The sequence below is a fragment of the Sciurus carolinensis genome, chromosome 3 (assembly GCF_902686445.1).
Source record: "Sciurus carolinensis chromosome 3, mSciCar1.2, whole genome shotgun sequence".
NCBI lineage: Eukaryota > Metazoa > Chordata > Mammalia > Rodentia > Sciuridae > Sciurus > Sciurus carolinensis.
This window is the reverse complement of record NC_062215.1, coordinates 180,174,216-180,460,367: the sequence shown is the minus strand read 5'-3', so window position 1 is coordinate 180,460,367 and position 286,152 is coordinate 180,174,216. Positions and strand designations below refer to the sequence as shown.

Here is a 286,152-nt window from a genome sequence, read left to right as displayed (position 1 = left end):
ATGCTGAAGTAGTGCCGGTGGACTGTGACGAAGAACCTGTCCACCTCCGTGTTGGGCCAGAAGCAGCCCAGCTTCTCGGCCACGTTCCTGGTGCAGTCAGTGAGCTCCCCATAGCTCCTGTGGAGGCAAAAGGAGGCCATCAGTGGACCTGGCAGTGGCCCTGGCTTTAGGAGGTGAGGGTCCTGGACAGCTCCAGTGGGTACTCGGAAATTCCCTACATCAGCAGACTGCTGGGCACACCACCAGAGGAGCCCAGCTGCCCGCTGGGGCTTGGGGCCGTGAGATGGGAACTAAGCCCCTGGGCTCTGTGATATGCCAGGGCTCGTTCACATCCCTGACATCACCACCTGCCACGGTCCCTGCTGAGCTGCTCACCCACATGCTGCAGTGACGGTGGACACTGAGCTGGTCTCTTCCTGCCAGGATCTGGAGTACCTACAGGGGTTTGAGGCCCGTGGTGCACTGAAGGTAACAATAGCAACAAAATCCCAAACCCAGCATGGCTCCAGGGGGAATGGACTTAAAACCCACACTACTGGTCTGCCAGAAGAGATGTGCCCATCTCCAGGTTCCAGTGCTACCTACCCGTCTCTTCTGTTCCACACGAGTGCTCAGCATTCAACTGAAGATTACTCAGTATTTTGTTCAGCAAAGAACAATCAACATGTTATCAAGGGAAAAAACAATCAATAGAACCAGGCTTGGAGGTGACCCAGGGTGAAGTGTCAGATGATGCTGTGGTTTGGATTCAATTTTCCCCTAAGGGCCACTGACCTGGTCCCCAGTGTGTTGATGTTGGAGAAAGTGTGGACCTTTGGGAGGTGGAGCCTGGCAGGAGGTCCATAGGACATGGAGGGCTGTCCTCAGATTGAGTGAGGTGGTTCTCACCAGGTGGTGGCTACAGAAGCCTGCTCCACCCAGTCTAGTCTTTAGCTTCCTGTCTGGGGATGGGATCCCTGCACCTGCATGTGCTCCTGTGGTTGCCACTTGCCATAAGGCCCTTATCAGAGCCCACACCATGCTGTTTGGACTTTCAGCCTCCAAAATATGAGCTAAATAAACCTCTTTTCTTCATGAGTAACCTGACTCAGGTGTTTCATTATAGTGATGACAACAGACTAATCTCGGAAAGGAATTTAAGATGATTACTATGCTAAAGGGTCTAACAGAAAAGGTAGACAGTATACATGAATGGGTGGAAAATTTTAGCAGAGATGGAAACTCTAAGACAAGTAAAAGGAAATTGCTAGAAACAGAAAGCATGATGTCAGAGATAATTCCTTTATGGGTTCATCAACAGAAGGAGTCAGTGGAATTGAAGATGGGTTGCAAATTACCCAAATGGAAACACAGATAAAAAGGGGTGGAAACCACAGCAGAGCATCCATGAACTTTGGTAACCTGACTCCACCATATATGATGCCAACTCTAACTGCAGTTCAGTCCCAGAGGGAGGAGACAGAACGGAGCACAAGAAATATTTGGTGAGATAACAGGAAAGCCAGATGACATCATTAAAAAGTTGGGGGTGAGGGCAGCCCAGAATTCTATACCCAGCAAAAATACCTTCCAAATAGGAGGTTTTCAGAAGAAAAGAAACTGAGAGAGTTCATTGCCAGGAATGTTAAAGAAAACTCAGAACTCAGTCAAAAGAACGTAACACGAAGAGTTCTGGGTTCATCCAAAGAAGTGAAGGGCTCTGGAAATGGCAAACATGGAAGATAAGTACAAGTCACTTTTTCTGATTTTGAACCTACAAAGTGTGTGAATGGGGCACGGCCATAAAGCTGACGTGAGGAGACCCCGGAGAGCTTTAAGAGGCTGTGTGGGGAAAGTGGGGGCCCTCTACTAGCCCGTCAGGCAGCCTCTGAACTGCTGGGCCTTTCTCAGCCCCGCCACCTCCTATGGCACCCCTGGTGCACAGGGCCTCCCTCAGCCCGTGAGCACCATGTGGAGGAAGGGACTGGGCAGCCAGCGGGGTGTATGAGCCCCATCCCCACGGCTCGCTGGCACTGGGGTGCGTGGTCTTTCCAAGCGAGCACGGACTCATGCGTCAAGTAGAAAACAGAAGTGGGAGAAGCCACAGAAGTTGTGACAGGTTGGGTCTCGTGAGGAAGCAACGACTCGGTGTGGGCCCAAGGCCTGAGCACACAAGCTCATGCTGGGCAGGGGCTGCTGCTGGGAGCCCAAGTCCACCTGGGAGCTGGCTGTGGGTCTGCAGCAGGGCCTCACGGGGCTCACACTGGTTTGAAGGACTGTCCTCTACCCCTACCTGGGATCTACCAAACCCACAGGCAGTTTCTGGTGACATGACTGAGAACACTCTCCGCTCTGTGGCCTGAGGAGTGGAGCCGAGACATCTTCAGAAGGAGGTGGCAGCTCTGGGATGGCTACCTGAACAGGAAGCAGCCCTGACTCAGGAAGCCACCCAGCCACAGGCTCCACAGGGAGCCATGCTGAGGCTGAGCGTGGCAGGCTGTTCTGGCACCAGGCACCTTCTCCTCCATGGGTTGCTCTTGAGTGAAGTCACCCACAGCTAAAAATATCTCCAATGTGCGGGTGACTGCCCACTTCATCCTGTTTATTTATACAAAAGTGACAGCTGAGACTTTCAGTAACTGTTGTGAGCTCTGTCAGTAAGGATGAGATGAAAGAATTCCTCCCGGAGGGCGGGCATTCTGCTCAAAAGAACACAGTGCTGACTGAAGACCCAAAATAGTCATGAGAAATACTCTGGCTTTAACTCTCTAAATTTTCAGTTCTCATGTAACTGAATAATTATCCTTTTTTGGCTAGGATTGTTATTCTGGGCCACTAAGCAAATCCAGCTTGGAATGTTCCTGAATTCTATGGTGGGAGTTTCCCAAATCTTCAGATCCCAAGCCAAGTCTCCAGAGCCTTGATTTATGGCTGAGGACTTGTTGACAAGACCGGTACCCATGATGCCCACAGGTGAGCCATCTGCTCTGGAGAAACCCAAGGCTGCAGTTGTGCCCCATCATCTCCCACTGGCCCTAGTGCAGAGTGTGTAGGCCTGGGCCCTGCTGCCCACAGCCTGGGTTCAAGTCCCAGCTCCACCTCTCATCCTGAGTGACTCTGGGACCTCATCTCACCTGTTCACACCTTGGTCTGCTTACATTAAGAGACAGGCCTGGGCGGTTCACAGCCTGGGATCCACCTCCAGGTGACCCGGTGGGGGCTGGCCGAGGAGCCTGTCAGAATGCCAGCTAACTCTGGGGTTTGGATGGCGGGGGGAGGAACTGCGAAACAGGGAGGCCCGTGAGGCGGGGCTGGATCTCCCTTCTGGAAACACAAATGGCTAATAACCATCTGAAAAAAATATTTAGCTCTGTTAATAAGAAAAAAGTGAAAAAGCAAACATCTGCATGGTGCTCCTCTCGAAAATGAGAGGTGTGGTGTTCGAGGCAGCCCCTGGGGGAAGGAAGTGGCATTTTCTCGGACCAGCAACTGGGCGAGATGCATTAACCTCCATATCATGGGTACTTTTTGACCCAGCGACTCCGTTCCTGGGAATTATCCTGAGAGAAAAATTTGAAATGTAGACACAAGTAATGGAAGAAGGTGTTCTCTGAAGGTGCATACTTATGCAGAACTGCAAACAAGGAAGTGGCCAAAGCAGTAGGAGGCTCTATCATGCAGCTACTAAGACCATATTTAGGAAGAAATTTCAGATGTGGGCAAATATTTACGTTATGATGCTGAACAAAAGCAGCAGCTAATTAGACCCAATTACACAAGCACACGATGGCCCTGTGGGAGGAGGGACCTGCCCTTGGGTGTACCTCGCACCCCAGGGTGACAGTGATGTGCAGGAGTGTTGTTCTCTTAGCCAAGCTGTCTGCAGTAAGCAGACATTGTTTTTCACATTTTTATGGGTGAATTACAGCTGTACATGTGGATGGGATTCACTATTTCATACTCACACATGCACACAACGTGACCCTGCCTTTGGCCAATGTCACTCCCAGCACTTCCCCTCTTCCTCGCCCTCCCGCCCCTTGGTCCCTTTCCTCTACTGTTCTCCCTTTGATTTTTAGGAGATCCACCCCACCTTTCTTTTCTTTTTTCCTCTATAGCTTCTGCATATGAGATAAAACATATGAGTTTGACTTATTTTGCTTAACATGATGGTCTCTAGTTCATCCATCTTCTTGCAAATGCCATGATTTCATTTTTCTTTATGGTTGAGTAAAATTCCACATATACCAGGTTTTCTTTATCCATTGATCTGTTGATGGACACCTAGGCTGGTTCATAGTTTGGCTATGGTTAATTGTGTTGCTATAGACATGGGTGTGCATGTATCACTGCAGTATGATGACTTTAATTCTTTAGAGTAAATACTGAGGAGGGGTATAGCTGGGTTACAGGGTGGTTCCATGCCTTGTCTTTTTTTTTGCGGGGGGACAGGAGGATGGTACTGGCGATTGAACTCATGGGCACTGGAACACTGAGCCACAGCCACAGCCCTATTTTATGTTTTTTATTTGGAGACAGGGTCTCACTGAGTTGCTTAGCACCTCACTTTTGCTGAGACTGGCTTTGAACTCGAGATCCCCCTGCCTCAACCGCCCAAGCCACTGGGATTTCAGATGTGGGCCACTGCACCTGGTCATTATTGATGGGTATTCTTGATGGCTGCCATTCTGATTGGTGTGAGATTAAATCTCAGTGTAGTTTTGATCTGCATTTCCTTAATCGCTAACAAGCATAGATTATTTTTATAATTCTATAAAGAGCTTATTTGAGGAAGAAGGACACAGAAAACGATGAGGTCGCCACCTGTGAAGCACGTGCTTCACTTCTGTGACAGCAGGAGGCAGTGGTGGCACGGGAGGCGGCCCCCTCCTTTCCTGCTTACCAGAGGTCCCTGAGGTCTCAGTGACCTCCTGCCACTGGGAAGTGCCCTTGGCAGGATGCTGCGGGACAGGGACAGCCCTGCAGGGTGAGCCTCCAACAGCAGCCGGGCACCCCAGCCGTCAGGGCCACCAGATGGCGTCACTCCCTGGGCGCCTGGCCTCCTCCTTGCCCTGGTCCCTTCCTCCTCCTGCTGCCCAGCTCCCTGCTAGCTCCAAGCCTTCTCCCTAGGCCCCTGCTGCTGCGGGTTCCTTCCCTCTTTGTCCTGGGCTGTGACATCCACTATGAGGGACCCCCCAGCCCCCAGCTGGAGCCTTGGCCACTGCAGACCCAGGCCCAGAAGCCCTGTCCATCCCAATGATCTCGGCAGCACTTTCCCCAGGGGCTGCTCCCCTGCTGGGGGCCCATCACTGTGCTGTCTTCATCTGCACCGAGTGGGGAGGCTGGCATCTCGTGCCCACTGCGCGGCGGGCTCAGCCTGCTCCCGCTTTCCACCTTCTCTGCGCCCGCTCCGCAGTGCTTCTGCCGCCCCTGCTGGGTGGAAAGGCCGTCTCCACCGCAGTGGCTCCTCTCACTGCCACACTCCACCGCAGGGCGGGCCCTGGTCCTGCCTGGGGACTCTCCACCTTGTCTTCACCAGGCCAGCTCTGCTCATCCCTCCCACATGACTGTCCTCTAAAAGGTTTTCCTGAAGTTCCATCGATGTAAAGTGGGTTGTCCTGCTCGGTGCCTGACCTTGACTCACTCACTCACTCACTGCTGGTCTCGGCAACCAGACAGAAGGCACCTCAGGGAGGGAGAGTGGGAGGCAGGAACCCCCTGGAGCCTTTCCCAGCAGCCACCTCAGAGGCGCGGTGAAACCAAGGCCAGAAGCACCTGCTGGCAGGCCTGGCAGAGCGAGCAGGAGCAGGGACGGCCGTCGTCCTCCCAGCAGATGGCACGAGCCAGTGCGGAAAGCAAAGTGGCACACAGGGACAGTCACCCTGAGAAAGGCCTCATGAGAGCTCTAACGTGCAGCAGCCGACGGCTGAGAGTCCACAGCGCAGAGTCTGGACTCCGTGGGGTGCCTGACCATACCCAAGGCCAAGGTCAAAAGTCACATAAAATGAATGCAGAACATAGTGAATGAGCCCAGTTAGTCCAGTGTTGAAGGTTCTGTTCCGCAGAGAATCAGCACTCTTCAAAAGTCCCCGGATCCCTTCCCACTGCAGAAGACACAAGTCAATATTCTTTGATGACAATGTTAAAAACTAAAAAATTAGCAAGAAAAGGATGAATTAAAAAAAAAAAAATAGAGCTGGGCATGGTGGCGCACCTGTCATCCGAGCAGCGTGGGAGGCTGAGGCAGGAGGAGCACAAGTTCAAAGCCAGCCTCAGCAACACAGTGAGGCCTTAAGCAACTCAGTGAGGCCCTGTCTCAAATTTAAAAATTAAAAGGGCTGGGAATGTGGCTCCGTGGTAGAGTGCCCCTGGGTTCAAGTCAAAAACAACAACAACAAAACAACAATAAACCTTTCAGTGGAGCAAATAATTTAAGTACATTAATAAATATTAAAAACGAATAAGCATTGACACATTAAAAACAATAAGATGTGTAAACAAATTCTAAGACTGATTCTTTAGAAAAATGTCTACAATCAAATAAGTTTCTGGAGCCTAGTCTAGAAAAAAAAAGCAAAGAAAACACCAGTGTCCAACCACATACAGGAGATTTAAAAACCTAAGAGATGAACTGGAGAGAGGGGAGGGTGAAAACCGGAAAGTCTCAGTGAATCGGGAAAGTACAAGCATCAGATATTGACTTAAAAAGTAGAAGCTCTGAGAAGGAAAGTGAGAAAGGTGATTCAAGAACCACTTTTACCAAAGATGCTGGACCTAGACATGTGCCTCACATTCTTACGATCATAGAAAAAGACGCCAAGCTTCCCAGGTCACTCTCAGAGGTTCACAGCCTACCCTAAGCTCGTAGGCCGGCGTGCCACAGGCTGGCGCCCGTGTACACACAGAGCAGATGGCCTCTGCTTCCACTTATAAATAGACACCCAAGTCCCCTCAGCCCAGCTCATTGTATCTGGCCACAGAGAACATTCTGAAGAATGGCTCATTTCAGGAACGCCCCAAACCTGTCACTGGAAAACCACGCTTCAGTACATCAGAGGAAAGACACCAGCCCACCATTCAATACTGCTCAGAAGCCATCTGATAAAATTCAGTGTCAATTTCTGATTTAAGAGAACCCACGACCTTGCACACCTGAGGGGCTCCCTCCTCACGGTGGTGAGAATCGCAGACCAACCGCCAGCCTGCACTTGTCACCGGCATTCGAGTGGCGTTTCGTTAAGAATAGGCTTTTTGCGTTTCCAGGTGGCCGGTCTGTTCTCCCTGGTGGTTTCTGTCTTTGCTGTCAGGGCTCCCACCCAAGATTCCAAAAATAGTCACAGCAGGACCTTTAGGAAACGGGGAGCCGCTGGCCGTTTACCAGGCCACTTCCCCACTTGTGGAAGCCACATTGTCACCGGCTGCATGTGCTGGGCATGGAAGACTGCACGGGGCCACCTCCACTTGGGTGACGAAGCCCACGTGGCTGTTTCTCTGGGAGGCTGGCTTCCTGCCTTGCAGGAGGAAGGAACCTGCAACTTTTCTTCTGCCTGATGCTCAGGGACGTAAGAGAACGTCCAGTTAACTGTCGCTTACGACACTGGGTTTCAGCGCACCACCATCAGCCTGGAAAGCATGTGCTGAGCAAGCTCTGTCCTCCTGGGAGTCACACTGAGCAGCGGGGCTCGCAGTGGGAGTGGGGAAAGACAGGCCCTGCAGAAGCACACCCTCCCTGCACCCGACTCAGAGACATCCAGTGGCACCAGGTGTTAGAAGCCCTCTGCACCTGTGCCCACCAGGGGCGCCCGGGCAGTCCACCAACCAGGCAGAGACAGGCTTTGTACATGGCACCACAAGGACTGGGACACCTTGGCAAAGCCATCTTCCCAGGGAGCACAGCGGAGCACCGCTGACACCGCAGTGCTGAGGAATGGCAGCAGGCACGGGGCACCTTACCCTGGCCGCGGCGCTTTGTAACGAGGGAGGGGAGCGGGAGAGAAGGAAAAACAAAACAAGACACAAAAACCTTGTTTGGGTTGAAGGCAGCTGGAGGAAGACAGATGGAAAGGCCCAGGTTCTTCACTGCTGGGCGGTGGACAGTTCCTCCATGACACTCGCACCAGCTCGGGGCGTGGCAGCAGACAGCAGAGGCAGGGTGGTGGGGAGGCCAGCAGACAGCAGAGGCCAGAGGTGGGGAGGCCAGTAGACAGCAGAGGTAGGGCGGTGGGGAGGCCAGCAGACAGCAGAGGCACAGAGGTGGGAGGTCAGCAGACAGCAGAGGCAGGGCGGCGGGAGGCCAGCAGAGAGCAGAGGCACAGAGGTGGGGAGGCCAGCAGACAGCAGAGGCCAGAGGTGGGGAGGCCAGCAGACAGCAGAGGCAGGGCGGTGGGGAGGCCATCAGACAGCAGAGGCCAGAGGTGGGGAGGCCAGTAGACAGCAGAGGCCAGAGGTGGGGAGGCCAGCAGACAGCAGAGGCAGGGTGGCGGGGAGGCCAGCAGACAGCAGAGGCACAGAGGTGGGAAGCTGTGTGAAATGGCCAGCGTGCTGCTCTTGGGAAGATGGATGCAGACACTGGCCCAGAGACTCCGGGACCTCATTCCTGCCATCCTTCCCACTTCGGCAGGGCCTCTGGCTGTAGCCTCCCTCATACCTTCTGCTCTTCAGCTCTCCCAACCTGGCTCTGTGATCCCTGGAACGGGGATCTGGGGTCCAGCAAGCTTAGGAAATGCCACCCATAGGGGTACCCTGCGCTCACAGCATGGGAAAGACCCATGGGTCCCCAGGAGCCCGGTGCTCCTGAAGGCCCTGGACCTCAAGATTTCCCCCAGAGCTGACCCCACCCCTGGACACATGGCGAACCCCCAGGCTGCCCCTGCTCCTCACAGTTGCCTTTTATGCCTGCGCCTGAGGACCTAGTCAGCACGCCCTGCTCCATGTCTCCTTCCCAGGGCACCATGGTGTCCCCCTCCGGTACCTCCTGAGCCGACAGCAGGTGGTGGCAGGGCTGGGTGGGGGCATCCATGGCTCCCTTTCCTCTAGACCCTCCTGCCTGCCACTCTGCAGGCTCCAGTGGGCAGAGCCAGCCTGGCGCCAGGGGCACACAGCTTCTTCGCCTCGTTCTTGGGGCCTGACTCTGCTCAGACACGGGGACACTCCCCTGGCCCAGTCCTCTGGGCCCTCTCAGTGGCCCACCCTGTCCCTCTTCACGTGAACGCAGCTACTTTTGGCTTCCTCCATGTGATGCCCTTTGGGAAGCCAGGGCAGGGCAGCCTCTGTGGTCCCTGCTCGGTCACAGTTACCCAGGTGCTGGCCAGGACGCAGTAGGGCTGGTGAGGATGAGAGAGCATGTGCCGAGACTCCAGGGCCCACCAGAGGGCGCCACTCAGGCCTTTGCTCCCCAAACCTGGGGAGCGAGGGGTGATTGATGATGCTGGATAGAGGAGTCCTGGGGACAGGTGGGGTTTCTGCCTGGACACAGGATCTGTGAGGGAGGGGCAGGCCCCCACATCCCTCAGAAGTGCATCCCACAGCCTGCGCGCTCAGGACTCTGACAGAGTCCCCCACCAGCCCCACACAACCCTGCTCCTTGGTTCCCAGAAGGAGGCACACTTTTGGGCAGAAGGAGGGGACATCAGAGGCAGAGCGCTCACCTCGGCAACGGGACCCCTCCTGGCCAGCTGCATGCTAGCCACGTGGAACGGGGACAGGTGCTCCTTCTCTGGGATGTGAGGCTTGGCCAGGGAGCCGAAGGGGGAAGCCAGCCTCTGCCTCAGCCGGCCAGTCACCTTGGGTCCACCTGGGAAGACAACCTCAGGACCGAGAGGGAGCCGCCCAGCACTGCCCTGAGGTGATGGCCCCCCACCTAGGTGATTGCTGCCGGTGGAGGGGACACAGTTTTTTCTCATCTCTTGGCTATTACCACATTGCCAGGTGGACAGTGTCGGGCTCTGCTGTCACCCTGACCCAGCCTGGCTGCCTAGACTGGGTGCCGCCTGGGCTCCGTGAAGGCCTGGCCCAAACACCTGCTTACCACCAGGGGTGGCTTCCTCAGCCAGGCCAGCCAGCACAGAGAGACCCCTGGCGTGGGGGACAGCAGAAGGGGTGAAAGGAGCAGCCAGGGGCTTCTCAGGGCTTCATGGTGGCAGAGCGTGGAACGGGGTAGATGCCCAGGACCCAGGAGGGAGGCTAGGCCCAGATGAGCCAGTGAACATATGCTGGGCTCCGGGGACAGGACAGGCCTGGTCTCGGCCACCCCAGACTGACGGATATCCTATGATATCCAAGGGCATGTCATGTGGGGAGCCCACTCGGTATGGGGCGCACCTCCTCCTGCCCCTTTGTGGCTTTTCCTCTGAGGACCACACGTTACCTCCCGAAGGGCAGGAGATACTGAGACCTGCTCACACCAGCAGGCCCCTCACGACAGCCCTGCTACAGGGGTGCACTTACCCCCTTACCCACAAGGGAGCCTGCAGAGTGACCTGGGAGGACGCAGAGGGGCACTGCCAAGCAGGACTGCCCCCCCCCCCAGGCAGGTCACCACTTCCCTTGGTTCCAGAGCATCTCCTCCCACTGAGGGGACATCCTGGCACCTTGTCCTCCCTCTCCCCTGGCCCCAGGTCTGGCTCCGTCACCTCCCTCCACCACTTCTGTCTGACAGTTCCAAGCCAGGTAGGCCTCTGGTGCTCTGCCCCCGAGGAGGCAGGTTTCTAAATCCATCCCTAGCTCCATCCCTGGCTCCCGTGCAGCTGGCTCTCCACAGACGTCACTCCAGAGCTGCCAAGGCAGGCTCCCTGCGGAGAGGCTGCCCTGCGAGGTGGGCACAATGCCACCTCTGAGAACAGGCCCAGGCAGGAGCCAGCTCCTGGGGCTGCAGGATGGAGCATGGTTTTAAAATTCAATGGGCATTCGAGCAAAGTCACAGACTGTCCTGTGCTGGCCCAGCATCCAGGCCCAAGAGGGGGCTGCTCCGCGCCCAGCGATCTTGGTCTGAGAACACAGGACTTGGTGGCTGATCACCAAGCTGTGTCCACTGTAGACCAGGCACATGTGACCCCTCTGCCCTTTGTAAAGCCAAGAGATCTCCTGGGACCTCATGGGGATACCAGGTCTAGGGGCTGACAGTCAGCTGAGCCCAGCTGTAGGCTGGGTGGTGGGCTGCAGCTGTACTCAGGCCTGCCTGCGCCCACAGGCTCCCTCACTTCTGACGCGCGACTGTGACATGTGTACAAGTCCCAGGATTAGGCCAGACAGCCGGGATGCTATATTTGGACACCATCGCCCTGGGGACATTGTCCTTGTGAAGCAACACTGGCGGCTGGAAGGGGTTTTTCCCTCCTGTCACCTCGGGCCCAGCGTCAAGCTGGTCTCCCAGAGCCTGGCTCCCTGCTCTCCTTGCCTCCCTGGGGCTGACGGACCCCGGGGATCTCCACAGGGCTTCTGCTCTCTCCTAGTTGGGTCCCCCACACGGGTTGGCCCCACCACAGGTCTCATCAACTCACTGCCCCATCCAGGTGCCCCAGTGCCACCCCTGCCCCTCCTGCTCCAACCCAACCTTGTTTGGGGCTCAGGGACATCACTGAGTGTTGGGGGAAGGGAAGGCCATGGAACATTCTACACCAGGAACACCTGACGCCATGGGGCTCAGGGCCAGCCTTAGCGTCCTCGCTTCAAAGGGGCCGTGGTCTCTGTCTCACAGCCACGGCCTGATGGGATCCTGAGGTCACCCTGCAGCATAGCTCGCACTGCTGGTCTTGCAGTTGACTCCGGTGGCCTCTGTCTCTGGCTGGAAGTCAACAGGGCAGCCAACGCTCAGCCTCTGGTCCCCCCTCAGTAGAGGCAGAGGCCGTGGACGTATGGGACTCAGCACAGGGCCTGGCTCTGGCGAGCTGTCAAAGGGGCTGGGAGTGACCTGGGACAGAAGTGCCAGAAATGAGCAGGTGCCACGAGGACACGAGGGGCACACAAAGGGCCGTCCACTGTGGCCCTGTGCCAGGACAGCAGTCCAGTCAGGGAGCTGGACCACCCCACCCGGGGACAGGGTGTGGCCAGGAGCTGCCAAAGGCCTGAGGACACCTGGGGGCAGGAACCCCCTGGTGCCACTGTCCCTGCTCACTGGAGGAGCCCCTCCGCTCCTGGCGGAGGCCATGCTGGGGGTCACAGGCACAGGGAGAGCTGGGAGAGGCAGAAAGTGACTCGAGGCTAGAGCCACCAGGGCAGGGACTGTGGCTCCTCTGTGCCCCGATGGTTCCCTGTGCTGTCCTCACCCCAGGCCGGAGTCCACACCAACAGGCAGGGCAGGCTTGACCCTGGTCACGGTGGAGGGGCCCGTCCCAGCTGCTGTGGGCAGACCCGAGGAGGATGAGGGGTTTGGCCAGGGTATCCAGAGAGCAGACAGTCCTGTTCTGCTGGGTCCTGGGTGGCCAGCACTGATGGCCTCTGTCTGCCAAGTCCCCAGCAAGTAGCTACTGAGTTCTGAAGCCCCCAGGTACCAAGGTGACCTCAGCTAACGTGTCAAAGGTGAACCACAGTCACACAGGAGTGGGATAGGCCACCCCTGTCCCCAGGACTGGCAGCACCTTCTCTCACCTCCTAAGAACAAGCGGCCATGGGTTCAGACTCTGAATGTGACGGAGCACATCACCCTAGCAAGGAGGAAGCTTCTAGCCATCCCAGGGGCTTCGCCATCCTTCAAAGGCCTCCTGGACACAGGCTTGGGCCACGGTAGCCCCAGTGGATGAGGAAACCTGGCCATCAGTGTGGTGGGACCTGCAGGATCAGAGCCAGCCCTCAGCAGCACTCCCTGGTGGCCCCGGAGCAGGCACCCCCCATGCAGTTGCTGGGCTCCGTGTCCCGTCCTGCTGTTGTCCCTTTTGGGTCCCTGTTTCTGGCCCAGCTCTCCTGTGCCCTGGCTGAGGGCCTGTTTCTAGGCTGCTGCTCACTGTCTTCTCTGGCTCCCAGGGAGGAGCCTGGTGCAGCGCTCCCTCCTCGCAGGCCTGTCCTGGCTCCCAGCCTCTGCGGCCATCCTCCTCACAAGATCCCTGCACGAGCTCCCATCCTCAGCTGCCCCTGCGCCTCCCACATTCTCCCATGTACCCACGCTCCACCCTGGGATGCGGGAGATCTGGCCTTGTGGGAAAGAGGTTAATATGTGCATTAGTCTTGGAGTAAAGGAAATTTAATTCACCACAGTATGATTAGTGTCAATACCCATTGCAACATCCTAACCAGGAAGTGCTTTAGAAAGAATAAAAGGTCAGGGGTAAAATCAGATTATCCAGGGAAAGGATGTTCCATCCGGGTACAGTGTGGGAGACGACGGGATCGAACAAGGTGCAGAGTCATTTCCCAGGTCCCAGGACCCAGGTGGGGAGGTGGGTGCTGGAGGGACCAGAGGCAGAGTCCTGGGCTGGAGGCCTGGTAAGAACATGCAGTCCCACTGAGGACCAGAGCTGGGAACTACGTGCACGCTAAGGACCCCTGGGTTCAATGAAGCCACCATAGCGATGAATTCACATGAACATTGCAAACAGCAAACCACACTGCTGGCAAGCATGTCAGAAAGGAAAGGAGGTCGCATCTTTAAAAGATTTGTCTTTCTATATAAAAATACAAAATCCTAGAGTCACTGTGGTGTGTGGTGTGCACCTGCAGTCGCAGCTGCCTGGACGCTGAAGCAGCAAGATCACATGAGCCTCTGAGTCTGAGATGAACCTGGGCAGCCACACGAGACACCTTCTCAAAAAGCAAAACAAAACCCAGAGACAATGGAGTGCCAGCTCCAGGGGCCCCAGAGAACAAGGCTGCTCCTTGTAGGCTCATTATCCGCTGAGCTGTCACTCACGCACAAGGGCAGCAGAAAGCGCCCACGACATCTGCCTTCTGTGATCGTATCACTCATACGGCTTATTTCTGGGACCTGCTTCAAATAGTGGCTGGAATTTAAAAGACACGTAAAAGGGAAAGACGGTGTTAAAACAACCAGTGACGATGTGCCTCCGCTAACCACCACGTGAAGACGGGTAAACAAAAGGCCCTTCGGAGCCAGATGGTTGCTGGCGAAAGGGTGCAAATGGTGGCCGGGACACACAGTGCACAAAGGAAGACCAGGCTGGACGGAGAGCAGAGGAGGAAGCAGGTTCCAGAACCTGCAATGCGCCGGGTGAGGAGAGGGGCGGAAGGAGCCCCAAGTCCAGAGGCCCCGTTCCCTCACAGAGGGGCCAGTGTCCACTCTGTCAAGAGAGAGACAAATAAGGCCCCAGAACACCTGCTCGGCCGCCCTGCAGCTGGGGAGTGAAGCAGTCTGCGCCTTTTCAATCTCCTTTAGAAGAGAGACCGCCTCGCCGTCTCAGCAACAGGCAAAGAGTCAGTGCAGGAGATAAAAATCAAGAAGACAGCAAGTGGAGTGGCTGAAGACAGAACGAAAAGGACAGATATAATGTGATTTTCACTTTTCAAAGGCTCACCGCTCCACAGACAAAAAAGAAAAAAGCCAGCAAAAAGCTGTGTGCAAGGGAGATAATGGAAATGGATATTCAGGACCATGAAAAAGAGTCAGCCACTGCCAAGCAGGGACGTGCCAGTATTTCAATCTCCACTGAGTCTAATGCTATAAAACACGGCAAAACATGTATGGAAGTACCCGGTAGGAAAATAAGTGATGAAACACGGTTAGAATCGAAGACTCTAGCGCTCCATTATCAAATACAGCAAAGACCCCCGACACAGAAAGGAGCTGAATAACACAACGATTAGAAGTAATGGTTGTTTTGGTGGGAATTAAATAGAACAGAGAATGGCTTTCATTTTGAGCATTCCTTGTGTTCACAAAAGATCACACTAGGTCACAAAGGAGAGTCCACATAAACACGGAAGCCGAAATCATTGGTGCTGCATCCTCTCCCTTGGTCAACAGAACAGATTCAGACTGAACCTGTGAGAACGTGAAGACAGGTAAACAAAAGGCCCTTCGGAGCCAGGTGGTTGCTGGCGAAAGGGTGCAAATGGTGGCCGGGACACACAGTGCACAAAGGAAGACCAGGCTGGACGGAGAGCAGAGGAGGAAGCAGGTTCCAGAACCTGTGACTGTTCCCTGTGTGCACAGGTCTTAAAACTGAACGCAAACTGCACCTGGGAGCCGCTGCGCCTTGCCCGCAAGCCAACAACCCAGAAGCAACGAGCACTCCCGAGGACCCCCTTCCTCTGCCCAGTCCTGGCCCTCTCCCTGCGGCGGTGACTCAGGTTCTAGCAGCGGCCTGTGCCTTCCTTTCCAGAAGGCTTCTCAGAACCTCGCTCTCGGCTCTGCTCTCCAACTTGTTTCCAAGGCCACTCGGCCCTGCTACTGGCGGGTTAGGGATGCTGGTCGGCATCTGGAGGGCTCAGTAAGCTCCATCGCAGAGACATCAGTCTCAGGAGTGTGGGGTGAACAGAGCCCATCAATCTAGGCCAGCCGCCAACTCTTCAAGCAGGGGCTCCCTCTGCTTCCAGGGAAAGGACTCTCCAAAGTGTGGAGCTTCCCAAACTGGCTGCCCAATGACTGGCCATCTCAATGAAAACCTCAGGGGCCTTTCACAGAATTTGGCAACTCATTCTTTTTTAAGAAATCTGAAGTTTTTAATTAAAGCTGAAGATATTTTTTTAAACCCTGTTGTTGAGCCAGTGACTTTTTTTTTTTTTAAATTGTTCTGATGAGTCAGAGAAAGAAATATATTTAAAAACTTTAGTCACCCCCAGCCAGCTCAGAAGCCTCTGCCCTCCCCACTCCCCAGCAAACTGGTCCTTAATTTCTTTTGGGAAACTAGGCAGAAACTATATCAAGGAAAGCAAAACACAATTCAAAATATAATGAAAGTGAAACAACGAAGAGAGTTCTTCTAATCTGTAGAAAATAGGGCCCTGGTGACTTAAGTGGCCTGGTGTGACCCCAAAACATAAGTAAAAATTAATAGAAATACATTCTAACACATATAGGAAGGTAGTATGTGTTCAACTGAGCACAGCAGAATAACGGAGGTAGAAAGAAAATAATATGTACTTCTTAACCAATTTACTTAGCTGTTGGGGCTGCAGCCCAGGGCCTGGGCACACCGAGTGCACACTCCGCCACCGGGCTACATTCTCAGTTGGGAACACATTTTAATTCGTGTCTTGATACGACTGCACACTGTGTTAAGAAGATAACCATTTCAAAACACAGACTAGAACGAAGACAGTGAGCCTGAGGGGCAGGCGGGACTGGACCCACAGCAGCCCACACTCCCGTTAGCTGACCAACTAGTCACAAGTGGAAAGAAACATCAGCAAATAACCAAGGAAACAAGAAGAAAAATATTTAGAACACAAAGGCAAATAGCTAAATTGAAGAGTTTGCAAAAGATTAAAAAACCTCCAGTAGGTACAGGAGAATCTTAGTACCTTCCTGTTCGTTTTGCTGGAGCCTAAAACTGCTTTTGTAGCCTTTATAAAGGAAACAAATAATCAAAAAATCCAACAATTCAAAGGACAAAGAGGAAAGGTCATGGCACTTGGCACTTGGGAAAGAAAAAACAACAAATAAACAAACAAACAAACCTGCAAATAACTGTAGAAAAATGGCTCTTCGGTCCTGAGAGCCAATGGCATTCAAGCCAAGCAAAAGCAGGAATCTCGTTTCTACTGTGAAAAATCCCCTCCCACCCCGGATCCAGCCTGCAGGGAGACAGGCATTTTTTTACACTGCTATGAATTAGACTTCAGGGAAAATTTTAGAAGGGCGACAGGACACAGCCGGCCGAGAAGCACCGAACGCTCAGGCCCGAGCCAAGACTGACTTCTCCCAGACGCAGGCAACGAGCCAATCAGTCAAAGACACACAAGGAGTCAGGATCCGCAGCACCTCGCTGGTCTCACAGTGGCATCTTCATACAGCGACAGCAGCAGGCTGAGAAAGCCCAGGGCATGTCAAGGTGTCACCCTGCTGGGCTGCTGCCCCGGCTCCCCAATGCAGGCAACCCCCTTCCCTGACCCCCCTGGAGGAGTATATTCTTAGGAATGTGGGTGCTCCATTGTTCGCTGGGTCAAGAAGCTGGGAGAAGAGGGGGCTCGGAACAAAGCCCCACCAGCACCTTCAGCTTAAGCACTGGACAGACACTTGGGGAGAAGAGTGCCCTCAAAATATGCACAGGGTCTGGCTGCTGCCATGCCACTTGGTGGCCCTCTCACAGTGGCCTGTGTGAGCCTGGAAGATGTCTACCACTGAATGAGGAGTGGGCAGATCCTGGTCTGGGGGCAGCCGGGTGAAGGTCAGCATCATGAGGGTGCACGGTCACCCCTTCCCGGCCACACAAGCTGTCGCACTGAACAGCTGTCCTCATCTCTCCCAGCACTCCTGCCTCTTCCCCGGCCACGTGGACAGCCCCAGGAGGCTTCTTGGGCAAGGCTACCTGGACCGGGCTTGGTGAAGCACAGGGTGAGCAAGCTTGGCCTCTCTCCGGACACTGTCAGGTCCTGTCTGCATGGCCTGGATGGCTCCGGAACTTTCTGGGCCAAGGGGGGGAGGGTGGTTTTCACAGCAGCATATCCAAGGGGGATGGAAGATGATCTTCATGACCCCTGTCACTGGACACGTTCCACCTGCTTGCCCTTCCGCTCATGACCGGAATCTGCTTAGTGTCATCCCATGACTGACCTTTTACATTCTGCCACGGCCTGGTTTCATTCCCAATCTAAGAAAATTCCTGAACAGGGAAGTTAATCACCTGACAGAAAAAGACGTCACGGTCGGTGGGCTCCGTGCCCCTGCCTGGGGCTCATCACTGCAGTGGTCTGTGCTCTACCCCAAGAGACTCAGAGCACTTGGGATAAAGGGGAGCTGAGGACGGTGTGGCGGCCCCTGCACACGGAGGACTGGAGGCCAGCAGTCCTCCTCCCGGCCTCCCCCACAAGGGCCCTCTGCTGTCGGCCTCTACAGGTGCACTGCCCTGGGAGCTTTCTGAGAAAGGAGGGGCATCCTCCTCCCCAGCCCAGCACCCCCCAGCCCGCGGCTGGGCATCCCTGGAGCCTCTGAGGTCCCCACCAGACCCATCTTCAAGCAGACATAGTGTTGAGTGAGGCCACTCTGACCAAAACGCCACCGTTGCCTGTGAGGGGCGCCTGCTGGCAGGTGGTAAGGCCTGGGAAGGGGTGGGACCGTGCGCCACGCCTTGTCCTCCAAGTCTCTGTGCTGCCCCCTCCTCTCACACGCCCACTATATGCAGGGAGCGAGTGTGTTTCCAGGCCCCTCTGGAAGCTCCCGCTGTGCCGTCCTTCGTCCAAGCACACCCTGCCCTCAGAGTTTGGTCCTGTTGCTCCAGCCCTGGGTCTGCACCTGGGTCAGCTGCAGTGGAGCGCAGAGGGGCAGACGACCCTGTGCTGCCCTGCGAGAGGCTGTCCCTGTAGACCGGCTCCCGGCGGTTCACACGGGGGCTGCAGGAACACATTTCTGAGGTGGGGAGGGGTTTCCTGACCACACAGGGGAGTAAAGCCTGGAAGACGCTGTGGCCGTGGCCAGGGGTGTGGCCTGGACCCCCGGGCTTGCCTTCAGATCCTGTGAGCCATGACACACATGATGTTCCCTCCCAGCCTGAGCCTCCAGCTGAGCACAAGGCCTCGGAGTGCCCATAGGCCCCTGCAAGCTCCAGAGCCGACACCTCCACGGGGCCCCACAGGGAAGCGAGGCAGCCCCAGACCTGCTGCGAAGCTCCTGCAGGTGGGAGGGATGCAGGCTAGCAGGCCTCTTGCAGATGGCCGCTTGCTGAGCACCCTGGGATGGCCATCCTGGGACACCCTGGGGAGGGACGTGAGGCTGGGCAGGAGCCCAGGGAGGGGGGCACACCTGCTGCCCAGAGCTGTTGGTGATCTGCAAAGAAGACTCCTCTCAACTCCTGTCGAAATTCAAAACACAAGTAGCTGTTGCAACTTTGCTGCGGAGTTCTGAAGAATTTCCTGACTTGACTTAACTTGGACACACAAAGGAGGCTCTGTGTTCCAGCAGCAGAGAGGGGAACTGGCAGGCCCAGGAGGAACCCACAGTAGGGCCACACGCCCTGCCCAAGTTGGCAGCTCTCTGGGCGCTGGGCTCCTACCTGGATGGCCATTCTGAGGAGCAGTTGCAGCAGAAGCCTAGACCTCTGCCCCGCATGCTTCAGGGAACCTGCCATGCAGCTGCCAGCTCGCTGGGGCCCTGACACTCCGCCCCATACCCGGTCAGTGCAGCAGGATCCTTGGGAGGCCTCCTCAAGTCCTCCCCTCGCAGACTCTGGCCAGGGCCACAGAGACCCGGGCCCTGACTGTAAGTAGACACCAACAGGTGGTCAGTGTTCATCCATGCAGAAGCTCTAGGGCAGGGAGGAGAGGTGTCTGGAGTCTGGGAAGATAAAGGTGGTTCTCTGGGGCACCAGGAACTCTGACGACTGGTCACAGCAGGCAGTGGCTCTGTCTCCCTCCCTCCGCCTGTGGTGATGCTTTGAATCCTGAAGCTGTGTAGGAAGGGAGGGGCTGAGAGGACCCTTTTTGTCATAAGCAACCTAGCATTTCTTGTCTAGGTAAGAAAATGTCATGGATTGTCACTTTAAAACCAACCACTTTTCTAAAAATTTGAAGATAGAAGTACCATATGGCCCAGAAGCCGCCTAAGCACCATTGACACACCAATGAACGAAGAAAACCAGTGCATCTGCGCAGGCAGCGGGCGCAGAGGAGGGCGTCCTGCCTCTGCAGCAGCCTGGACGGCAGGGCGGATCCCATTAAGGGGGTCAGTCGGCCCCGAAAGACAAGCAGAGCCACTGTCACTCCCGTTTGGAACCTGGTGGACCTCCCAGGGCCGGAGGGGAAGACGGGAGGGCGGCCGCGGGGACTCAGCCACAGACGGCAGGCGGCTGGTGCCGGGCAGCGCGGTGTGGATGTGGAGTCGAGGTTCCCACCATGAACGGAGGCGGACGGTGGAGACAGACCTGCTCGCCCGGATTAAACATTACATAATATATACACGCATCTCAAAATACCCCAGGGTACCCCACTGATACGTACAATTTCTATGTTGTTATGTACCATTTGAAAATATCTGAAGTTAAAAAACAAAGAGCCTGCTTTCCAGTTAAGTCCTGGCACATTCGAGTCTTTTGCTTTCCTGCTTTTCCAACACCCACACCGAGGTCTCTGGAAATGAGTTCCTGATGACACAGTTTTCATGTTCTCTCCAATTAGATCTTATTCCCAGCTAATACACTAAATTACGTTACATTTCTCCCAGCAGACGAGGGCTGCAGTTTAATGAGAACTCCCTGCCACTCCCCCTAAATGACAGCTGGCCTGGCCTACCCCGTTCGGCTCTGCAGAGACCTGTTCAGTGCTGCTGACCCATCCACCTTTCCACACGGGCAGCCATGCCCGCAGGCTAAGCCTCAGCTGTCACACCTGGAACAAGCAGAGGACAGCAGCCCATTTCTGAGGTGGGCCGCCCGAGAAGGCCGCTGCTGTCCGGCTGGAGGTGGCCTGAGTGTTCCTTGCAGCCTGTGCCTTCCTCAGATGTTCTGTCTCTGAGCACAGTGGGCTAGGGCCTTCTAAAACCATCCAGTGGCCTGCGAGGCGGGGCTGATGAGGGTCCTCCTCTCTGCTGGCTTTGGCGCAGGAGGCAAACTGTTGGGCTGGACCTGGGGAGCCAGTTGGCATGGACGAGTCCCCACCCTCCCCATGTGTTCGCATGCGTCCCACGGAAGGCAGGCTGGCTCACGTTTGGCCCTCTACGCACACCTAGAGCCTTCTCCCATTTCCAAGTCTAGAAGGACATCTCCAGATCCACTGCAGGCCCGGCCCAGGCCCCCATGGGGGGCAGCATGGGGGTGCCTCTGACCCCAGGGCTCTTGCCTTATGAGTCCCCTACCCTCAGTGCTCTGTACCTGGACACCCAAGCCCAACAGCTGCCTGTTCTGCTTGCCCCAGTGACTAGTCTCAGTTGCACTTGGCTCAGAAAGGGGCCTGAGATCCCTCACCCAATTACCTGCCTGACTTGGCATGGCCCCTGCTCAGGATGGGGGAATCCCAGGTCTGGCTGCTCTGGTCGGGCCTGGCTCAGAGCCCCACTTCCCCATTAGGCACAGGGCTGCCTCCAACACCTGGTGACGCCTGCACCTGGAGACGGCTTCCTGCCGGCACGTGGTCTGGCTCCTCTGCCCCTCTTCTCTTCTTCTGCCGAATCATTTAGACAAGATTGTCCACCCTGGACATCCTGGAGGACGCTGGCAGGGCTGAGATGGCTGCTGAACGCCAGCTCGTTCCACGTGAAGGCAGGGCATCCCTGCGCCTTCTCTGGGGACCAGGAGAGCACTGGCGTGTGGCCCTGGGCAGACGAAGCGGGGAGACAAGGATCCTGTGTCTCAGACCACTGCTTACTTAAATGAGGCAACAGGTCCCATGGCCCGCAGGGAGCCCTGCGCACAGTGGTGCCCACTGGCCTTGGCAGCCGAGGTGAGCTCCTGCTTGCTGGGAGCGAAGGATGGTGGAGCACACGCTCAGCAGGAGCAGGGCCGCTGGCTGGCAGGAGAGAGTCCCTGCACGGACTGGGACTCACAAGGTTAGAAGAGGGAGGTTTGTCAGGGGCTGGGCAAAGGGCACTGGACGCTTGGGCCCAGGACAGAGTGCCACCTCAAATCGCTGGGCGAAGATGGACTTCTCAGCCAACAGGACAGCTGGGAGGCCTGACCGGAAGGTGAGATCTGGTTCCTACCACAGTCAGCCCAGAGGTCTGAAGGCCGGGGCCCTCCTGACGCCTGGTGGGACCGCCACACCCACCGCGGGAAGCAGATGCATCTGACTACACGAACACAGCCTGCCGCAGCGGAAACTGAGGCGAAGGGGCTGCGAGCGGGTGGGCAGAGCCCGCAGCCTCTCCTGGCACACGCAGGCCTCCTGAAAGGACCGAGGGCTGGGGTGCAGCTTGGCGGAGCAGCTCTGGCCTGGCCTGGGCAGGGCCTGCGCTCCAGCCCGCGTGGCAGAGGAACGAGACACGAACAACTCACAAAGAGGTGCAAGGACGGACCCTCCCGGGCAGAGGTGCTCGTCCTCGCTCCCGCCGGGAAACGCGAGAGCGCCTCCGGGCCAGCGTTCTCCCTCACCGGCCAGTGGCAGTCCTCACGCCGCGATGCGGAGCATGCTGGGGCTGCTGGTGGGAGCACCAACCGAGGGCAAAGGGCAACCCCCAAGAGCACTGCCAGCCCCCTGCCTTTTGACTCAGCAATTCTGCTTCCAGGTGTCTACTCTGAAGGTGCAGCTCCCACATGAAAATATGCAGGCAGGGCCCTCCGTGGGGCTTGTCTGAAGTCGAGAACACTGCAAAGAACCTAAATGCCTTTTCATAAGAAAATGGTAGAGAAAATGCTCTGTGGAGTATTATGCAACTGTGAAAATGAATAGGAAGCTCTCTGCCCTGATAAAGAGGAATTCCCAGGACAAAGTGAAAACAACTGCAAAGCAATCCAAGGACACCAGAGTACCAGGGGAGATGCTCAGTAGACTACCCTTGATGTAAGAAAGAGGATGTAAGAGAAAACACACACATTTGCTCATATGTGCAAAAGAAATACAGGAAGGAAACACCAGAAACGAATGAGCTGCGTGCCCACAGGAAGTGGGTGAGGATAGGAGAAATGGGAAGGGAGAGGAATGGGGAGGAGAAACAGTTCTCTAAACACAGCCTTCGGCGGAGCTCTGACTTCTGCACCCGTGTAACTGTCAGTCTCATGTGTCAGCTTGGCCAGGCTCCAGAACCCAGTTTCTCAAACATTGACCTAGGCTTGGCTGTGGGGTCATTTTGAGATGTGGGAAACATCTACAATCAGGGGACTCTAAGCAAAGGCTGTCCTAGCGGTGTGGGCGGGGTCTAGAGCAGGTTCAGGAATTCTGCCCTGAGCTGCAGTGCGGGCCTCCTCTGGAGTCCCCAGCTGCCGGGCTGTCCACAGACTGCGGACCCACCTGACCCCACGGTCGTGTAAGGCAATCCCTGAAGCAGATGCTGTTTTACATAGCAATTGCTCCACCAAGACTAAGGAGGGATTGTCCATGTTGCCTTCTAGCACCCGCAAGGTACCCCAATTCCACCTGACTGGCCCCTAAACTCCATTCTCTAATAAAAGCGGCAGCGCTCCGGGGGAGCCTGTCCCAGGGTTGAGGCAGGAAGAGCAGAAGACAAGCCCAGGACCTCTCAGGGCACAGGAGGGAAGGAAGTGCTCAGGACGACTGGGTGGAGGGACCCAAAGCCACTGTGAAGGTACTGCAATGGCCAGAGCTGGGACCCACGTAAGGGGCCTTTTGGTTTCCTCGGACCCTCCTGGGTAGTCCAGAATAATCTGCCATGCCAAGGCCGACGCTGGATCCTTGATTGCACCCCGGGGTGTCTAATGCGACAGACTCAGGCCCCAGCACGAGGAGGTGGACACTTCGGAGGCACGTCCAGGACTGACGGGGCCCAGCTGACTTGCTGAGGAGCGATTGTACAGTGGACTTCTGCCACTTGGTTCTTAAATCGTCTATATTTTCTTTGCAAATAAAAGAAATTTCACAGCAGCTCTCCCCTCCTTTATGCCCACTCGAGCTCCAGTGAGGGTACCCTCTCTTTGGCCTGAGGGTTGCTGGTCCCTCTGTCCAAGCACTGTCAGAGACCATCTGTGGCCGCTTCTGTGTGCATACCCAGCACCGCCGCTTCTTAGAGGACGATGCTTGTGTCCAGGTGTCCCCGTCTCTGTGAGGCTCTGGTTTGTAAGTCTGCATTGATCAATGATTGCTGCACAGAGAGGCAGTGAGTGTGTCCCTCTGGGCCCCCAGTGGGTCTCCCCTGGATAATGATAATCGCCATCTTAACTTAAATACACACTACTTGGCCGAGGCAGAAAGCCGACTGGCCTGCAGACAGGCTGTTATGTGGTCCTGACCACCTCTCCTCGCAGTTTCCAACTCTTAATTCACGCCTCAGCTCAGAAAACGAGCCCCAAAGTCTGAAAGAAGCCTGGAGAATGGCTGTCTGAGACGAGGTGAGCACGGGCTGCGCTGCCCATCTGCCCGGGAGGCGGCAGCCCCCAGCCCTGAGCCCGGTGGAGGCCCTGGAGCTCGTGTCTGCAGCTTGGAGGCCCAGGAGGCTCTCCTCGGACTCTGCGCCTCCTGCCTTATTTCCGGCTTCTCAGGCCCAGCTTCACTTCAGCCACTGAGAACGGGGTACAGACTCTGCTGGGGTCATCTAACCCCCAGAGTGAAGGAGATGGCTCTGCCCACCTAGGGAGGGGTCGAGGGCAGGGGCCGGTTGCCTGCCTCACTTGGTAAGAGAGAAGGGGCCACACAGAGGCCGATGGGCTCCATGGCCGGCAGAGGCCCGAGCCCCAGTTCAGAGGAGCAACACGGCCCCCACGTCAAGGGCTCTGTGGACAGAGACCTGGCCGGGGTGCTCACCTCACGCTCACTGCAGCCTGCATCCCCGCCCTGCAGAGAAGCCGTGAGCTCAGATGAAGGATTCCCAATCTCCCTGGACTTGCCCGGTGCCCACCAGGAGCACCTGGGCCCTCAGGAGGCACCAGCCGTCACTGGCTCCACCTCTCTTCCAAGGAGACCCTCCTGGGCCTCCCCCCTGGGCCTCTGGCCTCCACTGCTGGTCCCCAGGCTCCTTGGTCTCTCATACCTCAGGGGCTGGTGGGAAGTGCCCATCATCTGTGGGCACAGCCTGGTTCGCGGTGTTGGGAACGTGCATCCAGATCCCTGCACGCAGGACACCACGGCGGGGACTGCCACCCAAAGCACCCGCCACTGCTGACACCCATTATGTGACCAGGAGCCCCCAGGACGCCTCTGCACCCACCTACTCAGCAGAAACAGAGTTGAGAAAACAGATCTTGGACACGCCAAGTTATGACCCGTCCTGAGGTGGAGAAGCCTGGGCTCGTGGGCAGAGCCCAGGACAGGGCGCCAGGCGTCTGAGAGGCCGTGGGAGGCAGAGTGAGCACACGGGGTGGGCGAGGAAGGGTCTTTCAGGAGCAGGGCCAGCCCCAAAGGGGAGGAGCTCAGTGAGAGCCCCGGTGGGGCCACGGAGGACCCCTCTGGGATGGTTGGACCCAGCGTTCAGGGAAGCCCTGAGCCCTGAACAGGATGGGCCAGGCTTGGTCTGACTGCAAGGACGGAAGGAACCAGTGGAGTCCTTGCAAGCCTGGCTCCTGTCACGAGACTCAGCCCCCAGGCGCAGGCATGCACCGGCTGAGCGGGGTTAGATGGCCACTGCACCTCCTCCCTGACCCGAACCCTGCAAGAGGTGCTGCTGCCCCAGCACCCACAGCCACCTGGACGGTCTGTGAGGACACAGCCTCTCCCGCCCTCCTTCCTCATACCCATCCTCCACCAGCAGCCTCCTTCGTCCTCGTCACTCGGATGGTGGGCAAGAGCTACTCACCAGTTGCCCCCCAGCCCCAGTGGCCTCTAGAGGAATCCTCCCACCAGGCTCCACAGCCCCACGCGGTCAGCAGGAGGGGGGGCACCTGCTCCGGCCACACCCCCCGTCGGCGTCGCAGGACTTACCGGATAGTCTTGCCCCAGTCGCACCACAGAGCCTCCCCGACGGCCTCCATGTCCTTCTGGAAGCGGGTCAGGCAGCGCTCCTGGACGAGGGTGCTGTAGTGGGTGTCCTGGCAGGCGGAGACCAGCAGGATGCTCTGCACTGCAACACAGGGGCCCAGTCACCGTCAGCCGCCGCCCGGCAGCCCCTCCCACCCACGTGCGCATCCCACCCACCGAGCCGCCCACGGGTGCCCCGGGATGGAGTCCGAGTGACCCCTGACTGGTTCTCTCCTCAACCACTTTGTGTCCCTGCAGAGGCCCTGCTGTGAACAGCAGGGCCCCGTGATGCCCTCAGGGGCACTTACCACTGCTGGTGACAACTGCCACTTGTTCCAAGAAGGCCATGGGTGCCAGCGTCAGGCCAGCTTCACACAGACAATTCCACCCTTATACCCGTGGAGACTGAGGCAGTGAGAGCTCACTGGGCCCCCAGGCCTGCTGGCCTTCATGCCCCCGTGCTGACCTCCAGTGTCACCAGGCGGCCCCCGGGCCTGAGGGAAGGGGTCATCCTTGACCCGTGAAGAGGCCACGGAGAAGGTCTAGTCCACCCTGTCCAGACTGGTGCCTGGGCCGTGCTGTACACCCAACGTGGGGCCTGGCACATCCTGTGTCTGATGTTTGCTGACTATTAGGGTCTGGATGTGAGGTGTCCCCCGAAAGCCCCCAGGTGAGAGAGCGCAAGAAGCTTCAGAGAAGAAATGAGTGGGCCCGAGCGCCTCGGCCCATCACTGTTCACTCCCCAGTGGGGATTAACTGAGTGGTGCCTGAGTCCCAGGTGAGGCTGAGGAGGTGGGCACTGGGGCCTGGCTTGGGTGTACATTTGCATCTGGCGAGTAGAGACCCTCTCCCCGCTTCCCGGTCACTCTCTCCTGCCATGTTCTGCCTCACCGGAGCCTCCAGGAACGTTTGTCTACGATGGAGACCTCGACACCAGGAGCCGTTGAATAACCCTCTCCTCCCCTGAAATCGTTCTGGTCAGATCCTTCAGTCACAGCAGAAAAAAGCCGACTGAAGCCCGATCTGACCATGCTGGCCGACTGAGGGAACCGTGCTTGGCCTCCACCTCAGGAAGAACTCAGGATCCAGTGTGATCTGTCGAGTGACGCACTGCGTGAAATCAGAACCACTTGCTTCCCAGAGCTCACTGTTGGCTCACCCGGCGTCCCCATCTGCCCATCCCAGGCCTCCTCAGGCTGGACATCCATTCTCTCGGCCTCTCTGAGGGGCAGCTGGGGGTGGGTCCTTGCATTCCCCGTCCAGGGTCTGGCTGCTGGCAGGCCACAGCTGGGCTAGAAGGCAGTACTGATGGGGACGGTGAAGCCCTGGACACAGCAGAACTGGGCAGAGCTTGCAAGGAGCCGGCATGTGGGACTGGGAGAGGCCCTGTGCCCAGCAGCTGGACAAAAGGGAAGGAGACTGAGCCTGTAGAGCTTGAGGCACCCATGCAGGTACAGTGGCCATGACAGAAAACTAGGAACGCCACCCCTGAAGCCACCCACATATGCTCTGCCTGGCTCGTCAGGGTCTCAGGAGAGGGCCTGCCCCGACCACGGAGCCTGGCCAGTGAAGTCAACACAGTGGGCTTCACAGCACAAAAAGGAAACCCTGACAAAACAAAAAGTTGATTCTTTGAAAAAAACTCAACAAAATTGATAAACCCCTAGCCACACTAACAACGAGAAAAAGAGAGAAAACCCAAATTACTAAAATACGCAATGAAAAAGGAAATATCACAGTGGACACAAGTGAAATACAGAAAATAATTAGAAAATATTTTGAAAATTTATACTCCAATAAAATAGAAAATATTGAAGACATTGACAAATTTCGAGTGACATATGACCTATCTAAACTGAATCAGGAGGTTATACAGAATTTAAACAGAACAATTTCAAGTAATGAAATAGAAAATGCCATTGAAAGTCTGCCATTTAAGAAAAGCCCAGGACCAGATGGAGTCTCAGTCGAGTTCTACAAGACCTGCAAAGGAGAATTAATGCCAATACTCCTCAAATTATTCCATGAAATAGAAAAGGAAGGAAACCTTCTAAACTCATTCTGTGAGGCTAGGATCACCCTGATAATGAAAACTAGACAAAGACACATTGAGGAAAGAAAACTTCAGACCAATACTCTGATGAACACAGATATAAAAACTCTCAATAAAAGTCTGGCAAATTGCATACAAAAACATATTAAAAAGATAGTGCAACATGATCAGGTGGGGTTCATCCCAGGGATGCAGGGTTGGTTCAATAAATCAATAAATGTAATTCATCCTGTCAATAGGCTTAAAAACAAGAATCATATGATCAGCTCAATAGATGCAGAAAAAGCATCTGACCAAATATAGCACCCCTTCATGTTTAAAACACTAGAAAAACTAGGCAAAGTAGGAACATACCTTAATATCATAAAAGCCATATATGCTAAACCCAAGGCCAGCATAATTCTAAATGAAGAAAAATTGAAAGCATTCCCTCTAAAAAGGATGTCCACCACTTTATTCAGCATTGTCCTTGAAACTCTAGCCAGAGCAATTAGAAGAAAGAAATTAAGGCATATGAATAGGAAAAGAAGAACTCAAACTATCACTAGTTGCTGATGACATGATATTTAGAAGATCCAAAAAAATTCCACTAAAAACTTCTAGAATTAACAAATGAATTCAGTAAAGTTGCAGGATTTAAAATCAGTACCCATAAATCAAATGTATTTCTATATATCAGTAAAGGATCCACTGAAAGAGAAATTAATAAAACTACCCCACAGTAGCCTCAAAAATAAAATAAAATACTTGAGAATCAATCTAACAAAAGAGTTGAAAGACCTCTACAATGAAAACTATAGAACACCAAAGAAAGAAATTGACGAAGACCTTAGAAGATGGAAAGACCTCCCATGCTCCTGGATAGGCAGAATTAATATTGTCAAAATGGCAATCCTACCAAAAGCACTATACAAATTTAATGCAGTGAATTCCTATTAAAATCCCAATGACATTCTTCATAGAACTAGAAAAAGCAATCATGAAATTCATTTGGAAAAGTACGAGACCCAGAATAGCCAAAGTAATCCTTAGCAAGAAGAGTGAAGCAGGAGGCATCACAATACCAGACCTCAAACTATACTACAGAGCTATAGTAATAAAAACAGCATGGCACTGGCACAAAAACAGACATGTAGACCAATGGTGCAGAATAGAAGACACAGAGACGAACCCACAAAAATACAGATATCTCATACTAGACAAAGTTTCCAAAAAACATTCACTGGAGAAAAGATGGCCTCTTCAACAAATGGTGCTGGGAAAAATGGAAAACCACATGTAATAAAATGAAATTGAAGCTTTATCTCTCACCCTGTATGAAACTTAACTCACTGTGGCTCAAAGACTTAGGCACTAGAACAGAGACCCTGTGAATACAAGAAGGAAAAGTAGGCCCAAATCTTCACCACGTCAGCCTAGGCCCTGACTCCCTTAATAAAACCTCTAAATCGCAAGAAGTTAAATCAAGAATCAATAAATGGGATGGACTCAAACTAAAAAGCTTCTTCTCAGCAAAAGAAACAATAACATGAAGAGAGAGCCTACAGAATGGGAGAAAATCTTTACCACACACAGTCCAGGTAAAGCATTAATCTCCAGAATATATAAAGAACTCAAAAAACTTGACACCAAAAAAATAAAAAAACAAAAAACAAAACCCACTCAATAAGTGGGCTAAGGAACTGAACAGACACTTGACAGAAGAAGAAATACAAACCACCAACAAACATGAAAAAGTGTTCATTATCTCTTGCAATTAGAGAAATGCAAATCAAAACTACTCAGATTTCATCTCACTCCAGTCAGAATGGCAATGATCAAGAATGCAAGCAATAATAAATGTTGGCAAGGATGTGGGGAAAAGGTGCGCTCATACATTGCTGGTGGGAATGCAAAATGGTGCAACCGTTATGGAAAGCAATATGGAGATTCCTCAGAAAACTTGGAATGGAATCACCATTTGATCCAGCTATCCTACTCCTCGGTTTATAACCATAGGACTTAAAATCAGCATACTACAGTGACACAGCCACATCAATGTTTATAGCACTTCAACTCACAATAGCCAAACTATGGAACTAACCTAGGTGTCCTTTAACAGATAAATGGATAAAGAAAATGTGGTATATGTATATATATGATAGAATACTACTCAACTTTAAAGAAGAATGAAATTCTGGCATTTGCTGGTAAATGGATGGAGTTGGAGAATATCATGCTAACTGAAATAAGCCAAACCCCCAAAAACCAAAGACAGAATGTTTTCTCTGATATGCGGAGGTGAATTCACAATAAGTGGGCAGGGGCTAGAGAAGAATAAAGTTACTTTAGGTAGAGAGAAGTGAAGGGAAGGGAAGGGGTATGGGGCAGGAAGGATAGTAGAGTGAAACAGACACTGTTACCTCCTGTACATGTATGACTGCATAACTGATGTGATCCTGCGATATGTACAATCAGAAAAATGAGGAATTACACTCCATTTATGTATGATTTATCAAAATGCATAAGTGCATTCTACTGTCATGTACAACTAATTAGAACAAATAAAAACATTTAAAGAAAGAAATAAAAAGGAAACCCTGTATCTAATTAAAAGTAAAACCCAACACAAAACACAAGCCCCACAAACAGTTCATGGAGGCAGGAGAAGCCAGGTGGTGAGGCCGAAAGCCTGGGCTGTCCAACAGGTGGGCAGGGGTGGGGCAGGACGCCCTGGGAGCCTGGTTCCCCTTGGGGGCACTGTCTTAGGAAAGGGTGCATGGGAAGGTGCTTGGACGGTGGGCTGGACCCAGTCAGGCGCGGAGAATGGGTGCCTCAAGAGCAGAGGGCACCCTGGACAGGAGGAGGGCTGAAGGCTGGGGACAAGGTTTCTGAGAGCCAGGAGACTCCAGGGACTTCTGGGAGAAGCTGGGGGTACTGGCAGGTAGGGATGGTTTCAAGCAAAGTCTTGCATGCAAATCAGAAAAGCTCCTTGGAGGAGCTCCAGCAGAAAGGGTCCGCATGCCGCCCTGGACGCCAGTGAGAGCTGTCCACTCTCAGCACAAGACCCCCATCAGAATGCGGGGTTATGGGTGGAGACTGCCAGGTGGGCTGCTGGCCCTCAGCCCAGGCTGCATCTGCCTTGTGGAAGCTCAGAGGGCAGAGCAGCCTCCCTCGTAGCTCCCCTGAAACATTCTCTACCCAGGTGTGTCCTCCAGTGTCCACACCAACACACTGCATGCACCTGGAGAGCAGCTGGGTCAGCTGTGGACACACCCACCATTCTAGGGACTCATAATTATGCCCAGAGTCAGGGCAGACTTGGGGCAGGAGCCGCTTCCCACATCTGTCCCATTGAGATCTACTATGTGCTGTAGAGGTGAGCACCTGGGACAGAGGAGGGCTCAACAGGGCCCACTGAGGAATTCCGAGCCTCCGATCCAGTCTCATTGAGGGCTGAGGCTCCTGCCCACTTGTCCCCACCCCTCACCACTCCTGGTGCCCCTCCTATGCCCCCACCCGAAACACCTTTCCCTGGTAAACCTTGTGCCCCAATGTGACCTGTTCCTCCAGGGCTCTTCTAGCTGCCCCCAGATGCAGGAAGCTGCCCCTCCCTGGACGCCAGCCACTTCCTGGGCGCTAGGTGGAGTGGGCGGGATAGTTTCCCCTTCTCAGAACCACTGCGCCGCCCTTGCCTCCCACTCCTTTCTGACTCAGGCATCCGTCACCCTCCCTGGCACCCGGCAGTTTGGCAAAGGAACAAACAAATGCCCGGGACGGCTACCCCGGCTCTGTGGGTGGACCCGCCGCTGGGGTGAAGCCAGGGTGCCCTCTGGCCATCCCAAGTGCAAGGAGCAAGCTGGGCGTGGGAGGCCCACACACGGCTGTTGTCTCCTCTCCTGTTCTGGAAAAGCGGACGTCAGGACGAGTGAAGGTGGACGTGTGTGGATGGCTGTGGCTCAGGCAGGGTCTGGGCCACACTCGACAGAGACCAATGTGGATCCTGGTGGCCGCACGGGTGTCCTGCAAAGCCAGTCAACAGAGGGAGGATCCCCAGCAGGGGGAGGGAGTGTAGGTGTGGGGGCCAGGACACTGTCCTCTCGGCCCGGGTGGGATGCATTCTGAGGGGACCATCACCCTCTGCAATTCTGTCACATTGTCCCCCCATCATAATCAGGTCGGTCCCCACTGCTGTCCTCTGGGCTGCTGACCATGGTCATCTGCCCCCACATCACCAGTTCCTACAGGCTCCAGGGTGACACGGCAGCTCCAAGTCCACTGAGTGTGCCAACCCCTCCCTGGATGGCTGCAGGGTCAACCTGCCTGATCTTGACCCTGCACCTGTCCTCTCTCCAAGCCATTCTTTGATTCCCAAGGACGGAATCTACCAGGCCCAGCTCCATCCATGCCCCTGCTCTTTGGGAACAGAGACCCCCCCATACACTACCCTTTTGTTACTGCCCTGGGGGACCCCAGAGCCTACAGCTGGGGTGAGGCCTGGGCAGCTACGCAGGCAAATCTGGAAGCAGGGACCAGGCCAGAGCCCTTGGATTTTTCCTGAAAGGGCCTGACCTAGTATCCCTTCACTGCAGGGAGGGGCACAACCACGGTTTTACAAGCTAACAAAGCTGTTCTCAAATTTTGAACTAGCTGTTAGGGGCTGAATGGGTCCTGTCTTCTTTCTGACCACAAATGTGATCAAGACTCACGTCCAAAGTCCCTGGTGCTGCGGTTGCCCCCAAGGTGGCCTTCCCCTCCACAGCACAAGACGGGAAAGTCCCTTAGGTTGAGCATAATGTAGGAATTGTGTCTGTAAGTGGGGTCTGGCTCCTCTCTACAGCAGGAAAGCGCTCCTGAAATGAGTATAAACAGCAGCCGCACCAACAGGCTGGGGGGATGCCCAGGCAAAGCCCAGGCAAAGCCCAGGCGTGGCAGAGCAGCCGCAATCCCTGCACGCCTGCCTCAGAGCACACCAGACGTGAGGTGCGGATCCCCGTGGCAGCTCTCAAAGGCTGTGCCGACCGTGTCCCTGCAGGGCTACAGGAGATGGGTGGAAATGAGGGCACTGCTACCTCGCAGTGAGACCTGAAGAGTCCCCCGGCTGTGACCCCAGGCTCAGGGCCGTTGGGCTCCAGGAGTGGCCTGAGTGGGCGAGCGAGCGACTCCTGCAAAGGAACCTTGGTGGAAGAACTCAAGGTCCAGCCAGGACAGCCTGCATCACCTCCCTCCACACCGGCCTTCCATGGTAGCACCTTCTCTCCAGGTGGGTGTGGACTCAGTCCCGCAACTCCCACTAGAGGGCGCCGGCACCCTGAAGGCACTCCCGCCACTCTCCCGGAGGGCAAGAGTGTTCTTGATCTACAGTAGTCCGGGCAACCCAGCTTCTGGAGAAGCGTATTTTGGTACACATTTTATAACCCATAGGGCGGAGGCCCAGGTGCATAATTAGCTTACAAATAATTAGCTGCTCCAGAGATTTTGCTGGGGGAACAGGACCCACCAATCCTGGGGGTGACTTCCAGGATTAAAGTAGCCTGGGGCCCAAAGAGGTTGGCGGCAGGGCCTGGAGTTCCCAGGCCATCTGAGCACTTAGTTCTGCCAAGCAGGATTCCTCTGGCCTGTGACCTGTCCTAGGTGGGCCTCACATAATCACATAGCCCCGCCCCTCCCCGCCTGGCTGCCGGTGCATTCCAGGTTACCGAGATCTGAGATCTGCGGGAGGCAGTCCCCTGGAGTTCCTTGCCTGGCTTCTGCTGTCCTGCCTCCCTCCACTTGGAATTTGACGTCCTCTACAGCAACCCCCCACCCCCGCCTCAATTTCTGAGCTTCCCTCTCTGCCTCAATCTGGTCAAAACCCTCCCTCTCCAAGAGGCCTGCTGGACCCTGCCCCCAGGTGTTCTCTTCTGGCAAGAATCTCCTGTGCCAGCCTCTCAAGCCCAGGCTGAGAGCCTCCACTCAGCCTCCAACGCGCTCTCAGCAGCCTGGGAGGGGCAGTCCTCCTGGGCCCAGGCCCATTCTTCCTGCTCCAGCAGCTGCTGTCACCCAGGAAGCCACGCCAAGCAGGTTCTCCTCCTGTCTCTGGTTCCAGCCCACTGTCCTGCGGCTGCCCTTCCCCACGGGAGTGCCGGCCCTGTGCTGGATGGGGCCTGTGCACCTCCGTGGCCTGTCTGATGTCTCGCCTGCCCCGCCCTGTCCCCCTCCCACTGGATTACACTGGCCCTTCAGAGTCCTTGTTTGGATTAGCATGGAGGTCTCTCCTGCTGGCAGCCTAGTAACAGACCCCCCAACACACAAGGGCCCCCCACTTCCTGCTGGTCCTGCCCACAACTACCTCTCACCAACGTTCTACCCCGTCAGCAGTCGCTAGTCATCTCTGAATTTGATAAGACAAGAAATTATCATGTTTAAGTCATAAAGCAAGTTTAAACAGACTGTCTACCAGAGAGGAACGAGAAAATAGAGACCTCAAGAAAAAAATAGGAAGCTCCCTGGAAGTATTTGAGAACAGAAAATAGAAAAGATGTCAAAATAAACTCCACCACTGTTCCTCAAGGCCAGAAAGGCTAGCGATCAACCACAGAGTGCTGGCTGTGTGCCAGGCTCGAGGTGGAGGCGTCTCATCTCACGGAGGAGGAGCAGCTGGAGGCAGGGAGTGGCCTGCCCAAAGCCACCGGCCCTGAGAGCAGTGCGGGGATGTGCACCCGACTTGAATGTGTGCTCAGAATCCTCCAGAAAACCAGGTCAAAGAACTAAGTACTCAGTGCAGCCAGGGGAATGTCAGACGAACACAAGACCAGAAACCACAACGAATGGCACCGCACGCTGGTCAGGATGGCTGCTGCAAAAACAAAAAGGAAAAGAGAACCAGAAAAGAGCAAGGAACTGGAGGAACTGGAAGCCTGGTGTGCTGTTGATGGGAATGCCAACAGTTTGGCTGCTGTGGAAAACAGTGTGGCGGCCCCTCAGAAAATTAAACATAGACCCCCCACACCACCCAGTAGCCTCGCCTTGGGTAAATACCAAAAAGAACGGAAAGCAGGACATCCCAGGGTCCACTGGCAGACAAACAGTTAAGCAAAATGTGGTCTGCCTAGAATATCATTTGACCTTCAAAAAGAAGGAAATTCTGCTACATGCCACAACGCAGACGGATCGAGGACACTGTGCTGATGGTAAGCTGACCACTGAAGGCCAATTCTGTATGGCTCCACTTGGTGAGGTACCAAGCAGCTAAAGTCACAGAGAAGGAAAGCCGAATGGTGGTCAGCAGGAGGTCTGGGGGACAGGGAGCTAGTGTTTAATGGGCACAGTTTCAGTTCTGCGAGAGGAGAAGAGTTCTGGTGAAGGATGGGGACTGTGACATCAGGAATGTATTCAATGTCACTTCGGTGTACACTCGAAAATGGCAGATCTTTGTGATGTGTACTTTGACACAAGTAAACAGAAAAGGAAATGTAAAAAGCCGTGAGTGGAAAGAGAAGGCGATTCTCTAAGAAGTCCCGTGCAGCCGTGCCTGGCCGTGCTCAGGGCACCTGCTCCTCGCACACAGGGCACAGGCACAGGGAAGACCGGCTCCCCAGCAAGGAGGCTCGCGGGACTCGGATCTGAGGAGGAAGGTAAACAGGCTGCAGAGGGCCCGAGTCTTCCAGTTTGACACGAGGACTGGAACCAACACAGGCCAACGCTGCCTGGGCTGGTGACCACTTACGAAAGGACCTGCAGGGTCAGAAGGAACCCTCAGTACATTTGAGCAGTGGCCCCGATCCATGATCTGTCCTCTGACTACAGGGCAATAAACCCAGCAATGATGCTGAGGTGGGTGGAAGAACCCCAAAAGCCAGAGCCAATGGGATTTCTAAAAATTCAATTCCAAAAACTTATAGAAACCATGGACACAGAAATTCCAGAAAATATCTACAGTGAGCACAAGAGAGACAGAGACTCAGGGGTTCAGTCAAGATGCCAAGCAGAGGACTGAATGAGCACACTCCTCCCCAGACCAGAAAGCACAGAGGGCGGGTGAGCAGACCCTCAAGGAGAAGCAGAACAAGTAAACTCAAGAACTGGGTCCTCTGAGGGGAGGGGGTCATTAACATTAACCACCGTCCACTCTGCTCAAGAAATAACATCAAAATACCAATTTACAGAATTGGATTGAAAAAGGCAAATCTCCACAAGGTAGAGGGAATTAGAGAATAAGGAAGTCATGTGGACAGGTGCCTGGAATTGCAAGGGGGCCACATCTTGGTGACCTCTTCCAAGCAAAAATGACTCCAGGTGGGAAAGGCACACAGCACTCCTGCCTGGAGCAGCCTGGTGGAGCCAGGTGGTGGCTCCTGTTCCCACTAGGAATCGTGGGCTGCCTGAGAGCCGTGCTTGCCGCCACCAGCCCTGCCAGAGAAGAGGGGACCGCTCCTCTAGCCTGGGAAAGGTCCAAAGTGTGGTTCAGGAAATGCAGATCACCTTCTCATCACTGAAAATGGAAAGACCTTCACTGTAAGTCAGGAACTGCCTGGGTAATATGTTGAATGAAATGGAGAAGCTCAGAGGAAGGCATAAAGCAACTTTATTGTATAAGAGGATACAGAGGTCCTAAGCAGACCTGTGGCCGTGTTCTCTAAGTCATCTCTAGATGGCTTATGATAATACATAATGCAGAGTAAGTGTATGTGAATCACTGTTACACCGCATTGGTAGGGAATGATGCTGAGAAAAAGCCTGCCAGTGTTTGGCAGAGATGCAATTTAAAAAAACCCCTTTGATCATGAGGTAGGCACATGAGGAGTGAGGATGTGGAGGGCCGTTTATGTGGAGCAGGTGTCACCATGTGGGCACTGTGGCCCCTGGTGCCAATCGCCCTGTGGCAGGTGCTGTCCCGTGCTCTGGAGCGCAGCCTTGAGAGACTGCTGAGCAGCATCCTGGCTTCGAGCCTTGCCTGCCACGATGGTGTGACTTCCTGTGCTGTGTGATAGGTGGAAGGTTCCAGAAGCTTGGCTCTATCCCCAACACTCCCTCCTCTAGCTGCCCAGCGGCAGCCATTTTCATCCAGCAATGCCTCTTCTGGTGGCAGTGAGACTCATGCAGTGCACACCAACCTGGAGCATTAGCCACCGGGTTCTGCATACAGGCCCATGCATTCCAGACCGCTTCCCCCACCACTGGGGGCCTTGCTACGTGACAACAAGCGCTGCTTTTAACCCTGACAGTGCCTGCCGTGATGTGTGCGGCAGGCACTATTGTGCAAACATGTATTTGGGTGGGGAGATTCTTGACCTCCCCCCCCAGGCAGAATCTGGCTCAGGATAACCTTCCAACAGTGTGCGTGGGGCTCTAGGTCAGCGCTGCCCAGGTCCACTGTGCCCAGGCTCTGAGTGAGGGAGGGAGGCAGCCCCAGGCCATGGCTGGCCCACTCTGCCTCTCTGCTCCTCTGATTTCGCAAACTCTCCCCTGACTTGCTGACCTGGGGGTCCAGGCGAAGGGGACTCAAGCCCAGCACATGCTGGGGGCAGTGCCAATGTGGCCTGACGAGGTCTTTGGCAGGTGTGCAGGGGTCAGAGAAGCGGGCCACCCCCTGCAGCGGTGGAGGATGGGGTGGGGGAGAGAAGCTCTGCTGGAGCAAAACAAGCAGCCCGCGGTGCCCGATGGGACGTGCAGGAGCCTGTGGTCCTCAGGGTGTCTCTCTGGCTTCTGCTCTGGCAGAGCATAGAAGCTGGGTCTTACATGATGGTCAAAGTGACACCTTTTGGATGTCTAAGGAAACACTGAAATAAAACCACCTTAGGAAAAAAATCTGACCCCTGACAAGAAGTTCCTTACGTGAATAAGGTCTTGTTTAGGTCAGTAACCACCTACGACTGCGTGTGGACCTGACCCTGGTCACCCCGGAGCAACAGTACCAGCCCCAGTACAGCCTGTCCTGGAGTGCGGAGGGCTGTGACCAGGGCGTCCTCCAGAGGTTGCGCGTGTGCGCACATGTGCCTGTGGTACTCGTGGTGTGTGCATGATGTGAGTTGTGTGTGTGGTGTGTGGTGTATGAGATTGTGTGAGGTGTGTGATGTGTGCGTGTGCAGATATGTATGAGTGATGTGGTGTGTGTGATATGCGGGTGTGTGTTAGGTGGTGAGGCTGTGTGCTGTGTGTCTGGCATGGGAGGTACGTGTGTTTGGTGTGTGTGTGTGTGATGTGTTGTGTGCTGTGTGTCTGGAAGGGTGGAGGACAGTGAGCAGCCCAAGAGCTCTTCTGGATCGAGCTGGAAATGGGGCAGAGCCCGTCATATTCACCTTCTCTCTTCATTTGCCACAAAGAGACTGGAGGGCAGAGCTGGAGGCACAGCCAGGGTCAGTGCAGCCGACCATCTCGGCCAGCTCTCCCCCTCTGCCTCCTTCCCCTCCCTTTCTAGTGATCTTCTCTGTTGGAATCTCCTTTTTTCAGGTCAACCAGGGTCCCTGGTGGGGTAAGAGGCTCTGGCAGGGTTTTTCCAATCCCTCAGGAGTCCCCTGAGCCCTGCTGTCCACAGGTACCATCTCTGCAAGGGACAGACACCCAGCTCAAACGTGATGGGTTCATGTGATTGCTAAGTATACCCCCTGGGCTCCATTTAGGGGCTCAAAAGGTGACAGGAGTGTGATGGAGGTGCTCCCGGTGGCCTGCAGGTCCAGCCTAGAGGAAGAAGTTCACTCTTCCTCACGTGGCCAGACAGCCTGGGATAGCCAGGGTCCACTAAGGGCAGGGCCCAGCATGCCACTTGGAGCCTCAGGAAGAATGTGTTCTGGGCTGGGCGTGGTGGTGCACACCTATAATCCCAGGAGCTTGGGAGGCTGAGGCAGGAGGATCACGAGTTCAAAGCCAGCCTCAGCAACTTAGTGAGGTCCTAAGCAGCTCAGTGAGGCCCTGTCTCTAAACAAACTATAAAAAGGGCTGGCGATGTGGGTCAGTGGTTAAGCAACCCCGAGTTCAATATCCAGTACCAAAACCAAACCAAACCAAAACAACAACAACAAAAAATCCAAAGCAAAAACAAAATAACAACAAAACAAGAACGAGCTCCGGGCCTCAGGGAGGAGACATGGCAGGCGAGCCCAGGGCTCCACTCTGACTCAGCATTTTCACTGGAATTCACACACATGTGGCACCCATGTCACACGCTCCACCAGATGCCAGTTTTAAGTGATCAGAAGTCATGAAGCTGGTTCATTATGTGGGGAGAAGGATTCAGAGGAGATTCTCCACTGAGCTATTTGCCTGAAGTGAGGGTTCCACTTGAAACATTTCCCTGTGGTGCTGCTCACCACTGATCCACTGTGGATGGAAGTACTTGTGCACAGCCCTGGCCTGACCTGCAACCACGCACCCTGAGTGGCATGCACCCACCGGAGGATATAACCCCAGGAATTTCTCCCTGCAGCTGAACAGTGCTGGTGAACAAGTACTGAGCTGATCAGAAGTACAAATCCCGCAGCTCTGGACTCTGGTTTAGAACCGTCCAGGTTGAGGCAGTTCTGCACATACTGCCGTGCATTTCCCGATGTCCCTGTCAGTTCCAGCTACACTTGTATTTACATGAAGTCCTATATTTCAATAAATAGTGCAGGAATTCAAAAGACCCCCTGAAGTCCACAGCATGGTGGCAAGGAAGGCATGCATGCTTCCCGGACCGAGGACTAAGGAGCCTTACTGCAGCAGCGATGGCTGTCACGCCACAACAAATTTTGCAAAACCGGGAGCTTGCAATGCAGTCATCAAAGAATCACAGTAGTTCATCTAGAAAGGTCCTTCTTTTCTGACCAATGAACAACTTTTTGGTGGTTATACAGGAAATTTTAAAAATGCATGTGGTCACATATCAGGTTCTTGTTAAAAAAAAAATAGTATTCAGGATCCTCAGAGGGAAAGAACCTATCCTGGGACTTCAGTATTGCAAACAGCAAGTGACCAGGTTGAGTAAGAAAAAATGTCTCACTTGTTTGTAGAGCTGTCACAGGTAAGTCCATAAACCTGTGAACTAGCATACTTAGAGACTGCCACCTGGGTAGCAGACTCAGCAGCAACAGAGGTCAGCTAGCACCACGGCTCAGGACAGAGACAGCGTGTGCTCAGTCATTCTGCTCACGGCAGCTGGCCCCCAAGGACATCGATTTACTAATAAGCTCATAAAGTTGTGTTTGTTCCTCCAAGATATAACATTAGCCAGGCCTCAGAAAATTGTTAGGATTACAGGACTTTGAACTTCCCAGCAGAACATGAATCGTTTTCTTGGTAAACAAGGAAGGTCTTTATATGTGACCATGACATGGAGCTTTATTTACACAAGCATTAGAGGGTGCAGGCTCTGGGTACCAGTAAAAGCATTTATTTATTTATTTATGTAAAAAAATTACACAACCCAGCTCTCTGCCTTGCTAAAAGAAAAATGTTATTTTCTTAGGAAACTAAAACAGTAAATTTCATGTCAAGTCAAGTAGATCTTAACAGAAGAGATGATTATAAGATTTTGCTTTTACATAACCTTAGCCAAGGTACTTAAGTGGTAAGATTCATCTTCAGATTATATTATGCTGAAGCAGACTCAGATTTTTACAAAGATCTGAAGCTCCTTGGTAAGGTTTACAAATAGGGGTCAGGAATTACACTGCTCCTGGGAAATCCTGCGTCTCCTCTCCTCACTGTGCCTGGGCAGCCTCCATAAACAGGTCACATTGCCATCAATCCCTTCCCTGGCTACAAAAATAATGGCAATGGTCACCCCTTCACCAGTACCAGCATGGAGGGGATCTCCATGCAGCAGGTGCTTCTGATCAACAGCCAGTGTGAGGAAAGACCACAGAACCAGTACTAACTGCAGGGGCTTCTCAGGGGCCCTTGATTCCCAGCCCAAGTAAACTAGTTTTCATCAAAAGGCGGGTACCTCCGCGCAGCAAACCCAGTGGCTACAATTTCATGTGAACGTTACCAAGGAACATGAAACAGATGATTTCTTGCTGGATTTACTGCAAATTGCGGTCGCCCCTGGGTTGTAGTCGTAATCTGAAAGCCGAAAGCCCGGCACGTTCTGCCACCTCACCAATGGTCTCTGCCCCTCTTTGAACTTCTGTTAGAAATGCCAAGATAACAAACGTCCTCATTTCTGCAAAGGACATCTTTTAGCAAAGAAGCACCAACCGCTGTACGTGACAGGATTGGATTTCCAGTTTCAGCTGATGTCCAGATAAGCGGGCTGTGGTTCCGATTCCCGAGTTCGGAACCGCAGGGTGCCCGCTTCCCGAGTTGGCCAACATACTCTGGCCTGGGGAAGCCAGCGCTGGCGCCAACCCGAGCTCGGAGCCCCGGATCGGAGGTGCGGGCAGCGGACCCCGTGTCCTGGGTAACCACCATCCCCCAGGCAGGCCGCTGGCGTGTGGGGCAAATTCGCCCGCGCCTTCCGGAGCCCTGGCTCCGCGACGCCCCAAAGCCGCTCTTCCCCAGGCGGACCCGCGTGCCCGCCGCACTGCGCCTGGGGCTCCCGCACCGACGCCGGGTGGGACCCTGCGGCCACCGAGCCCGCGCCGGGAAGACACCGGGGCGCGCGACCCACCGCGCCCTACTCACCCAGGAGCAGCCAGAGAGCGCGCCTCGGGAGGCCGCGCAGGCCCCGGGCCATGGCGCGCCGCGAGCCAGCCGACCGCCGATCCGCCGCTGCAGACTGCGCCCGCCCGGGAGGCGCGCCGCGGCGGGGGCGGGAGCGGGAGGCGGCGGCGGCCGCAGGGCCCGGCCCACTGCAGCTCCGGGGCCGCCGCGCCAGCACCTGCCGGGCCCCTCTGGGGGCGGCACTCAGGCTCCGAGACGGGCATCCCGAAATGCTCGTGGAACAAATGCAGTTCTTCAACTAGGGGGTCTCACAGACCCAAGCATCTCCCCTCCTCCGCCGCTGGGTTCTGGCCACTCCTGCTTCTGGGTGCCTGTAAAAGGTCAGGATCTCACTTTCGCATCTCTCTCTCCCGGGGCGCCGCACTGGGAAGCCCCCGGTAACAAAACCAGCCCGGCCTGCCCTTGGGAGGACGGCCTCAAGTCCTGGGACTGGAACTGGGCTCTTTGGAAGGTCAGGTGGCGGCCCTGGTGGACCGACTTAGCAGGGTACCCTGGCAGGAAGCCACAAGAGCCTCCAACATAATTCTGACGCTGAACTTAGGGGGAAGGAGCTTCTACAGGGACAGGTGATAAGAGTCGTATTCGTATTGGAGGCGCTCACTTCGGCAACTGGATGGTTGTGCTCGCACACGTGTGAGCGTGTGTGTATAAAACGATGAGAGAAGGGTTCCCGGAGCAACAGAGCTGCTGCGAAACCCAGAAGATGAGCAGGTTTCAGGAGGCACAGGCCTGGGCTGCAGATAGAAACTGGAGGCATCTGCTCAGGGCAGCTGAATTAGCTTGAGCTCTCCAGGCTCCACTGGTGGCAGGATTTTACCTTGCAGTGATATCCTGTTCCAAGAAGTCTTGGCAGTGGAGTAGATTTATGTTCATTTTAGGGAATGCACCACAACCCTTGGAGGGGTAAGAGCCCTGGCCTGGTACAGTGCCACATCTATCTGTTGTAGTGGTAGCTTCACTCAGTGCAGTGCTCAGCATGAAATATGGCTGGATGGTCAACATTCCTCACATGAAAGGGAACATGGCCAGTGGTTAAGACACTGCTGCCACCTGCTGGCTATAAGCTCAGAAGTGTCAGTTGCCAGGAAGGCAGTCATCCATCTTTCTGAGCACAGGCTGGTAGGACATGCAGGGCCTGCATGCCTTCAACATGGTGGCCTCAAGTGTCCTGCCAGGCGTCTGGGTTAGATGATGGGGGAGGGTGTATATTCTCTTGACTTAGTACCTCTTCTTGAACCCCAGAGGATACACCCTGATGGGTGGCCTGGTTCCCCACTTTATTCATTGAACAGACATCTGAGTCCCTAATATGTGAAAACAGTGTTAGGTCCTGCCCTTAGTTGGTGACTCCAGTGGATAACCTCAAAAACCCTCAGTGGTAATGGGAATGCCATGGTGCAGGAACTACAGGAACAAGGGACAAATGCCTCAGCTGCAGCCTAGGTGCAAAGGAAGTTCTTAGGACAGCAGTTCTCAGTGTGGCTGAGCGTGGGCCACAGGCTTGTCAATAATCCCCTAACAAAAGCATCATGAAGAAAAGCAAGGAATATCACAAATTGCTTTTAAAGCCAGTAATAAAGAGAACCCGTTAAAAGCAGCCAGAGGAGGAAAAAGACATTCTATATTATATGCACACAGATCAGGGTGACAAGCCTTCAAATGCAAGCAACGCAAACCAGAAAACAAGGGGACATCTTTAAGCACAGAAAGGAAAAAAGCATCAACTGTTTGACAGTTTCCCCACAGTTGCAGGTGCAGAGAAGGCTGACCTGGCGGTTCTCACTCTCCATGGGTGACTAAGAGGCCAAAGTCCAACCATCATCAGTGCTGAATTAGTGATTCTTTTTTTTTTTTTGCGGTACTGGGGATCGAACTCAGGGCCTTGTGCTTGACGAAGCAAGCACTCTACCAGCTGAGCTATCTCCCCAGCCCGAATTAGTGATTCTTAAGGTAGCACATTTATAAGCAGTAACACTTTATAGCCCTATAAGCTTAATATACAAAAAAACTGTTAGAGAAGCATTGACAAAACCAGCATTATCTTGGGGACTCTTAGCTTCATCAAGCATCAGTTCTTCAAATCTCCCAAGGGAGTCTTCCTGTTAAAACCAGAACACTGGGGACTTGAAAGTAGCTGAGAAGATGTTATATGTCTTCCTATTTCCCCAAATGACCTCCCCAAATGAGAAATAAACTCTCAAGAAGTGAAAATTAAGTTAGAAAATTACATGCTCAGCATCACTTGGAGAATTTTAGCACTGAAAAAAAAAAAAAAACAAAAAAAAAAACCACCAACCCCAGGGAACAGTTTCACACTTATGCCATACCCTCAGCCAGCCAACCTTAGTGGAGAGCAAGGGCAGACTGAGACAAAATTTGGGAGGAGAGGGCCAAGGGCTGAAGGGTAATGTGGAAGAACTGCCAGAGAGATTATATTATTAACACCCTAGAAATGAAGAGTACTCTAGCACCATCAAGATGAACAAAAGAAAAGTCAACTTTATCTAAAATTACTGTAGAAAACCAAATGGAAATTTACATATATAAACTGAAGGACCCTCATCCCCAGAGATGCTATTATAAATGCATAAGGGGGACCTGGAACAGGAGACCTAACCTAAGTCAATGTAGAAAATGACATTTGACTGCATACTGGAAAGTTCAATACTGTAAAAGAACTGTTTACAAATGCTGTACTCCTGTTAAATCTGTTTCTCACAGGGTTAGGGTTTAAAAGCTGTAATGTCCACATATATATATCAGGAATGGACAAATAAGTATGTTGTGAATAACAGGATCCAGTTTTGTTTTATAACTAGAGATTTAACCCAGGGCACTTTACCACTGAGCTACATCCCCAGTCCTTTTTATTGTATTTTTAAAAGACAGGGTCTCACTAAGTTGTTTAGGGTCTAAGTTACTGAGGCTGGACTTGAATTTGTGATTCTCCTGTCTCAGCCTCCCAAGTCACTGGGATTATAGGTGTGTGCTACTGTACCTGCAGGTTTCTCACTGTTGGTGAAAGAAGGTAGAAATAAGGAAAGGAATAGAAATTTAAAGCATCAATATGAACAACACATGTGCACCATGGGCCAAATATAAATATATAAATATAGGTGTGTGTGTGCATAGCTAATTCACACACACACTTCTTACCTATATCTATTGAGGCTGAGACCAACTCCAACGGCAAAGAGCACACCTTACTGACAAGATCTTGGTTTCTAAATACCACTCTCCATATAAGGACCGCTTGTTAGAGAAGTCATTAATTTCAGTGCTGGAGCAGGGAATGCACAAGATGGGCCTAAAGTAGTCTGGTGCCAGAAAAAAGTACTTGGAAAAGGACAGCATTTTCAAAAGAACACAGAACCCTACCTAAAAATAGCTCCTAACAATATGTTAAAGTGGCAATGATGTGAGCAGCAAAATAGTAATGGCAGTATTATAACTCACTGAACAAAATAAACATCCATGAGTCCAAACTGTTATAAATAACAATAATAATGAGGGTGAAGGAACAGCTTTTCCTTATAGGAAAATTCCACATAATACATACAAGTAACAAGAGACCTATGAAATCACTTAACAAATATCACAAGGTCATTGTTTCAGGCTAGATCTGCTGATGGATACTGAAAAAATGTGGGCAAAATTTTTATAGGAAAGATATTTGTAAACCTTCAAAGAGCTCCCTCAATTACAAAGGAAAGATAGCTTTTTAACACTGGAGAAAGCTGGCAGAAGCCATTCTAACCCAGTGATCAAGGATAGTATCCCTGCAGAAGATGCAGCACAGCCCCCCAGGTATGATGTGCTGAGGACACAGTGCTCCTAAGTACTACTATCAAAAATGCATAACTTTGCTAGGGTTGTAGCTCAGTGGAGAGCGCTTGCCTGGGTTCGATCCTCAGCACCACATAAAAATGAATAAATAAAAGATCCATTTACAACTACAAAATACTTTTAAAAAATGCATAACTTCAACCTAATCAGGAGAAAACATCAGAAAAGCTCAAGTTAAAGAAGCATTCTGCAAAATAACCAATTGATATTCATCAAATGTCAATGTGAAACTCAAGAAAATGCTGAGGAACTGTCGGACTGGAGAGGATAAAGAAAACACAATCATCAAATGAAATGTGGGATCCTGGATTGGATCCTGGAATACAAAGAACATCAGCGGGGCAACGTGAAACTGAACAGTGTCTATAGTTAATACCAGTGTGCTAATGTTAATTTCCTGGTTTCTGATTCTCATACACTATGTAAAGTTGTATAAGTTAACATTAGGGGAAGCTGGGTGATGGCCATACAAAACCTCTCTGCAGCATTTCTGCAACTGTTCTGTAAGCCTAAAATTACCGCCAAATTAAGAGCTGTACACCCAATGCTGATTAACACATCTATGTGCCTGTTTCCCAGCATGTCTTGCAACCACTCCTGATAACTCAGGATGCTGCCTATGCATGTGTGTGAGCAAGCACCCTTTAACTCTGAAACTCAAGATAGTGTCTGTTGAAAACATTTGAGTCAAAGCTAGTGACCTTACTGTGAATGTATTTCTAAGTTTTGGATATACATTGTATGCTTATGAATACTAATACAGTTATAGTTTGTACAGTAAAGTCTTTGTATTATCAAATGAAGTGAAAATTTGTATTATCAAATTCAGTTTCTCCCAGGAAAATCGCCTGTTGTTTCCTGGCATCCCTTCACTTCACAGATGTTCACAGAGCAAATAATCTAAGCTAGATTCTGATGTCTTTCCTGAGGTTTGAACTAGTGAGAAATGGGCACTTTACTCCTCAGGATTGTTATTTATTTTTATTTTTCGGGGGTGCTGGGGATTGAATTTAGGGGCACTTGACCACTGAGCCACATTCCAGCTCTATTTTGTATTTTTTAAATTTAGAGACAGCATCTCACTGCTTAGTGCCTTGCTTTTGCTGAGGTTGGCTTTGAACTGGTGATCCTCCTGCCTCAGCCTCCCAAGTCACTGGGATTATAGGTGTGTGCCACCTCGTCCAGCCTCAGGATTGTTATTTTTAAGAACTGAATGATTACACAAACCTAGCTAGACCTGTTGCTAGGTCATCTTTGCCCTCACATGTAGACAGTCTGATACCAATCCAGAAAAAAAATCAAAAGCCTCTTGATCTAGCTATACCTGAATTCATTTCTCAAGTTTTCAATTATGTAGGTTTGTTTTCATTTTTTTATGCTTTGGTTACTCTGAGTTATGTTTCTACCATCTGTACTCAAGTATCTCCTGACTTACACACCGATCTATGACTTGTCTTAATACTGAGTCAGGTTACAAACATTTCATAGAAGAGATGCAAAAATCTAGTGCAGCCAATCTGGAAAGCAGTGTGGAGATTCCTTAGAAAACTTGGAATGGAACCACCATTTGACCCAGCTATCCCACTCCTCGGCCTATACCCAAAGGACTTAAAAGCAGAATACTACAAAGATGCAGCCACATCAATGTTCATAGCTGCTCAATTCACAATAGCCAGATTGTGGAACCAACCTAGATGTCCTTCAATTGATGAATGGATAAAGAAATTGTGGTATATATATACAATGGAATATTACTCAGCCATAAAGAATAATAAAATTATGGCATTTGCAGGCAAATGGATGAAACTGGAGAATATCATGCTAAGTGAGATAAGCCAATCTCAAAAAACTAAAGGAAGAATGATCTTGCTGATAAGCGGAAGATGACACATAACGGGGGGGAGGGGGCAAGAATGGAGGAAGGAGGGACTGTAAAGAGGGAAAAGAGGGGTGGGAGGGGTGGGGGAAGGAAAAAATAACAGAATGAATCAAACAACATTACCCTATGTAAATGTATGATTACACAAATGGTATGCCTCTACTTCATGTACAAACAGAGAATCAACATGTATCCCATTTGTTTACAATAAATTAAAAAAAGAAAAGAAGCAAAAATCAATTAGGTAAAATGAAGTAAAACAGGTTATTACAATTAAGTCAAGGTAAAGCTATGACCCCCCAAAATGCATCACATCCTGGTAGATGACAGCATTAGTAGCAACAACATACCTTGACTGAATGCCTTTATATTTTAACAAATACTGTGGCAAATGCATTGCTCTATCCCTAGGACGACAGATACTTTTCATCTGTTTTACAGAGCAGGCAACTGAAGTACAGGGAGATTATGAAGAAGGCAGAAGCAGAAATCTGAACTTAGAAAATGCTTCAGAGGCTGCATTCTTAATAGTACACTATTAAAGATGAACCAGTTTGGCTCTCAGTTTTCTGGCAGGAAAAGCAAAAACAATTTTATAATAGTCGATGTTCCTAATACAAACAATAAAGACATTCTCTGATCTGTCAATCCCATCTGTCATGTTTTAGGGCACAAGTTCTATGTCTATCCTAGTAGCTGGGAATTTATATAACATTCATAGATCAGGTATATCTCCTACCCCTGGACTAAAAATTCAGGCAAAGATACACAGAACCTGTATTATTCCTGATAGTTTTTTAGGAACAATTAAAACTATTAGCTTTCTAAGGCTTATCTCACATATTACCAAAAACTTGGTGGCATAGACAATGCAAATTTATTATACTGCTGGAAGTCAGCAGTTTGATGCTGGTCTTATTGGGCTAAACTCACAGGCTACAATTCTTCTGGTGGGTGTAGGGGAACATCTGTTTCCTTGATTTTTCCTGCTCCTGGAGGCCAAACACATTCCTTGGCTCCTGGACCCTTCTGTCTTCAGTGTCAGCAGGAATGGGTGAAGTTCTTGCAAATGTCATTTCTCCAAGTCTCTCTTCCACCACATTTTAGGACTCACATAATTAGATTAAGTCCACCCAGATAATGTAGGGTAATCTCCCCAACTTAAGGTAAACTACTGATTAGCAACCTTAATTTCCTTTGCCACATAAGACATATTCTCAGGTTCTGGAAATGACAACAGGACACCTCAGAGGGCCATTCTTCTGCCCATGTATTAGTATTAAAAGTCAATATAGATAGAACGATGGCTAAATACTACTTCTTTAAAAAGAAATTACTTGTATAGTAAGCTTCTTAATCACCCATTATTTCCTTTGACCAGAATTAAGACTGGCATCAGACAGAGCCAATGTGGAATTTTTAGTTCCACTTAACTGGATGATAGTCTTAGGGTATTTATAATACTTCATATTTCTGGTTACTTCAAAACATAGTTATCTATACATTCTAGTTGACACAGATAAATGCTCTTTGGTATTCTAATATTACAGTATGAAAGAAACAATGAGCAACAATGTAAGTATTCTAAAATCTAAAATTTTGCTCATGAAGATACATGGAAACTTGGGACAATCTGATTGCCTTTTAAACTTCTAAATGAATTTATACAATTATCTAATATAAATTAGACTGTAGAGCACGGAGATATATACTGATTTTCACTTGAGGTTCCAAAAGATCCATGAAGAATAACTCGAGTTTCTAAATTTAACTTGGGAAGCATAGTAACGGTTGTCAATTACTGGTCATGCTGAAAGTCTTCTGACTTACAAAAGTTGACCGATTTTTACCTTTAGTTCTCATAGAAGACTTCTTTATTTAAAAAAAAACTGAATTATAATTTCAAAGGACCTTTTCTATATTTTCCCCAAATCAAACAGTAATTTTGTTCCTATGTATTCTAAAACAGAATTTCACTTCATCATTCCTTTCAGAAAAAACTAATTAAGAGTATGTGTCTTATTTCTACTATGCTAAAAATAATGTCAATTCCATGTTGCAGAGTGATCCTGTGCTAACTCTGAATGTAGCACTTTAATATAAACAACCATATTATTTAACATATAGGGAAAATCCCATAATTTTAGCATTCTACTAATTTGATATATGAAAAAAGCCTATTATTAAGTTTCATTTAAGAGGGTCCTTTCAATTTTTTTAAACATTTTGGAATTCAGTTCTTGGTAGACATGTGGGATAGATACAGTAATAGCTGGAGATACAACATAATTTATGAAATAAAACCTTATTCTTTAAAATCTCATATAAGAGGAAGAATCTGAAATCTAGCAATTTAATATGTGGTCTAACCATCTATATGTATTATAAACACTGGGAGGTTAATTTACACTTGGAAAATCCCATTGCACTTGCAAAAGTATTGGATTTACAGTGGAATTAGAGATTAGTTGCCTTTATTAAATTTAAGAACATCAAATATAAATGGTAAGTGTGCAATTTATAATTGAGTGACACCAACTAAAACACTGGATGCTCTAAACATTTAAACACTGAAGAAAAAAGTATACTTGAATGCTAATCTTAATATTAGTAAACATGTAACTTTAAGAAGTACATGTCTGATACTTTAAAAAAGTAAGCCATTAAAGATGTTTATATTCTATATTCCTATCAGGGCACTAAATCAGCCTTTGAAAAGTATTTCACTTTATACTCTGATGCAACAGAACTCATCACAAAACAAGTGCAAGTAATATGGTGACCACTTAAGTTTCAGTACTTGACTACAGTACCCGTGAGTTCACCATTCCCTGTGGAAACAGGGAAAATACATTTGAGTGTTTCATACTGAAGTTAGAAATATGCATTAAGTATATCAAAGCAGTAACTTACTCATCTTTGAAGTTTAAAAATACACATGCTCCAATATTTTCTATTTCTATAAATTCAATTTATCTGTTATCCTGTGGTCCAATTTAAGAGTCTTAAACAATTAAAAACTGGAGCTAACATATGAACTTCAGGTAAATTACACTTTTGACATAAGGAAATCATTTAAGGAACTATGAAACTATCAATAAACCTTTTCTAGGTATTTTTAAAAAATTGACTTAACAAAGGTTTTATAATGGACATGACCATTTTTTTTGATCCAAAATATGCAGCTTCAAGTCTCTAAGTAATGAGTTTGAAATAAAGCTTATAAACCTATTAAATTTATGGAGGGCTATGAAGTAAAATATTTTAACAGCTAAGGCCAGTTATAGAGGTTATTTAGTTGTCTCAATCTTGCATAACATTTTTCTAAGTGATGTAGGACATTCTCTGGAGAAGGGCACTCATGATTTCCATGGAAATCCTATAGGGTTAAGAACAGAAAGGAGGAATCAATAATGAAATGTGTTGATTAAGCTAAAACCAATATTCTAGGAAAGTACATATTAACAGTATACTCTACTACTAAACCAATCATTTTCACAAGACTCACTTATAATATACGTGAATATCATATATGCACATTCACAATTAAATTCTATTACTTGATTAATTGTATCACTAAACTCTTACTAGATTGATGACAGAATCAGGATGCCAGATATTATACACAGAAACTTTTCAGATACTGATTACAGAAAAAAAAAGCAATTGTTAACAGTGTTTTAAACAGAAAATCAAATGAGGTTGGGTGTTAAATCTTCCTTCATTGTAAAGCACCTAAGCTACATTAGTATACATATATCCTATCTCCCATTGTTTCCTAGCCCATGATTCTACTTTGTAGAATTTATCACTATTTGAAAATACCTTTTTTTTTCTTTTTCCTTTCTAGAATGAAGGTTCCTGGAAGGCAGGAAATTTTTTATTTTCAGCTGATTTCTCAGCATCCATAAGTCAAAAAAAGGTTACCTCTGTGAGTAGTGGTATATACTACCACTGAGATACAGCCTTTTGCACAGATGTGAAAATTCACCAGCTGTACATTTATGACTGCTTTAAGTCTTACAATGACTTTAAGAGTGGAGTGGGTCATAAAGAGCAACAAATGTAACAAAATGATCACTTGGGAATTTGGAAATGATTAAGACTAGGTTGAATAGATTGCAAGATGAGTTAAAATAGTTAAGGAAGTAAATATAAAGCACTATTTAAATGCCTGCCTGCAAAGATACAAAGACAAAAGTAGTAAGAAATGGTATTCAGAGATGACAATTTAGATGTGCTCAATGTCACTGGGTTCTCACTGCTTCTGAGTGTTTTCACTAGATAAGGCTGCAATTAGGTAGTTCTGAAATACAGAATCATGACTTAATATTACTTTTAATTCAAGTATAATAATACAGAAATTTAAATTCAGCTTTTGAATTTTATACCTATATCTTTTATCTTTTTTCTTGCACACCAAAGATCTTGGTTTCTAACAACATAATTATCTTTTCCATATAAAGTTTCAAAGGATTATTACTATTACAGTTTACGATTTTTTACAGCTCTAGTTGTACTTAGAATATGTGATACATCTAGGAAGAATAGTTAAAATGCAGTAAACATGTAAATGAAATAATTATTTTCTTTTATATGGTTATATGACAAGTTTTATTCATTTTAAGTAGTTTCATTCATTTTTAAGACTAACTTCTTTTTTTTCATTTAATTTTATATTAGCAAATGGAAAGCATTTAGATTTCCAAAGCCAAGACTGAATGTATTACATAAAGACCTTTGGTTTCTGTCACTATATCATCCTCTCCCCACAATCATTTTATCAAGTTTCCTTCTAGTTTCTTCTCAAAAATAAAAGCAAATGTGCATACCTCTATTATATTTCTTCCTTTTTACACAAGTAAATTATACGTTTCCCTTGATTTAGTTATATAACAATATTTACTGAAGTTTACTCCACTAGTGTTCAAACCTTTCTTATTTTTGTCTAACAGTCAATATATAGATGTTTCTAATCTTCTGCCAAAGAAACTTGTACATGAGGCATTTTATATCTGCTCATGATTCTGATATGGACTGGTGAAGTGAGATTTTGAGGTCAAAAAACAAAAGCATGTATGACTTTTAAAGGCACTGATGATTTTCCTTTCATTTGTACTGACTGTCCCAATAGCATAATGCCTGTCAATCTGATCCGTGAGAATTTCCTTTAATAATGTGTTACGGTCTGGATGTGAAGTATCCCCCAAAAGTGCACATGTGAGACAGTGCAAGAAGATTCAGAGGAGAAATGATTGGGTCTAGAGTCTTAATCCAGGGCTGGGGTGTGGCTCAGTGGCAGAGTGCTTGCCGAGGATGTGCAAGGCACTGGGTTCAATTCTCAGCACACATTTAAATAAATAAACGTCCATTGTCAACTAAAAAAAAATTTTAAAAAGTCTTAACCCAATCAGTGATTTAATCCCCTGATAGGGATTAACTGAGTGGTAATTTAAGTGGTAGGGTATGGCTGGAGGTGGGAATTGGGGCGTGGCTTTGGGTATATATTTGTATCTGCCAAGTGCCTCCTGATGGTGATGTGAGCTGCTTCCCTCTGCCACACTCTTCCTCCATGATATTCAGACTCACCCAGAGCCTCAGGGAATGGAGCCAGCCTTCTATGGACTAAAAACCATGAGCCCTCAAATAAACTTTCCTACTTTACAGTTGTTCTGGTTGGGTCATTTAGTCACAGCAGTGAAACAGCTGACTAAAACACGGACAGCGTCATCATTGAAGAGACGGTCGCATTCCCTGTTGTTCTGCAGTGCCACCTTCATGCTAGCCAAGTGATTACATATTTATGTCATTGTTTTGAAGTTCTCTTTTCTGTTAGTTGACCTATTTGTCTTTCCTTGCACCAAAATAACTGTATGATTTTATAGCTTGTTAACATATGATAAAACTGGTCCCCTTTATTTTCTTCAAAAACCATTTGGCTATACTTGACCTTTTGCATTTTCATATAATTTGGGGAATCTGCTTGCTACTTGGTTCCACAAAAATACCTGATTAGGATTTTATCAGGATAGCACCGAATGCACTGAACAGGTTGGGGAGAACAGATATCTTTACACGACTGAGTCTTCTAATCCAGACAGAAGATATACCCCTCAATTTGTTTTGTTTAGAATTTCTTTATTTTTCTTAATATAGTTTTCAGATACAGGTCTTGAGTCTTTCATTAAATATATTCCTGGTATTTGATAGTTTTAATGGTACTATGATTACTTTTTTAAAAATTAATTTTTCTGACATTATTGATAGTATGTAGAATTGCAACTGAATTTTGTGTATTGTCTTTGCATCCAGCAATCCTTTCCAATTCTAATAGTTTATGTATAGACTTCCTGGGATTTCCTATGTACAGAATTAGCATGCATGTGAGGTGAATGTGCTACCACTGAGCCCCAGCCCTCAGTTATTTCTCTTTTATGACACAGGCATTTAAAGCTGCCCATTTCAGTTAGCACAGCTCTGTGACCCACAAGCTGTGATATGAACCATTTTCATTATCATTCAGTAAAACAGAGTTCAGTTTTCATTATGAACTCCTTCACTTACTGGTTAGACATGTATTTCAAAACATGGGTTTTCCTATTTTTAATCTTATTACTGATTTCTTAGGTTACCTGAATCGTGGTCAGAAATAAACTTTTTTCATTCCTTTAGTATTTATTGAGACTTATTTTATGGTCCAATATAGTCAAACTTTGTAAACATTTCAGGTGACCTGAAGAGACTTTATTTTTCTGTTTTAGTGGGTACTATGTTCTATATATAACCAGTAAGTCCAGTTGATTAGATAGTTCAGATGTTACATATCATCACTTGTATTTGCCATTTGCTTCTATCAGAGAAATATGAAAATTTTTCCATTATAATTGCACACTTGTAATCATTTCTCCTGCCAATTTTGGAAATAAATGCTTTGTATGTTTTGAAGATGTTTTAGATGTATACAAATAAATTACTATTTATTCCTGGTAAATGGAACATCTCTAATAATTTTGCCACTTTTTTGTGTTAATATAGTAATTTCTTTTTCCAGATTTTTGCCTTTTCGTATCTAATACTTTGAGGTGTGTCTCTAGAAACACTATGTATTTGTAGTTGATACTTAAAAATCCAATTTGTTGCTCTAAATCTTTTAGTTCATCTACAATTATATTTACTGAAATAAATGCATTTTCATCATCTAAGTACCTCTTATTTATCCTGACTGCTGTGTCCTTTTTTTCTACTTTTTAAACCTAACTTTGTACTACTTTTATTACTTTCAATTCCTGCCCCCATCATCCTGGGAATTATATACCTTTTTTTTTTTGTGGCAAAACAGACCTACAATTTACTCCTTTTCAATGTATAGTTCAGCAGGTTCACGCTCAAGTAGTATGTTAACATTTCTGTTACCACCATCAATCTCCAGAGCTCTTTCCTCTTCCCAATCTAAACTCTGTACCCATTAAACACTAACTCTATTCTCTATCCCTTTACAACTACCATTTGACTCTGGCTACCAGAATCTGACTGGTCTAGGTATCTCATAAGGGGACAGTGCTTATCCTTTTGTGACTGCTTTATTTCACTTATCATGTCTTCAAGGGTCATTCATATTGTAGCATAAGCCAAAGTTTCTATACCTTGTCAAAGTTGAATAATGTTCTGTTATGTTTGTACATTTTATCAATCCATTCATCCATTAATGGACACCTGGGCTGCTCCCACTATTTAGCTACTATGAATACTGCCACCATGAACATGGGTATGCAAATAACTGTATAAGTTTTTGCTTTCACTTTTTGGGGCATATACTCAGAAGTGGAAATTCTGGATTATATGGTAGTTCTGTGTTTAATGTTTTGAGTTACTGCTTTAACATGTTCTACAGTGGTGGCACTATTTCATATTCTTGTCAATGCACAAATCTTCCCATTTCTCTACATTCTGGCCAAAACTTATTTTTTTTTTTTTTTTTTTTAGAATGGCTATCCTAATAGGTGTGAAGTGATATCTCATTGTGGTTCTGATTGCATTTCCTAATAATCAGTAATATTTAATAACTTTTTGTGAACTTACTGGTCATTGGTATAAATCTATTTTGGAAAAATATCTATTCAAATTATCTGCCCATTTTTAACTGGGTTGTATTTGTTGTTGATGTGTAGGTTTTCTTTTGAACTGGAGATTAATCTCAGGGGTGCTTTACCATTGGGCTACATCTCTAGCCCTTTCTATTTTGAGATAGGGTCTCATTAAGTTGATGAAGAGGCCGGATTCAAACTTGGACTCTTCCTGCCTTAGCCTCCTGAGTCACTAGAATTGCTGGCATGCACCACCACATCCAGGTGTAGTTCTTCATATATTCTGGATATTAACCCCATATCAGAGAAATGATTTGCAAATATTTTTCTTACACCATGGGCTGCAGTTTCATGTAGAGTCCTTTGATGTTCAAAGTTTTAAATTTTATGAAGTCCAATTTATCTTTTATTGTCTGTCTGATGTTTTTGATTCATTTTGAGCTAATATTTGGATATAAGGTGAAAGATCCAACTCTATTTTTGCACACTTTTAAGAACTGTTCTTTTAAGTGTTATCCCAAAGATTACAACACACATTCTATATTCATCAAAGTCTGGTATCAAATAGTAGCATGTGTAGAAAAGAGAGTTAACACAGAAGACCTGAGACCACTATCTTTAGAAAATACTGCTTAGAAGGTAGGCCCTTGCCTGGTATCTGGAAATGTGAATTTTGAGGGGTTCCTCCCCTTTCCAGAAGTGATGACTGCCTCACTGTGCTGAAACTGTTTATACAAACAGCTATTTATGCTGAACAGATGCTTTCCTTCAGAGTGTGGAATTTTGGGAGGTAGGCAGAGATATCTACATGACCAATCCCCAATAAAATCCTTGGGCCGAGTCTTTAATGAGTTTCCCTAGTAGAAGAAATTTTGCAGGTGTTGTCTCAGTTCATTACTGGAGAAATCAAAACACCCTGAGCAGCTCCCTGGAAGTTTGCATCTGGTTTCCTCCAGACTCACCGCAGGTGCTTTATTCCTTTGTTGATTTTGCTTGGTATCATGTTATAATAAATCATACCTATGTGTACAACTATATACTGTGTCATGTTGAGTCCTTCTAGTGAATAACACAGTCTGGGGGAATGATCTTGGGAAACCTAACATGGACATTTTACCCTCTCTTCCCCAACTGCAAGATGCTTGAAACAGTAAGAATACTTATACCCTTCTCAATTTATATGCTAGTATTGTCATGTATTTTAATTATATTAGACTCAATAATAAACACCACTATTCTTGTTTTATACAGTCAGTATTGACAAATATAATTATTCTTTTTTTAAAGTTGTTGATGGACCTTTATTTTATTCATTTATTTATATGCAGTGCTGAGAATTGAACCCAGTGCCTCACACATGCTGGGCAAGTGCTCCATCACTGAGCTGCAATCCCAACCCATAATTATTCTTTTTTGACCTTCATTTCTCCTGCACTTCTGAACCTTCATTTAAAATAACTTTTCTTCTTTCTGGAACACTTTTTTTTTTGGTGGTGCTGGGGATTGAACCCAGGGTCTTGTGCATGCGAGGCAAGCACTCTACCAACTGAGCTATATCCCCAGCTCCTCTGGAATGCTCTTTAGTAATTTATTTTTATTTTTAAAACTGTCTCTCCTTCTAAAGCACCAATTTATTTTTAGGTTTTTTGTTTGTTTCATTTTTTGCAGTACTGGGGATTAAACCCAGGGTCTTCTTGCACATGCTAGGCAAGTTCTTTGCCACTCAGCTACCTCCCTATCCCTCTATTATTTTTTTTTGAGACAGTTCCCCAGTCTGGTCTTCAACTTGTGATCCTCTGCCTCAGCCTCCTGAGGAGCTGGGAATATAGGCATATGCCAACTTGCCTACTATAGTTTTATTTTCATGAAAATATTTTATAGTTATTCTTGAAAGTTCTTTTCCTGGGTATACAATCCTGTTTGTAGATATCTGATGGTGACTCATGAGAATGAGACATTAGTCTAACTGTTGTTTGTATGAATGCATATACGTATGTATTTAGAGACTGGCTCTTGCCAAGTTGCTGACGCTGGCTTTGAACTTGTTATCCTCCTGCCTCAACCTCGTGAATTACTGGGATGACAGGCATGAACCACCATACCCAGTGAGCATGTGATTTTTGTTTTTGCAATGCTGGGGATTGAACCCAGGGCCTCATGAATGCTAGGCAAATGATCTATCACTCAACTACATCCCTAGTCCCAAGTATGTGTTTTTTTTTTTTTTTTTTTTTAAAGTGGTCCTAATAAATATCTAGAGTCCCTCTGGCTAGTTTCTATTATCTAGTATTTAAGCTAATTTTCTTTTTAAAAATTTTTTATTTGTTCTTTTTAGGTATAAATGACAAGAAGGCATTTTGACATACTATGCATATATGGAGTATAACTTCCCACTCTTGTGATTGAACATGATGTGGAATTACACTGGTCATGTATTCATATATGAACAGAGGAAAGTTATGTCTGGTTCATTCATTCTACTGTCTTTCCTATTCATCCCCTTTGTCTAATCCAATGAATTTCTATTCTTCCCTTCTCCCCCACCTTTACAGTGTTAGCATCTGCATATCAGAGAGAACATTTTGGCTTTTGTTTTTTTGGGACTGGCTTATTTTACTTAGCGTGATAGTCTCCAATTCCATCCATTTACTGGCAAATGCCATTAATTTCTTTCTTCTTTATGGGTAATATTCCATTACATATGTACATCACATTTTAAGCTAATTTTCACTCATGTAAGCTTATTTCCTTTATGATTATTTTTATTATATACTTATTCACAAAATAACTATTATGTATAAAATTGCTGGCATAAATCATTTGAGACCTAAAATGATATTACTATCTTCCAAAGAATTCTTTCTTTAACCTTTTAGTTATCTGGCAAAAGCAGTAACTGCAGATCATCTCAATCCTACCTAGGGAATAAATTCTAAATCTGAGTCACAAACCCTCTAAGGAACAAACTACTTTTGGTTCACATTTACTCCTAGAGTATAGCCCTTAGGAATCCCAACTCCTGCAAAGTCTACCAAGTCTCCATTCTTCTGTCTGCAATGCTACCAAAAGGGTTACTTTAGATGTTCCTTGGCAAATAATACCAGGGAGAAACTGGATCCAAACATTGGGTGTAATTCTCTGAGACTCATCTTTTCTGTACCCTAGCCAAGTAATTGATCATTATATTGATAGCTCTTCAGTGTTTCAAGCAAAAAATTTTTTTTAAAATACATATTGAGCTTCTAGCTGATCTCAGTAGAAAGTTGGCTTGAATCACCTAGATATCTATGCTGGAAACAAAAGACACAATACACTGGATTGTAAAGGGAATTCTATGTTAATCTGCAGAAATTCAAAAATATACACAAACTTTTTGCTGCCTTTCTTCAAGAGGTGGTGCTTAATACCCCTCCCCCTGAGTATGGGTTAGATGTAGTGACCCCCATCTAATAGTGTGGCAAAATGACAGATTGCAACTCCTAAGGGCAGTCCACAAAAGACAATGCATCTTCTGTGCTCCCTTGCTTTCCCAAGGGAAGTCACCTGCCACAATGTAAAGACATCCAACGAGTCTAACAGAAAGGCAGGTCCATGTGGCGAGGAAGCCTCTTGCCTACAGCCATGTGACTGGACTGCCATAGAAGCAGATCTTCTAGGTTCAGCCAGTTTCTGGGTGACCATAGTCAGGTCAACATCTTGAATGCAACATGGTGAGACTCTGAACTAAAACACCCAGCTAAGAATCCCAATCTGCAAATTGTGAGACGATAAATATTGTTTAAGTCAATTAATTTTAAGGTAATTGGCTTTGTGTCAATAGGTATCTAATACAATACTGTTTTTTAAATTCAGTATTTTTATGTTACCATTTTAATTTAAAATTATTCTTTTTTTTTTTTTGCGGTACTGGGGATTGAACTCATGGCCTTGTGCTTGCGAGGCAAGCACTCTAACAGCTGAGTTATCTTAAAAGTATTCTTTGTATTTCAAAAGAAAATGAAATCAACTTAAAATGTTTAAGTAATGCTTAAATATGAAAGAAGATGGCTTATTTTACCTCTTTATTCATTTGTTTATTCCTAACTGGAAGCAGAGTTTTTCAGAACAGATGAAGTCATTTCCACAATAGTACTAATAGATAAGCCATTCAGGAAACCTTTATGATTTATTCTCACTTCCTGAAGAGCATCTATAATATGGTCTCTATGCAAAAAGAAAACATACATAAGCATTTTTCTTTTCCAAAGTAATCCATTCTGAATATGGCTAAATTATAGAATTTAACTATATTTTACTTAAAAGTCTGTTAAAATATAATTTTAGTCATTACCTGCTGACTTCTGGATGTAGTTCAGCCAGTCTCTTCATGATCTTGGTAAAACTACGAAGGTTCAATGTATTTGGAGGTATAAATTGAATAGGTGTTTCAGGTAATAAATGAGCAGATTCAATCTGTTTACAATTCTTCTTGACACCCTAAATTAATGAATAGGATGAATAAATGTTGAAAATATGATAAAAAGCAAAAGGGTACAAGAAACTACTTTTTAGAAAGGTATGAAAACTTGAAGTACAGTATAACAAAGATGGAAACAGAAACTGTTATCCACACACTCTATATCAGCATACTCCAACCCATAGCCAACCCCATGGCCCACCACCTAGCTCACTGACCAAGAGTGTGGTCTCCTGAACTAATGCACACCAAAATCACAGGCTGGGTCAGTTGGATTACCTGTCTAAAAAACATGAAACTGGAACATGAAGCAAATAAATTAGTCAAATGATCACAGGGGCTTGACTGAAAATACCAGTCAGAATTAAGCAAAACAAAGCAAGAAAGCAGGCATGAGCAGAGAAAACCATCATGCACAGACAAGTAGGTGCATAGATGCCCAGGCAAGAATCCATACACACCAAATGAGAGAGGAGGGGAGGAGCCACAACCCCAAACCTCTAGCTCAGACCCAATATAACCCAGGTATACTTTTCTTTCCTTTCTACTATACATTGAAACTATGTAACCCCAAATCCATCCTAACCAGGAGATGTCAGTGAGATGAAAGGAAAGGTGTCTTTAAAAGGGATGGCCAATGTGGTAAAGAAGGCAGATGAGGGAAAGACCAATAAAAAGGTCACTAGTGACAATGGAAAGAACACTAGGTAAAATTTTTGAGAATGAAGTCAAAGTATTAGGACAAAGGAGAGAGGCAATCAAATAAATGGAGGCACATAAACTACTTCAGTGAGAAGTCTAGCAATGAAAGCAGTACAAATAAGGAGGGAAAACTCAAAGAAACGCAAAGTCAAGTGAAAATCCTGACAGGATTAGGAAGGCTATAGGTGACCATGAATGAAAGAAAAGGTTTCAGTGAAGATGAGAGTCATTAATGGTATAGAGAAGGAATGGGATAATTCTAAGAATTAGGAGAGGATGGAATAAAGAACACAACTGAACACAGCAAACAAATCAGAGAATGAAAGAAATTTTTTGGAATGATAGGAATGTTTATTATTTTGATTATGGTGATGGATATTTGTTGATATGCCTTTGTCTAAAGTCATTGACACCAAAAAGTGAATTTTACTGTGTATAATTTAAGAAAATCTGTGGAATGCCTAAGGGACACCAGGAATTTTGATCAGCAGTGGAGAGATGAGTGCAAACAAGGCAAACTGTCACTTTCCATGTGGTATTTAAGACCTCGATGAGGTAAAGATGAGGGCTTATGAACATTAAATGACTGTATTTTTTGATTTTAAGAATTGAGATAAGGTTAGCTGTGAAAAAAAGAATGATAAAAATGTAGTTACTTATAGGCTAATAGTGTTTAATTATAGAAACAAAAAGCCTGCAAAGGACTGGCAAAGAATGTTAAAGAGAATGAGTTTTTTCTTTGGTTAGATCTACAAAGATCTAGAAACCACTCCACTCCCAGCCTACCCCCAAAGGGCAAATGGAGCTGTATAAAAGCAGGTTAAGGTGGAATCAAGATTAAAAACAATTGAGTTTGATGTTCTCATTCTTACAATTTCAAATGTCAATATTGGAATTGTTTATTGTACAAAGATATTTATAGCAATAAGGCATGTATGAGAGACCATTTATGGGACCAATTAAGAAAACTAACCTTCTGGTCGGAAGGGGAAAACTCACTGTCTTGCTCAGATCCCAGCTGCCTTGGCCTAGTTCTGGGCAATTTAGAAATTGAGGAGGCTGCATTCATTTCTTTGTTGGTGTTTTTCTCCAAATTATTCAAACCAAGTTTATTCCCATTTTTGGAGGAAAGTGGTGATGTATATTCTCCAGGAGTTTTAACAAGCCGCACATTTACTGATTTTCCATTTATTTCTATTCCATTCATTTCTTTCACAGCCATCTTTGCATCGCTGTTTTTTTTAAAAGCAAGTGATGCATATCTAAAATATAAAAGTAGATGAAAAAGCTCTTTGTTAATGACTTTACCTTATACAATTTTGTAACTATTGACTAACCTATCTTTCTTAAGAATAAATGCTGGGCTGAGGTTGTGGGTCTGTGGTGGAGCACTTGCCTAACATGTGTAAGGCACTGGGTTCGATTCTCAGCACCACATATAAATAAATTAATAAAAATAAAGGTTCATCAACATCTAAAAAAAATTTTAAAAAAAGAATAAACGTTCTTAAAAATAAAAAGGTTACTATACTATACCTACCTGGGACAAGAAGAATGTTTATTCAGGATAACTAAATACAAAACAAATTAAAAACAGAAAATAAAAGACAGCAAGATTTTTGGCTTATCTTCTATTTATTTTATATTAAAATATAATGTTTTAAATATGAAAAGTAGATAAATGAAAAGAATTGCGCAGATTGTCAGTCTAGAGGCAACTGGATAACCATACTAAAAAAATTAAAACTATTTCTTATATATAAGCACGAACTCCAGAGGATTCAAAGGGTGCAAAGCAAAATTTAAGGGGAGGTATTAGTGAACACAATTGATCAGATTATATTGTTCCATTTTGTGCACATATACAACAGTGAAATATTATGTATATTTATAATACACTGCAATGCTATGAAGGTACCATTATTCTCCCTTTACAAAGAGGCCAAGGTACAGAAAAGATAAGTAACTTGCCCAAATTCATGCATGAAATTACTGATAGAGCTGGGAGATGAACCATCTATTTCTAGAGCTTATTCTCTTAAATAATGCACTGTTTCCCCTAGCAAATGGTATAGCCATGATAAAATACACAAAATCATGAACTATTCTATATACCACAAATGGCACATTGAAAAGTACAAAGAAAGAGCTGATGAAGAATAGCACCATTTAATGATTGCAGCTATTTGTCTATGTATCTCCTTCCACTTGTCTGGGCATCTCCTGTGGGAGTGGCCTTTGATTTTCTCACCAATGTGGCTCACATCTATTACAGAATCTCTGGTGTACAGTAGATAAACAATAATGAAAACTTAGTGAATTTGGGAAACATACCTGTAATTAGTAGAAGAATCGTAAATCGAAATTTCAGAAACTTGGTATTTTTGGAAATGAGACCTTAAATCAGCCTAAAAGAAGAAAAATAAAAGTTGTTGAAATGTAGAAAAAACTAATAATCATAACATGAGTAATTGATAAACTTAAAAATAAAGCCCCAAAGAGAAATCCTGGCATACCTCAGATACCGAAGGGCAGAGACCACCAACATGTATCAAAAAACATTTATCTCTTCGTAAGGGTTCAACATTCTTCATTTCTACTTATAGAAAGACATAACATGCAATAGAAATGACACTGACATTTGAAAATACTTCATGTTACCCTCCCCAGATTACCAAGTTTATTTTAAACTTTGCAGCAAATATCAGCACTAGCCTGCAGACAAGCCTTACAAAGTACAGCTCTTAAGATTTCTGGGTCCTAAACATGTCATCTTAAAGAAAAAGAGACTGAATTGACTGATTAAGTCTCCTGAAGCTCAAAAATTTATCAATTACATCATAACTAAGAAAAATGTCATTTATCTCTTGATTCAGAAGTTACTTCTGGAATATTCCTCTGCTGGAGGGACAGCACACCAAAAATACTTCTATATCAGGTAAATATCAACAGCAAATATATAGCTTGTGACAATGGTAAGGGCCCATAAGAAAAGGGAGCAATAAATAACTTGAGCTAGACAGCATGATTTTGGAAATCACAAATCTAGGGTTTGATTTCAGATGTCTTCTTGTCTGATAAAATTTCTTAGACTATATTTTTGAGGTCTTGCTGTGAAAAGAATCTGGTTTGAAATCAAAAAGGACTCCATGAATTCAGATTCAAATGACTATCAACTCCTAAACCTAGCACTCAGGGGGGTACACAAATATTTATTGAATGAATTCTTAGTTTTTACTTACATGCTCAAAAAATTTTATATGATAATGGAAGATTTGTAAATTTTATTTTGCATTAAATAATAATACCAATAAGTAGTTTAGCACTCACTGAATGCTTTCCAGTCTCTAGGCAATATACCAACCACTTCATACACATCATCTCACATAATTCTCACAATCACCTTGTGAGGTAGCTATTGCTATTTTCATTTTACAGATGAGGATACTGAGGCCTTAAGAGTTCTGATTACAAATCTAATAGGTTATGGTGCTGAATTCAGGCAGAGTTCCTCATTTCTAGGTAATACCGCAATTTTTCATTAACTTACTTGATTTATTAATCTGTTTGTATAACAATGTATTCTAAAGAAAAAACAGTGATAACATTTATCTTTATAATTTAGATTTTTACAGTGCAGTGAGGAGAAAGTAAAAAAAAAAAAAAGGGCTGTGCACAAAACTCAGAAGATGCACATTCTACCTACCACCTCACCTTCCATTAGTACAATAAAAATATTTGCTGAAGTTGCTGTGGGTTGAACACTGAATTTTACACTGGAGATAGGCAGTAAACAAAACAAAAATTCCTGGTCTCTCTGAGCTAATATATAAATGTAGAAAGGCAGTTAATATGCCAAGGAACCACAACATGATGTATATGATACGTGATAATGGAGGAAAACAATGCAAGGAAAGACAAAAATGGTTATAATAAAACTGAATAATATGATGTCATTTATTTTAAATTGCATGTGTATTAAATATAGGTACAAATAAATGCACAGAAGAATAGTCACTAAAATATTCAGAGTGGTTATTACAGGTTTGAGAAACTTCAAGTTAAAGTAATTATTTTGGTACTGGGGATTGAATCCAGGTCTCCCTAAGCTGTCTAAGATGGCATTGAACTTGAGATCCTCCTGCCTTAGCCTCTCAAGTTGCTAGGATAAGAAGTGTGTGCCACCACATCTGGTGAATTTTCTTATACTTTCATATATTATTACAAATCTTAATAAGCATTATTTCTAATAAAATTATAATGCTTAATAAGCATTATTTCTAAAAAATCCCTCATACTGTTAAATTAAATAAAAGAAAAATCCACAGAAATAGACAGGAAAAATAAAGGAAGGTATTTAAAACAGGGTAGGGAGTAAGGAGGCTGCTCTTTGATAATTTCCTATCAAAGACAGCATTCAAAGAGGAAGAAAGAAAGACCTTCCTTGGGCTAGTATGTGCACCAGTGGTTAGAACTAGATACCTTTGCTCCACTGGTAGCATAAATATCATTAGAAATGATAGAAGGCAATAATCATGGATACTAAAAAAAATCCTATTATAAGTAATTTTAAGGACTATATAAAGATGAAAACATTCCTTAAGTAGTTAAAATTATTAAAGTAAGGAAAAGCAATGGTTTCATCTCTAATTTGATGGCTGAAAGTACCTGCCAAAGGTTGAGAAGAAAAGGATGCCCTGAAGGAGTACTGATGGTTGGCATTCAGTAGGAGGAAGAGAATATCAGGCATCTTCTGCTAACTAAATCCTTGATTTAAACTTTAAGCCAGTCTCTGAAAAAGAAATCCTTTCTTTTGTGTGTGTGTGGGGGGTACTGGGGATTGAACCCACTGGGGCTTAACAACTGAACCAGGATATTGTGACACGGGATTTTTGAGACAGGATATTGTGAAGTTCCTTAGGGCCTTGCTAAGTTGCTGTTTGGCCTTGAAACTGATACTCCTGTCTCAACCTCCCGAGTTGCTGGGATTACAGGTGTGAGCCATCATGCCTGGCAGAAATAAACATTTAATAGTGATTTAATCTTTTAAAAAACTGACCTCCAACTGACTACTTTTCTTTTTTTTATATATAAGAAAAGCCACCAAATGGAATAAAATATTATAATAGCTCAGTCTCCCAATACAACACAGAAGTAGGCAAGCACTATTTTCAAACAAGCTAGTTTAGAATTTCTCAGTCAACTATTAAGAACAAACCTTGTGTAAATTTTGGATTCCATCTGTCATGTTCTATTTGATTTTCTTGTGTTCCTGAGAAGTCAATTCCTGTCAGGTTCTCTTTAGCATCAAACCAGTCTTCACTTATTTCGCGGTAATTTCTGTACTCTAAGGTATCGAAAACAGTGAACTATGAATTATGTATAATGTTTAACACTGAAAAGTTATATAAAAACATGCATCAGTATGTTGATGACTACCAGTTTTATGTATAAATACAATGATTAACATTAGTAAAATAAGGGAACCAAGTATAAATGTTCTGAGAAGGGCTTTCAGCAGTCTCTGAATAACATTCTTCTCAGTCTGAGTGATTTGCTTACTAATTTTCCTTTAACACTGATTTATAGCTTATTAAAAGCCTTACTTTTTGACATTTGAGTTGTCCTTTACTGAAGAAAAGATGATCATTCTATAACAGAATAACATTACCATCTCTAAAGGGATTAAGCAATGCTGCAGTTCTTTATTACATTAAAATTAATCATCTTTTTGGAATGATCAAAATCTTTTAAAGGAAAAAACTAATGAATAGTAGAAATATTTTAAACATTATTGTTTTCTGGAGTTACACAAAATAATACATTATTATACTGACCTTTATCATCAAGTTTCAGTTGACTGAAGTCTACGTTTATATTACCATTTTTAAAACCATCTTTCTCAGATGATGTATCTTGTGTAGGATGACTACAGTCAGACAATAAAGACATCTGAGGATTAAGATAATACTGATTAACAATTATTATGCTCTTAGTATATGACAGGCACTCTACACCAACATTATTTATCCCTCCCAATAATGAAGGTCACAAGAGTTAAAAAATCATTATAGAAGAGAAAGCTGAATCTAAGTTGTTGGTTCATGTCACACAATTAACAAGAATTAGTATTTGAAACCAGTCTATATGCCAACACTACTGTTATTGAGCAAATGTGGCATACATACACTAGAAGCATTTGACATGATTTTTAGAACTATACATAGAAATATGTATCATGTTAACTTTTTATATATTTAATTTAGTGTATATGCTTATGTGTATCTTCTATTTATGGGAAATAAAAGTTCTTCCCCACATGTAATAGTGAATTGTTCTTTAAACTTATTTAAAGGGACAGTAATTAACTAACATATAGGTAAAATACGGCTATAGTAAATTATGAAAATGGTATGTGAATAGTTGAAATCTGGAAACACTACACTGCACTGGCTTTTACACCTAACCAGTTAATTTAATGAGACAGGCATTAAAGTGTAATTCCAACTTAAAAGACATATTGCTTTATAATCAAAACTACAATTATAAAAATGATGTTATATTTATTTGCATCTTGTACTTCATTATTATTTTTTTGTCATGCTAGGGACTGCTGAACCAAGAGCCTTGCACATGCTAGGCAAGTACTCTATCACTGAGCAACATCATCAGTTCTCAATCTTGTATTTATTAAAACAATATATTGTTCTTAAATAATCAGGTTTTATCATAATTACTATTATAATTGGGAAGAATGCTTCAGAACAACATATAGTCATTAAATGGGCAAATTGTTTAAGAAAACATGTAAAAAATTTGAGTACATTAAAATCTAGTTTTGAATCTGTTCTCTGTGGATAATCAACATTTTTGTTAACAATCAAATAATCTCCTAATTTACCTTTATTAATTTCTCTTAGTAAAAAGAAACATAACTAAGTATTTGATTTTTGGCTCTGTAATTCATCTTGGGGAATTAAGACCACTCAAGGGGTTGGGGAATAAGCTCAGTGGTAGAGTGCTTGCCTAGCATGTACAAGGTCCTGGGTTCAATCCCAAGCACTACGAAAAGTAAAATGAGACTACTCAAATAATGAAACCTCAGAGTTAAAACCAAAGTCAGAAAAGCAGAAACAAACTTCGACTTTCCTACCCTAATACCTCCTCACTTGACAAGGGACTGTATATTTAACTAATGCTTTTTATCACTTCAGAATTTACAGAATAGCCTTACATTGATAAAACATCAACATTCTTGGTTGTCATCTGACAAATATTTGCTTGGGGAAACAAATGTTTGAGATTTGAAGAAACCTAATTTTGAGGTCTGAGAAAACCCAAGTGATTTCTTTCATAAAGGAGGAATTAAAACTTTGTTTTGTCCAAGATGAATGGAATATCATTTTACTCTACCTCATGAGGTGAAAGTGAAAGGCATTAGGTTTAATCCTACTGACTCAACATCATGGTGGCAATATATCATGGTTTTCCTGAGATGGTCTGGGTTTGTACCTATCATCACACTCAATTATTAACATTACTGTCTTTTATCCTCAAAAATTCTAGGTTTGAGCCAGATGTAATGGCACATGCCTGAATTCAAGCTACTCAAGAGGCAGTCAGATCAAAGTTCAAGAACAGCCTGGGAAACTGTACTGTATCAAAATAAAACAAAAATAGCTGGGGATATAACTCAATGGTAGAGCACTTATCTACCAACTGTGAGGTCCTGGGTTCAATTCCCAGTATTGCATTAAAAAAATAAAACTCCCAGGTTTGATGATAAATTACACGGTCACCCTACTCACCATAGATTGTTGACATCTTGGTCAGAAGTGGACCTAAATACAACATTATGTTCCTTCTAGTTGGTTACATGATTCAAATGGTACTACATAAAATAAGCCAGTTGAACAAAAAGTAGAATGTGAGGGTTTCTGAAAGTTACAGTTTACTTAGGCCATAAAATTAAAAGATCTATCTTGATGAACTTTAAATAAAAAAATCTCACTTGAGAGAGTGTCTTTTTTAGGGTTGGAGAAACATCAACATCAGGTGCACTTTGATTATCTAGTTCAGAATCTGCTCCTGAAAAGCTAAACAGATAGGCATTTCATTAAAGGATGGATCCGTGTTCCAAATAGGGACCAAAACAGAGAAGTTCAAGTTAACTGAATTAAGCAGTTGTACGATCAAATAAATTCTAAATTAGATGAATTATAACTTACTCATGTGCCTCTTCTTTCATCAGCTGGAAATAGGAAAAAGGAGAGAAAAATATCTTTGTTTAAATGCTTACTGTCTAAATAAAGTACAATTTTTATTCTTAAAACATATATACATACCCTGTAAGCAAAAGTAGAGAAGGCAGACAATAATTTTGATTCTACTGACAGTGGGGGCAGCTCTTCCAGTAGTGTGCCCTTGTGTATTTTTTCTTTCAAGTTCATATATCTAACTTTTAAGTCTCCCAGAACAGAGAGTAATGCTGACCCTAATTCTTTCTTAGCAGAATTACTTGGTAAATTCCTGTTCAAAGGTAAGTTCACAAAAATAAATTATTTAGGCCCAAGACATTCATTTAACACTAATATTATTCACTTAGTTCTAACTCTACTAGATTATAAAATTTTAGCTGTTGAGTAAAAGAGAATGAACTACAATAGATTTTTTTCTTTTTTCTATCAGGGATTGAACCCAGGGGCACTTAACCAGGGAGTCACATCCCTAGATGTTTTCATTTTTTGAGACAGGGTCTTGTTAAACTTTGTAGAGCCTTGCTAAGTTGTGGAGGCTGGCTCTGAACTTATGATCCTTCTTCCTCAGACTCTTTGAGCTGCTGGGACTACAGGCGTACCACCACGCCTGACTAGATGTGTTTTTTCTAGGGTGAGCACAAGCAACTCTTGATGGATAAACTAGAGAATATGGTAGAATATCATACAAAACCCTCTCACTGACTGTATCCTACTTGGAGTTAATAAACACTGAATCTATCCTTTCCCTCCATTCATCATTCTAACAATGCACTGTTGCCCCTCCACAAAACTCAAATGTATTATTTTTAAATGCCTGTTACCTCTAAGACAGCTAATAAATCAAATTATAATGTACCCCTTATTTTGCCCTTTAAAAATGAAAAATAAATTTTCTAGAATAAACTTAAAGCTAGTGATAGATTTTAAGAAAATACAAACTTAAAATTAATAAACACCTATTTACTCCTCTATTTTCCATTACAAGTTTGTAAATATCACAACAATGGTGATGACACATCTGATAGTGAACATTTAAAAGGTGCATTTCTGCTTTTATGGCTCTCTGCATTATATTCTGACAGCACTTTGATGGCAAATTCTTCTCCATCTCTTTAGAAACTTGAAATTCCCTTTAAAATAAAAGACAGAACCAAATAAGAGTCCATTTTTCCACAGTAATTATATGCCTCTAGAAACAGATTTTAAATTTTTTACAGTTCCTTGTCAAGTTTTAAATAATTCCTACTAAAGACAGAGAGGCTATAGGAACAAAAACAAGGATGTCAAGAGTCAAGGCTAGGGGCTGGGGTTATGACTTAGTGGTAGAGCACTTGCCTAGCCCATGAGTACTGGGTTCAATCTTCAGTACCACTTAAAAATAAATAAATAAAAACAAAGGTGTTCACCTACAATCAAAAATTTTTTTAAAAAAGTCAAAGCTAAATATATTCTAAGAGTCAAGGAAGTGTTAGCAATTTGCAAATTTTTACTTTCTTTTACCTAAAAAAGGATTCCAACCTAAGACTGTGACTTCACTTATCCAGAATCAATGGATTTTTTTCCTCCTCCTCCAACCTAAATTAAGTTTTGGCCAAGATTCTTTAAAAGTTATGAGCATTCTGGATTGAAATTGTTCTTAAATCTATTACTGTAATAGAAAAAAAATACAATGTATATTTTTCCTGCAATTAAGGATCAATAATATAAGCAAATAGTCTACTGTGATATCAAACCAAAAAGTTCCAAGTCACTACACTACATTTTTTTAAACACTGACAGTTCTTAGAAGTTTTCTTTTCTAGTTGCCATGTCCAGCTATTATGGAAGCCAATTTTTGTATTTCATTTTACAGAGCTGAGATACCAAATTAAACTCATTAGAAAAATAAAGAATGGTTGAACAAAAAATTAAATGACTTCAGAGCATGATAACTGGTAACTAATTTGGCTTCTTTTTCTCTCCCATCCGACTTCCTGTTTCTCCATTGTGTTTTGAGTTATAAGTAGTAAGTACAAAATAATTATATGATAAATTAAGATTAAAATACTTCAGTAAGTGTAGCTATTAACTTCTTTAAGGGTATGACATTTGATTCAAAAGGTGCTATTTTGTTTTGGTCTATAGCGGAATAAAAAAATTAAATCAACATGGATTTGGTTTGAATAAGGAAACATAAGCCATAAGATTACTAAAATCTCATTAAGTAAAGAGCTTTAATATCTCATACTGTTTCACCATTATTTATTGGAAGACAAATTGCTGAGGCAGATAATTTCTTAAAGTTCCTTTTAGATATAATTCTATATGATTAAGTATGCTAAACAGAAAGCAAAACTATTTCAGACTTTTCTCACGTAAGTTAAGTTTATATATCCGACCTACCTCTCAGGATGTTTCTTTAAGTCTATAATATCCAATGTTTTTCTTAGTTCCAGAGAATCCTAAAAGTATAATTTAAAATTAAATTGTAAAGATATGACAAACAACTCATGTTATATCTGGAGTTCCAAACTGGTAAAATGTAGAACTAAATAAACTTCAAAAGGTCTTTGTGGCAATAGCTACTCCCAGAGAATAGAGCTGGAGGCAATCTATCTACTCATTCCCCTCACATTTTTTCTCAAAGGCCTCAATATAACATAATGGATCACCAACATTTATATTAGCATGTGCTTTATAAGGTAAAATTTAAAGTAAAATAAAATTTATAATTAGTCATACTGATTTTACCTTATTTAGGAAATTTCCATTTGGTTTTGAAGTGTCAACTGGGACAGATCTTTCTGATCCTTTCGTCAAAACCATCTGTGAGTCTACACAATCTGGACTGCATGACCAGTCTGTATTACAAGCCACACTGGTTTGTTTTCCACTCTGCCATCCACCAGGCCGTTGTTTATTCATCATCGTTATCTCTGTATTGCTTGACGTGGATACCACAGGAGATCTTGCACTAGTTGCTCTGCTGGTTGTGAAACAAGCCCTAAAATCAGTGCTAACATCCACTGTCTGATTAACCGTGACTGTACAACCTGCTGTATCTGTCACTGATTTAGGACATGTTCCTTTCCTATCATGAGAGCAAATTTTATTTGTGGTACTGCTGTTAACAACTTTTAGGGAGCTATCCTTTTCCACTGCCTGATTTTCTCTGACTGAAATCTTTGGTAGTGTAACAGAGAAACCTAACGCTGGGTCAGGTGTACTTTGTAGGCTTTTATAATGTGAATATCCACAGGCAGAAATGACTGAATCATCAAAAACAGAGGTCCAGGAAGTCTGGCAACCTTTACAGGATTGGAGTAATGACTCTAAAGCTTTGTTCTGAGGTAACATGGTAGGATTTTCAAGATGCTGTGAAACTTTGTTCTCAACAATTGTATTTCCACAAAAATCTTTACTTTCAGTTATTTGAGATTTCATTTTTTCAGTATAAATCTTAGTTTTGAGTGCTTTTGGATTCGAGAAACCACTCTTAGATTGAGATTCTTGGTTTCCAAGAGAATTGCTTCTTTGTATAATATCATCAAATACTGTGTGGTACATTAAACTAGTCTCTTGTTCCTTCCACTTTTCATGCTTTGGCTCATGATTTTCTTTTATCATGACAGAATTCTGAAATTTAGAGACATGAGGTGAATATTCTTGTGCAAAAACATTAAGTGAATCCAAAGAAATAATAGAACTACTTTCCAACTTAACATGATTATCTTCTATATTGCTAATACATTTAACTTCATAACCTGAATTTCTTAATTCAACAACTTCCAAATTAGATATACTTAATGTTTTGGCTCCATCAAAAGATAAATGGTTACTTATATATTCTTGCTCTTCTGCGCTGTGATATTCCTGCTGTGAATCTTCATCTATATCATACTTTTGCATATCTTCAGCAGTTTCTTTATAGTCATCATCTGAAATCTTGGAGATTTTTTCCAAGCCAACAGTCTTCTTACCTTGATGCTCCAAAATATCAAAAAATATGTCCTCTCTTTTTTGCTTTTCAGGATCTAATTCTGAACTTAAAAGAGCAAGATTTTCATTTAGTTTTGACTCTGAATAATGTATAGAATATGTCTCATTCAAAAAAGCATAGTCGATACTGTCTTCAAACTCACTTGACTGGGAGTGAGTACTCTCTATATTGGTATCTTGACTTGCTGAAAAATATGGTTCCAATAAATCTGTTTTGTCAATACTGTTGATTTCTTTGTTAGCTCCTTGCTTCAGTGTATTCCACTCATCATCAGGAAGAGTAGATTTGACTTTATTACAAACACTGGAAGAAAACAGTGAATTTTCTTTCTTAGAATTTGAAGATGTATCTGTCAAAAAAAGAACAACAAAATGTTAACAGCAACATTACAGAATCTAAACACTAGAAAAAACTTTAGATGTGATTTGGTCCAGGCTCTTCCCAAAGCAGGAAAACTGTTTATATTATCCATGACAAATAACCCTTATGGTAGTTGATACAAACTGAACTCCAATCCCCAATATGGTAGTATTGGAAGATGGGACCTTTGGAGGTAACCAGATTTAGATGAGGTCAGTACCCTCATGATAGAATTAGTGCTCTTTTAAGAGACATCAGAGAGTTTACTTCCTCCTTTCATGTGAGATCACGTCACTTTAGGATACTGTGAGAATACCGTCACCTTCAAGCCAGGAAGAGATGCCTAATTAGAAGATGACCATGCTAACACCTTGATTTCAGACTTCTAGCACTCAGAACTATGAGAGAATACATTTCTGTCACTTGGGTATTTTGTTAAGACAATTCAAGCAACAGAGTAGCCAGGATTCTCCTTGGATTCTTTAACTGGCAAGGAGTTTTCTATTTACAGGGCAGCCACTGTTTGTGGGCAAATTTCATTAAAAACTTTTCTCTCATAAAATTATTGAATAAATTTTTGGGTGCCTTCTGGTGCCATTCCTGAGCATCTTATAAAAGGAAAAGCAGATAAGAGGTGCTGTTCTCATGCTAATTAGCTTTCATAAGGGTCACAGATAAGCATATAAAGACACAATAGTTAAAAGTACTGATAAGAATTAACAGAGCAGGTATATTTGAGAAGAAAGAATTAGACTTCACAAAAAACTTTACATTTTAGAAGTGTTTTGGGCAGGGTATGGTGGCACATGACTAATCCCAGTGACTCAGGAAGCTGAGAAAGGAGGATCCCTCAGGCCAGTCTCAGCAATTTGGTGAGGTCTTAAGCAACTTAATGAAACTCTGTCTCAAAATAAAAAATAAAAGGGCTGGGGATGTGGCTGGGTTGAATCCCTGGTACCAAAAAAAAAAAAAAAAAAAAAAAAAAAGAAAAAAAAAGTTTTTAAATGATATAGACAAAATAATTTTAGGCAAATCCAACAGTGAGTATAGTTTGCTGTGTGAAAGAACATGGCATTTTCATGAAATTGGAAGCTAGCTGGCCTGGGGTGAAGGAACTCTATAGGAGTTATAGGAACTATGAACTGAGAGTTCTTTCATGCTGTGTCAGATGAATTTTTGGTTCTCTTTCTCGGTCAAAGAAAGATCAATGAAAGCACCTTAAAAGGGTAGTTATGTGACTGAAACAGAGTTGAAGACATTTCCAGCAACAGTAGGAATGAAGCTTGAGGGAGAAGAGCAAAGGCAGGTAGACCAAGAGTGCAAAAGTGACTAGTATAAAAGTTTCACAAGCAATTTGACTGATGAGAAGTGGTGGCAAGACAAAGAGAAAGATCAGCAGTTTTCCATATTTTTCTTTTTCACTAAGACAACTGGAGGCACATTTTATATCATGACCTAACACACATACACACACACACACACGAAACAAAAATTTTACAAAACAATAATTACTCTATGTTTAATGCATTCTTGTGTTTTCTGTCTCCTTTCACTGAAAAATAAAGGCCAGTCACAATCAGCTAAATGATTTCATGACTCACTAATCATCCACTATGTGCTTCAACATTACTCTAAGATTTATTAGTCTTTTTATTTGGTTCAACAGTTACATACTGTTTTAACTATTAGAGCATAATAGATATTTTTATAACTGTTAGGTTATGTTTTCTTAACTTTTTGTATACAATAGTATCATACTATTTTAATTATTAGTCTGGTAAGTTAGGTTTCCTACATTTAAAAAAAAATTATTTATTTTTATTTTTACGGACTGCACTTTTTTTTTTTTTTTTTTTTTTGTGGGACTGGAACTGAACTCAGGGCCTTGTATGTGCAAGGCAAGCACTCTACCAATTGAGGTATATCCCCAGCTCCTACAGACTGCATTTTGATTCATTGTACACAGGGTAATGTTTGTCTCATTCCACTATCTTTCCTTCCCCTACACCTGCCCCTTCCATCATTTGTCTCTACACAATCCAAAGTTCCTCCATTCTTCTCTTACCTACCCTGTCATGTATCATCATCCACTTATCAGAGAAAACATTTGGCCTTTGGTTTTTTGGGATTGGTTTATTTCACTTAGCATGATATTCTCCAACTCTATCCATTTACCTGCGAATGCCATGATTTTATTCTTTTTTATGGCTGAATAATATTCCACTGTTCATATATATATATATATATATATATATAAAAATCACAGTTTCTTAATCTATTCATCTATTGATGGGCATCTAGTAGGTTGGTTCCACAATCTAGCTATTGTGAACTGGGCTGCTATAAACACTGATATGGCTGCATTAGTGTAGAATGCTGATTTTAAGTCCTTTGAGTATAAACCAAGGAGTGGGATAATTGGGTCAAATGGTTCCAAGTTTTCTCAGAAATCTCGATACTGCTTTCCCGAGTGGCTGCACCAATTTGCAAACTACTTTATTTTTAATATTTATTCTATAATCTCCAGATCAAATTTTTTTTTAATTGTAAACAAATGGGATACATGTTGTTTCTCTGTTTGTACATGGCGTAAAGGCATACCATTTGTGTAATCATAAATTTACATCAGATCAAAATTTTTTATGTTCATATTTTAAGAGTATTTTGAACTGCATGAAATATCATACTAGATTTACAAGATAGAGAACTGTTATCACATCTAAAGTCTAGCAGCCTTTCCCTAGGTTTTTAGCATTTAATATACAAATATAAAGTGTACTTTGTTCAATTAGCATTCATGACAGATATTGTCATTTTATAATGTAACTAACACTTTTAAATGATTCCTTTACCTTCTTACAATGTTGTACACATGGGTTATACTCTATTAATTTTATCACCTCAAATTTTTAAGTTCATTCGTTTCTTGTTTTTCCTGTTATTTTAAATCTTTCTTTTCTAAGTGTGTCTCATGAACAATGTAGGATGAGATTTTTTAAAATCTAGAATATCATTTCTTTATTTACACATGTTCATAATCACATAGTTTGGTTATTTCATTTTTTAAAAGTATAGATTATTTCTTTGAACTTTTTTCTTTTACCTTTATTTATTTATTTTTATGGGTGCTGAGGATTGAACCCAGTGCCTCACACATGCTGGGAAAATGCTCTACCACTAAGCTACAATCCCAGGCCAGTTATTTCACTGTTTATGCTCTTTTCTACCATTATATTAGAAAAAGAAATTTCAGATTTGTGGGAAGACAAAACACACAACTTTTTGGGCAGCAGAAGTCAACTTACCCACTTTCTATGAACTACTCTGAAGCAACTATACCCATTAGCAATTTTGAAAGCCTGGCTGAACAAAATCCTTCTTTTTCCAATCACTTGATCTTCCCTATATCCTGTTTTCCTGAAAGGTCCTTCCTAGACTTCTCATATCCACCAAAAATCACCTGACAGAACTTGCAAAGTTAGAAACTGCTTAATGGAGGAAGGCTTAGAAAGCAGCCAGAATGGAGGGGGCTATCTGGTATAATTACACTTAACAATCCTTCCACCCAAAAAGACAACTGGTCTAGACCCTCACCTTTTTTGAGACTTCCTCCACTATTGTGGTAGACTTGTCCAGAAGCTGTCTCCATCAGTGCAGTGGCCTGCATCATTTAAGGATGTATATTCTAGAAAAGGTATAAATATTGAATTATTATAATACTTGGAGTATAATTAAAAAATACTACTAGAAATACAGGAAAAATTTAACAAAGTAGCAGATATAGTCAAAGATTCTAATTCAGAGGTTTAATAAACAATGTTACTGTTAAACTGTTAGAATGATTGAATAATTTTTTTAAAAAGTGTGAATTAATAGCCACATAAAAAACAGACAAGACAGTCTAGCAGAATTTCCAAGGAACACAGTTAGGTTATCAAAAAAAATCATAATCAAGAAGTCTTATAAAGTATATAATATGACAGCATTTATGTCAAAACTAGATAAAAATGATTCCAAAATAAACCATACACTTGTTAAAAGTCAATGACATTGTTGTTATGGTTTAGATATTAGGTGTCCCCCAAAAAACTCGTGTAAGACAATGCAAGAGAGTTTATAGGTGAAATGACTGGGCTATTAGTCTTAGCCTAATCAATGCCATTAATCCCAGGATAGGGATAAACTGGGTGGTAACTGTAGGCAAGTAGGGTGTGGCTGGAGGAACTGTGTTGATGGGAACTTGCCCTTGGGGTTTATATTTTGTCCCTGTGAGGGCAGCTCTCTCTGTGCTTCCTGATCCCCTGTATCCAGCTGCTTTCCTCTGCCACACACTTGCTATGATGTTCTGTCTCACCTCAGGACCCAAGGAATCAGCTGCCTATGGATTGATACCTTGAAAACTGTGAGCTCCCAAATAAACTTTTATTTCTTCAAAATTGTTCCTGTCAGGTCCTTTGGTCACAGCAGTGGAAAGGCTAACTAAAACAATGGTACATTCATACAGTAGAATATCTTTCAGTATCTCTGAATGCCCACCATGTACCATGTTGAACTAGTGAACAGTTTAATAAATTTTTCCCTATGGCACATTTTTTAAAAAATATTTTTTAGTTGTAGATGGGCACAACCTTTATTTATTTACTTTTATGTGGTACTGAGGAACAAACTCAGAGACTCACAAGTGTGAGGCAAGCGCTCTACTGAGTTACAACCCCAGCCCAAACACTCACATTCTTAAGGCAGGACACAAGAAACAAATTAGTAAGTAAAACATACAGTATGTTAGATGATGACAAAGCAACAGAGAAAAGCAAAGCATGCAAGAGATGAGGGAATACTGATTTACTAGGGTACCTATTTCAAGTGCATGGAGGAGGGGTGTGCACTTTAAATATGGTAGCTAAGGAACACTTCTCTGATAAGGTGAGACTTGGAAAAAACAACTGAAGAAACAGAGGGCAAGAGCCATGCAGATACCTAGCCAGTCAGGAGGCTTCTGTAATACTCTGGGCAAGAGATAGTGATGGCTGGGAACACAGTGACTGCAGCAGAGAAGTTTGAGTGATTAGATCCTTGATCTACTAGTTAGGACGGAGGATTTGTCTTGTTGGAATGGATAGGAACTGTGAGAAAACAGAATCAAGAATACCTCCTAAGAGCTTTACACATGCTAATTCTGATATATCTATTAGACTTTCAAATGGAGATAGAGTTCTGGAGATCACTGAGGTTATCTAGGACTGCACTGTCCGTTAGCCTTGTGTGGTTAATGAATACTTGAAACTGGCAAATCTGAACTGAGATGTGCTGTAAGTGTAAAACACTCCAGATTTTTAAGAATTAATATGAAAAGAAACAAAATGTCATTAACATTTTATCTGAATACAAGCTGAAATAATAACAATTTCATATATTGGGTTAAATAAAACACTAATACTAATTTTAAGTATATATTTTTCCTTTGTTAATGTGTCTACTAAAAAAATTAAAATCACACATACTGTTTGCATTATGTTTCTTTTGGATAACACCAATCAAAACAGAGATTTAAATCTACGAGTTTGAATGTAAACATCTGTAAATGAAAAAGAAACAAGAGAATAGAGACCCAAGAATTAGGTGCTGAGGCATTCCAAAGTTGGAAAAAGCTGAAAAAAAGAACAAAGGATATTGAGAAAGAACAATATATGTGGCAGGAGAAAGACCAGTAGGTCTTTCCAGTAGATATGGTAAGCTGGAAGACAAGTGAAAAGGCTGTTTGAAAATGGTGAGGATATTTAAAACAATGAGATGAGGGCCACTCGGAACTGAATCTGGCAACACAGAGGTCATTTATAATCTACAAAAGTGATTTGGTCAAAGGATGGAGATGAATGCCTGTTTGGAGTAAGCAGATTAACAAGAAACAAAGAACTGGAGAAAATGAGTACATATAATTGATCCAAAAATTTCCTCTGTGAAAAGAAATAATTAAGATGATGTGTGTGGGGGGATGGTAAGTAGAGAATTTAAAAATAATTAAAACCATGAACAAAATGAGCCAATAACTAAGAAAAAATAATTTTAGACAAGAGGATAACAGACATAATGCATAAAGTACTCCTGAAAATTAAAATACATCCAAAGAAAAACATACACAAATTCGGACTGGGCAATTCATATGATTGTAAGAATCATAGTCATGTGCCGCATAACAACATTTTGGTCAACAACAAACCACGTAACTTGGTAGTTTCTAAGATATCACCTACGAATGTGGCTGTATAAATAGACTCAATGATGTTCAAATGATGAAACTGACTGATAACACATTTCTTAGAACATGTTCCTGTCATCCAGGGATGCCTGATGCCCTGGGCTAGGCCTGTAATCTGGGCTACTCCAGAAACTGAGGCAGGAAGATTACAAGTCTGAAGTCATCTTGGGCAATTTAGTGAAATCTTGTCTCAAAAAATAAAAAGAGCTGGGGACGTTGCTCAGTACAATAGCACTTGCTTAGCATGTTCAAGGGCCTGAGTTCAATCCCCAGAATAAAAATGGACCGAGATGAATTTAACAACTAAAGTCTGGGGATGCAGCTTATTGGTAGAGTCCTTGTCTAGCATGCTCCAGGTCTTGGATCCCCATTACAGGAAAAAACAAGACCCCAAACCGCACAACTACATATCACAAGAGGAATGAGCCGGGCCTGCCAGAGGCCGCGTGTAATCCCAGCAGGTCAGGAGGCTGAGGCAGGAGGACTGCGAGCGAAAGCCAGTCTCAGCAACTCTGCGAGACCCTGTCTCGAAATAAAATATAGCAAAGGGCTGGGGGTGGCTCCGTGGCTGAGTGCCCCTGGTTAACCCTGGGTAGCAAAGACCTCAGTATCATCACGACGCAAATTAGAGGGGCTCTCGCCTGTCAACTTGCAAAGGCCTCGTGTTCCATCGTAAAAACGACGGAACGGACCCACCACGGGGAACCTTCCGAGGCGACGTGGCACCACCAAAGCCCGCGACCTGGAGACGCGCACGTTCCTGCCCGTGTCTGCGGCGAAGGCGGGTTTGCGCCTGAGCACGTGCACCCGCCCGGCCGGCCCGCGCCTGGCCCAGCCAGCGGTCCGCGCCGCGCGTCCACCTTCGCGCCCCTCGGCCAACTCGCCCAGGAGCCGCTGCGGCACCGCCAGGCCCGCCGTCCCGCTGCTGCTGGCGGGGCAGCCCGCACCGCCCGGTTCCCCAGCCGGGCGCCCGGGTCCGCCCACCTGGCGCCCCTCGGCCAGGGCGGTTCCCCGCAGGCCGCGCACACGCCGGTCGGCGCCTGCCTCTGCCTCTCGGGAGCCACCAGGTGCCCACGTCCCCCGCGGCCGCGCCGGCCCGCCGCCCCCTCGGCGCGAACGCCCGGCGGCCCCCGGCCCGTCCCGCGCCCAGGTCTGTCGCACCTGCAACCCGGCCGTCGCCGCCACGCGTGCGGCATCAGCTCTCGGCAGCGGCCTCAGAGCGAGTGCGGGCTAAGCGCAGCCGCGGTGCCTGGTGGGTAACGGCCGCCGGCGGCCCGCCCACCGCCTGGCAAACTGCCCTGCTATTGGTCGGCGCGAACCGGGCGGCGCCGTGATTGGCCCGGTGTGAGGGCGCGAAAGAGCGGGAAGGAAACCGTCGACTTGGTTTCCGCCGTGCGGAACGGAGAAAGGCTGGGCCTCTAGCCTTCCTGCCTCGCCGCTCGACACCCTCATAGGACTGCGCGCCTCTGTAGGCAGAAGCCAGAAGACCCGTGTCCTCCCAGGCGGTGGTCACGCAGCGTCGCTGCCCCGCCTCAGAATCAAGTGTCAGGCTTCTAGAAGCCCCGCGGGCAGGGTGCGCGGGGCGCTGGCGCTGGTCCTGGCGCAGCATTGAAGGGGACTCCCCCTGCTCCGCGGTCGGGACAGATGACACCCTAGCGCAATGGCCTTAACGAGTCGGAAGTAAGGAACTAAATGCAAGATGCGTGAGACACCCGTCGGCGCTCAGTGCTTTCCCGAGCTCCAGCCTGTCCCCGCGGCGCGGTGCCCGATGCGTCTCCAAACCGCGGGTCTTTGTTCGTCGTGGGTGGATTTCTTGGGCATTACTTGTTCATTGTGGAATCTTTTTTGCATCCCTCTATGCCCAGTTTGGCTTTAGTGTGGTTTTTTTTTTTTTTTTTTTTTTTTTTAGTTTTTTAAATAGTTACATTAAACTATTATTTAATAACGTTAGAATTTTTAGAGATTTTCCTGTGCCGCAGAAATCCGCAGAAATCTGTCACATGCTCATTCCACTGTTGGGCCCCCTTCTGCCCTAAGAATACAGAACAGAAAGAGGCACCTCCTCCTTTCACAGGCCAACCTTTCACTCTACCAGAGGACGACTGGAATTGGTGGTGTGCGGGGACAGGATGTGCCGTCGCCTGGGGACAGGGCCCTGGACAGCTGGGCACAGCCCTCACGTGTGTCCCGGGCTGCGTGCAGGCGAGCTGTGCTGGTCCTGGGCTGGAGAGGGGTCACGGGGTCGCAGGCGGGGAGGCGGAGGCAGGTGGGTGTGCACGAGGTTCCTTCTTGCTGCAGGTGGAAGAAACTTTCCTGTGGGCGACTTCGGCAGCCTTTGTGCAGCCCTGGGTTCCAGCACCTTCCTCCCACCAGGGCTCACCTAACCAGGACTGAGTCCCAGTGTCCGCATGTGCAACCTGTGGTCCAGCTGTTCCTGCTGGGCTGCTCTTCTGTGTTGGACTTCTCTTATTGATTTTGGGGTTCACAGATTTTTTTTTTTTTGTAGTTCTGGGGATTGAACCCGGGGTGCTCTACTATTGAGCTACATCCCAACCCTTTTTATTTATTTATTTTTATTTTAAGGCAGAGTCTCACTAAATTGTCCAGGTTGGCCTTGAACTTTTGATCCTCCTGCTCCAGCCTACTGATTTGCTGGGATTATAGGTGTGTGCCACCCACCAGCGGGGTTCCTATTATCTTGATGTGAAACTTTACACTTCGACGAAGTGTTTTAAACTGTGACTTTTTTCCCAGTAATTTTAGCAGTGATTTTACTCCATCCTGAGTTCAGAATAATTATTAACAGAGCCACTTTAACTGACCTTTTACAATTTGGCTTATTTATTTTGGCTGGTGGGTGCTTAGCTAAGTGGTAGAGTGCATGCTTTGCATGCCCATTTTTGTTCAATCCCTGCACTTCCTCACAACTTTTTGTTGCTTATAACTTTTCAGTATTTTAACATTATTGTTTCATGTAGAAATGCAGAAAAATGTGGAAGCCTTGCCCAGGGAGTCCTCAGGGAATGCAGCAGGAAAATATGGTGGAGCAAGAGGCACCTCTGTGAGCAAGGTTAGACCATCCCATTGTCCTGTTGCTTTGCACCTTGGTAACATCCAGAACAGAGGGCAAAGGCTGCTCACTGCCACCACAGCAGCTTCAATCAGAATTATCTAACCTAGTTACCATGTTGTTAACTTCCAGGTGACAATTAGAATAATTTTGTGTGATTACCCCAACAGTATTTCCAAGTGGTTTTCATTAGAAGTGCATTAAATCTACAAACTTGGGAGAAAGTTACATTTCATTGTTCTTATTCTTACCATATATATTTCAGTAGTCTTTTATGTCATCTCTCTTAGCCAAACAAAAAATTCCAAAGGCTGTGCTTAAGTTGATAACTTGCAAGTATATTATCCTCTTTATTTATGGACAACTGCAGATGAGTCCTTCTGCTACTGTCTTCACATACCTGGATAATAGGCTCCTGAAAGAGTAGCATGTAAGGCTCTGAAGGAAAGGACAATGGCAGAACACGGAAATCTTGGTGGAGAAGAGGGTTATGTGTTTGTGATTATGTGAGCCAGGCCAAGGTGGCCACACTTGAAGACACACTGGCTGGTCCTCTCAAGCAGAGATGAATCTCACATGCCCAAATCTGCCACCCTAGGCCCTTCTGCAGTGGGAGAAGAAAGGACTCTTTTCTCTGGACCTGAGGGGTGGCAATATGGAGGCACTGGGGTGCCCCTGAAGCGGACTCAGGAAGCTCTCACCTCCTAAGTGTCACATATCAGAACTCTTCTAAGTGCTGGACCCCTGGTGGTGGCCTCTTGGTAGGGTGGAGTTACCAGCAGTGGCCAGAATTGTAATACTCTAGGACCCTCCGTTCAGCAGTCATGTTTTTCTGCTCTTCTGTTTCCTCACTTTTTATTGTTGTAGTTTTTTTTTTTTTATTTTTGTTTTTGTTTTTTTTTTTGAGACAGGGTCTCACACTGTCTCAAACATTCCAGGCTGGCCTTGAACCCTTGACCTCAAGCACTCTCCACCTCAGCCTCCTGAGTGGCTAGAACCAAAGGCACACACCTGAGTTTCCTTATAAAATGGAAGCCATAAGAGGACCCACAGTGGGTTATTACAAAAATCAAACATGAATACAAATGTAGAGGAGGCAGTGACATAATCAAACTTTTAAAGAGGTTCAGTACAGTGGTTGGGAATTGTGAAGAAGATGGAGATCATGAAGACCAGGTTGCCAGTGATGATGGCTTGGTCCAGAGGAGGGGGCAGTAGCGATGGAGGAATGGCTGGCTTGTGAGGTCTTTCCTGAATTGCACTGGTAGAGCTAAGGGGCAGGAAGGTCAGGAAAGGGTCCAAGTAACACCAGCGCTCTGATGAGGAGGTGGCACGACTGATGGTATGTTTGCATTAATGGGTGTTTGAGAAAAACAAGCCGGTGGGGGCCCTGATGGGAGGGAAGCAAGGAGTTCTGTTTATATTAGAGAACTTGCCTTTGTAAGTTGATGGGTTTCTTTTGCTTATACTCTGTTGCCTTTTCTTAGTGAGAAACTTTTGCTGATCCTCCTCGGCACCTTTTCTGACTCTCCATAACCCTGATGAATTATTGTAGTCTCCTCCTGCAAGTCCAGGTTCAAGATTTGAAAATCACATGTCTGTTGGGCGCAGTGGTACACGCCTGTCATCTCAGCCACTCAGGAGGCTGAGGCAGGAGAATCAGAGAGTTCAAACTCAACCTCAGCAACTTAGTGAGGCCCTAAGCAACTCAGTAAGACCCTGTCTCTAATGAAATAGAAAAAAGGGCTGGGGATGTGTTTTCTTTGTCTCTGTTTTTGTCCATCGCCAGTTGCCCTACTCAAGATCCTTTGTTGATGCTGTGCAGGTCTCAGCAGTTGGTGCCCAACATGGGGTTCGAGTACAGGGGAACTCAAACCAGATCCCACCGGGATGCTTCTGGAAATCATGTCTATTTTTTGAGATCCTAACATTAGAAGAAATCACCATCAAAATGTTGAGGCAATGAGAGGTCGCAGGTAAGGAGTGCATATTGTTAGCAGGATATCAGTCACTAGGTATAAAACAAGAAATTATGTTTCTCACAAGAGAAACCTTTATGTGCTAATGCTTAGAGTAATACTTAAAGCTTGATGGTGTCCCATCAAAAGTCATCAACTTGCTGAATTTTAAAAATTCTGTCAGTGAGACTTGCTCTGGGTCTCCAAAGGAAATATGCCTTAAGAGACTGAATCTCCAAAGGAAACACACCTTAAGAGACTGATGAGGTTTTATCCCTCAAGCTCAGAAAAGCAGCTTTCCTTCCTTCTTAGCTTCTGCCAGTTCTCTATCTCTTCTAGGGTTGCATTTAAAGTAAGTTGCAGAGGCTTACCAAGCTCACGGAGTTTGCAAGGTTTACAAGACTTGCAGAGATCCAAAACTTTGGTTTAAAACCAAAGAAAAAGAAAAAAAGTGTCACATTTAAATTCAAGATGCTGTGGAACCTAAATGACTGGCTATCTTATCTGCTCTGGCACTCTGCCACCTGCTTCCTTTTTCTTTCTTTCTTTTTTTACTTTATTTAAATACTGAGTTTATTTCACATGTATATTTTTGTCTCCCCTCCATTTCCATGTCTGACCACCACTACTATGTGTAACATTCCATACATACTTAAAAAACAAGCTAAGGGTGGAGTTCCATCTTTAAAAAACTAAGCAGGCATTTTGGATGACACATTCTTGGCAAATGAACCTGGACAACATTTATCAAACAGTAGGGAAAGTTCTCACTTTGCATTATAAACTGGACAGTCAGATATCAGCTGTTAGAGAAATAAAATAAGATGGAAAATTTTAACAGACCATTAAACTGTTTTCTTAAAGAGACTTCCTGCACTGCCAGAGAACTTGAATGGCCTCCTGGTCAGTCCCCCGGAAGCAATTCTTCACATAATTAACGAGTTTGGCTTCCACTTTGGGAAGAGAACCACCTGCCTCTATACTTGCTTGCATTTTTGCTTTAATGTCTTCTACAGAACTAGGTCCTTTAGGTGTTTTAGGCAGTTTTTTCCTGTTTTTGAAGGATCTTGGTGTTGATGGCTTTGAGTCTTTTCCATTCTGGTTTGATTTTTGTGCATTTTTGACTGGAGTATCTAGTATAGATTTCTTCACTCTCAGAGCTTTTTCTTCAGTTTCCTCATCATCAAAGTCATCATCATCATCATCATCTTCTTCATCAGCAGTTAGTTTTACTTTATTCTGGGGAAACTTGCTACCACCTCTAGGAGCAGATCACTTTCCAGTTACACTTAAGTTCCTCTTCATCTTCTGACTCTGCATCTTCCTTCACAACTACTGAGTACTTCCCATTAATATGCACAGGCCCTGAACCTCACTTCAACCTTTTTTTTTTTTTTTTTGGTGCTGGGGATTGAACCCATGGCCCTGTGCTTGCAAGACCAGCACTCTACCAACTGAGCTACATTCCCAGCCCCTCCCTTCAATCTTAAGACCACAGGTAGTGTGATTTCAAAGCCTCCAAGGGAAATCATTGGCTGTACAGACATTTTCAATGTTGCCAGTGTTATTTAATTGGACTGCATTCATAATTCATTGCCTCTGCTTCAACACTGTGCAATTCATCCTTTGCACCAGCCCCTAAACTGACTGTTCTTAACAATAACTGGTGCTCATTTTCATCATTATCCACTTTAAAGTGATAATCTTTGTCAGCCTTTAGCTCACACTGAAAAGATACTTCTAGGGCCTCAGGGGGCTCCTGTCCATATTCGTTGAATCTTCCATGGGGTGGAAGCACACACTTAGGTGGGAGAGAAGGTGGGCAGAAAATAGACTGCTGCCCTAGAGAAGAGACCTGAAGGACAGAATCATGCCAGGGCCACCCTGCTTTCCTTACAAGTTCCTCCCTAAACACTATAGCACAGGGAGAAATAATGAAGTGATCTCATCTATACAAGTCTTCTTTACCTTGAAAATTCTTACCTGAGGAAACCAGGTAAGGGTTCTTACATTCTTTAAATGTCTGGACTGATTCAATCTGACCTTCATATTATTCCCTCATTACTTTAATTATACTTATTCTGGATATAGTGTTGAGACTCCTCTGTTTGTGTGTCTATTCATCAAAACACTGGGCACTTACATGTGTCCCAGAAATATAAGATATCCTGTGGTGGTACTCATGTTGCCACAGTTTCCAGTCCTTGTGATTTAAAAAAATATATACAAACTATTACTAAAATAGTGTTTCCTAATTCCAGTTATGAGGACTCTGTCAAGTACCCTCTGTTTCCTTGGCTTAATTCTACCATTTCAGAACTGGGGACTTTCCCTCAATGACTAGATTGTGCTAACTTAGTTCCTGCAAGACATAATATTTTCCAGTCTGAGTCATATGTCCTAGACTGGTCTCATAGGTTTGATTCAGTGCATCCTCGTAATGAATTCATGACTCCTGGAGGGTTTGTTAGTAGTATTTTGACCACAAAATCAAGAGACATTCAGAAGGATTTATGGTGTCTAACTGCTGGTTTGGATCTTGTTAATTTTACAAGTCAATCGCTTGCAGATTTAACCAGTGATTAGATCTTGTTATGATTTGTGGGCATGTGTCCATTCTCTTTATGTATTATTAACAGAAGATACTAATATGCCCAAAATGGACAACAATTGATATTTTATACAGAGTACTAATTGTAATCTAATTGTGTGATTAGACATAACAAAGATCAAGATATTTTGGGTTTACATCAGCCTTCCTTTCTAACTAACATTACAGGCAACTGGTATAGTTTATTGGATTAGAAAAAAGGGGAACAAAGGAAAGGGAGGAAGGATGGAAACAGGAAAGACAGTGGAATAAATTGGACATAACTTTCCTATGTTCATATATAAGTACACAACCAGTGTAATGCCACATCATGTAAAACTACAGGAATGGAAAGTTATACTCCATGTATGTCTAACATGTCAAAATTCATTCAACTGTCATTATTTGACTAAAAAGAACAAAATATAAATAGAGAAAAACAGGTACACTCTGATCTGGTAAAAAAGTTCTACATGCTCCTGTAGTAGGGTAATTATGGCCGCATTATTTTTAGAACTCTTGTTTTTAAAATTCTGTATTTTTGAGTTCATGGTTTTATGGTGAATTCACATTTTATCCTGCATGCCTAAATTAATATTTTTCTGATCAGTCTTATTTTATCTAACTATCGAGGTTTTTGCACTCTTTGTACAGAGGTCAATTTTTTAAGGATTGACTCTCAAATATATCAAAATATCTCCTTTTACAAAATCCTAAAGGGGACTTAGACATGGTGATGTTGGGAATAAATCTGATAACCACTGAGGATAAGTGGCCACCTGAACCTTTGATTTCAGTGTCCAACATGGCTGTAGGACTTTCCACCTGGCATTTCGAACTGTGCAGGCCTCCCTATATTTAAGTAATGATGTAAAAGTCTGATAGGCTCTATTTTGATTTCTAATTGGTCAAATTTAATAGAGGCTTTAAACATCTGTAGGGTTGCCTTCTACCTGTGGAGATCTACCTACAAAAACCTACAAGATCATTGTTTCCTGTCCTGTTTTATGTATGTGTGCATGCCTGTGTACTGTATTGTTGTGTCTACTATATGTGTTTGTGACCATATATCATGTACATGGTATCAAAATTGACATAGGTAAATGAGCGCTCATAAATTTAAATAAAAACAGATTCAAATATCTTTTATTTAATGTGACTAAAAAAAGGTTCAAGGTAAATTAAACAAATGAGAGTAAAGATGTTTTTAAATTTACTAACAAGTTTTTTCTAGGTAGTCATACAATTTATAAAGTGTTGGTTTCTATAAAATGTCTAAAATGTAATATCTATTGCTTCTAATATTTTCCTTCAGCAGGGAAAAGATGGCTAATACTTTTAACTATACTTGTCTGATAGCCTGTTTTTTTCAATTAAAAATGAGTAAATTAGATTTAACATAATTGGGATCAATGTTCATAAATGTTTGTTAAATTTTTAAAAAATTTGATTAATTTACAATGTTAGAGTGATAAAACATCAACTGCTATAGTTAAAAATCAAGTACTCTTGACTTCTTAAATTCTATAAGGTAATATATTTAAACATTAAATGTGTTTTCATACATTGGTAAATAGAAAAGTTTTGAGATTGCTTTGTTTCTGTGTCTTCACTAAAAACAAGGTTACTAAGAATTAAAATTCTATCAGGTATAATTTTATATACAAAATGCACAAAAAGTTTTAGTGCACAAAGTATTTCATCTTATTAAGATGGAGTAATTTGTCTAAATTCAAATATTTCATAAGGATGTTTCAAAATGTAAATTTAAAAAGGGATTGACAGCTAAAAAGGAGCCATAAGAGAGTTCTAGGTATAAAAATATATTTTAATATGAAAAGTAGAAGAAAAACAAATGTTTCTGGATATAAAAGTCTTTTATGTGATAAAGTAAGTTACAGAAGGTTTATGGAGGGCAAGTCTCAAAAAACTTGTGTGTAGTTGGGCAAGGTGGTGCACACCTGTAATCCCAGTGGCTTGGGAGGCTGAGACAGGAGGATCTCGAATTCAAAGCTAATCTCAGCAATGGCAAGGCACTAAGCAACTCAGTGAGACCCTATCTCTAAATAAAATACAAAATAGGTCTGGGGATGTGGCTCAGTGGTCAAGTGCCCCTGAGTTCAATCGTCAATATAAAAAAAAAAAACAAAAAATTAAAAACAGCAACAAAAAAACCTTGTGTGTGAATGAAGGTTATGTAACCTTCATTATATATAATTAACACAATCAGTTAAAATTACTTAAGGCTTTTTTTTAAAGATCAAATATTAATGTACTGATATAAACCAAAGTTTAATCCTCTAAGTGTTGAAGTAACAAGAATTTCTTAAAACATTAATCTACTCTTATATATTAAGATAATTTCTTGTGTCTGTTAAGTTTTATTATTTAGAGAAACTAGTCTTAAAGAAATTAGGGTTTGTACAATTCTGGTTAAACAATTGTTATTTTAGAATACTACACTACACTACAGATTCTAAATTTTTCTTAAAGCTAAACTTGATTAATATAAGAACACCAGTGCAATTATGGGGCTGTTACTGGTTTCTTTGTATACTATATGTATCCATATCTTCCAAATGTACAAATCTTTTAAAATATAAGGTTTAGAAGAGCATTTTACCAAGCTGGTGTTCTTCAAACTGAAGTTTGAAGTAAAGATTTAAAATTTTACAAGTTACGTTTCTTGGTTCATAGCTACTATGTGAACTAAATGTTTTTACTCTTATTAATTTCATTTTATATTTTTCTTATAAACTTTATAACTATTTTTTGCTAGTGCCTTACAGAAAAGTACAACTTCTACTAAAATAACCTGAGTTAATTTGAAATAATAGGCTGTCACCTATACAACAAGCAGGATGTAGGAAGACTTTCCAGTACTCCAATCAAATGGTAAAGGTGAATAACTGTAAAGTTATAATTAAAGTAAGAACCCTAGTACTCCTACTTTAAGACTGGTAAAACTGGCTTGCTGGATGTTTAAAACCAAAACTAAAGATAAAAGGACCAAGAAAAAATAGCCAACATTTGGCTATTACCCTCTTGAACTGGGAACAAGGGGATGTCTCTGAGGGCTTTGCAACTCTGGGCCACATTCCCTCCCAGTCAGGGGATCAATGGAGAATGAAAAGTGACCTGTGCACATGCTGCTAAAAGGAGGGTCGTTGGAGAGGAAAATATTCCTGATGCTTTCTGGAGAAGCCACATGACCAGCAAGTTCCAGACCTGTCCTGGCAGGTGGCACTGGAGGAGCTAAGAGACTGCTCACAAGTTCCCAAGAATGAGCCCCTGGGAATACTCAACTGATTCTTCACAACAGATAGGAACCAGGTCGATTGACCAGTGTGGTCTTAAACACCTAGCAAAACTAGTCACAACAACATTACAGTCATACCTGGGCATTTAAAAGGAAAAAACAATAGTTCTTTTTAAAAATATTTTTAAAAATGTTGATGGATCTTTTTTTATTATTATTTATATGTGGTGCTGAGAATCAAACCCAGTGTCTCACATGTGCTAGGCAAGTGCTCTATCACTGTGCTCTATCACATCCCCAGCTCTGACAATAGTTCTCTTAATGTAACTTAAGAGGTAGGCTTGTGTCAGCCCCACCAAGAGTAAATAAAGCTGGAGGCTATAAAAAAAGGATTCTTAGACAGAAGAGACTCATAACTATCAAAAAAGATTATCAGAGCCAAAAACATGTTTTAGTCAATTTAAGGCCTATAGATCTTCCTAACCTCCTATATAGGCAGACTTAATCTGTGTTTGCTATGATTACCTAGCCCTAAGTGATAGAAATAAAGGGATCTCTACTAAACACAGAAGTTATACCAAGAAATAAGTATTTTACAAAAGTCAGATAACATTAAATCTTAACTACATCTTATGGCAGCATCTGTGACATTATAAAAACTACATATTGTGTTTACATTCATGATAACTCTGGCAATGTAACTAATATTCTTAAGAATTTACATTCCCAAATAGAGGCCATGTCATCACCAGCCTTGTCACGGGAACAGCTTCTTAGTTCTTGTACCTTCTGATGAAAATTAGTGGTTCCTATCACCAGCATGATATTCATGATGGTGCAACATTTATTTTATATTAGTCTCATTCCAGTTCTCATGTCTTCTTGTTTCTCTCTTAGGCACACTCACCTCCAAGTTGACTTTACAACCTGTTATTTCCAAACCAGATTTTTACCACGGACCCCTCAACCAACCTGGAACATTACTAAAAGGGAAACCCAAACTGCTTGCTCATGTTGCCCCCTCTCACCCTGAAGCATCCAAAGTGGTCATCACCCATTTCCTCTTATAGGAGTAAGGGCTCCCTTACTCAGAGGGGAAAATGAGACCAGGACAAAGGACAGGTAGCTGATTATAAAAATAATAAATTAAAAAAAATTAAAAATAAAAGGAGGGAAATGGGTAGATAGCACTCCCCATCACCAACAGTTTGGAACAAAATACTTCAAGAGCTCTCTGAGAACGAGACTATTGATAACAAACTTGAAGCTAAGTTCAGTACCAGAGTTTAGGTGATCAGATACAGAGTCCTAAGGTCAGACAACAATTACAATGCCATGTTGCTTATCTATTTATTTGTGTAATACCTATTTTATATAATAGATCCCAGTGGGGTTGGAAAAAGATAAAAGATGCATCTATTGGGTATTTGGAATCATAAGAATGTTAGTTCAGATCTTTTACAATTATACTGTTACATCCAAGCTATGCAAAAAAGCAAGATTCTTATGTTATCTCCCGCCAGATTTGCAGAAATGCTGTTAAGTGACCTAAATGGTTTCAATCCTTGGGATATGCTCAAACATACTGCATGGTATCTCACAGGGCTTATCTCCTTACTTTTAATTCTGCATTTTCTCACAGTCAGCTGCAAGCTCATCCAATTCAAGTTTCCATACTTCCAAGTAGACATGCATCAGTTGCAGTTAAAAAAATTAATAAGGGGGAGATGTAGAGAGTGGATGAGCCCCTGGTCATTGGCTGATCCTGTGGTGTTAGCAAAAGCCAAGCTGGGAAACATTCCTTGCCAAAGGTGAGGATCTTATCAGGGTTGACTCTCGGCTATGACACCAACAGTTACCAGATGTTCCAGTACAATGTGTTTCCTGAGTGCAGCAGGATAGCTGCAAAAATGTTTATATCTCTGTACATTTTTAGTGTACAAAGAAGCCTCTTGATAGTTCATAAGCCTTGAACAATTTACAATGCCCCTAGAGCTTAACTTCCTAATTATGAGACCCTATATAATAAACTTGTGGAGCTACTTCTGGGTCACTGTTCCTTCATCAGAGTGTAGTGTCCCACCTCGCCCCAGCTTTACTTGAAAAATGTCTCTGTATTTTTTGTCTGTGTTTTCCCCCCATCTCTAGTCACCTCCTCTTGAGATCCTTTGTTGATGCTGTGTGGGTCATGGCACCAGCTTGTCTGTCTCTTCCAGATCTCTCCTCTGGATGGACCAAGCTGCTAGGTCCTGAGCAGCCCCTGGAGAGGTCCATGTGCCGAGTAACTGAGGCCTCTGGACAGCTGTCAATAGGAAGTGAGGCCAGGAAATGCCCATATGAATGAGCTTGGAAAAGATTTTTCAGATCCAGGTGGGCCTCCTGATGGCTTTACCTGGTTGACAGTTTAAGGAGAGCCCCTGAGCCAGACCCACTCAGCTATATCACCCCCAGATTCCTGGCCCACAGAAATCTCTTGAGTTAGTGAATACTGTTGTTTTAAGCTGCTAAGTTTGGTGTTGGTTTGTCAAAGAGCAATAAATAACAGTGAATCCATAAGAAGTTTCTTCTCAACAATCCAAATAGAAATGGCAAAATTAGTCATCTGAGTTCAAAACTGAAGTACAACAAAAAATTCTTTGTTTCACAGGATCTGACTGTAACTTTGACCAACAATTAAATAGCATGGATCCTTGTGCAAAAAAGAAAGTGATTTTCAGATGAAAAGATTATAAAAGATATTATATCAATAGTAGAAATTTGTTATTTACAAGGGAAAGAATAAAAGATGTTTCTCAGGGAAAACCTTCAGTTTGCCAACAACAGTTGCTTATATAAGACAAAAACTTTTCAGCAATACCAAAGATCAATTGATTCAATTTTTAAAAAATTATAAGTACTTCTTAGTTTTAAATGAATCCATTGAGTTAAGAAAGAATCCAAATGATGCTTTGGATACATTTTGTTTCAAAGGGCTTTCAAATGCACAAAGAAATGCCAATTAAGGGCTGGGGATATAGCTCAGTTGGTAGAGTGCTTGGGTTCAAATCCCCAGCACCGCAAAAAAAAAAAAAAAAAAGGTCGATTAAATTGGCCTGAAAAAAATGAACTTATGGTGTGGATGTTTTAATATTTTCTACAACTATCAAAGAAGAATTTCTGTTAGATACAAAATTAAATATGAAAAAGCACTGTGGACATGTGGGATCAAAATCCCATATTTTCTGACATTTTGGAAGAAGAGACTGATGAATCTGCAGTGCTTCTTTTACTATATGATACATGCTGAAAATATTTGTGCTGTTTTCTGAAGCAGTCTATAAAGTCACGGATATAGTCATTACATCATTAGAATACAAATGCAAATGCTGTAAATAATCAATTTATGAAAATGAATTTTCATGATCTTTGTTCTATGCCAATTCTTATTGATTCAACTACAAAAGAGTTTTACAAAGATTTATTTTGTTAACTTCAGTTCAAGATTTTCTTGAAGCAAAAAGAATGCTTGCTAAATATTCAATAATTAAGTAAAAAATTGGCAGTGTGATTTATGTTTTCTCTCTGATGTTACATTACATATGAATGAGTTAAATTTAAAGCTCCAGGAAGTTTGTATGTGATCCATCTAAATATGTACAGGGTTTATATGGAAATGGAAACTTTTCAAATTATAAATCAATAATAATGATTTTGTTCTTGTATCAGAGATTGAACTCAGGGGCATTTAACCCCTGAGCCACACCCCCCACTTTTTATTTTTTATTTTGAGACAGGATCTCACTAAGTTGCTTAGGGCCTTGGTAGGTTACTGATGCTGAACTCAAACTTGCAGTCCTCCTGCATCAGCCTCTCAAGTTGGTGGGATTACAGGTGTACATCACTGTGTCCATCAATAATAATGATTTTAACATAGGAATCTATATTTAAGAGTTTAGTTAAACTTAATAGGGTTATGTAATTAGTTGCAAAAACTAAAAGAAAAAAATTTTCAGAACTTTTTTGACAGTGATAAATTCATAGAATTCCTTTGCAATTTATGCCATAACTTTTAAACTATTATTGTAATTTATGGCTTTATTTTATTTATTTTTATGTACTGCTGAGGAATGAACCCAGTACCTCATACGTGCTAGGCAAGTACTCTACCACTGAGCCACAACAGCAGCCTATGCCATAACTTTTTTGTTTTTTTTTTTTGGTATTGGGGATCAAACCCAGGGCCTTGTGCTTGCAAGGCAAGCACTGTATCGACTGAGCTATCTCCCCAGCCCCTGCCATAACTTTTTGAATTTGATATTAATCATCCTGAATCAACAAAAGAGTTGAAAGAGATGTAACTTTGATGTAGATTTGAAACTAATATACTTTACTTTAAGGTCAAATCAATTCTTCCAAAAATGATGAACCTGTTTTATGGATGCAATTATTGAAGGAAAGTGATTTTTTTGGTATTCAATTTATTTATTTATTTATTTATTTTTAAAAATTTCTCTCTTAATTTTTCACAGACTGCATTTTGATTCATTGTACACAAATGGGGTACATCATTTCATTTCTATGGTTGTACACGATGTAGATTCATACCATTTGTGCAATCATACATGTACATCGGATAATGATGTCTGTCTCACTCCACCATTTTTCACACCCCCTCCCTCTCATTTCCCTTTACATAATCCAAAGTCCCCCCATTCTTCTCTCACTCCACACCCACCCCCATTATATATCATTCTCCACTTATCAGGGAAAACATGCAACCTTTGGTTTTTTGGGCTTGGCTTATTTCACTTAGCATGATATTCTCCAATTCCATCCATTTATTTGCAAATGCCATAGTATTATTATTCTTTATGGCTGAATAGTATTCCATTGTGTATATATACCAGAGTTTCTTTATCCATTCATCTGTTGAAAGGCATCTAGGTTGGTTCCACAATCTAGCTATTGTGAACTGAGTTGCTATAAACATTGATGTGGCTGTGTTACTGTATTTTGTTGATTTTAAGTCCTTTGGGTTATAAACTGAGGAGTGGGATAGCTGGGTCAAATGGTGGGTCCATTCCAAGTTTTCTGAGGATTCTCCATACTGCTTTCCAGAGTGGCTGCACCAATTTGCAACTCAACCAGCAATGTAAACGTGTGCCTTTTTCCCCACATCCATGCCAACATCAATTATTGTTTGTGTTCTTGATAATAGCCCTTCCAATTGGAGTAAGATGAAATCTTAGAGTTGTTTTAATTTGCATTTCTCTAATTACTAGAGATGTTGAACACTTTTTCATATATTTATTAATTGCCTGTGTGTCATCTTCTGTAAAGTGTTTGTCCAGTTCCTTGGCCCATTTATTGATTGGGTTCTTTGTATTTTTGGTGTAAAGATTTGTAAGTTCTTTATAAATTTTGGAGATAAGAGCTCTATCTGAAGTGCGTGTGGAAGATTTTCTCCCATTCTGTAGGCTCTCTCTTCACATTATTGATTATATCCTTTGCTGAGAAAAAGCTTTTTAGTTTGAGTCCATCCCATTTATTGATTCTTGCTTTGATTTCTTGTGCTTTGGGAGTCTTGTTGAGGAAGTCTAATCCTAAGCCAACATGATGAAGATTCGGGCCTACTTTGTCTTCTATTAGGTGCAGGGTTTCTGGTCTAATTCCTATGTCTTTGATCCATTTTGAGTTTTCTGCAGGGTGAGAGATAGAGGTTTAATTTCATTTTACTGCATATGGATTTCCAGTTTTGCCAGTACCATTTGTTGAACAAGCTATCTTTTCTCCATTGTATATTTTTGGCTCCTTTGTCTAGTATGAGGTGACTGTATTCATGTGGTTTTGTCTCTGTGTCTTCTATTCTGTACCATTGGTTTGTCTGTCTATTTTGGTGCCAATACCATGCTGTTTTTGTTACTATTGCTCTGCAGTATAGTTTAATGTCTGGTATTTGTGATACCTCCTGTTTCACTTTTTCTACTCAGGATTGTTTTGGCTATTCGAGGTCTCTTATTCTTCCAGATGAAGTTCATGATTGCTTTCTCTATTTCTATGAGGAATGTCATTGGGATTTTAATTGGAATTGCACTGAATCTGTATAGTGCCTTTGGTAGAATGGACATTTTGACAATGTTAATTCTGCCTATCCAAGAATATGGGAGATCTTTCCGTCTTCAAAGGTTTTCTTTAATTTCTTTTTTTAATGTTCTGTAGTTTTCATTGTAGAGGTCTTTCACCTCTTTTGCCAGTGTTTTGTTAAGGATCTTTGCATCTATGTTCATCAGGGATATTGTTCTAAAGTTTTCTTTCCTTGATGTGTCTTTGTCTGGTTTTGGTATCAGAGTGATACTAGCCTCACAGAATGAATTTGGAAGGGTTCCCTCCTTTTCTATTTCCTGGAATACTTTGAGGAGTATTGGTACCAGTTCTTCTTTAAAGGTCCTATAGAATTTGGCTGAGAATCCATCTGGTCCTGGGCTTTTCTTGATTCATAGGCTTTTGATGGCTTCTTCTATTTTGGTGCTTGAAATTGATCTGTTTAGATTGTGTACCTCTTCCTGATTCAGTTTGGGAGGATCATGTCTCTAAAAATTTGTCAATGTCTTCAGTATTTTCTATTTTGTCAGAGTATAGATTTTCAAAGTAGCTTCTAATTATGTTATGTATTTCAACGGTGTCTGTCGTGATCTTTCCTTTTTCATCACGAATTCTAGTAATTTGAGTTTTCTCTCTCCTTCTCTTTGTTAGTGTGGCTAGGGGTTTATCAATTTTGTTTACTTTTTCAAAGACAACTTTTTGTTTTGTCAATTTTTTGAATTGTTTCTCTTGTTTCAATTTCATTGATTTCAGCTCTGATTTTAATTATTTCCTGTCTTCTACTATTTTTGGTGTTGATCTGTTCTTTTTCTAGGGCTTTGAGATGTAATGTTAGATCATTTAGTTGTTGATTTTTTATTTTTTTAATGTATGAGCTCAATGCAATGAACTTTCCTCTTAGTACTGTTTTCAGAGTGTCTCAGAGATTTTGATATGTTGTGTCATTGTTCTCATTTACCTCTAAGAATTTTTTTATTTCTTCCCTGATGTCTTCTGTTATCATTGCATCATTCAATAGCATATTATTTCATCTCCAGGTGTAGTAGTAGTTATTGTTTGTTATTTTATCATTGATATCTAATTGCATTCCATTATGGTCTTATAGGATACAGGGTAGGATCTCTATTTTTTTGTATTTACTAATGGCTTCTTTGTGGCATAGCATATGGTCTATTTTGGAGAAGGATCCATGAGCTGCTGAGAAGAAAGTATATTCACTTGATGATGGATGAAATACTCTGTAAATATCCATTAAGTCTATATCATTGATTGTATTATTTAGTTCTATAGTTTCTTTGTTCAGTTTTTGTTTAGAGGATCTAACCAGTGGTGAGAGCAGTGTGTTAAAGTCCCCCACTATTAATGTGTTTTGGTCTATTTGATTCTTAAAATTGGAAGGGTTTGTTTGATATACATAGATGCTCCATTGTTTGGGGCATAAATATTTAAGATTGTTATATCTTGCTGTTTTATGCTTCCCTTAAGTAGTATGAAATGTCCTTCTTTATCCCTTCTGACTAACTTAGGTTTGAAGTCCACTTAATCTGATATGAGGATGGAGACCCTTGCTTTTTTACTGGGTCCACGTGCATGGTATGTTTTTCCCCATTCTTTCACCTTTAGTCTGTGGATGTCTTTTTCTATGAGATGAGTCTCTTGAAGGCAGCATATTGTTGGGTCCTTCTTTTTAATCCAATCTGCCAGTCTATGTCTTTTGGTTATTGGGTTTAGGCCATTGACATTCAGGGTTATTACGGTGATATGATTTGTATTCCTGGTCATTTTGGCTTATTTTTGGTTTTTAACTTGACTTGGTTTCTCCTTTGATTGGCTTTTCCTTTAGGGTAGTTGCTCCCTTTGCTGACTTTTATTGTTACTTTTCACTTCCTCCTCACAAAATATTTTGCTGAGAATGTTCTGTAGGGCAGGTTTTCTATTTGTAAATTCTTTTAACTTTTGTTTATTGTGGAAAGATTTTATTTCATTGTCAAATCTGAAGGTTAGTTTTGCGGGTATAGGATTCTTGGTTGGCATCCGTGTTCTTTCAGAGCTTGAAATATATTGTTCCAGGCCCTTCTTGCTTGTAGAGTCTGGGCTGAGAAATCTGCTGATATCTGTATTGGTTTCCCCTTATATGTAATCTGACACTTTTTTCTTGCAGCCTTTAAAATCCTATCTTTATTTTGTATGTGAGGTATTTTCATTATAATGTGTCTTGGTGTGGATCTGTTGTAATTTTGTGCACCTAATCTTCTGTAAGCCTCTTGTATTTGATTTTCCATTTCAATTTTCAGGTTTGGGTAATTTTCTGATATTATTTCATTGAACAGGTTGTTCATGTCTTATTCACTTACTACCTACAGGTTTATTGCTTGCTTCACCACTGGAATAAAACCACTATGTCCTTGATCTTGAATAAGTACTTAATCAATAGTTAATTTTAATAAAGTTCAGAAAGGCCATCTTCCAGAAAATTTGCAATCATTCTTAATCAAATCGTGGAAATACACACACATACAACTAGATGATGTTTAGTGTAAAACAATCTCACATACACACACACACACACATATAAATTCTGCTGGCAATCGCATCTCCCTGACTCAGCAGTCCTGTTGTTGCTGCTAGGAGTCTGTCTTTTGAGATGAGATTAGCCGATCTGAATCAGGTACTCTCGCCTTGGTTCACACACATGCCCTTACTGCTGCAATATTAATACACTCACATATTATTATTCTCCCATGTTTTACTTTGCTAAATCTCAGCTATGCTAACTCTTAGTACTCAGGGCAATTCTTCTACCTCTTATTTTTTAATGTTTGGAATAACATTATAAAGAGTGCTTCTCTTTTTATATTAGCTCAAGACTGCCCAAAAGGTCCATAAGAGGATGGAATAATAATTTTTAATGGTATCAGAAAAAAATTAGACCTAGATTTTTTAAAAGATAGCGAGTGCACATGAAATTCCTGCCATGGAAATATTAAATCCCATTGCCTTAGAGCTACACATGGCAAAATGATGGTGGATGAAGAACTACCCCTGTTAGTAGCTATAAAACTCCATCCTGGCAGACACTGGCCAGGAAGATGTGAGCTTTCCCTGTGGTCACCATGCTGGCAGCTGGGGGTTGCTCAAGCAGGGAGAACTTAGCACCCCGGGTTTATTCAGAACCTGTCAGACACAGCACTGTCCTCAGAAGGCAGAGCTTGTGGGTGCCCACAGGCCCCTGGTGGTGGTGGTGCCCAGAAGGCTGGGGGGCATAAACAGACTTGAAGAATCGCCCCCATTTCTACTGCCTCCCACACTAGGTGCGGTGTGGAACCTCCCGGGTGTAGTCAGCCTGGGCGCAGGGCTTCTCGTGCTTCTAGTTCCATACTCTCCACCCAGGTCTGTGGCGGTCTGGTTATGACACCATCTTCCCTGAGCAGGTGCAACACCTCTGGGACACCTCTCTGCAGCTCTACTTGCCAGCTGAGGTTTCAGGACAGCTCACCTGCCGGGGGCTCATTTTCCCCTTCTGGAAAATGAAGTTACCGGTGTCCACCTCAGGGGGTTTCATGGAAAGTGAGTGAAAACAGGAGAAGCAACAGGGGAGCTGCCACGAGAGTTTGTCACTCGGCACTATGTGTGGCTCTGCAGGTCTTTGTCTGGCTAAATGTGTTGGTGTTAAGATGTCGTGGAAGAAAACTTAGAGAGGATCTGGAGAGTCTTGGAGGGACCCTGGCCACGTTTCCTTCCTCCATCTTGTTCTCAGGGGTGTGCAATGCAGATCACTTGGTATGCCCACCCTCTACCCAAGTGTGCTTGCCCATCTGGCCTGTGGGTTCCTCCTTGCCAGGTAGCCCTTACCCCAGCACCCTGAAGCTTGTCTGTCCCCAGTGGGTGGCAGCAAATAACCTCTGCACAAGGAGACATATTCATCCGGTGTCCAATGAGATGCAGTCTTACCTATCCCAGATGGAGCAGTGCTTGGAGGACAGCCCTGCCTGGTGCCCAGCACTGCATTGGGCAAGTTACTCACCCTGAACTCACGCGCTCACTCCAGCCCCTTCCAAGTGCTAATGTTAGGCGTGGTCTGGAATGACACTGCCTTGGTTTGCACTTAGTATCGCAAAAAGCTGGTCCATGTAACCGGTCACATGGGAGACGCGGCGTGTGCAAAGATCAACTAGGAATCAGTAAGCAGACAAGCCGGCCCGACTTTTGTCCTTGATGATATCGTGGCTGTCTTTACTCTGGCTTCCTGCTGCTCCCATTTATTTTTATCCCAGGTGCACTGACTGTATGACTATGTCATGTTTTTAAACAGGAAAAGAAAAAGAGTTGATTTGCTATGCTTAAAAGGATAAATCTAACCACAAATACACAGAATAACAAATATGGAATCAGTTAAGGATTTTCTTTTTCAGTGAGAAAAAATGAAAACCACATAGCTCAAGTCTTTTAACATTTGAATTTTTATTTTCCTAACAGCACATTCTTAAAAAGAAGTTAACAACTTCAATTCCAAATATAAGGATTAAATAATGCAAATGAAAAGCTGTCATTTTCAGTGAAGCTATTGCCTGATTACCCTGGAAAAAAGTATCCTCATGACTGAACTGATGCAAAAATCCCTTAGCAAAGCTTCACCTGATGCTGTGAAGAGTCTTCTTAAGGTCACTTACGTCCAGACCATCCCCTTGTCTCTAGCCAGAGTTTTGCTTGGTAATGGCTTGTGGTTCCACAGTGTTTGTGTATGAAAAGCGTAGACTAAGAGACACTACTGAAGTCGCTCACATTGTAGGTTCTGCCATGAAAAAAAGTCGCAATGCTGTAACGTCCCCTTAACCTTCATTCAGCAAGACACATGAAAAGAAAACTCAAGTCCCACCTCAAGCCCTGACTTTGATCACCACTGTGAGCGGCACTGAGGCTGCTGCGTGTCAGATCTGGAGCTCCCGAGAGGCCCAGCATGCTTGGCAGAGACCTGCAGCTTCCCCCTGTTGGACCAGCTTGGGTCAGGCATCTGCAGACAGAGGCATCTGGTGGCTGCTGGGGCTCCCTTCTGTCAGAGGCAGGTGAGAAGTGGCGCTCCCAGGCAGTACAGAGGAAAGTCCACGAAGCCACGCTCCACATTGCCAGCCAGTGGTGGGCCACGCGGAGCCAGTGTTCACTGCTGGGACAAGAGTGCACTCCTGTTTGCTTTCATCTTTTCCAGACGCTTCACCAGGTGGCCATTGCTCACCTCAAGCTCTTCTGTTTTATCCAATGCAGAGCGAAGCTAAAAACAGGGAGGAGAGGCAGTGAGCTCGGAGGGACCTGCTTCTCCAAACCCGAAAAGAGTCCCGCGTGGCCAGAATTCCAGGCCTTCAGAGAAACACAGCTACTGACTGAAATCCTGAAAACGCCTGTGTGTCTGTGTGCATCTTAATTTAAAAGGTGGTTCAAGGCCACGGTTCTGGCACCATGAGTAGCCAGGAAATTTCCTCCTCTGAGACGAGAACCCAGACGGCACCACTGGGGGTCCTGATGGTCTCACACAGGGAAGCAAGGTAAACAAATACAAGCCAGAGGAGCCCAGGCCTTGGAGGAGGAGACCCCCATGGCTTGGGGCAGTCAGGAGCAAGGTCTCTGCGGCCAGAGACCAATGCAGAAAGGCAAGAGCCACACTGGTTGTGGCTCAGAACCTGGTCTGAGCAGGAAGAACAGCAGGAGTAGAACAGAGGGCAGATGCCCCAGGGAGAAAGCGGCAGGGTCACGTGGACATGGAGATGTGGGCCATCAGAGCACAGTCCCAGGCTCTGCTTCCTGCTCAGATCCCTTAAGCAGGGTGGCAAGGGTCCTGGGACAGAACCAACCCCCCACCAACCTCCCCAGCAGGGGCAGAAAGGACCCCTCTTGTGGGAAGTGTCCCCTAGTCAGACCTGGGGCATTCCTGCAAATTAAAATCAAGCATAGCTTCACAAACACCACGGAAGGGCAAGGCCCTGAGGGTGATCACAGAAGCAGCCATCAGCCAGAGATACCCAGGGACTGAGCCTGCATCAAGTGGAAAGCACAGCCGCGCTTGGAACATTTAAAGAAATAAGACACAATTTACAAGGATGCTGCACCCGACATGTAGACTGGTGCTCCGCAGATGCTGTAATGTTGGCTGGATGAACAGCTGTGCCAAGTGTCTTCAGGAAGGTAAAAACTGGGTAGCTTTTAAAGAACTGTGGCAGCACAGCAGGTGGCCTATGGGCAGTTCAGCCTCTCTGGGCACTTGAGACACTGCTGGCCTCTGCTCCTGCCATGTCTGCTCGGGTCCCCTGCCTAGGCTTGCTCCATGTGACTCAAAATATGTAGGCAGAAGCGGCCTGGCTGCTCCTTTTTCTCACTAATTAACTCGACATTTATGGATGGGTCCTGTGGTAGATGCTCAAGATGGATGGTTGGACAGTAGGGCTGGCAAGGTCCTGGTCCTGGCTGGCTGCACTGTCATCGCCTTTGTTAGGATGACAGCACATGAGGACAGCTGGCCATGCACAGCCCAGGGCAGATGTAACCCAAGTAAGTCCTCCATGACTCAACCAGAGGACGGCCACACCACTCCTCCCTGAGACAGTCTGGGAAATTTACCTCTCTTTGTAGTTTCCGTTTTTCTGCCTTAAGTTCATCTTCTATTTTTTCTGCATTTTCAGCGGCTGATTTATAACGTGACACTTGGCTCTCTAACCTTATTACCTGAAAGGGAGGGAAAAGCCATCCACATAATTCAACAGGCCTGTTTTTTCCTTCTATTAGCTTTATAATTCTCAGGACCAAAGGGAGTGATTTAATGAAACGAAGACTACACCCTGTGAGTGACAGAGATATAGCTGGGGTCTGGGCTAGCAAGGCAGCTGCTCAAACAGGTCCCGGTTCTGACCCGATGGGGTCTCCTCTGCTCACAGGTGCCGCTGCTTGGGCTTCCATCCTGCTGGAGAGCCACAGGCCGAGGCAGAGCAAAGGTCCCGCCAGCACCTGGCTCCAGAGGCCTCCCCAGGGATGGCAGGTGGGAGAGGACAGAGCAAGAACGCAGGAGTCCCTGGGTGGCGAAGGCGGTGAACGCCTGCCAGGCTTGCTGTGTGCCCGTCAAAGCACGCTCCATCAAGTGGCACTGTCTGGGTGTGCTGCTCCATTTGAGTTTCTATACAAACTCAAACAAAACAAATAAACAAAAAACCCAAACCAAACCCTGGTATGTGCGCGCAGTGCAGGGGGAGAGTGCCTGCTTTGTCCTAATCCTTGGACAGGACACAGATTGTCCTTGGGCCCATCATCTGAAGGTGGAAGTACCCCAAGTTAGACACTAGGGAGAACTGCCGTGTCTAGCAGAGAAAGGCAGAGGAACAGCATGAAGTGTGTTTAGTTAGCTGAATTATTTTTAAAGGAGCAAAGTTAAAAAACTCCACATTAGCTGTTTTCTACAACTGCCTGGTGTTTCCAAAGGATCAGTGTAACAGCCTAAATCCTAATACTGATCTTTCCTTGCACTTGCTCTCTCTCCAGGAAACACCTGAGAGAATTGCTGCCTTCATTTGTCCACATTGGGACCATTTTTGGTTCTAAAAACCTGTTTGGTCCTCAGCCTTTCAGGAGTTATTTTTAGCAAACAAAACTTCCATTAATCATCAGCTTAAAGACCCCTGGCTGCTTCCGAAGTGCTCACGTACATTTTGTTCTAATGCAGTTATCTCTTGCTCAGACTTTGCAAGTTTAAATTTGAGGTCGCTGATCTGTCTGTTGGCATCCCCTAAGGGTTGAAAGAGAAGGAAAAATCGTTACGCTCTTGGGCTTTGAAAACATTACAACAATAGTTCCTGGGAACCAAGTCCCTACTTTAAAACCATCATGCAAATAAAGTCCTGGTCTCTGGCTCCACACTACATCAGCGCCCAGGACTGGAGAAGGCGTGGTGTGGACCCAGGCCTGGGGAGTGCCTCTGTGCCCTTGTTTGACAAGGCTAGGGGACGCCAGGTGACAGCCACCTCTGAGCCAAGAAGACACTGAGGGAGTCGGGAAGGGGTAAGCAGCACGGGCATGCTCTGTCTCCCTTAAGCCTGTTTCTCATTTAGTTGCATAAAAAATCTCTCAGTCTTTCCATGTAATCGGTAGGTTAAAGACCGCCGAGCCCTGCAGAGCACACGTGGCCCTTATCAGTGCTCGTGGGCTCCACTGGGGATGGCTGCGCTACCCCACAGATGTGGAGGGAAATGTTCTTGCTCTGCCCACCAAGAAATGCCTTTGTGCCTCTGTATTCAGGGGCTTCTGGGCTGGGGGGATGTGGGGGATACTGGGCATTCTCTGCCACGACAGCTTAAAGATGGCATGTGTTCAAGGGTGCAATTCTGCACAAGAGTTGGCATTTACTCTGCAGATCCATGACGTGCACGTCTGTCCCGTTTTCCAAGATGGCATCTTCAGGTCGCAGACTGTCTAGCTTGCCATTCTTCTGTCTTCCTTCCAGTTGCCCTTTGAGTTTCTTAATCTGAAAACACCCACCAGTACAATATGTTAATTTTTCTATTCCAAAGGAAACTTGAAAAGCTGAATTTGTAGCCTGTGAGAAGGGAAGCAGCACACAAAGTGAAAAGCAGCCCCCAGAAGCTCAGTGGGCCACGACCTGGAGGTAGCGCACCTGGTGCCAGGAGACAGGGTGACGTGACCAAGCAGGAGAGGACAGTGGCAGAGGCCAGCCATCCACCCTGTACTCCACCAGCCAGAGGGACTCTTCCTTCCATCAAGACCAACTCCAGTAAGTACATAAAGACCTTTTCCAATCAGTGCTCTTCTCAGAAAATACTAGGCATAGAATGAATGGGAAAGGAACTTTCTTTATGATACCAGGCATGAATTATTTTGTAACTTGGATGGAAAGTCATATGAAGGTTAAATTCCTCTGGGACTCAGGAGGAGACTGTACATAAAGCACCCAAAAGGTTCAGCCAAGGGCTAGCGAGTTAGTGTGCTATTAGCCTTTGCTTTAATCACAAGAAGCCAGACAGGGTCACTTGGTGTCCTCAGGGGCAGCAGTGAAGGAATTAAACCCCCAACAAAACTGTCAAGGACCCAGTCCAGCGGCAGGTTTGTGCAGAGGCATTTGCCAGCTTTCAGGGAGTTGACCTCTGAACAACTTCTTCTCACAGGTGGACAGAAACACAGATGGTGGGAACGGCAGCCAGAGAGGAGCGTCGGACGCGCAGGTGCCCTGTGGTGAGCCACGCCCTGCTGTCCACGCTCGCTTCTGATCTCTGTGGTGTCCTCTAGGTGGCCGCCTGCCTTGCTCCTCTGCACCTCTAACCAAACACAGACCATAGTGCCTGCTGGTTCAAGGAAGCAGTGCAGAAATACAGCGCACACGTGTTGAGAGTCTGCGCTGCTAGGGATGGATCCCAGGGCCTCATCCACGCCAGGCAGGCACTCTACTGCCGAGCTACACCCCAGCCCAAAAGGACACAGGATCCCTGAGGCTCCTCCCACCACAGATGCCTCATCCAGTCTTGAAAGAGTGCTCAGCAGAATTGTGAAAAGGAAGGCAAATGCATTTGGTTAGTAGCTTCTGAGGAAAAGTCAGAAGCTAAGTTTCCTTCTAAGTTTCCTTAGAAGGTGGTTGTGGAGAAACTTAGTAACCGTCCTGTACGTGGTGAGGATGGCGTCCAGGATTTCTTGAGGTCAGAGAGAACAAGGAAGATAAATCACAGTTAACAACTCTGATCGGCCATTTAAAGATACGCCTGCCGGGACAGATCACTGAGCACAAGGCTGATGTGTGGGGACAAGCACCAGCAAGAGGAGAGATGCTTGCAGCGCCCCGTCCTGGCCTCGGCGCTTAGCCTTGGCCGTCCACAGTAATGTGCATTTTAAGTGGCAATTCAGTAGAACGTGCCCAGTTCAGTTCTGTGGCTTTGGGTCTCTGAGACACCCTCACTAACCCTTGCATGACTTACAATGTTCTCTGACAAAATCAAGCTAACGTTTGGCCTGGTGTGTTGAGGGGCTTTCTGTGTGCGAGACACAAGGATGGGAAGGCTTGTGGTTTCACGTGCCCTGTAAGGTAATCAAGAGATCGTTACCTGTTCCAGCAGGCATTCCCGTTCGTCAATGAGCTTTTTCAACCTAATATCTGAAGAGAGGAGAGAGACACAGGTTTGGGTGAATGGCACGTGGCACCCTCCAGCAGTGGCTCGCTGGGGGATGCTGGCTGGGGTTAGTGAAATGAATGATGAAGGCAGAGTTACACACGTACCACGCTGGATGAGGCCAGGCAGGATGGGGAGGAACTCAGCCGGGGAGGTGCCGCCTCCGACACGCTTCTGGTCGGGAGCAGCATCCGGCTCATGCAAACAGCTAGTCTTCTACTTAGGTTAGCATGCAAGGACGCCAGGCAAACCACGCTGCAACACAAGAGCTCACAGGCTTCCCGGCTTCACGCCGCCGCAGGGTGGCCCGCACCCAGCATCAGGGCGCAAGGGCAGCGCCTCCGCCCTCCCTGAGGCCGCGTCTCAGGCGCACTCGTCCTTCTGACTCTACGTCTACACATAAGGGCGCTGACAGCACATCACTGACCCAGCTTCTCTTGGAGGTTGGAGTTTCTGCACCACCCCCCAGGCACACGGGGTATGCACACGTGTCTGTGATTCCCCCAACACCGCTGGGAGGGAGGGTACTACAGCCTTTAGATTTGGGGTGACCAAGACCTGGGGAGCGTTCACATCTGCTTGAAGGCAAAACCTGGAGCACCGATGCTGATGGGGACAGGGAGGCACCTGCACATGCTGTGACAGAGGCAGGCCCTGTTCTAGCAGCTTCCACGCCAGCAGCCTGGGTCAGCCCAGGAGCCCCATGAGGGGGCTGTCACTGCCCCTCTTCAGACGAGGTGGGGGTCCAGGGCACTGCTCCCTCCCAAGGCCTGGAAGCCCAGCCTCAGGGTGTGCCGAGCCCTGCCAGGGCGAGACTCGCACCTCTGAGGGGCAGCTGACCCCTGCAGGGCTCCGATTCCAAGGGGACCTTGCCTCACACCGCCTAGCTCTAAACACTTCATCAGATAAAATATTAGCTCTGATTTGCCATGTGAAAAGAGAATAATCCATATGAAATATGTCTTTGTTTTCATTTAAAAAACTCTGGACACATTCTAATTCAAGTTACATATTTTCCTCTAATGTGTTTTCCAAAAACCCTATTTTGAAAGGCACTATGTAACAAAAGAGGAGAAAATTTTAAGTGGAAGATAAATTCATAATCCTTTGGAACTGCATTTTAAAGGCCAATGGTATCTTACAGTTATTTTACTTCTTTCCTTCCATAAACCAACCCAAGACTGAAATTAATTTTTTGTGTGGTTATAAATTCAGTTCTTTAACCCAATATTACTTTTCATCTTATCTTACATATTTTATACTCCTACATACAAACTATAGGCATATAAACACTGAATACATCAGAAAATGATCTTCAAACTCATATATCCATTATATAATTTTAGTATCTTTTATTATTTGAGTCTAAGAAGTCTAAGAAGACTTCAAATGCCCTAGAAAGGTAGTAGAAAATAAATTTTAAAATGTAATCTTAGTGAAAGAAAAAAATACAGGTAATCTGACCTTTAAAGTTTTACAGTGAAACTACTGAAAAATAGGCAGAAATTTTAAGAGAAATTTTAAAGCAGAATAGGAGAGCAAAATGAAAACTAAACAGCTTTAAGAAAACGGAGAAAAGAAAAAAGCAAAATTACTTGATATGGATAAAATAAAAGTACCACTTTTCATAGCTTTAAAAATCAACAAATCTGACTTGCTTAGTGAAACGGCACGTCAGTGGCAAGCTCACTGCAATACCTAACCCGAGTGCTAAGCCCCAGGGCTCCTGTATCACGCTCAGCCCCTCGCTCACCACTGGTCTCAAACACCTGGGCTCGGGCAGGGGCGACTGCTCAGGCACTGCAGTTCTTAGAAATGAGGCGCTGAGAAAGGTCAGGTCCTGATTTTAGGGCCTTCTACATTAGGAAGCTAAAATCAGGCTATTCAGGGTATTTTAATGATATTGCTAAAGAACTGCATTTTCAAGAAATCTGTTTTTACAATTAATGATGTATCAATGATCCCAGCAAACTTTCTGGTAGGCTTTTAGAGATTGGTGAATGGGGAACAAAGAGGGAAAGCCTTCTGGAAACTTCCTGAGTTAGCGGAACAAATGCCGGGATCCTTGGTCGTTCTCTCAGCTCTCCATCCAGGGCAGCATGAGTTCAACCAAGAGCCACAGGACAGCCGCATGGACTCTCAAGGTGCTCCGCCTGGATCTGGAGCAGGACGACACCCGATCCAAACCTAATGCACACACGTGCTTCCCTCCCCTTCGTTTAGGGGTCTGAGCATTTGGAAGGAATCCTCCTGTTGTTTCCCCTGGCTCAGTGGCCATGGTGGCAGGCTGCACCATGGGGTCTCCCTGGAAGGGACCAGACCAGTGGAAAATGGACCCCAACGCTCTGAACCCCAGGAGGTAGCCTTCCAGAATCCTGGTTATAGTGGAACTTTAAAGTTTCAGGTCAGGGTGTTCTGTTGATCAGAAGTCCTAAACATTGTACAAAGTAGCCAGCACAGGACAACTCATTCTTAAACACTCTTTAAAAAATGCTGCTACTTTCTAGTCTTTGCGTAACAACCTAAAAGCCAAAAGTCTATTCTTTCCCTATTTTCTACCTAGACTCATAACTAGAATTTTGAAGGAGGATTTAGCTATATTACAGTTTGAGGCTGAAAATATCCAAGCTTTTTGACTTAAGGACTTGGTGATGAACAGTTTTCTTTATTCTGTCCCAGCTTAAGTTCCTCTGGGGACATGGCTGACAGGTAACCTTCCAATTCTTTGGTCACTGGAATCTTTCTAAATTGCCTTGATGCTGAATATGCCTAAGTTAACCACTTCTTGAGGGCTGAAGGGTCCTCTTCTGAGACAAGTAGGGGCTGTGTTGGGCTGTGGCGCTGTCAGACACACAGGGCATGGAACCTGACATCTGCCAGGAAGGCCCTGGAAGGACCAAGACGTGGCTCTACTGCCTACATGCTCCTCCCTGTTTGCCCGATGCTGATTCTTAGCTTTGGTGCCCCACTAGGCAGCTGGTCTGCAGCCTGTGCACTGGCCAGTGCCTTCGGCTACGCAGAAACCATTGTGCTTGTTAATGAAAAGGTGAATAGCGGAAGCTGGACAGCTGGGCGGAGGGACATGCGTGTTCCTGACATAACGTGCTGCTGGAGAATTTGGGAGGAAAGCACAGAGCTGAAGAAGGCCAGGGGTGTCACTCTAGTGACAGTTGTGGAAGCAACCCCCAGGCAGTCTCCAAAAGTCGGGGAGGGGGCTGCCTTCCTACATGTGCGCCAGCTCCAGTTGCAAGCAGCTTGGCTGCAGCTGAGACATCAGCCAGGACCCGGGCATCCTGCAGAGCCCTCAGCTGGAGCCTCCAGCCGGTCTCCACTTTCCTGTTTTCATGGTACAGGAGGGGAAGATTCTCATCTCTATTGTCCCCTTCTTCAGGACACTGGAGCAGCAATCAAGGTGCTCTGGCCACTTTGATCATTCTCCCCCACTACTATAAACAGAGAGAGACCCCTCTCAGCTGGGGCCCACCTGGAAGGTCTGGAGAGCACAGGAAACGACACGAGGGACCATCTCCTCGGTGCTCCGAGCGTGCCCTGCACCAGTGCGAGGGTGCTCCAGGGGAGGAGCACGCCTACTACTGCCAGAGGCAAGAGGTGGAGGCTCACAGAGCCCACGGGTCAGCAGCCAGGAGTTGGGGTCACTTTAAAGGGCCATTGTGTGAAACAACAATCAGGGTCAGAGGTCAAGGAGCCCAAAGACTGAACCACAGACTTGTTAAATTATCAAATGCTTTTATTTCAGTTATGTAACACTTAGGCTTGCCTCCAAATTTACTGAGATTTTGGTCCTTCTGTACTCAATTATATCTTGTAACAGTTAATACAAATTCACATGATCTCATAAAGTGTCAAGAGCATTCATAATATACATTCCCTTGTGATTTTATACTTTACCATTACTTTTCATTAAAATTTATAATTATTTTAAATGCTATTTTTATATAGAAAATATATATTTCTTCCAGGCAGATCAAAACAAAAAATTTCCAATAAAAATATACGGAGAAACAAAAATATTTATACCAAAATACCAAAAATGATTCAACTTTAAAAAATATCCTAGTTTAGTCTAACGAGTAGTTTGCATTAGAACAAGTAACATTTTGTGTTGCTCTTTTGAAAAATAACTAAGACATTCAAACAGAAAGAGAAGTAATTTTAAGTTAAAAAAAATTTAAATGATTGCCCCTGTCTAAATACCACAGTAGGAAATGCAATTTCAACATATGTCATTTCTAAATAAAAATATTTTAAAAATAATCTTCATATACAATGAATCTGGTACCTCATCAACATGAAGTCAAAATCTACAAAATAAACTTGGTCCTCATGGACAATGAGATCCAAGGATATTGGCATGAAATCAAACACATGAGGTAAAGAACAAAAGACCTCCCTAGTGCTTTCAGATATTTACTTATTATCCCTAAAATGATTAATTATTGGCCTATGGTGCAAATCTTATCACTTAGTGACCTATATGCTATTTGGACATTTATCTCAGTTAAATAAAATACTATGGAGGCTATAATGTACGTGTTAAAATCAAATATGAAAGTATACAGACTTGAATGAGACATACTAGTTTAAATATCCATGATATTCCATGATGCAGAAATCTAAGAATGCTACTTGGTCATTTCATTGGATGCTGGCGTATTTTATTTGGTCAACAACATCAACGTGCCTAAGGGCCTGGGGTCTAGGTGAAGCAGTTTTACTTCAGGCTGGAAGATAAGGAGTACAGGTGTGCCTGACTGTTTGCTGCTACTGGAAAGCTCTCGGTCAGAACTGAATCTGAAAGCAAACCTCAGTGATTAAACGTGAGTCTATATGTAGCGATCAACTGCGAATGTAGTAAGTAAATAGCTGTCATACAGTACGTCTGTATCGGGTAGGGTCTTCTGCACTGTCGCCAGTGAGCTGGGAAGCGTCTCTGATGGCAGGACTTCTGTGCAGAGTCGGGCACTCCTCTGCGACCTCGCCCGTGCCCGCCTTCTGCACCTACCAGCCTCACGACATGGTGCAGTCCTCTTTGCTCTTGCCCCTCTGACTTACTTCTGCTTCTCCTCCACCCTCTGAGTTGGAGCCCCCGGTCTCCCCTGCTGCTGACAAGGCACTGCCTTCGAGACTGAGGCCGTCCTCGGCTTTGCTGGCCGCCTGTCCTGGGTGGTCAGATGGAAACTGCCTCTTGGCACTTCCTGCCTGAGAGGCACTGGCAGTGTCCCTTGCGGGGCTGTTGTTTCTCAGCGGGGAGCTGCTGCTCCCGTCTTCATTCTCTGGTTCTAGGGGACTGTTCTGAGCAACACTGTCTGCTTTGGCATTATCTCTTGTAACACCTCCATCTAATTCTTTATCACTAGCATCTGGCGACTCAACTGGGTCACCGTCACAACTGGCCATGCCTCCAGGAGACGTCCTCCCTGCCATGGTCTTCACGTCATTGTCCTCTTGGTTAAGCTTTCCATCCAACTCAGTTTCAGGACTTGCTGGACAATCAACATGTTCCTTGCTTCCTGCTATAATTTTCTGTTCTGGATTTTTGGTCACCTCATTTTGTGTTTCTGCTACTTGTTTCTTGTCAGCAAACTGCACCTGCTTCTCTTCCTTAACCTCACCTACCTCTGCTTCCTGATAGGTTAACTCTTTCTTAACACCTTCGAGGGCTTCTGCAGATGCGGGTGATCTTTTCTTCTTGTTTTTCTTTTTCTTGTTCTTACTCCTCTTCTGGGATGACTCTGATGTCTCTGCCTGCTGGTCCTTTTCCTCCTCTGGTTCTTTTGCATCAAGCAGCTCATTTTCAGCATCTGCCCCACCTGAGCCTGTTGCTTCCTGATGGCTGCTCTTGTTTGGAGTACCAGGGATGAGCTGGGGTTCTACTGGGCCTGGCTTCTCATCCCTTGCCTCTGCACCTCCACCCTCCTCTGCACTGTTCTTCCCACCTACGTCTGTGCTCTGAATCGGGGCCTCTCTGGGCTCAGCTACCTCCTGGCTGGTGAGCTCCTTCTCTAAGCTCTGCCCTGTGCTGGGGAACACCGTGCCCAACACACACTGTCCACCATGACTCACTGGGTCATCGCCACGCTTCTGAGGACTTGCAGCCACTGTGCCCACGTGTTCTGCAGCCGTGGCTCCCCCTGCCTCCCCCACACTCCCCAGGTGGTCCCCATGTGGCTCACCAGCCTCTGTCCTGCTCATCCTTTCAGCTTCGGGTGTTGGCACGGGAGCAAATTCCTGGCAGGGTTTTGGGCTAACCTCTTCCGAGTCGCTTCTCCAGTCCTCCGGGTTCTCTTTTTCCTGCCTCCCTACAGGTTGCTCACTTTGGCTTTTGGTACCCAAGGCAGCGCAACTGTCCTGCCCACTTATGGGCACTGGGGCTTTATTGTCTAAATCCCTCAAACAGCTGGGCTGCTCAGGGGAAGCTCCAGTCTTACCATCTGGCATGTCTAGGACCTCTCTTGACTCAACCTGCCCTGGACTTTTGAGGAAAGCAGTATTCTCTAGAACTTGGCTGTGAACCTGCTCCTCACAGTTAGCATCTGCTCTGGGTCCTGGGGACGGGGCACTGTCTCCAGAGGTTTTCTGCTCCGCATGTTCACCAGGATGTGACACATAATCCTTTACTGTGTCCTCTTTGTGCTGTTCTTGCTCAGTATTCTGCAAGATTTCTCTTTTCCCCATATTCTCCACAATTTCATTTTTCACCTCCACTTCTGTGGCTCTTCCTAAAAGACCATTGAGAGAATTGAAGGGACTCCATGATGCAGTGACCACTTAATATAATTATAAAGTAAACACATGTTCTAATTCCCACCCAGCCCTGTTCCTAAAGAGAGAGAGTCGTCGAAGAATTATGTGAAATGGAAGCTTCTGCCATTTTGGTGCAGCAAAGCAGTAACTGCATTAGCAAAGTTTTGATCAGCAAGGCTCGGCCACCACCTCCAAGGCAAGAGTGGCTGCTGGTGCCACCTTGTGGGAGCTTTTAAAGGTGAAGTTATGTCTTAACAAACAGAAAGAGCTCTGGATCAGGGGCCAAACAATCCAAAACGATGGGTTTAAGAATGGATGGCAGTTCGGCACTCCCGGTTCCCATTCCCAAAGGCACGTCTTGACACCTGGTGCTCCTCCAGCTGTCAAGCGGCACTGCGTCTCAGAGCCCCAAAGTGGCTTTCAAATTATTGTTTTTAAGGAACATTCAGTTCAGTTTCAGAAGCTCCACCTCAAGATCCATGTTGAGGAAGATGCTTTTGAAATAGCTCCTATAAAACTCAGAAAGTGTCCTGCATCTGTCCTGAATCCTCAACTCAGCTCAGGAGCCACTGAGTCCCAGCAGGAGGCAACACTGGATACTAAGGGGACCGCGTGATCAAGACACTGCTCACCAGCAAGGAGCAAGACACTGCCGGGGAGCAAACAGTCGCATCAGAGGTTCTCAAACAAGGCCCAGCCTATTAGGTACCGTGTTACTGGAAGCAACGCCTGACAATCTTGTAGCGGTGGTCTCCACAGTGGGTAATGACCCCAGGAAAATTGGGGAGATACTAGTACTACTATTTAGGGTTAGTATTTTCAAAATGTTCTCTTGTCCTATGCCTTATGACATACATTCTATATCAGTGAAATAGTACACATAAGTAAATTAAAAGATAACATGTATATTGAGAAAGTCCCATGATCCTTTACTGATGGGATGTGACCTAAGACATCTGGAGCCCATCACAAAGTGGCCTTCAAGCAGCTCACGGTGGTTATGATAGGTGTGCATGGAGCAGCGTGGCCAGTCTCGGCACTCTTCTGAAGACAGGATGGCAACTTGTTAATTCACCTTTTCCCCCAGTGACTTTTACACAGTTACAAGCGCTGTTTCTTTAGTGGTGGTAAAGATAACAAGGTGCCTCCCTGGGAGGTAAGTCCTGAGAAGCTAGGGCCTCTAGGTTTCCACATTTGCATAAAGAAAGTTAACTGAGATGAAAACTTCTAACTTGAAATTAAAAATGACAGGCCCTCTCTTATTCCAGCCTAACCGTTAAAGCTGGAAGGCAGCTGGTACCCAGGGACAGACCAGGCCTTATTTGGGGGGTGCAGCTTCAGGCTGTTCTCCCAAAGCCAGACGGTGTGATGCACATTAGTCAGGGAGTTGCTGCCGGTCACTGAAAACCGTATGAAATATTCCCATGAGCCACTGCGCTCCAGAACCTCATCCTCCTGCGGAAGCCAGGTCGAGGCACACCACGGAGGAGCAGGCTCGACCCAGGCCTCCTGCCCCCGCCCCACAGCTGGGTGGAGACAGCCACGCGTGCCCCGTGCCCCTCGTGCCTGCAGGACGCTGAGCAGAGCACAGCTGTGGCACACAACCTACTTCACAGCCCCTGCCACTCTGATCTCCTGACAGGTCTGCATCGGAGCAGGTTAAAGCCACACTTGGTCCGGATGCAAGGGAAGCACTGCCACTCTGTGCTGGTCCCTCCCTGCACTCACCACCTCGAGAAACAGGAACGTGGGTTGAGCCACGTGGAAGCACTGGACAAGGACATGCCAGACAACGCGTGTGGGCCCGCACACTGACTGGCGGGAAATTACCATGACGTGACAGAACAAATGGCATGCGGCGTGACTGTTAATTCATCAGTTCTGACTGCTCCAGTTCTAACAATGCATGGAATGTGAGCCAGTGCTGATTGAAAGATGAAGAGGTCGGGGAACGGGTACTCACCCAGTGTCCCGGCCCCGGCTGACTTGAGGGCATTTAGCTCCTCCTCAGTCATCTTGCTGGGGCCTTGGTGCCCAATGTTATTCAGCGTGTCCGAAGTCTCTCCATTGGTGGCTATTTCTGAATTTAGGATTATTCCATGTTTCTGGGAACAAAAACAGGCTCGCTGTAATCAGCAATATTAGGTTAAAGCTATTTTATTAATGATCTTAAAAACAAAAAGTGCTTCCCATGAAGTAGAGGGAAACTCTAGAGGGACGCAGAGGCGCCCAGGCAGCAGGCTTGTAAGTGCTCCACCAACACACGCGTCTGTGACCTCTTCCTCCACACATTTCCTCCTATGGGCTCCAATCGGGGACCTAATTTTCTAGTGACAAGATGCTTCCAGCAGGCATCCTTTAAACCAGGTGACGGCCCCTGGGCTGCCACAAGTGGCCTAGCAGGCCATCCCCAGGAAGGGCCCTCAGCTACAGTCCTGAGAGAAAGGAGCATGCCGGTGTTCTGGAAGGAAGAAGACTGACCCCAAGGAAGGACTAAAAGGTGCCTAGAATGCTCCATGCATTCAAAAGAACACACTGTGTCCCCAACAGCAAGAGACACTGGCAGCCCTGGGGTCCCAACTTACAGCCGGCTCTGCCCTACAGCTCTTCCCTAGCACCTGGCACAGCCTCTGGGGAGGGTCATCAGCCACCCCAGCTCCAAGCCTGTGCCCTGCTGGTTCACTGCTCTGGCTTTGGCCAGGGAATTCAAGAACAGACACTGACGTGTCCTCGGACACCGAAGGTGTCACCAGGCCAAGCCTGGCTCAACACTCCCTCCTGCAGCACTTGAGAACCCACCCTGGATGCTGCCCGTGGGGTTTCTACTCTGTTTCAAGCCCACAGCTGCAGATCCCTCGACATGGCGCCCAGGAGGTGGGCTGCTCTCCTCCTAGGATCAGGAGGGCTGCTCTCCTCCTAGGATCAGGAGGGCTGCTCTCCTCCTAGGATCAGGAGGGCTGCTCTCCTCCTAGGATCAGGAGGGCTGCTCTCCTCCAGGATCAGGAGGGCTGCTCTCCTCCTAGGATCAGGAGGGCTGCTCTCCTCCTAGGATCAGGAGGGCTGCTCTCCTCCAGGATCAGGAGGGCTTCAGGTCTCAAACGTGGGCCTGACCCCTCACTTGGCCCAGACACTGCTCACCGGGAGGCTTTATTGCAAGGAGACAAGTACATTCTCCAACCCTGAGGAATGTTCTGGAGGGCTTATCAATGAGCATGAAGAATACTCGGGTAACAAAAACAAAAAACAAGACCCCAAAACCCCCAGCGCTGGAAACCTGAGCTGCTTTCAAGATCATCTGTGCTTGTGAACATCTAATGGCCGACCTCATCTGTACCGACTTCATGTGAATCCCGGAGACAGTGAAACCAAGCCCTGAGTTCACCACAGCACCAAGTCAGTGGCACACACAAGTCCACGCCCAGTCACAGAAGCCCAGAATCTGCTGGTGCCACCAGAGTATTTTTCAAGCAGGACTTTGACTTCATACCTTTAACTCCTCTTTCAGCTTGACTACTTCTTCTCTAAGGTCATCTCGTTCGCTCCTTATGGAATCAAAGAACTCTTTCTGCCTCTCTAATGCCTGTGTGTGCGGCAGAGCAGAGAGAAAGAAGACGGGCAAGAAGAGCAGGTCACTTACGGAGCAGCGGCAAGCAGCTGGCCCTAACGTCCACACGCTGACCAGCTGGAGACACGGAAAGAGGCTTACGGAGACAGGCAGAAGGCAAGCGGCAGCATTCGTGCAACGGCCAGGTGCAGGACACCAGCGTCTGGAACCCCACGGGCACGCTCGTGGAGACCCAGAGGCTTCCTCATGGCATCGAGTGCTAGCGGAGCTTGCCCTCAGGTGATGCTGGAGTCAACAGGAGCGTGCGTTCACCTAACTGAAGGATAAGCGAAGACCCAGGAGGGGTGCTGAAGAGCCCACACGGCATCTGTTCTATCATTTTAATACACAGAGCATGGGGTCTGTTGTTCCCGATAAAAATAATGTTGTCCGAATGCATGTATCTGTGCACACACACTCCTAGCTAAGGGCTGCTGAGCGTGTCAAAGTGAAACCAGGGTCAACCATGCCTCTGGGCTTTTGTCAGGGCTGCGTCACATGAGTTGCTATTTTTTTGAAACCGTTCGTGATATGAATCAGCAGTGGCTCTGTGGGGACCCTGTCTTCCTGTCACTGCTGAACGTGGGTGGGCTGCCTCTCTGTGGAGGAGGCGGGTCTTAGGAGGCCACCCTAGGGAGATTTCCAGGTGGATATACACGGGGCACAGCTCCTGCCACCTGCAGTTTCCTCAAACCCTTCTGAGAGAAAACCCGGGCAAGGCCCGGCAGGGACCTCTGAGAGGGGTGACCCTCCAGGCAGCACCCAGAGGCCTCCCTCACTGTGTCCTGGGCCCTTCACTGTGCAGCCAGCGAGAGCAATCAACTGCAAATCACAGTAACTATCAATTTGCTATGCTGCTTCATGAACTCTATTCCTAATTTTGAGTCACACTGGGGTTGCATGCACACCCACACGAGCGCTTCTGCAAACCAAACATTCTGCAAAAACTATTTGCTAAGCAGCTTGCCCAACTGAACAGACTTTCAGACTTGAGAATCCTACCCCTATCTTTTTGTCTTTCCACTCTATCGTTTCCTGAAGATCAGAAATCTCCCTGATATAACTCGCCTGCTTCTGCTGTAGCTGTCGGATTTCCTGAGGAAAGGAACAGATGGAAAGAAAGCAGGTAAAGAGTTAAGCAGGAAGAAGGGCCCGGTGCTGGATGCCCAGAGCTCAGACAGCCGAATCCACAAGGCGCCATTTTACCTCATCTGCCCCGAATTCGCCAGTATCCTAGGGTTTTTCCTTGTTCTACTCTCAGCTCCAAGAAGTATAGGAGAAAACCTGCTCTGATGAATTCTCACCCCAAAGTCAGCAGTTAAAGTATTGATTAAATTAACAAATTAACACCCAAACCTGTATAGTTGTGCTCTGTTGGACATCATGGGTTCAGTGTGAGAAAGGCATCGTGAGGTGACATTGTCACTGTGCAAACACCACAGTGGGCTGATGTAGTGCAAGATGGCTACAGTGACACTAGGCAATATCCCATGGGACCAGGGTCATACCTGTGGTGCACTGCTGACTGAAATGTTACGTGGCACGTGACTGAATTAGTTTCCTACTGCTGCTGTAACAAATCACTACAAACTAAGTGGCTTAAAACAACATCAATTTATTCTCTTATAGTTCTGGACAGTAGAAGTTCAAAGTGAGTCTTACGGGTAGAGGCAGGCCTGCATCCCTCCTGGGGGCTCCAGGGAAATGCTTCTAGAACCCACCAACATTCCTTGGCTATGGCCCCTTCCTCATGTCACTCTGCCCCCTGCTTGGGTCTTACATCCCGTAACTTCTGCCTGTGGCTTGTCCTCCTCTTGCAAGGACACTTGTGACCACAGCAGACCCACTCAGATGATCCTGGTTAACACTCCAAAGTCTTTACCTTGGTCACACCTGCAAAGTCGCTCGTGCTGTGTCAGGCAACATGCCTACAACTTCCAGGGATCAGGAGGGGGCATCTTTGCAGGGGGCACTGTTCTGCCTACCCCATGTCCCAAACAAGCACACCACCACCAAAAGAATAAGTCCTCACCAATGAGAGGAACTTCCCCAAACTCACCCCAGGGCCGAAGCCCTGATACCCAAGGCCGTATTTGGAGATAAGGTCTTTGGGAGGTGATTCAGGTTAAATGCGGTCAGACAGGTGAGGCCCCAATCTGACAGGATGAGTGTCCTCATAAAACCTGCTTGTGTTCTCTGCCATGTGGGGACACAGCACGAAGGTCACCGTGGGAGGCCTCCCCATCTCCAGAACTGAGACAGGGAGCTGCAGCTCCAGGTCTGTGGTTCTTGTTACGGCACCTCAGTCAAAACCAACAGGATGCTCCGACTCCAGAAAGGAAGGGAGGAGAGCCACCTACCTCCAGCATGTCCTCCCTCTGCCTCAGGGCCTCTTTCACTTCAGCAAACTGGAACTGCAGCACGCTGTGGGCGTGCTTCTCCCGCTCGAGTTCCTGCAAGGGGAAAGGCACTGCCTGTCACCCCAGCACAGGTCCTCACGCATTCCCCAGGACAGGTAACCCTCTTGTCGGCGCCATTTCCAGGGCACACAGCAGCAAAACCCAACCCTCTAATTGGGCAGAAGAGGCCCCAGTGATGGGCTGCAAAGCCAACCCGAGGCGTGATGCAGCCCAGGTGTTTCCCGACTCCTCTGGGTCTGCAGGGCTGTTCTGAGCAGCACGACGCAGCCCTGCAAGGGCCAGGATAAAACAAGCCCCAGGTTGAAAAGCAAATCAGTGTGGTAACAGGGGATCCAAGCGACCTCCTTGCCCACTCCACTCCAGGGCTGCCACTCAAGGGACAAGGCAGGAGGAGGCAGAGGGCGGCAAGCAGAGGACCTGCAGGGACCTGCCCCCAGGCCGGCCCCTTCACAAGCTTCAGTCCAGAGCCCAGCCACGTGGCCTTTCTGTTCTGCAGCCCCGCACGGTGGCACAGCCACTAATGGTGGTCTTGTACCAGCTAATTCTGTTGGCAGTCCAGGGACAGCAGAAGTCTTCCCTGGGTCTGTGTAAGGTGGGCTGTTTGGGGAGGCACTTGACCTTGGCCTCTGCTCGCCCTCGTTCTTTAGCCTGGGGTGACTGGTTCCTTGCCACTTTTGACAAGAGCCTCCTTGGGAGCCCGTGGGCCCCTGACCCACCTTGGGAGCACATTCTAGCACCGCCCACCTTCTCTGGAGTTAGACTTGAGGGTTCATGGTCCGTTTAATGGAGCCTTAACGATGGTGGTCTAGAGTCTGACGGTACTACAGTGCCCTGCCACCACCGGGCCCACAGGAGGCCTCTCTTCACCTTCAGGTCTCACGAGAAACTCGCAGAGCTCAGTTGCCAGGAATTGTGTGTGCAAAATTCATTTTGGCTTCTAACTTGATTCTGTGGCCATCAAAAAAAGTAGGCCTTTGAGTTGTTGATGGAACCTTGGTTTGAATCCTTGGGATTCTGACGAAACATTCAGTTTAAAAGATGAGGATGACATTCACATATTAAATTCTCTGTTCATCTCAGAACACTCGCCAAAGAACTGGATGACATTCTAGGGTTCGATAAACCAACTAATTCCTACAGATATGAAAAATTAGTATTTCCAGCTGGGCATGGTGATGCATACCTGTAATCCCAGCTGCTCAGGAGGATTCCAAGTTCAAGGTCAGCCTGGGCAATTTAGCTAGACCCCGTCTCAAAAATTAAAAGTAAAAATGTCTGGGGATGTAGCTCAGTGATAGAATATCCCTGGGTTCCACCCTGGTACCACAAAACCAAACAAAACCCAAGTATTCCTTGTCCTGCACCTCCCAAAGAAGAGCCAAGCCCCGTGTCCCCAATCAGTCCACTGTCATTAACTTCAACACACTGATGCCAATGTCATAAGTTAACAGCAAATCAATCCCAGTGATTCTTAGTGGAAGCTCAAATGAGACTCTTCTCAGAGCTTAAATAAAGGTATTTAATTCTTAAATGGAGAAACCATATCTCCCAATCAGCAGAAAATAAGTGAATATAATTTTCTCAACACCTTTGATACCTATAACTATTTCTCCATGGTATTAAGAAGCAAAATAAAAATCAGGAAATGTAAGCCAACAGGAAAACTAGCAGCATCTGACTGCCTTTCCCAGCATGTTGGTCCTTTTGCAAGATGTCTGTCCATCGTTAGGACAAACCTTCCATGCAAAACACGGATATTCTCCCAGTACAGCTGTCTCTGGTTTACATGTTGAAGCGACAGGTCAGTGTTTCTAGGGACTCAGCAAAGAGCATGGGATGCTTTCAGCTGCCGCGTGTCCAGGGCAGGAGGCAGGAGGCAGCACGTGCGCACGCTCACGCCCCATCCATGCCACGCTCCCGGCACGCCGGCGCTTACTTTGCTTTTCTCTTCGTACTGCCGCTGAGACTCAGCCAGCTGCTCCTCCAGCTCCAGCAGCACGTCCTTCAGGGTGTCGACCTGATACATGAAGTTGGTCTTCTCATTGTCCAGCTGGGCGTTGGATACCATAGCCTTCTTGTACTTCTCTTCTACTTCTGCTAGTGAGTCCTGCAGAAACCCGGTCACAGTTTTGAAATGAGATAAGAAAGCCAAAACCAGGATTAATTCAGTATTCTTAAAAAAACAAAACAAAATAAAAGCCTTCAATGTAGACGTCATTTCTTAGGGACAATGAGTCACCATGAGAAGCACATGGCAGTTTGAAACGCACGGAAATCCCCCTTTCCAAGTTATCAAGTTCTCCTTGCTCAGACTATTTGTTTTTGACTTTCTTTTCATTAGGTCCAGGGGAACACAGGGTGCAAGCCAGGGGCTGCTCAGGGGCACAGCCCACTGGTGTCAGGGCTGCTCAATAGGTTCCTGAAGTAATCACTCGAGATATGTGGCCGGAACCTGGGAAAGAGCCAGAGCTGAGGGCAGACTAAACCCTGCCACCAGCAAAGCAGGTTATCCCTGTAATCTGGCTCATGAACCAGGAAAGGATGAGCGGTAACTTCAGATTTTGACCCATCAGGAAACTGAACAAGGCAGACAAGTCTCGCTGGGCAAGTCCTGGAAGGACAAAGGTCATTCCCAGCCCAGGGAAGGAGGCCAGCAAGAGAAACACACAGTGCCCTCACATGGCCATGCACTTGAAGGTCCCAAAACATGACTGATGGGAAGGTGATGTGGAGCAGAGTGCAGAGTCACCAGGTGGAAACTACCCAAAGCTAAAGAGAGGCTGGCGGCGAGGCAGGAGGCACGAGGCCAGGAGTACCAGGAGCCATAGGCCCTGCATGTCAAACCAGGCCCCGGTTGTGGATGGAAACAGTGGTTCCCATTTTACTTGAGTTGAAAGTCAGAGTCTTGATTTTCCCTCTTTGAAGAGAGGTGACAATAACAAGAATGAGGACTTGGTCATGTGACGTGTGCTGCCTCCTGTTTGGCATCCGTTGACACTGAATTTGGATTTTCAGGTACTTGCTGAGAGCCAAGAAGGAGGTAACAGATTTACCAGCTCTTGCTCCATCCTAGACCTGTCCTGAGCTGCCCAGAGGGTCTACGGGCCACACTCCTGGGTGACGCTTTTCACCATCAAGGGACAGGGCAAGTAAGTTTCCTGCGGGCACAGTGAAGTAACCCACATTCTAAAAGGAGTGTGCACACATGCAGACACATCCAGAGGGCACACGTTTGGCCGCTGCTTCACTTGTGACTATGGCATGCAAACAGTCCAAATGCTTCAAAAGCATGCGTGTTAGGATGGCCCTGCTGGTAGATGGCAGATATTCTGAGAAGCAAATCAAGGGAAGCACATCTGTGTGAAAGGACTTCAGAAATTGAGGAGAACCAAGGACCTTCCCCATGAGTCTGCTACTTCAGAGGGAAATGAGAGACTGGGTTTAAGTCTGGGGTAGGGTGGTGAGCACAAGACCACTGGGGCTGTGGTAGTGACCTTCCCACTGGGGTGCTACACCTTTAACGCCTTGAGGAGACCAGTGCACATCACACCAGCATGCCTGCTTTCCAAGCTGGTCCAAGCGTGGACCCCTTCTTCTGTAGAATTTTCTGAAGTTAGGGTGGGTTAGTATCGTGAGCCCATACTTTTGTAAACTGGTACCTTCATCTCTTTCAGTCCTTGCATGTATTTGCCTTCTACATCCTGAATCTGGTCCTTTAACTCATTGAGTTCCTGGGGAAATGGCACAGTAGGCAAATGACATCAAAGAGAAAAACCAACACGCACCTCAAGTCAGGTGCCTGAGCAGTGTCCGCTGTTCAGGTAGACTGAGTATACATTCTCTCTTTGAAATGTTAAGGGAAAATAAAATAAATTTCAATCTTAGAAAGATTAAAATTTAGGTATGTCTCATATTTTTATGCTATTTTACAAAATTTGGGTGCACCTTTTATGATGTTATGGTTTTAAAAATGGGCAAAGGAGCCTCTGGAAAAGGTGTCAGGCCTCTCCAGCTGCTCCACAATTCACTCAGGCACGGAGAGTCTCCACCCTATGCAAGACAGCAAGATGTTGGGCGCAGAAATCAGCAAACCTTCCCCTTGTACTCAGGAAGCTCCACGTCTGCCTGGCCTGTCTCGTTCACCACCAAAATCCTGGTGCTTGGGACAGTGTCCAGCATGAACTAGACTCTCAACAAGTACTTTGCTGGACAAATAAATGGTGCTCGCAACCTGAGAGCTAAGACAAAACAGGATTGCAGAGAACTCTCCTCCAGGCAGGGAGACAGAAGGAAGTGCTGAGAAGCCACGAGAAGTCAGGCCTGACAGGAGGAGGGCATTTTAGGAACAGCAGTAAAAATGGCTCTGGTAGGTGGCACACACCTGTAATCCCAGAGACTTGGGAGCCTGAGGCAGGAGGATTACAAGTTCCAGGCCAGCCCCAGAAACTTAGTGAGACGCTTTCTCAAAAAAAGTGTGTGTGGGGAGGGGCTGGAGATGTAGCTCAATGGTAACGTGCCCCTGGTTCAATCCCAGTCAAGCCACGCCCCTCCAGAAAACTGTTCTGGTTCCACGTACTCATAATACAGACATCGGAAGGCAATTTCAAGGTAACCCAGTCCAGTCTCCAGTGGATGCTTAAATCCTTCTCTGTCCTCCTGGGCAAATGTCATCCAGCTGCTCCGCCACCACGAGGGGAGCAGGCTCCCTTTTTAACCAGCTTTGACTATTAGAACATTCTTTCACAAAGGAAGCCGAGTCCAGCTGCCTCGGCTCTAGGGTCTTGGTTCTGCCTTCTGAAGGACATGAACTCTTACTTACCCTCCATTCCCCTCTGCAGCCACAACAGCCCTAGTTACTTGAACAAATAGCACCGCTGTTTCTCTGTCACTCAGAGAACGTCACCAAGTGCCTAGCACCGTCCTTGAGGCCAGGGATACATCATACTCACCTTCTAGTGGAAAGAAGTCACTAAAGGGTGCATTCCCTGGAGAGGGAGGAGGCGTCCTGGGGGCAAGGCTGTGTGCCAGGGCTCGGCGCGGTCTGTGAGCAGTGTGGGTGTGTCCAAGTACTCCAAAAAGGAAGCGGCACCCAGAGATGAACAACCCCACCCACAGCACGTGGCTGGTAACCAAGGGTTTGAGGGGTGGGCACACAGTGCCCTGGTGGGTGGATGGGGTCAGGAGATGCCTTCGGTGCTGCTTCTTGCTGTTTCAAGACAGCATTTAGGGGAAGCAGGGGAGGCAGGACCGTGAAGAAAGATCCAGAGCTTTACAAACAAACTTTTAACTGAAGACTGATTTTCACAAAAGGCTCGTTCAGGTCACGGCGGAGCACCTTACCTTGATCTCCCGGATGGATGCCTCGGTATCGATGGAGATGGAGGTGTCTCCGCTTCCTCTCCGGGAGGAGGTCCCACCCAGCGAGGCCAGCGTGGCTGCAGACAAGCCCGGCATGTTGCGAGAGCCCTGTGAAGTGGGGGATAAACGTGACTGCAGACGCAACTCACCCTCTCCATGAGCCCAGTGCTGCCATCTCCATGCTGACTCTGCTTCCCGACAGGAGGGCCATCAGCAGGCAAGTGAGGAGCAATAATGGCAGTTTTGCTCAGGCACTCCTGGGCACCATGGGCGCTGTCTGGACTAGCCGTGAGCTCTGTTGGGCCTCCACTGTCCCACAGGGTCCAACACACTCTGCACGTGGCCAGGGACCCCAGAGGATGAGACGCCACGTGGATGGGCCTCTCCTGGCCTGCTCACTCACTGGTGCACATCTCTACTCAACACCAAGCACGTGTTTTCCTCTCAGTTCCATCCAGAAGCTTTGGGACCCTCTAGGTTAATGAAGAGTGTGTGGCAGAGGCTCACAGAGAAATTTCATACCTTCTCCGCAAAATCTTTTTCTGGTCTCTCTTCAACCTATAGAGGAAAATGGGCAAATGTTAAATACTTCAAAGCATTAAATGGACTTGGGGATAAGATGATAAAACATAAACCAAAAACTGAGCCAAGAATTCAGCATTTGCCCTCTCTGCGGTTTGAAGGTGGTCTCTCCGAGGCCCCCTCTGCTCTTTCACAGCGTGTCCTCTGGTGCTGTGGGATGAGGACGGGATAGAGCCCTGGGGAGGGGCCGGACCGCCAGGGTTCATGGAGAGGAGTGGCTACGGCGGGTGGCGGGGCTGCTGTCTTTGCTCTGCACGGACAAGAGACCACGTCCTCTTCTGGCACCAAAACACCCCCTGCCTGCTGGGGGCCACCCGGGCTGTGCTCGTCCCCAAGGTCTCACTCTACCAGGCCTCTGACGCCACCTCCTACAGCTAGACTACTGGCCAAAAACGTGGACGGCAAGTGCAGGGCATGCCTCTGGCTCAGCTAATCTGGGGGTGGCCGGAGACACTGTAGTCACCTCTGCCTTTTACAGTGGACAGTTTGGACTGCAGTTCCAGAAATCTTGACTGAGCTCTGTCCAAAGCTGTGTTCATGAACACAGACAGAACAGAATGACACTGGGCAGGGACACCAATGGCCGCTCTGCAGAGGACACAGGTTCTCACAGACGCGCAAGACAGCCACCTCCAAATGACCACTTCTTGCCTGCCCACCCTGAGTCCTCACTGGGCCAGGAGCCTAGGCCCTCATCATCCGTGCCCAACAAGAAGGCTCACTGGCGGCCACCTTCACGTCCCTAAACCTCTTCTCCAATGCCTGGGGCAGTCACTGAAATAACGTGGCATGGTGCTGGTGTATCAGCCAACCTGGGATCAATCAGAACCTCATAGAACACTCCTCTAACACAGGGAGGGAAGCTCAGAAGACGGCCTAGCACGGCTGGTGATGCCTGGGGTCTGCTGTTCCGCAGACCCAAGCTCACCCCAAGGTTGCCCTGGGGTCTCCTGGGGTCTCACCTTCCTCCCCCACTCCAGGCTGCAGCGTGAGCTTTGTGCTCATTTGTCTCCTTAGTGTCCAAGAGCAGAGAGGCCACCCCAGAACTCCCCAGATCATTGACCAAGACCCTGGGGTGGGGCAGGGGCTTTGATCCTGGTGGTCCCTCTGCCCAGAGCACCTCCTCCCACTCAGCCTGACTACACATTTTGGGGAGCTGAGGCAGACCCCCAAGTAAGATGGTTGTATCTCATCATCTCTGGAAGAGCAAAGAGCCTCGCTCGAGGTTGAGCTGTGAGGCCGATTTCAAGAGTGGTCCTTGGCTCCACGTGGGGATAAAAACACTCCTACAATGCTATTCAAAATAAGATTTCAAGTAACTAAGGAAAAGCAAACTGTCTAGCACCTACTCTGAGAGGAACCCATTCCCTAACCACGTCTGCAGACCAAGGGGGACCTAGCTCTTGACAGGGCACGAGGGTCCCGGGCAGCAGACTGGCCGTCTCCACAGAGAGCGGCTGCTTTTTGTTTCGCCACTGAAACAGCATGTGTCCTACTGCTCGTGGGACACGGAGGGCGAGCGTGCATCAGCAGCTGTGCTCCAGACCCCGAGTGAGCCCTGCAGGGGCCTGTGCCCGCAAGAGGGCCCACCCAGGGGCTTGCTTTTTGCTTTTTTTTTTTTTTTTTAAGAATTTCTTCCAAAAAAGATGAAAAAGAAAGTGCAGCAGACTAAGAAGCCTTGCTTGTTAGTAGTGGTGCAGGCAGGGCCCGTGTTCTGCAGGGTTGCTCTCCTTACTGGGCATGCATGCTGCTTTTATAATCTGTAAAATACCAAACAAGGAATAAACAGTCCTAAAACCACAGTGGCCCTTTCTATAGTAAAAACTAAACCAAACGAATGAACAAACAAAAAACGGTCTTTGCTCTGAGGTGCATAATGGACTCAACGTGCAAATGTGGGGTATTTTTTCAAGTGGAGACCATGCAGGAAAAAATCTGAAATTAAGCTCTCAATGACAGACAGCGCAAACACATATGTAGCTAATCTTTCTTCAACACATGACAGCAAATTCCACTTTATTTGAATATGGAGCCCAGTGGGACCTGGCTCAGGCCAGGGAGCCTCGAACTGCCAGTTCCCACCAGGTGGCAGCCTGAGTCAGGTCTGGGGTCAGGTCAGAGAGAAGCTCTCAAGTGGCTGCTCCCTGCTCACAAAGTCCCTGGCACAAAGGGACAGAGCCAAACAGATGGCGTGCTTACTTCTGGCATAAAGCACAACACTTTATCTCTGAAAATGAGAGGATTTAAAAAACTTTCACAGTTGCTGAAGGACCTGGGGTGAGGATTTCTGAGGACACAAAGCCACCAGGTGGACCCGGGACCCTCACAGAACCTTTGCTCTCCTGTGATGTCCGAGACTGGAGGTTGGTGTGGAAGGGCACACCAACCAACAGGTGTGTGCTAGTCTTTCATGTGGCCACTGAGGCCCAGGGTGTAAAACTACTGGGTAGAGTCATTCTCAAGAGATTTCAGTGGAGTTCGGTTCATGGCGACCCTTCCTTTCCAAAACAAGCACCCTAGAGCAGCCCACTGAGGGTTCTAGGACTCCCCTCTGCTCCGAGCCCAGATGAGGCTGCTCTGCAGGCTGATCTGAGCACAGCGAGGGCCACAGTGCACTGGCTAGCCACTCACTAGAGACGGAACAGGCTGTGGGCGCCTGTCCACGCACACAGAGACCCCAGAAGAGGGGCCGGGCACAGAGGGGACCTTCCCTCATGGTGCCCCACTCCCAGCCAGGCCACACCAGACCCCACAAGGTATACAGGCTCACTGAAGTGATGCTACTGCAATGTCCCTCAGAACAAAGTGACAGCAGCAGAAGCTGCTCAGGAAACACTCATTTCAAGGCACTTTAAATGGTGGGGTCTTCCATCAAGTGGGAGTCTGGGTTTTATATCTGACAGTATTTGCAATATCCTGAATGGCTCACCCTGGAACTCCTGTGTTCCATGCCACCTGTCCCCGCCCTGCCTCTTCATGCAACATGAACCACATGAACCATGAGTCACAACGATCTTTCGTTTTTCTAGTTCAAATGGGCAGAGACCAGAGTTCACTATACATGTTTTCTCTGAACAAATAAGGTGACATACGGGTCCAGGCTTCCCTGGGGACATTCCTGACGGATGTGTCAGAAGCGAGGCAGCTTTGTGGGATTCCAGAGGGACTGAGGCCTGCGTGATGCAGATGTTCTGGCTTCACCAGGTGGAGTCCCTCTGCTTGGTGTGACTCAGCCTGGGTCCTGAACACCCAGATCTCCTCTCCAAGCACCTGCCTCTGCCCTTGCAGCCTGTGTGTCCTATGGGGGCAGGGCCAGGTCTTCACTGGCTAACACTCTGGCCCTGTGCCCAGAACATTCCAGGGGCTCGATCGATACCCAGACCACAGCTTCCTCAAGGACATGCTGGAGGGGTAGCATTTTACCCTGGCTCCTGTGCAGGGTAAAAAACATGAGAGTGAGGAGGAGCAGCCCCTCTGAGATGGGGAGCACCTCCCTGCTTCCCCAGGACCTCCGACTCCTCAGGGGACAGCCGTAGGTCTTGACCCTGGTGGTGGACTCTGGGCACTGAGGTACTTTCATTTTAAGGGGGGCTCGCACCCTTTCCTCCATTCTGTGCCTTTCCTCTTGGGCTGCCCTGCCCCAGGCTCCCCGCCTGCCTCCCGTCTGATGGGTGAGGCAAGCTCATCGGGGCATGTGCTCCTTCCAAGCCTGAGTGGGGTCCCCAAAGAGCTTGAGGGCTGCTCTGCCCTGACTCCCCAAGGAGTCCCCAGACCCACCTCAAGGGGACTAGGCCAGGGATCATGTCCACAAGCATCATGCTGCTGCCAGGATACCTCTGGTCAGCAGAAACAAATTGACCAGGCCTTTTTGGGGTGGCTATTTCCTAAAGGTGTCACTGTTCTTTCCAGGTGCAACTCAAGGAAGTTTATGTGAGGCCTGGAACATGGTTCAGTGGTTAAGCACCCTGGATTTGATCCCCGGTACCAAAAAAATAAAGTTTATGTGCCCGGCCAGATTCAGGAATGAGTGCTGTGACATCTAAACAGCCCCTGTGCACCTCTGGCTCAGCATCCCTCCTAGAGGCCAGGCTGGAGGGTCACTGGCCTTTGCCATGTAGCCTCCCAGGCACTACCCCTGACCTAGAAGGGCCAGGGAGTCCGGGTATAGCCTTCTGTGCTTCTTCTCACTAACAAGGATAAACACACCCACTAGCACTTCTTGTTGGTCTAGTAGCCCAAAATACACACCTGCCCCTTCCAATGGTACAGCCACCCCAGGAGAACAGAAATGATGTCATTCAGCGGGAGGGGAGCATCTTGGAAAGGAAGCAAGAGTAGCTAGCTTAGTTCTGTCATCAGATGCCAGAGCCTCTTGGCACCCCCATCCTTGAGATGGATACAGGATACTGTAACTGTGTCCCCTTGGAACTGTCCTCACCATACAGAGGCACCTGTGTGGCTCTGAAAACCACTTACAGGGGGTCCCCTACCAGTGCCAGGATGTGGCCAAGGACAGCCGCTCCCATGCCTGCCTCAGGATTCTGACCTTTGTCACCAAATGAGCCAACAGCAGGATAACTGGTCGACCTTTGTGCAATGACCAGTTGACTCACTAAGAAAAAACCACACTCTCTCTATAATGACCCAAAAACTGGAGAGGCTGGAGCCCCCCATGCCATGCTTTTTCCAACAACGGCATGGCCCAAGCCCCAAGAGAAGGCTGGGGCTCCAGGTCTGAACATAGCTGGGCCCAGTCCTCCTCCGCCCCAGGCAGAGACCACCCCTCTCCTCACAGGCCCAGGGACCCCAGGGTGGGTAACACTCCTCTCTCCGTTTAGGGTCATCTACTACACCCATTTTATGGGGTAAATAACAGAAAAACTGGTGTCCGGTTTGTCGTTTCTAGTCAAAGTGGCCATAGTGTGCTGTTGTTCTGGAACATCGTCATGATGCTGGAATAAATCCAAACAAAATTTCTAATGTATTAAATAATCAGGACTTAGATTCCACGTGTCACTTGAACTACACCAGGCAGAGGGCACCGAGGGTGTTTAAGGTTCCTTGAAAGGGAAGCTGCTTCCTCCATCAGTTGAAAATTCCTATTTTTTCCTCCCAGAACAGAGTGTTTAAGAGAGCACTACATGTAAGAGTGATTCTACATTAAATCCATCATGGAAAACTTTGCTCCCTGTGGTTCTAAAGTTTCCCTGAGATGAGGTTCTGGTACGTTTTGCTGCCACACAGCACGAAACACCCAAAGCGACCACCCAAACTCGGAGGGCCCTTGGCGGTGGTGAGCAGGACCCCTCAGCCCCCCAGCGCCCGGCAGCTCTCTGCTTAACAGCGTAAAAAGCAGCTGCTGGATTTAGAAGGGACGCGGCCTGCTGAGGAGTGGAGTGCCTTGCTGACAGCGCTGGGTGGCGCTGGGGGAGGCTGGACCGGGAGCAGGCCTTGCGCTCCCAAGGCATCTGTAGCCACGTGCTCACCGGAGAAGCACGACTCCTTCAAGCACGTGGCTTCCAGGCCAGCAGAGGGTCAGACTCACCTGTGAGACCAGGTGGCAGGGCAAGCGTGTGTGCGACTCGCCCTCGTGGGCAGATACGGGGGAAACACCTTCCAGGCCGTGAGACCCGGCTGCCCACCAGGGATGAATGGGGAGCGGCCCTGGAGTGAACCCCACAGCCGTGGAGGGCTGGGCTGCTTCACAACAGGCCACCTGGCAGCACCACACTGGGAAACGTCGGCCCCAGGAGGGGCACGGATGCCCTCGGGGTCCCAACGCCACAGCTGCTTCAGCACCAGGAGCACGCCTGGCCTCAGGCACCCACACAGCAGCGCAGAGCTGAGAGGCTAAGGTGATGGCCCATTTAAACTTCTCTGGGGCTGGTGGTTTAATGGAGGGAGCGGAGGAAGAGACCAGCCTAGCCTGTCTGCACCTTCTCCATGGGGTTTGCTGCTGAGGGTCCTGGTGTGGCCATGCCCCTGGCCTTCCTTCCTTGCCCCCACGTAGGCCAAAACTGTCCTGCAAAATCCTCGGTAAGAGAAAGATCAAGTAGCCAAAAGCAGCCTCGGTCTGCTGAGACTGTGTCCGCACTAAGGACACCTAACAAGGGAGGGCCAGCCTCAGGCCTGTGCTTCCTGAAGCCAGGCGGGCTGTGCTGAGCGGTAGTGCGGCGGGGTGCCCACAGGCCGGGAGGGCGTGAGAACCCGGGCTGTGGCGGGCGCTGCAGGCGCAGGCGCACTGCGTCTGACCTTCCAAAAAAAAGGTGAAGGTGGTGACCACCAGCACGCCCACGCCTGGTTCCCCTCCGAGACGCCACGACTAGGCACGGCGAGCAGGTGCTCAAACGCACGCTCCGTGAGAAAGTCAGCAACACAACCCGGAGCCCCTGACAGTCACGCTCTGGATGTGGACCGGTTTTCTCCAACCCTGTTTCATTTAAACCTGAAATCAAACATGGACAGGCCTTCTGCCTTCCTCCCAAGCCAGCTTTGAAGACACGGAGCACTTATAAAGGAGAGAGAAGTGCAGGATGAGGGCAGGAGGAGGGCAGGAGGAGGCCAGGAGGAGGAAGGAGGAGGAAGGAGGCAGCAGGCTGGGGGCGACTTACCACAGGGCTGGCCCGGGCCGAGCTGGCCCTGGAGGAGGCACGGGAGCCGGAGTTGAGGTGGCCGCTGTACTCCGAGGGCTGGCCGCCGCCGCAGCACGTGCAGATAGAGACAAAGGAACAGGATCAGCAAAGAATGGAGGCTGCTGGAAGCACACTTGTTAGTTGCAGAGTTGGCAAACGCAGGGCAGAGAGGAAGGGAGGCTGGTTAGGGAGCAACCACACTCGGAAGGGAGCCGGGTCTGTCACAGTCAAATAGCACCCACTAATAAGAAAGAATTAGTTGCAACAGCTAAAGAACACAGAACCCGCAGGAAGGAGAAAATAGCAGGGAGCGTCCACCACGCTGGGTGTGTCACCACGCGTGTGCAGAGCACAGGTGGGGGCGGGCTGAGGACCGAGGCTCCGTCCACAGGGGCTGAAGTCCAGGACAGGCGCCTGGTGCCAACGCAAGGGAAATTCTGCTTCTCTATTTTCCCACGTGGAACAAAGTAAGACTCGGGGTTAGTTCAAAACCGTGTGCGGCTCTCTTAGAGTGCCAGATGGCCTCCCCGGGCCTGCGTGTGCCTGTTTTCTCCCTTCTGAGAAGGAAGGCACCACAGCTGGCCTGTCCAGAGTGGTGCCCTCTCAGCTTTGTTCGTGGCCACTGTCTTAGACACTTTTCATGTTATGAAAAAAATTCCTCCTTTCTCTGGAGCAAGGCAGTGTTGGGGAAGGCAGGGTATGGACACCATCTAGGGCCACAAGCACGGAGCAGATCCTGACGTGTCATGAGCTGGACCCTCAGGAGAGCCCCCGGGCAGACCCCTCTGCTCCAGCTCGGGCCACCTTCCCCGTGCCAGGCACTCGACCCTCCTCTCTGCTGGGACGTCTGCAGGGGTCGCCCTCATCGGGAACCTCAAGGAAGCCCACGTCTTCAGGGCGCTCGAGTTTCACCTCAAACACCACCTCTCTTTGCCTGTCTCCCCACCAGGACGCAGCCCTGCCCCACCCCCAGGTCACAGTTTGTCTGTCCTATTCCCAAATGAATCTCCAGTGAGCAGCGAGGCCTGTCACAGTCAGTACTTGGTGAATGAAAGATTTCAACTTTTGACCATCGAATACTAATTGAAAGGATTGTATCTTGTACAGGGCTGTGGCCAGCAGGGACAGAGTCCCCAGACCCCTCTTATGCATGCTTACTTCTTTATGGGAAAAATAAGGACACGGGCAAGACCGCTGTGTGCGCACCATGGGGGAGACGCCACGCACAGCTGGTGTGGACGAGGTGTCAATGCTGAGGACAGAGCTTCACCGGCACCACAGCTTGCAGTTCCACACGGAGGGAAACCCTGAGCGTCGGCCGTTGAGGCAGAAGCATTTTGCTGCCGGGTTTACAGACAGCATCCCCCAGACAAAGCCCATTACGTCCCGTGCTCTCTGCACCTGGCTTATGGTGCCACAGGACCGGTGACTGCTCCGGGCTTGTGGTGGGCCCAGGTTCCCCTGAAAGTTCCCCCAGAGTTCCCAGAGAGGTTGGCCTGACGTGACTCTGCAGGAGAACGTACCAGTCATGTCCCCAGGGCCCATGTGCCACCTCATACCTAGGAGCCATGTGATGGGGGGTGGCGGGTGATATAAGTCAGAAAGCTGAGTTTGAATCATGTTTCTGCCTCTTGTTGGCCATGTGGTCCTCATCTGTGACATGGGCACAAGGACAGGACAAGACAGGGGGGCCAAGGATGAAGAAGAGAGCATCCGCTGAGCTCATCTCTGCTCTTCTGCTGGAAACAGGCTTCCCAGCTCCAGGATCAGGTAAGGCCACTGATGGTGACATTCCAGTGCTCAAAATGACTGAGGGGGCCACTTCACACAGAGCCCTCACCCCGCCTCAGGGGCTGCGAGGGGCAATTCCTGAGCTATCCAGGGCAGTGGCAAGTCCTCCAAAGTGGGCCCAGGACTGTCCTGTGCAGACCTGGGATCCCTATTGTCACAGCCACTTGGCTGGGTCCTTGCTGGACTCTGTCCTTGGCTGAAAGATGAGAAGCCTCAGTTATCACACCCTCAAGGTTCATTTGCTGCCATGGGCCCAGAAATCTCTGCCAAAGACTTCACCCCAGGCTCAACCCGTGGAGGCTGATTCAGTAACGCACGCCGAGCTCCCCCTGTGTGAGTGCAGCACGGCTACGCACCAGGGTCGCAAGGCGCACTGCGGGGACCTGTGCTGCTGAAACGAGATGGACTTTTGACTCAGACTCCCTACCACCTCACGCCTCACAACCCGCATGGGAGGCTGAGGGCACAGAAAGCCTGCTCATGAAAAAGCATTCTGGGGCCATGCTCCTTGGGCTACTACCCCAGGGTGTCCCAAAGGCGCTACTTAATCAACCACGGCCACCAGAAGACAGCCAGTGCTTGGAAGGGCTGTTCCTCCTGCGAAGCAGTAGGGCCTCGTTTCTGATCAGGACAACCACTTGGCAGCTCTTCATACTCACACATCAGCCCAGGGCTGCCACTCCTCAGGCACAGCCTGTCTGCTCCCTAGAGGCCTGCGGAGTGTTTAGGAACCGGGGGAAAACGTGTCATGCACGGTGAGCCACATTAAGTGATTTATTTTTTTTTTTTGGGTGCTGGGGATCGAACCCAGGGCCTTGTGCTTGCAAGGCAAGCACTCTACCAACTGAGCTATCTCCCCAGCCCCCACATTAAGTGATTTATGCAACATGGAGCTCCATCAGTGTTTAGGTATCAACCAGAGCTGAGGCTGTGCCAACTAAGAACTAAATCTGATCCTCTCAGAAGATGAATTATAAGGACAACTGTAGGTTACATTGATTTCACAATAATTCATGAACATCCACGATGGTTAGAGAAACAGTTTGATTAATCATAAAACTGGATTTAGCCAATTAATCAAGGAGCTGATTACTTTCAAAAGCAAAATTGTAAAGGTACTTCAGGTCTTTCTCAGTGGGCCACTGAGACCCACTCCCGGGGGCCTCAGGGTGGCGAGGGCAGTGTATCCTTGTGGGCAGCGCAGGGCAGGACCTCAGGACGGAGTGTGGGTCACCCGCTGGGTCACCCGTTTCCACAGTCCCTGCTCGTTCCCCATTTTGCCACAGTTCCTGCTCATTCACAGGCAGGTGTCTACTGTACAGCTACCACCCCTTTACTGGGACTGCAATCATCATTTTGAATCCTTTGAAGAAAAGGTGGAAGGGCCACAGATGGAAAAGGAAGCGAGACATGCAATGTGCCAAGTCCTCAAACTTGTTCGTCTTCCTCGACCGCTGAGAGGGGAGAGTAACCTGCCACCTGTCGGGTTCCCCTTTTTTCTCCTATTTTTGTAAGATCACGTCACTACTTGTCAGGATTACCTGGGAGCTGCAAGGAAGGAGGGCAGGTGACACTCAGCTAAGGCTGGTCTCCCTGTGACCGCAATACAAACTGCGTGGGGACACTAAGCCAACAGCCAGAGGTTCACGGTTCAATGACCCATGACCTCCAGGACAGTGGGAAATGAGACGAGCCAGCGCTTCCGCCCTGTGGCGGTCAGTGGCCTCCCACGACTGCAACCACACCCAGCAGGCACTCCCAGGGTCATGCAGCAGGCAGGACAGAGGGCAAACAGACAGCGCCTTACGGGGCGGGAGCCGCAGGCACTGCCCCGCCGAGTCCCACTGAGGCTGATCTCATCGAACAGAGGCACCTGCAGGCAGAACAGACCATCAGCAAGGCGCCCCTCCCGTCCCTCCCTGGGTGCCCGGGAGACACGGAACACGTGAGCCACGGAGGAGTGACGTGTGCCAGGGCTCTCCTGGAGAAACACGGCGCAGCGGAGGCTGCTTTCAGAGAGCACGGAGCAGGATAAAGAACGTGCAGAAATCAGGAGGGACCAAGCTCTACCTGCTGCCAATGGGCATGCAATTCCACCTCCGGCAGCGCACTGGAAGCTAGTATTGAAGGGCATTCCATGCAGAGGAGAAACACGTTAATTCAGATTCCAAACATCAGCTAATTGAAACACGGTGAATTTTGTCAAACACCCTGGATTTCCTCAATTTTTTAATTAAAAAAGAAACTAGGTGAGGTGACTTTGGAATAAAATATTAAATTATTTTAATTACAGGTTTGATGTTGAATAGTTTACAACTCTTCAAATGTGCTAAGTAGAAAACAGAGTATCTGATGAACCTGAGAATCCTACACATTAGCCATAGAAACAGGAGCTTACGATACCACAAAGGGCGACATCAAACTGCCCAGTTTAAGGGAGCCCTGACTTCCCCCTAATGCACTGGCTTGGCGTTATATTTTTAATTTAAACTGTGCAATCTGATGAGAATTCAGAGTTACTAACACAGTTACTCTGAATACTTTTTTCCTGCATAGCTAAGTACCTGTATTTAAAACTGGAAAACTTTGAAGTAATAGAGTAACAAGGATCAGCCTTTGTTAAGGTTGCCAAGGTATTAAAGCCCGCCCTCCTTTCTGCCAGCAGGTAAAGTAAATGCTGCCCCTGCTCCGCTCCTGACTGACAATCCTCTGCGAGCACCTCAGCAGCGGCGAGAGGAAGCCCAGACCTGGCCACCGGGGGCTGAGGGGCGCCAGGGCACACGTCAGCTCCCGTAAAGGTGCAGTCCCCGTGGGCGGGACACACGTGGGGTGCAGGGGCACACACACTGGGGTGAGCAGGCACCGCCCAGGCAACACACGCACCCGGTACCTCCCCACAGGCCGGGCGGCGCTGGGCAGACGGCAGGGCTGGAGGACGAAAGCAAAGGGCAGGTTTTTAAAGCCTTGAAAAAACATCAAGAGAGAAGAGTGACAGGGCCACACGAGGCTCGGTTATGGTGACAGCAACTAACAGTCGGAGGGGAGAAGGCCCAGCAGGTGTGGGTCTCGGCAGGTCAGGTGCAGATCTAGGGTTCTCGGGAAGAGAACATGGGAGGCCCTTCCTGCCCCGGGCCTCCCGCGCCTCTGAGGCAGCGCGTGTCCTCGCCATTTCTTTTCAGGCGGTTCTGGAAAAAAGGATGCGGCATGAGAAAGAGGCGTGTCAGGTGAACCACCTGCCAGGGCCACACGTTCGGCCAGCCCTGCACAGAGAGTCCTGCCTGCCACGGTTCAACCTGCCGAGGACGGAAGAGAACTTATCTGTCCTAGACATGCAGTGTTTCCTGTCCCGCTCCCTAAACGCACAGTGTGACAACTATTCACACGGCATCGGGCACCGTGAGGAACCTGAAGTGTGCAGGTCCTGTGCAGGTCACACAGCAGTTTATACCAGGGGCTTGAGCATCTGCCGGGCTGGTGTCCGTGACCCCGGCCCCCACCGCAGGCGCCCAGGGGCGACTCTGTGTGACTGTAGTGAGGAGCGGGGCAGAAGCTGCACGTGTGCCTCCATCAGAGGACGGCAGCCACAGTCCTCCGCACACTAAGGGAGCTGCAGGCTGGCTTCGCTGTTCAGGGCTGACACGTCCCCGTCAAAGGGGAATCCACGCCTAGAACACGTGAGGGTGACATGGTGATGTGAAGGGACACACGGGGGCACAAGACGTAGTTTCAGGAGTCACAACTCATTCAGAGGCTCGCAGCAGCGGGCATGCTGAGCGAGCCAAGAAGGTAAGTGCGTGGCAGGTACCAGGTCACAGAGCAGCTCATGTCTGCATGCAGAAGAGGACAGTTCAACCTCGGAAGCATGACGGACTTCTGATGCCGACGTCCTTGTTTTGGAACAGGATCGCATACCTACAGCTATGGAGGCCATGCACCTCAGGCTGGCCCTGCCCACGGCCTTGTGAAAACAGGAAACTGGGAGAGAAAGCCAAAGAAATGACTCTGCTCTGCCCGCCTCTCCAAGGAGTCAAATTGTGCACAGGAACCTTCCAAATGGTTTCCTGGACACATTTACAAAAGAAAAATATTTTTTAAAAAACAAATTGAAAGTCCAAATAGGGGAACAATTGCTGGAAATGGAGAGACTCAAGAGACTAATTTTTTGGACTTGAGTTTTTAAAAATATACATTCATGGAACTCTGCTTTTCCTAAAGTTCATTTTTCCGTATTAAGTCCTAAATTATTTTAGATTTTTTTTTTTTTTGATTGACAGAAGTCTCAGCAAAGTATTGGAGCCAATCAAAACACCCACCAAGATTTGCTCTACAGACTTAGCGTATCAGAGATTGAAGTATCCACTGAAATAATACTTCAGCAATTTAAGTGCCACACAGAGGAGAGAGGAAGAGAAAGTGATGGGAAAGGAGAACAGACCCGGTTTCCATTCTGGGCAGACAGGGGTTTGGGAGCGAGGCCACCAACAGGAAGCCCAAGGTTGGAGCAGGAGAGTCCCTGGAATCAGAGAAAGTGGTGGGTGCGGGGAGAACCGCTTGCACCCTCTTCACATCTCAAAGGTACATCAGTACCATGGACTCAGACAAAATCACCCCATAGCAAACAGGTGCAGGCGTGCACTAACAAGGCAGAGCAAGGGAAGTGGGTGAGGAGGAAATGAACGCTGGGCTAGGGAATGGACCCAACCACGATGGGAGACCACGTGAGGCTTCAGCCTACACACGGGGGAAAAAAAAAGATTTAATTTTAATTGCTAACAAGACCAAAGAGTACTTGGTCTTTGTCATTTGAGTTCTAATTTTCAGAGTTTGGTAGGAAAAAATCCAAGCCAGGAATTTGCAGGGACATTGACACGGGCAACACCGCTGTGTGTGCACCGTGGGGGAGATGCCATGCACAGCTGGTGTGGACAAGCTCGGCCCACAGGCTCTTTAACAAGCAGGAACTGTGTCAGGGTCAACATGGGCTCTAAGTGTGGGGCAGAAAGTCTGTTATGGGGATACCTGGACTGGACTGGAATTTCATTCCAAGTCTAATCCAGTCCTAAAAAACTGCCACAAAATATGCTGGACCCTATAAAATAACATTGCTCAGCAAGTGTTAAGGAAAGAAGGTCAAGGCATTCCTCTCGAGGAGTTCTAACTAAGAAGTCTACACAAAAATGCACGTTCTTTCATGGTAGTCCACCGGGAGCCACGACTCCCACCCAAAGGCAAGGTAGTGCAGGCAGTCTGTATGACGGATCTCAGGACAATCGCTCCGCCAAAGACTGACAAAACAGCAATCCAAGTGAAAACTCATAGCCTGGGTGTTAGGAAGGAGGGCCGAGTCCACACAGCGTGCATGCTACAAAACCTGCAGTTTCTGAAGAAAGGGTGTGAAAGATTTGAATGGAAACCAACCAACTTCTCCTCCCTGGATGATGACAAAGTGGAGACTCTGCCGTCACCGCCGAAGCTGGAGTTCTGAGCACCAAAGAAGGAGACATTTTTAAGTGATGAGCACCTGCTTCAAATCCAAAGGCACAGCCTGGCCCATCCCCAAGGCAGAGATAAAACAAAACAAAACAAGCACAGCACCCCAGGAAGGCCGGGCGGCTGACGCAGCAGCTGGAGTTGAGCTGTAGTTTACATTTCAGTGCCACGTCTGCGTGGAGCCAGGGAGTCGACCTATTACTATGTAATTACCTGCTAAATCTCATGCCAGACTGTCTATACCCTCCCGGTCTGAACTTTCCTTATTATGTCTTCTTAGGTAGCTAAAATTCTGCTTATTGCAAAATTTTCAATCTTTCTTCAGCCCAGCATACCTGAGGGTAGGTAGAATGTCGGGGTGGCTACCCCCACTCCAGTTGAGACCCCTGTCCACAGGTGGAAATTGCCCTTAAGATGTATTGAGGGTATAATTAATCAATTTATTATTAATTTTTGCAGTGCTGTGGATGGAACTCAGGGCCTCACCCAAGTCAGGCAAGTGTTCTACTACCGAGCCACACTCCCAGCCCGTGAGTACAGTTAAAAAATATCGGATCTTTCCAGAATGCAGAGGGGGAGGCGACGTGTGTGGAGTCAGGAATGCTGGCTAGGAGAGCAGCAGTGGTCAAGCCAGGGAGACTGCAGAGACCCTGCAGGAGGAAACGGGAACTTCTAAGCTCCCAGCGTGTCTGGACGTGGACTCCTTCCTGCAATCAGGAGTCTGGTACTCCGCCGCCTCCTGCTTCCGCCCTCTCTTCTCCAAGCCCGTGCTTACACTGCTCTGGCAGCTCTGCTCCCGGGGTTTTCCGAAGAGTGGCTCGGAGCGGTTGTTTTGTTCTTCAAACATTCTGCTTTCAGATTATTTTTTAAATCAATTTTATATCCAATTTCATTCCGTAAGCAGTTTTGTAACCAGCTCCTTCTGTATTTAATTTCTACAGGTTTTATCTAAATCTTGATCATAATGCATATTTTTACTGTCTTACATAAAAACGAAAGGTTAAACCAAGTGGTTATCTGTATAACGTGGAGCTTGATGTCACCCTGTACTGTCATGGGCATGCTGGCAAGTCCATGTTAGGGATGACCCAGAGGTCCACCTGACATTGGGGAAAGCAGGACTAAAGAACTTCTGAAGCAATCTCTAGGCCCACGCTGTGCTCTTCTGTGATCACTTCAGCAAAAACAATGTGTCAGGAGGACAGGTGCAGACTGGTCTATAAAAGTGCACCGAGAAAGCACAGAAAGTACGAGAGTGCGAGACTGCTCCCAGGCAGCCAGCTGTCAACACGCTGCTCTGCAGAAGCACGTGCTCCTGTCCCGAGCTCCGCACTCCCTTACAGAAGCCCAAGGTAGAGTCCACGCGAGGAGCCTTAGACTGGGAGGTATGCAAAGCCCGCAAGGAGCAGAGCTTAGAGGAACCCTAAGCAGGCATGAGTGGGTTAAAGCAACCTGTTCAGCCAGTCTGGGAAAGCTGAGACTGTGTTGGTTTAGTGGGGTGGTGGGGGAGGGGTGGGGCGGTGTGTGCTACCCACTTGAAGCCTAGAAATATAATTTAAGTGTATATGTAATATCTTAACACAATTTTAAAAACTTGGCAGTAAGAACATTATGTTTGAGATCAGTTACCACAGAATGCACATGTAGCAGGTCGCAGCTTCACTGGCTGTACCCAACTTATCCACCTTTCCAAATCCCCAGGACCCAGCGCCTCCTTGATAGATCCGAGGGCCTCCCACTCCCCTGCTGCAGCTGGCCCTTCTCTTCCCACACAGCTTCCCTCGGCCACTGCCTCCCACCCTTACCCTGAGCCCTCCAAGCACTGCAATTTAGTTCTCTTCCTTTTCTTCTTCAGGAAAACACAGACTCTCATGTGTGTCTTCAAGAAAAGCATTAAAAGTACCAATAAGAGATGTGAACTGTGAAGATGTTGGACTTAAGCGTTCATGAAAGCAGAATACACCCAGTGTATACACTGTGCGCATGGACAAGGGCCATGAAATAAGGACAGAGCGAGTCTTTAATTCTAGATACCGTCCACCGTAAGAGTCCCACCAATACCAACTTCTTCTGCTACCTCCTACAGCCTCAGTCATCCTAAGAATGTCTGAATACTAACATAGAATGCTTACTAGTTGGAAAACATCTTTCATTCTATCATGTGCCAGAAAAAAATGAGACCTGTTATAACATAAAAAGAGGAAAGAAGCTAAATTTAGCAATATACTTCAGGAACTTTGAAGCAACTTGCTTGAACTTTGTGCCAGGCAAGTCGACGTACTAACCCTGCCAGATCTTCTGCTCAGGGACTGTGATCCATATAATTCTCCATCATAACCATTAGTCTGTGTCAATGAAGAAAAGAGAGAAATTAACATCAGTATATAAATGAGGATACGGTTACAAACAGCAAGGAAAAATCAGCAAGGTTAAGACGGAGTTTTCTTAGTGCAGGGGATGGTGGACAAGCCCAGGGCAGCACAAATCCTAGCGGCCCCCAAGGGGCCTCCGTGCAAACCCAAAGGAAAGAGCACGACCATCAGGTCAGTGGGTTTCAAGTCCATGCCGCTCTTGGTCCTGCCTGCCGTTGGCAGTGGAGGGAAGCCTGCTGATGGTGGAGGTCTCTGCCCCGCTCACCACGGAGCCTGAGTACATCCTTAATGATTTCATGATCCAGGCTCCAGGAAGGAAAGAGAACAGCGTGTTCAGCGTCTGCCTTCTCAACTCCCCGCCCGGGTTTCTGAAGCAGAAGCATGAGCTTCCTAAAAAGGCTCTCATCCGTCTACAAGGGAAGTGCTGCTGATTCAAGGTAAGAGCCCAAGCTCTGGAGGCGGAAAGAGGAGGACCGTCTACACATCTGATAAGGATGGAAGCAGGTGCCATTGGGTCATCTGAATCCCAAATTCCAAATGGAAGCCCTTCAGCAAATGACTTAGTTCATTTGTTCCTCCACGTCCCCAAATCTGCAGGATCTCGCTGACCTGCACTGAGAAGCAGCCTGCCATCTTTACAGAACACCACCATCGCCTCTTGAATGCCATCTCGTGTGCGCTTAGATGGTGGAGCTGCTTTCACAGGGCATGAGAGGGTGAGGAAGGTGGCACGGGACAGGAGAAAAAGCCCACGGGCAGCATGTGAAGGCCACCTTACATCAGGCCTCTGGGCTTGCTCTACACAGCCTCTTACTCCTTCCTGTGGGCTGTCCATGCTCTGCATGCTTGCTGGCCATGCGGTCGAGGCTGTGGGAGGGCAGTCTGAAGGCGCCCTGTCACAGCCACTGACCTGCTGCTCAGGAACACAGGCCCTGACCTAGGAAACTGGAAGACCTCGGGGCGGACACACGTTTTAAGGAGCTCCCAGGTGCAGCAGAGAAAGGCTGCTGGAGGAATACGAAGAGGAGGTTCGCACGTCAGCACCGTGTAGCAGAGGATAACAAGGTACAGGGGTCACCGTCCCGCAAGTGGGTGCTTGTGATGCAGCAGTGCTAGCCACCACCACGCAGCCACAAAGCCATGGGGGCTCCACGTGGCCATGAAGACCTGTGTCATAAGACAGGGCACAACGGAGGGCCATCAGAGAAGGGAACAAAGCTCCTAGTGAGGGCTTGATGCACGCACTTTGATTTTAAAAAGAACCACACTGCAAAGTGAAAGCCAAAGTGAGCTCCCCGCACAGCCCTCCAGGGGCCACCGAGACACGTCCATTCCTTAGCGAACAGAGGCGCCAATCTACCAGTGTGACTGTGGAAGGCTCTGTAGGCAAGAGGCAGAGGCTCCATGAGGGATATTTCCCAAATCTCACTGTGCCTTGTGCTTCCTGCAGGTGCCAACTGGCCTCCACCTCACTGACCAGGATGGCTGCAGTGGCCCCAGGGGTGGCCCACCCCAGCCGTGCCTTCCACCCAACCCAAGGGCCCTCAGGGCATCAAACACGCAGGGCAGATGCACAGCTCTCTTGCTAATCATTACCCTGAACACAAGAATATGCTTTAAAAACAGGGATTTGCCAAATAATTTTGAAAAGCGGTATTAAGAGGTAAGCCCAACATGCTTGGGGATGAAGTCCTTAACGTGGATTCCTGGATAACACGCTACTTCAGTGCCAAACCGCCTTCGCCGAGTCATGCTTTCTGGAGAGACTGAGTCGTTCTTCTTTTAAGTATAAAGTTTACAAGGTTTTCAGACAGCAAAGGCACAGGTTTATAAGAATGGTAACTCCAAATTTAAAATCAAAAGCCTCTGTTTTTGTGACTGGACCTGAGGTCTTTCTCAAGGAGTACTTTTTGGCAGACGAGTCAGATGGTACATTTAATTTGAATGGCTACAGATTAGAAAATAATGCCTTTTAAAAATTAAGTAAAATGACTTCCAATCTTTTAAAGGAAATCTGTGGTGGTCGGAATCCTCAATCTGATGTGAGGCCAGCTGCTGCCCGGCTCCTCTGATCTGCAGAGTTGCTTGCTCGGGATATGCCAGACAGCGGCACTCAAAGACCATCTGGTGAGTGAGTGTCCACAGACCAACATCCAGATTCCAGGGTCATTCTTGAGGATCAGGAGGCCCCTGGGAGGAAGGTCCTGCACCTTGGAGGTGACCCACCCTCCTGACCTCATTCCTTGAGTTGCAGATGGACAAGGATGCACACAGCATTTGGAAAAGCACCCATGAGATTAGCAGACACACCGTGAGTTACTGTCTGTCACAGCACACAGTTAGGGTCACAAGGCAAATTCCATACAACCATCTTACCCAGGTGTAGGGACCCCCGTACTCCAAGTCAGGCTGCGACTGTCAGAATCAGGATGGAAGAGAAACAACAGAAAAGGAGAGGGCAAAGATAAATTAAAAGTGAAGTGAAACGTCAAAAAAAATCACTAACATCCTAGAATCCGCTGGTTGAAGACTTCTAGACCTCACGCACACTTATGAAAGAGTTCTGTGGAGATGAGGGCCATAGAACCCGAAGCCCTTCAGTAAGACACCATGAGGGCTGCTGCCGAGATTCACAAACCACGCACCGCCGGGGCCGCCCTCCCTCTGCCACAGCCACACGCGGCAAACAGGGACCATGCACCCATGTGTCCACCATCAGTTTCCAAAGGATCAAAGTCAAAAGCTGATGGTATCCAAAGTCTCGTTGTTCTGAGGGGCCATCCACACAGACCCTGGCCCCTCTTAGGGTCAGCAGCATTGCTGGCTAAATGTGGAGGGCCTGTGTTTTGGGGGTTGAAAAATAAGATGATCTTATACTAGAAATTACCAACTAAGGATTTCAGAATATTAAAATGCATAAAACCAGCCAAAGTGGGCCCCAGGTAGACACGTGAGGTGTGATTCCCTCAGCAGGGCAGTAGGTTGCTCAGGTGCAGCGAGCAGAGGACAGTGTTCAGGGGCACTTGGCACGTGGAACCTGCACTGCCCACAGGCCCAGGGAGAGGCGCTGGGGCTGTCCCTGAGAGCCTTGACCCTCGCAGGCCCCTTCCTGCACTGTGGAAACTAGGCGGACTGACTCACGTCCAGGTCTGTGTCCTCGGGCTCTGTGGGCTTAAAGGTCTGAGGTACTTCAGATCAAGGACATCAGGCAAAGTAGTGTGGCCAGCTGGCTGAGAAGAAGATCCCTACTGCTCTCTCCCTCTCTCTCAAACAGCACTCCGACTGTGGACTTCCTAAAAGAAACTTCCTACCTGGGAACAAGCCCACCTGACACCTTGGCCAAGAATGGCGCCCTGCAGAGACTTAGTTCATTCCTGGCTAAGATCGCTGGGAGCGAAAGGAAGGCAGCCTGACGCCCTAATGCTCGGCAACACGGCAACCAGTCCCCACTCCCTGGGGTCGGGAAACCCTCTGAGAATCTTAAAGTGAAAACTCTTTGCCGGGAGAAACCTAAGTGCACACAACGTCCCGTGCACACTTTCAGGATCATGGACCCAAGGACGCTGCACTTGAATAGAGACTTGGGTCCGGCTTAGGGCTCTCTCTCTCACACCCTCTGTATGTCTGTCTCTCTTGCTCTCTCTCTCTCGCTCTCTCTCTTGTCAGTCTGGCTTTACTCCCACCCCTCCTCAAGAGTTCTCTTGGCAGAATCACTCATGTTCCCCAGCATGCTACACCTGCAGTGAGTCGCTCCCCTGGATCTGGCCCCGCAGCTGTGCCTCCCCAACTCAGTGCCAGGCCCTGGCCTGCTGGTTCTGCTCAGCAGCTGCCACGTCTGTGTCCTGGCCACAGGCTCGGCTCACTGAACTTTGCCTCTGTGGTATTTTGGTGACACAGATCTTCCTTGCTCTAGAGTGGACTGTGTCAGAGGGACCGTGAGGGACTTACAACTGCCAGCAAGTTCCAAATAGCAAAGGTGGCACTTCAATTGCTTTAGAGGGATGCCGCCCAGCAAGAGTATGTGGGATCTGCTTTTGCCACTGAAGGGACAGTGATAGCAACGGTGGTTCAATGGCATGACAATGAACTGCCTCAATGCATTGCTAGTCAAGTACAAACCTAGCCAAGGGGTGGCCTGGTGACATAACTGTCACAGCTTTGAAAAGCAATTCCACTCAGGCAGACCCTCAGCAAAGGGGAATGGACACCCTGGGACCAGTCCTCATTAGTGGGAGATGCGCCTTTGCCCCTATGTAAGCGGGAGCAAGATGCTCAGACTGATTTACTAAGCAGACAGTGGCTCTGCTTGGGTCCCAGAGTGCACACTGTGGCAAGTACCATTATGAGGACTTTCAGAATGTCAAGGATAAAGGTTTTTATTAGCCATCAGGTTGTCAGTGACCCTAGCAGGCACCCCAGCTGCCACGTGAACGGCAAGGAATCCTGACACACTCACGACTGTGGCGGGTGGCCACCTCGGGCTGTGAGTGGGCTCACGGACCCGCCCAAGGATGGCGTGTACCTTCACATTCCTGCTGGTCACCCTGGCAGCACCCAGACCACGCTGGGAGAGGGAAACAGCAAAAGCTGACAGCTCTGCTCCTAGCAGCACAGCTCGCGGGCCAACACGCAACAGCGCTTGCACCCGGACAAGCAGAGCCAGCCCGTGGCCATTGGGCTCAAAACGAGCACCAGTCAGATGCCGACTGTGAGGCCGGCGGGCGCGGAGCAGCAGTGCCAGTGCAGGATGTCCACGCCAAGGGCTTCAGCCACACGCCGTGCGGACCCCATGCTCCGGTTACTGACCCTCAGGCTGCCGCGGCTACCCACGGACAGACGCTCATCTTCATCGGAGGCCTGTTGGGAGAAAGGATGGAAAACCACCGTGAAGTGATAGGACAACACACACAGACCGACGCCCAGGCTCCGAGGGACAGGCTGACCCGACTCTGCTGCAGTGGGGCACGCCGGTCACCCACGAAGGGCCGGGGACCTGGGCCAGGGCTTCGGCGACACGGCGCTGTGTGCGCCTCTGCGTGCCTAGGATTGTTGTGGATAACGTGCACATAAATGAATTCCATGAACGTGCATCATTTACTCCACAGTAACTAACAGGGAAGTCTAAGCACACCTCAGTGTCACCGTGAACCCCATTGTGAGCACTGAGAGCAGACAAAGCACCTGAGACACCAACACTCAGAGCTCCGCTCCTCAGCGCATGCAGGCGACAACGCCGGAGGCTGCGCTCACGGTCTGGGTTCAGGCAACCGTGCCAGTGTTGTAGCAGTATTCGTAAATTTCTTTCATACGCATCGTGTGCATTTCAGTCACTAAAAGAGCAAATTAGACTTCTATCAAAACGCACAGGTAACAAACAAACAGGTACTAACCGATGTGCTTCTCCGGGATCTGCGAGAGTGGCGCTCACTGTCCTCCTGCCGCAGCGACGGGGGACAGCAAGGAAAGGTTAGAGATGGGCACAGGGGAAGCAGGGCAGCCTTAGACAGGCCTTTGCAACAAAGTACAGTCTTTCTGACCTAGCTGTCAAATAAATATTGTGTTTGCTTTTGCTGAAGGGCTCCCGCTGAACCCTGGAAGGCTTCCTTCTAGGCTCTGAAGGCAGCCAGCACTGTGGCGGAAGCCACACTGAATTCTAACCTCGACACTCGGGTCCCAGAACCTCACGCCCCTTCGGGAATCAGAAGCAAAGCATTTCCCCAAACCCCACAGAGGATGCCACCCTCGCCCTTCTGCTCTGGAATCTCAGACACGCAGTTTCCATGGCTGGCCATCTCTGAAGTTGTCTCCCAATTGAAGCTGCTCACAATCACAATGAGCAACTTTCCTTTCTCAGTGGCTTATAAAACACACGCATCTTTTAACTGTCTTAAGATTTGGTGAAAATGCATCTACCTGTGTGAAATTAGCTTAAGGTGACAGTGACACAGGTTGAGTTTGTCACTGTTCTCAACAGAGGGATGTGTGCTCTCTGCTCCACGCTCTTCCTGCCATATGCAGCTAACTAAGGTGCTAGGGACAAGCTTGCCTTGCCCTTTGTCTCATGCATGAGGAACACTGAAGAGGACATTTCCACCCTTGCCAGGTTCTCAAACGCTGGAGCAGGTGGACAGCCCTGAGGCCAGCCAGCCCAGCAGCCAGGACAGTAACAACAGGGGCCCAGCCTTGTGCTGGGGACTGGTGGAGGGCACTGGAGTGTGTCCCCTCTCCTGCAGAGAGGGCCAGAGGACAGAGCTCGCTTTAAACTGACCTGGGAAGGCAGAGGAGCTGTCCTAGGAAACAGACGGAAAAGGTAAAGGACCTTTCTCACCTATGTGAGTGGTGGGGGTGGCCATGTGGACTAGCGAGAGCATCTGATGGCAAAGGTGCCCAAAGGCTGGAAGGGGTGACAGGTAGCTGGCTACAGTCATGGAGCCTTAGCCTCTTCTGGTACCAACAAGAATGAGGTGAAACTTGATGGGAACAGGGGTTCTCTGGGAAGCTCCTGGGTCAAGGACACATGCCCAGCCTGGGTCCCTGGCTCCAGGACAGGGGGGACCGTGGTGGGAGAACACTGCACATGGCTGGGCTGCAGACAGTCAGCTGCTACAGATGGGCACAGCGGGTGGCCGGGGGGTATCTAAGCAGGCTGCACATGGATGTGAACCAGAGACCAGATGCAGAAATGACCGGATGGAAATCTCTCAGTATCAGATTACAGGGCATTGGGAATCTATCTGCAGGACTTCACTGCACAAGTATCAAACTGCAGACCATTTAAGTCTTGAAATTGTATTTGAGGCCTACCATCCACCGCTCGATGTCACCCCATTTTGTATCCAGTCCGTAATATTTCTATAGACAGAAGAGAAGGAAAATTAGGCCAGAAGTGAAACAGATGGCGTAGGAAAATGTTCTGACATGCATGACCCAGCTGCCGCCCCAGCCACAGGGTGCAGGGAACATGCCAAGGCGAGGAGGTCACAGAGGAGGCGGTAGCCACCCAGTGCAGGTGGAGCTGTGAAGAGACCTGCCCACTGATCCCTCAGGCCAGGGAGCAAGGACAAAGCCCTCCTGGGCCAGGGGCGGCCTTGTGGAGACTGGGAAGGTAAACGTAACCCAGAAGCACCGCAAGCCCCTCCGGAAAGCCGTGCACGCCCTCGGAGCAAACCCGCAGAAGGAATCATCACTGTGAAAGAGAAGCACACGCTGAGAGCCATTCCGTGCTGTGCAGGAGGAAGGAGGACCCCGAGGAAAGGGAAGCCCTGCGCCGGCCCTGGGTCCTCGCTCGCACGGACCAGATGACATCCCAGCCGACAGGCCCGGGAACTCCCGTACTTGGGATGTCTTTACAGCCTGCCCTGCACGCAAAGCTGCTGGGGCCTCCAGAGGAGGTGGTGGTGCAGGGAGAGACGCGCAGACTGCCAGCTGTGTCTGGGGTTTGCAGTGGCTGATGGTTCCATGTCCTCCCCTTGCCAGTCTGAACCACCAGGGTCCACATCAGACTTAGGAAGGTTCAGAAGAGGTGTCACTGTTGCTAAATACAGTGACCCCAAAGTCAGGCGGGAACCCAGGTGTTCAAGTCTGTCACCTCAGATTATGGGGTTCTGCTTTCCTCTTGACACCCTCAATTTTCAATATGGAAATCAAGGAATAGCCCTCCGAACCTCTATGTCACCTAACACAGGTGTGATCTTCTTTTTACACACTAAAATCTTGCAATTAGAAAAAAAATATCGGATGGTAGAAATACAAGGTGATTTTTGTGCTGGTTTTCCCATGGCCAGACACACTACTGCCGCGTCTGGGTTAGCGTCACTGTGAGGGTGGCCAGGCTGACCCGCGGCTCTCTGATGGTCTCCACCCTTTCTTAGATAAGGCACCAAGTGGAAAACTGGAAGGGGTGAACTCAGGAGGGAGAACTGAACAAGGCCTTTAAAAAGCTGCCCACAGCAAACTCCAACGCCAACAGCCACGCAGCTGCATCTCTGTAAGCTATCTCCTTGGGGCAGAAACTCGGAAAGGGGAAAAAGGGAACGCTTTCCAGTGTCATGCTGTAACTTCGATGTCAGTGGAGGTACCAGCTCAGAGCTGCTCTGCAGCCAGCTCACGGCAGCGCTGCCCTTGCGGGTCTTCGGGAAGTGAAATGTAAGGCCGCCGCACCTCTTTTATCTTAATCTCCCCTTCTAATTATGAAGATAGGAGGAAAAGGCATTTTTTTTTTTTAAAAGAAGGGAGACATAGACAAGTTCGCAATAAAGTTATTTAAATTCCCAAGGGGGTCTGTATTGCCAGTTTTTCTCTTTTCCTCTGCCCACTCTATACTTATATCAAATATCAGACACTATATATTGCCTTTAAAAATGAGATAAAAGTAAGAACCAGTATGCAAACTCTTTCACCTAGTTCACGGGTGGCCGTACCAACAGCTGCCTCTCTTGGGTCACTCTAGACACCTGACAGCATCCCAGAGCAACAAGTGCCCCTGGCAGGTTGCCTGGTGGGAGCAGCAGGCACCTCCCGCACACTGCAGAGCACGCGGGGTACTTCAAATGCAAACATCACCTTAGCCTGTGAGTCATGCAGAGGGAGGCAGGGGCCTTCAGAAGGGGGCTCTGGTTCAAGGGAAACCATCGGCTGCAGCCCCTGGGTGGGGAGAAAATGTTTACTGCCTCCTTTTCCTCCTCCTAAATCTGAGTGACGAGGACAGCCTTCCCCTCCTTGGGACACACTTGCCTACAGAACTGCGCACGCTCCTCAAGGGCAGGCTGCACACAAGCTCTCCTCTGGCAGAGCCCTCACAAGGGATCCCCTGTGCCACCAGAGGTGCAGAGCAGGGGAGGAATGGACCTATGTGGGAATGACCAGCCTGATCCTCTGGCTGGGTTGGGGGCAGCAATGTCCTGCTCCGACAGTGACATCAAGGGCTCCGAGCTTCCGTCCAACCAGTCAAATTCTAGTAAGGACTCTAATGTGAGTTGGAACCCTAGCTTCAACGTCCACTTCAATACTCGGATGCTAGAAAATTTGTCTACAAAACTGATTTCTCTGCCCTCCGCAGGGGAGCAGACAGGCAGACTGGAGGGCCGGGAAGGCACTCACCCACCGCGAGCAGAGGAAGCCAGCACAGCGGGCCGGGAAAGACACGGGCAACACACTTATGGGCCCTGATGCTCTAACCTCTGAAACTTAATGACTTTATTCTGATTTTCTTATCTTCTCTAAGAGAAAGATAAATTTTCATTCTTTATCTAGAGTCAGAAACGATTACGGATGATGTTCTAAGTAACAGACTCGCCTCATTGATGGGGAAGGCTCGCTGTACACAGGTTCCCTAAATTCTCAGGGAGCACGCACTCCTTAGTCCGCTACTTCTGAACCCTAAATCACCGACATGGGGTCTTGTTCTTTATTTTCTGTCTGGTCTGCTCAGAGTACTTACTTCAAACCCTGGCTGCTTCCACAGAGTACTAGGAACAGAGGCGCGAATCATCTGTGACCCTGAACGGGGACCTAGAGGACAGGCGTGTTTTAAGGTGTGCATGTTGTTGTTTATCTTCACTTTCTTTTTCACTCAGACTTCGAAGTCCATATCTAGTAATCTCTCCATGAGTGGTAATTTGCATTGATATTTTAAAGATTTTCTAATAAAGTTGTCTGGAAAGATAATCTAGATGATTTCAAAGGTTTCCTCAAATTTTGAAACGTGATTTTTGAGTTAGAATTCACTTTTTTCTCCAAGAGACAGTTTTCTAATTTCTTGAGGCATATGGGGAGGAGAGAAGGGCTCAGTACCCAGAAAAGCGTGAGTGTGGCTGTCCCCGGGTGGACGCGGCCCGAAGCACTCGCACTCACACTCAAACCACACAGTGACACAGCACTCCAGCGCAAAGCGTGGCTTCAGTCAGGCAGCAGGCCAGGCGGGGACGCGGTGCATGCAGATCAGCCAGCAGCAAGGCCTACCTTCTGAACCTGATAGATCTACAGAGAGGGGCGAGAGAGGGGGAGAGAGACATGAGTCCCATTAAAGCAGCAGGAACATCAGAAAGGGCTGTAACCAGAAGTACGAATAAAGACATACCAGGAAAAATGAAAGCTGGAAAAGACGAATCGAAAAAGGTCAAAATCTCCTTGAAAGAATGAGCCACTTCATCACTCATTCTCCACTATCTTAGACACGCTGGTGAAACAGGCTTACCCACACGCATCTACCAGAATCCCACTGTTCTTACGTGGAGGTGTGTACAACCTGCCACCATTAATGGGAAAAGTACTTTTTCACCTGTATTGAAATTCTCTTTTGTAGTAATGAAAGTTTACCAGGAAGTGTAGAAACTTAGTAGTAAAATCACTGGAAAAATTCACAAATAATGAAGAAAGGAGCTTCAATGTTCTGATTCATGCAGACACACAGAGAATCCCAGGAAAATTCCAGCAAAGCAGAGTAACCATCGGACGGTAATTAGAATATCTGAAAAGGGGTTGTGATCACACTCAGACCTATCGGTTTGCTCCGGGCTCCTCCGGGCTCTGCAGTGACGAGAGCCGTCTGGCTCTGCTCATCCGCACTCCCTCAAAAGGCACTTGGCTATCTGGCATGGATCCAGGTGTGGCCCGAATTCCGAGGGCATGCCAACGAGCACAGGTGGCACACCCAGCGCTGGCTCCACCCAGCCCCCGCACCAAGGAGCCGAAGACAGGACCTTCCAAGACGCCTGAGCCCATCCTTCCACTGGCGCGGTTCCTGGGAAGCTCGAGGTTCAGGCCCCTCCCAGACAACGCCTCATGCTGTTCTCCCTAAGGGTCCCTTAAAAAGAGTTCCTATCCCTGTCAACAGCCCGAAAGCCAAGCCCAGGTGAGTGGCACTGTTGAGAAGAGGGAGTGCAGGTGGCACAGCGGCGGGCATCGGAGGAGCCCCCTCTGCCCCTTCCTGGCTGCACACTGGGCAAGCCCCGCTGGGCGGGGGTGGGGGAGCCACCCGGCCACCAGTGCCACCATCCTGGGTCTCCTGCTCCTCGTTTGCTCTGGGCCTGTGCATGTCCAGCCCCCTCCTGGGAGAAAGCTAACAGCTCAGCAGCACTGGGGGACAGATGGAGACAAGTCCTGTTTCTCAGCTTTTACACCAAATATCAACCCTCCTGGTTAAACACCGGTCTTCCAAAGCATATTCATTTCCCCTTAATCAACAACTTAAAATGCCAGTGCCCCAGGCTATCAGATGGCATAAGCTCAAGTTGTGTTGCTAGTTCTAATAATAGTCAGGCCCCTGGACAAGCGGGCACAGCAGTCTGCGGAGGTGTCCTCGGGGCTGCTCTCACTGTGCTCTCCAGCTGTGTACCCAGCTGGACATGTACACACCTCTGCACCCTGGACAGGCCAGTCAAGGAGCAGCTGGACAGAGAGGGCTGCTCCTGCTCTCTGGGCCACTCTGGCTGACACGGGCGTCCACCACGCTGACGACTGTGCCTGGAACCTGGCACCAAGGAGACACTTTCTGCTCAGAGCACCAGCAGGATGTGGCTCGCTCTGCCCTGCTTGGCAGTGGACGTGGGTGGGCTGACAGCCAACTTGGTCAAGAACTTTGTAACAAGCTGCTTACATCATCATGCATGTATTTAAATCAATTTTGTCCAGAATTAAGGACAGAATACATTCTATCTAAACGTGTGTGTGATTTGGAAGAGAGACATGGATACGTCACCTTGACTGTGATGGTTTGGATACGAGGTGGCCCCAAAGCTCATGTGTGAGACAATGCAAGAGGGCTTAGTGGTGAGATGACTGGTTGTGAGAGTCTGGGCCCCATCAGCGGATTAATCCTGACTGGGATGAACTGAGCCCTAAGTGAAGGCTGGTGGGGTGTGGCTGCAGGGTCCCTGTGGGTGTGCCTTTGGGGTTTATCTTCAGTATCTGGCAAGTGGAGTCTCTCTCTGCTTCCTGATCATCACGTCCTGAGCTTTCTTCTTCCACTGTAATCTTCTGCCCGATATTCAGCCTCACCCTGAGTCTCAAGGAATGGAGTTGGCCATCTATGGACTGAGACTTCTGAAACCATAAACCCCCAAATAAACTTTTCCTCTAAAACTGTTCTTGTCAGGTCTTTTGGTCACAGCAGCAAAAAAGTTAAACACTGACTGTGCAGAATTTCATGTTTGCACTCTTGGTGAAAGTCACTCATGAAAACCTGATCACCAACACTGTGTGAGTCCACAGGCCCACGTGCAGCCGCCCTGGCTTCCGCCTGTGCAGAGTCCTTGGTTTGGCTCTAACAATGGCGTTGAGATGATGGTCACAGGTCACATGTGTGGACAGGGAAGGGGACATTAAGTACAACCAACTGTCACAAAAGCAGGCACAGCAACAGAACATTCCAGGAAATTCTTCATACAGCTCTTTCAGGACCTTAATCAAAGAGAGACCAGCGGCCTGTGGGAGAACCAGGGGACACAGTCTAAAACCAGACGGGCCTCGGAGCAGGTGGGTGCTGGCTGTAGTGTGGGGGGCGGTTTCCACAGGGCTCCTGGCTCCAGAGAAGGAAGCTGCAAACTGACAAAGCCCCAGAAAGGGTGGCCTGGCTGGGTGCAGTGGCACAGGCACCTGCAACCCCAGGAGGTCAGGAGACTGAGGAGCAGCACTCTGAGATCCAGGCCTGCTGAGGCAACTTAGCAAGAGCATCTCAAAACAAAGAGAGAGGCCTGGGGACGAAGCTCAGTGTCGGAGGCCCTGGGTCCAACTCCAGCACCACACCCCCCACACCCAACCACACCCCCACACACACATCCACACATCCACACCCACCTACACCCACACACACCCACACACACCCTCACATCCACACACACCCACACACACATCCACACATCCGCACACACCTACACCCACACACACCCTCACATCCACACACACCCACACATCCACACATCCGCACACACCCCCACACCCCCCCCACACATCCACACACACACACCCACCCACACATCCACACCCACCCACACACACACACCCACCCACACATCCACACCCACCCACACATCCACACCCACCCACACATACACCCACACCCACACCCACACATCCACACCCACCCACACCCACCCACACATCCGCACACACCTACACCCACACATACCCCCACACCCACCCACACATCCGCACACACCTACACCCACACACACCCACACACACCCTCACATCCACACACACCCACACATCCGCACACACCCACACCCACTCACACCCACACACATCCACCCACACCCACCCACACATACACATACCCACACCCACCCACACATCCACACACACCCACACCCACACATACACACCCACACACATCTACACACACACACACACATCCACACACACCCACACCCACAGAAAAGAAAAGCAACGGAAGCCCGCAGTCCACTGAAATACCTGCCTCACACCCTGCTGTGGGGACCAGCAGTGTCCCACACAGTGGGCTTGCGACTGTCTACTGAAGAAGCAGAAATGTTCTACAGAGAAACCAACAGGAGGCAGTTTTAAAAAGCAACTGGGATTCGGTCATTTAAAAAATACATTTTAAAAAACCAGTTCAGAACAAGAGAACTATTTCGGGCCAGGGCCTGGGGACCGCGTCTCAGAAGCCACACGACAGTGGCTCAGAGTCGCAGGGTCTATTCCTCCCCCTGCCCAGTCCTGCGCTTCTCTCTGCAGTTTCCTGAGGGACCTGGGGGAATCCCTCCCGGCCAGGCCCCGCCCAGGAGAGCAGGCGCAGGTGCCGGGGGTCCAGTCCCCAGGACACAGAGCATCTCCCTCCACCAGGGCCTGGGCACCTGTAAGGCCAGTTCATCCCCGACGTTCGCTCTTAATCACTACTCAACACCCTGAGACCCCAGGGGAAAGATCTGCACATGAAACACGCTGCCCAGTTAAACAGCACCGACCTGTCACTCTCCATTTTAGTTCAGAGGATCTAAATTCTAGTTCAACAGTTCCACCTTAAAGTTCAGACCCAGCTCCTTTTGGCTCCTCTCAGTCAGAAAGCAGGGCTGGGAAGACTTCTGCAGGCAAGTGGCCTGTGTGCTGGTCTCGGGATGCACCAGGCCCTGTGCTGGCAGCAGGCATGCCAGGCATCCGTGCTATGCACACTCCTGCCTGGACCTGTGTATCTGACTTCCAACAAGAGCAATGGGAAGGGACAGGCGGTCAGCGGTGACAGGTGCCTGCATTTGCACACTGTGCCTACATTTAAACTACTGGGAAAGAAGCAACAAGAACCCGGTGTTACCTCCTTCTGCTGCCGCTCCAGCTCCTTCATCCGGATCTCGCGAGCCTCGGCGCGGGCCGCACGCTTTGCCGCAAGCCTGGCCTCTGCCTGAAAGACACCCAGAAATCTTATTAGGGAACACAGCAGTTGCACCCTCCAAACACCTGGCTGATGATGCTGTTGAGAGGAAGTCCTGTTCACACAGCAACGAACCGCGACTTACAGGAGCACAGGGTCAGGAGTGATAACAGTAGTTATGGTACAGTGTACCCCTCCCCATAGATTCATAGTCCATGATTTTAGTTACCTGTGGTTCAGGGAGGTCTAAAAATTCCAGAAATAAATGGTTTATAAGTTTTAAATTGAGCACCATACTGAGTAGTGCATGATGAGATCTCACACTATCCTGTTTAATCCTGCTCAGGATGTGAGTCGTCCCTTTGCCCAGAGTATCCATGCTGTATGCACTACCTGCCTGTGAGTCACTTAGCAGCCTTCAGGCTGCTGTTGTGATACCACAGTGGTTGTGTTCAAGGAACCCTGTGTGAGTGCCCTAAAGCCCCAGAGGAGTGATACTGGCAATGTGTGCATGTCAAAAAGAAGCTCTAAAGTGCTTCCATTGCAAAAAGGTGAGAATTCTCAACTTAAAGAAGAAAAAAAAAAATGCAGAGTTTGCTAAGATCTATAGTGAGTTACTGTTTTTACAGTCTTACTAATGTAGAAATTAAGTTTTATCACAGATACACAGGAAAACAGTACATACAGGATTTGGCACTACCTGTAGGTTCAGGCATCCACTGGGGTCTTAGAACATCTCCCCCAGGACACATGGGGTGGCCATGATGATCCTTGCTGGCACTCACAGACCCTCCCTGGATGCCAGCGGGGCACGCCTCTGAGCGTGTCATGCCGTTCATTCCTGGCGACAACCCTGGAGGCTGAGCCAGAGGCTCCTGTAGGGCCCCAGTCAACCTCTCCCTTTACAGAGCAGGAGCTGGGGTCTGGAGAGGCTGCCAGACCCCAGGATGCTGAATCCACTCCCCATCCAGGACCCCCATCTCCAGTGGGCTGAGAGGTGACCCTGTCCTCCAGTCCTCTCTGTGTGTGAGGAGCCCACCTTCCCTCACAGTGGCCAGGAGCAGAGAGGAAGGTCTCCAGCTGTTAGTCAGTCCTTTCCCCTAAAAACCTCCACCTCCTTCAACAATCTTTTAAGTCACAATGGTTCTGCCACGTCCTCCTAAGAGCACATAACATGCCTGACTGATGGGCCGAGGCCTGGAAGCTGGCAAGTGAACCCGTCTCGTCCTTCACAAGCTGTGTGCTTAGGGCTTCTCCCTGCACCAACACCACCACCACCACCACCAGGTAAAAGAGATCAAACTAACTTCCTTCTGCTTATCTTTCTTTTCTTATGCACCTGTGATCCTTCCACCAACATTCCATGGGTAGCTTCACTGGTCTCACTGTTGCTAGACAATCTGAAAACGGACCCTAGACGATCCTGACTATCCCTAGACAACTGTCCCCAGACAATCCTCAGACTGTTGTTAGACAATCTTAAACTGTTTCTAGACGATCCTGACTGTTCCCTCGACAATCCTAAAACCACTCCCTAAATGACTCTGAAACTCTTCCCTAGATAACCCAATGGGGCCTTTAGAGACAGGCAGAGGCCCAGTGGTGTGGCCCTGGGGCCACCAGCAGCACAGGGACCAGTGCTTGGCTTCCAGTTCGCCAACGCCAGGCACTCTGGCAGGCTAGCTCCCCACCCACACTTGATTTGTATTACAAATTCCTCCTTTCTCTAAATTCTAAGTTGAACAGGAGCATAGTGGACCTCTGTGGAGGTCAGCTGGCTTGTGTCCTCGTGAGGAATTAACTCTACCACGGGCTCCTTTCAGGTGGTTCCTTCGTCAACCCAAGCCCATGCCTTTCAAATCAATCACCACTGCACTGGAATCTGACAGCTTGTCATCACTTTCAACGTTCTAGATCACATGACAATTTGTAAACCACCTCTGGGGTCTACACAGAGATCCCATGCTGAAGCTATGGAGGGGAGGGAGGCTCATTAGGCTGATAACCACCCACGCCCACAGCAAAATGGCAGAGTTCACACCCAGTGTGGCCACCCACCCCCCATCTCGGGGAGACCAGGCAAGTGGCTTTGTGCCTGCTGGCTCCATTTCTAAGCTGGTATATACCTGGCAGGACTTTTAAAAATTAATGTGTTCATTTTTGTGGCTCTGGGGATGGACCCAGGGCCCCATGCATGCCAGGCAAAGGCTCTACACTGAGCTGCACGCCGGGCTCCAGGTGAGGGTTCTGACAACAGCCTTAGACCCTGGCTAAGAGGGGAACAGGAGTCTGGGGGAAGAAGGGGAGCAGAGGAGTGGGGCTGTACGAAAGAGGAAAGGGCTGGACGGCTGGGCAGAGGCAGCGGGAGGTGTAGGCAGCAGAATTGTGGAGGGCTCCAAGATTCCTGCTCCTCAGGTACATGTGCTGTGGCTGGTCCTGAGATGAGCTACATTATGTGGCACACAGAACCACACGGTGATCAGCTCCTCCTCAGTGGGCTCTACGCTGAGCAACCGGGAGGTTGTTTGGTGGGCTTGCCCTAATCAGGTGAGCCCTTTCTTACAGTCTCTCCGCCTTGGGAAAGGAAGCTGCCAGGTGGGGGCGGACTGAGGGATGGCAGGTTCCAAGAGCTGAGCAGCCTCCAGGTGACAGCCAGCAAGAATAGGGGACCTCAGTCTTACAATCACAAGGAACTGAGTTCTGCCAAACACCAGGCGAGCCTGGAGGATGACCCCAAGCTCCAGAAAGACCCAGCCGGGCTGACGCCTGACTGCAGCGCAGGAGACCTCGAGCCGAGCGCGCTGCGAGGCACTGTGAGAGCATGCGTGGGGGTGGCCTCACACCGCCAGGCTGTGGGTAGCTCGCCAAGGCACAGCAGATGACCAGGAGGGGTGAGGTCCGTGATGACTGCCGCTCTTGTGTGTGGGCCTGCAGTGAGAAGGGGAGTCGGGGCACCTGCACCCCCACGCAGCCTTCCTGCCCAGCCCCCAACTGGCTCCAGGTGAGCTCTGCTTGGGACTGGGCCAAGACCTTTGATGGGCTCGCCCACCTCAGCACCTGCCATGGTACCTGCCATGGAGGCTCCCCCAGGACACCGTTAGCCAAGGTCTGCCCTGTCCTTGAGGATAACGGCACCAAGAGGCTAAAACCCACACCCTGTGCTTTAAGGGGCATGGTCTTGCACTAATCAAGGGACCCCACGAATAAGGCACATTACAGAATAAATTCCTATCAGGATATAAGCAAGCCAAGTGCCATGGCAGGTCAACTATACTGACTGCCACCTGACCTTAGAATTTAGGGCTCAGTTTATAACTCAGTTCGGTTTTAGATCCCGGCAGACCCACCTGACACACCTCTCACGGTTCCCATGACTAAGACAAGGTACTTGCAGCACAGGAACGGCGACTCTCATCGTGCTTCCTGGAATCTGCCTGACCCAAGCCCCAAACACAGCCCAGCACTCCCACTGGCACGGACCTAGGCACGGCCCAGGCTCGTCTGCAGGAGCACAAAGCTACACTTTGCGGCAGAAAAGCTCTTGGCTCAAGCTTGAGATGCCATAAAGAAAAACCACCCGGAGCTTCACTAACACCGTCCATCCTGCTCGGGCCCTGTCAACAGCAGCAAGACAGCAGACAGCACAGGGGCGCTAATCACAAGCGTGACCACTCTGGAGTCACCAGGGAGAGCGCTTGATGAGGCCAAGTCATTAAGTGAACAATGGATGCACATCAGGCGCGCATTGTGGTGATACACATGTAGTTCAGGGGAAGCGGGGGGCCCCTCCAGGTATGGACTGTCAGACAGGGGCTCCTGCAGCTCAGGTGCCCCATGCTGGTGCCTTGGTTGTGCAGCACAAAGTCTTCCTGGACTGAATCTTGTAATTAAAAAAAAAAAAAAAAAAAAAAGACTGCATGCTTGAGGTCAAAGTCATGTCAGATTGCTTTAAGAGTACTGCTCTGGCTTAGATATGAGCTGTCCCCTAAAGCTCATGTGTGAGACAATGGAAGGAAGTTTGGAGGTGAAGTGATTGGGTTGTAAGAGCCTTAACCTAATCAGTGCATTAATACCCTGATGCGGATTAACTGGGTGGTACCTGTAGGCAGGTAGGGTGTGGCTGGAGGAGGTGGGTTGCTGGGGGCGTGTCTTTGGGGTATACATTTTTTCCGCTGGTGAGTCCAGATTAGTCTCCCTCTGCTTCCCAGTCATCATGTCCTGAGCTGCTTTCCTCTGCCACACCCTTCTACCTTGGTGTTCTGCCTCACTTCTGGGCACAGAGCAACGGAGTCTGCAGTCTATGGACTGAGACCTCTGAAACCCTGTTGGGTCTTTTGGTTGCAGCAATGAAAAGCTGACCAGAGAGCAGCACCCAGACACGTCTTCCCACTTCCTGTACTTAGCTGCAGGCCCTGGAGCAAGCTCCCTGACCATCACCAGTAGCACTGCCCGGGCTGCCAGGGAAGGATCTGCAAGGTGTGCTTGGGTGCCCAGTCTCAGACACGGGCAAGATGAGGGGTCACACTGCACAGCTGCCATGCATCATGGCAGCGAGAGAAGAAGAGTGGGGGCCGCACTGGGGAACAACTTGATGTCCTTCTGGAGCTGAGCAAGGTGTCCCACTGGACAGGAGCCTAAGCCAAACCCAAAAAGGAAAGGGCCACAGCCAGGGCTGGGACTAGGGTGATGGGCAGCAAGTGACAAAGCCTAGAAGGCCAGAGGGCCTGAGTGTCAGGTCCTGGCTCTCAGCTCCTGCATCTGGATCCTCATCCTGAAGGGCTCCTAGCACAAAGACAGCAGGATCCGCCATGTTTCAGAAACACTGCCCAGGCTGAATTGGGAGCTGGCACCAGGTAGAGAGGGTCACTAAAAACCCCAAGCGCCAGCTTCGGTGCAGGCTGGAGCTGCACACAAAGGCTCAGGCAGAAGTCCGCCTAAGGCTGTGAGGTGCAGCAGTGAGGAAAGAGGACCCTGCAGGTACAGTCAGGAGCCCAAGGATCCCCAGGAGAGCCCGTGTGGCCCCAGAAGCCAGAGGAGCCAGGGGAAGACCCTGCCACCCAGCCCCACCCAGCGGCTGTGCTACCCAGGATCACACCCAGCCCCAACACACATGTTCCTTCCATGGGTGTCTGCACACTGCCCCTGCCCTGGAGGCTTTCAGAGTGGCAGATGTCCCCACGGGGCCCTCCAAGCTCCCCACTCCACAGGGGAGGACAAAGCCAATGAGGCTGGTAGGACAGAAGGGATGGAGAAAAGTGGGAAAAGCGGGGATGGGATTCTGGACTTCTTACAGAATTCTGGGATTTAGAACATGAAGTATAAACTACACTGGGCTTTAAAAAAGAAAAAAGAAAACAAGGTCTAGAAGTCAGGATTACTACACTCAGCCCACAGCCTGCCAGGGCGGGGGTTCTTTAGCTCCCAGCTGGGAGGCCTGGTGGACCCTCCAGCGATGAATCAGAATAGCTTCCTTCTCAGTCACTGGGTAAGCAGCAGCTCAGACCCTAGCAGCTTCCCACATGCCCACATGGGACAGACCCCAGGCCCGTCTGCTCCCTTCCCACAGGAGAGCGGCCCAGCAAGCACTCCACTTTTCCCAAGGTCAGTGGTCCCACTTGAGGGGTTCTGGCACCCCCCAACTCACCCAGTACTGGTGCTACCTCTGCTGAGACACATCCTGAAATACCCAAGGGTGAAATGACAGGCTCTCCTTGGAGGGTGGGGAGCAAGGCTGTGGGGATGGTGCTCCCTGAACCAGGGGCTCTCAAGTGTCACCCCAGCAGAGTCCAGTCTCCCCTGGGGACTGTCAGAAAGGCAGACTGGCTGGCCCCAGTCCCGAGTCGAGCCTCAGGGGGCCAGGCCTCTGTGTCCCACCCGGGGGTGCTGGTGCTTGTCCACAGGGACCTCTGCAGCGTATTAGTCATCACCTCTAGGGTGTTTGACATCTTTCGCAAAAACCAGCAAAACATTAAAAGGAAAGGAAGGAAGGAAACGAAGGTGCCCAAACCAAAAACCGCGCTGGAGTGCCACTGTCATGAGACGCTGGTTCTGCTCAGCTCCGCGGTGCTGCCCCTCGCAGCCCCCTGCTCTGTCGTGGCCTGGGGCAGAGGCAGGAGCCCCAGACCCACCGCAGCCCAGTGGGTCCAGGATGAGCTTTATCTCCCCTTCAGGGATAAGCGTGGTCCTTCCCCAGCATCCTGCGGCCTCTGCCTGGGGGTCCAGGGTTAAGTAAGGTGCTCTTGGCGTGGAACCACTGAAGGGGAGTCCGCCGACCACCAAGGCTGCCGAGTCTGACCCTTCTGAGCTCACTCCACTCTTACCTCGCCACACACAAGTCCCACAGCAGGCGGAGTCCGCGCTGAGGACAGATCAAGTCTGCTCCCCGGGCCACAGCATCTCCTAGCCACCGTCCTCAGGGTCACCCCCACAGTCGGGGGTCTGAGGCCCTCTGGGGGGCCTGGCTGGTGGCCAGCTCACAGGCCAGCTGAAATGCCTGCTCTGGGCTGCAGCGCTCCGTGTGTGAGGTCCCCAGGGCCAGCTGGAGAAGACTTCAGAGCCGTGTGAAGAAGTCTCCATCCTGAGCATAAAACATGCCCTGGGAGCTCCCTCCCTCCGCCATGGGGCTGAAGTGGCTTCTCTGCGGCAGGACACAAAGGCAGCCAAACAAGTGGCCCCAGTGTCCACCATGCTGAGGAAAAGGTGTCCCAAGTAAGGGCTGCACCTCCTGCTGGGTTGGGAGCGGAGGCCAAGGAGAACCGGCAGAGAAGCAGTTGTTCACCAGCCCTGGGCCCCGGGGACGTCAGCCTGGAGCCTTCCCCCTCACCCGCCTCCCTGCCCACCACGCTGGGCTTCCCTCTTCCTGGAATGCACTCTGGCCCTGTGATGGGGGTTTTGTGAGCAGCAGGAGATACAGTAAGAGAGTGGGATCAGCTCAACATCCCGAACGCCAATTCCAGTGCTATCTGGGACCTTAACAGCTCAAGTGGTAGCTCTGCCTTTCCTGTGACCCCAGGTATCACAGGAGGCCTGCTCTGTAGCTCGTTCACAAACCCCAGGCTGCCTTGGGGCTCTGCTCATGCCTGTCCTGGGCTTTAATGCTTTCCAGGGCCATAAGCCTAGGGTGGGAGTCCATCTCCCAGGCCCTCTGCCCTGCCAGCACGCTGGGACCAGCACTCTACAGAGGCTGGAGGGGCTGTGCGCCTCGGTGCTTAGGCAGCTCTTGAGACACGGGAGGGAGACCTCCTCATGTCACTTCCTTCATGCTGGCAGAGGAAGCCCTGGGCCTGGAAAGCCAGCTGCCTGCGCCTCCAGTGGGGACTTCCTGCAGGTGCCGGACTACAAGCCAGTACCGCAATGCTCCCTGGGCTGCAGCTGTCACTGCACCCCCAGGAGCACTTTGAGGGCCTATGGGGAGAGGAGTGTGGACCCACACAGAGGGGCCCTGGGGCTCCACCACCTCCCTGGTCTGTTTCCTTGGATGCCGGGTGAAAATGACGTGAAAATGACATTCTATAGAGCTCTTCCGGAGAGAAGTGACTTATCAGCTGAAAGGCATTCCACAAATAGGAGGAAGTTTGCATATTAATTAGGGCATTCATTTGAGCTTCCAAAGAAACTGGTACCTTGGAGGGCACCTGGGCTACCAGCTGAACCGGAGAGGTCATTTAACTCCAGGGTATTAGAACCAAGCAGAACTGAAAAGCAGTTGCATTTGTCACCAGGCCCCAGGACACCTTGTATCTATAATTTATAATGCTTTTGGAAAAGTCTTCAGGATATGTTTAAAGTTCACTCATGTGAATGTAATGGGAATACTGTGCAGCTGAAGCCTGAAGTGGTGACAGAACCAGTTTTGTTTAGAGACGGGCGGGGCCTCGGCCCTGCAGGATTTGCTCCATAATAAAGAAGGCAGGCGCTCCTGCAGCCAGGTGACAGGGCTGCCACTGCACACACAGCAGGCTGGGCCTGGGGTGGAGGCTGCAGGAGCTCACAGGATCCCCTTCCTGACCAGCCTCTGCTGCAGGAAGTGGCAACTTTTGTTTCTGCGGAAAACCCCACCCTTGCATGCAGCAGACTCTAAAAACAGTTGCCATTCAATACAACCAAGTGGGAGGGTGACAGGCAGGAAAGGGCAGGCACAGGCTGGCACCTCCACTGGGGTCAGTGGCCCGCCTGCTCCATGGACCCACAACCTGTGTGTCCCTTAGCCACCACCTGCACGTCATTTCAGTATTGAAAGAAAGGCTGGTCTTTCCAAAAGCCTCCAGTAAGTTCCCCAATAACAAGGGGCCTAGTCTTTGTGGCCATGACAGTGAGCAGGGGACATGGTGGGGGGCCCACTCTGAGGGCACTGGAAATGCCCCCGGGACTCATGCACGGGTGGGGTGGATCACCAGTCATCCACTTTCAGACAGGCCTGCACTGGGAAGAGCGCCCCCATGGGCTACTCAGGCAGATGGAAAATCCACTGTGTCATTTTTGGATCTCTACACTGGTTCCATAAAAACTCAAGATAGCCATGCAGTCTGAATGTAGGTCACTACTGCAGATGCAATCAGCATGGAAAGTGAGGGACAGCATCTGGCTTTGTCAGAGCTCCCCCAAGAGCTGGTGGCCAGCTCAGAATGCCAGAGCACCAACAGCCACAGGAAGTGTGGCGCTGGGGTCTCGGCGGGACACCCCTACACGGGCAGGCAACCTCGGCAGGCAGGATGCAAGGCACGGTTGGTGCAAGCCTCTGACTACTGCGTTCATATCTGGGCACCTGCATTTTTATATCAAATTCATATGGCATCACTGCAATCTATTTTCCTCAACTTCTTCTTCTTTTTTTTTTTTTTTTTTTGGTGGGGGAGTACTGGGGATTGAACTCAAGGGCACTCACTCAACCACTGAGCCACAACAGTAAAAATACTGTTTCTTATTTAGAGACAGGGTCTGAGCGCTTGGTGCCTTGCTGTTGCTGAGGCTGGCTTTGAACTCAAGATCCTCCTGCCTCAGCCTCCTGAGCCACTGGTCGTTAACTTCTTTTTGATGTTACAACTAAAATCTCATGTTGACTTGAAATTGTTGTGTGCTGGTTAATCTGATCATCTGAATTTCAATTCAGGTCAGAAATGAGGGTGTCAAGAAACTCATCATGAAAAACGGGTGCTGGGCCAACAGGCAGAGAATGGCAGCTTTAACACCTGGACCTCCCTCACACTGCAGGCTGACCCGTGGTCACACCTACTGGGCTGCCCCCAGGACACAGAGCTCAGGTCTGGTGCGGGGGCCACAGGATAAACAGGGCCCACTTAGATTAAGCACACTTGAAAGTTTGGAGGACATAAAATTAAAGGCTAAAGTTTAACTTCATTTTTATTTACTGAATTTATTTTATAAAACTGTTTCTATCAAAATTAGTTTATAGGTATTAAAATTATCATGAAACTTTGTGATAAAACAGTGGCCTCCAGTGAAGCTGCTGCCTTGTCAGGAAGCTCAGGGCTGAGCCCACAGGCCTGAGTTGCTGCACACTCTGGTCTGTGTTGGGGGGCCCAGAAGAGCAGTCCAAGATGCGCCTGGGGCCAGAGCCTCTCCAGCGGGGGCTGCACATTCTCAGGAGCCTCCACAAGTGGAGTCTGTTCAGAGGGGAGGCTGGAGACCCAGCTGACAGTTTGGGTTCTACACATGCCAGTTATGGGAACTTGATGAGTTACTTATTTTCTGAACACTGGCCCCCGTTACAGAAGGGCGGGGGGAACTAGGCTATGTAATCTCCAAGCGCTTCCTTCTCTGAAACTGTCTTTATACCAGAGGTGGATTATGTGTACACTGAGATTGTCCAGACTTCTCTCTTCCTGCTCTGCTACTGGAAATTCTATGATTTTGCTCTTCAAAATAATAAACTTTGAAGCATTTCACATACTAAAATAACAAACATATGAATCAGGAACAAAACGATGATGTCATTTTATTGAGTACAAACGCATCTACCTCTTCAAACTGCACAACACAACTGGGCTCAGCAGCCCCTGTACTGCGGCAGAGGAAGGCAGGCTGTCCAGTACCTTCCATGCAAATGAGTCTCCACGCCTCTTGGGTCAACTTTCTCATCTCCTTCAACAGCCTCCACGTGACGGAAACACAAACAGGAGCAGCAACCGGCTGACAGGTGAGGGTGGCCTGGCCTCCCCAGGTGCTTCCTCTCCAGGACCCAGGTTCCCTCCAGCCAGCAGGCCTTCAGCTCTGTCTGCTCCACTGTCACAAACCCCGGTCTTTTAACGGGGCGGAAGACTCCAGCAGCCCCAGGTTTCCTCCATTAGACACTGAACTACTACTATCACACGCCTAGAAAAACTAGGAAAGAAACACAAGCCGTCCTCGCTGCCTCCAAGAACCCAATCCACAGGGAGGGCCGCGGCAGCCACGGGGGCCAGTGTTCACGGGCGCACGGACTTAATCATCAAGGCATCAGTGTAATGGGAAAGAGAACAAAACAGAAGTTTCGGCAGCTCTCTCATTTCTACTGTTCTTTTCCTTATTTAGAAAAATAAAAGGTCACTGAATGGGCCCTCATCTGAAAACCACCAGGGATAGGAGAGAATTCCCAAATGCATTCAGGAGCAAGGACTTGGGTTCAAGACGCTGCCTCGGCAAAAAGAAATCCTTCTGCCTGACACTGGGGTGATGTGACCCCAGAGCCGACAAGAGAAGCTAGTGCACAGGGGTGGCAGCTGTTAGCTGGCCTGGGTCTGAAATGGCTCCACTGCCTAGCGCTGTGAGGACTTGGAAAATCCCCTAACCTTTCTGAGCCTGTTTCCTCTTTATCTGTAAAAGGGAGATAACAAAACCATCAACTCCCAGGAGGTCCGGACTCCTAGCTTCTCCCTAAGCCCAGCAGCCTGACTCAGAGGGGGGCTGGGAATGTGTCCACAACAGCCCCTGCTGGAGCCGGTGAGAGTGAGCGAGCTCAGGAGGAGGCGGGCCCGCAGTGCCCAGCACCCTGGCAGGGCAGTGGGGGACCTGGAGGAGGAAGGTCGATCTTCCTGGCCCACACCCAACACCCACTCCTTATTTCTCTTCTCCTGGGAAAACTGCACCTGCCCTGGCCACAGACAGCAGAGGTAGCGTGGGGGTCAGAGAGGATGCCCTGAATAATCCTCACCATACAAACTTGGAGGAAATGTGGGTAAAGCTAAAAGCAAATCCTCACTCAGGATAAATTACTTCTCTACTAGGGAGTAGTTATACTCCAGATACAAGGGAAAACTAACCCAGTTGCAAAGTTGCCGAGTTGCAGTATCAAGGAGAACCCACGTGAAACCCCAGCCCCTCCAGAGGGAGCCTCAGGACACACATGTGTGGCTGGGGTCTGTGTGGGGGTTTTGTTTTCAGTTTAGGTTTACTGTTTTGGAATTTGGCTTGGGGTGGGAACTGATAGTGTGGTGTGAAATCATATAGCAATTCTGAATTATTGAATCTTAAATATATCAAAATAATGCTTTGTTTAATTTGGGAGAAAGAAGCTAATTTATTTAATTTTCCCTAAATATTCTGAATAATGAAAGTTCTAGGTAGTAAATCCATTCCATGAAAATGAGCTTATTTAAAAAATAAACTAAAGCTTGGGTGGCCCCCAGGAAAAACAGTAAGGTAATGAAAACCCTTCTCCAGACCCAATGTCTAGCATGCAGCGAGATGAAGCAGGCCTCTGGGCTGGACGGAGCTCAGTGATCTGAACGCGGTGGCCTCCGGGCTGGCTCCACGATTCATCCTTTAAATGTGAGCAGATATTCTGGAAACACTGGCATATGAGTAACCAGTCATAAACAATTTCTTTGCTGAGTCACAGAGCCTGATTTTTCAGGGATAAGAAATTCCTCATGAACGTGGCCCTCTGGAGGAGCTAACATGTCACACTAATGTCTCACAACCCTGTTGGGAATCGGCAGGAACCTCGCTCTCATCAGGTAACACTCCAATCAGCCTCGCTGAATTTTGCAACTATAAATAACCCGATTTCCTGTGCTTAGCCTAAGTGGCGGTTGAGACTGCAGGGTTTTTAAAAATTTGCTAAGGCTTCCGCTATGTGATATTAGTTCAGGCTGAACAGAAACTAGCTCTGAGAGAAAAAGGGAAATTTCGTCTCCATCTTCGCCCCAGGAGGACACTCTTACTTCTACTAGAAAAGATCCAACGCGCTGTTTCTATAGCTTAACTGCTTGGGGAAATAACAGTTAAAACAAACCATGGGGTCTCAGTGCCCAGCGACAGCAGGCCAGCCACCTTCACTGGTGCCACGCCCTATGTCCATCAGTCACAACCCATGCACACACCGTCAAGACCTGGGGGCCTGAGCGCAGTCCTACAGTAAGAGGGACTGGGTCGACGGTCCCTCCCCAGGACAGGCCGGGTCCTGGCGAGCGCCAAGAGCTCATCAGCATGTGGAAAGAGAACGGAGTTGCTACAACCTGCGCAAACATGCGGAAGTTACGAAAGTTAAGCCAGTTTCTACACTGTTGTGGCGGGTCCTCTCCCGCAGCCCCAGGGCAGCAAGGACTTCTGCTGGGTGCGGTGAGGCTTGCTATACCTGCTTCCTCCTACCCACCAGTCCCTGTCACTCCTTCTACCTGAGACCTGTTTCCAGTCCCCAGGAGCCAGGCACACGTAATGCAGAAAACAAGTGGCACAAGACAGTCTGAAAGGCTCAGTGCTAGTCTCCAACTGTATACCAACCTATGGCCCAGGACAGCCCTGGGTGACTCCCCTTCTAATGCCCCCCCAACCTTATGCCATCTCCTTCAGTCACTTCCTTCCCAACCAGACCATTAATAATCTCATAAATAGGGACCATGTTTTCTTTTGTTCTCTGTGTCCTTTTAATAGTTTTTTTTGTTTTGTTTTGTTTTTACTATTTACTTAACAAACCAAACCAAAAGAAAGTAAAAAAAAAAAAAAAAAAAAAACCCACCTCCACAGGTTCACTATTTCTTACTGCAAAACCTTAGGACCAGATATGTTCCAGAAATCTGGCATTTTTGGATTTTAGAAGGATACAAGGACACATACCACATATATCTTATAATAGCCCAGACAAGCAGCCCTTAATCAATACACGAATAAGAACGCAGAGAATGTATGGACATTCATACTAAAGAGATTAAAAAAAAAAAAGACTAAAAATAGCCTCCCCTGGGTCAGGGCAGACCTCATTGCCAAATGAATTCTACACAGACTTTGACACACACAAATCTTTCTGCTTTCTGAGCTTACTGAGTTGTGGATTGGGGGTGAGGGATGGTAGGCCTGGGTCCAATGAGCACCTACTGAACAGGACCCAGTTTCAGGCTGCCCTCTGGGTTCCCAGCAGCATTTTAACCCAGGTCCCTCTGGGACCTATGTGTTAAGTTAGGAGACTCACAGCCAGTGTCTTGGAGTGCTGCCGATGTGTCCACTTTAAACCTTCCCAGTGGGTCCCTGCCTTCCTCACACCCTGTTCCCCAAGTTTACTCCTCCTTCTCCAGGACTGGAGCAGATGGCTCTTGGTGCGAGGATCATGCCCAGGGTTAACGTCCACCCAGTCTTGCCTTCTATGGTCTGCCTGGGTTGCTTCTCTGAACATCAGCATCACAGGGCATTGCTGTCCCTCCTCAAGACCCTTCCCGGATGGGGATTCCAGGGTCTCCCTGCAGGTTCCCAGGGTCCTAGAAACTCATGAGGTTTAAGTGGAGGAACCAGATCCAAGAGTCTGGCCTACTGCCTGAACTTTAAATGAGGTTGGAGAAGCACTTTAAAATGGACATTTAAAAAGCCCCCAAATAAAAACCATAAATACACCTGATGGTCCTCAGCAAGAACTTAATTTCTGAATGTGCCTTCATCAGAATCTTTGCCTATTCCTCTCTGGCATTTCCTAGTAAGCACCCAAGGAGAGTAGCAGTCTACTTTGTCCTGAATCTTCCATGAACACCTAAGAGATGATGAATTCCTACCTGGGGAAGAGTGCCTGTGGCAGGCTCACCTTTTAATCAAGGTTCTTGATCGAGTGGAAATCTAGGGTCTCTCTGTAGTACCAATTCCTTATTTATTTTCCAAAGTACCTTTCCACCCTCTTACTTTTAAATAAGTAATCAACCAAAGCTGCATGAAAATGGGTAATTACAAACTTTCTCCACCTTGCCCCTTACTCAATTTTAAGGACCAATGACTCTGACATCCTCTACTGAGTGGTGTGCTGGGTAACGGATTGCCACGTGGATGACCCTCCCCAGACCTGGAAGATCCCCAGAAACCAACTTAGATGGACTTGGGGTTTGAGATCCTTGAAGAAGGTGGTCCTAGGGTCAGGAGCCCGGGAAATGCTCCACACCATTCCAGCCCTGGTGGTGTCCACCCATGGGTGAGCTCGGCAGCTTGGAGCAATATAGCTCCCAGGTGCGGCATTTTGTAAAATACCAAACTAGCAGCTCCTGTGAAACTCTTGACCCCGCTCAGTCCTCAGACCTCGGCTGGGTCCTCGCCGGAGCCAACCGGAGGGGGCAGAACCTGTCAAGAGCTCATTATCACCGGCAGAGACCAACTTCCTTTTCGTCCTTGGAAGGGGCGCCAGGCAGTCAAAGGTGCTTTTCAGCGCGCAACAAGCGGCACGGGACACTCAGCCAACTTACTGGTCAGAGAGCAAAGCCTGCTCTTACCCCGGTATCCGTGCCGGGACAACCGCGGAGGGTCCCTGCCTGGTGGAGCCCACCCCGCCCTCCACGGGCACAGACGGCTGCGGTGGAGAGCGCGGGCTGCCCTTGACCTCAGGGCAGACAGGCGCCCAACTCGACGGGGACCGCTCGCAGCCAGGAAACAAAGCCTGGGAAACGCGCCTTCCTCTTACCAGCCTTTGAGCTTCTGGACTCAGACAGTCTATTTCCTTGTTCTGCGACCCCGCAGGGCTGGCCATGTTGCCGGAGTGCAGACCCAACTTCCCACCCAGGGGGACTTTCCGCAGACCGGCGAGCTCTCAGCGTGGCCGCATCCCCAGTGCTGCGGTCCACGCCGGCCGGGAACTCGCCGCGGAAACGCGGGCGCCCGGCCAGCCGCAGGAGCCCTCTCGCCCACGCGCACGGCTCGGCGGATCCCGGGCTCGGGCGCGGCCCGCGGGGCGGGGCGCAGGTGGCCGCGGGCCGCGGGGGCGGGGAGAGCACGGAGAGATGGGCCCCGGGCCGCCGGCGCCCCGCCCCCGGGTCCCGCCCGCCCCGAGCCCCGCCCCGAGCCCCGCCCCGAGCCCCGCCCCGCCGCGCGCGCCCCGCCCGAGGGCCCTCCGAGCCCCGCCTCCCGCCCCTGCGCGCCCCACCCGCGCCCCAGCTGCGAGGCCATCAATCACCACCCAGTCCCTCCGGCCCACACCGGAAAGGCGGTGGGGAGAAAGACCCCGCCCGCCGCCCCGCCCTGGCCGCCCGCCGGTGGTGGCTGAGTCAGCGGGGGAGGCCTGGGAAGCGGGCGTCTGGGGGAGGCCCGCGCGGGGCGGGGCCTGCAGGGGAAGGGGCGGAGTCGGGCTCCTACGCGCAAGCCCTTGCGGGCGCCGGGCAACACCTGCAGCGGGACCCTGCTAGGGTGTCGCCGCCCGAAGGGGTCGGTTTCAGAGTCGCGCACACTGCCGGCCCAGGGGCGAGAACGAGCACAAGGAGTGTGAGACGTCGGACCCCGTCTAGTCTTTGCGCCGTCTAGTCTTCCGCGGTGAAGACTGTGCCAGGCTCCGCCCGGCGTCGTGAGCAGAGGAGCTGCTCCTTGCGCCGTGACCCAACTCGTGACAGTGACTCGACTTCCAGCATGCGCCCCTCCTGAGCCGGCGCCCTCCTACTATTAAAAAAAAAAAAAAAAAAAAAAGCCCTGAATGCAAAGCGAGGAGACGGTCCCGAACCGGAACTGGCCAGAAGCGACGGGAAGGAAGAGGCGCGGATTTTAGAAAGTCAGCTGTCCTGGCCAAGGTCGAGGCCTACTGCGCCTGAAATGTTCCAGCGCACTCTCTGCCTGTTCTGCGTCGTCGAGGCCCTCTCCAGATCAAATCCTGGGGACACGTTCTCTCAGGCCCTTATCAGAAAGGTCGTGTCGCAGCTCAGAGCTGGATTCAGCAGAATCGCCAGGCCTGCTTCTCTGCCCAGGCAGCTCCAGAAAGAGTGGAGGAAAGACCACAGATTCACATTTAAGCTTTTACAAGTCCCAGTGCTCTCCTCAAGATCCAACTCTTGGTAACAAGTTAGCGCACACCTGTATGCACTGGTCACCGCCGGTGCACCCGGTGGTGCTTCAGGAAAGGGGCTCAGAAGGAGTAGGCTGTCCAGAGGGTGGGCAGTGGGACAGGTGGGGTTTCTGGGGTGGAGGGTAAGGAAAAGGAAGCCTGAGTAAAGGCCTAGAAGTCGCTGTGGGAGAAACTCAACAGGTTTAAAGCCAAGGTGGACAGAATGCCAAGCTTTGATGGATAACATCTCAGGCTCACGGAAACAACTCTCCCAGGGAATGAAATGCTTGGTTTTTCATAGCTGGCTTCTCAGTGTAACACTATTTTGAAATGCTGGCATGGTCAGGTGCAGTGGCACTTCCTGCAATCCAAGCTACTCAGGAGGCTGAGGCAGGAGGATGGCAAGCGTGGGCAACTTAATGAGGGCTGGGGATGTAGCTCAATGGTAAAGTGCTCCTGGGTTTAGTACCCAGATCCCCTCCAAAAACAATAACAATATTGGTGTAACAATTCTGGATTCTACAAGATTCCCTGAATTGGAGAAGATAATTTTAAGCTACATAAGCAACGATGGGATTTATGGAATTTATCATGGAGGAAAATTGTAATTTTCCCAGTAACAATGGTACAGAAGAGAATGGTAGTAAAGTAGTGTTCTGAGACTTTGATTTGAATATTCTGATACAGGCAGATTCTAAAGCTCCACACTACCTGGAACCCTGTGACCTATGTCCCAGAGCAGGGCACTGGAATAGTCTTCATTTGCTCTGCTTTCCCCAAAGCAGTGCCTGCAGACACCTGTTATCTGGACCAGGGAGCATTCTCCCAATCCCAAGGCAGCCAGTCACCCACTAGCTATCTGCTTCTGGAAACTGCAGGACTGGGCGGGCAAGGGGGTGTTAGAGCTGACACCCACCTAGGTCTCAGCTCTGTTCTTCACTGTGGGATCTTGAGTAAGTTACTTAGCTTGTGCCTCAATGAGTCTCCTGTAAAACACCACTGATAAAGACATGCCCCATAAAGTGGAGGACCCAAGGGTGAGCCTGGTGTCCAGGAAGTTCCATAAAAATCACATCAACACCCACCTTACTTCTTTTCCGGTCCCCCCAGCAGATATCCCCACTCAAGACACCCAGCCTCCTCCACAGCAAGAAGGAAACAGGTTAAAAAGGCTGAGAACTGGGGTGAGCCAGCCAGCGAGACTGGGGGCAACTGAAGGAAGAGCAGGAAGTACCCTCCACAAAAACTGCAGGAGGGCCAAGGAGGTGGACCGTGCAGGGACACTGCCGGGAAGTAAGAAGCACTGATGACTCAGTCTTGGGAGCAAACCAAGACCAGCAGGACATCAGTGAATGCAGAGACTGATCCCACCGGGCAGCAGCACAGTAACACAGCTCTGGATGGAGGGCCCACTTCCTGTCGAGGGTCAACCTCGCCCGCAGCATGGTGGCTGATCTCTGAGCCATTCCCAGTTCTAGAAGAAATGTGAAAGTCTCTGCTGTTGGTGGGATGCTGGCTACACCCACTCTGGTGGTGTTATTCAGGCCCCAGGGGCCTAGGAATAAAGGGTAGAGGATCTACATTTGCCTCCATTAATTTTGATACAAAATGAATGACCCCTCCTTCAATCCCGCTTTTATCCAAATTATAAGGGGGATGAATGGGTCACTGGAACCTGCAAACCTGGAGCTGGGAAAGCCTGCTGGGAAGCCAGGGTAAGGGGAATGGACCAGAAAATGACCTTAGCAGAATGGGAAATGTGGAGGTCCACAATTTGTTCACCCTAATACTCACAGTTTGAAAGGCGGCTTGACAGAGTGATACAAAATCCTTTACCCTGAGGAAGACACAACTAAACCCACCTAGGGGTATGAAAAATCAGACAAGAAGCAGGCAGTCATCAGGCCAACAGAAGAAACCCAGGGGCCCCTTTGATAGTCTGAGTGGCACAAGGCACCCTGTCCATCTGAACTGGGGTGGGGGGAGCAGAGTCTTTATATAAAGAGCTTTGGGGTCCACAGTACAGAGCTCAGCCTTCTCCTTCCTTTGGTAAGGACAATCTGTGGACAGCCACTTCTAACAAGCTGACTGGATTTCTGGCCCTTCCTAACTGCCAGGTACTTACTGACTGTAGACATGCAGACTTGACCTCCTGTCACTGTTTAAGCCCAGAGTCTCTGTGTTGAGAGGGCACCTTAGGTCTGGGAGAGTCTGTCTACTGCACTTGTGCTGTGACTCTCTCTTGCCCTGGGCTCTCAGTGGACATTACATGTCTGAAATTTCAAAAGCAGTTCTCAAATGCACAAGATCACATGCAGGAATGTCAGAGGAAAGGGACTCCTGAGAAAAGAACCAGAGGTAAATAGAGTGGTCTGAATGTGTTTGGGGAACATCAGAATCATGGCTCACCAGCAGAGACCAGAGGCAGGGAGCCAACTGGGGGCCACACCTGAACTTGGTTTACTTGGTCTCCTTGGTAACTGCCTGTTGCTAGGAGCAGGAGCTTCTCCTTGCGCTGTGGCTTGGTGCTACGTGCAAGGGCTGGAGACAGATCTTTACAGGAAGACAGCACAAAGCAGAAGGCAGACAGCCAGGGCAGAGTGGCCCTCGGCCTCCCGCCTAGCTCAGGAAGCTAACACGAGATCACTTTTCTCAGTCACAGCATAACATCTGCTTTTCACAAACATGAATCCCGGGTCATGCTGATTACTACAGAGCAAACATCTCTAAATGACTTGTACACACAATGGATTACATTTATGTTATTACTTTGATTGGATCCTTTTGACAATTACCTAAACACTTCATATTATAAATGTGGTGCACAAAACAATTGCCCAGGATTTGCCCGGCACCTGTCAGTTTACCAAGCACCGTGTACCCATGTGGTGGTTCATAAGGGTATCAACTGGTCCACATGCATTTTGGAAGAGTGAAACCAGGTTTTTGAGCCAGGTGCCACTGAAAGCCCCAGAGCAGGCTATCAGGGAAAGCACCCAGCATGCTGCCTGACGCCAGTGCCCCCAAAACACCCAGGGTCCTCAGTGGGAGCAGGCGTTCATCAGGTGGGCTCAGAAAAGGCCCTTGGCTCTCTGTGGGCCTAGTCCAGCAATCCCACCTCCTACCCAGGGCGACTGGCAAGGTAGTGCACACAGCCAGGTCAGGGCCGGGAGCCAGATCTCCCAAGGATACTTGGGGCATTGGTAGGGGTATAATAAGGGGGACGGTCAGCCCCTACTTGCTATCTGCAAAGAACGTGGCACTCCACAGTCAGCTCAGGTCCAGAGTGAACTTGACCTGAAGGCTGGATCCTGACTGCCCGAGTGGATAGGAGCACAGGAAGCCAGAGTGTGGAGGCAACTCAAGCTGGCCTCTAGCAGGCCCTGGCTGAGCTTTACATAGCGGTGTCTCCTCCTCACGGTTGCCCTGTGACTCGGGTGCCAACTTAAACTCCTTCCCAGCCTGTGATGGGCTCTTCTGGAATGGGGGCATGTCCTCACTGGTTGGAACACAAATGGGTGGTCTCTGTATAAATGATGGATGGAGAGTTCTCTTAGTAGAATGCAGGACTTTGATAAGTCACCATGAAATCTCATTGATCTTTAAGTATTCTGTATATTTGTAGCAACTAGAAGTAGACCCTCTCTTTTAATAATGTCTTTGGAATTCAACACACTTCACTAGTTTTTTTTTTTTTTTTTTTTTTTTGGTCTAATTTTTTTTTTTTTTTTTTAATTCACTTGGATTTTCTGAGTTGGATTTTTGGCTGAACTGAATCTGAAGCCTTAGTGGAGGTATCTAATAAGCATCTTGGCACAGAAGCACTGACCAGTTGAAGGTGATGATGAAAACTGCTAGCATGCATAAAGTGGAAAAGAGGTCAAAGGGGGAGGTTTGGGGACTCCCACAGTCAATGGTTCCATGCTGAAGGAACATACTGAGACAGACGAGGGCTAGTTAGAGACACAGAAAATAGCGGCTCTCCTGGAAGCCACAGAGCAAGGAGAACAAGGCTGAGAAGGCTTTTAATTTGCAAGTAGAAAAACAGTGATTATTGTTTTCTATTGTTGAAATTCTAGGGCTGTAGCCTGGGAGAGAGGCTGAACCAAGGGGAGGGTCTGTGTGGGAGAGGTCTTCATTTGACTCTCCATCAGTTATTAAGCTGCCAATTAAGAGACAGGAGAGGCAGGTGGGAGCACCAGACACTGGCACCAAGTACTGACTCAGGGACTGACCTGTCTGAATGGGCGTGAGAGAACCAGAGTGGCCAGGAGTGGCAGGTCAGAAGCAGGGCTACTCCTGATTTAGGGACAGTACAGGGTGGGGCTGAGGGAGGAGGAGGAGCAGCAGGGGCAAAATCAGAAGAATCCATCGCAGAGCTGGATCTGGCCAGCCAGGCTGATGCCCTCATTGGTACCTGGGCACAGAGGCCTTCCAGGGAGCTAGCTCCTTCAAGCCTGATTGTGTTACCTTGGGTGAAGTTATCTCCAAAAGTGTCCAGGAGTAAGTCCATAGCAGTCCCAAATATGTCTGTTTTTCCAATCCACCTTCAAAACTGGTGATCTTTAAGGCCAGGTCAGAGAGATCATGGAAACATCCCCTGTTCGTGGTAACTAAGGAAGAGGCCACAAACCCCTTCAATAAACACCCCTTAGGAGAACGGATTCTGCTGTTCACGAACAAGGTGCATTGCAAACACCTCCTGATTGCTTTCTAAAAATGTTGAAAACAAGACCACTAAAATCCATCATGTATTTCTCTGTCAAATAGGAGCAAACTGAAAAGCCTGCCTAAATCACCTCAAATGTAAGAAAAAGTATATTTTATATCCTGCATAGCATATATGCGTAGACTAATCCACTTGTTGCTTTTGATCAGAATAGATAGCAGTATGGGAAAGCAGGCTTTACTCTCAGCAATTACATTCACTAGCAAACAGAAGACCCCAACAAAAAGCAACAGATCAAATACTTCAATATATACCTAGAATAAAAATGAGAATTTCAAAAGAAATGAAAGGAATATACATTTTTTCCAGATACCCATTTATTTGGCATTGTCTCAGTAATCCTGCTTATGAGTTTAACATTCTAGAAAAGACAGAATGTTCCTAACAGTCAGAGCCATGGAATAAATGTTTGTTTTACTAGCTGAAAAATCCAGAAGCAGAGTAGGCTACAAATGTGATTGACAAATATCATCCTCAGAAAGGAAGTGTGGGGGATGTAGGACTTTATAATCTGGATTTAAACAACACCATAGCAAGCAGGGAGATTTAAGGGTGCTTACCATGGATTCCAAGGTTTACAATCCAGGCACTGCTGCCAAACAGTGGCTTACAGATTACCTAAATTAGGAACAGTCGGAAATGACCAGAAAGGTGAGTGGCCTTCTAGGCTAAGACACAGATATTCCTTAAACAGCATCCCCCAGATGAACTTTCCAAGAAAAGGAATTTCCCTAAAGGAAAACAAAGACTAAACACCCTTCGGCATGCTGCTAAAAGGATGTGCCCATGCTTGAATCCGCATGGCTCCCCCTTTGCACTCCGGCCCCTGAATCCTGGTTCAAACCCAAGTCACAACCGCTAGACCACAGAAGAGCGCCAGCTTACGAGCAGCCCTGTCTTGCCAGTTCACCTGCACCGGTGTCTGTAGAGAAGACTGAACAGAGAGCACAAAAGCCTCACCTTTGGGAAAGGACTGTAGATGGACTTCACGGGGAGTTCGAGGACCAGCAGCTCACAGCAGTCTAGAGAGACATGTTTGGCACAAGAGTGGAAATTCTGGAATAACTGGAGATCAAATAGCTACTCCTGGCGCGTCACCTTTACACCCCGTTCCTCGCTGGGCAGTGCCTGTGCATAATGGAAGGGTGTGGCCCGAACTGCCACAGGATTTCCAAGTGCAGGTTTTCTTCTGACCACCAGCTTAATTTCAGTTGCTCAGATGATATGGAAGCCCCTCCCCATACCTCCACTCCAGGGCACCGTCCTATTCAACGTGGTGTTAGGCTGCACCGGGAAGCACTGAGTAAGCAAAGAGCAGGGTTTCTCAGCCTTGGCCCTGCTGCATTGGGGGTCTGATGCTTGGCTGTGGGAGGTTGTGGGGCGTGTCACAGGCCAGTCGGCAGCATTTCGGCCTCCACCCACTAAGCACCAGCCCAGACACTGCCCCACGGCTCAGCTACCCTGTGGAAGACGCCGGCTTATCGGCGGACCTGTGTACAATAATGGTCGGGACAGAGATGTGCAAACCGCCGCCTGGTAGCTGTTGCCTTCAAGAGCCAGCTCAAGCAGGGCTGAGGTCAGGAACAAGAGAGTCGCTCTAGAACACTGAGTGGGAGGGGCCCAGGCGCTGGGCTGGGAGTCAGTGGGCAGAGGCGTCATCTCTGTTGGGGGAGGATGCAATCCTACTCATGGGCTGGAAGAAGAACATGGGGGCCAGGAGACCTGAGGATTTCGTTTTGTTTTTTGGCACCTCTGGGAAGGCCTGATGGAAGAGTAGAGGCTGACAGGAAACATGCACCCCTGCACCCTGCACCCCCGCAGAGAGCGCCAGGGATTTGTGGGGAAGACCTCAAACTCCAACACAGACGATCGGGTTTGAATTCCTGCTCTGCCACTTACTAGTTTATAGCTTCTAGCAAATCCTGCATACTTCCTGTGTAAACCTGGGAGAGGCACTGCCACCAGGCATGACTGGCCCGAGGACAGCAGGGAGCAGTGGGAGTGGGGCCTGGTCCACACTGCGGCCACAGGGAGAACTGGCAGCTCGTTCCATCTGGGACTTTACAGTCCAGTCCGTACTTGTTCTCCTACAAGGCAAGGGATGCCGCGGTTGTAATTTACATACAGGGTCCAGGAGTCTGGGACCCCTTGGTCACCTTGGACTACTTTACAGCCTTCATCCACAGGGAGCGTCTGCCCCCTGTGAGCCCACAATTCCTTGTTCCCAAAGCCATGCCCTCAGTGTTTGGACAGGTACTTATTAATGTGACCATGTAAAATGTGTTTGAATACAGACAGAAAAGGAAGGAAATGCAGAATCAAAAGGGCTGCTATCTGACCCTGCTGGAACCAGGGAGTTGTACTGCCCTTTGGAATTCCTTTAGAAATGGTTAGAATGTGTTTTTTTTCAATCCTCAGGTTAAAGAGTTTGAACTTTATCTGGGAAGCAGTCAATAAAAGACCCACCAAAGGTGTCTGCGTAGGGAGAAAAGCTTTGGTTTGAGCAAAGACTCTGAAACCCAGCGGCTACAAAACAGTTGGAAGTCTCCCTCATTATTCTTTTTCAAAACTTTCTTGTCTAGGCTCACAATTTACTCTCTTCTTTTACTTGCTGGTGGTGCTGGGGATTGAACCCATGCCAGGCAAGCGCTCTGCCCTGAGCAACACCAGCCCTCACTGTTCATTCTCCTGCATTAACTTCTGAATCCGTTTAAGCTTTAAGCCAACCCCAAACCATTCCCTTAAACTGGATTTTATTTGATCAGGTTACCTTTAAATTTCTTTTTAAAAAATATTTTTAGTTGTAGGTGGACATGATATCTTTACTTTGTTTATTTAGTTTTTTGTGTGGTGCTGGGGATCGAACCCAGGCAAGCGCCCTACCACTAAGCCACAACCCCAGCACTGATTACATTCGTTTAGAGGTTGTTTGGGGGTGGAGTAAGGTCTTTTCAACACCGAGTCTTCTCACTCCGCAGCAAGTGTGTCCTACAGTAAGCTGTTAGTTTTCCTCATATAGACCCTGCATGTTTCTTTGTTTCTATATGCTACTTTGGATGGGATCTTATCTTTTCCCCATTATTAAAAAAAAGTCATGGTAGGACATTGGAATGTTCTGGAGTTGGTTTATTTTGTCACAAACTCTTACTGAGCCCTCAGTTCTAGGCTGACTTGGGGGTTCGGTGTATACGTGATCTGTGAGCATCGACTCCCACCATCGTCCCAGCTTTACAGTCACCCTGATCACAACCTTCCTCCTTAAAGTGGATACTCTGCAATTAGGAAGATAATGGGGACACGGCCAGTTGGTGAGCTAGTGCTCACACCATAATAATACAGGACAGGGATGGAGGCTTGTTAGAACTTAAATAGCATTTAAAATTGCCGACCAGGTAAACAGAATAGTGCAGTAAGGCACCTGAAAAGAAAGAAATTACAAGTCTTCCAACAACATACTCTTGCCTGTAGGCTAGAATCTAATTTTGACCCGTAAAAGATAAACAGGCAAACAACTTGGAGCAGAAGTTATACTTAAGTCCGTGAAAAGTTGTTATTGTTGTCGATGTTGGAATACAGTTGTGTTCTGCAGGGCAGGCTCCGCAGGGAGCATAGGTTCAAGGGCCACTGCCCTGTGGGGGAAACTGTCACCTTTGGGCGAGTTACGTAGCCTGCCTCTATACCTCAGTTTTCTCATCTGCAAGATGGGAGTGATGATGGCCTAGGTCACAGGGCTTGTAAGGACTAAACCCGTTGTCAGTCATGATCGTGATTCTGATGAATACAATGCTAACTGCAAGGGAGGTGAGCATGCTCAGTCTAGACAATGCAAGCGCCAGAAGACTTCAAGCAGCACCGTCTCCTCTAATGTCCAGCCACAGATTACAAGGGGATGTGGGCGTTGACATTTGTCCCAGACAGCCCGCCCCTCCCTTCCTGACACACCCTCGTGTACTTCCATCTAGGCCTTCCCTCTGGGCTCAGAACCCCCAGCTGCGCTGTGCCCTGGTGCACGGAGTCCTGTAAGCTGGAGAAACATACAGATCCTCCTGTTAACTGGAATTCTAACTTGAGGTTCCAGTGGGGATAATCATATTACTTTTCTCGAATAAGAGGCCTGGACTTTGCGAGGCTTATTTTCAATAAGACTCGTGTACTTCCTTGTTGAGAGTTACGCTTTAGGTCACTGGTCTTGAACTTCATAACCAGATAAGGAGGTATGACTGTGTCTCCAAAGAATGGGGTTAGGCAAGAGGAGCTCGTGAACTTCTCCCTCAGGGTCAAGAGACTTTCCTACCATGAAGTTTTGGAAAAGAGGGGCTCGTATGCCGAAGGTGACACACCAAGTCAGCCGCTGTGTGATTCTGCTCTGTGGGGTCCCTGGTGGGTTTTCCCTTCTCTGTGCTGGGGATGGAACCCAGGGCCTCAGTGCTAAGTGCAGGCTGCACCACTGAGCTCCGGGTCCAGCCTGGTCTCTGGGGCAGCCCCATTCACAGAGACAGAAGCCGGAATGGAGGTTGCCAGGGCCTGGAGAGGGGTGGGAGCCAGTGTTAGCAGGGACAGTTTCCGTCATGCAGGATGAAACAGCCGAGGAGGTGGGCCAAGGCCATGCTGCAAGGTCTCTGCGCCTGCCTCCTGACAGACAGCTGAGAGGCGTGACTGTCTTCTTATGTGTATTTTACCTCATTTTGAATAATATGTCTCAAAAAACCAACAAAAAATTTTATGCAAAAATCACAACAGGGGGGAAGGGGAAGAGGAAAGCTATTGTGGGGTTTCTCCTCAGAAAGCACAAGGCAGCCGTGAGCTCCAGCAGGCTCCAGATGAGGCCAGACACAGAAAAGGTTAGGCTGTCTGTGGGGAGAGAAATCTTTTGAGAGTGCAAAAGATTTTAAAACCATCTTCCTGCCACGAGCTCTGGACATTTGAAATTCACAGAAATGGAAAGTCACCGCGACCCCATATGAGTTTTCAGGCATCACCAGGAAAATAATAATTAGGACTGGCAAGATGGCAGCTTACTGACAGCTGCTAATTTAATTTAAAAAGGAGGAAGGCAGGCAGGCACCATGCAAGGGCATATACACTTAAAACATTTACCATGATCTGTTACTGGAAAAGCAAAGCATAGCAGGAAAAATTTATGTCAATAAATTTATGTCAAGTTTATACAGACAGAAATAGATTGGCTGTGGGGGGGGAGGGGAGAATGGGGAGTGAGTGTTTCATGAGGACAGATTCAATTTGGGAGGATGGAAAGTTCTGGACATAGAGGTGGTGATGGCTGCGCAGCAATGTACTTAATGCCACTAAACTGTGTATTTAAAGATGGTCAGTTTTGTATTAAGTATATTTTAGCACAGTGAAAAATTTGGGTTAAAAGTTTCACAAGGCCAATTCAACATATTACTCTCTGACACCCTGGTGCACACAGGCCAGTCACATCTGTGCAGAAATAACCACCACCAACAAAACTGAGGCGGTTGTCTGCATCATTATGAGGACGTAGACATTTTTTCTTCCATCTTCTGATGTTTTCCACGAGTGTGTAGTACTTTCAATTTTAAAGGAAGAGAAACACAAAAGTCATTGCCTCTATGACTTTATAGGAAAAGAAATTAGAGTGGAAAGCAAGCCCTTCACGCCTTGTGCTCCTGAAGGCTTTCCCAGGAGGCTGCAGCGGCCAGCTGGAGCCACTCTCTGTTGTCCCCCTCTGCGCCCACCAGGTCCCCCGGCTGGCTGTCCCCCTCTGTGGGCACCGGATTCCCTAGCTGTCCCCCTCTGTGCGCACCGGATTCCCCAGTTTTCCTCCTCTGCACACCGGATCCCCAGCTGTGCCCCTCTGTGCGCACCAGATCCCCGGGCTGTGCCCCTCTGTGCGCACCGGATCCCCCGTTGTCCTCCTCTGCGTGCACCGGATCCCGCCGGCAGGCTGGGAAGCCCGCCGGCCTTAGAAACGAAACGCGTCACGCAGGAGTCGGGAGGGCCCCGGCACATCACCACAGGGCACCACAGCCTGTTAGGAAAAAGAAGGCACAGCAGTAACTTTAGAAGTCACTTAGGCCGGGCAGCTGGACAGGGCGGGGCTGCAGCGCCGAGCAGCACCTGTCAGTCACTGCGGGGGCGGCGGGGCTGGGATCCAGACCTCGCGGGACCCCGGGAGAGCGGCTTCCGGCGGCGAGGAAACGCTGGGAACCGCACCTGCAGCCGGGCTGGGCGGAGACGGTCGCCGTCGCCGGGGGATGCGCGCAGAAACAGGAAGCCGCGGGGGTGCACCTCCGTCTGGCTCACGGACGCCCCCTAACGGGCGCCCCGGGCTTCGCACTGCGGCCCGCGGAGCTCCGCGCCCTCGGGAGCAGGTAAGGGTGGGCGGCGCGAGGCAAGCGCCCAGCAGCCAGCGCCCGTCTACATAGCAGCGATGAAATGATGCACGCAAACGACTTCCCCAGCTACGTGCGACAACTGAAAAGAGACGTGCAAATGCCCGTGCTTTCTAGAGCGGACAAGGTCACGCACACTTCTATCACGCCGGGGTCCAGCCTGCACTCAGAATGGAAGGTATGCTACTCTCCAATTGCAGGATCTAGGGAATCTATCCAAAGGCCTTTGGGTGATTTGGGGACGCCAGGTTAAGAATAATTCTGGGTCTTTCAAGACATCGACGTCAAATGCAGTTCTTTGGTGTTCCTTAACTTTTTCTTAAAAAAAAAAAAATCACATATTGGTTATTATTATTATTATTATTTTTTTTACGTTTTGAAAGCAAAAATAATAATGCAAATTAATGTCTTTCTGCACAGGTCCCAGTTAACTTATACTGATCACCAAACCTGCAGACAGGAAGTAGTAACTTCAGCATTTTATTCATTGTAGTATGCCTACTTCTGAATGCCAGAGGAGGACAGAACTGAACTGCACTTATGTCCTTGCCCACTCATCAAGGGGCACATTAGGGTCCCTGGGGTCTGCAGAGCCCTTTCCTGTAATGCTCTTGTTCCCTGGAGCTCTAGTGGCCCTACCGCTTTGACCATGACCTAGATGTTACTGAGCACCAGATCTGTATTCCTAATCCTGACTTCTCTCAGCGCCAGCTCCTGTCTACTGGACACAGGTACCTGCAAGTCTCAAAGGCATCTCAAATGCCACACAAGTCCACAGGAGCTGCTGCCACCCTGGGGCCTTCCTCCTGCACTTCCTTCCCGTGGTGCTGCTACCACCTGGCAGTGCCCCAGAAGGCTTTATTTCACATCTGTGTCTCCTCCGGGTTAGTAAGGGAGGGACAGCAGGAGTAGCAGCTTTGCAGGGCTGGCACTTGAAGGTGATGTTTGTAAACAGTACTCCACACAGCTCAGACGCCCGCAGGAGCCAGCTGTTGGCCTTCTCCCTAGACAGCCTCCTCCCCCTCCGTTCCCACTCTGCTACCATCACATCAGCTTCCTCCCTTAATATCACTGCATCACATTCCGGAGGCTACTGCCTCACATCAGGCCTCTGCTCGTCTCCTCTGAATGAGCAAGGCTGCCCAACGCCGCCCCACTACTGCTGCCAATGTAAACTCATTCATTCATTCAGTCAACAAATGCAGATGCGGGCCAAGCCGGAGCACTGGCACCTGCCAAGTGCGGTTGAAAAACATGAAGACTTCAGAGGGAAACCTGATGGCGAACAGTTCCACACGTAAGTCACAGATGATAACGGAGATAAGCGCTGTGACTGGAGCTAGAAATGTCCCCAGTGCCGGCAGGAAGCACCCGAGAGCCTCTGGGGAAGGAGAGTGAGAGGGGGGCATGGCGAGCCTCGGGACCCCCGGCCTTCTCCGTGAAGCCTCTGAAGCACACGGCCTGGAGAACAGGGTGCAGCCCACATTCCCGAGACACTGCCGAGACCCCTTGCTGTGCAGGGCCCTGCCCACGGCTCCCCCACTGTTGTCCCGAGACCTGCAGACCAGGGACAGAAAGATCTGCTAAGCCTCCTGGTGACTTCACGCCTCGGGAAGTGAATCCTTATGCTTCTTTTTTTACTAAAACAATTTGTGAGATCCGGTTGTATTTGTACTAGAAGAAGGTTCAGACTTCAGCTGGAACTTAGTTAACAATCCAGTCCACTGCTGAGATTCACTCAAGGAGCAGAATGTGCTAAGTCCCTGTCGACGAGTCTACCCTTAGTCCAAGAAGTGTGAGCACGTGCCCTGTATTGTGAAAGAACTGCATCATGTTCTAGGGAGAAATGGAAACTGCAGCTTCCTAAAGAGAGTCAGCATTTTGTGGCTTATTGACAGCAGTACTCGAAAACCCAAGATGGCTCAAATGGAGACATTACGTTTGGAACTCGATCTATAAGGGAATATTTAGAAATAGGCTGGGTGTGGTGGCACATGCTTGTCATCCCCACTAGTCAGGAGCCTGAGGCAGGAGGATGGAAAGTTCAAGGCCAGCCTCCGCAACTTAGTAGGAACCTGTCTCGAGATAAAAATAAAAAGGCTAGGAATGTGGCTCGTTGGTAGAGCACTTGCCTAGCATACTGGAGGCCCTGGGTTTCTCCCCAGGACCACACACACACAGGCACACACACACACACACACACGTGGGATACCATCCACCTTTAGATATCCCTAAGGTCTTATTTCTATGTATGATAAAGTAGATAGTCTCTTAGAACAATCAGAAGAAAACCAAATTTAAAACACAGTTTACTATTTTTTTGAGACAAGACAAATTTTGTATTACAGGGGTACAGAAAATTCCCTAATATCCATTTTGAATGAATGGTCTAATCAAAATGGAAGCCCAATAGTTTTCTTTTATTTATGCTCATTTTAAAATTTTCAATTAAATCCTCATTGAACACAAAGCTCTTAGCTCTCCTGCACATGAACTGCACCCCCAACACCACTTAAGAGCCGGCTGTTGCTACTGTAGAGCTCTGTGATGCTACCAAACAGGGTAAGGACAAGCCAGCCTGAGCGTGCCAGATGCTGTACCACCAGCTCCCTGAGATCACCTGCAGGCGGTGCCTTCAGAAGGGCCAGCGGCTGGCCTTGCCTGCAGGTAGCAAGCCACACAGGTTCTGGGGAGGGGCCTCCTCCACACACCTGGACGGGAAGCAGCCTAGACCACCAGGACTGGGTGTGGGGCTGCAGGGAGCCTGAACAAACAATCTGAAGTCACCTGCCCTCCAGGAGCTTCTACAGTCCCACATGCTTCGAGTAACACCCCAGAATTTACTGCCCAGGTCAGGATCTGTTTGTCCCATCGTCCCTCTACAGATTCATTGCTCTTGTCTACTAAGTATGAAGGCAGCATGATCCTGTCATTTCTCTGGACTTCCCTCCCTTGTGAACAAAACTGCTTTCTCTGGTTAATCAGCTCATGTGTGAACTGAGTTCCTAGAACCAAAGAGCCCACATAAGAACCAAGGGGAACAGGGGCTCTCTCCCCCCTGTGCGACTTACTTGTTTTATCTAGCGAAACAAGGACTCGGTCCAGAGGCTGAGCAGCTTGCTGTTCAGAGCACTCCGGAAGCCATGAGAAGGGGCAGGTGGACAAGCGGTGCCTGGCCCCCTGCACGGCACCACGAAGTGTTTCAGACCCTTGACTAACAGAGGCCTCTGGCTCTTGGGTCTGCTCTGCAGGGGCAGTGTGGAACCACTGGTGACCACTTATGGGATGTGTGTGCATGTCACACAGGTCCCTAGCCATGATGTGAGCCAACACAAGTCCCTCAGTCCCTCTTTGAATGGGGCCATCAGCAGTAACCGCCATGGGCACCTGGAGGGCTCCCTGGGTTCCAAACCCCGTGGCTGCAATGGATTAGACACACTGGCTCTCCTGGGAGGGACTGGAGCTCTTCTCGGAGATCCCGAGAGAGGTGGAACGGACCCTGCAAAGGTGAGGCTGGGCGGCCCCACACGGCTGTTAGCACCGCGCTGTCCACCCAGCTAGCTGGACTCAGGGAAAATACTCCTTAGGAGGAGGAGGACGAGCTGCTGCTGAGCAGGTGCCAGACATCGGGAAGACGCCCGGCAGCCTCCGTGGGTGCTCCTCCCAACATCCCTATCGACAGGATGGCCACTCTCCAACCCAGGCTGGGGAAGCCGATACACAAGACCACTGTGCCCAGGTCCTGGCAGAGGTGCAGCGGGGCCTCCCGCACGTGGACAGTGTGGCTGCAGGACGCACTCTGGTGGGCACGCCCGCCTTGTCAGCACTGAAGAGTCAGCGTCCAGTCTCCCAGGTGCACAGTGGAACAGGCTCAGCGCCAAGCCATACTTGGGCTCCGGGAATCTGCTCAGCCCTGGCGGTCTTCTAAACCAGTCCTGGCTTCTACAGGACAAATGCTGTCCCCTCATTCTTAAAACCGCAGATGCAAAGGGCCTCCAAACATGATCTGCTGGGCCACCCTCCCCAGTAGGCCAATGTCATTATCCCAGTCTTGACAGGTGACTCATGGTCAGCCAGCCACACCAAGCACCGAGACTTCCGATGCACAGCAACCTCTATTTCAACAGCACTGCCTTTTGCTCCACCCATGGCGTCACAGAGACAGGAATAGCTTCGTTTTGGACATTCAAACTTTTTCCTCTCTGTGAAAAATCCAATGGACTAATCATCCTAAGAGTAAGCATTATTTTTTCCTTTTTAAAATTATAACCATCTGCCACCATCTGTCAGTTGTCCAAGGATGTAGGAAACCTCCTCCTCTTGGCTGGTTTTCATTACAGGACTTGGTATCTAATATTTGAATTCATCCCAAGATTGTCAAGAGCTTCTGCCAGAAGGTGGCCCAAGCTGGGCCTCTAGAGGTGAGGCACATGCTGTCCACACCTGGCCACACGTGTGGAACCTGCAAGGTGCCTGCCAGTCAGCAGCCGTTTCCTGGGGAACAGTGTGATGGAACCACCCGGATGAGTTTGCCAACACTGAGCTGTCTGTGCGGGAGGTGGGTCTGAGCAGGGTGGAGCTGTGACCTGCTTCGACTTCAGCTTCCAGCTCTGTTCACATGCTCAACACACGGCGATGGCTTCCACATCTTACAACACAGAGCCTGGCAGAAAAACCTGTTTTAGGTTATCAAAGAAGCATGGGCAGGCATGCTTCTTTAAGGGAACGAGGAAGACGGTCAACTCCTAAACTGAGAAAAAAATATTTGCAACGGCTATGAAAAGGGTTAATCAGTAATCTACAGAGCCACAAGAAAATAGATACTAACACTCCAAGACATGTTTTGACAATTTGACAAAAAACTTGAGATGACTAAGAATGGACTAGCTACCAGGTTTTAGCTATCGAATTTGCAAAGGCTAGGAGTAACCACAGTACATGATTCTGTGCTGAGAAAGAGACTTTTGGACCATGCGGAGCAAGTAAATGGGTCCCTCCCTGCAGTGAAGACATTTGGAGGCAAGGATGGGGCCCTTGAACACGTTGTTCTAATTTAGGAATTAATTTGGAGCAAAAAAATTTATTTCCCCTGAAAGATATTCAGTGCCTTGCTTTCCACACTAGTAAACAAACCCCAAACCTGTCAGCAATGTCAGTGTCCTCGAGTCTGCCTCTGAGCAGTAAACGTTTAAGAGCATTTGATACAAGAGGCGTGTGGAGTTCTCTCCTTAAAAAAGAATTTAAAAAATACATGCAGTACTTCCAAACTCTCATTTGTGACTATGTTAAAAAATATCAAAGAATGGAATCAAATGAGACAACCTGTTGTCAGGTCTTCTCTTGGTCAGAGGATGGGCATAATTTTTATTTTTCATTGTCATCTGAATTTTCCTTATTATTTTTCTACCACTAGCATGTGGTACAGTTAGTATAATAAATCAAACATTACCTTCTATCGATCAGAATTACCTTTTTTGGTGATTTATTCATTTATCTGACAAAAACTTTGCTGCACATCAAACCTGGGGCTGAGACCTATAGGCCCAGGTAAGTGGGGCTCCTGTGCTGCTGCCCCAGGGAGTCTGGGAGGCTTCCTGGAGGAGGGGCTGGGTCTGGAAGGAGCAAGGTGTTGGGCAACTCGGCTCCAGGCTCAGTGTGGCTGGAGTGCAGCTGGCCCCCCAGAGGGAGCGGAGCCACAGAGAGGCCTGAGGGCCCTGTAGGGTCCTAGGAATTTGAAACTGGTCCTGGAAGCTGGAGGGAGTCTTTAAGGAGGGTGGCAGGGATCACACTTGAAGGCTGTGTGCGTTCCCTCCTCTCCTCCCTCCTTTCTTTCCCCTTAGAGGGGGTAAGGCTGGCTTTGCTCAAGAGGCACCATGACCATAGGCAAAGGGGCCGCTGGACCCAGCTCCCCAGGCTGGTTTTCCAGCGTATGGCCAGGACACCCGGGCGGAGAGGCATCTGCCGTGGGGCCAGTCTTGGAGACAGACAGACTTGAGGTTTCTGAGAAAACAGCGGACCAGGGACCCTGCCCAGATGCGGCCCCAGAGGTGGGGAGGGGTCTGGGTGCAGATGCTCAGAGCAGGGGGAGCAGAGGTATGGAGTTGTGGCCTTGCGTTTCACGGGGCCAGGGCAGGTCACGGAGGACTCTGGGTGGCGGTGGAGGCCACAGGTGTGGCTGGCAGTGCGTAAAACACGTGCTGCCCCGTGACCAGGGCCAAGCAGCAAGAGCAGAGCCACAGCACCAGGGCAAGCGCGGCAGTAGAGGCCAGCGCAAGGCCAGCAACCAACCAGACCACTGGGGAAACCACTCGCGGTATCTGGGCCAGGCAGGCTCAGTGTCCAGAGGGTGCCATGGCAATCGTGCGCAGGCAGTGCGCAGAGTGCAGGCGAGCGGCGCTCCAGGGATTACCGAGACTCACCTCCGCGGCCCCTGCCTCCAGGAAGGGACCAAAACACCTGTGCCCGAGAGGAGGGCTCCGGGGTAATGCACCAGTCAGCAGGGCGGCTGCCAACTCACAATGAGCCTGAGCGCGAAGACACGCTGCGCAGCCTCGCGGGCCTCCCAGGGCTGCCAGAGCGCCCACCAGGGGACGGGCCCTTCCAGGGCTTCCCGGTGCCAGGCGCCCAGCCGAGCGCAGCTCACAGATCCGCTCTGTTCATTCTTAGCGATCCGATCCACGGATCGGAGCCCTTTTCTGGCACCAGGAGGAGGAATACCTGCTCGAGGGCGCGGGCGCTGGGGCTGGCGCTGGGCCGGGCGTAGGCTGGGCGGTCCCGCAGCGGCTCGCAGCCTCCTGGACGCTGGGATGCCCCTGGACGCTTTAACCCCACTCACTCCAGCAAAGGGATCACCGGAGCGGAGCAGAGTTGCCACGGAAACTCGGAGCATTGCTGTTCAGGCTCCCAGGGGGACCCCGCCCTGACAGCTCCAGGCTGCCCAGAACAGGGCCAGGCTGTACGGGCAGAGTGGCCCCTGCGATCCGCGTGAGCAACTCAGCGCGGGGAAGCGACACCTTCCCACCACACAGGCCGGCGGGCCCCCGGGGCCGGTTTTCATATTAACACTGTTTAATTTTTGTAGTGTTTTTTGGCAGTTTCATAGCATGAAGTAAGATACTCAGAATAGAAACCCAAATTTAAATATTGTGCTGATAATAAATAAGTCATCAAATTAGGAACTCTGACTTATTTGTATCTCTGAGAACCAACTCATTCTTCAGTAGAGTGGACTCCGATCCTGACTCTCTAAAATCTGTGGTCCCTGTGTTTATCGATTATAGATTATGTTAATTATATACGCTCTGTCCAAAATCACAGGTTCCTAAATTAAAATTCTTCCAATATATGATGCAGAAACATCAGAACAATCCATTCCAGTAAGAAAATTAGCATTTCTTTATTTTTTTGGAACTAAATTACCACTGTATTTTGTCTTAACATTTATATGAAATTCTTAGACTTTAACTTCATTAACATTAAAAAGCAAAAGTAAATGGTACATTCCATATACTTCATAGTAAGGAGCTTATTTAAATGTTCCATGAATAAGTAAAATTGTAAGTATTTTTTTAAGAGATGTGAAAAACTCAAAAATTCTTTATAGAGTCAGCAGGTGCAATGGTCTAATGACAAGCCTCAAGTCATTTATTAGCTTCCCAAAGAAAACTCTGCACTAGATTTTTTTTTTAACTGTGACATAATATGAACAGAAATTCTTGGCTGTCATTAAATTCTGCAAAGTAATGGAAAATTAAATTAAGGTGACATGGAAGTCAGTATGCTCCAGAGTCTAATAGTCACCTCCTTTGAACCCAGCAACTTCGCTTCTAGCAACACCAGAGATGTGTGCAGAGATTCTTGCGAGTGGGTGTTCCTCCCAATGTCATTTACAGGAGCAGCAGGTGACTTCTGTAAAGTCACAGCCCAGACAGACAATACCAAGAGGCCACTGGGTAGAAAAAGTTCATTAAGAATAGTAATAAATGGAGATTTGCTCAGTGTTCAAAATTTCAAACAGAAAAGTACCAAGAACGCAGCAAAAACATGCCTCTAGAGACCAGACCTTTGTCCCTTCAGAAGGAAGTCCACTCAGTCTCTGAGCACATTCCTTTCTGGAAAGTTCCCCTCATGTAGAACCAAACCCTGCCTCACTGGAGCTGTCCCCTTAGACATAGCATTGCTGGTTTCTTCCAAAAGTGACATTCCAGCATTTAAATACCTGGCCCCATCGCTAGACTCCCATTGAGGCTGACAGACCACAGTCCAATCAGTGGTGGACATAAGAATGGAAGAGCAGCCACCAGCAAAAGCTGCAGGGAGCCCCACAGCAGGGACCCCTGTGAACAGACCACATATGGAGAAAGTGACCAGCCTGTTTGCCATGGACCCAACCCCTGGGACAGGGGCCCTTCTCTCCATTCCCCCACTGAAGCTCCAACTGTGACTCAAGCATCTGTGGCCCTTCCACATCCACAGCTTCACTGAGGCTGCTCTGGCCAAGGCCACTGAGACCTCCTGCAAGGCACAAGTGACTCTCCCCTCCAGGTGTTGTCTGGGCCCCCGAGGATTCCCCTGCCTCCCCACCTGTTTCCTGCTGCTCCTCCCCAGCCCTCTCAGGGAAGCTGTCCCTCTGTCATCCCCTTCTTTGTCTGAGATCCCCATGACTCCAACCTCAGCACTCTGCTCACCCGATTTTCTTAGGAGATCCCATGGAACCACGTGGCTCTGACCACTCCTGTCCCTGATGACCCCCCTGCTCCCCTGGACATATTAGTCCAGACCAACAGGTCTGACCATATATGGACTTCCCATTGGAACAGTCCTCCACTACCTCAACCACGACATTTCTACAATGGAGCTCAAATTCTCCCTGTCCCTACCCACCACCCAGTATGTTCTCTAGTCTCTGTAAGTCACATGCTGCACTATCTCCCCCCGGGACCCCCACTGGAAGCCTGGAAGTCACTCCTTACACCTCTCCATCTGTTCAGGCCACTGTAACACAACACCACAGACCCCACAGCTTATAAACAACAGCTATTTGTTTCTCACAGTCCCAAAGGCTGGAAACCCAAGGTCACGGTGTTGGCAGAGTCCCTGGCGAGGACCCCCTTTCTGGTTCCCAGACGGCGCCTCTTGGCTGTGTCCTCACATGGTGCAGGGAGGCGAGAAGCCTTTCTGAGCCAGCTTGGCACTGATCCACCCACGAGGGCCCTGCCATCCACCAAAGGAAAAGGCCGCCTCTCCTGTCATCTTTTGGGTTAGGGCTTCAAAATATGAACTCTGGGAGGACACTAACTTTCAGACAACAGCAATTTCCTCCTCATCCCCTAGAACGGTCATGATCTGTATCAATCAATTTTAAAACCCCAAATTTTAATCATTGGTGAAACCAGTTCCAGTTTCTAATGTTAACCAATGCATTGTGATTCGGAGAAAATAGGTCTCACTATAAATAGCCAGGTCAAGAACAGGAGCAGAACCCTGTCCCAGTTATAGGCATTTTTAATGGGTTCCACTGCAGAACGAACAAGGATTTCAGGTCAGTTTATGACATATTGTTATATGTCTTCAAATCCCAAGAGAAAGGAAAAAAAATCCATTTGAGTTTGGAGCCCCAAAGTGTCTTCCTCATCTCATCTAGGGGGCTGAGAGCAGACGACGCCACAGGTGACCGCAGCTCAAGTCCTCCAGAAATCCACGCCCTCCAGGACCTGTGAACGCAGCATGACAGCCTGAGTTTGTCCCGGGGCTGTGCCTGCTGGAAGCTGCTCCCCAGGGCGGCGGGACCCCTAAGAGGCAGGGCCAGTGGAAGGTGTGGTCACGGAGGTGCCACCCTCAGAAGGGATGGACAGTTCTCTCAGGACCCAGTCTGTTCCCAGGAGAGCAGGTTGTTATAAAAAGAGCCGACCTGACCCCTCAGTCTCTCTGGCTTTCCGTTTCACCACACCATCTTTCTCTCTCACAAACTCACACCACCCTGCCACACACCCTTGTGATGCAGCACGAGACCCTCCCCAGAACTGAGCAGAAACCAGCACCTTGCTCTTGGACCTCCAGAACTGTGAGTTAAATAAACCTCTTTTCTTGACAATGACCCAGTCTTGGGTATTTTGTTACAGCAGCAGAAAAACAACAAAAATACAATGACCTAAATTGAACATAAACTCCTTACAGATGGGATCAAGTTCAGATAAGGCCACAATGGATTAGGGTGGGCCCTCATTCAATGACTTCCTCATAGGAAAAGAGGAATGTGGATACAGAGATGCAGACACATAGGAGAAGCCCAGATAAAGATGGAAGTAGAGACTGTAGTGTTGCGTATACAAGCTAAGGACACCAAGGGGGGATGGCCGCCAGCAGAATCTGGAGAGAGGCCAGAACATAGTCTCCTACAGCCTCAGTAGGAGTCAATCCTGCTGACACCTTGGCTTAGGATTCGTGGCCTCCAGAACTGTGAGAGGATAAATTTCTTAAGTTTCCAAGTCTGTGGCAATTTGTCATGGTATCCCTAGAAATGTACGTCAGGGTTTGCTGCGAGGCGTCCGGATCGCCTCTGCAGTGAGGCATGTTTGGCAGTGAATGATCGCACTGTGAGGGCGGTAACATAGTCGGCACGTCCTAGTGTGCAGTGACTGCCTGGTGGCAACTGTCCACAGGTGGGCATGGCTGGAGCAGGTGGGTCGGGGGGCTGCCCTGGAAGGGTTCACCTTCCCTGCATCCCCTCCCACGGGCCTTCTCCCTCTCTGCCTCCTGACCCTGCCACGGGCCGGGCGGCTTTCCTCCACTGGGCCCTTCTGCCATGATGTGCTGCCTCACTTGGGCCCAGAGCAACGGAGTGGCTGTCTGGACTGAGACCTGAACCTGTGGGCCCCAGGTAAACTCTCCTCCTCTCAGCTGTTTTTTTTGGGTGTTTTAGTCACAGTGATGCAAAGCTAACTAACACAACCTGTATCCCGTGTACGCCATCATGTCGCCCGCGAGGCACAGGAGGACTGGCTGCAGCCAGGTTTTGCACACTGCCCAAAGGAATCTGGGCAACTCCTGCTCCGGGGCCCCTGGGCTCCTGGGTCAGGAGGGCCTCTGCTATGTGACTGGGCCACATGACCCTGGTGGTAGACTCCCAGGATGGAAAAGGAAAGGCGCTACCGTCCCTGCCAGGGCTGTTCTGGGGCACAGTGCAGGGAAGTGGGCCTCCGCCCTGCTGCACCTGTGACTTCCTCCTGGGGTGCACTCTGAATGTGCCCTGCTCCCTAGCAGAGGCTGTCACTTTAAAATTCCACCACAGCGAGGATGAGGATGGTCCCAGGGGCAAGGGCAGGGGTGCACACAGAGCTGTCTGCCCTAGGCAGGGCAGCAGGTGGGCAGGGATGGGAGGGAGGCGTGTGGGGGTGAGGTAGAGTGAGTCACGTCCTGGTTCTGGGGGAGGCAGTGCTGCCTGCTGGAGGGCTTGGGAGCAAAAGCTTCCGGCCTTGGGGAGCCCAGAGCCTGTGCTCTAGAGGGGAGGAGCTGAGGGAGGGCCCAGTGACGCCTGGCAGGTGGACATACACAGCTCGAGCACCACCAGGTGGCCTGGCCTGCCCTGTTCCCCAGAATCAGTGACAGCCAGGAAAGCAGGAGCCTCCAAGGCAGGTGGGAGAAGCACTGAGGAGGGAGAACAGGCTGGCCACTCCAGGGACTTTTGCCCAGGTTCCTGCAAGGCCCCCTCAGGTGGCCCCAGGAGGTACTGGCTGAAGCAAGGCCTCTCCGGAAGCCCATACCCAGGAAGCCAATGGGAGAGAGGTCAGCCAGGTTCTGGGGCACAGGGACTGCGGCCTCCGGAGCAAGGCTGGGCTCCCATTCCACAGGTGTCGCAAGAGACAGTCGAGGGGCGAGGGCCCGACTCCCTTCAGACGGCTCTTCCCTATGGAATCAGGAAGGCCTGGGCCTCTTCTTGGGAGGCAGGCTCCCAGGAGGGCCTGCGCAAACGCTGCCGTGAGTAGCATCCAAGGCGAGGGGTTCGGCACTCGTGGGAGAGGTCACGAGCCTCAGCTCCACCATGGTGGAGTGCCAGCCCAGGATGCGTGCCGCGGCCCTCGGGCCTCAGAAGGGGCACGGAGGGGCCTCGGGAGCCCAGGTCTAGCCTTCTCCCTGCCGGTCCCACCAGCCTCCCGCTGGAGCCCCACTCTCCACGGGTGCCAGAGTCCTGGGCGTCCTTACTGCCTCCAGGTCTGGCACACGGCCTGGCTCTGCTGGTTGCTCGTAAGGTACCTGAGCCTGCCCAGGCCTCATGAGTCACATGGAAGAACTGTTCCTCGGTGCTCCCAAATCCCATGGGACACGGCCCAGGAGGCCCTTCTGGATCTGTGTTTATAACAGGCAGACTCTCTTCACACCAGGGCTGGGCGATGCCTAGGGTGGGCTGAGGGCATCACGAAAAGGGTCCAGGCTGATGGTCAGACGCGGGGAGCTCAGCTCTGAGGAACCCTGCGGACAGGCTTCTCCCGTGTACTGAACATCAGCACCCATGACCCAAGGGTTAGGGATGGCCCAAAGTAACAGTCAGTCGAGCAAGGCTAGCTAGGAAAGGGTCCTTGGTTCAGATCCTGCTCAACTGTCACTGAAATGACCCCAGGGCTGATTCCTGCACCCAATATATTTTATCAAAGTTTGACATTTACCTCAGAGACCAATGGATCAGCTGTCCTCACATAAAGCTAGTGGTGTTTTGTTGTTGTTGCTTAACTTACAGCAAATCGATCAGCACGAGAGGCTGGAACCTGCTTTGTCACCCTCATTCTATGGATGGAGTGTAGACATGGGCTGCTTCTGGGTCCCCAGCAGCCAAGACGAGCTGGGTGCATAAACAGCAGGAAACACCATGACACCAAGGATGTCCTTGCTAGACACGACCCTTCTCAGCCATGCCTGTGCAAATCACGAGCGAGCGAAAGGAACCATGGGGCGTGTTCTGGGGGGAGTGAGGGCGGCCGCCGCTCCAGGACCCACAGGGAAGCCACTGCCCGGTGGGTGCTGCTCACACCCTGCAGCCGAGAACTGCTTCCCGATCAAGGTCAACACCTAGGAAAGGAAAGAGGAAGTGGCCATTTGGAGTCACACCACAGGCAAGTGTCAATTCTCATTCCTGGAAGGTTTCTTCCAAGTGCACTGTGGACCAAGCGTTCCGTCTGCACGTGAGCAGGTTGAGGTGGCAAGGCCCTGCTGGGGCCTGCAGGAAGGAGGGCCACCTGGCCCCAGGAGGCACGGCTCCTGAGCGCTCTCCTCACTCCCCCAGGATGGCAGTGAGTCCTGACCCATCTATCCCGAGGAAGGCCATGCAGAGAACCCACACCCTCCCTCTCTCCCTGTGCTCCTTCACAGAAAGCTAGCACAGAGCACTGTTCTGCCTCTGCTCCAACTGACCCATGTTGGAGCTTTTCTTAGTAAGCCGTCCAGCTCGGAGGTCCTCCCACCCCAGTCACAGGAGGTCCTGCACTTGGTGCGCCCACAGGGTCCTCGACTGTCCGGCCAGTCTCCTAGGCGGACGTGTTGGTGGTTCCCGAACTTGTGCTATGACAAGCTGTGCCGCAGGGAAGGGCCTGGAACTTGGTACCATGGGAGAACAGTGCAAGAATTCCTAGGGAAGGAATTTCTGGGTCGAAGGGCATGTGCCTTTTTAAGGGGACAGACACTGGCCAGGCCCACTCCACACACCCGCGTGGTGGGGATCCCTGTGCCACACGTCTTTGCTAGGCAGTACGTTGCCAAATCATCTGCCCAACTGCTGGTCTACAGGGTAAGGGTGGGGAGCGGTGCCCTAGAGTAGCGTTAATAGATGTGTGCCATTCAGCCTTTGTCACTGGGACAAAACACCTGGGAAAAACAACTCCAAGCAGAAAAGATTTGTTCTGGCTCGGTTTCGGAGGCCCCATTGTTTCTGGGCCTGCAGTGAGGGAGAACACTGTGGCAAATGGTGTGGCAGCCAGGAAGCAGATCAGAGAATGAAAGGAACTGGGGACAGATGCAGTCCCGGAAGGCAAGACCCCAGGGACTCATTTTCTTCAACTAGGTCCTACCTTATACACAGTTTCTACCACCTACAGCTATGAATCCATCAACTGATTAGTCCATCAATGAGATCAGTGCCCTTATGATCCAACCATGTCCCCAAAGCTTGAACATTCTGCACTAGACCAAGCTTCCTACACATGAGCATTTGGGGCACACTTCATATCCAAACCATAACATCACATGCCGGATCCCCATAGCCTCATGTCCATCTCACAGTGCAAAATGCATTTAGTCCATCTCCAATAGTTCCCAAAGTTCCAACGATTCCAGCAGTGCTCAAATGTCCAAGTCCAAAGTCTCCTCTGAGACTCAAGGCAATGCTTAGCTGTGAACTCCTGTTAAAAGAAGAAAGCAAGCTACATACTTCCAATATACAATTGTGGCGCAGACACGGCATAAACATTCCTATTCCAAAAGGGAGAAATGGGGCACAGAAAGGAGGGATGGAACCCAAGAAAGACTGAAACCAAGTAGAAAAAATGTTAAATCCTGTATTTCTATGTCAGGCATCTGGGGCATAAGGTGGCGGGGTATGAGTTCCAAGGGCCTGAACAGCCCTGCCCCTAACACCAGGCCAGCCCTAGTGCACAGGACCACTCTCTTGGGCTGGCTCTGCTTGCTGCCTGCAGTGTCCCTCAACAGATACTCCATATTCCTGGCACCTCCCCCTCCTGGGGTCTCCATTGCAGCTTCAAGCATCACCCTTTCAGGGCTGCCTGCAGGGATTTCAATGCTGGGACACACTACCTGGCCTTGCAGACTTTCCTTTGGAATCTGGGTGGAAGCCTCTGTGATCACATAACTCTTGCATTCTCTATGTCTGCAAAATCATCATCATGTGGGTGATGCTCAGGTGTGCCACCAGCAGTAACTGGGCCCCCAGGGGCCACGACTGTAATGGTCTCTGAGTGCCTAGGCACCTGAGTCTAGTGATTTAAATCCTGGGTAAGCGACTTCTTAGGTGGCCCTGTGAGAGCAGGATATCCAAGTGTTATCTTCTCATAGCACTGTCTTTCAAATTAGTTTATATCTCAACACCTGTAAGCCTGTGATGAGTGGTGTCTAACTAATTCCTGAGATTCTCTCTCCTATTGATCAGGTGCAAAGTACTTGGCATCTTTTCAATGGTGTTAGCCTCTTAAGCAACCACACTTTTCTTGGTCCCAATTTTGCATGCATTTTTCTGGCCAATTTGAAAGTTTTAAAAAATCTTCCTGCTCTGCTTCTTGCTCCCAATTCTCACTTTAAATTTGCCTAAAAGCAGCTAGCAATACCCATGCCACTGTCTGAATGCTATGCTGTCATGAAATTTCCTCCACCAGATTAATTAGTCTGTCACCTTTAAACTCCACCTCACGTGAAGTTTCAGAGCATGGAAAAAATGTAAGCAAATTCTTTGCCAGAATGTAATAGGAACGGCCTCTATTTCTTTTTCCAATAGAATCCTCATTTTCATCTGAAACCTCATGAGCACTGTCTTTACTGCCTGCATTCCTCTCAGCATTCTGGTTTCTGCACCCCCATTAGAACTGCCCATTAAGTTTTGATTACAACATTCTAGGTCTTCTGTAGCTTGCATCTCCAAACCTTTCCAAGTTCTTCCCACAAATCAGTTTCAAAGTCCTCTGAATCACATGATCAGGTACAGTCACAGCAGCAATTCCCCTCCTCAGTACTAATTTCTATGTTAGTTTTACATCACAAGACAAACACATGAGGAAAATAACCTAAAGAAGGAAAGGTGTACTTTGGTTTGTGGTTTTGAAGGTTTCAATCCATGGTTAGCTGGTTCCATTGCTGTGGGCCTGTGGTGAGGCAGAGCAACATGGTGAGAGGGTGTGGCAGAGCAGAGTTGCTTGGTTCATGTTGGACAGAAAGCAGAAACACACCAAGAAAAAAAGGAACCAGGAACAAAAAAAACCTTCAAAGGCATGCTCCTAGTGACTACTTCCCCTGACGAGGCCCCACCTCCTAAATTTTCCACCATCTCCCTTAGGCTGGGATTCCTCAATGGAGCCATTGATGCGATCAGAACCCTTAATATCCAGTCGCTTCCCAAAAGCCCCACCTCTGAACATGGCTGCTTTGGGGAAGCCTTCAACACATGAGCATTTGGCACACTTCATATCCAAACTACAACATCTCGTACCTGGCGCCCGGAGGCTCATGTCCGTCTCATAGTGGAAAATGCACTCAGTCCATCTCCAACGTGCCCCAGCTTCCAACAGTCCCAGCAAAAGTCTGTATTGAACAGACAATATGAGTGGAGTCTGGGTTTTTTTCTAATGTTTTAGAGCCACCTTGCTCTTTTAGAAACTATTATTTATTTCTGTTGCCTATTCTTCTCAATGACTTTTTATTAAATAATTTATTTATTTTGATTCACTGTAAACAAATGTTTCTCTGGTTGTACATGAAGTAGAGTCATATCATTTGTGTGATCATACAAGTACATAGGGTAATGATGTCTGTCTCATCTGTTATTTTTTGTTCCCCCCCACCCCTCTTTCTTCTCTATACAATCCATCCATCCTCCATTCTTGCCTCCCTCCCACCCCCCCATTATGTGTCATCATCCGCTTATCAGAGAGATCATTCGTCCTTTGGTTTTTGGGGATTGGCTTATCTCACTTAGCATGGTATTCTCCAATGTCATCAATTTGTCTGCAAATGCCATAATTTTATTCTTATTTATGGCTGAGTAATAGCAATAACTTTTTAAGGTATTCTTTTTGTATCAGGAAAATTAGCCTTAGTAGAAAATTTGCAAAAGTTTCTCCTGTTGGTTGTCTTATGAACTTTTTAATATTGTTTTTTGTCATTGCAAACACATTCATGTTTATGCAAGACAAACCTAAATATCTTTTGTAACTTCTGGATTTCAAATTTTACATTGAAATGTTTTAAAATATTATTTAAAAATTTTCCCATGCTTTCTTCTTGAAATTTTATGGTTTCTTTCTTAAAAAGTAATTAAACTCTTGGTTTTCTCATACTTAATTTGGTATAAAACATTAACTGACTTTGTTCTATTACATATAATTTGCATCTGTCCCCAAATATTATTTATTAACTAACCTTTTCCCACTGGTTTACCAGCCACTTTTATCATATATAAAATTTTACTGTTTATTTGGGTCTACTTCTGCATTTTGTTTTATGTCACCGACTGGCTTGTTTTTGAGATGTGCTAGTACCATACATTTATTAATTATAGATTTATAATATGTTTAAATATCTTCAGGGTAATCTGTAGTGTTATTTTTTCCCAACTTCTGGTCATTATTGCTTGTCAATTTTTCCATATAAATTTTAGAATCAGACTGATACCAAAATGAATCCTACTGCTATCTTCACAGGGACTTCCATTTGTAGATTAACCTGGTATGGCCTGATACTTCTAGTGTTAAGTCATCCTATCCAAGAACATGGTATGCTGCTCCTGTTGTTGAAACTCAGCATTGCTCAGTAGCAATTTAAAGACTTTGCGTACATTGACTCATGTTAACCTTACTCCCTAGAACCTTATGCGTTTCACAGTCAGTAAAATGGGTTTTGCCTGAACACACAGAGGTCACTGGTTTTGTGCAGTAGCTCACACCGGAATCCTTCCCCTGTACCATTTCCCAGATTGTCCTTTGGGTTTCAGTTCCTGCCACAGTTGTCCTAGTGTTCGTCCTACGGTTACCCAAATGCACCACTCACGACCAGTTCTTTGGTGTCATTCTTTCACTCATGTCCTGGTTGCCCTGGTTCTCAAACTGGAGACTTTAAGAAACACAGAGGACTCCACGTCACCACCGAGTTTTTTATTTAGTTGGTATGGGTGTGGGCGGGGCCTGGGGTGACTCCACTGAGCAAGGTCGGATGGAAACCATTGTCTTCAGGACTCAAGAAGGGCTCATGGGAATGATACTCTGGAATCCTTGCATTTTCATAAGTGGAATTCCTTTCTTACAGATTCTCCTAGAAAGGTTCTCTGCATGTATAGACAGATACATTTTTCCCTCCTAGAGATCTGAATGGTGGTTCTCATACACCTCTTCTCCTTAAGACTCCCATAGCTTTGCCCCAACCATCTTCTGGTGAGAGCTGCATGAAGCCTGAGACCAATGTAAACGTTGCTCTTTGATCTTGGCCTTGATCTTGACCTTCTCTGCAGTCACCGGGAAACTGTACCAGGCTATGTTCACCATTGTTTGCACTACCACTGTTTTCTGGGACACAGAGATCTTAGTCTCTTCATGAATTTTATTTTATTAATACATATTTCAAAAGACTCATCCTGCCCCATTTGTTTCGGCTTCCTTCTTTGGAGACTCCAATTTTGTGCGTGTTGGATCTTCTTTGCCTGTCTTCCAGCCCTTCAGCTCTTGCCTTTTCCTCCTCCTTTTTGCTCATGGTCTCATTTCCATCCTCTCTCCTCCTCTGCCAGGAGCTGCCTCCCCACAGCTGCCTTGTCTCTGTGATTCCTCACTCAGTCCAGCTCCACTGTAACTGGAACCATGGGGGGACCTTCCTAGGAGGACCGTCTCCACCCCAGCCTTTCTCCACTGATACAAAGCTTCAGGTTTTCTTCTGAAGAAAGTGCCCCTTCATGGACAAGTATGTTTTGGTGAAAATGAAAATGCTAGAACAGTGGTTTGACCTACAAATGTTTAAAGAGTAGAAGGATGTCCTAGTACGGGGCACATTTAACTTATTCTATAGGTCTAGGTCTCAGAGTAAAATTCATGATCCTCTAGTTATATTTTGTCTTCTTCTTTTAAAATGTCTGCTCTTATTTGTACTGTGCAGTGAATTTTTTAAAAAATATTTTATTATTTGTTCTAATTAGTTATACATGACAGAATGAATTTTGAAATATCATATATAAATGGAGTATAACTTCTCCTTTGTCTAGTTGTACATGATGTAGAGTTACACAGGTCATATAATCATATATGCACATAGGGTAATAATGTCTGATTCATTCTACTATCATTCCTCCCCCCATGGCCCCTCCCCTTCCTCATTCCCCTCTGTGTAGTCCAAAATACCTCTGTTCTCCCCCCACCCCATTGTGAATTAGCATCGGCATATCAGAGAAAACATTTGGCCTTTGGTTCTTTGGGACTGGCTTATTTCACTTAGCAAAATATTCTCCATTTCCATTCATTTACCAGAAAATGCCATAATTTCATTTTTCTTTAAGGTTGAGTAATATTCCATTGTGTACATATACCATGGTTTCTTTATCCATTCATCTGTTGAAGGATACTTATGTTGGTTCCATAGTTTGGTTACTGTGAGTTGAGCTGCTATAAATACTGATGTGGCTGTGTCACTGTAGTATGCTGATTTTAAGTCCTTTGGGTATAAACTGAGGAGGGGAAAGGCAGTAGTTCCATTCCAAGTTTTCTGAAGAATCTCCATACTGCTTTCCACAATGGCTGCACCAATTTGCATTCCCACTAGCAATGTATGAGTGCACCTTTTCCCCCACATCCTTGCCAACATTTATTGTTGCTTGTGTTCTTGATGATGATTGCCATTCTGACTGGAATGGGATGGCATCTGAGTGTCATTTTGATTTATTTGCATTTCTCCGATTGCTAGAGATGTTGAACAGTTTTTCATTTATTTGTTGATCAACTGTATTTCTTCTGTGAAGTGTCTGTTCATTCCCTTAGCCCATTTATTGATTGGGTATTTGTTTTTTGGTGTTAAGTTTTTTGAGTTCTTTATATATCCTGGAGATTCATACTGTATCTGAGGTGCATATGGTAAAGAATTTTCTCCCAATCTGTAGGTTCTCTCTTCATGTTACTGATTGTTCCCTTTGCTGTGAAGAAGCTTTTTAGTTGGATCCCATCCTATTTTATTGATTCTTGATTTCACTTCTTGTGCTTTAGGAAGTTAAGGAAGTCAGATCCTAAGCCAACATGGTGGAGATTTGGGCTTACTTTTTCTTCTATTAGGCACAGGGTCTCTATTCTAGTGCCTAAGTCTTTGATCCACTTTGAGTTGATTTTTGTGCAGGGTGAGAGATAGGGGTTTAATTTCATTTTGTGCAGTGAACTTTTATTGTGGTAGTTAGTACATGTACACATTATAAATGGGTAGTCATAAGTGAGCCGAGGTATGTCCACCAAACCCTCTGCTCTGTCCTACACAAGCTTGATGCTTGGTGTGTGCGCAGGAATCTCAGGCACTGTGTCGTTGAGAGATCTCAGGCCCACAGCCCAGATCACTGTTTTAGAAACTGAGCCAAGATCTTGTCTAAATAGATACTTGGAAAATATTAGTTGACTTATAGACCTCAGGAGGTATATTAACAGATATGATGCATTATATATTATACAGTTTGGCAGAAACAAAGGCATATATATGATTTGAATAAACCTGAAACATTCAAATATCTTCAAATCTATGTCCAACTCCTGCTCAGTATAATTGCTCTTGACTTGCAAATTTTTTTCTCACTATAACTCAAATACCAAATCTTAAAAAAAAAAACTTTTTTTAGGCTATGTATGTAATGCCTACTGGATAGCCCTACCTTGCATTCCCAAATCTCCTATGTACAAATTACAGGCTCAGGATATTAAGGCCAAAAGCAACACAACACAAAAGAAAACCTAAATAACCAAACTGACTACTTATTGCATCAGTAAATTTCACACTGGAACCAATTATTTACACTTCAAAAAATAGGAAGAGACCAAAAAGATGTCTACCCTGTTTCCCTATTGTGGAATTAGGGATCTTGTTCAATAGCAACCCAAGAAGCAAAAAAAAAAAAAAAGAAAGAAAGAAAGAAAAAAAGAAGCAGCATGTCTTTTGTATTTTGCTTTGCCTTTTGTTATTTTAATACCATTTTGTATTTTAATACCATTGGATATTTTTCCTTTTGTTGTAAGGTTGGGCTTCAACCTATGGTGACTTGCTGTGCTGTTTTCTACAGCAAATATGTAGAGCTGTTTTTGGTTATATCACACAGATATAGTTTATTTGTTTGAGGCTGTTCTTGCTTTATTGCCAGACTGCAGGTTGGTCTCCAGCTCCAGGTCTCAAGCAGTTCTCCTGCCTCAGCCTCCCAAGCTGGGACTACAGACACATATCATTATACCTGGCAGTGATATCATTTTATACAATTCAAAAGATGTCATATATGCATTCAATCACAAAGCAAGCAAGAAAATCAGTTTCAGCCAGTGTACAAGACTGTCTACCTGTGTGCTTCCTTACTCATTTCAAAGTGACAGATTTGCAGCTAACTTGGGACTCAATGGGAATATCAGTTAACATCCAACAGTGTAAGATTACAGTCATCCGCATTGCCATCATGAATTCAGTTTCTTAGAAAAATTGCAGATGCCAATCATTCATTTAAACACGAACCTCACTTGGGAGTCCAAGGCAGGGGAATCACAAGTTCAAGGCCAGTCTCAGTAACTTGGTCAGACAGTCTGAAAATAAAAAAGGGCTGGGGTATAGCTCCATACTAGAGCACCCCTGGGCTAAATCTCCAGTACTACAAACAAACAAACAAACAAACATAAGCCCTCTCCCTTGGGAGGGAGGTGGGTATCACAGGAGAGGCAAGGCTTACCTTGAGTCTGCTTAAGGGAAAAGCTAACTAACATAGCTGTCAGCTCTTACTATCACAACTGTGATTTTAAAACAGTATTTGTGATTGCTATGCCCCGGGGTAGTCATTCTTAAGATCTGTACATAGAACACATTGTTCATGATCAGGCCCAAGGCGGGCTCACAGCAGGAAGTCAAATGGGAAGATGAGTGAGGCTCTGAGCCTCCGCCTGTCCTCCAGAGGGCGGGCCTCACAGACAGCTTTCCAAATGATTGACTCATGTTTCAAAACAATGACTAACGCTTTAAAATGCTTTTAAACACTTCTAAAGAAGTTCTTCATAAAAATGAAAACCAACGAAATGCCCTGAGAAATTAGAATTGTGGGTAACGCACCGACCCACCATTGAGGCCAACAGTCTTACCACAACAGGGATCATTCCAGATAAAGATTCATTTCCCCGTGAGTCGAAGTCGTCCATTTCCTAAAACTGTCAGGTCGCTTTTATCAGGAGCCTGTAAGCTACCTTCTCCATGAGCAGTCAGGCCTCGCTGAAGTTAAAAAGCAACAAAACAGCAAGACCCTGGGCGCCTAGCCTGGGGTGGCGGGGCAGAGGGTCCAGGTCTCGGGGGCGGCGGGAGCTGGGCAAGCCCTGGGACCCGGCCGATCTCCGTCGGGAACCTGGGATGGCCCAGGGCTGCTGTGCGCCTGACCCCAGCACAGCTCGCGATGCTGGTGAAGCGCGTCTCCCTTGGAGTGGGCCCTGCAGACGACAGCTGCTCTCCATGCAGCCCAGGCGCCCGGGCCCCTGCAGTCCACACCCAGGGACGGCCTCTGCCGTCTGAGCCCGCTAGTAACCACCCGCACGAGTGACAAAGCCCGGAGGAGCGAGGTGCGGGCGCCCGCACAGCCCGCCCGAGTCACCCCCAGCCGACCTTCGGCCTCTCCCGCCCGCGGCCAGTCCCGTCCGCTGCCGCGCCGCGCCCCCGCGTGGCGGCCCGGGGACAGCGCCGGACCCTGAGTGACCGCCTGGCCAATGGCGGGGGCATCACCGGGTGAGTCACTCGAAGCCCGGACGTTGGGAAGCGGGACAGGGAGGGGCCCTCCAGCCGCCATGCAAGGGAGGGCTCAGCGAGGGAGCCACAATCACGCAAGGAACGAGCGCACCGTGCGCGCCGTGCCCGCCCCACCTCCCCGCGCCGCTTCATCCTAAAGTCCCAGACAAGGGACCGCGGCAGTGCGCAGGCCTGGGAACAGGGAGGGCAGGGAGGGCAGGGCATGTGCGTGTGCATGTGTGTGCATGTGTGTGCATGTGTGCGCGCGTGCACGTGTGAGTCAGTCCACCATGAGGAGGGCTGTACTGAGGGGCAGTTCTCACACGGAAAAATTCATCCACTGTAAGTATGTGAATTCAAGGACTTTTAGTAAATTCACAGAGAAGCAACCACAATCCCATTTAGGACATTTTCATCAAACCAAAGACTCTGTTGTCATTGGCTAAATTATATCGTTATATTGTGTGCATGCAGGAGTATGTCACAGCGAATCCTACCATCATGTACAGCGCTAATAAGACCAGCTGTCTTATGTCACCTGTTCTGTGTGGCCTGTTTAATCACTCCCTGGAGTGCTCTGGTCTGGCCTGGAAGCTACACTGTACTCACCAGATCCTCTTACCCCTACTGAGAATTTGTGTAACATTGATGCTATTTCTTTCATCATTTTTTCTCGATGTTGGGGATGGAACTCCCCCCCACCCCCATCCTTGAGCATGCTAAGCACACTCTGCACCGTGAAGCCGGACCCCAGCCTTGACTTCCATAATATCTGAGAACTCACCAGTGAAGTCATTTGGACATGGTGATTTGTGTTTTTAAATAAAGCAGAATTTCTTTAATAGAAACACAAAACCAACCAGAGTTCATGGGAGGCTGTGGGTGCAGCCCAGAGGTCGAGCACTTGCCCAGGCTGCCTAGTAGTGGCGGGCGCCTGCGCTCCGTCCCCAGCACCCAAGAGAAGATTCAGGCTTTGGTGCAGAAGGAGCCCAATACGAGTGTTCTTTCCTTAACTTCATGCCTTTGGACAGCAGGGGTGGCCCTCGCCCCCTATGCAGCTGCCTCACAGCTGGGCGCCTGTTCTCTGGCCCACACCCCACTGGTCCTACAGGACAGCCCTACCTCAGCTTTCCACCCCCCTCCGCCTTTTAAAAAACGGTGGTAAAATACACATACCGTAGTATAAGCATGTTAACCATTTTCTTTTCTTTCTTTCCCTTTTTCTTTTCAGTGTTGGGGACGGAACCCAGGGCCTTGCATATGCTAAGCCAGCACTCGACCACTGGGCCCCTTTTCATTATGTTTTATGACAAGGTCTTCTGAGTCGCCCAGGCTGGCCTTGACCTTGCTGCCCTCCCTCCTCAGCGTACCGGATCGCTGGATTTCAGGTGCTCTACTGCGCCTGGTTAGGCGGACCTTTTTTAAGTGTGCAGTTCACTCTGAATGTCTCCAGCTGACACTGTGTCCATAACATCGACTTCCCCTTCCTGCTTCCGCATTCTACTTTCTACCTCTGACTATGACTACCCAAGGGACCTCATGCAAGTGAAAGCACGCAGTATCTGTTTTGTGTCTGGCTTATTTATGTCCTTGAGGTTCATGAGTGATACAGCATGTGTTCAGAATTTCCTTCCCTTTCAAAGGGCTAAATAATATTCCACTGTGGGTGCAAGCCACATTTTGTTTACGCGTTGTCAATGAGCATCTGAGCTGTCTTCACCTCTGAGCGCTGTGGGTAACCCTGTGAGCACTAGTGTGCAGTTATCTCTTCAAGGTCCTGTTTTGGATTTTTTTGAAAAATGAGTCTTCACTGACAAGTAGCCACCTATTTGTGCTGGGCGATGGGCAACATGATGTTCATTCGAGGCGTGTGGTGGATGGCTGCATCACGTGGACTAAGGTGTGCACTCCTTCACATACTGAGCACTGTGTGTGTGTGGTAAGAACGTTCAGAATCTGCTCTCCTCACCTGGCACGGAGGTGTGCTCTGGAGGCCCAGTTACCCGGCAGGCTGAGGTGGGAAGATGGCGTGAGCTAGGAGTTCAAGGTCAGTCTGGGCAATGTAGTGAGTCCCCATCTCAGAACAAACAAAGCAAAACCAAAACCCAAAGACACTACTCTTTTGGTAATTTCAGTATATATTATCAGCTACAGTCACCATGAAGCATTATGTCTAACTGCAGTTTTATACTTTTGGACCAACGTCTCCCCAGATTCCCCATCCCCCAGTTGCTGGTAAACCACTATCCTATTCTCTGCTTCTCTAAGTTGGACTTTTTAGGTCCACATAAAACTTAGTCTTGTCTTTCTGTGCCTAGCTTATTTCAGTTAACATGATTTTCCCATATCTACTCATGTTGTTGCCAATGGCAGAGTCTCCTTCCTCTTGAAGGCTGAGTAGTATTCCACTGTGCACATGCACCTCATTTTCATTACCCGTTCATCTGTTGATGGACACAGGTCGGTTCCATATGTTGACTACTGTGAATGGTGCTATGGACTTCTCTGATCCACCGATCTCCTACTGCTTGGCTGTGTTCCCAGAGTGGGACTGCTGGATCACACGGCAGTTCCACTTGACATGTGTTGAGGGACCTCCTTACAGTTCTCCTTGATGGCTGCATTAATTATCATCCCTGCAACAGGATACGAGGGTTCTCTTTTCTCCGCATCCTTCCCAATGCTTATCTTTCTTTTTTTAATAATAGCATTCTAATAGGCCTGGGGTGAGACTCTATTGTGGTTTTAACTTGCATTTTCCTGCTTGGTGACATTGAACACATTTTTTCACACCTTTGGCCATTTATGTGTCTTCTTTCACAAAATATCTGTTTGGGTTCTTTGCCCATTTTTAAAATCAGCCCAATTTTTCCTCTTACTATCCAGTTGTTCAAGTTCATTGTGTGTATTTTGGACATGAACCCCTTGTCAGGTGTATGGTTTGCAAATATCTTCTCCCTTCCTGTAGACGATCTCTCTTCTCTCTGTTGCTGGTTTCCTCTGTTGTGCACAAGTGTTTTAGTTTGATTTAATCCCATCTGTCTATTTCTGCTTTTGTTGCCTGTGCTTTTTAGGCCATGTCCAAGAAAGCACTGTCTAGACCAATGCTGTAGAGCTTTCGTGACTTCACAGTGACTTTACAGTCCCAGGTCTTGAATTTAAACCTTCGATCCATTTTAAGTAGAGGCTGGCATGTGTGTGAGTGTCCAGTTTCATCCTTCTGCTTGTATGGATCTGGCTGTCCAGCTCCATTTATTCAAGAGGCTGTCTTCTCCCCATATTGTGTTCTTGGCATCCGTGTCAAAGTCAATTGACTGTAAATGAATGGATTTATTTCTGGATTTCTGCTCAGTTCCACCAGCCCGTGCGCCTGTTTAGTGCCAGTATCATGCTGTTTCCAGCAGTGTATCTTGTAGCAGATTTTGAAATAAGGTGATGCATGTCTCCAGCTTTGTTCTTTTTATTCAAGATTGCTTTGGCTTCTCAGGGTTCTTTTTTGTGGTTTAGTGCAAATTTAAGGATTTTTTTTTCTATTTTTGTGAAGAATGGGACTGGGATTTTGGTAGGGACCGCACTAAGTCTGTCAACAGCTTTGTGTAGTGTGGACATTTCAATACCATTAGTTCTTTTAATCTATGAACATGGGACATCTTTCCATTTCTTTGTGTCTTCCTAAAATTCTTTCATCAATCTTTTATAGTTTTCAGCTCACAGATCTTAGCTTACTCCTAAGTATTTTATTAATTTTTATAGCTACTGTAAGTGGGACTGTTTTCCTGATTTCTTTCTCAGATAGCCTGTTGGTGCCTGCAATGTGAACAGATACCTCTGGTGTACAAACACCTCTCTGAGTCCCTGCTTTCCATCTTTTGGATATATACCCAGACATGGTATTGCTGGTCACAGGGCAATTCTATTTTCAGCATTTTGAGGACCCCCTTCCCTTTTTTTTTTTTTTTTTTGTGGTGCTGGGATTTGAATCGAGGGCCTTGTGCTTTTCTACCAACTGAGCTGTATCCCCAGCCCCCCCACTTCCCTCCTGAACCTGCCCACACAGGTGCTCACCCTCGTCGCCCCACAGAGCCGGTCCTCACCAGCCTGCTGGGACCTCCACATCCCGTGGGCCCTTCTCACTCTGACCTTCCCTGGCCCCTGGGTGTTGGATGACACAGCAGATCCCTCCCTGCTTCTGAAACACCCCTCACCTGGCCTCCGGACAGTGCTCAGTCCCCTCCGCTGGTTCCTCATGTCACTGCTGGTCCTGTTCTCTCAGTGACCTTATCCAGCCCTAGCAGCAGTACATTGGCCACTCCTGAATTTCTCCCTCCTGCTCAGACCTCACGCCTGAGATCCAGGCGCAGATCCTGCTGCCTGTCACTCTCCCCTTGAATGTCAGGAAGGAATTTCAAATCCCACTTGTGCAAAGTGCAACTCCCAGTTCCCTGATTTTCTGTTGTCCCACCTCAGAAAGTAGGGGCTCCGCTGCTTCCTTGGTGGATGAATTTACACCAGAAGTGTCCGCTGCCACCATCTGCACCAGATTGGCATCACTAGAAGTGGGACCACCAAGCCTTCCTGCTGGGACACGACAGGAAGCCGCCTGTGCCGCCTACTGGGGAGAGGCAGACCAGAGCCCGGCAGGGTTCAGCGGCACTGCCCCATGCAGCTGTGTGGCTCCTGGGCATACGGGCTACCAAATGACACCTGGCCTGCACACAACACTCAGAGTTCCTAAGGCTCAGTCTCAGGGAAACGATGTAAAATGTCTCATTAATAGTTTTTTATAGTGGAGTACAGTGGCACATGCCTGTAATCCTAGCAGCTCCAGAGGCTCAGGCAGGAGGATCATGAGTTCAAAGCCAGCCTCAGCAAAAGCCAGGCGCTAAGCAACTCAGTGAGACCTGTCTCTACACAGAATACAAAATAGGACTGGGGCTGGGGCTCAGCGGTCGAGTGCCCCTGAGTTCAATTGTCGGTACCTCCCCTCCAATAGTTTTTATACTGGTTACATGTTAAGATGATGCTGTTTCAATACATTGTGTTATATAAAATCTTACCTATTTTTACATTTTTAAAATGTGGCTAATATATGATCAAAAATTGCATGTGGGGCTCACATTCCATTTCTGATGGTGCAGCTTAAGAGCTAATTTCCACTTGCAGGAAATGCTGAGAGGAGGAGGACAGTGAAGTGACCCTGCAGGAGAGCTGCCAGCTACACCTAGACAGCAGGACACTTCGCAGCCCAAGGGTCTGGAGGGCTTCCCTGGGCTAAAGGAAATGCAGGAGGCAGAACTCCCAACCAGGCTGTGTGGGCTGTGAGCAGACCCCAATTCAGAAAGACCAATGGAAAAGCATTCTTGAGAAAATTAGGAACTTTTTGTTATGTCTTAGGTATTAGATGACACTGAGAATGCATACCACTTCTGTCAGTGTGACAGCCTTATGCTTCTGTCAGAAAACCTCTGCTGTAGACCGTAGATGGAGGGAAAGTCACAGCACACCTGGAGTTTGCTTTAAGATACCACGAGAAGAAAACAGAACACGTGAGCGAGATCAAGTGAACACGGCAGCCCCCGTGAGTCAGGGTGAGCGCTGGGGTGCCTCCCCGCCTCGGGCGTGCGTGACAAGTTCCACGTGAGAAGGCCCCCAGCCTAGAGCGAGAAGGGCACGCACGCCGGTCTTCATGCCCTCAGAACTGCGAGCCAGCCTCTGGATCTGCGATCACAGTCCACGCCTGGGAGCAGCAGGGTCAGCGCGTCGAGGGGCGTGTGGGAAGAGCAGTCTGTAGACGGGCCACAGGGCTCCCAAACTGCCTGGCCCACACCTCGACACCCCTTCCCTGCTCCTGCGGGAGAACCCGGTGCACCTGCGCGTCTCTCTCTGCATCCCACGCCTGGCCCGTCAGCAAGCCCTGCGGCTCTGCCGGCAGAGGATGTGCCAGGGGCAACGGCCAGCCCGCTGCGCCACCCTCCCGTGCGGGTACTGCCTCCCCGGGGGCACAGTCTCCTGTTCTTAACCTGATAGGCCTGTCTGCTCATCACCTTGCTTGGGCAGGGGACGGCCACCACAGGGGTCAGCTGGAAAGGCGACCCTGGGCTCCTGCTGTCCATGGCGGTCCTGTGCATGGCACCGTGACACATTCCCTTAAACAGACCAGAGCAGCCCGGCCTCCATACCAGCGGCCCCACAGCTGCCCAAGGCCACTGAGAAGGACATGCTCGAGTCTCAGAGCTGCCTAGAGGGCCTCAGCGACCTCTCTACCCTCACGTCTCCCTCTCCTGGGTCACCTCCTCAGCCACAAAGGCCTCCCTGCGGGACTCAGGGCGAGGGTCACCCTGCGGACTCTGCACCCGCGGCCCCCGGGCCCAGCGCGTCACCTCCCTGGACGTCCTCTCCAGCACCTGACAGACAGCAGCAGCCCCCTGTCCTGCGGCACCCGACATGTCCTAGGGCTGTCTGCTCAGTGGTTCATCTTTTTTCTTTTTACACCTTAATTTTGTTTCTTTGGTTTTTTATGTGGTGCAGGGGATGGAACCCAGTGCCTCGTGGGAGCCAGGCAAGCACTCTACCACGGGGCCACAACCCAGCCCTCCGTGGTCTCTCTTTAGGGTTACAGAGGGTGGGCCTGCTTTGTGCCCAGAGCAGGGCAGGCTCAGCGGGGGTTGGCACAGCAGATGGGAGGACCTGGGGAGGGAGGTGCTGGGGCGAGAGCCTCTTCTCCCCAGCACCACCACATGGACACAGGTCGGGCCAGGCAGGGGACAAGTGACACACACACTGCTGGGCCCTAGTGCCAGGCGGAGGGCTGGGGCAGCCGGGCGGCCTCACCCCGTGGATGTCCCAAGCCGTGGCAGGGGGAGCGGAGGTGGAGACCAGGGGGGAAAACACAAGGCGAGCGATGGGACCATCCTCCCGGCTCGCCACGACAGCAGCCTGAAGAAGACCACCTTCCTCTCTGAAAAACCAAGCCACACTTGAACCCTGGTGTGTCCCGGGTGGACCTCCGCTCACACCCACGGCCAGTGCTGGCGGCGGCTCATTCTGGGGGAGGAGGGCAGCCCGCCCTGCATGGCCGTAGCCGGGCCAGCTCTGAGTTGTGCAGGTTCTCGGCCCCTCCTCCTGCTCCGGAGGCCCAGAGACCAGCAGCTGCTGTGCTGACCACAGACACGAAGCAACCCGCAGGCACAGCTGCCCCGAGCGCGCTCTCACGCAGAACAGTCAAACTGACCCACTGTGACCACACCAGAAAGAAGAGGGGATCCTGAACAGCCGAGACTCCCAGGGACCGCGGAGCTGAGGGAGAGGTCGCCGCGCCGCCGCACCTTCCTCCCAGCACCTCCTGCTCCCAGTGACACGGGCTCCCACTTTCCTCCCAGGCAGGGAAGGCTCCTGCTGGGCTGGGAGTGGGGGTGATTTCCAGGAAAATGACCTCAGCTGCTGGTGGCAGGAAGGCAAGGGAGACAAAAAAATGCTGGGGCTACATGACTTGCCCAAGTGCGGGAGGAGTCATCCCGACTGGAGGCATCTACACACCGGAGGACAGCGGACACTCTGGACGCTGGAGAACAACGTGCCTTTGATGTGTCGCTGCACAATTCTTAAAAATCCCTAAACAGGGAGAGAGCAGCCTTAGGGAGTAAAGAAAGAAGGAGCCGTTGCCAGGAAAACATGGTCAGTGTCGCAGCTATTTCTAGTCTCCAGCATTCCCGAAACACGTGGGCTGCACTGGGTATTCAGGACGGGTGGGGCTCAAGGCTGGCCTCCATCTGCGGCTAGTGGAGAGGGCTGAGGTCACTCAAACGCAACTTGAACACGGGAATAAGGTGAATGTCGCGCTAGAACCCAAGTAAAGAAAGCAAAAGGCAAAGACCAGAGCTCGTTCTGAGGTCCTCAGGGTTTCAGAATATCAGGGGAAGGGGCGGCTCTCCCCAGACCCCGGGAAGATCAAGCAGATGTGGCTCCGCTGCAGGGAGTTCAGCCCCACCAGCCCTGGCTTCTCCTGAAACACCATGAAGGCACCGGGAGGGCGAGGGCTGGCACCTCACGTGCCGCCGGACCTGGGAGAACACCAAGCTGGGGCAGGGCCTCCGTGGAACCTCCGGACCAGGAGGCCACCATGGCGGGGGGGCCCTGGTGCTGCTGGGAGAACTGGAGAGTGCCAGAAGCAGGGCCCCGCACGGTCCCGGACAGAACCACACCCCCAGAGGAGGGCAGCCTCTCCTTCCCAGGCCCCCTTTCTGCTTTGCAAAAGCTGGCAAGGGCTGGAAGACCCTGGCTCCCTCCCTGCGCTCTGCACTGGGAAGGATGGGCCAGGTCTGGGCAGAAGCGCTAAGGGCCAGAGACGGGCTGCAGGAGCCTGTGGGAGTGAGGCCCAGGGGCGGGACCCCAGCGAGCGGGTAGCGCAGAGGCCCCACCATGGACAGTGGTGTGCGCAAGCTGCAGGCCTCCGAGGCTTGGAGTTCATCACGACACTGTGACCTAAAAGGCTGTGGGAGACCAACGCCCAAGAACAGGAAATTCGGAGGAACACCTGTAGATGAGGGAAAGGAGGCCAGGAGACTGACACAGGGCAGGTCCACCACGAAGCCACCACCGTCAGGGAACCTCGTGAACTTCCTGCCTCAAAGGTACAGCCCAAACGGGGGGAGCAAGGCAACATCAGTGAGCCAGCAACTCCCTCTCTACCACTTGGCCTCTTCACTTAACACAGGAATGGGCGTGTCACCTGCCTCAGCTCCGACGGGCAGCCTTCACGCACACCGACTTTCCTCAGTGTGGGGACTCGCACAGCCAAGGAGCCAGCAGACTCCTGTCTTGCAGATGGCTGCCTCCTTGCCTGTGTGTCCATGAGCTCTTCTCTAACGCAGGCAGAGCCAGGGCCAGCTCTCGGGTGTCCCCACACAGGACGATGATCCCACCTCATCACGGCAACACCCTTATGACCTCGTTTAACCTAAACTTCTTCCTTAGGGACCCATTTCCCAACACAGGAGGGCAGGGGCTTCCTCAAGGAGGTCTGGGCAGGAGGGGCCTTCCAGCTGTGGGCCCCAGGGCCAGGCGCAGGGCACACTCACTGAGAGCCCTCGTGAGCTGCTGCCGCCAGTCTTACTGTGAGTGCCCACAGTGAAGGACAGAGCCAAGGGAAAGCAGAGAAAGCAAGGGTTCCCACAGGAGGGGACTGGGCCAGGGCGAGGGGCGTGGCCCCAGGGCTCCCGGGACAGAGACGATGCCCAGGTGCAGAGAATCTGCTGCAGCTGCTCTTCCCTGCACCCGTGGCTGGGGTTGCTGGGGTGACGCTAAGAGACGTGCGCTTCCCTTCCTTCCACTGGACGCCCGCCTCTGCTTGTCTTCATAGCAGAAATCGGAAAAGACAGTAAATAATGGGTCCCCAAAAGGTGGTTTTCTAGGGGTAACAGGACAACGTGCTCCGGCCAAGGCCCTTGCTCGCTGCCCTTGGATTTCCTTGTCGGTGCCACCTTCACCGTGCACCACAGGCCTGGGCCCAGGCTCTTGGCAGTGTGTGGACCTATCCTGCGGGAGCCCTGGACTTGATTCCGAGCACGGCCGCACGCGGTAATGATAAAACCACGGCAGCTGGGGCCTCATGACAGACTGAGAGAAAAGTGTGCATGGTGAAAGGACAATGAACCAGGAGGGGAACGTCGCGGCTTTCCACCGCGTGCACGTGCCCACTTCAGATGACAACCTGGGTTCAGTCGTCACCACCGCACCTGAAACAGCATGCTCACCCAAGGACACCTGGCTTCCACCAGCTGCAGGAGCCAAGCACCCCTCGCCTGGCTATAGAAAGGGGAGCCCCAGCTCGGAGCTGCTGCGGACAGCACCGTCCTTCTCGCCACTGACCTGGTGTGCAGGGGGGAGGTGGGGACAGTGTAGGGTGGGAAGGGGTGGGGAGCAGAACGCTTAAAGTGTCGGCGAGGCCCAGAGACCCAGCGGGGTCCCGGCAGTGAGAGTGAGGAGAAACAGCCTCAGCCAGTGGCCAGTGCCAGGAAATGGCCGTGTCAGGGCCACAGCAACATGAGGGCTTCCCAAGACCGGCTCCCAAGCTCACTGGTTACTCTGAACACCCTGCTTTTGACATTCACACTAAAAGTGGGTCACACACCCACCACAAATGCTTCAGGGCGGAGCAGGGTGTTGACACAGGCTCCAAGCCTCTCCCCAAGTTCAAAGTCCACAGATGTCACGCTGAACCCTGGGACCGGATTCTGTGATGGCCCTTCCTCCAGGTCGTGGTGTCCCCTTCCCTGTGTGTGCAGGATGCAGCAACCTGCTTCCAGGGAGAGGGCACCTAGCCTGACAGCAGAGAGACCTCAGCCATGTCCTCGGCCATGAGTCAGCATCACTAAGGAGTCGCACTGTCAGGTGCCCCCAGTTCTGCACCCAGTTCAACCAGACAAGTCTCAGTTGAGGAACAGTCCACAAAATACCTGACTGCTATTCTTCAAAAGTTCCAGGTCATGAAAGCAAGAAAGGCCTAGAAACTGTCTTGGGTTGGAGGAGTTGAAGGTCACGTGAAAACAAAACCCAAGGTGGGCTCCCGAGACAGAACCCAGAGCAGAAGTGAGGCTTCCGTGGAGAAGCGCAGTCCACATGTCCACAGCTGCAACAGGCGTGTGCATCTTAAGGATCAGCGCAGGGCTGGGTGTGGCTCAGCGGTAGAGTGTTTGCCCAGTGTGCACGAGGCTCTGGGTTCTGCCTCCAGCCCTGTGAGGAGCAAGGCCAGTCTGGCCAATCTTTCTGGTTTCCCCAACACATCTCCAACCTTTCCATATTGTTACCAGCAATCTGCACCAGCACCAGCACCCTCCTCCCATGGTTCCAGCTACTCTGGGGGTGCACAGGGCTTTTTAGAAGCCGGGAACTCATGTGAGGTTAAGGTCAGGCAAAGGCAGCTATTTATTGCACCTGGCAGGGTCTAATAATACACCTGAATTCCTCCAGTTCAAACGCTTTGCCCCAACAGGGACGCCACACAGGAGAATGTTCTGCAAACTGTCCAAGTGACTTCAGTCCCTGGGCGAGTGCCACCAACCCTAGCAGAGCTTTCCTGGACACAGTGAGTGTCTTTTTAGGGAGTGCCGTCTCATGGCACTGTGATGTGCACAGCAACCCGATCGCATGGCCACAGGACGCCCAATGAGGTCACGGTCCCACCAGGGGGATCACTGGAAAGACTGTTCCCATACATGAGGAAGAAGCCAACAGAGGGAGGCCCAGGAGCACGTTGGGAGAGGGCAGCGCTGGGCCGGGGAGGGGCAGGACAAGGGCTTAGCTTCCGGCTTTAGCTCTCCCTCTGCCTCCGATTTGGCACTACAGGGATAGGGTAGCACGCCATCCTGCCAAAGCAAGGTGCTCCAGAGAATTAGCACCTTGCCCATCCGAACCACCAGCCACAGGGGCTTTGGTCAGTCTTCATCTGAGAGTGACCAGGGGCAACCCTTGACCACTCACTGTTTTAGAGAATCAGAACTGTCAGATGTTACTGTGCAGTGGACTGAGCCCACTCACCCCTCACCATGACACAGGAGCCCAGTGTCCCCACTCACGGGGCTGGGCCTGGCCAGGCTGGACCACAGGGCAGGAGGGGCCTGCAGCCATGGTAACAGTGAGGCCTGGTGAGACAAGTCCCATGCAGAGGAAGCTGTGCTCTTCCGAGAGGGACACCATGCCCACCTCTGCTGGCCGACCCACATGGAGCAGCAGGGCTCCCCAAGTGGACCCTTCTGGCAGGCGTGGGAGGGCGCCCTGGCCTGGAGGGTCTGAGCGGCATGTGGCCTGGACCTGGGGCTCTGATCAGTGGTTCTCAAAGCGTAGCCTTCAGGCAGCAGGCCAGCACACCTGGAGCCTGCTGGACGCACTGGCCTCACGGTGGTGGTGACTCTAGTCCACCTCTTCCCCTCCATGGGGACCTGAATGGACCTGGGCGAAGGCTCCCGTGCCCACCTCCACTCCCACCCTCCTAAGGGCCACATGGGCCTACACCTGGCTCCTCATCCTGCCGCAGAAGAAGCAACAGTACTGCTGAAAGGGACCTGGCCAGTGCCTGACCACTGGGGCCCACAAGCACACCGCTCCCCCTTCCCCTTCAGAAGCAGCCGCGGAGCAGCCTGAAGCACCTGGGCTCCAGCACAGATCTCAGACTCTCCTGATGGAGCATGGCCACCACCTACGGGCACCACTCAGACATGTGCCAGGGAGGGGAGCTGGCAGGGTTGCCCACCTTGCAGATCAGACGGTGATGCCCAGGAGGACTGGCCCCGCCACCTCTGGGTACCATCTCTGAGATTATCCAAAACTTTAAAATGCAGTATAAAACTGTATACACATAACATAATCAGATGCCGTGATTTTAACCAGCTATACCATTAAAAGATCACATTTTAAGTGAGGCACGGTAATCTCAGCGATTCACAAGTCTGACACAGGAGAATCACAACTTTCAGACCAGCCTGGATAATTTACTGAGACCCTGTCTCAAAAATATAGTAATTAATTAAAAGGGCTGGGGATGTAGCTCAGTAGTAGAACACCCCTGGGTTCAATCCCCAGGGCTGCAAAACGAAGCAAACAAACAAGCAAAGAACCTGAAACAAAAACAAAAGATGCCTGTTTTGAAAGCAAGCCATGAACCGGATGGAGTACTATGCGGAGCTGAAAGGCACCCCTCCCTCGGCGCAACGTACCCAGTGTAAGTGATTAACCGTCACATTCCACGTAAGGAAAACTGGAAATGATATTTAGGAAATAAAAATGGATTAAAGCAGCAGCACTATCCACAAAAACAAAACTCCAAGCAAAAATGACCCATTAAATCTTAAACCAAAAGGAAGACTAAAGCTGCATCTTCACTCAGAGAGAAGAAGGCCACCTGTGTGTGTCCCTGGCAAATTGCACAGAAAGCCAGGAGCAAGTAGAAGCCACGCAGGTGGGCACCCGGAGCCTTCCACGGCCATCCTCCTTCCTGCCCTACATGGCCGGGTGGCTCAGCCCCCGGTGGAGGGAGCAGGGGGCAGGGAGCCAGGATGAGTCTCTGGCTTGCTCAGTGCTCCGTGGAGAACAGCAGGAGAGGGGGCAGAGGAGCACAGCCACGGCTGGGGGACAGTGGAGGAGTGAGGAAGGTGGGTGAGAGCCGAGGTCCGGGGTAGGGGAGGGCCCCACACGAGACAGCGACCTGGCCTGTTTAAGCAGCTCAGCTACCTGCCTTTGTAGGAGATATGGGGACAGTTCTAACCCTAAGGAAACAGGCTGTTACTGGTCTTTTGTAAACTATTCTGTGCCCTTCTCATCTGGGGGCCCCTGGGGTGGTCTACAGTCCCCGCAGGTGGGACTGAGGTGGGCGTGTTTCCTGCCACCACACCTGGGCTTCCAGTGAGCAGATGATGCAGACCAAGGGGGGCGCACTGAACCCGCCCTGACCCTGAACTTCAGTCTGGAACGGAGCAGGCAGAGTCTGCCGCAACCGCCCGTCCACAGCGTCTTGTATGGCAGCCCACCCGTGGCCCCCAGCACCCTTCTCAAGTGCAGCCACGTGTCATCGGTTTGCAGCTGATTTCCACAACTGCTCTGGAGTGAGGGCCCCTGTGTACCCATGTCCAGGAGGGCGCAGGGAGGAGCCCTCTGAATGGCTGGTCAGTGCTCCCTGCCTCTCCTGGAAGTCACGGCCACCTCGAGTGGAAGTAGAGCACCCAGGCTTCTGTGGCTGAGGCCAGAGGTTCAGAGCTCCAGATGCAAACCTGGCAGTGTGGGAGGGAAGCCAAGGGGGCACTGGACAGTGTCTGGAAACGTCTTCTATTGTCACAGTGAGGAGGGGGAGGAGTTACCGCATCTGCTTGGCAGAAGCAGGGAGGAAGGAGCCACACCCACAGCCCAACAGAAAACTATCTGACCCAAATAGCAACAGTGCCAGGCTGAGAAACTGGACCTAAAGCCAAAGTAAGAGAAAAAACTTCAGAAACTAAAGAGTTGAAAGCCCATGGGCCCCTCCCCCATCCCAATTCTGGTGGCAAGTGCTCTGGCTGGCTCTAGGCACAGGTTAAAAATAGGCAGGTGATTTAGTAGCTTCTAAGAGGTCAGATAAGCCCAAAGACAAACAGCGCAGGACAAGCTGGGGATCGCAGTGGCCCATTCTCTCCAGGAAGCCAACCTGACATCAGGCACCCACAGCCACCTGGGAACCAAGCATCTGGAAATTTCTGATGGCATCTCACTGCTGACTCTCAGATGTAGGACCAAGAAGCAGAAATGATACTGAATGTAGAGGGTCCTTTCTGTGTAGGTGTCAAGAATGACCCCTGCTCTAAACTCAGGATGCCAAGCTCACTTATCCGGTCCCAAGCCCTGTGCACATCCCTCTCGCGGAGGGAGGTGTCTTCCCCCCAGCTCTCTCCCCTCGCCTCTCCTCGCCCCTGACCCAGCCCTCCCCTTAAGAAGGAAGAGTTCCACCGGGGCCCTGGCCCTGGATTCTGGGGCACATCCTGACCAGCCACAGAGCACTGCCACCTCCTGCCAGCAAGAGCACCTGAGCCACCTGCAGGTGCCACATGGGTGTCCTACCCAGTAGACCATGTCTCCTTCACAAGCAAGAAGGGCAGACCATGCTCCTTCCACCTGACTGAACACCTTTCCCACATTGACCTCAGGCCACAGCTCCATCCTGGGTCCAGCCAGCACAGATGAGCCCTGATCACTGTGTCCCCATGTCACTCTTCCACACTCAGTCGTGAGTGATAATATGGCCCTGTGGGACTCAATAAAGATTCCAGATCATGGAACATACCTCTATTACAACACCAGAGCTCCACCACCCAACACGGCAGCCTCTAATCATATGTAGCTATTCAAAATTAAAGTGGTTTAAATGAGATACAATTGAAAATGCAGCCCCTCCATTGGACTTCACCACTTTCCGGTGCTCGCTGGTGAGCTTGTGATGCAGAGATGGTGGAAGCATTTGCATGATGGAGTGGAATCCCTAGACCACGGGGCTCTGGGTGGGTGAGACATATGCCCCAGGCAACTGGAAGCAGTGTACTGTGGCAACCAGGGTGGGGTCATGCTAGCTGCGCAGTCTGCTTGGAATGCCACGTCTAGGAGAGTGGCCCCAGAAACCCCAGGCTTTCCCAGATGCCTAAGAGATGCTGTTAAAGAAGGTGGAAAATAAAAATGAAAGAAATCAAGGCTAAAGGCAGCAGAATTGATAATGGTGGAGGTTAAAGTATAATGAACGACTAAATCTGCTGGTGGTGTTAAATATGATCATGGCCGCTGCTGTCCTTCATGCCAAGAAGTGGGTGGGGACAGTGTGATACAATACACCAGAGGGACACTGGACACTGCTGGCTCCCACACTCTTGCTGATCCCAGAGTCCCCACTGCCAAGACCCTATCACATTCTGCCTACCCAACTCTCCAGGTATTTGTTCTATGAAGAGTATATCTCAGGTCTTAGAGAATGTGCCAAGCAAATAAATGAATTACTCTTGATGCCTAAAGCTCTAAAAATCTCATATTTTATAGCTCTCTCTGCTGGCTCATCTGATTTGGCATTTTATTCCACTCTCAGTAAAGGATCCCCAGCCAATGGTCTCCTGACTTGTGCCACAAGGACACTAGCGGTTAGCTGTTCTTCTCCACCATACATATCAGATTAATTTCCAACTTTCTCCTCAATTCCTGGCCCCCTTAATTGAAAACAAAGCTTTATCCATAGGCATCAGGTTGGAGGGAGGGAGAGAGGAAGAGGGAGGGAGGAAGGGGGGAGGGGAGGGAGGGAATGAATTCTGGAAAGCAAATGTTGAACAGGTAAATTTAGTATAAGGGGTGGAAGAATAATTGAATGCTCTTCCATAAAGTCTAACCACAAGCCCAAAAACATTAGAAAATAAGAGAGATGGAAGTTTGGCTCCACAGAACACCTGTAAGACAGCACAGAGAAAATGGCAGGATGGGAAAGTCCAGAAAATCTTCCGGAACCTTAGGATACAAGTTTTCAGACTGAACGAACTCAGTGAATGCTTAATAAACAGGATAGGGAAAAATCCAGAATGTGAGGATAAAGAGATCCTAAGAGCTTCTGGAGACCAAAAGTAGGCCCTGTCTCAAAATAAAATAAAAATGTGAAACAAAACAAAACTCCCACTGGACCTTGGATGGTGCCACCCAGTGTCACCATTAGCTGCAGTCAGGGGCAGTGGTCCCTGGGGAGAGGCTGGGGAGTCACAAGAGCGTTCAGCGTCCAGCATGGAGAGCTGTCCTGCCTCAGGTTCTCACAGCCACCACGGGGTAACCAAGGGCCCCTGCTTAGCCGAACCTTCCAACAGAAAGGCATCTTGGATCACCTGTGAGTCACTGGGGATGTGACCAGTGTCCATGTGCCTGTGACCTTGTGTTGTTTATGATTTCCAGAAGATGCTTCTGAGTGGAGACAGAAAGTCAGCTGTGGACAGCCTGCTGGCTCTGGAGCCTGTGGCCCCGCCTGCTGCTATTTCTATCAGCTCCAGCTGTCTCCCCCTCCCACTTCTGGGCTAGTCTTTAGTGACTCCTGGCTCAGTGCTTAGGGCTGGGAATTGTATGATGGGGAGTCCGTGTGGTGTGGTGGAAATCGGGGGACCTGGATTCGAGGTCCCTGTGAGCCATATCAAGGGTGGAACAAGAAAGGAGAGAAGCAGGGGTGGAGGCTGCTTCTGAGGTCCAGAGTGTGCTGGGAGCTCTCAGAAGCTGCCTTCCCTAGACTACTAAGTCCTGTTGGAAGAGTCTGGACTTCTCTACTGGATGTAGGGAGAACAGGCTTGGAGATGCCAAGTGGCCTGCCCACAGTCATCCAGTAACTAAGTGGTGCTCGTTAATCAGCCAGGCCGTTTCCTGTATCAGCTCCTGGGCTGCATCCGAGACCCAGCTCCAGGTGATGTCCTGCAGTCGGGCTGACTTCTCCCCATCCCTGGGACTGCTGTCCCCAGCTGACCTGTGAGCCGTCAGGCATAGCATTTCATGAGAGTCTCATATTCTCTGCCTTACTATGTCTCTCATCTTCCTTTCCCTTCTTTTTTCTTTAAAAACTTAATTTTATTTCAACGAAATAATATGTTTTTACCTTTGCCCCATGTTCTCAGGTCACCCTCCAGACCACAGCTATGTGTTCCTGCTAAAACGTGTCAGATCTTGTCAGGTCCACCCCTTCGCTGATGAAACTCTCCAGGGGCTTCTCGTTTCACCCAGTGAAAGCCAAATCCCTAAGGAGCCACAAGGCCCTGAAGGACCTGCTCATTTTCTCCACTTGTAAAAAGAACCTGCATATGGCGCATTGTGGATCTACCCATCTTGGGCACCGTCCGCTGGCTTCCTGGCTGGAGGGAGGTTTGCACAGGCTGGGGCTGCCCTCTCCCACTTTCCTTTCCCTTCACTGTCAGGTTACAGGCACACTGTCATTTTGGGTTAAATGGCATGCTCACTGGCAGGATGGAAGGCTGGTTGAGGGTACGGGCACTAGTGTCAGAGTTCCCGGGTTCAAGTCCTAATTCCATCCCTAATTTCATGACCTAAGACAGTGTATCTAACCATTTTGTGCCTCGGTCTCCCCATAAGGATCGTGGGGAAATACGTGAGTACACTCCTCACAGGGTGGTCCCGAGGACAGAGGAGATGTTTCCTGAAAAGACCTCAGGGCAACGCCCAGCACGCTGCAAATGTTGAGGAAGGCCAGCCACGGCCACGATGTCGCAGACTGCTGCGTGCTGGTGCAGAGCTGGAGTATTCCTGCACTCCTTCCCTTCCTCAACTTCTGCTTTTCCTGGAGTTATTCTTCTTTGCTTATCGACCGCTCACCTCCACCACATCTACTTCTTTGTGCACTTTTCAGCAGAACCCTTCACAGTACTATTTCCGTATGATTAAACAAATCAGGTGATCTGTCGATTCCTTTCGTTTGCCTCTGGAAATCTGCCCTACAGACTTCTGCCAGGTCTGGTCTGGGGTGGGCTCGGGGTCACTAGAGCTGCCATTCTTGTTGCCACCATTCTGAGGATTCCTGTTGTCCTACCCCGTTTTTGGTTGAAGCCCCATTTTGGGAATGGTACACTGTCTTCTTTCTTGGATTGCTCTCTCATTTTGCTGGTGCATGTCCTTCAGCAGCTTCCTGAGGAAGAATGCCTTTTCCAAGTATGTGAATGTCCACAAATGTTTTATTCTACCTTCCTGCTTGATTGACAGTGTGGTACAGAGTTATAGATGAAAAATAATTTTCTAAAGAATGACAGACTTCTACGTATTCTTTGAACTATTTTTCAGTGTGTGCTGTTAATTGAAAACAGCAATGTGCAGAAAACGAAAATAGCCAGCTGTCCTTTGTGTGAGAAAGGTTATTTGTTGGCATTTGCTTAAAGAACAGCAGAAGCCACAGTGAAAGTGGTGTGAGTAGTGGGTGGCAGCAGCCTTGCTGAGTGTGGTATTTGAACCACATGACTTAATCACCTATTCAGGAAATAAGCCAGTAAGTATCAAATTGTAAATTTCATTTTTTTGGGTACTGGACATTGAATCCAGGGGTCTAAGTTTTCCAGGCTGGCCTTGAATTCGTGAGCCTCCTGCCTCAGCACACACCCCCGCCCCCAAGCCTCTGAGATTGCAGGTTTGCTTCACATGCTGGCACCAAATGGTTGTTCTCAGCTGTACAGGCTCAGAAAAACAAATTCAGCCAGGTGTCTCCCATGGGTGACTGATGGCTCAGGCTGCCCCGGGGGCTGCCAGAAGCTGCTTCCTTCACAAAGCAGCCTCCACATGGCCATAAGTACTTTTGCACCAAAGGGAGCACAGGCCATGGCCCTGAATATCCCACACTCACAGGCCAGGGAGTCCAGACAGGCCGGTACACCACAGGGCACCCGAGCAGGGCACCAACACCTGCATCAAGGGGACCTCTGCCCAAAGGACACAGTCACAGACAAGAGGCTCCAAGAAGTCATGGGCAGGAGAGCTACCTGGTCAGTGAGGAAGGAGTGCTCATGCGGGCCAAGGAGGGAATGAGGGACTCCCCACGTGGGAGAGGCATCCACAGCCAGTCACCAGCACAGCCCACACCAGGGGCTGCTTCAGGGTGGAGGGAGGGCATTCTTCATCTGAGAGGACACTGAATTCCCTTGGGGTCATAGGGCAATGGCATCTCATTCAGTGAGAGAGTGCTGAATGAGAAATTGGGGCTACTTCCCAAGTCACTAGCAGAGCCTCAACCGTGGCAGGAGGGACAATTTTGCATGTTGTGGAAACACCTCTCCCCAGGATTGAGAAGCACACTCGGTCTCTCCGAGAGCTGACCACACTTTCCGGCACCTTGCTAGAATCTGCCTTGACCAGAGACTGGAAACCTTCATGCTGGTGCGCCCTCAGCTTTTCAGAACAGCTCAGGTTGCTGCAAACGTACTGAGAGTTTGAACCGCACCTAACTGCAGGCTCTGTTCCTCCCCGGTATGTGAGGACCCCTAAGCGAGCTCCCAGAACCAGCAGGATTGGTCCCCTGCTCTAGGCCTCCCAAGGGCCTGGCCTGGAATCCTCCACCTGTCCTCTCTGCAGTGTGTCACCACCCCACCCCTGCCACTTTCCCAAGGGTTCCTTATGTCTATTCAGGCTCAACAGCTTCCGAAGGGCTTCAGTGGAAGCTGGCCCTCCCCATTTCCAGAATAGGACTCGCTGGTCCCATGGAGGCTCATCCCCCTTGCCACAGGGGCTGTGTGGGTCCTGAGCTCAGCACAGGAGCCCAGGGAGACACTTCTAGCTCTTGGAACAGCCACCAGAAGAGAAAATGGCTCACCAGGGGCAGCCTGGGAACGCCAGGGCCAGTCAGCCTTCACCGAGCACACTGGACCGAGGATGAGGCTGCACACGGAGCCAGCTGCAGAAAGCAAAGGCCTGAGAGAAGCTGCTGGTGAGGCTGGCAGGGACTCCTGCCCTGACCCTGGGCTATCTGCACCCTGGCCAATCCACTTCCCCTCCTCCATTCCAGTGTGGCCAGGGCTTTGGTCCAGCAGCAAAGCATTTGGTCTGAGAGATACATCCTCCAAGAGCTCAAAAGCCACATCCTCCAGGAAGTCACTTCTGTTCCATCTCTGCGTTGGAATTCTTTCTCATTCCAAACCTTCAGGGCTCTCCACGCCCTTCTCACAGCGGATCGCCCCCCAGCTTCTATCAGCATTGCTGATCTACAGGTCCTGACCTCAGTCACGCACCACTTGAGAGCGGATCCTTGCCAAGTTCCTTCCTGACTCCCTGCTCCCCAGGACAGGGATCTGGACACCAAGACACATGTCTGTTGAATCAATGTGTGAATAAAAAAGTACTGAACTTCAGGCAATTTTGTTAACTTTCATAAAAACTCCTTAAGAACTCAGCAAATAGATATGTGCCCTTTGAGTAGAGATTTTAATTTTCACAGTTGAAACAGAATTCAGTTTGTAGGAAAACATCCAGTGTTGCACCTGCTCCCTCCAATCTTGGTGAGTGCCGCTCAGGACTGGTAACTGCTGTCTGCAGCTGGTGTCATTGGGAGGGGTACGTGTGGGGGTTGCTCAGACTCCTGAGTGTCTCACAGATACTCTGCTGCAAACATTCCTGAACCCTGAAGTGGCAAGGAGTTCCTCCCCATGTCAGAGATGAGAAAATAGGCTCAGAGGAGGCTGGGGAAGTCAGGTCCCTGGCATGGCACAGCTGGGGAAGAGCAGTCTGACTCCCCATCTATCTTTATAACTGCCAGCCGCATCTGCCTGGACAGGAGGCAGGCTGCAGGGCTGTCAACCGGGAGCATTCTTTTGCCTTGCCTTTCAATCTATTTTTATAAAAACCAGCAGATAAGCAGCAGACGCTGGGGACTCTCATGCTTCTCATTCCTTTGTCCCATAACCACCGTGGCACCAGTGGTAAGACAGGCCCGTGATTCATGGGTCCCTCTGTTACAGTCAAACACACACACACAACATCTTCACAGGGGAATCATTCAAGTTACATTCAGCAAAAGTTAGCCCAAGGTCCTGTAAGTGCCTGGTTCTTCCTCTGTTTATTGATCAATGCAACAGACGCTGTCACTGATGGGCACCTACCATATGCCTGGCTCTTGGGATAAAAAGTAAGATGCTGCCTGCCTGGGTGTCACCTTCTACAGATGAGTAAATAATGATGAGGCATCCTACGAGGTGCGAGTGAGAGTGAGGGGAGTCAAGTGCAGGCAGGGAGACAGGCCTGGGAGAGCCCGATATGAGTTGCCCAGAGGACAGAGCATCCACACTGGGCTGCAAGGGATGAAGAGGAGTCTTCTGGAAAGTCCTTTCCCATCATGAACAGAGAAGAACATGACTTTATTCATTCATTGTTTAACAAATACTGAGTGATGGTGCATGTCTCTAAATGCAAAATTGGTTATTAACAACTTCAAACACCTTAAGAAACCGTTAGAGAGTAAACCCCAATAAATATCTGATTGGTGCAACTGGACACCACAGTCTAAGTGGCCAAAAGTTTCTCCATGTGGGAATGACCCTAAGTAGGATAACTCTCCATCACACCTGACCAAAGAGACCCTGTGAGGAAGGCTGTGTAGACGAGGCATTTGCAAAGACTGGTCAATGCACTGCAAAAAAAGCCTCAACCAAGGGACTCTCCTTCCCCAAAGTCGCTGCTACCAACCGCTGAACAGCGGTTGTACATGTCAGGTACATGTATCATTTGGCCTCAAGGCGGACTCCTGGGGGAGAAAACAAGGCATCTCCCTCTATCCCTGATAGGATGCCAGGCACGTGGTAGGTGCCCTCCAGTGTCTCTTACATTAATTAATAAACGAAAGAAGTACAAGGCACTAATAAGACGCCTGTGCCTTCGGTCTGCCTCCTGGAGTTCATTACCAAATGTGATCTGGGCTGTGATAAACTGCCTGGGAAACTTTGATGAGACCTTTCAGTGTGCCTGGACTCGTTTCCAGGCGAGGTCCAGAAACTGGATTCGGTCACCCCCAAGTTCATCCCAAGCTGCACCTTGTGTGGCAACTGAAGGCACTCGGCCACTGACCGTTTCAGCAGGGCCACATGGCCTCTGGAACCGCCACTGGCCTCCAGAACCGCCACTGGCCTCCAGGGTGAGCTAACTCCCTCCTCCCCGAGGGGGCCCGGCACAGAAGGGTGCTCGCCCCCCACGCTGCACCGCCCACCCCCGCCGGCGCCGGGCTCTGCGGGTCCACGGGATCAGCGGCGACGAGGGCCAGGCGCTGCGGGGTGGGCAGCGCCACTGGCCAGTCGCGGCGAGGCCGGGCGCCGGGTCCCAGCGCCCAGCTCGCAGCCGCCCCCGCGGCCGCCCTCCGCGCCCCGGGCGCCGGACATCGCGGGAGCCGCCCGCGCCCGCCGCGTAACGGGCCTCGGCCGCGCTCACCTCGCGCGCGATCTGGTTCAGCGCGTCGTCCTCCGCCGACAGCCGCTCCCGCGTGGGGAGCCGCTTGCGCCCCGAGCCCTGCGTGCCCATGTCCCCTGCCGCCTCGCCAGCTGCTGCGACCCGTGGCTCGCGCTGCCCGCCGGCCGCGGCCGCTCCGCCCCTCCCTCCGCCGCGGCGTCATGGCGTCAGCGGGCGCGGGCGGCACGCGGGGACGCGGGCCGGGGTCGGGGCGGCCGGACGCGGGGCGGCCGGGGCGCCGGAGGCCGGCCGGCTCAGCGGAGGGCAGGGGCTGAAGGTGCCCGGGACCCCAAGAACGCCCGGGGGCGGGGCGCGCTGAGGACGCCCGGGGTCCGCAGCGCGGGCCCTGGATACCCTGGCGCGGCGACGCTGGGACCCTCGGGGCGGGGCTTGGGGGACGCTGCGGGCCGCAGCGCCAGCGGGGCAGCCGGAGGAGGCGGCCCCCTTGGGAATTGTTTTGCTGCGGGTCGTCCCGGAATGGTCCCCCGCCCCTGGTCGCTGGGCGCCGCTGAGCCGGGACCTCAGCGGAGGGGCGGAAGGCTTTCCGGGCACTGAGGGGCTGAGAGGGGCGTGCACAGACGGATGGGCAAGGACGTGGGTCCTGCCACCCCTGAGAGGCGAGATTTGAGTCCATGACCGAGGGGCAAGCGCTAAGCGCTGGGGTCAGTACGTCACATGGCCAGCCCCCCTGGGCCCGTGCATCCCCGTGCTCTGGGGATCCTAGTCGAGATGTTGGTGTTTCTGCACACACGCTGTCCTCCGTGCTTGCATCTGCCGTGTCTGTCCCTGAAGCGGGCACTTGACGCTTCACACGTGTGTTCCCAGCTTCCAGGATGGGGAGCATTCCTGGCCCTTAATGCACAGTTGATAGAAAAGTGAGTAAAATCCCCCAAGAGCATGCCCCCGTAACCTACTTCATATAGCCACACCCCACCTGTCTACAGTTACAACTCAGTAGTCCATTCAAATTATTAATCCATCAGTTGGATTAATCCACTTAGTTTACAACTTCCATGATCCAGGCTTTTCACCTCCGAACATTCCTGCCTTGCCTAACACCAGAGCCTTTCAGGAGATACCTCCTTGCAGCTCACTGTCCACACCCTCCACAGAAGTGGATTTAAGAATACGTTGTGGGATCAGGTGAGGTTTACAAAGCCCTCAGCTTGCCCAGTGTGTTAACCGTCAGTCTTAAATTAGATAAGTAAGGGACCGGCAGAGGCTTGAGGTAGAAAGCCACGCAGGTGTTCGAGGTTGGAGAGAACTTCAAGGTGGCTGGACCTGGTTGCTTCCCATCAGTTCACTCCTCCATCCACACCTGGTACCTGCCAGAAGCTGGACTGGAGGCTGGGCCATGACCTTAAAGGAGATAGACCTGGCAGCTGCCCTCTGGTGGCTAACTGGAGATGCCAGAGACTTCTCTCCAAAGTCCAAATTTTCCCTTTGGGAAGTCTCCTTGACTCTACAAGTCCTACCCCTTCTTTCCCTGCTGTAGTAGTCAGCTTTTTATGACTGTGACCAATATACCCAACAAGAACAACTTGGAGGAGGAAACGTTTATTTTGGGCTCACAGTTTCAGAGGTTCAGTCTGAACCCCATGGTTTTGGGCCAGAGGCGAGGCAGTGTATCATAACTGAGGGCATGGTAGAGGAAGATTGCTTAGTTCAGTTGGCAGAGCCAGGAAGGTGAGAAAGAAGAAGGCAGCAATGAAAGAAGCTGCCAGGGACAAGATATGTACTCCCCCAAGAGCATGCCCCCGTAACCTACTTCATATAGCCACACCCCACCTGTCTACAGTTACAACCCAGTAGTCCATTCAAATTATTAATCCATCAGTTGGATTAATCCACTGAGGTTACAACTTCCATGATCCAGGCTTTTCACCTCCCAACATTCCTGCCTTGCCTAACACCGGAGCCTTTCAGGAGACACCTCCTATCCAAGCCATGACATGCCCTTTCCTCCCGTCATGCACCCGAGCTTTGTGTCACTTTTTATTCCAACACTTAAATTCTCCCATCACGATCTGTCATTGTAGAAGGGAGGAGTGGACCAGGGGTCGTATTCATCCTTTGACCCTCCCAGGGCATTGGACATCTGCCTTCTGAGAATGTCGGGGCTGGACAGGGGCAGTGAGTCCGGAGTCACCCCTTCTCAAGCTCCCCGGTTGCTGTTGTAGAGACAGAGGCCTCACTGCCTCGGGCTTCAGAGGTGTGTCGACAGGTCAGCCTCTAAGCAGCGTTCCAGACCTCGTCCCCACCCCTGCCAGAAGAGAACCCTTCCGGGATCCGCAGGCAATGCGCTGATCCTCGGGTGGTCCTGGGCAGCATGACCTCTCCTCTGAGCACGCTTGCTCAGTCCAGCTGGCTCTCACTTTAGAACTGGTTCTCAGCTCTGTTTCTTCATGTTCGTGGTACTGGGGGTGGAACTCAGGCCTCTCGCATGCTGAGCTACAGCCCAGCTCTCAGTGTGCACCTTTCAATGGCAATCTTAATACTATTAGTCATTTTAGAATGCTATAACAAAATATCTTAGGTTGAGTAATGTGTAAAACAACAGAAATTGCCAGGGATAGGGGCGCACACCTGACATCCTAGTTACTCAGGAGTCTGAAGCAGGAGAATCACAAGTTCAAGGTCAACCTGGGCAACATCAAGAGATCCTGTCTCAAAATTAAAATTAAAGGACTGGGTTCAATCCCTAGTACTACAAAGACTGCCCTGATCCCACACACTCCACTAAAACTCCGAAACTTACTTCTCATGGTTCTGGAGTCTGGGAGGTCCAAGATCAAGGTGCTAGCAAATTCTGTGGTGAGGGCTCATTTCTCATGGACAGAATTTTCTGTGTTCTCACATGGAGGAAGTGGCAAACAGGCCTCCTGGTTAAGCCTCTTGTAGGAGGGCATCCACAAGGGGTCCACCCACCATCATGACCTCATCCCCTGCACAGGACCCACCTCCTGGGATTATTCTGGTTTATAGGTTGCTAGCAGTCAATCATTTCCTGAACTTGGGTTCTACAGAGAGGGCTGCAGGCAACAATTCCATGGGATGCAGAAAAAAAAAACAAAAACAAAAACAAAAAAACCTCCAAAATTTCTATTGGTATATATTTAAAACTTATTTTAAAAATGAAACATTAGTAACATTTTATATATGAGTTCACTTTAAGTGGTTATGTGTCATATCACAATGATGCACAGGGTACTGCTTGTTTTCAGTATATTTTTTAAAAAATTCTTTTAGTTGTGGGTGGACCATTATTTTAATTATTTATTTATATGCAGTGCTGAGGATGGAACCCAGGGCTTCACACGTACCAGGCAGGCGCTCTACCACTGAGCTACAACCCCAGCCCCATTTCAGCGTATTTTGATTCGTTTCCACAGACCAGGTTAAATGGACATATGGATCACATAACTTAGTTTAAACTCAAAGAGCTTTGAAAGTTTTAAAGGATTCCCCCAAAGATACTTACCTACATCATGAACAAAGACCTGAGAAGCATGTTTCTCGCTCCCGGTGGGAGTGAGAATACTCTTCACTGGCCTCGGTAAAGGTTGTCAGCTATGACGTGAATAACAAGTAATCGCCAAAGCTACTGGAAACAGAAATTTGAATTTCCTGGCATTGATTAACCCCTCTCCAAGTGGATTTTATACCTTGATATGTTAATTAATGATAGATTATGAGCACAATTTGCACATGAATAAATATACAAATACTTGTGGGTTTTAAACAAATACTCCTTGTGTCCCCGATCAGAAATGTTTGTGTTCTAAACCAGGGGTTCTCAGACTTGTGGGGACTGGGAATTCCTGTAAGAATCTGATGAAAGCTGGATTCCTCTTACGTGGCGGGGAAAGGGAGTATGATGGTGAAATTTGAGTCCTGTTTCAGAGGGACACACTTTGAAGTCCATCCGTGGCCATCTGAACTCCCATCCATTTTGGTACTTGTGTGTCCACACTGAATCCACTCCAAAGCCAGAACAGTCTCCTAAAAGACCCTTCCACTGTGTGGTCCACTCAGAATTCAGAATGGTTGCTCTGTGGCTGTTCTGATAGGTGTGAATGTGCCACTATCAACTTTGGTGACAGTTAGATGCTGAAGTCTGTGACAGTATTTGCTTTAAAGTTCAGTCTCATGGGGTGCTACCTAGTGGCAGGAATTTTGCACAAACAAGGTGCCCAGCTAGGAGGATGGCATGTCCTGAGTGATGATGTGCAGGAGAAGAGCTGAGGCAGCAGGTGACCTGCACGCAGAACCAGTTCCTTAGCAGCCCCTTAGGACACTGTTCTTTTCTTTTTGTGCACTGGGAATTGAACCCATGTACTCTGCACCCTTTGAACACTCTGGAGCTGCTGTCTAAGGGCTTCTTGATCCTGGGACCAAGATCACCTTTTAGTGCACCAGAGAGCCTTGTCCAGGGTTATGGACCCATGAATGCTTAGGAAATTTTTATTTTATTTATTTTTGTTACTTGGGATTGAACCCAGGGCATTCTACCACTGAGCTACCCGCCCAGCCCTTTTTATTTTTTCATTTTGAGTTAGGGTCTCACTAGGTTGCCCAGGCTGGCCATCCTCCTGCCTTGGTCTCCCCAGTCACTGTGATTATAGGTGTGCACCACCACTCCCGGCAGGGAAATGTTTATGGTTTGACTGAATAATGATCCCTTTTATAAGGCGCTATCTAAAGTAGGACGTGAAAACCAATTTTCTTTGTACTTGTGGAAGAGAAATGCTACAAATACTTATTGACTAGCAATAGAATCAATTTTCACAGCATGGGATTTATTAACTATGAAATCAACTGGTTTTAAAAACAGTTGCCAGAGGACTTTCGGCTCCTAGCAAGGGAAGTAAAACTGTATCAAAATAATCCTCTGCCAACAACAATGATAAACCTCCTAGTATAGGAAACAGTCATCTAAGGCCCTGGGAGCCATCAAATGCAGATGGAGACTGATGTGGCACCACCTTTGAAGTTGTTCGCTTCCCATCTTAAGGCATACTGGGACCAGGGCTCAAGGCTCACCAGACTGTGGAGTTAGATGTCAGAGCCTGGAGCAAGTGCAGCTGCCACTTCAGTGGGGAAATCCCGGACGAGGTGGACCCATGGAGGACTGAGGCCCAAGCCACTGACTTGTCCAGGAACCATGACTGCATTCTGAACCATGCACGTGTAGGGGAGACTGCAAGGAAGCCTTAAAAAGCCACCGCTGGAGGCCTGGAAGGGCTGATTGGATGTTTCAGTCCCTGCCTGGTGCTGGGGAGATGAAGCTAGGAGTTCAGGTCCCGTCAAGTTAGAGGAGTTTGGCACTATGGTGTGGAAATGTCCCCCAAGGGCCATGTATGGAAAGCTTGGCCGCCAGCCTGTGGCACTGTTGGGAGCTGGTGGAACCTTTAGGAAGTGGAGCCCAGGGGAAGGAAGGTAAGTGGCTGGGGATCTTGGGACTCTGCCCCTTCCTGTCTCTTTCTTTGCTTCCTGGCCATCATCAGGTAAGCAGCTTTGCTCCACTGTGTTGTGCTGCCTTGGGACAGGCCCAAAAGCAGCAATGCCAAGAGACCATGGACTGAAACCATGAGCCAAATAAACCTTTCTTCCTTATAAGTTGATTATCTTAGGTATTTGATCACAGTAACAGAAAGCTAACACAGAGTAAACACACTGAGCCTTTCGCTGAAATTTCAGAAGGACTGCCTCTTAATTAAGACCACATTCCAGGACTGAGGACTATGATAGGAAAACCAAAATAGACACACTGTAACCTGGCCTAGAACCAAGTCTCAAAATCAAGGTGACATGCAGGACTAAGATAAATTAATAACCTGCTAGAACCAAATTTGACACTCTTCTAAAGAGGATAACAGAATCCAGAGTCTTTGAAAAGTATTGTCCACCATTCCCAGTGTTATGGTTTAGGTATGAGATGTCTCCCAAGAGCTCACGTGTGAGACAGTGCAAGAAGGTTCAGAGGAGAAATGACTGGGTTGTGAGAGTTTTAATCCAATCAGTGACTTAATCCCCTGCTTGGGATTAACTGAGTGGTAACTGAAATGTTAGGGTGTGGCTGGGGTAGGTGGGAATTGGGGTGTAGCTTTGGGTATACATTTGTATCTGTTGAGCGGAGTCTCTCTCTGCTTCCTGATCACAGTGATGTGAACTGCTTCTGTCTGCCACACTCTCCTGCCATGATGTTCAGCCTAACCTTGAACCCCAAGGAATGGAGCCAGCCTTCTATGGACTAAGACTAAGACCTCTGAAACCGTGAGCCCTCAAATAAACTTTTCCTCCTCCTCAATTGTTCTGGTCAGATCATTTGAACACAGCAGCAAAAAAGCTGACCAAAACACCCAGCATAGACAGAGAATTACTGGACACAAGAACCCAGAAAATGAGACCCGTGGTCAAGAGGAAAACCTGCCTATTGTGAAGATTCATGGATAACATGGATGTTAGGATTGGCAGGCAAGCAGTGTACACCAGCTGTGAGAAAGGTGGACACAGTAGATCCAGACATAGGGATTTCAGCAGAGATTTGGGAATTCTAAAGCTGAACCACCTGGCTGTGTGGCACACAGTCCTGGCTGCTCAGGAGGTTGAGGCAGGAGGATCACTTGAACCTACGAGTTCCGGGCTAGCCTGGACAACAAAATGAGACCCTGCCTCAGAATAAAGAAATCAATAAAATAAAAATGAACCAGATAGAAATTGTAGAACTCAAAAGAACATTTGCAATGAAAAATTTGTTGAACAGTATTAATAAGCTACTGTAGACTAAAGGGTCAGTGAACTTGAGGACTGGTCAGCAAAATTACCCAAATTGAAGGACAAAGAGAAAAAAACATTAAAACAAAACAAAATAAAAATGAGCCGACCTGGTGGTGCATGCCTGTGATCCCAGCTACCTGGGACACTGCAGCAGGGGGAGGTGAGTGCCGGCCTGGGCAGCTCAGCAAGACCCTGTCTCAAAGTGAAAACCGAAAGGGCTGGGCCGTAGCTCAGTGGTAGAGCACCGTGAGTTCAATCCCCAGCGTGCAAAAAAGAAAAGAAAGAAAGAAAAAGGGAAAGCGAGTCGGGCGCCAGGGAGTCAGGCTTCACAGTGCTGGACTGATTTTCAACAAAGCCCCCAAAATAACTCGTTGAAGAGAAGGTTGTCAGGCGCCATGGCACACACCTGTAATCGCAGTGGCTTGGGAGGCTGAGGCAGGAGGATCATGAGTTCAAAGGCAGCTTCAGCAACTTAGTGAGGCCCTAAGAAACTCAGTGAGACCCTGCCTCTCAACCCTGTCTCTAAAATACAAAAATATAAAAAAATTGTAAAAAATGAAAGACTGGGTAGGGGCTGGGGTTGTGGCTCAGTGGTGGAGCACTTGCCTAGCACGTGTGAGGCGCTGGGTTCGATCCCCAGCACCACATACAAATAAGTGAAGAAAATAAAGGTCTAGCAACATCTAAAGAAATATTTTAAAAAAAGGAAATTAAAAAAAAAAAAAAAAAGGCTGGGGATACACCTCAATGGTTAAGTGCTCCTGAGTTTAATCCTCTCTTCATTGACTTAAAACCTGTGATTTTGGAGGTCACCCAGCTGGGCATTGCTGGCCTCCCACCTGCTCTGCTGTAAATCGTACCTCCGACTCTCAGGTTCTGTGACAACAGTGCCTAGTCACTCTTCAGGGACTCAGGGGGACTGGACCTGGATGAAAGGCGTGGCCTCATGTGTCTGTCCCCTTGGCCGCCTTGACCTTTGGGTGAGATTCTACTCAGCCCTCCTCAGACCTGTTGAACCCTGGAGAAGTGTTTCATCAAAACTATGGTACGGGGTTAACTTGACCTGGACAGGCCCAGCCTCCCCCGCCCAACCCCTTTCAGCCATCACGAGAGGATTGAGAAGAGGTGGCCTCAAGTTCCAGGAAGATCTCTGCCTAGTCCCAGGACAGGCAGGGCTATTTCCCTCCCTTCTTAGCCTGACCCTCTCCCTCATTATTCCTGTCCTGTATCTATAACCCCTCCATCCTGGGGCTGAGGCCGATTTGTGAGCAAAGCTCCCTCCTCTCCATCCTGGGGCCACTCAGTGAAGCCTTTCCTTATTCAGCACACGAAAAGCACAAATCATGAAATGAAAAATGATAAGTTCAATTCCATCAAAATTTTTTAAATGTTGCTAATTTTAAAAACTCCATTGTAAAAACAAAAGCAGGAGCCACAGACTGGGAGGACATTTCCATGACACATAGATGTGACAAAGTACTCGTACCAAAAATACGTGAAGAATTCCCATGGATCAATCAGGGCAAGTCAGGCCATTTAGATAATGAGCAAAGGACTTGAAGACTTGAATGGACACCTCGTATGAGAAGAGTGAGGTGTCCACGCCTGGCATCCCTATGCTTGGGAGACTGAGGGAGATCACAAGTTCAAGGCCAGCCTGGGCAACTTAGTGAGACCCCATCTCAACATAAAAATTCAAAAGTTCTGGGGATGTGCCTCAGTGGTAGAGTGCTTGTGGGAGACCCTGGGTTCCATCCTCAGTACTACACACGACACACGCATGTAAATAGATGGCCAAAAGGTACACAAAAAGATGCTGGACTTCTTTATCATCAGGAGTTTGCAAAATAAACCCACGATAAGAAAGCTCTCTGCACCCATCAGAATGCCTACAGTTAAAAAGACTGACAACACCCAGCGTGGTGAGCATGCGAGTGGCCAGAGGTCTCCCGCATGGCTGGTGGGAGTGTGAAATTGAACAGCCGCTTTGGAATGGGGCTCAAGTGCACCGGGTTTCTTGTTCTGCTGAATAATGCTCAGATACCCACAGCCCGCGGTTTTCCTCCAGAAGAACCACGAGTGACATGAGGACCTGAAAGCAGCAGTGCCTCCCCTGGCCCCTGACTGGCTTGTTCACTCATAAAAGGAACCTTGATGCTCACTGGCCACCCCCGTCCCCACCAGTGAATCTGGTGTCTGCTCCCTGTGAGTTTCTGATACTCTGGGTGGTTGATGGAGGGTGTGTACCTTCAAGACAATCTGGTATTCCAGACAATCTGGTATTCCAGGCAGTTCACATTTTGCTGCTGTTTCCCGTGAGGTATCCCACAGGGGAGTTTGGTGAGGTCTGGTTCCTCTGCAGCCGTTGAGAGTTGACATACATCTGCACCTTCTGAGAATGGACTCACCTCTTCACTCTGATTTCCAGGTACTTGTTAGCGAGCCAAGCTTTTCTTTGGAGAAGTCATTGTAATTATGGGCAAAGCTCAATCCTTATCAGTCTCCTAACCACTATCCTCCAATGTGGAAATTGAGCACAGATGTTCCAGATCTCTTTCCTAGTTCTGGAGATGCTTGCCATATTTTTGGCAGTGGCTTTTAAAAGCACTCTGTGTCCTTGATTTAGCAATTTTAAAATAGCACAAACATTTCATCAAGTTTTTTGTTCTGCTGAATAATGCTCTGAGGACTTTTTCGTGAGAAAATCACCGGAAGTTTCTCCACATTAAGATAGTACTGAACAACTGCAAACATTCTCAGGGACCCAGGCTTTGCCTGGCTTTGCTCTTAGTGGTAGCACTGCTCAAGAGGAGGGGCCTGGGCAAAGCATTGTCTGCCGCATCCAATCTATTTTAGGAACATAATAGAAAAATAGTTTGCCGCTTACTCATTTGCATGGTGTGTTTGAGCCGAGTTCTTTAAATCAGCAAAGTGAGCTCTTTATATCCAGACAAAGAACAGTATATGAAATTTGCTAGGTTTATAGAATTCAAATTGGCCTCAGGCAAAACAAAGGGTGCTTTCCTGTGGGTGAATTTTCTTGCTTCCCAGTAGGTCAAGACCATGATGATTGATGGGGTCACTGGAAGGGTCAGAGTCCATCAGCAGAGTCCAATGCACTGTAAATGCACAATAGAGCACCTACTGTGTGTGGAAGGGAGAGTCAGGGATGAGCAAGACACCATCCTGCTCTTAGTGGGTCTCAAGAAGGGGAAGGAGTGGGATTGAGTGTGCAGAGACCAGTCCACTCTTCAGTCACATCTTGGTGGGAAAGGCAGGAAGGGGCACCCACCTAGGGTGGATGTGGCTCTTTCCCATGGGGATGTAGTGGAGGGAAGAGCTCAGGAGGAGCAGGGGGAGCTCAGGCTGCAGCCTCCTGCCTCCGGGGTGGCAGCTCTCGTCCCTGTGTTCTCTGAGAGGACTCCCCTGGTCACTCTAAGAAGGGACTCAGAACCCTTGCTCAGAGCAAGGCCTCAGCCCTTGACCAAAGCAGCTGGCTACCCTGACGGCACAGAGATCAGATGCCCCTTCTGGGAAGGAGAGTGCAATGGCCCTGGGGGGTCGGGTGGGACAGGCCGGGGCAGGACTGAGGGATGACCCCAAGGAGAAGGAAGGAGGACTACCCTCCAAGGCAAGCCAGGATAAGGGGAGACAGGCCTGTCCAGCCTGGCTTAGCAGGAGGACAGAGGTGTCCCAGCTTTGGGGAGAGCTTGGCCAAGGGCAGGTCCTAAAGGGAGCGCCGTTCACTCACTCCCGTGGTGGTCAGTATGGAGCTGGCCACGCGGCACTGACCGCAGGTTTTTGTGCCTCCGCCCGTTCTCGCATTCACTCCCAGTCTGCGGTGGCTACCGAGGGTCCCCTGGGACGAGACCGCGGCTCATCTTCCTCAGTGTCCTTCCCTCTCTCTCCCGGTGCAGTGCTTGTGGCGACCACAGAGTCTTTGCTGTGGACAGCCCCAGTTTCTGCTCCCAGTTCTGCCTCTGGAGGCGGCTTCCTCTGACGCCTGCTGTGCCCTGGGAGCTTAACCTGGGCAAGGAGAAGGACCTTCCTGCAAGCCTGGCCCAGAGGAAGGTCGGTGGAGCGGCCAGGGCTCTGCCCCCACCTCCCCAGCCAGTGGGCCTCCCACGCAGCCCACGCTTCTGGCTGAGGGTGGGTGCCCAGTGCCTCTGGTGCTTCTGACTACCCCTCACTCTCGGGGCGCCTCTGTGTTCTTACCACATTTACCCTTTTACTGATGTGAATAATTTAATTTTTGTATTATTTGACTTGAGAGATTTTTGCACGCCCCCCCCCCCCACCATGGACAGGGATTCTGGCTTCGGTAGACAGCACAGGTGAGCCTTGAGGTCTGCTGTGCAGGAGGACCGGGCGGACGCTGTGGGCCACGGGCTGCTCGGGATGTTTGGTTTGGTTCTGAGTAGATTTGAGGGGGACGCACAGAGTGCACTGAGGAAGGGAGGAAGCAGGCGCTTCAAGGGCTGGGGGGAGCTGAAGTCCTCTGGAGAAGCGGCCTCTTTACAGAGCCCGGCAGGTTGTGGGACTCAGCGGAGGGCAGCAGGGTGACCGTGGAGGAGGAAAGGCTGCAGCCGGAGCCAGCATGGTCAGGCTGTCTCAGGCCCCTCGGAAGACAGCCTTTCCCTTTGGGTTTTGTACCTGACCCAAGAGCCTCCGGACTGTTAGGTCAAGGTCTAGGGGCACTTGAGGCTTCGCCGACCCCTGGCCCCTGCCAGCCCCCGACTGAGAATTCGGGGACATCTGGTGCCTGAGGGAGGATCATCTCCCCGCCTGGCTGAAGCCCCTCTCGCTACTGCCCCCACCAGGGTGTCTGTGAATTATTGACTTACAGGGCTCTTTGTCCTCTGGCTTTAGAAGTTCCCCTGACCTCTGCCAGGGCGACGCCCACTCAGGGCAATTTGAATGCACATTCTCAGGCCAGGGCCACTGGGGTTTGGCGCAGAGTAAACAAGTTTCTTTTCTTTCCCCCCTCCTCCCTCCTCCCCTTCCCCTTCCTCCCCTTCCTCCTCCTCCCTCCTCCTCCTCCTCCCCTTCCCCTTCCTCCCCTTCCTCCTCCTCCCCTCCTCCTCCTCCCCTTTTCTGCGGCACTGGGGATTGCACCCAGGAGTGTGCACCTCTGAACGACGCCCCAGCCCTTTCTGCTTGTTACTTTGAGATAGGGTCTCCCTGGAATGCCCAGGCTGACCTCGAGCTTGCAATCCTGCCTCAGCCCACAGAGGCTGGGATCGCAGGTGTGCACCTCTGTGCCTGGCTGTTGTCACTGTAGGTCAGCGTCACCGGGATTCTGAGCAGAGCAGGAGCCGGTGCAGGCTGGCTGTGGGAAGGACGCTGCTCTCAGATTAGCCCGAGGGTGGCATAGGATGCCCTGGCAGGCACGGGTCTCTTGGGACATGCTGGCAGTGGAGCCTGTCTGGACCACTGGTTCCTGGGCATGATAAGAGGCAGACTGTCTTTAGGCTAGTAAATTCAGGAAATGCTGCATTTAACAAAGACAAACAGGCCGAGACGGTTGGGGGTCTTTTATGCACAAATGTCCATCAGCTCTTTAAGAAGGCTCTGCAGGGGATGGTCACTTCCAACACATCTGGCCAGAGCCCTTGTCTTGGAAGCACATCACAAGGTGGAGAGTCCACAGACCCACCCTTGGAGGTAACAGAGTCTGTGTGACAGGATATCAGCCAGGGCGCTTCCCGTCGGAAGACTGCAGCAGAGGGCCTGAGCTGGGGGTCCTCCTGGGCTGTCTGACTTGTCTTCTCTCCACCCTGGAAATGCATTTTGGTTACGTTTACTCCGATGACCTAGACAACACAAGCCCAGGTTGACTGTCACTCTTGGAGTGTGTAGGTGGTACAAGGCACTGAGAGGACTGGAGAAGCAGCGAGCTTGAAGGGCTGGGCAGAGCTGAAGTCCTCTGGAGAAGCTGCCTCTTTAGTCACTACGGTTTAACAATGAAAGCAACGATGACGCCTTTGAGGAGTACCCGCCTGGTTCCTGAGGACTTCCTCTGCTCAGAGCTTCCTGCTTCCACAGCTCTGCTCACATGCCTTCCTGCCCTAGGCACCCACCTTCTCCAAGCGTCACCAGCAGGTGGTCGGCCCTGGTGGCCCTATGTGAATTTGGGTTGGGGACAGAGTGACTGACAGTCACGCAGTGGGGGTCCTTCGTGGATGCCTGAACCATGGGCTGCTATGAGCACAGAGAAGCAGAGAAGCCAGGCTGGAGATACAGCAGTGCCAAGATAGGCCCCCGGCAACAGCTCTCCACTAACTGCTTCCCAGCCTGGCTACCTGCCCTTCTGCCTACGTGGATGTGGATGCCAATGAAATCTCCTCACTCCAGCTAGCTTGAGTTGTTTTGTAGCCTGCAACCGAAGGAATGTCCTCAAAACACACCCGCACGTGCCGCTGTGGGGCTCCACGCTGCATTTCCTGCACATCTCCCCATTTATTTTCACAACCTCCTACAGCTTAGGCTCACGTTTATCTGCCTTTTACAGACAGAGGAGCTGAGGTTCAGAGAGATGAAGGGACGTGCCCCAGGTCACACAACCAGGGCTACAGTCGAAGTCGGCCCACGTCAGGACCAACCAAGCTCTGAGAGCCTCTGCTCTTCAGGGTGGGCAGCTGGGCTCCGAACTGACCTCCACAGGGAGCAGATGCTGGGGTTCCCACTGCAGGTTAGCAGTGAGCGCTGCTTGTGTTTCTCCGAGGGCTTCCCGGTCCCTGTCCCGTCAGCAGAGCAGGGAGGCCAGGTGGTGGGAGCTGATCTCCAGCTGGGGCCTCTGCTCGGAGCCAGGTGCTGCTTATCCAGGCTTTGCAGCACATCCTCTTCTCCTGCCCGCTGCAGCCTTACCCACCTCTGCCAGCCCTCAGGGCCAGGCGACCCTGTTGTGGCTGCTTCAGCTCTGAGCAGTGGTGGGTTTGTGCTGGGGCGTTCTGGCCACACAGTAGGTCTCCTGGAGCTGGACTCGGGTGACTCAGTTCTAGGTGCCAGTCTTCCAGACGTCACCCCGCAACCTCACGGCCTGGTGCTTCACAGGCTGCGTGGTGGTTGCTCTTGGGGCCAAGTGCTTAGTCAGAGAACACACTGGTCCCCTTAGTCACAGTGATGCGCAGGCAAGGTGACTCTTCTCTGTCGGTTAACGCTGGAGGCCAGCACACGTGCCCTGGGGCAGCCTGGGAGGGTCTAACGTGGGCAGAGTGCGAGCGTGTCAGCTGTGCAGCCGCAGTGCTCGCAAGGACCCTGGGCTTGGTCTGATGCTGCGTTGGGCTGACCTCCCAAAGGTCATGGCGTGAGTTAAGTTCTGCATAAGCCCTGGGCTGCCACCAGAAATGAGCACAGTGTGGTCTAAAATAACAGAAGTGCACTGTCGCACGGGTTCCTTCGGGCTGGAGGCTCCCAGGGGCCATGGGACCCACCCTGTCTCCAGCCTCAGCACAAAGACTATTGCCCCCGTCTCTGCCTCCGCCCCCTGGCTTCTCCCTTCTCTGTCCATAAGTCCCCTTTTCTCATAGGGAAAGGTGCCCTGTATGACCTCTTCTTAACTCTGCAAAAATCCTATTTTCAAGTGTGAGGGCACATTTTGAGGTTCTGGGTAAACTCATTCTTCCACCCAGTAGTCTAAAAGCCTCCTCTGTACCAGCAACATCCGAAAGACAGGTGCGGGGGCAAGTGTGCGCCGAAGTCTCACCTTTCTTAAGTATTCACGACAGCAGCCAGGAACACTGAACTGTGTCTCCACAGACTTCACGTGTTGAAGTCCTAAGCCCAATGCCTTCAAATGTGACCTCGCCTGGAGATGGGGGCTTTTTAAGAGGTTACCAAGTTGAGAGGAGGTATTGGGGTGGCCCTAATCCAATAGGACTGCGTCCTTATAAAAGGAGGGATTCCGAGACAGGCAGGGAGAAGCCCCCGAAGACCGAGTCAGGGACCAGGCTGAGTCTTCTGCTGACCGAGGAGCACCAAGGGCCATTGACAGCACCAGAAGCTGGAGAGCCCAGGGACTCCAGGGAGCCACCCGGTCGGGGCTGCTGGCCTCCTGGATTGGGAGACAGTTCGTTTCGTTGTTTGAGGCCCCGGTTGGTGGCACTTGGTTCCGGCAGCCCTGGCAAACGTACTCGCTGCAGCGCGGGGTGGGGAAGGCTTTGCTGCTCTGCTTTCTGGGAGCTGGGTCTCCATCTGTGCAGACCCCCCCACCCCGGAGGGGCTCCTGCCAGCAGCTGGCTTGAGAACCGCCCCGGAATCACGCCCGTCCCAGCACCCTGCCCTCGTGAGCGTGACACGGAGCTGTGGCCTCTGCTGTTGGCCACAGCACGCCAGGCTGCTCGGGAGTGGACGGCTGCCTCCACCGAGCCTCTTCCGCCTCAGGGCCTGCCCTAGGCCACCCAGGGAATCTCAGTGAAAGGTAGTGGCTGTAAATACGCAGAGAATCCTGAGCACCGGGGCTCAGGGAGCCCTTGGGTCTCTGCCCCTGGAGCCGCAGGCGTCCCCCTGAACCCGGCTGGACGCCTGCCACTCCCTGCCTCCCCTGTGCTTTGCTTGTCAAGGGTGGGTTGGGTACGCTTTGGCCCGGCACGAGGTGAGGAATGTCACCGTCAGCATGAAGCATAGCTAAAAGCGACAGATGAACCAAGGAACTGAGTCATCTCCTCCACTCCGCCCTTCGGGTCCCAGATGCCACCGTGTGACCACTGCTCCGAGCTCCGTCTCTGGACGTGCGACTGCAGAGCCAAGGCCGTACCGCACGCGGCCCCATGGGCCTCTCCAGCGCCTGCCGGAAACCTCGGCACTGGGCAGCCACCCCCACCCGGGGGCACCCCGGGCGCTCGCTCTTCTGCCAGCCCTGGTCCTGAGGAGCCCGCCAGGCGTCTCTTCCTGGAGTCAGTGCCTGTGCCCAGAAGCTGGGCGGTTTTGCTCCGGCTTGTTGCACATCTGGGATTAAGTGCAGTGAATGGTGCGGCTGTTCCCTTGTCTGGCTTTCTGCTGGTTTACAAATTAAGGGTTTATACGATGTACGTGTTGCAGTTATGGTCCCAGCTTTTGGCATGACTTTGTTTCTACTCCTTATTACTCTATCCATCCATTATTTCATTATTTCTCCTTTTTTTTTTTTTTTGTACTGGGGATCGAACCCAGGGGTGCTTAACCACTGAACCACATTCTCAGCTTTTTAAAATATTTTACTTAGAGACAGGGTCTCGCTGAGTTGCTTAGGACCTTGCTAATTTGCTGAGGCTGGCTGTAAACTCAAGATCCTTCCGTCTCAGCCTCCTGAGCCGCTGGGATTACAGGTATGTGACACCATGCCCAGCTCCCCTTAAGTTTTGATTTTGGCTTTTGACTCTGTGCTCAACATCCGCACAGCTGCAGGCAAGCTCTGTGGCCTCATTTTCCCACCCACAAAATGGGGGCTACAGTGGCTGCTTCCCTGGGTTGTTTTGGGGCTCCACTTTACAACTGCACAGTGCTGAGCTGGCACCTGAGTCAGCACCCACTGGAAGTCCCTTTCCATGTTGACTGTAAGTCAGCAAACGTAACTGCAGCTCGCCAGGCACTGTTTAGGTATCCTGAGAAACAGAAGATTTCAAAGCATAGGTCCGGCTAGCGAGGGAAAAGGATGAAGAAAGTTAACTTGTCTAAGGAGCTCCATCAGCACCACAGAGACCAGCAACCCGGGGCAGAAGTTTTAGTGTGGAACCGGGGGAGCAGGGAATTGTGAACCACGGCCAAGAGAAAGCAAAAAACAAGCAAATTAACTGAAACCAGAAAAAAACCAAAAACAAACAAACAAAAAAAAAACAATCAATGAAACAGTCCCACAAACTACCCGGATGTTGGAAGGAATAGATAAGAAGCTAAAAGTGCTATAATCCATATGGCAAAGGATCTGTAAGAGAAAGGCTTATAAAGTCAGGGAAGGAGAGAATTGTAGGAGAGATTTAGAAACTTTTAAACAGAACCAAGTGGAAATAATAGAATTGAAATATATAATATTGTAAACTGACGACACCAGTAAGCTGGATGTGGTGGCAAATGCCTATAATTGCAGCTACTTAGGAGGCAGGAGAATCTCAAGTTCAGGACCAGCCTGGGCAACTTAGACCCTGTTATAAAACAAAATTTAGAAAAGGGTTGGGGCAGAGTGCTCAGTGGTGAGGCACTTGTCTAGCACGTTGGGGGACCAGGTTCAATCTCCAGCACTGAAAAAAGGGAAAAAAAAAGCAGTTAAGGAGACAGAATGGATAATAAGAATATTTAAGTTGAAAGGAGAAGGAAAGGAGGAACCAAGTCTCAAAGAAGAGAGGGAATGCACAAATAGACTGTGAGAAGGCGGACTTAGGCAGAATCATATCAATCATTACGTTAGAGGCAGATAAGAGGAACTCTCCAAATCAAAATGCTAACGGGATGAAACTTAATATTAACTGTATACTGTTTATAAGCAAGGCACATAAAGTATGAAAATAAGCAGAAACAATGAGAGGGAACAATGGCCTAAGCTGGTAATAATCTAGAGAGTGACCGGAGGTGGTGAGGATGAGAAAGGGAAAATGTATAAACATATAACTATGACAATAAAAAGTGTCCCAAGGTGTTAACACTGAGAAGTGAAGAATGGGCCATGGTTTAAAGCAACATAAAAGTGGAAATTAGACTTAGTTGGTGATAAAGGAGAAGAGAGAATGACCCAAGGGGGTAACAATGTGTAATGGAGAATGGACCAGTGGAGAGCAATGGAAAACTGAGAATGGCCCCGGGCGGCAGCAGTGAGAAAGGAAAGGGGCCAGGTGGTACTGTGAGAGGCGGAGAGTGCTCGCGGTAATAAGAGGGAAGAAGGGGTAAATATGGCAACAAGGAGAACTGGAGGGCAGCATGACGGGGTAACAACAGAAAGCAGGTGACGAACCGCAGTAACACTGAGAAGGGAAAAGTGGCCAAGGTGACAGCAATGACACAAATAGAACCGTGTTGTAAAAGTGAAGTGGAAAATGGCCCTAGGTGGTGACAAGTCTCACTGTGGAGAGAGGACTCAAGTGGTAATAAGAAGTGAAGAATGGCCCTAGGTGGTAAAAGGAAGTGAAGAATGAACCCAGAGAGCAACAATGAGACGCAGAGGGTGCTATGAAGGGACCGAGGTGGTAATAAAAGAGAGGTGACTAGTGGACTCAGGTGGAAACAGTGAGGTGTGGACAATAGACAAAGGTGGTAGCCCTGAAGAAGTGGAGGGTCGCCCAAAGTGGTGATAATAAGAAAGGGCGGGCCCAACCACCAGGCCGAAGTCGGGAGCCATCACTGAGCGACCCCGCCTGACCCCTGCACTGAGGTCAGGCGCCATCACTGAGTGACCTCGCCCGACCACCACGCAGAAGTCGGTCACCATCGTGGAGCAAACCGGCAGACGAGCCAGCCTGCCTGCATCGCAGAGCTAGCCAGAGGGTGAGCCAGCCCGCCTGACCCCCACACCGAGGTCGGGCGCCATGGCTGAGCCTGCCTGCCTGCCCCCCTACTGCTGAGGGACACTGCAATTGCCTCTGTGCTGACTCAGCACACCCTCGCTGGGGCTCCCCAGCTTCTTTGGAGGCCAGTGCAGGCATTCTGAATTATTCGTGAGGGCGTGGCCATCACCACTGGAAGGGCAGCTCCCTTTCTGAGACACCTACAGGAGATTGGAGGCCCTTTGACAGGACTCAGGATTCAAGAAGAGGAGGTATTGAGAGCCTCGGGACCAACTCAGAGCCCCCGGGTGAGTCTCTCCCACTGGGCGGGCTCCCTAGATGGGGCAGTAGTCCCGAAATGCAGGGAACTTTGTGGAGTAGAGTGGCCCAGTGAGACTCCCCCGCTGGAGCCGTGAACCCAGTCAACAGGGAGCATTGCAGAGGAGGGCCACACAGTGAGAGGATTCGATGCAGAGTGAGGGTCTGAGGCCCAGGCAGTAGTTCTGGTCCCCAGGGAACGTAGCAAAGAAGGGCCGCTCAGCGAGGGAGTCCCTTGCAGGGCCAGGCTCCCCAGTCCAGGTGGTAGTTCTGGACCGAAGGGAACTTCTCAGAGGAGAGCTGCCCAGTCAAACTTCCCCACCAGGTGAGTCTTCCCCGCTGGCCAAGGCTTTCCCACCACGGCAGTAGAACCAGAGACACAGGACCAGATCAGGCGTGCCCCAGTCTGCAGTATAATCCCCCTTTGACTGACCATCAGTCAACAAGTGGAGGAGTCTCTGCCCACAGACAGGGAATATACCCCACCTGAAGGCCACCACCCCTAGAGGGGCAGCTTCCTAGTGGAGCACTGCATTATCAAGTTCCTTCGAGACTTCAGGCTACTGAAGGCTAAGAGGTGAGTTATTGGAAATCTACAGAGACAATATTAGTCAATAGAGGAAATCTGCAATATCTCAGAGTTTCACTACTAGAGGGGTAGATACCTGAGCAATACGAGAAAACAAGGGAAGAAAATGTCCCAAACAAACCTAGATGGTATAACAATAAAATCCAATGACATCATGGCAGAAGAAATGTCAGAAAGGGAGTTCAGAATGTACATAATTAAAAGGATCAGAGAAGCAAACAATGAGATGAAAGAGCAAATGCAGGCTTTGAATGATCGCACCACTCAACAGTTAAAAGAGCAAATGCGGGAAGCAAAAGATCATTTCAATAAAGAGTTAGAGATACTGAAAAAAAAAACAGAGAGAAATCCTTGAAATGAAGGAAACAAACCAATTTAAGAACTCCATAGAAAGCATAACCAATAGGATAGAACAACTGGAAGATAGAACTTTGGACACTGAAGAAAAAATATTTAACCTTGAAAACAAAGTTGACCAAACAGAGAAGATGATAAGAAATCATCAACAGAATATCAAGAATTATGGGATATCATGAAAAGGCCAAATTTAAGAATTATTGGGATTGAGTAAGGCACAGAGAAACAAAGCAAAGGAATGAACAACCTATTCAATGAAATAATATCAGAAAATTTCCCAAATCTGAAGAATGAAATGGAAAATCAAATACAAGAGGCTTATAGGACTCCAAATATACAAAATTACAATAGACCCACAACAAGGCACATTGTAATGAAAATACCTAACATACAAAATAAAGTCAGAATTTTAAAGGCTGTGAGAGAGAAAAATCAAATTACATTCAAGGGGAAACCAATACGGATATCAGCAGATTTTTCAACCCAGATCCTAAAAGCTAGAAGGGCCTGGAACAACATTTTTCAAGCTCTGAAAGAAAACAGATGCCAACCAAGAATCTTATACCCAGCAAAACTTACCTTCAGATTTGACGATGAAATAAAATCCTTCCATGATAAACAAAAGCTAAAAGAATTTACAAAAAAGAGTCGGCACTACAGAACATTCTCAGCAAAATATTCCATGAGAAAGAGATGAAAAACAACAATGTAAATCAGCAAAGGGAGGAACTACCCTAAAGGAACAGCCAAATAAAGGAGAAACCAAGTTGTGTCAAAAACAAAAACAAAAACAAAAATGAGCCAAATGACTGGGAATACAAATCATATCTCAATAATAACCCTGAATGTTAATGACCTGAACTCATCAATCGAAAGACATAGACTGGCAGATTGGATTAAAAAGGAAGATCAAACAATTTGCTGCCTGTAGGAGACTCATCTCATAGAAAGAGATACCCACAGACTAAAGGTGAAAGGATGGGAAAAAACATACCATGCACATGGACACAGCAAAAAAGCTGGAGTATCCATCCTCATATCAGATAATGTGGACTTCAAGCCAAAGTTAGTCAGAAGGGATAAAGAAGGACTTTTCATACTGCTTAAGGGAAGCATAAATCAGCAAGACATAACAATCAAATATCTATGCCCCCAACAGTGGCTCATCCATGTACGTCAAACAAATCCTTCTCAATTCCAGGAATCATATAGACCACAACACAATAATACTAGGTGATTTTAACACACCTCTCTCACCACTGGACAGATCCTCCAAACAAAAACTGAACAAAGAAACCATAGATCTCAATAACACAATCAACAATTTAGACTTAATGGACCTATCTAGAATATACCAGTCAACAAAGAGCAATTACACTTTCTTCTCAGCAGCACATGGATCCTTCTCTAAAATAGACCATATATTATGCCACAAAGCTACTGTTAGCAAATACAAGAAGATAGAGATAGTACTTTGTATTCTATCAGATCATAATGGATTGAAATTAGAAATAAATGACAGAGTAAAAAACAGAAACTACTCCAACACTTGGAGATTAAATAATATGCTATTGTATGATGAATGGATAACAGAAGATATCAGGAAGGAAATTAAAAAATTCTTAGAGGTAAACGAGAACAAAGAAACAACATATCAAAATCTCTGGGACACTATGAAAGCAGCTCTTAGAGGAAAATTTATTTCATGGAGCGCATTCAATAAAAGAAGAAAAAAAATCAACAAATAAATGACCTGACACTATGGCTCAAAGCCCTAGAAAAAGAAGAACAGAGCAACACCAAAAGTAGTAGAAGACAGGAAATAGTTAAAATCAGAGCTGAAATCAACGAAATTGAAACAAAAGAAACAATCAAAAAAATTGACAAAATAAATAGTTGGTTCTTTGAAAAAATAAACAAAATTGATAAACCCTTAGCCACACTAACAAAGAGAAGGAGAGAGAAAACTCAAATTACTAAAACTCAGAATGAACAAGGAAATATCACAACAGACACGATTGAAATACAAAACATAACTAGAAGCTATTTTGAAAATCTCGAAGACATCAACAGGTTTCTAGAGACATATGAATTACCTAAACTGAACCAGGAAGACATACACAATTTAAATAGATCAATTTCAAGCAATGAAATAGAAGAAGTCATCAAAAGCCTACCAACAAAGAAAAGTCTGGGACCAGATGGGTTCTTAGCCGAGTTCTGCAAAACCTTTAAAGAAGAGCTCATTCCAATATTCCTCAAAGTATTTCATGAAATAGAAGAGGAGGGAACTCTCCCAAACTCATTCTATGAAGCCAATATCACCCTGATACCTAAACCAGACAGAGACACATCGAGGAAAGAAAATTTCAGACCAATATCCTTAATGAACATTGATTCAAAAATTCTCAACAAAATTTAGCAAATCGCATACAAAAATATATTAAAAAAATAGTGCACCACAATCAAGAGGGTTTTATCCCAGGGATACAAGATTGGTTCAACATTTGGAAATCAATAAATGTAATTCACTATATCAACAGACTTGAAGGCAAGAATACATGATTATTGCGATAGATGCAGAAAAAGCATATGATAAAATACAGCATCCCTTCATGCTCAAAACACTAGAAAAAATAGGAATAGTTGGAACATTCCTTAACATTGTAAAGGCCATCTATGCTAAGCCCATGGCCAATATCATTCTAAATGGTGAAAAACTGAAAGCATTCCCCCTAAAAACGGGAACAAGGCAGGGATGCCCTCTTTCACCACTTCTATTCAACATTGTCCTCGAAACTCTAGCCAGAGCAATTAGACAGACCAAGGAAATTAAAGGAATATTAATAGGAAAAGAAGAACTCAAACTATCCCTATTTGCTGATGACATGATTATATATTTAGAGGAACCAGAAAATTCCACCAGAAAACTTTTAGAACTCATAAGTGAATTCAGTAAAGTAGCGGGATATAAGATCAATGCTCATAAATCTAATGCATTTTTATACATAAGTGATGAATCTTCAGAAAGAGAAGTTAGGAAAACTACCCCCATTCATTATAGCTTCGAAAAAAATAAAATACTTGGGAATCAATCTCACAAAAGAGCTGAAAGACCTCTACAATGAGAACTACAGAACACTAAAGAAAGAAATTAAAGAAAACCTTAAAAGATGGAAAGATCTCCTATGATCTTGGCTAGGCAGAATTAATATTGTCAAAATGGCCATACTACCAAAAGTACTATACAGATTCAATGTAATTCCAAGTAAAATCCCAATGACGTACCTTACAGAAATAGAGCAAGTAATCATGAAATTCATCTGGAAATATAAGAAACCCCGAATAGCTAAAGCAATCCTTAGCAGAAAGAGTGAAGCAGGGGGTATCGCAGTACCAGAACTTCAACTATACTACAAAGCAATAGTAACAAAAACGGCATGGTATTGGCACCAAAATAGGTAGATCAATGGTACAGAATAGAGGACATGGACACAAACCCAAATAAATACAATTTTCTCATACTAGACAAAGGGGCCAAAAATATGCAATGGAGAAAAGATAGCCTCTTCAACAAATGGTGCTGGGAAAACTGGAAATCCATATGCCACAGAATGAAACTAAACCCCTATCTCTCGCCCTGCACAAAACTCAACTCAAAATGGATCAAAGTCCTCGGAATCAGACCAGAGACCCTGAATCTTATAGAAGAAAAAGTAGATCCAAATCTTCACCTTGTTGGCTTAGGATCAGCCTTCCTTAACAGGACTCCCATAGCACAAGAAATAAAAACAAGAATCAATAACTGGGATAGATTCAAACTAAAAAGCTTTCTCTCAGCAAAGGAAACTATCAACAATGCGAAGAGAGAGCCTACAGAGTGGGAGAATATTTTTGCCACTCATACTTCAGATAGAGCACTAATTTCCAGAATATATAAAGAACTCAAAAAACTCTACACCAAGAATACAAATAACCCAATCAACAAATGGGCTAAGGATATGAACAGATGCTTCACAGAAGAAGATCTACAAGCAATCAAAAACATATGAAAAAAATGTTCACCATCTTTAGTAATAAGAGAAATGCAAATCAAAACTACCCTCAGATTCCATCTCACCCCAATTAGAATGATGATTATCAAGAATACAAGAACAATAGGTGTTGGCAAGGATGTGGGGAAAAAGTACACTCATACTTTGCTGGTGGGGCTGCAAATTAGTGCAGCCACTCTGGAAAGCAGTATGGAGATTCCTTAGAAAACTTGGAATGGAAACACCATTTGACCCAGCTATCCCACTCCTTGGCCTATACCCAAAGGACTTAAAATCAGCATACTACAGAGATACAGCCACATCAATGTTCATAGCTGCTCAATTTACAATAGCCAGATTGTAGAACCAACCTAGATTCCCTTCAATTGATGAATGGATAAAGAAACTGTGGTATAGATATACAATGGAATATTACTCAGCCATAAAAAAATAATAAAATTATGGCATTTGCAGACAAATGGATGAAATTGGAGAATATCATGCTAAGTGAGATAAGCCAATCTCAAAAAAACCAAAGGACAAATGATCTCGCTGACAAGCAGATGATGACACATAATGGGGGGTGGGAGAGGGGCAAGAATGGAGGAAGGAGGGACTGTATAGAGGGAAAAGAGGGTGGGAGGGGTCGGAGGGAGGAAAAAATAACAGAATGAATCAAAAACTATTACTCTAGGTAAATGTGTGATTACACAAATGGTATGCCTCTACTTCATGTTCAAACAGAGAAATAAGATGTATCCCATTTGTTTACAATAAAAATAAATTAAAGAAACTATTTCATTTGTATAGTGACAAAAACTAAGTTAAATGCAATCATATTTCAATTATGGAACAATAGTCGAGATTTAAAAATCACTGTGAGGGACTGGGGAGATAGCTCAGTTGGTAGAGTGCTTGCTTGCCTTGCAAGCACAAGGTCCTGGGTTCGATCCCCAGCACCACAAAAAAAAAAAAAAAAAAAAAAAAAAAAAAAAAACCACTGTGAAAGTATGGATGCTCTTGAATGTTATGTAGTGAAATAGCTGTCTTTATCTTAATAAGGTGAGCATGTGCTAACACCCAATATGAGAAATCTCAGAGGAAGTCAATGAAGTTTTATAAGTTGTATAGCTGATCACATGTCCTCTAACCTTAAAATATCATCAATGCTTTAGTAATTTGGTGCCCACCCCCATCTGAAGCTGACGGTCATTGCTCTTTCTCCTAGTTCTATAGATAGAAATTTTTCCTTTTCCTATGTCATATAAATGGACTCTTATAGGATCTTTTATAAATAGTATACTCATAAATGGAATCAGACTGGTTTCTTCTACTTAGTAATATGCATTAATGATTATAGTGATCCTTGCATAACTTGATCATTTATTTCATTTTATCTTAAACTATTTCCCAAAGTTTGTACACTCATCTTCTGAAGACTCTGATGATATCTTTCCCATTTATGATGATTATAAATAAAAAATCTGCCATAAATTAAAAAAAAAAAAAAGGGAGAAAGAATAACATGGCACAATGAGAACTGGGGAGTGATCCAAGGTGGTAATAGTGAGAAGGGGAGTGTGAACCAGCATGGCAATGATGAGAAGTGGAGAGGGGCCAAGGTGGAGACAGTGGAAAATAAAAACGAACCTAAGATGGAAACAATGAGACGTGAAAGTGTCCAAGGTGGAAACCATGAGAAGTGACAGTGTCCAAGGTGGAAACCATAAGAAGTGACAGTGACTAAGGTGGAAACCATGAGAAGTGACAGTGACTAAGGTGGAAACCATGAGAAGTGGAGAGTGTCCAAGGTGGAAACCATGAGAAGTGAGAGTGTCCAAGGTGGAAACCATGAGAAGTGAGAGTGTCCAAGGTGGAAACCATGAGAAGTGTGTCCAAGGTGGAAACCATGAGAAGTGACAGTGACTAAGGTGGAAACCATGAGAAGTGAGAGTGACTAAGGTGGAAACCATGAGAAGTGGAGAGTGTTCAAGGTGGAAACCATGAGAAGTGGAGAGTGTTCAAGGTGGAAACCATGAGAAGTGGAGAGTGGAAAAGGTGGAAACCATGAGAAGTGAGTGGCCCAGGAGGAAACCATGAGAAGAGAGAGTGACCAAGGTGGAAACCATGAGAAGTGAGAGTGACTAAGGTGGAAACCATGAGAAGTGGAGAGTGTTCAAGGTGGAAACCATGAGAAGAGAGAGTATCCAAGGTGGAAAACATGAGAAGTGGAGAGTGTTCAAGGTGGAAACCATGAGAAGTGAGAGTGTCCAAGGTGGAAACCATGAGAAGTGAGAGTGACTAAGGTGGAAACCATGAGAAGTGAGAGTGACTAAGGTGGAAACCATGAGAAGTGAGAGTGACTAAGGTGGAAACCATGAGAAGTGAGTGGCCCAGGTGGAAACCATGAGAAGTGGAGAGTGTCCAAGGTGGAAACCATGAGAAGTGACAGTGACTAAGGTGGAAACCATGAGAAGTGGAGAGTGTTCAAGGTGGAAACCATGAGAAGTGGAGAGTGTTCAAGGTGGAAACCATGAGAAGTGGAGAGTGGAAAGGGTGGAAACCATGAGAAGTGGAGAGTGGAAAAGGTGGAAACCATGAGAAGTGGAGAGTGGAAAAGGTGGAAACCATGAGAAGTGAGTGGCCCAGGTGGAAACCATGAGAAGTGAGAGTGACCAGGGTGGAAACCATGAGAAGTGAAAATGACTAAGGTGGAAACCATGAGAAGTGGAGAGTGTTCAAGGTGGAAACCATGAGAAGTGGAGAGTGTTCAAGGTGGAAACCATGAGAAGTGGAGAGTGGAAAGGGTGGAAACCATGAGAAGTGGAGAGTGGAAAGGGTGGAAACCATGAGAAGTGGAGAGTGGAAAAGGTGGAAACCATGAGAAGTGGAGAGTGGAAAAGGTGGAAACCATGAGAAGTGAGTGGCCCAGGTGGAAACCACGAGGAGAGAGAGTGACCAAGGTGGAAACCATGAGAAGTGAGAGTGACCAAGGTGGAAACCACGAGGAGAGAGAGTGACCAAGGTGGAAACCATGAGGAGAGAGAGTGATCAAGATGGAAACCACAAGGAGAGAGAGTGGTCAAGGTGGGAACTATGAGAAGTGGGAGTGACCCAGCTAGAAATAATAAGTGAAAGGGACTAAGGTGGAAACCATGAGAAGTGGCGATTATGTCAAGGTGGTGTAGTGAGATGTGGATAATGGGTCAAGGTAACAATGAAAGTGAAGGTCGCCAACGTGGTAGTAGTGAGAAATGGTTAGATTTGGGCTGTGTTTTGAAAGTGGAACTGAAGAATTCACTGAAGGTCCAGATGTGAGAAGTGAGAGGAGACACTGATCGCTCAGATATATGACCTGAGCAAGCGGAAAGATTGAGTTGCCATCAACCCAAGTGGGGGACAGTGGTGGGTGGAGAGGTTTAGAAGAACGTAGGAGCTCCTATTTGGACTCGTTAAGCTGAGGTGCTACTAGGCACCCAAAGATGATGTGGGCAGGAGGCGTGAGTCAGGATCTGGAGTTGGAGGGTGGCCCAGGCTGGGGTATACCTCTGAGAACATCTGCACGCACACGGCACTGTGAGTCCTCCCTAGGGAGGTGAGGACACAGAGAAGGGAAGGGACAGGCCCGAGACTATGGTCCTGTAGTGTTTGGGGGTTCTGGGGATGAGAAGAACTGCAAAGGAGGCGGAGGAGGAGGAAGGAGAGGAAGGGGAGAAGGAAGAAGAGGAGGAGAACCCAGTAGGTGAAAGAAGAACAGAAAATGGTGTCCTGGAAGCCCTGGGAGGGCTGTGCTTCAGCAAGGGCCACAGGCTGGGCCACATGGTGCTCACGGTCCCTGTCAGACCAGGACTAAGGGTCTTGTCAACATGGAGGCCACGGGTGACCTGCTAGGAGCTTTTTCAGTGAAGTGAAGGTGGCAAAGGCCAGGTGAGTAGGTTCCAGACAGAATGGGAAGAGAGGCACTGGGGGCTGAGGGTAGGGACTCTGAGGGGAGGCCTGTGCTGGGGAGGGGCCTCGAGCCCAGCTTCCCAGTTTAGGTGTGAGAGAGGCTGGTCGTGTCTCAGGCTGAGGGAGGACCCAGCAGAGAGGCATTCCTGCCGGTGCAGGGACGGGAGTATGAACCAGGCTCTCCCCTGGGGCCGGGGTGGCGTGGTCAGTGCACATGTGGAGGGGTCCCTGTGCTTGCTCTCTGAGAGGAGAGCCTGCCCTTCGTCAGAAAGGCTAAGTGTCCCCCAAAGGCACAGGAGCAATGAGAGCAGCCCGCCCCCGCGGAGCCCTCCCGCCTACAGCTTCAGAGCTGCTCAGCACCTTCCTCCCACCCGCCCCGGACTCTGCACCTACCTGCCCTCCTGTGGCCATGGGTCCGGGGCCTCATTTCCTCCCATCCCACCCCGGACTCTGCACCCACCTGCCCTCCTGTGGCCATGGGTCAGGGCCTCATTTCCTCCCATCCCACCCCAGACTCTGCACCCACCTGCCCTCCTGTGGCCGTGGGTCAGGGCCTCATTTCCTCTTCGTGAAACGGAGTAGGAGGATCAGCTCGCCTCCGACCTCGCAGCCCTGGAACACTGCTGGTGCAGACCCCGTCTGCTGAACACTTTACAGTTGAACGAAAGGTGTCGGGTGCTGCTCTTTCCACAGGTCCAGCTTCCTGACAACCTGGAAGCCAGGTTTGTGTTTGCAGCCTAGGGCTCCTTGGAATGCTGACCAGGACGCCATGGTCCAGCCCCATGGCCTCCTTTCCTTCCCACGGGGGTCCATCTCACACCAGGACGAGCTCCGGATGACACGGGGCTCCCAGACCACACATCCAGGCCCGGCCACAGTCCCTCCCAGTAGCCACCCCAGCCACGTGGGGCCAGGAACACAGGCGGGTGCTGTGGTTTGCTGGTGGGAGGGCGGATCGGGGATGAAGGCCATGGGAATTCTTTGGTGCCAAGATCTGGGAGCATGAACTACAAGTAGTACCCCTGGCCCTAAGGATTCTGCACCCATGAGCTGGGCACTAGTGTGCAAGGCCAGGGCGGGACCCTCCAGGTTGCTGTGAGGACTAGACCAGATACTCTGAGCCAGAGCCTGGCACATCGTAGGTGCTCAGTGACGCCCGAGGCCCTGTGGAATGAGACACGGCCTCCTATAGCCCAGCTCTGCCTGCCTGTGGCCCTCACCCTCTAATAGCCACTGGACTCTGCCTGCTGATAGTGTCGCCCCGCTTGGCACGCTGTCCTCCTGGTCTCTGCTGTGCTCATTCTGCCTCTGGGTTCAGCATGACCTGCCTTTTCTTGGTCATCTTTCTTGTGCCCGTTTCAGCATTTCCTCCTGGGAGAGGTCTCCTGGGACCCTTCTCCTCTCCTGGCCAGGAGGGCCCCTCTCTCTTGCCCGCATTACCTGCCCCTTGTAGGAACCCTTGGCAGCTGCCTCTTGCTCTGTGAACAGTTGTCTGAGGGCCGGCGCTCTGGGTACCTGGGGATGGGATTGCCTTTTTTCCTTTGCTCCCCCTTTTCTGCCCTGCCTGGCCAGCAGCCATGCGCCAAACTGATTGTTAGCTGAGGAATTTCACTTGGCATTCAGAAATCCCTGCAGGAATTTTCCATTGAGATAAGCCAGGGTGAAGCTTTCAGGAAAAGGCAGCCTCCACCATTCCTGCTTATCTCAGAGGCCTTCAGAGATAAGAACATTCTGGAAGAGCTGGGCCTCAGATAACTATCACACTGAGTTTTAGCCTTAGCCAAAGCTCTGCAAGGAAACCCAAGAGGAGAGGGAGGCAGTGCTTCCCCACAAATCCCGCCCTGAGGACCTTTGGCTCTCTTCACTGGCCAGAGTCCAGTCACGGTGCTGCTTCTACCTGAAAGGTGATGTGAGCCGCCTTTGATACTGCCATTTACCAGTGACCAGTCCTTCTTCCCCAGGAGTTGAAGCATAACTCCAGAGAAGCACACCGAGGCAAGCGTGGAGTAGAAAGTAAGAAGCTTTATTAAAGAAAAGTAAAAGCAGACTTCTCCTAGGTGGAAGAAGGGGACCCAAAGGCGGAATCCAAGGGATGAGCAAATCTTGTCCTTTTTATAGGTTGTATTTTCCAGTGCTCCCCCCCCCCTTATCTCTCCTTCCTGCTTCATGACTAGGCCCTGTTTTGCAGGTGAGATGCGTAAAGTGAGAGGCAAATGGGTGGGGAAGGGCCAAGTAATTCAGCCAGGTAAGGGCCCAGGGGACATTGATTAGCAGCTCCCTGCCTGCAGACCTTGACAAGGGCAGGTGGATTTGGTAATCAATGGGCTCCAGAGATCCCTACCTTCCATTCTCCCAGGGGCAGTCTCCAGCTTCTGGAGGCAGATGCTCTCATGGCCTCCATTTCCTCCATCTGACCCGATCCCCTATTTCTACACTAACTGCCTGTCCCCAGGTTTTGGCTTCGCTCCTAACCATAACAGGTCAGCATGGACCAAAGTGACCCAGAGTTTCCAATGGTGACTTAAAAGTCTGATGTCATCTTGCTGTCAGTCAAAAGTCAAGAGGTGGACCTGGGTGGGACTCTCTGGAAACTTCTCTGGGACCCCAGTAAAACTGGAGGCAGGAGAGGCACGTCCCTCTTCTCTCTGAGAGGACCCACTCTCTCCCTTGAGTGGGAGAGAGGGTTTATCCTTCAATAAACTCATGCCTGTTAGCCTGAGTGACAGTCAGAAATCTTTCTGACTTTTGTAAGAATCGTCGTTTTAAGGGGGAGGGGGTCTTCCTGCTGCTTTAGTTCCTTGGAAGGGCCAGCCCTGTAGCACTGTCCCTGGGGACAGAAGATCCCCCTCACTGAAGATACCCAGTAGAGACTCAGGACTCAGGGAAGGATCTGCAGGGGTTTGTCAGCCACTGGGTGGACTCTTAGGCCAGATAATCCCCAGCAGCCCCGCCGGCTCCACATGCCTGCTCAATTCTGTGGTTTTGCATTTATTTCCAGTGGACAAGTGGCATAGGGAAAATTGTCACAGTGTTACCACCCCTTAACGAGTTCCATTTCCCCAGAGGTGAAGATTGAACACCTGGGAACATATTTAAAGAATAGGAACACAGACTTCTCTGCAGAGAAGGGGGCCCAAGAGCTGGGTGTCCATGGGAGGGATGAATCCTGTCCTTTTTATAATCCCAGGTTTCTTGCTTCTCATTCCCCTCCTCCCTTTATGTCCCATGTGGTCAAAAGGCAGGAGAGGGGCAATGCAGGGGGAGCCCAGGGAATGCTCATTAATCATTCCTGCTGGGAGAGCCAGTCTCCCCCAGGCAGGTGGTTTCTTGGTTATTGGTTAGGGGAGGGGAATGTCCTGAAGATGTTCATTCCAGCACCCTGAAACAGGAGTGAGGGGAAGTGTCCTAAGGTGCTGACATTCCATTCCACCCTCTTCAGCTTCCATCTTCTGGACCCTAACTGCCTGACCTTTGCTCTTGCTTCAATAGCAGAATTGGTGAAATGCTTACAGAGAAATTTAAAAATTGGTGTAACCATATAAAAATAGTATTAATTATGGCCATGTATATACACTGCTTCTCTGCTGTTAACCTAACTTCCAGCACAGTGATGGTCATGGTGTGCACAACACCAAGTCCATTGTTCTGCTCTGGGTCAGGGCTGTGAGTCTTGGTCAGCCTCACCGTGGGGTTGGTAGTGCCTGAGCCTGACCCTGGTGATACTGCCGTTTACTGGTGACGAGTCCTGCTTCCTCAAATGTTGAAGTTTGAACACTGGAGAAGCACGCCAAGGCAAGCAGATTAAGTAGGTTTTATTTAAAGGTGATAATACAGACTTCTCCTGGGAGGGAGAAGGGGGCCATGGCTGATGTTCTAAAGTCCCAAGCACACCCTACATCTTTTATAGGCTAAGGTTTCTTTTGTTCTCCAGTTCTCTCCCCTCTTATCTCTCCTTCCTTTCTATAGGACTAGGCCCCGTTTTGCAGGTGAGATGCAAAAAGTGAGAAGCGATGGGCAGGGGGAGGGCCAGTTATTCAGGCAGGTAAGCATTCAGGCAGGGGGCATTGATTAGCAGCTCCCAGCCTGCAGTTCCTGACAAGGGCAGGTAGATTTGGTAATCAATGGGCTCTGGAGACCTTGACATTCCATTCTCCCAGGGGCAGTCTCCAACTTCCAGAGGCAGGTGACTTTCATGGCCTCCATTTCCCCGATTTGACCGGATCCCCTATTTCTACACTAACTGCCTGTCCCCAGTTCTGGCTTCTCTGGTCTCTGTGGATGCACCTTCTGAGTTTCATTAGAGAGCCGCAGGCTTCCTGCAGTGGCTGGTTCTCCAGGCAAGGTTAGAATGAGCCAATCACAGAGGCCAGATACAAAAGGGAAGTCTGGGGTCACTTGGCCCAGCTCCTTCACTGTCCCCTGACCCCTCGGGTGGGCAGAGGTATGCCCGGGCTCTTTCCTCTGAGCTCCAGGAGCTCTGTGCTCTCCCCCACGGCCGGCCCTGGGAGCAGTCACTGAGGGCTCTGGGGCTTCAAGGGGCAGACTAGGTTTTGCTTTGGATGGAACCTGGGCCTCACACACACTAGCTGGGCACTCTGTCGTTGAGCCGTGGTCCCAGACCCATCAGTTAGCTTCATTTATGCTAATGAGCCAGATCTTGTCCAGGAGGCCCCTTCTGATGGAGGACTGTGAGAGGATTCTAAATTTCACTCCCAATGGCTGGACTTGCTCTCCTGTGGTGATAGAAAGCGTCTTCAGGTCGCCCTCTTGGTTGTGAGAAGTAGAAAGGCCTGTGGTCCATTTTCAGAACACACTATTCGGCTTTCAATGCAAAGTGACTTCGGGTGTAAGACCGGCACCTGGGGCCAGGGTGGGTGGTGGTGGAGCAGGATGGACAGTTCCAAGCAGGTACCACTTGACAGACAGGAGGGGAGAAGGAAGGGTCACCTGACCAACAGAGATAAGCCCTGTAGGTGCCAAAGGCACTCATCCAAGGGGACTCTCCTACCACGAGAGAATAAAGGGAGGTGGGGACAACAAAAGGTGTGATTCTTTAAATGACCCAACAGGAGACAGTCAAACCCAGGTGACGTTCTGGAAGATTGTGCACCCCACATACTCAGCCAACAGGGAACCGGAGGAGGGACCTTGAACTCTAGGGGACAGAATGCTGGCTGTGCCCACTCTGGATGTGCCTCCTGCCCCAGGTTCCCGCTCTTGCAGGACACCTGATCTTGATCTTGCAAGACTGTCATTAATACAGAGCCTGATTTTTGCTGCATTCTGTGTCTCTTGGTCCATTCTTTGAGCGTGGGAGGTGAGCATGTTTCTCACATCAGAGGGTTTCTTTCTGGTCCTCTCTGAGGTGGATGCTGGCAAAGTGGTGGGGACCATGGCCCCTGACTACTGGCAGTGAGGGCCAGGGAGACACGCAGGGTCCTTGGCCTTCCCCCATGTCTGTGTGGGGACTGTCTCCTTGCACTGCTATCCTCTGAGCTGTCTCAGCCCTACGCAGTCTCCAGAGCCTGCCTCTCCTCACATCTCCGTCCCCTGTCCCTCGACCACCACTGTGTCCTCTCCACGCCACTGTGTCCCCACCAGTCCCTTCTGCAATCTTGCACACCATGCACTGGTCTGGGGTGACCCTGGCTGCTCCTTGCTCTCTCTGGAGGCATCTGCCTGCCTCTCCAGGGCTCTGCACTAGTTTTATGACAGGGACACTGACCCTTCTCTTTTGCCTACAAATGTCCAGCGGGTGGCTAAAGCCTCCATTCTGCATCCATCTCCTTTGATCCGAGTCACCTTGGATTCTAGGAACATCAGGTCTGATCAAGAAGCAGCTTGTGGTGAGTTGAAACTACCCCCGTCCCCAAGGTAATAGCAACCTTTTAAAATCTGGCAAGGCCAGGCCTGACCCATCCTGAGCTCTGATGGACATGTCCACTTGCTGTGGACCCTTATCTTCATTTCCTTTTCTACAAGACCTTGGACTCATTGTCAGGTGCTTGACGACAGGCTGAGGATGTGGGTCCCCTCGTCTTCTGGGGTAGCCAACTCGCTTCCTTTCTAGCTTTCCCCCATGACCTTTCCTGTTTGGTTTCCAAGGTGAGGGGCAGGACCTGATTACTGGATCCCTGGAATCACGAGGACTCTGGTGACAGCTTGAGAATGGCCCAAGAGGGTCTTCCAGGGGCTTCCAGTTTCCCCAGTGGCATGTCTGGGAGGGTCCACACTGACCTGAGTGCTCCTGGCTCCTCAGATCTTCCTGAAATCTTTGGAAGTCCCCTTACCTGCCCTCACCAGAGTCATGCGTGAAGGGCCTGCAGCTGCTGGGAACACGGCCTCCTGGCCCTTCCTTCCCCTTCCCAGCTGAAGCGTGGCAGCCCCTCCCTGTGGACCACCACCCCCCTGGTCTGGACGGGTGGACTGCTTCACAGCCAAGACAGAGCATAGCAGGTTCCAAACTTCTGCTCCTGGCGAGGCCTGGCGTTCGGGCCCTTGTGGGACCGCAGGCACACGGCTCCCATCTGGGGTCTAAGAAGCTGGCTATTAACAATTTTGTCTCTTTGCATTTCTGTACAACACTAGTGCTTGGTCTTCCCCTCAGTCTGTGCCCCCACCTACAGGAAGGCGGCTGCTTCAGGATGCTGGGGAAGATCACCCATGTTGCTAGATAAAGATTTCAAGAAGGCCCTGTTTTGGACTAAGGCCCTGCACAGAACAGGCTAAACATCCAAATGGATCATTCGTGCTTAGGTCCCATCAGCAAACTGAAGACGTTGGACCTTCCAGAATCAGGGTCATAGAGGCAACTGTAACATTTCCTGACTGGCCTAACGATGATGTTCCCCTGCCTTAATCCAGACACAAAGGAAGGCCAGGCGCTGGGCAGGTGGGCTCAGTGTAGAGCTCTTGCCTGTATGTGGGAGGCCCCAGCTCAACCTCGGCATCCCTGAAATAAATATAAGTAAGTGGTCAAGGTCTTTCACTTGTAACTTTGTCCTCAGAGCTAAAAACGAAACCCGCATCTGTACATTTTAGCCTCTCTCATGAGTGACAGAAGAATCCTTTGGTCACCAGTCTGGGGTGGGAGATTAGGACAGAGGACTAGAGGCAGGGGCTTCTCAGTCTCCAAGGCAACCAGACCAGCTGGCATGCTGGTCACCTCTGGGGAGGTGGCCACACCTTGGAGGACACATTGTCCTGGAGCAGAACCAACCCCCAGGGCCCGGCAGAGAACTGGTCCTGCTGGATGCTGGAGAGAGCCACCAGGAGCCTAGAGTGGCCCGCTGCCTCCGGCTGCAGCTCCCCCTGCAGGCCTGGACCCTGAGCCACCGTGTTGCTTCCCAGGGCATGTGTGGCGGAACCCCAGCTGGACCCAGGTGAGCGCACAGAGAGCGCCAGCTTCCCACAGGCTCTTTCTATGGCTTGATATTTGCAGTTGACCAATTTCTATCTTCTTTGCCCTCTGGCCACACTCACCACCCCAGCCACACCCAGAGACTGAAACTCTCCATCACTACTCAGCCGGGAGATTCCACCCCCAGTCTCTCCTGTGCCCTGCCCTCCTGCCCCCTTGGAGGCCACCTCCTGCCCCCAGGGGCCTCAAGCCCAGGATCTGAACCCTGGACCCGCCCCCCTGGGTCGCCTCCACCGGCTGCCAGCTGTTTGTAGAAGGAGTAAGTTAATTTGACCAACAAGCTTTCTTTTCTCCTGGGCTGCTGGTGTTTCACGGCAACGTGACTCAGTGGAGCTCTGAGGAAGGAGCCGGGAAAGATGTTCAGACCAAAGCGAGACCCGGAACAGTGCTCAAACACGGCCGCAGCTGGAGGAGCAAAGGCAGGACCGGAATGTGACTTCCGGCCTGCCCAGAGGCCACATGACTGTGAGTGGACTCTGCCCTGGAGCCTTGGGTAGGGAAGGGACCTGACCTGGAGGCTGGGCTGGCCGGTACCCCTTGCCCGAGGCTGCGGTGCTCCTTTATTCTGCGCTCTGCTGTCCCTTAGAACAGAGCCTCCTGTCCTGCCACACCACCACCCAGCCCACCCCGGAAAGGGAAGCAGAGCTTTCCCCAGGCCAGGAGGAAGAGGAAGGGGAGAGGGTGAGGCCCTCCGACCTGCTGGTGGCGGTCTCTCGCGCTCTGGGAGTGAACGACCTGGGGACAGGTGAGCCTCTGCCTGCTTTGCAGAGGGTCCGTGTGCGCGTGCTTGTTGCGTGTCTGTGATGTGCCCTGGTGCGCATCGTCCCAGGCCAGGGCTGTGCCTGTTTGGCTCCTGTCCGGCTCACTGGGTTGGAGGCCCTGAAGGAGTCCTGGAGGATCCCAGGGGACGGCCTGCAGTGTGCCCTGCTGGCGCTCGGCCAACAGGACAGTCACGTTGGTGGGCTTGCCAGGGTTCCTCCTTAGGACTCTTTTTACCTCTATCTTGCTTTTGCTCTTCTGTATTAAGTAGTCGCACTGTTGTGAACGTGAGCGAATGGAGGCATAGGCAGCTGCGGGGGTTCTTCCCCAGCCTGGAGGGAGGACCCCAGGAGCAGCCCCTGCAGCCTTAACCGGACCCTCCCCAAGTGAAGACCTGGCTGGGGTTGCTCTCCTTCTTCCTGTGGTGGGAGAAAGGTGTGCTTGGGAGGGAGGCAGCAGCCAGTGGACTCACAGAGAATCTTCTGACGCCTCGGGCAGCTCCAGAGCTGGGCCAGAGGCCGGACTCCCAGTTTGCTCTTTGAACCGAGGGCTCCCACCTCCTATTGTTGAAATGCTTGCCACACAATCACCCTGAAAATGCTTATTGCAGAGAAAAAAGGTTAAGTCAAGTCAACATCCAGTAAGAGGTTGTAGGAATCTGTGTGGCCATGGACACTGTGGCCTAGCAGCCCAGGGGGCTGTGTGGACCCCTGCCTTTGATGTTATGTTTAAGGTTCTGGAGTCTTTTTTTTTTAAAGGCAGGATGTAGGCTTTTGTTAAAACTATGGGATTTGGTTTGCTTTGAAGGTGCATGAGAAATAAAATGGGTGAAATTACCTTTTGTGGTGGTATTGAGGGTGTGGGATTATGGTAGTTTCCTATTTTACATATTGACAATATGTTTGTATTTAAAGACACACACACATGCACAGGCACACGCTGGGTTCAATCCCCAGCACCAAATATATATATCGAGAAAAGGGCACTCTACCACTGAGCTGCCACCCCAGCTGTTTTATTTTTATTTTTTTGAGTCAGGTTCTTGTTAATTTGCCCAGGCTGGCCTTGAACTTGTGATCCTTGTGCCTCAGCTTCCTGAGCCACTGGGATTACAGGTGGGTGCCACCGTGCCTATCGAAGAGTATTTTTTTAAAATGTAGAGATATATTTGACCCAAGCAATAGGAAGCTGGTGTCTATCACAGTAGCAGGGCATTCATCCATGTGCCACCTCTCCAGGTTCATTCAGACATGTTTGGGTCAAAGATTTTCTTGACTTTTAAGATGGATTTTATTACTATGGGAATAATAGCCAGGAAACCCTGGAGGAACCCCTTTGGCTGCTTGGGAGTGGCTCCTGCCAGTGTGTTAGGACTTCCTGTGTAAATCCCAGTGCTTTTCTCCTCAGCAGAGCTCTTGTGTACCTGTCAAGAAACAACTATTAAAGCAGGGTGCAGTGGCTCAGGAGGCTGAGGCAGGAGGAACACAAGTTCAAAGCCAACCTCAGCAACTTAGCAGGACCCTCTCTCAAAATAAAAAATTAAAAGTGCTAGGGATGGGGCTCAGTGGTTACGTGCCCCTGGGTTCAGTCCCTGGTACCAAAAAAAAAAACAAAAAAAAAACAAGCAAGACTCCCACCATCCCAGCTATCTAGGAGGCTGAGGCAGGAGGATCTCAAGATCAAGACCGGCCTGGGCAACTTAGTGAGACCCTGCCTCAAAATAAAAATTAAAAAATTGAGGATGTAGCTCCGTGGTGGGGAGCCCCTGAGTTCAATCCCAGTTTACACACACAAAACAAAACACAAACAAAAAAACCCCCAAGTATTAGCCCAGGTGGGGCTGGAAAGTTAAAAGATTCCATTCTTAAAAGTGGTCTCTCGGTTCAATGTCCAATACAGGGGGAAAAAAGAGGCGGGGTGCTTCTCAGTGTGGGTGGACTCGCGGCTGAACCTCTCTTGGTTGGGGGTCAGATGGTGTCCCCTGCAGGCTGGCGCTGCTGCGCTTACTGCCATTCTCCACTGAAGGCTGGAGGATGCTAGTGCCCAGCTAGTGGGCAGAGGAGGCGCAGGCACTGGGCACTGCTCTCTGTGCTGTTGTCTTGGGAAAGCTGCAGGCCCCAGGGTGGGGTCACGTGGGTCCACGGCTTCCTGCTCAGCCTCCTAGGCCCAGTGCAGACCGCCAGGTGGGGCTCAGAGCAAGGCTGCCCCGCTCCCCCAGGGCGAGGGCCTCGGGCTCCACCCCTGCAGCCTCATCTGAGTGCTGTGTGCAGGGTGGCCTGCAAGTGGCCCAAGGAAGCTCCTGCAGTGCCGCTGGCCTCTTCCTCCTCCTTCTGCAGGTGCCCCAGGCACTCCGTGACAAGCTCCAGGTGCAACTACCATAAAAGCCACAGGGCAGAAACAGCCGTCTGTCCAGGTACAACTTGCCAATCCCTCATTCAGGAGGCATTTCCTGAACACCTACTATACATACGTTCAGTGAACACAGTGCTTGCCCTTATCAGCAGTTATAGCCCAGGGAGAGAGAAGTCACTTATAATTAACATATAATCAAACCCAGACCATTCCAGTCAAGAACAGAGCAGGGAAGAGCAGGCTCCACAGTGGCAGATGCGCTGGTCTGTTGCGTTGACCATTACTCATGGGGCAGACACACGTGGATGGCAGCTGTGGGATCAGAGGAGGCTGCTGCAGAAGAGAGGTTTACACCACCCTGAGCAAGAGGCAAGTAGACCCAGGACCTTATGGAGGCAAAATCCCAGGTGTGTTTGACAGTGGGGTTGCTGGATGATCCCGGTGGCATCTGCACTTTGAGGCCTTCTTATCTTCCGTGGTCTTATCAGCGTTCTGGACTCTGGTCTGCGCTTTGGCTGGCAGGCGTGGCTTGTCAGGAGGTGGCGTTGTGTTCCTGAGGCTGGCTGATTTCAGAGGTGCTTTCCGCTTGTTGATGGTGTGGATTTGACTTTTGAATTAGAGTCGAGTCTCTAGAATGGGTCAGACATCTGAGGAAGGAACTGCTTTGAGCTGCATCGGTGGGCACTGGCAAGGGGAGTGGGCCTTTCCAGGACCCTCGCTGGGCTGCTGTGGGTTTGAAAAATGAGGACATTCCAGGGTGGCCAGCCAGGGCCGGGCTGCTGTCTTCCTTGGGCAGACCTGGTCCTGCCCTCCCTAGCCACTCTTGTTCTCCCGTAGGCCCCAAGCAACGGTCCTCAGTTCAGGCAAACATTTCAAAATACAGGTGCTGGGTAACGCACTCTTCCTCAGAGCTCCACTTTGTCCCTCTTCCAGCCATCCCTTAGGTGTTTATTGAGCACCTACTATGCTATTACCAGGCCTGAAGAAAACAGACAAAATCCTAAAGGTTCTCAGCCTTGGTTACATACTGGGAACACCTAGGTACCTTTTTTTTAAACATGAATGAAGAGCTTAAACAATTAGTTTTTATTTCTGATTCTTCTCTGAAGTTAGCAATGCAGTGCATGGGAATCCCACAAGGCTCCCCCCTGAGATGGGCTCAGGCATGCTGGCCATTCACCCCCTTCTGTGTGCGGAGCCCTTTCCCCAGGGCAGAGGGCCCTTGCCCTTCCCCCAGGCTCCTTCACTGACCAGGCTCACTGGGATTCAGGCCTCGGGCCTTTCCTCCCAGCTCTGTTCCTTCCCTCCGGTGGCCTCTCACACCCAGCCTTTCCCACTGAGGTCACGGCGGGAAAGAGGTCACAGACAGGCCCAGCTGTCCCATGATGGGTGCAGACATTGATTGGGGGGTTCTCTCTTCCTAGAAGTGGCCCAGATCAGAAACAGGGGTGACATTTGAATGTCACCATCTTGCAGCCCCTTGGCGACACATTGCAGAGAGATAAGCAGATGTGCTCAGCACACTCATGAAGCATTCTTACCAAGAAGTAGCGTGTGCCTGATCCAATCTCACCATGCAGGGCCCACAGGAAGGTGCTCAATGACCACACGGGTGCCATCGGGAAACCTGGGCAGGAACACTGCAAGACAGCCGCTTCCTCAGCAGTGACCGCTAAGGAAAGGGGCTCCACCTCTCCACAGAGGTCTGCTTTAGCCTGGCCAGGAGGTTTGGCCGTGCGGGTGGCAAGATTGGCCAGATCTGGTTACCGCAGGAGTTGGGGCTGGGTCCCCGGTCCCTGGCTCTTCTCCGCTGGAGTGTGTGGGTGGAAGTTTCTACAGTTGACAAGTGTGCAGGATCGCCTGCACCTGCCTGGCCGGGGAGCGGGTTTCCTGCAGGGCCTGGCGCTGGGTGTGAGGTTCTGGAGACGACAGGAAGACTGGAACATGCCGGGCCCCGGGGAGAGCACTTTCCAGGGAGCCGCTTTGAAACAGTGAAGTGTGGCAGCGGTAGCTGGAGCAGGTCTTTGCTGTCCAGGTCTGTCCCTTCATCCGTGGGCCTCCGGGCTCAGCTCCTTTTGCTCCTCACAGCAGATGCCAGATAGATCCTGCCTGCCAGCTTCCAGCCGGGGAGATGGGGGCTGGGTGCAGAGCGGGCAGGGGCCAGTCCAGGGCGCCTCCGACTGGGCTCTGCTCAAGCACCTGTGCTCCACCCGGAAGCAGCCAAGGACAGCCGCTGACACAACCTGGCCTCAGACACCCAGCCTGACTCAGTCGTGGCTCTTTCAGGGCGTGGCTCACATGGATGGACTCCCCGTGCCCAGGCCTGCCCCTGGCCAGCCCTGCGTCTCTAAGCTCGTCCTCCTGGGAAGCGGTTCCGTGGGCAAGTCCAGCTTGGTGCTCCGGTACGTGAAGGACGACTTCAAGAGTGTCCTGCCAACTGTGGGATGTGAGTGCAGGGCAGAGTGGGAAGCCCACATGGGCAGATGGGGTGGGCACCCTGGAACCCCACAGTTCTGGAGTCCCCAGCTGCATGCACCCAGCATGTGCAGGGGTGCAGGGTGGGGGTGGCTGAGGCAAGCAGAACAGAATCCAGCAGGGCAGGTACGTGTCCATGCCTGCTCAGGTGCCAGCCCAGCTGGGGTCTGCAGAGGGTGGAGATTCAGGGTCAGTTCTCTGGCCCAGGGTGGTGCAAGGGATAGTCTGGTGAAAGGGGACCCAGAGAAGCACTTGCCTGGCTCTGCCCACTGAGCTACCCAACCGGCCTGCGAACCCCGCTCCTTGTTAATTTTTCTCAAGAGAGGCTCCCTTTCTGCCTGGACTTGGTTTTCTAGCCTGGCCTGGATTGGGGAGGGCCAGTGAGCAATGAGGGGGGACAGGGAGGGAAGACTGTCTCCCTGTGCTTCTTAAGGAGGCACCTCACAGTTCTCAGAGCTGAGTGTCTCAGAGCATCTGCAGGCTGTTGGCCCTTCACGTCCTCTGGGGACATCCTGCCTGGCTGCCATATCTGTTCCCACTGAAATATGGAGCCTGGGAGTCGGGGACAGCATGCTGGGAAGCAGAACTTCCGCTTAGACTGGCAAGTAAGCAGCTGGCTTTTCTCACGTTTGTTCACTCCCTTGACAAGGGTCTGAGCATGGACTTGGTTCCTGGCCTGCATCGGGCATGGAAGGTTCCATAGCAAGATGAAAAGACATACCAAACAGAGAAACTGGCTACAGAATGCAGCACAGCACACTGCAAACAGGGTGTCCTTCCTTCTCCCTGGAGGGTGGCTCCTGGAGGCCCCAGGGCCAGTGGGGAGAAGGGTGGGAAGTGACCAGCAAGGGGCTGCTCCAAAGGGAGTTGGGAGGACCGTGAGGGGCCCACCTGGGCCATGAGCAGGAGAATCCACTCCATTAGCCCAAGATGCTGGGCGTGGCTTCTTCTCAAAATACAGCTAAGCACTGAGCGAAGCCTGAGTGATCAGAGGCCACAGGATGAAACCCAGATGGTGAGGGCCATGTCCCTGGGTGACTAGGGACATGCTGTAGAGAGAGGAAGCAGGGACCAGGCTCTGGGGTTGGAGTTCACTCTAATGCAGAGATCTGCAGACTGGCTCCTGGCCAGACGGCCCCAGCCTGCTTTTAGAGTGGGAACAGCTGTGCTTGCTGGTCACACCTGCTCCGGAACGATGGTCTTCCTTTGTTCACCCTCACGTAGCAGCAGCACTTGGCAGTCGCAGTGGTGACCTGTGGCCCACAAAGGCCACAGTACCCGCTGCAGTGCCAATGACAGGGTTTGTGACCTGCCCTAGCAGAGTCTGCAGGGTCAGTGCCCTGGAGGCAGCAGGGACCCATGGATACAGGCAGGGCAGTGATGTGCTGGGGGTGGAGGGGGGTTCTGGAGATCCCCTGAGATGTGCACGTGGCTCAGCAGTAGGGTGGGGAGGATCTGGCATGTGCTGCTCCCTGAGCCTCGGGGGTGGGGCCAGGCACCTGCACTTGCCAGAGGAGGGAGCAGAGCCCTGCAGTGGGGTGAGGCCCTGTGTTGCAGGAGACAGACTGGCCGGTGGAGAGGCAGTGAGCGGAGGAGGAGAGCTCCTGAGTTATCTCACACTGGTGGCCCAGAGGAAAACACGACTCCAAATTTTGAGCCTTGATCCAGTTTCTCACATTTACAGGCTGGTCGGCCTCATCTTAGACCCATCCTATCATTGGGACTTTTGTCCTCTTTAAAAAAATTCCCAATCTGAAGTCCCGTGCGGAGTCTCTAATGTGAAGCTGCTCACAGAAACAGGGAGGAAGAAAGGGCTGTTCACAGGCAGCTGGGCATCTCAGGAGGGAGTGGGCAGACTCCTAGGGCAGTTGTCAACAAGCCCAAGGTGGTGCCCTCGGCTAACTAGGCTTCCTGGAGAAAGGCTGAGGGAGCGGCCCCGCCCCCGGCCCCGCCCCCACCCAGGCGGCGGTCTCACCGGCCCCTCCCCAGGCGACGGTCTCACCGACCCTTCCCAGGCAGCAGTCTCTGGCTGTGGTGTTTCGTGGTCTCACCCCACCAGGTCTGGTTTTGCCTTCAGCCTGCCACCCTGCTCTCGGGCTCCTTCCCTTGCAGCAGGCCAGGGGCCAGGCATCTGCCTCAGCTCGTCCTCACTGTCCCTCGCTCTCCTGTCTTTAGGGGGATGTCCAGGGTCAGGAGTGTGGACAGGAGCTGTCCTCTCTGGCCCCTGAAGCCATCTTCCGTGGTCTGTCCCCTCCCTCAGGCCTGGGCTTGTCTCTGCAGAGGGAAGACCCCTTTTCTGGTCAGGACTCTGCCCACGATGCTGTGGCCTTTGTCCCCACTGTGGTCCCAGCGGACACTGAGTAGAAGGGAGGCGGAGGACATCAGGTTAGGTTAGTGCTGCACCCACCCTGCTCGCTAAGCATGGCGTCCTCGGTTCACCTAGCCAGTGGTGCCCCAGCATTGGATGCGGGTCCTGTGGGAACAGTGGCCTCATTCCATCCTAGTGTCTGTGTAAGGCGAGCCCCCACAGGCCTCAGACTCAGGGTCGGTGCCTCCACAGCTGTGGCTGCCTTTGGGAATCAGGACATTGTAACGGTCACCCTGCAATGTAAGCAATGCTGTGCTATTGTTCTGTGTGCCGTCATTGTGTATTGTTTTGTGTCACTGTGTTAGGTATGATGCTGTTCTTGCTCTTTTATTGGCAGTGGACTTTCCGGGTTCTCGGTGAGGAGGTGGAATGATGTCTCTCTCTTTGGCCTTTGGCTTGGGGAGGGGCCCTCTGAGGTGACACTCCATTTCTTTGTTCACGTGTGGCTTTCATCAGTGAGGGTGAGGGCTGCAGAGCCAGTGGTGTGTCTCTGGGGACTGTGGGTCCTGACCTGTGCTATCCTTGTTCCCAGAGCAAGGATGGGGCCGGGGCCCTTGGTGTCTCAGATGGAGCCACTTCCAGGCAGGGCCAGCTCTGGGGTCCTCTGGGAGATTGGGTCCCTCAGGGTGTGGCTCTGCAGGGCTCGACTGGGGGTGGGCACCAGCAGGGCTCCAGGACAGAGTTCCCTGGTCACCTCTGGGGAAGATGTGGCCACCCCAAGGAAGCAGGAGAAGATGCAAAGACTAGCCAAGTTCCCAAGCTGAGACGCCCAAGGGCCATCCACAGGAGCAGAGCCAGCAGGTCTCCCAGGGGCCACCTTTTAACTCCTGCCACCCAGAGGGTCAGTCCCACTGCAGAGGGTGCCTGATGGAGGGGACAGGGCACCCTGGGCAGGAGTAGCCACTGGCCAGGACAGGCTGCCACCACCCAGGGCTCCCCAGGGATCACCCCTCCCCAGTCCCACTGGCCCCAGGCAGCGTGTGCTGGCCCATTTCCCTGCCCTGCAGGGGCCGTCCTGGACACGCCTTGTGTTGTGCATGCAAGCCCAAACTCCCCCAGGGCCAATAGGGCTTTATACACCAAGGGGACAGTGACAAACTTGTGCGGAGCACATGGGACATGACCAGCGCACTTCCCTGTGAAACTCAGAACTCTGCCGATGTCCTTGGACCCCTGTGTGTGTGCATTTCATGCTCCAGCCTCTCTGCAGGTTGTCATTTTTACTAAATGGTGAGTGCTACAGAGAGGGTTCAAATGAGTGGATTCTGAAAGGTAACGCAGCGCAGGCGCAGTCCAGTCGGTGCAAAGGAGCCCGCGTCGGGGCACCCCCTCTGCTGCACTCTGAGTTCCTGTCCTCTTGTTCAGTGTCCACTGGGGCTTCGGGAAGCAGGCAGAGGAGGAGGAAACCGCTGTACCTCAGTGGGCTGGGATAGGACAGCGCCAGGGGCCGCCAGCTCACGCAGTAGTTCATCAACACCAGGCCGTTGTGCTATCTGGACCAGTGTATTCTAGAAACTACATAAATATATAAATCTCTGGCTTTTGGCCCCATCTGGCCCCACTTATTGCCAATATCATTTTGGGTAAAATCTCCAAAAGTGTCTGGATTTCTTAGAAATTTACTTATTTATTTTTGTGGTGCTGGGGATTAAACCCAGGTCCCCTCACAGGTTAGGCCAGTGCTCTGCCCCCGAGTGACACCCCCAGTCCTTTTTACTTTGTTTTCAGACAGTGTCTGACTAAGTTGCCCAGGCTGGCCTTGAACTTGTGATCCTCCGGTTGCAGACTCCCAAGTAGCTGGGATTACAGGCCTACCCCGCTGCTCTGTGTGGAATGTGACTATCGATCACATTTGGCTGTAGTTGCAAAGGTGTAGGAAATAGGGTCGGTGGCATTTTGAAAGTAGAAGGTGGTACTTGTGTGCTCTCTCCCGGGCTGGAGCAGCTGCCCTGGGCCCAGGTTGCCTCAGAAACTTGCACAGGACCCACCGGACAGGCCTCTGAAGCTGAGGGAGAACCTGATTAAGCCCCATAGCTTCTTGCTTTGGTGGCTTCCTTAAGTGGACTTTCCCTCAAGTCATGGTTGGGAGGTCACATGATCTCTTGAGGCTCCCACTAGCTTTGCCACAGAGCACCCCCGGACCCGGGACCGTGACGGTAAGGACACCTCGGTTACTTCTCAGGACTCCCAGGTGACTCTTGTCAAAAACACCGACTCCTCACTTGGGCCTCATAGGCTCTGACGGGGACCTCTCCATGTGAGGAGGCCCCAAGCTTACCCTCATTCATGGTGATACCGCCATGTTCAGAAAACGCATCCAGGAAGAGCCCCGGAGCTGGATGGCACATGAGCAGACGGTGCTGCCCCTCCGACCTCCTTTCTCCACACCTTCCGTCGCCCCCTGGATCCCGCAGACAGGCCCAAAGCTATGCTCAGGAGGCAGATTCGAGACTGGGTGTCCCCTCCGTGCTCGGCCACCTGCAAGTACTCTTTCTCCTCAGCTCCTCGGCTGGTGCCTGGCCGCTGTGCGGAGGGCCGTGTGCGCTGGCGGGACGGCACGTCCCTCCCCTCTCCAGGGAAGGTGTGGTTCTGGGTTCAGTGAACAGCCAGCTCTGACTCTGGCGCCTGTTGCTTGGACTACGTACCCTGCGCTCCTTGTGAGTTTATTGGGTTTTTGCATCGATCTAAACTCAACTGTTGGCCACCATTTTTGAAGTGGAAAAGAGAAAGGTGAGAGGCTAAGGTTGGTAAGTGGAAGACTGAATCTGAGCTTTGTCCACATGCTGCCTGGCTGTGAAGCCTGGATTCAAAGTCAGACATGTGATCTGCAATGGTAGGGCAGACAGCCCAGGGTGCGGGCAGTGACTCCAGGGGCCGCCAAGCAGGCGGGAAGAGGAAGTCGAAGTTGGCGCACCAGAAACACTGCCGCCGGTCTTCTCATGCAGTTCTGTAGCCACCTGGGTAGTGGGTACCATTTGCTGGCCTTAGAGAAGAGGAAACTGAGACCCCGGGAGTTTAAGCAAGTTACCTAAGTCCACACTGTGGTCCTGCCCAGGGCCCACAGATGGCCTGCATCTAGGGAGCCGACTGTGCTGGGTGGTTCATGTTCGGGCTTGACAGGGGCCTGTGTGAGCTACAGCCACTAATCCAACCATCCAGACAGGGCCGCTGTGTGGACTGAGCACGTTAGTCTGACCTTGAATCCACAGCCCTGCAGGAAAATGCTGGATGCATGGGCAGAAGAGCTTATAGCTACCTCTGTCGAGGACCCAGCCCAACTCCATTCTCCTGGAGAGAATCAGGATCTTCCTGCTCCGTGCTGGAATTCTCTGTTCAGCCCTGAGCTCTGTCTGTGGTGGAGCTGTGTCCCCCAATGATATTGCTAAGTCCTAACCCCAGAGCCTGTGAGTGTGACCTTAGGGTCTTTGCAGACATAATGAGTTGAGATGAGATCATCCTGGACTTAGGATGTTCCCCAGTCCAGTGCCTGGTGTCCTTGTAAAAAGAGGAGGGAACACAGGGACACAGAGGGGAAGGCCATGTGTAGATGGAGACCGAGGTTGGGGTGAGGTGTCTACAAGCCAAGGAGCACTGAGGGATGCTGGCCGCCCCTACGGTGGAGAGAGACAGGAATGGCTTCAGCCTCAAAACCCCCAGAAGGAGCAGCCCCTGTCCCCCAGAACTGAAGAATAAATTTCCATTGTTTAAAGTCCCCCAGTTTGTGGCCATTTGTTCCTGCAGCCCCAGGACAGTCATGCAGTGTCCTGGGAGTGGAAGTTTTAGTTTTGAACATGTGGCTGCCAGAATCTCTCCAACAGGCTCCAAACCTACCCTGGGTGTGGGTGGGCAGGATAGGGTGCTGGCAGGAGCCCGTTGGTCCCTGCTGACCCCTTCACGCCCTGACACCTTCCCCTCCTGAACTCTTGCCCTCTGATTCCCCCTTTGAGCCACACACGACGGCACAAAACATTTTGCTGCTATTAAATGATGAGTTTAAAACACTTCACTTTGGAAAGCTTTGGGAAAAAATCTCAAATGAGCGGGGATTGCCCAACCTGCTCCAGGGCTCGCGGTAGACCTGGTGGAATGATTCAGTAGGTGCACGGCTACCACAGTCCTGCCCCCGGCTCACTCTTCCTAGGTGCACAGCTACGACAGTCCTGCCCCCGGCTCACTCTTCCTGGGGCAGCAGAGAACGTGGAAGGCTGCAGCGGAACATCCCTCGCTGCCCTGAGGACCGTTGCTGGGCGCCTCTGCAGACAGTGGGGGGCTTTCTAGGTGGAGAAGTGGAAGGCCACCAAGTGGGAGCTGCCGAGGAGCGGGGCTGGCATGCAGGGGTGACAGGAAGGTGGGCGAGGTCGGCTGCTGGTGGATCCGAGGGCCTCCCTGCAGGACGGGCTGGGGAGCAGAGTGGCTAGAGGAGCAGGGTGCAGGTCCCCGAGCCGCGCTCCTGGCTGGAAGCCCGAGCTGCGTGGGCTCCTGGGTCGTGGAGCCCTCTTCCCAGCCGGACGCGCCTCCTCCTCTCAGCGAACTCCCGCCGCCCTGTTTCAGGTGCCTTCTTCACAAAGGTGGTGGATTTGGGAGCCTCGTCTCTGAAGCTCGAGATCTGGGACACGGCTGGCCAGGAGAAGTACCGCAGCGTCTGCCACCTCTACTTCAGGGGCGCCAGCGCCGCTCTGTTGGTGTACGATATCACCAGGAAGGTAGGGCTGCCCTCCAGGTGGACCCGGCTTCTCCAGGGGTCCGCCCTCTTCTCCCAGGTGGTGCAGCCGTCTGCGGGAGGAATCGGGTCCTGTGCTGTGCCACCCTCTGTGGTGCGCCCTGGTCACCTGACTGCCCTACCTCTTGCGTGGGCTCTGCGCCTCCATACAGGGCACGGCCCTCCACCCTCACTAGTCCTGGAGTGTGGGGAGACGGCGGGGCTGCTCCAGACAACCCCCTGTGCACCCCACGCCCTGGGAGGCAGGAACCAGCCATGTGGGGGTGGGGGAGTGGCAGTAGCCTGGGGGAGTGCGCAGGGTGGGATGCAGGGAGGGTGGGCCTTGTGGCTTGGCCCAGGCCTGTGGAAAGCAGGTCCTCAGCAGCCTTGCTGTGGCGTGGAAGGGCTGCAGGGAGGGTGGAAACCTCTTCCTTGGTCTTTGGGGTACTGCAGTTAGGAGCGGGGTGAGGGGTGGTGACCACTTCCCCCAGCTTTCCTGCACAAAATGGTCCTAGGGTCAAGCACCCTGTGGTCCCTCCTCCTGGGCCCCTGCAGCCGGCTGCCTGGCTGCAGAGACCAGCCAGGGTGGGAGCAGGCGGGTCACCCTCCCAAAGGAACGAGAAGCCCTGTGGGCCTGGGCCCCCACGGTGTCCCGAGATATTCCCCCAACCCTTGCCAGGCCGCCCACTTTCCTGGAGCTGGAAACCACTGCGGACCCCGAAGCCTTTCCTCTCTTCCTAGGATTCCTTCCACAAGGCCCAGCAGTGGCTGGCAGACCTGGAGAAGGAGCTGCACCCAGGGGAGGTCGTGGTGATGCTGGTCGGCAACAAGACGGACCTCGGCGCGCAGCGGGAGGTGACCTTCCAGGTGCCGTTCAGCCCTGTGTGTGTGTGTGTGTGTGTGTGTGTGTGAAGCCCCACCCGCAGACCTGGGTTGCCACCCACAGGCTCACACGTGCACACCCACACCATACCTGAGGCATGCCGTGCACACGCCCACACGCCTGCACCTGCACACACACCCCACACTCACACACAGGTCCACACATGCAGGCACACTGCTACTCACACCCGTGCTTGCACCCCACACACCCGTCCTTGCACGCATGCACATGCACACACACACCTGTGCACTCCTGTGCACCCCCTACTTTCCACCTTAGTGTCCCTTTTGGCCAAAGATGTCTGGTCCTTCTGGAGGGCGCAGCTGGCTCACCTGTGGAGAGCCGGGACCCGCCCGGCCTTCCCGGGAGCTGGCCCAGAGTCCCTGGCTGGGGCGTGGGGCCTCCCCTCCAGCCTCAAGTCCTGACTGGTTGCCTGGTGTCTTCCTGCCTCCTTGGGAGATGTGGGTTTTCATGTCTTTTCCTTGTTTTTGACATCTTATTGAAGAGGGTCAAATGATCAAATCCAAGCTTCTTTGGTAGGAACTGTGCAAGGGACAGAAACTTCAAAAAGTTGCAGTTTTTCTATGAGATGACACGCAGCAGAGTAAACGCTGCAGAGACAGGGGTGACGTGCAAGGAGGCAAGGCTGCCGTGGCCTCGTGCCCGCGTCCGTGTGGGCGGCGTGGGCATGTTGCAAGCGTGTGTAGGGGTGTGTGTGTGCATCGAGGGTCTGTGGCGTGCAGGTGTGTGTGGGCACCTGTGTGTGGGAGTCAGCCCTCTGTGCCTGAGTTCACATCCGCAGCCTCACCAGCCACGGATCTAAAAGAAATTGTGTGTGTACTAAATGTGTACAGGCGGTTTTCTCATCCTTTGTCCCTAAATAACACAGCACGACAACTATTTTGACAGCACTTCCATTGTGTTAGCGTCGCGGTGATCGAGAGATGGTTTAAAGTACGCAAGAGCAGGTCTATGCACACGGCACCGTGTTACAGAAGGGCCTTGGGCATCAGGGCATTGGTGTCTTCAGGGGTCCTGGAACCTGTCCACTTGGATATTGGGGTGCCACTCGTCGGCGTGTGTGGGAGGACACTGATGTGGGGGTGCACGTGCACACATGCATACAGCAGTGTGTGCACATTGGTGTGGGAGCGGGCTGGGTTTCAGGACAGGCTTTCCTCAGGGTAGGCAGAGAAGGAGGGGTGGTGCGGGAGGCAGGCGTGGGGGCATGGGCGGCAGGAGAGGGCAGGGTCCTGCCGAGAAGGCCCTCTGGGCTAGAGAACAGAGCCCTTGGTGTGGGGCATTAGCCACGGCAGCGTTGGTCTAGAGGCAGCAGTGGGTCCCTAGAGGATTGTGACAGGAATAGGACCTGGTGGTGACTCAGGGAGGGACCTGGAGGCAGCCAGGCCAGCTGGGAGAGCAGAGCCAGGCAGAGACCCGAGGCTTCGTTCTGCTCTGTCCAGCCGGGGGCATTGCTGCCTCAGCTCTCCCAGCCCCTCTGCTGTGGGCAGTGCCAGACTCGCCTATGGCCCAGACGTGCGGTGGTGTGGATCCCCCGGGAGTGTCCACTGGGGCCTGGGCCATACATCAGCTCTGGGTCTCCCTGTGCCATGGGCCCTAGAGACAAAGGCAACTGCTCAGAGGGAGGGCGCTCAGGGCAGAGCTGAAGATGCTCTCTCGACCCCAAAGGGCCAGGGCAGGTGGGAGCAGGCAGGGTCCCGGGAGGCGGCACCCAGGCTGGTACTCTAGGCAAGCTCTCTACCACTGAGCTGCATCCCCTGCCCTGAACTGTCACTTTCAAATGATTCTGCCTTCGCAAAGAGAGCACAGACGTTCCACGTGCTTCTGCAAACGCCAACGTCTTGCGTGACGGCAGGACCGTCACCCCTGCTCACTACGCTGCAGCTCTTACGCAGCCCACTCCTTTTCCCACTGATGTCCTGTTGTTGGCAGGAGCAGCTGCTCCCAGATCTGGCCACTGAGGGTCCTTGGAGCTGGCCTCTGTGTCCCTCCAACCTGTGAGTGTCCCTGTCACTGTGAGCTCTTCCGAATTTTCTGGCTCATGGTCTTCTTTCCTGGAATTGGTCATTCACTGAGGGGCCTGGTTCTCAATTTTGGGGAATTCATTTAGAAACCAGCATCCAGGTGTTGGGTGTGCTCATGGCCGAGGGGAGAAGACCACGGGCTTTACCCCGAAGGCCTCCAGGGGACCAACCGGCAGGGGTGGGCTGACTCAGGGCTCTGATGAGCGGGACCTGGCTCCGAGGTGGTGACAGGGAACAGGGAAGCAGGATGAAGATTCCAGGGAATTTGGGAGAAGGTAGAGGAGCAAGGGGAGGTGGCGTCAGTCGGAGCCTTGGGGGGCACCCAAGCTGGGTCCCTCTGCCAACTCAGTCGTGGAGGAGGTGGGGGTGGCAGACAAAGCTGCCCGCTGGGCCAGGCTGGTGAGTTTGGCAGCCCCGCGAGCATAGGAGCTGAAGTTACCGCGTGGGGAGGGAGGAGAAGGCAGGTTCGGAGACTCAACCTGCCAACCTGAGAAGCCAAGTGGAGGGGATGCAGAACTGCCCCAGGGCTGTGACCGGGCAAGCCAGTTGGCAGAGACCTGGGCTGCCAGCTCAATGTGAGATGGTATGGGGACGTCCCCTGCTGGCCCCTCCTAAGGCAACCAGGAGCTCCTCTTGTTGGGAGAGGCCAGGAGGCTTGGGGAGAGTGGGCAGGGGGAGACCCCACTCCTAGGTGACCCTGACTCCTAGGCAGGGCCCTGGCCTCTCCTTCCTGGTCACATGTGTCTCTGCTCTGATTTCTCCACTTAGCCTGACCCTGGCAGGGAGCAGAAGCCCTGCTCTGCCCCCCGCTCCTCCCTCGCCTCTGCCTGCTGGACGGCCACGGCCACGGGAGGCTCCTTCCCTGTCCGGCTCCAGGAGCCCCCTCCAGCGCCACCCCTCCCCTCCCTGCGTCCCTCCCTCTTGGTCCTGGGCCGGCTGCTCCAGGGGTACCAAGAGCCAGAGCTTGGGACCAGAAGGAACGCAAATTGGGTTCTCCAAGGGCCTGTGGTGCTTCTGGGGTGTTTGAGCTGGAAGTCAGTGGTGTCCTCGGAAACTCACAGAACCCCTTGTTTCCCCTCAGGAAGGGAAGGAGTTTGCCGAGAGCAACAGGTTGCTGTTCATGGAAACTTCCGCCAAGCTGAACCTCCAGGTGTCCGAGGTCTTCTGCGCCGTGGGTGAGTGAGTGGCAGCCCACAGGCCAGATGAGGCGGCTGGGACCCAAGAGTGTCCTGGGGGCTGGGGGGTGAGCAGGAGGGACAGGGAGTCCTTGGTTCATGGCTCTGGGGGGTGTCTGGTGGGGTCTGGGCTGCTCCGCCCGCAGGCTCCGCTGACCTGGGGGATTCTGTCCCCAGCCAACACTCCTTCTGTCTTTCACAGCTCAAGAGCTACTGCGGAGAGAAGTCAGGCAGAGCCACAGCCCCCAGGGGGACCCAGCCGTGGTTCTTAAGGAGGGTCCTGCCCGGCAGGCCAAATGCTGCGCCCGTTAGAAGCGCCGCTCCAGGGGGCCACGGGAGGACGTCCATGGCCGGGCCTGGGGGAGCCTCCAGGGTGAGCCACTGTCAGTCGGCTCTCCATCAGCTGTCCTTCTCGACTGGTGCTGGACTGTGCCTAAGGGCTGGCGCCTCTGGAAGTCGGGACCCTTTACCACAGCCACTTACCATGGCTGGTGGGGATTGTTGGGGAGGGTGTGGCGTCAAATGACTCTCAGAAGACTGTGGGCCCAACGCAGCAGATCCCACCTGGTTCCTGGTCCTGCCAGTCACCTCATCGGCTGCTTTGTCACCTGGCATGGAGGGTTTGCATGAGACAGAGAGGACACAGGGCCACAGCGATGGTGGACAGACACCTCCATCTGGCTGGGGCTGGGCCACCTGGTTCTGGGTGTCAGGGGGGAGCAGGCCCCGCGGGAGGTGGCAGTACCCGGGGAAATGAGCCATGGCCCAGGCGGCGGCACTCAGGCCTGGTCCTGGGGAGGATACCAGCGACGGGTGGCTGGGGTGGACGTAGGCAGCCATGGTCCTGCCAGGAGAGCAGAGGGTTGGACTTTGACTCCAAGGTGTCAGTTGTGACCTTGAAGCATCTTTTTTTCTAAAAATTAAACCGCTTTGAATGATTTGGCTCTGGGCGTGTTTGGAAGGGTGAGCTGGGCGCAGCCTGGTGGACTGTGATGTCCGGGGCACCCCAGGGGCTCCTGAGCTGCACGGAGGGAGGCGTGACTGGGTGGGGTGCCTCTCTGATGACACCTGACGTGTGGCCCCCTGAGACTACTTGGCTTTATGGAGAAGCCTGTCCTGGTTTGGGGAGGTGGACTCCAGGTGACTTCTCTGTTGGACCCCTCTTGACACTTGATGCACAAGGGGAAGGTGTTCCAAAGGGGAGGCATCGGGGTGATTTCACCTGATCTCTGGCTCCACAGTACGCAGGTAAGAAGCCTAAGTATCGTGACATTGCCATCAACTGCTCTGAGGAGGGACAGATGCAGTCCTCTCCCGTCTGACCCTGAACTTCTCATCCCTAATGGGCCTCGCCGGGGAGGGGTGCTCTCTGCTCAGTCCACTTTGCATGGAGAGGACCACCCCCGTCCAGGGCCTTGGTCTTGGGGTGGGGGCATCCCAGGGAGACACGCGTGGCAGGGGGTGATAGGAGGCCGGGCATTGGCTAGGACGCTCCTGGGGGGTTGGAAGGGCTGTGTCCTGGCGGGAGAGCCCGACCCCTTCAGCAGCTCTCCCTCCTGGGGTTCTGGCAGCTCCCCCCACCCCATGTCCCCAGTCAGACCCGCCCAGCCTGGGCCTCTGAGTACCCCACCTACAACTTGGCACCACGTGTTCCAGGGAGGGCCCTGTGGGCATGGTTGCCGTGATTGGAGGGAGACCCTGAGTCCACACACCCTGCAGGACCCACTTCTGTTCTGGGGAGGTGGGAAAGGTCAGAGTGTCCTGGTGCTGATGTGATCCCAACGTGCCCTAAAGAAACTCCTCGAGGGCTCTCACTGGACAAGCGCAGACCAGTGTGCAAGGCTCTTTCTTGTCATGACCAGTGAGCAAAAGGGGAAGACAGAGGACAAAGGTTTCCTTGACTTTTTACCAACACTCTTGTTTAGACAACTCCAGGGAAACCTAAAGACAGTGCTGTGTGATTGCTGTCAGCTGACTACTGGTGACATTGGACAGTGTGTCCTCATGTCCCTGCCACCACAGGGGGCCTGAGCAGCACTGGGGGCCTCTAGAGGGTGGCAGGACCACCCTGGAAGCACTGGAGGACAAGGCTGCCCGTGGCCACCAGGGGGCACTCCAGCACCACTGAAGGCAAACCCTGCAGCTGGCCGGACTGTGGACCTGAGGGTAAAGGGCTCTGCTGAAGAGCGACCAAGCCCACTGACAGAGGAGGCCCTGGGGAGTAAGTGGGAAAACCCCAGGACGCCCTATATCCTCTTGCCGGCTTCCCTCTGTTGCTGGTCTGGCAGAACTGGGATTTCTTAAAATGCACCCTTTGGTTCCCATCAGGAATCCTTTCCTGGTCCCCCCAGGTGTGGATGGATCTGCAACCCAGCCCCCTTTTTCCCTCCCCCACTGGGTGGGTGGGTCTCAGCACTGCTCTGGAATCTCCTGAGGAGCATCAGGCAGCCCTGCACCTGCATCTTGCCCAACCTTCTAAAGAAATCAGTGTGTGCTGGGATTTTTAAACTCTCCCAGGTGAGCTTAGAATTTAGCAAAGGCTGAAAAGCCCTGTAGGACAGGAGCTGCCTTCTGTAGGATCCCCAGTGCTGGTACGATGTTTGGCACAGGCTAGGTATGTGTCAACCAAGGGATAGAAGCTGTTGTTTTTCCCACAGTCCTAAAGGAATATGTTATGGTTTAGATGTGATATGTCCCCCAAAACCTCATGTGTGAGACAGGGCAAGAAGGTTTGGAGGAGAAACGACTGGGCTACAGCATTAACCTAATAAGTGAATTAATACCTGATGGGATTACCTGAGCGGTGACTGGAGGCAGGTGGGGTGTGACTGGAGAAGGTAGTTCTTTGGGGGCGTGGCTAGGGGGTGTATATTTTGTATCGGAGCAAGGAGTCTCTCTGTTTCCTGATTATCATGTGAGCTGTTTCCCTCTGCCACACTCTCTGCCATGATGTTCAACCTCACCTCAAGCCCTGAGGAATGGAGTCGGCCTTCTACGGACTGAGACCTCTGAAACCATGAGCCCTCAAATAACCCTTTCCTCCTCTACAGTTGTTCTGTCGGTCTTTCAGTCACAGTGGTGAAAAAACTGACGATACAGAACAGCAGGCTTTCCCGAGAACTGACCCCACCTCAGCCGGCAAGCGTGATGGCAAGCCTGCCCAGGGCCCTGCCAGTGCCCTGCCTTCCTGCCCCTCCCGCCCCAGAATGTGTGATGCCGGGGCAGACAGCGAAGGACCCATTTCTGCAAGTACACGGGGATGAACCCACAGGGGTCGGGGGATGTCCCTGACACAGATTCTTCAAAGCGAAGAGGTCAGGGTTCCAGGGAGGCCAGTCTGGGTGCCTGCAGTCCCAGGCAGGTGTCACAGGTTGTCCTAGCCGGGCTCGGACCCTGGTCCTTTCCCCAGCTGCTGGGGGTATGGAGGCAGAGAGGGTGGCAAGTGGCCCTCCACAGCTCCTTGCCATCCCAGTCCATTCCCTAGCCTGTCCCTGTTCTCTGTCCCTCTTGTTCACGTTCTCCTCTAAGTCTGATGGATGGACCCTGCTATGGTTTAGATGGGAGGTGTCCACCAGAGCTCCTGCTAATGCGGAAGTGTTTGGACCTGAAGCGATTAGATTCTGAGAGCTGGAACCTAGTGAGTCCATCCTAATTTGAGTGGGTGGCGACTGTGGCAGGTGGCTCGCTGGGGTCTGCCCTGGAGGGGCATCTTCCTCGGCCTCTTCCCCTTCTCTCTCTGTGTCCTGGTTGCTCTCAATGGAGCAGCCTCCTCCACCGTGTCCTGCCATGATGTTCTGCCTTGCCTGGGCCCAGAGCAATGGAGTTGGTCCACCATGGACTGAACCTCTGAAACTGTGACCAAAATGAACTTTCCTCCTCTAAGTTGTTCTTGTTGGGTATTTTGGTCACAGCCATGAAAAGTTGACTAATGCAGACCCATTGTCCCCAGAGGGAATGACTCACACACCTATTCCTTTTCTTTTAACATGTCTTTCTTTCTTGGGGCTCCTAATGACCCAATTTAGGACAATTCAAGCATCCATCAAAATTTACTAAAGATACTAAATAACAACAAAAGAGAGAAGTATCTTCTTTGGAAGCATCCAGCATGTCAATGTGGATGGCATTAGGAGAGTCACCCCCAGGGGACCCAGGACGTCACAAATGATAGGGAAAGGATATTGGGGATGTGTCAGTCTTGGGCTAAATGGGAAACAGGACACAGCCAGGGCCCTGGACAGTGCATCGCACATGGCTCACACAGGGAAGAATTCTTTGTGATGGACAGGTTGTCCGTTGGCCAGTCAAGTTCGGCGTGTCAGGGACCCACTACCAGATGACACAAGAGAAAGGGCCAGGGCACCTGTGCTCACGTGGAGTAACCTGCTTCAGCTGAGGCCTGAAGCCTCCTCTCCGATGACAGGAATACAACGGACAGAAGAACAGGAGTGCCGCGGGGAGGGGAGGGAGAGACAAGGGTCACCAAACCACACGTGCGCACTGTTGGACCGGACGGCCCACCTGCGTGCTCAGAAAGTCAGCTCCCTGACAAGACACGACAAGAAGTCAGGGGCCGAAGAAATAACGGCGGAGTTAGATTGGAGCCTGGTTAAAAAAATGTCCTAAGACTGTTGAGATATATACTTAGGGATGTTTGAGTAAGGAATAGATAATAATGCAATTGATTTATTAAATGTTTTCAGGTGTGATTTTGTGGTTATGCAGGGAATTGTCTTCTTTTGGGGAGAAGCATGCTGGAGTACCTAGGGCAATGTCCTGATGTCTACAGCTTACTTCCAGATGGTGGAGGGAGAGGAGGGGCAGGAGAAAGACAGGGAAATCGAGAGTGATGATTGCCGGGTCCAGGAGGTGACGTGTGGGTGCTCCTCACAATAGTTTTGGAATTCTGTACGTTTGAAGCTGTCAATACATAACTCTTTGTCTCTCTGGGCAGAGAAGATGAATTTGTGTCCTGGGGTGCCCTGACAGAGTGCCACAGACTGAGTGGCATGAGCAGCAGGCAGGGATGGCTCCCTGGGGTCTGGTGCGGGCGGCTGGTTCTGCCTGAGTTCTGGTTCTGCCTGCTCCAGGTCTTTGCCTGGCTTATGTGGCTAGTGCTCCTTGACTTGGACTCCATCTGCCTTGGGCTCACCTGGCTGGGCCCAACTGTCCACTTGCCCCTTTCTATAAGGACACTGGTCATGTTGGATTGGCATCCACCCTTCTCCAGCCTGAGCTCCACAGTTTGCATTGGCAATGACCCTAGGTCTAGGTAAGGTCCCATCTAAGGTAGGGGGTTAGGACTTTGGCTCACGAGTTTGAGGATGGGTGAGAACAGCCCTTAGTAGCAGGCAAGCGCCCAGCACCTTGGAGACGCCCTGGTCTTCAGCCCTTGTTTCTCTGAGCCCAGAGGGATGGGTGCCCCACTCCCCAGGGTGGGCAGAGGCAAGGCAGACTGGCCTATCTCCTGACCGCATGGGCAAGGGTTCCTTCCTAAGGCCTTCTCTGGGTGGCAGGTCCCCGGAATCCCTGACAGGCAAAGGAAGTCTCAGGTCTTTGCCCCACCTGACAAGGATGGATGGTTGTTGCCTGGGGTTTTTCCAGAGGCTCCCAGTCAGTCCCAGCTGCCTGCAGATGAGCTGGCCTCCCTTGAGCCAAATAGGACCAGATGATCCCTCCTAGTGACATGCACGGCCACAGGTCTTTCCACCCTCCTCACTCCTTGGCACAGCCCTGTGTCCCCAAGCTGCCCACCTAAGCAGGGCCCCCATTCCCTGGGCTTCAGAGGCCCCCAGCTCTCGTGGACTCCAGAGCCCGTCGTCACACCTCTGAGGTCATTTGTGCTGAGTTCCATGTCTGTGCACACGCTGGAGTCCAGGGTAGTGTCTTTGGTGTGCTGGGTCCTTCAGCTCCACCTCCACTGAGCTCCAAGTCATTCCATGACCCTCCACCCCTAATCAGTTGTTCTCCTCCTGCCCGCTTCCCTAGCCCCTGGAGGCCTCCTGCTTCTCCTCTCCGTGAACTCGTGCCTTCTGGCATTTTCCCATGCGGGGAGTCACGCGGCGCCTGAGGCTTGTGCCTGGTTTCCCCAGCATGGCATTTCCAAGCCTGGTCCTGCTGCAGTGTGCACCAGCACCCTCTCCATCCCGCTCCTGCTGGGCCCTATGGAGCAGTTAGGGCCCCTCCCCAACTCCCGACACCCATGGGGTGCTGTTGGGAGGTGGGACTTCCGGGGGGGGGACCCTGCTGTAGAGGCAGAGCCCTCAGGGATGGGCCTGTGCCCTTGGAGGAAGAAGCTCAAGAGAGGTGCCTTCTCTCCACCACGTGAGGACAAGCTGGCCCTCACCAGACAGCGGGTCCCTGGAACTGGGCGAGTTAACTGTTGACGGTCTGAGATTCCGTGTCTGTGGCACTTGGTTAGAGCAGCCAGTGCCACCAAGGCAACGGGCACTGGGTTCTTTCTACTTAAGGCCATGGAGCCCTCCTGTGGGAGGATTAGTCCAACGCCTGCGTTCGGTTCTCTATGCCCTGTGTGAAATTGTCAGGTCAGGGGTCATGTCATCTT

General features: G+C 49.4%; 4 protein-coding genes and 1 pseudogene across 38 annotated transcripts in view; 1 reads left to right on the top strand and 4 right to left on the bottom strand.

Annotated features, from left to right (window-relative positions):
- Ramp1 (receptor activity modifying protein 1) overlaps window positions 1-41,455 on the bottom strand; it is a 41,889-nt gene extending 434 nt beyond the window's left edge. The window contains exons 1-3 of the mRNA XM_047547236.1: window positions 41,192-41,455; window positions 25,540-25,678; window positions 1-117 (exon numbers count right to left, since the gene is read on the bottom strand). The exon at window positions 1-117 is cut by the window's left edge and continues 434 nt beyond it. Of these exons, the coding sequence (XP_047403192.1) occupies window positions 1-117; window positions 25,540-25,678; window positions 41,192-41,243 (308 nt within the window). The 5' untranslated portion in view covers window positions 41,244-41,455. The remainder of the gene's footprint in view (window positions 118-25,539; window positions 25,679-41,191) is intronic.
- Window positions 41,456-59,118: 17,663 nt separating this feature from the next.
- On the bottom strand, window positions 59,119-80,333 carry Rbm44 (RNA binding motif protein 44). The gene is made up of 15 exons (XM_047547608.1): window positions 80,212-80,333; window positions 76,389-76,479; window positions 71,186-72,783; window positions 70,838-70,896; window positions 69,412-69,585; window positions 68,543-68,726; window positions 68,426-68,448; window positions 68,209-68,293; window positions 66,035-66,149; window positions 65,416-65,544; window positions 62,714-62,793; window positions 62,532-62,605; window positions 61,171-61,459; window positions 59,370-59,515; window positions 59,119-59,242 (listed from the first exon to the last, which is right to left on the bottom strand). Exons 2-15 carry the CDS (start codon window positions 76,462-76,464, stop codon window positions 59,119-59,121), a joined length of 3,156 nt encoding a protein of 1,051 aa, XP_047403564.1. The 5' UTR covers window positions 76,465-76,479; window positions 80,212-80,333.
- Window positions 80,334-84,936: 4,603 nt separating this feature from the next.
- On the bottom strand, window positions 84,937-85,863 carry LOC124980849 (nucleophosmin-like; annotated as a pseudogene).
- Window positions 85,864-100,456: 14,593 nt separating this feature from the next.
- Lrrfip1 (LRR binding FLII interacting protein 1) lies at window positions 100,457-228,069 on the bottom strand. Of its 34 annotated transcripts, XM_047544946.1 has the most exons (26): window positions 227,918-228,069; window positions 155,440-155,526; window positions 151,131-151,148; window positions 147,975-148,022; window positions 146,561-146,605; window positions 145,977-146,027; window positions 143,547-143,585; window positions 141,084-141,143; window positions 138,727-138,789; window positions 137,744-137,821; window positions 136,192-136,236; window positions 135,116-135,181; window positions 131,497-131,574; window positions 124,826-124,861; window positions 124,286-124,411; window positions 122,605-122,676; window positions 120,882-121,052; window positions 118,886-118,978; window positions 117,528-117,620; window positions 116,409-116,501; window positions 114,885-115,026; window positions 106,091-106,140; window positions 104,388-104,505; window positions 103,691-103,770; window positions 102,615-102,719; window positions 100,457-101,274 (listed from the first exon to the last, which is right to left on the bottom strand). In XM_047544946.1, the coding sequence occupies exons 1-26, from the start codon at window positions 228,005-228,007 to the stop codon at window positions 101,164-101,166; spliced, it is 2,058 nt and encodes a 685-aa protein (XP_047400902.1). In that variant the 5' UTR covers window positions 228,008-228,069; the 3' UTR covers window positions 100,457-101,163. The 34 variants fall into 34 exon arrangements, with proteins under 34 accessions (XP_047400902.1, XP_047400903.1, XP_047400904.1 ...); XM_047544947.1 differs by lacking the exon at window positions 136,192-136,236; XM_047544948.1 differs by lacking the exons at window positions 136,192-136,236; window positions 227,918-228,069 and adding an exon at window positions 170,363-170,699.
- Window positions 228,070-263,315: 35,246 nt separating this feature from the next.
- Window positions 263,316-280,525, top strand: Rab17 (RAB17, member RAS oncogene family). 2 transcript variants are annotated; one of them, XM_047542725.1, is made up of 6 exons: window positions 263,316-263,576; window positions 268,229-268,344; window positions 275,337-275,488; window positions 276,226-276,351; window positions 279,494-279,587; window positions 279,790-280,525. In XM_047542725.1, the coding sequence occupies exons 2-6, from the start codon at window positions 268,245-268,247 to the stop codon at window positions 279,897-279,899; spliced, it is 582 nt and encodes a 193-aa protein (XP_047398681.1). In that variant the 5' UTR covers window positions 263,316-263,576; window positions 268,229-268,244; the 3' UTR covers window positions 279,900-280,525. The 2 variants fall into 2 exon arrangements, with proteins under 2 accessions (XP_047398681.1, XP_047398680.1); XM_047542724.1 differs by having other exon boundaries at window positions 268,229-268,388.
- The last annotated feature ends 5,627 nt before the right edge of the window (window positions 280,526-286,152 follow it).

Excerpts from the sequence above, each read along its gene's own strand:
- Rab17 (XM_047542724.1), top strand. The coding sequence starts at position 268,241 with ATGGATGGACTCCCCGTGCCCAGGCCTGCCCCTGGCCAGCCCTGCGTC. Across the intron at positions 275,489-276,225 it reads TGTACGATATCACCAGGAAG|GATTCCTTCCACAAGGCCCA; the intron begins GTAGGGCTGCCC and ends CTCTCTTCCTAG. Across the intron at positions 276,352-279,493 it reads AGCGGGAGGTGACCTTCCAG|GAAGGGAAGGAGTTTGCCGA; the intron begins GTGCCGTTCAGC and ends GTTTCCCCTCAG.
- Rbm44 (XM_047547608.1), bottom strand. The coding sequence starts at position 76,464 with ATGATGCAGGCCACTGCACTGATGGAGACAGCTTCTGGACAAGTCTAC. Across the intron at positions 65,545-66,034 it reads ACTGAAACTTGATGATAAAG|AGTACAGAAATTACCGCGAA; the intron begins GTCAGTATAATA and ends TCGATACCTTAG. Across the intron at positions 59,243-59,369 it reads CTACATCCAGAAGTCAGCAG|AGACCATATTATAGATGCTC; the intron begins GTAATGACTAAA and ends CTTTTTGCATAG.
- Lrrfip1 (XM_047544919.1), bottom strand. The coding sequence starts at position 228,007 with ATGGGCACGCAGGGCTCGGGGCGCAAGCGGCTCCCCACGCGGGAGCGG. Across the intron at positions 146,606-147,974 it reads GTGACATCGAGCGGTGGATG|GAGGACAGTGAGCGCCACTC; the intron begins GTAGGCCTCAAA and ends TCGCTGCGGCAG. Across the intron at positions 112,897-114,884 it reads AGCCGGGGCCGGGACACTGG|GAAGAGCCACAGAAGTGGAG; the intron begins GTGAGTACCCGT and ends ATGGTCTTTTAG.